The following is a 225,912-nucleotide window of genomic DNA, read 5'->3' on the forward strand; positions in this document are numbered from 1 at the left end:
ATAATGAATCAATAAATTTTGATAGAAATGATACAATCTGCACTTTTCGAAATTTTACCTTACAAAATAAAGTAAAAATACTGAACTCAGAGATGAGTCCAATCGGAAAGTCCATAATCACATGGCAAAATCAAATGACAAAACACATCAAAAACGAATGGACAAGAACTGTCATATTCCTGACTTGGTACAGGCATTTTCAAATGTAGAAAATGGTGGATTGAACCTGGTTTTATAGCGCTAAACCTCTCACTTGTACGACAGTCGCAGAGCCTGTTGTTCAGCGATTTTCATTGTTTTGTGTTTGTTTTCAATAAATTGTTTTGTTATACAGTATGCTGTTATTTTTCTCTTTTGAATTGTTTCGAATCTATTATGTCGTGAGCTATTACGGGTAGAACTCCAAAGAAAATTAAAGTGGAAAGTCCCTTATAAAATGCAAAATCGACATCTTATATACATCAAACATGTCCTGATGTAGAAAATGATGGATTTCACCTGGTAGTATAGCTAGCTGAACCCCTCACTTGTATGACTGTCATTATATTGAGAGCAATGTGTGCGCAAAACAAACAAAGATAATATGTAAAATTGTCAAAATTTTAATCACTATAAAAAGTCAACAAAGAAAAAACAAAACGGGATGTGGACACTCTATAGACATAACACATAATCAAACATGAAAGACAAAAATACAAAAATGACCACAGCACAATTAAACAGTGGCAGGCTGCCTACCAAATGTATCGTTCATTTTTGTGTGACTTCGAATATGGAATGTTGGGCATGTGATATCACAGACGTCTAGTAGTTGCATTATCTGGCAAACGAAAGGCACAACTGGTAAGAGGGCTACACAATGGTACGTCATTTGTATACTCCCGATGTCAAACATAAGCACTAGACATATTGAGGCTTTTCGAACGCTTATGCATGGTTTCATTATAGAAGTTATCGTTTCAGACGAATTGCATTATAGAATAACTAATATCCCTTGCTGGCCATGGGCGTGCTGAAAGTCGTATGCCACTTCCATGCATTTGATAAAAAATTTAAAAACGTTATTTAATGTACGAATTCAGCCATAAGCAGAACCCCTACCTTATAAAGAATGAATAAATGTGAGGTAATTATATAAAACAAGAGGCCTAATTTGTATTATAAAAAGAAACGAAAAAAAGCAAAACACATATATGTATCAGACAGCAAATTTGAAAAACTATTTATATACTATAGACTCTTGTCTACACGGTTGTCATTCGGTTTAACGAGAGAAATAATCGTAAAATAATATCTAACGGTGTTCAAGCATTGGGAGACGGTCGTTAAAGCTCTTGTACGGGCTCACACCGCGCAGCAAGCTATAAAGGACCCCTAAAGTTAACAGTGTAAAACCATCCAAACGGGAAATCCAACGGTCTAATCTATATTAAAAAAAAAGGGACAAACACTTATGAACCACACCAACAAACAACAATTTCTGTATCATCAGATTCCTGATTTGGGACAGATGCAAACAGTTGCAATATGTTTAATCGTTGTAACGGCACCACACCTTCACCCTTACAATACAATTATACTATTTGATGTGTTGAATCTGTCAAAACGGCTCAGTTAATAAGTAATGTTAGTACAAATATTTTGTTCTTTCCCTTATTTGCCATTAAAACACTTTTCTGAGTTTATTTTGTTAATTTGTAAATAAAAGTGGCATAAGATTCTATATTGTCATATAACGAATCAATAAATTTTGATAGAAATGATACAATCTGCACTTTTCGAAATTTTACCTTACAAAATAAAGTAAAAATACTGAACTCAGAGGAGAGTCCAATCGGAAAGTCCATAATCACATGGCAAAATCAAATGACAAAACACATCAAAAACGAATGGACAAGAACTGTCATATTCCTGACTTGGTACAGGCATTTTCAAATGTAGAAAATGGTGGATTGAACCTGGTTTTATAGCGTTTTATAGCGCTAAACCTCTCACTTGTACGACAGTCGCAGAGCCTGTTGTTCAGCGATTTTCATTGTTTTATGTTTGTTTTCAATAAATTGTTTTGTGAACCTGGTTTTATAGCGCTAAACCTCTCACTTGTACGACAGTCGCATCCAATTTAAAGGGGCACTAGCTACGAGATGTAAAATAAATCTAAAGTATGATTTGTTTTTGTTCAATCAATAATAAAAGTGAAATAGTGAAACAATAATTCCGCTTTTAGCAGCCAAAATGGTTCAATTTTGTCAAATTAAGCTAAATAATATTGATAATGAATTATTCACTTGCATGCGAATAAGTCGACCTCATTAAATCCGTATTCATGTGAACTTCAATTTAACTCCTTAACTAGAGATTGACAACACATGCTTTGTACGTGTACTGTTTATCTAAAGGAAAGGAATGTCAACATTGAAAGTGAAACAAAGGTAAATCATTTGATGACTGATTCGATCCACTAAAAATCTTTCTTCTACATGTAAAAACGACGAGAAACATATGTTTTTAATCTATAAAATAAAATTAAACAGCCCTATACAAATTCAAATGCACGTGTTGGCTTAATCTATTTAAATCTAATCATTAGTATATTTATGTTTACATCGCTTATATGGTCATCTTAGGTCAACTCGATATTTAATTAGATGGAGTATAGACTAAAATACACACGAAACGAAACTACATATTATTGACCCTATGCTCTGTAAACTGTTTATTTAACACTTTTGATAGTTTGAATAAATGTTTTACATTGTTATAAATAAAATATGAAAATTTGAGTCAAATCGGTGACCATGAATTTGATAACTAGTGCCCCTTTAATAATACTGATAATGATGCGTGAACAAAACAAACAGACACATACTTTTATTACCAACTGTTTATTCCAGCTATGTTAAATAGCTGTAGTTATAATTAATGAAATAAGTACTTAGGAATACTAAAATATGTTGTAAAAAGGTTTTAATCATTTAACTCATCCATCGAAAATAGAACCCCCATGGAAAACTGCCCCCCCCCCTTTAATAGACCCAAGATTTTTTAATTAGGGTATTAAGTAATGTTAGCTATTTCAGCAATTTTATATATACTAAGAAAAGTAAAACAATTGAAAAAAGAGAAGATATTCGTAAAGGAACTGACAAACACACATTGCATTATGTTTTCTTCTCATCAATTGTGGCAAAATACTGATATTTAATGTGTTATTAGCTTAATTGAGTTCATTCCATGTTAACAACAGTAACACAAAAAAGACATTATATGCAAATGTAAAATTTTGCAGGTAAAAATAAAATATGATATTATACTGTAACCTGCTCAACCAATCTGATCAAACTATATAATTTGAAAGTTAAGTATGTATGAACACCTCTTTGCATGAGAAGTAATGTAACAAAAAAAGACATAAAAAGAATACCCAAAGTCAACTTTGCCTGGCGGACCGTAGTTAACTAACAATTTTTATATTTATCAACTATAATTTTTTTTAAAGTATGCAAGATGTCATGTCAGTGCCTAAGTAGTGAATACTAAGCAGATACTCTCAAGGACTTTAAATACACCAGGAGTGGTAATGAACCAATGCTAGAAATTCAGACTTACACATTTTGTTTAAGGGCCAGCTGGATCCTGCCACCGGTTGCGGAATTTTCTCGCTGTGTTGAAGACACATTGGTGGCAGTCAGCTGATTTCTGTCCTTTTGTTGGGTTGTTGCATTGGTTTTTTTTTACCTATTTCACATTTCCATTCTCAAATTTACTCTACACATTTTGACTTTCCCAAATTTCTTTTTCATTATTTATTTTTTTTATTAGGAATTCTAAAACCCAAAAGGTCCAAACCATGTTAACTTGTGAAATGTTGGATCTCATTCCATATAATTGTATTATTTTAAGATCATATACACGTCAAAAAAGTATTTCACTGTTTGTGCTGTCCGTTGTTATTCTGTTACATATCGTAATGTACTACTGTATTAATTTTAATTTCTTGTGTATAATTTGGAGTTTAGTATTATCACTGAACTAGTATATATATTTATTAAGGGGCCAGCTGAAGGACGCCTCCGGATGCGGGAATGTCTCGCTGCATTGAAGACCTTTTTGTGACCTTCTGCTGTTGTCTGTTCTATGGTCGGGTTGTTGTGTCTTTGACAAATTTTCCATTTCCATTCTCAATTTTATGTATTATTCATTAATGCATATCTCTGTGTTGAGTGTTTTTGTGTTTGTTTGTGCTGTATTCCTGTCGCGTAGTGTTGTCATTTTAGCGATATATATACTTTTCAACATTGCCATATACGCAAGGTTTTTACCAGCCATAAAACCATGTTTAACCCACAATATGTTCCATAAATATCCAGGAATATGGCAGTTGATATAAAAAAAAGTCCGTTTCCATTTATGTTGGTCATGTTGGTGTTAATATTGTTTTTGTTGAAGTTAAGTGTTTCTGTTGTTCCGTTGTTTTTCACTTATAGTTGATGCAGCTTATACAACTTAAGGTGGATCGGGACTATTCGACTGCGCATAATTTCACGCATAAATTACAAAAGTATTTGTCGTAAATTCGATATATTTTTTAAAAATATTTTGATTGATTAGAAATGTTAAATCATTGTAGTTATGTGACCAATAGAATATTTTCGTTATTATCCGTAATTGTTAAAGGGTGAAAATGACATTTCACCCATTTTCACCAATTTCCCGCCAAAATTTGTGTTTTAACAGTTTAAGGCAAACTATTTTTTTTCCTTATCGGTGACCTATGTTTTTTGTTGGCTCATTCTTTGAAGCTATATTACAGTTTTTGACCAATTGTTATAGAAAAAATTGTTTTTTTTTATATATGATAAAAATATGTGAACACCTCTGTTTTCCCTCTCATTTCATTGAAAATGGTCCCTTTTACATACCTGTTTAAAAGTAAAATGTTGAGCTTAAATGGTCCGTGAACCCCTATTTTTTTCGACCAATTTGATTCACTTTCTGTAAAGAATAAAATAACAAAAAATACGGCACTTCTGATAGAAACTTCGAATAGTCCCGAGCCACCTTAATTCGAAGTATCACTGAACTAATCACAAAACTACTTTTAAATCAAGAAAACGTTTTAAAAAAATTAAATTCACAAAAATACTGAACTCCGAGGAAAATTTAAAAGGGAAGTCCATAATCAAATGGCAATATTAAATGATAAAACACATCAAACAAATGGACAACAACAGTCATATTCCTGACTTGGTACAGGCATTTTTAATTGTAGAGAATGGTAGATTGAACCTGGTTTTTTTTATAAAGCTAAACCTCTCACTTGTATGACAGTCGCATCAAATTCCATTATATTTACAACGATGCGTGAAGAAAACAGATATAATAAGTAAAATGGTCCAAATAGGGGCACAGCAGTCATCACTGTGTCACAATCTCAATTGGAACAAAAAAAAACAATTATTTTATAAATTCAAATTCAAATATATTTTATTGCTAATCAAAGCGCCCACAAGGAGCAGAACAATCAACATTAATTACATACAAATGATTACAAGTGATTCAATATGATTAAGACACAATGTCATGAATGTTATAAAAGAAAAATAAACCAAAAAAAATATCTATCAACACAAATACAAGAATACAACAAGCACAGTGTTAAACAATATAAGGGGGGGGGGGGGGGTCACTGGGCATTTCTATATCTTTATATTATTTAAGGAAACTTTCCTAAATGAGGATAAATTTTGCAATAATTCTCCGAGTTTCTGGAATATGAAAGTATCTTCAGAGGACATAAGCCAAATAAATTGTGATTTAATATCTAAACCACTGAAATTTTTAAACCGTTGTTTTATTTCATTTAAAAAATTGAAACGAATATTTGAAAGTTTGTGGCACTGAAGAAGAAAATGAATTTCATCCTCAACCTCAGTACCACACAATTTACAGATACGTTCTGACACTGTCAGATTTTTGTACCTTCCCCTCTCAATCTCTAAATCGTGAGCACTGATACGGAATTTTGTTAAATGATGTCTATATCTAAAATTTTCCTGCAAAAGGTAATTTTCTAAGCAAAATCTGCTTTTAAAAAGTCTATAAGTTCTGAGCTTGTTACCATATAGTTTATTGCCTCTGAAATCATTATTAAGCTCAGTTTGCCATATTAAATCATATTTTGATTGCATCTTTTTACATAAATAGTTTTTTAACTTAGTCTTTAAATTAAGTGCATAATTTTCATTGATGCTAAAGTATTTAAATAAAGTTTGAATACTGGTATACCAGCTCTTTTTCTGCTCATTATGTAGAGATTTTGAGAGGTTGAAAGCCTCTTTTAATAATAAGTCATCAGATTTTTTTAAACGTATATAATATTTAAACATATTTAACAAAACCTCCAAAAATAGAGGATATCTGCCAAGTTCACCCATAACTGCAATATTAGTTGCTTTTTTACTTACTCCTTAAGTATAAATTTACAAAAGCTTAAATGAGCCTTCTCTACTGCCAGGTCTCCACATAGTTTTTTAAAATAGTTATCCCCTTGAGTGTTTAGTTTGTGAAAGTTAAAGTCACCCCATATTTCACTGCCATACATTAAGACTGATTTAACTGTATGGTCGAAAACATGAATGAGAGTTTTTATTTTTGGTTTATGACCTGAGAAACATTTTTTAAGTTTAAATAAGGCCTTTAACCCTTTATTATACATTTCATGCTGGGCATCTGTAAATTTGCCATTAATACTAAATTTAACACCCAAGTAAGTATAATTTTTTGTGTTCGTTAGGGGGGTATTATTTAAATGAAATTGAGTAGAAAGAAGTCTACCAGAATTGCTAAAAATCATGACTTTGGATTTAGTAATATTAACTTCCAGTCCCCAATTATTGCAATAAATCTGTAGTTTATCAAGACATTCTTGTAGACCCCTAGGAGTTTCAGAAAGCAAAATTAGATCATCTGCATACATCAGACAATTAAGTCTTGTATTATTTAGTTTAACTGGAAAGCAATCCTCATCAAATATATCTGGAATATCATTAACAAAAATGTTGTACAAGATGGGACTTAAATTATCTCCCTGTCTTACTCCTATAAAAGATGAAAAAGTGTCAGTTACATGATTAGGGTCAATTTTCACTGACAATAAAGTTTTACTATATATATCTTTAACAACATTATAAAATAGATCACTAACACCAAGTTTTCTTAATTTATAAAATAAGCCTTCATGCCAAACTTTATCAAAGGCTTTTTTAAAATCAATAAAGCAGGTATATAAATGTTTTAAACCTAAAGCATCTATCAAATTTAACAACCACAAATCAAAGCCATTAAACCATGACTGAGTGTGTAGAGTCAAATTCATCATGGAAACGAGATGCGCAAATGTTAATACCAAATATAAGTGACATACCCCTTGTAGTTTCCCATTAACTTGACTTAATAACAAACTAAAAAATTGTTATCGCGTTCTGGTGCTGCTATCGAAAACAGCACGCCAGATTTTTCAACGCTAGAAAAAATTGATATATTATAAAAAAAAAAACACGTTTGTATTTCATTTTTTTTTATCAAATTTAAAACCTGCAAGCACATCTTATGTACAAATAACTGTTGTTATCATATGCTCAGTTTAATGTACAAGTTACTATATATCTCATGGTCATTCACACCATCATAAAGTCATGAGTGTAGGTTTATTCTGTTGTCTGTTTAGTTGTTGATACCTAAAAAAGAGACAAAAAGAGTTGTATAAAATTTCCCCCTAATTAGTTAACTGCACTAATGTACACATTGTTCCGAAAATAACACAGATTTTACATTTTAAAGATTTTCAATGGTAAAAAACAACGAGGAAATTTGTATCATTTGTACAATTCTTGAATTACCTGGGTTTTCAATGTGTCAATATATATAAAAATATGTGTGAATGAAATTATAATACTAATTACATGTACATGTTACAGCATTGAGAGTGACATCATCAATAGTAATATTACATCTGAATAAAGTAATACTTACTAAATGTTCCAGCATTGAGAGTGACATTAGCAATAGTAATATCACCTCTGAATGACGTTATACTCACTGTATGTATCAACATTGAGATTGACATCATCAATAGTAGTATCACTTCCGAATGACGTTATACTTACTATATGTTCCAGCATTGAGAATGACATCATCAATAGTAATATCACCTCTGAATGACGTAATACTTACTACATGTTGCCGGGTTGAGAGTGATATCATCATTAGTAATATCACCTCTGAATGACGTTATACTTACTACATATTGCAGGATTGAGAGTAATATCATCAATAGTAATGTCACCTCTGAATGACGTTATACTTACTACATGTTGCAGGATTGAGAGTAATATCATCAATAGTAATGTCACCTCTGAATGACGTTATACTTACTACATATTGCAGGATTGAGAGTAATATCATCAATAGTAATATCACCTCTGAATGACGTTATACTTACTACATATTGCAGGATTGAGAGTAATATCATCAATAGTAATACCACCTCTGAATGACGTTATACTTACTACATGTACCAGCATTGAGAGTGACATCATCAATAGTAATATCACCTCTGAATGACGTTATACTTACTACATATTGCAGGATTGAGAGTAATATCATCAATAGTAATATCACCTCTGAATGACGTTATACTTACTACATGTTGCAGCATTGAGAGTAATATCATCAATAGTAATATCACCTCTGAATGACGTTATACTTACTACATATTGCAGGATTGAGAGTAATATCATCAATAGTAATATCACCTCTGAATGACGTTATACTTACTACATGTTGCAGGATTGAGAGTAATATCATCAATAGTAATATCACCTCTGGATGACGTTATACTTACTACATGTTGCAGGATTGAGAGTAATATCATCAATAGTAATGTCACCTCTGAATGACGTTATACTTACTACATATTGCAGGATTCGGAGTAATATCATCAATAGTAATGTCACCTCTGAATGACGTTATACTTACTACATATTGCAGGATTGAGAGTAATATCATCAATAGTAATATCACCTCTGAATGACGTTATACTTACTACATGTTACAGGGTTGAGAGTAATATCATCAATAGTAATGTCACCTCTGAATGACGTTATACTTACTACATATTGCAGGATTCGGAGTAATATCATCAATAGTAATGTCACCTCTGAATGACGTTATACTTACTACATATTGCAGGATTCGGAGTAATATCATCAATAGTAATGTCACCTCTGAATGACGTTATACTTACTACATATTGCAGGATTGAGAGTAATATCATCAATAGTAATGTCACCTCTGGATGACGTTATACTTACTACATATTGTAGGATTGAGAGTAATATCATCAATAGTAATGTCACCTCTGAATGACGTTATACTTACTACATGCTACAGGGTTGAGAGTGATATCATCATTAGTAATATCACCTCTGAATGACGTTATACTTACTACATGTTGCAGGATTGAGAGTAATATCATCAATAGTAATGTCACCTCTGAATGACGTTATACTTACTACATGTTGCAGGATTGAGAGTAATATCATCAATAGTAATGTCACCTCTGAATGACGTTATACTTACTACATATTGCAGGGTTGAGAGTAATATCATCAATAGTAATGTCACCTCTGAATGACGTTATACTTACTACATATTGCAGGATTGAGAGTAATATCATCAATAGTAATATCACCTCTGGATGACGTTATACTTACTACATGTTGCAGGATTGAGAGTAATATCATCAATAGTAATATCACCTCTGAATGACGTTATACTTACTACATATTGCAGGATTGAGAGTAATATCATCAATAGTAATATCACCTCTGAATGACGTTATACTTACTACATGTTGCAGGATTGAGAGTAATATCATCAATAGTAATATCACCTCTGAATGACGTTATACTTACTACATGTTGCAGGATTGAGAGTAATATCATCAATAGTAATATCACCTCTGAATGACGTTATACTTACTACATATTGCAGGATTGAGAGTAATATCATCAATAGTAATATCACCTCTGAATGACGTTATACTTACTACATATTGCAGGATTGAGAGTAATATCATCAATAGTAATATCACCTCTGAATGACGTTATACTTACTACATGTTGCAGGATTGAGAGTAATATCATCAATAGTAATGTCACCTCTGAATGACGTTATACTTACTACATGTTGCAGGATTGAGAGTAATATCATCATTAGTAATGTCACCTCTGAATGACGTTATACTTACTACATATTGCAGGATTGAGAGTAATATCATCAATAGTAATATCACCTCTGAATGACGTTATACTTACTACATATATCAGGATTGAGAGTAATATCATCAATAGTAATATCACCTCTGAATGACGTTATACTTACTACATATTGCAGGGTTGAGAGTAATATCATCAATAGTAATGTCACCTCTGAATGACGTTATACTTACTACATATTGCAGGATTGAGAGTAACATCATCAATAGTAATATCACCTCTGAATGACGTTATACTTACTACATATTGCAGGATTGAGAGTAATATCATCAATAGTAATATCACCTCTGAATGACGTTATACTTACTACATGTTGCAGGATTGAGAGTAATATCATCAATAGTAATATCACCTCTGAATGACGTTATACTTACTACATATTGCAGGATTGAGAGTAATATCATCAATAGTAATATCACCTCTGAATGACGTTATACTTACTACATATTGCAGGGTTGAGAGTAATATCATCAATAGTAATGTCACCTCTGGATGACGTTATACTTACTACATATTGCAGGATTGAGAGTAATATCATCAATAGTAATGTCACCTCTGGATGACGTTATACTTACTACATGTACCAGCATTGAGAGTGACATCATCAATAGTAATACCACCTCTGAATGACGTAATACTCACTTTATGTATCAAAATTGAGAGTGACATCATCAATAGTAGTATCACTTCCGAATGACGTTATACTTACTATATGTTCCAGCATTGAGAATGACATCATCAATAGTAATATCACCTCTGAATGACGTTATACTTACTACATGTTGCAGGATTGAGAGTAATATCATCAATAGTAATGTCACCTCTGAATGACGTTATACTTACTACATGTTGCAGGATTGAGAGTAATATCATCAATAGTAATGTCACCTCTGAATGACGTTATACTTACTACATATTGCAGGATTGAGAGTAATATCATCAATAGTAATATCACCTCTGAATGACGTTATACTTACTACATATATCAGGATTGAGAGTAATATCATCAATAGTAATATCACCTCTGAATGACGTTATACTTACTACATGTTGCAGGATTGAGAGTAATATCATCAATAGTAATATCACCTCTGAATGACGTTATACTTACTACATATTGCAGGATTGAGAGTAATATCATCAATAGTAATATCACCTCTGAATGACGTTATACTTACTACATATTGCAGGATTGAGAGTAATATCATCAATAGTAATATCACCTCTGAATGACGTTATACTTACTACATGTACCAGCATTGAGAGTGACATCATCAATAGTAATATCACCTCTGAATGACGTTATACTTACTACATGTTGCAGGATTGAGAGTAACATCATCAATAGTAATATCACCTCTGAATGACGTAATACTTACTACATGTACCAGCATTGAGAATGACATCATCAATAGTAATATCACCTCTGAATGACGTTATACTTACTACATGTTGCAGGATTGAGAGTAACATCATCAATAGTAATATCACCTCTGAATGACGTAATACTTACTACATATTGCAGGATTGAGAGTAATATCATCAATAGTAATATCACCTCTGAATGACGTTATACTTACTACATGTTGCAGGATTGAGAGTAATATCATCAATAGTAATGTCACCTCTGAATGACGTTATACTTACTACATGTACCAGCATTGAGAGTGACATCATCAATAGTAATACCACCTCTGAATGACGTAATACTTACTACATGTTATAAAACAAACTAACTGCAACGTAGACCTATATGCACATGTAGTTGATAAATTAAAAAAAACTGTTATGAAACAGAAACACATCTATTTATGATACTAGATACGAAATAAATACCGAAGGTCGGTCTCTGGTGAGGGTTTACCTGGGATTACTCCCAAAAGAATCCGAAACGTTGCATATTAAATTCTTAAGAATTAAGCAATAAAAAGTACGTAGTGTCAGGTCAGAAATATTGATACCAGACCATGAATAAGTGGGTTTAGGGTCAATGTATCAAACACATCTAAATGAAATAGTTATACTTACTACATGTACCAGGATTGAGAGTAATATCATCAATAGCAATGTCACCATAAGCTAACGTAGCCATGACCCCTTCGATGGTGATCTGAAAAAGATATTGATGAATAGTGTTGCAATGGAAAGACTACGCGGTATTTGAGGAAACATTTCGGATTTTTTTGCCCTTTTTTATCTTAATTGATTCAAACGTCTCTGGTGAGACTTTTGTAGACGAAATGTGCGTCTGTCGTACAAAAGTTCAAGCTTGGAATCTATGATGAGCAAGTTTATAAACAACGGCACTCATTGTCCTTATTTTTTATTTTTATTTTAAAAATCAAATTATCCTTTAAAGATCTTTTGCAATAAACCACAAGGGTAACTTAGAATTAGAAATGTGCTAACCATTGGTCTTTCTTCTACCAGAAGTTAAAACTCGCCAAGGTGAGTTGGGGGTTGGGGGTTGGGGGGGGCGTCCCGTTTTGCTTATGTATCATTATTTGTATGAACCAGGTATCGCAGTAGTTAAATCTTAGTTAAATTAAGATAATAAATGCACACAAGAATTTCTGAATATACAGCGTATTTTCCATTATCCTTTACTGAATTACAGATATTATGAGAGGTATACGTTTCAAACTTGATATGTAACTGAATACCTAAATTTTAGTTAGAACACCAGTAAAACTCAGTTAGCTGTGGTACGTCTAAGGGTGATAAAATATATACTCAAAAAAAACACTTGTATAAACTTTATTTACTGATTAAAAGGTACTGGTCTAGAGAGAGCATTGATAATGGTCTGAGTTATCTAACTAAGTACCTATCATTCGGACTCTGGTGGAAACTATCTCATTGGGTACCCTACCACATCTCTGAACATTTCTTCATAACTTATCTTATCTTATGTTAAAAATTGTTTGTATCTAAAATGTTGAACATTTTTGTAAATTATCTGCAGTAGCAGTTTTATATTGTTACCATAGTTACAGAATACTAACAACATGACAACTAAAGATTGCGATGTCTGAAGAAGTAGTTTACTTTCATTACAAATACATAGTGCTCACAACATGACACCTAAATTTTGCGATGTCTGAAGCAGTAGTTTGCTATTATTATATAATCATAGTGCTCACAACATGACACCTAAAGTTTGCTATGTCTGAAGCAGCAGTTTGCTATCATTATAAATACATAGTGCTCACAACAAGACAACTTGAGTTTACTTTTTCTAAAGTAGCAGTTTGTTTTCTTCCTATCATTACATAATGCCCACAACAGGACAACAGCAGCAGTTTACTATCATTATGGAATACGTACTACAGTATTGATATATTCTGGTATGGTTATAGAAGCATTTTTCCACAGTAATGGGTCAGGTTGCTCTCCTGTTCTTTTCCAGAGACTTGTCAAGTTGGATAGTTTTTCCCCAGCAAATACTTCCAAATCCCCTATTGATCTCCCATACATATGGTACTGGAATGTTAGACACCAACTACTAACTGAAACAATTAAGTGAATTATGAATAGATTATAGAGAGGTTACACATAATTACCATTAAAATATACTTCCAAATCCCCTATTGTACACCCATATATATGGTACTGGAAAGTGAGACACCAACTACTAATTGAAACAATTTAGTGGATTATGAATAGATTATAAAGAGGTTACACATACTTCATATTGCGATGTCTATTTTCAAGAATATAATTATAATTACAATGAATTACGAGCATGTTTCTTCTACGTTTTCTCAAAAATATTATTTAATGATTTAGTAATTTATATTTCAAGCTCAAGCTTACTTACAGTTTTAATTTTTATTTATAAATATTAAGGCCGGCATAAGGTACTGGAAATTTTCTGAAACACATAACATTTTTTTTTTATTTAGCAGAGAAAGAACTTAAAGAAGACAGCTACCTGGAAAGCTAACATCTTCAGTTGTAAGTATAGCTTGATCATAATTTTTTCTTGGGGATGAAGTCTCTATGTATATGTAGTAATCTCCCTCGGCTGCACTTAATGGTCCTGTGTTTTTACTAACGGTTTCCAACTTAAAAAATAAATTAGTTCATTTATCTTATTTTGTATCATTAAAAATTTGTGACTTTCACATTTTATGACATCAGAGCCAAAAACAAATGTGTGTTGTACATCATAATTTTACCTAAGGAAAAAACTCTCCTTGTACTTTTGGAGTACTGTTAATTAAGAAATTATTCCGATGTTGTTTTTTTAATCAGAAAAGGCAATAATAAGAACTTGCAATTTAGAATCTAATACATATATATGTATGGTGTTCTCTGAAAATCAAAATAATTAAAAGACTCTTAAATGCAAGCAATTATCGGAAATTACAGTAGTGTAATAATATTTTTAATACAAATAAAACATGTAAAAGGAGTTTATTGGTGTCTGGTTTTGCACTGAATATCCTCTTTTGTGTTTTGAAAATATTCTTTTTGTTTTACCGTAACAAATCACTGATCTTATTATATCCATACAAATCAGGGAAAAGGGCTATACTGTATTATATAATGAAAGTCTTTGTATGACAAAAAAGAAGGATACAGACTGAGTATACCAAACAAAGACCTTCCAGTTTATACAGTGCAAAAAGAACATGGCGGTAGAAAGAAGCAAAATTTGCACAGGAACCATTTACTACCTGTAGGATTCATCACAGAAACACATGAGCATGATGAAGAGAACAGACCAGTACTGACAATAAGGAAAAGAAAGCCAACAAAAGTACCACCTACAATGATAACTGATAGACCAGTATCTATTCAGGACTACAGACAGAATGATTAGTCAGTTGAATTGGTCGTTATCGTTCAGATGCTGATGATGACAGTAACCCATCCGTTACAGATTCAACATCACAGCAAGGAGAGCAAAATGAGGTATTAGCGACAGAAGCTTCAGGATCTGATCGGGACGCCCTTTCTCAGGCTGAACCAACTTATTTGAAGATCTACAAACAGAAGCTGCAAAGACATTTTAGATATTGTGAAAACTCCACAGAGCATCAGGGAGGAGTATGGGCTAGCGTGTATTTATTCGCGATTAAATAAATACTTGTATGATTTTGTAATATATATTTTATTTCCGATTTCAATTGGTTTTAGATAAAGTTGATTTTATTCCAAATTCATATTTGTGTTTTCGTTTCCAAATAGATTAATTACGGATTGTAATTAATTATGAGTGGTGTTATTCGTATTTTATATTCACGGACTTTGACGAATGACTAGTTTTACCTAAATTATTACTCACTTCTACTATTCTGATGATCAGTGTTTTACGCTTGATTTGACCGCACACTTGCTTCTATTGCATTGGTTACATGTATATATCTTTTGGCGGTTTATTTCTATTTAGTCTATATTTAATTGTGGATTGATGTTTAAACAGAACAGACGTTTCATATACTGTATGCTGTTTTCATATTTTGTACTTTTCGCATCATTTGGCGGAATTCCACAACTATTTCAGGTCAGTTTACTTACTTATCTCTTTTGATATTTTTCTATATCTTATTTCCATTTGATTTTATTACCGGATTAATCAGTATTTCACGAACGGGTAACTTTCCATTTTAGCATGAATTCGTAGTGAGAATGTGTTTCGTGTGATTGGTGAGTGAATGTTGTAAATTATTTAAAAGGTTAACGTTACTTTTATAACAGGCACACTATTGATTTACATTTGAATTACATAATTAAAGCCTGAGAATAAATATTGTAAAGATAAACGTATTGAATGCCGAATATTTGTGCAAAATGAGTCCGAGAGTAAATTAGTAAAATGTTAACTTGACTTATACTTTTCAGAGTCCTTATAATATTTTTGTCTCCGTTTGATAGATTTTAAGTACTATTTTAGTCTGTGCAAAGTAACTATAATTTAGTATTTTTTATACAGGTATTTGAAAGAGTTCTGCACATGATGTTGAGGCATAACTTTTGTACCTCATACGTGGGTTTCTTTTCTATCCAGAACCCTATATAGTCTACTATTTATTTATGCCTATATAGTGCGACTACAAAGTCTGAGGTCGATATACTTCTTGATGTCGACATATCCTCGTATCGACCTCATAAAAAGGCTACAATAGTGACATCATAATGGTCACTAAGTCAGAAGTAAGACATAAATTCATGTGTTTGGTTGTTGTGATTGGATAAACATTCTGACAATTACAGTACAATATTAGTACTCTTAAGAAGTTACCATGCAATATAAATTTTCTATGCTGTTTTCAATTTACCTTTGAATAATAGTTGATCTTGTGATTTTTTCTAAACGAATACAAAAGTAAGAATATACACAACCATAATTTAAATAAATGTATGGGCTTTCCTTCAATTATTTGTTCATTTTAAGGTCTGTCAGCATGTGAAGTTTTGTCTACAAAATCTTCTTTTAGAAAAAAAATTAATTAAAAAAATGATAAGTCAACAACAATATAACTTAATTCAAAACTTACGCGAAATCAAACGATGTTTTTTTGAAAGATACACTGGATTTTTCTAAAAACTTACAGTACGTCGTGTCCAATCAAAGTCATCCTGATCTGAATCAAAGAATATACATGGTGCCCCCTCCGTCTCAAATCCACAGCTGTAGCCTATAACTGGCGAAAAAAGGTCGAATGTAATACACTTTAGAATCAGATTGCAAACATTGTTCATTTCTTATATATGCAAATTTCTTATTATCGTAGATACTTTATTTCGCGTATATCACCAGCCCAGCAGTCAGCACTTCGGTGCTGACAAGAATATCAATCATGTGGTCATTTTTTAAAATTTCCGGTTTACAAAACTTCGAATTTTTAGAATAAAATAAGGATTTTCTTATCTCAAGCAGAGATTACCTTATCCGTATTTGGCATTACATTTTTCGAAATTTTGGTCCTCAATGCTCTTCAACTTTTTACTTGTTTGGCTTTATGACTATTTTGATCGGAGCGTCAACACTTATGAGTCTTATGTAGACGAAACGCGCGTCTGTGGTATTAAATTATAATCCTGGTATCTCTGGTAACTATTTGGAATTAAGAGTTAGGATCTTTGTCTCATTGGCAATCATACCACTTCTCCATACTTGAATGCTCGTTTATTGGTTCTCTAGTATGTTGGTCTAATATTTATTTCATTCCCACATGTCTTTTGTACAGAAGGACTTTATACTGAAGAATAATGGCAACAGCTGTATACCGCTGTAGAGAAAACAAATGTGGGTTAGAAACTAAACAAAATGGAGAACTATTTGAGGGAAACACTGAAGTGCAACAAAACCAAACGCCAACATACAGATACACGGTCTGTTTAATAACAAATGTCATATTCCCTTTCTGGAACAGGACATATGAAGAAGATTTACTGACAAACAACTTATTTTGCGAGTTTCCAAAGTAGAAAAATAACGTGAGTTCGAATCGTTGCTAATATGTGAAAAAATTAGAAAAAAATGGGAACTTTCAAAACATCATACAATTAAATAACCTTGAGTTAGAAGGGAACAATTAGTTATCAAAGGTACCAGGATTATTATTTAATACGCCAGACGCGCATTTCGTCTACAAAAGACTCATCAGTGACGCTCATATCAAAATAATTATAAAGCCAAACAAGTACATAGTTGAAGAGCATTGAGGATCCAAAATTCTAAAAAGTTGTGCCAAATACGGCTAGGGTAATCAGGTATATTTGTTATCACACAGTCCGTTTCTATGTATGTTGGCCTGTGGTTTTGTTGCACTAAAGTGTTTCTGTTGTTCGGTTTTTTTCCTCTAATAGTTGATTTGTCTCCGTCGTTATAAGTTTCTGAGCCACATTTGTTTTCTCTCTATCGATTTATGACTTTTTAACAGCGGTATGAATTAAAATTTCAAAAATACAGAATACCGAGGAAAATTCAAAACGGAAAAAGTCCCTAATCAAATGGCAAAATCAAAAGATCAAACGAATGGATAACAACTGTCATATTACTGACTTGGAACATGCATTTTCTTATATAGAAAATTGGAAATTGAACCTAGTTTTATAACTAGCTTAACCTCTCACTTGTATGACAGCCGCATCAAATTCCATTATATTGACAACGATGTGTGAACAAAACAAAATTGAGAAAGGAAATGAAGAATGTGTCAAAGCGACAACAACCCGACCATAGAGCAGACAACAGCCGAAGGCCACCAATGGGTCTTCAATGTAGCGAGAAACTCCCGCACCCGGAGGCGTCCTTCAGCTGGCCCCTTAAAAAATATGTATACTAATATAGTGATAATGGACGTCATAATAAACTCCGAATTATACACAAGAAACATACATAATAGGTAAAAATGTCAATAATACAGCAGTCAACATTGTGCTATAATACTAATCACTAAACTAACACACAATCATGTCACAACGAAGCACAAAATGGCATACAGACCAATCCTATAAGTAAAGTTTAAGACAAGAATACACACATTTACCATAGTACAGGATGTACAGAGCCACGTCATTTATGTAACGAATAAACGTAAAAAGGCATATAAATAAGGCCGTTAATTGTCTCGTTGGAAATGTTTTACATTGTCATTTCGGGTTTTTGCTCATTGTTGAAGGCCGTAAGGTGATCTATAGTTTTTCTTTTCTGTGTCAGTTTGGTCTATTGTGGAGAGTTGTCTCCTTGGCAATCATACCACATCTTCTGTTTTCATATATAGACAAAGCACATACCAAAAAAGAAAGACGAGCAACAAACAAGTTTTCGAAGTAACAACAAATGGCATATTGACAAAGCACATTAGAAAAATGATAGACAAGAATACAAGAATACCATAAACAATAATGACAGTAACTTAATACCAATAAACTTGATAAAAAAAAACAAGTATTTAACAAATACGCACAAAAAGGCATATATCAAATGTAACAACCTTATTCATTGCTTTCTTATTTTTGAAATTTTATTTCAGATCCACCCATACACGATTGAAAGGTTCTAAACAACCGAATGGCCAGATCAACATGGTTCTAACGAGACGATTTTAATTTTAAATTTATCAATTTCCCGAACATTTGTAGCAATATACTAACTCAGACTGCATATGGGATATATATTTCCCAACTTATTCGGTATGGTAGTGTCACCAGTGTTTGAATAAAAAGTTGCTGAACCAGGGGTATGTCAACGAACGTCTGGTCCTTTTTCTTAAAAAAAAGATCATCAGAAGGTATCAAGAACATGTTGATAAATATCCTGTATCAACTTCAGAAACAATTCACGATTGTCTTGAAGTATGCAAGTGTCAAGATTTTTAAAGAATCATATAGCAAAAAAAAAGGACATTTGTGACCTTTCATTGCTATTTTATATAATATGTAAGCAGCCTTTTTGTTAACTTATATGAAATAAAGAATACCGAACCATTCGCTAATCTTGCAATAACTCATCAAGGACAGGGCTAACCAATGATTGTACTGTTGGCTTCCTTTAGAAAATTTCCAACATTTCAGTTTTGATAAAAATATGTAATTTTCAGATTTGAAATGTCTCCTTCGTCGGATTTACATGACGCCATCATCATGGAGTTAAACAATTTAATGTTTCCAAAATAACTTTTGAAGTAAATTTTATTTGCAATATCGTATTTTGTTCAAACCCACGCCCAAATAGTTTACTCTATTCGAAACAGAGTTTCGCATAATGTATGTGTATACATTTGCACTTACTTTGACAACATGGCCCTCCATTGCAACATATACCTTGTTGCGTCCACCCTGAATCAAATGTATCAGCACATGTACCAGGATTTCGTCCACATCTACCATTTGCAGCAAGACATTTGTCAGTGAGCCCTGAAAAGTGCAGTACTTCGATACAATATATGTCATGCTCCGCTTTATTGTATGCATAAGTGAGTTAATTTTATCGTTCAATTTATTTTACATTTTTGATTTCGGGGCCTTTTATAGCTGACTATGCGGTATGGGCTTTGCAAAAATCGAAGGCTGTATGGTGACCTATAGCTGTTAATTTCTGTTTAATTTAGTCTTTTGTGGAGAATTGTTTCATGGGCAATCATAACAATATGATTTTTTTTTATATTTTACAATAACAAACGATCTGAAGTCAATAAATGTAACAACTAAACCGTTATTGAAAAGTAATTTAAATTATACGTCAAACAGCTGAAAAATATATTGGCTGTAATTCAAGCAAACCTTTCCACCTGTCTACAAATTTATGAGGTAAAATTTGGTATTTCATATTTTCATTCGGTAAACAAGGGAAAGAGTACACGAGCTTTACGTTAGTTACAAACATCTAACAAAAAAAAAAGGAAAATTCTAAATTTAAAGACTAATTCTTTTTTACTATTTGTTAGTATATCATTATTCCAATATTTACCATGCAGAATATTCAAAACAAAGAAGAAATTCAATGTGTGTTATTTTTACAAAAAAATCATTTCGGGCCTCATTGCTGAAGGCCGTACAGTGGCCTACAGATGCTAATTTCTGTGTCATTTAATCTTTTGTGGAGAATTGTCTTATTGGATCTTTTTTTAGATATCAAATGCTTGTAAGTGTTTCGTTTTTCTCCACATTATTTTTAACTGGATTTTGGAGATGCTCTTACTGTACTTGGATGTTTGAACGATCATCTTTTTAAACATAGATAAACTGTAGTTGCTTCGATTGTTGTTATTTTAACCGTGGGAAAGAATGATTGAACATTGTTGAACATCTCTGTAGCCTAAAACAAAGTAATCATGCTATTTTTGTAATAAATTCGAGGTTTATCTTCCAAGTATTTTTAACTACTTCTGCGAAAGAAATGTCTACTCCTTCATTTTTTGGGAGAAACTAGCTGCATGGAAAGCCGTATTGTCGCCGTTATACAATGAGACCAGGAACGATCTGACACATTAAAGTTTAATGTAGTAATACACATTTAGAAGTTTAATTTTGCATAATGGCCATGGTGAATTTTTTCATTAAAGTTTTTGTTCAATAAAATTGATTTCTAGATAATTGAAGATAATACAGACCAAAGTTTTTTCCTAACTGTGTATTGCTACCTTTTGGCATTTGACAAAGCACAGAATGCTTTTTTGAGACAAATCATTGCACACATCTATTGATATTTAGCTTAAAGATACAATTCTGAGGGAGAAACATATTTTAGTTTTAAAATATATGTTAGTTTTGTTGTTTATTGTCCTCAGCAACCTATATAGAAAAATTTGACACAGAGACTTGGTTCGGTCATAAATTAATGCTTTATTGGCTATCCTTTGGGAATGACAGAATGCACATCATGTAGAAACCTCAATAGGGAACGCTTTCTATTTTTTTCTGCGAATAATTAAATTTATTATTTTATAAAGTATAGAGTACAATTTAGCATGAATTGAGTCTAAATTTGTTCCCGCTGTTATAAATTAATTCATTATATGCAGAATTTAAACAAATCCATTTGTTCAATTTGGAGGTTGACTTTTTCAACAGATTGTCGGCATTCCTATGGGAACGAACTGTGTGCCTCTCCTTGTCGACCTCGTCTTGTTTACATATGAATCGGAGTTCCTTTCAGACACAAAAACAAGAAGTTCAAAGAATCCAGGTTATTTAATTTCACTTTCAGATACATTGAGGATGTTTTAATCCATTTACAATCCGAACTTTTCTGATTGAGTTCCATTAACATATACACAAGAACTAGAAATTAAAGAGAAAACAGACACGGCTTCCTCCGCGTCCTTTTTAGACTTATATCTCGATTTTGACATACACAGTCATCACAGTATCAGAATCTCTGACGAACGAGACGATTTTAATTTTGAAATTATAAATTCCCCCCCTTAGTAGCAATATACCAACTTCACATGCATATGGGATATACATTTCCCAACTTATTCGATATTCAAGAGTGATGCTCGCAGTTGTAAAGCAATTACAGCAGCAATATGCATGTCATTAAACATAAAGTGTACTCACGTCCGCTATTAGACACACGTGTTATGCAGAGGAGGACAAATACCAAGAGACAGAACCTGGTCATAATGCTGAAAAGAAAATTATTTTAAATAAGTTTAAATGTCCCTTTGATATCGTTTGCATCTGTATGGAATCAATCATTTATATAAAAATTCAAGATAATTTAGAAAGTACCTGCACTAAATAATAGCATATGCTGTAAACAATAATATTTTATTGTTTATTTCCTCTATATATTTATATAGTTAATAAGGAATAGATAAAAGTGATGACGACATTTTGACGATACAAACCTTGCACTGTGGAAAATATCTATATCCTCTTGTACTTTTCGGCGCGTCTTGTCGACTCGCAGTTATTAAAAACTTCAAACTGTTCTAAAATCAGTATTGATATTTTTTAAGATAATTAGAGGCTACACGAAAAATAAATGTTTATAAATGTTTCAGAAGTTTTAACTATTATTGCAAACATTATTTATAAATAATGTCATGCAATCTGATGGTGCACTATAACAAGGAACCCTGACTGTCCAGTTGCAGTGCAACTTTGGAACTAAAAATGGCTGCCATCACCATTGAAACAGAAAAATGGTGAAAAAATATAATTTTGGAGTAAGGTGAATTGTTTAAGAAGCAACATTGGTAGAGGTGAAATTTGGCGTTGGAATTTCGAAAATGTCTGCTGTTACCATGGAAAGAATGCAAAACAGGACAAAATGGTCCAAAAACCTCAAATTGGCATTTACTTTCTTAAAATGGTAGGTCAAATTAATCGAAACTTTGATGGTATGGTCCCTCCAATGTACCTTCTTCTTCTCTTCTTTATAATTCAGCACTCCATCAACATACTGATGATAACGTGCCGGGCACTGATTTTACTATGCCGCGCTTGCGTGGGATCTAATTTTTATTTACAGTGAATAATATACAAAAAAAAATAAAAATAAAAATTCAACGTAATTTCTTTTTCTTCTGTTTTTGTACTATACATTTTGGTTAAAACTATATACATTGTAGGATTTATTTAAATTTTTAGATGTTTATTGAGAACAGATATTGGAATTTGTTCTCGGAAGCTTTCAAGAGTAGTACATTGAACTGCAGCTACTGGGAGAAGGTTCCATTGTAAGATTGTTCTGGGGTAGAATGAGTACTTGTATGAGTCTTTAGTGATTTGTATTGGTCTGAAAGAATAAATATGTGAATGTTGACGTGTTCTTGTATCGGATTGTGTAAGTAGGTCTGTCGGGTATATGGCTACAAGATGATGCATAATTTTGTAGAAGAAAATGATGCGGGTTCTAATTCGCCTTTTCTCAAGTGTTGCCCAATTTAATGTTTGCAGCATTTCAGTGACTGAGCTTGTGTTATGGTATCTGTTGCAAGTGTACCTTGCTGCTCTGCGCTGGACCATCTCAAGTTGATGTGTTTGTGAGTTGGTATGTGAGTCCCAGACGCAGCTGCTGTATTTTAATGGCATGTACCAATGTGGTATATGCCATTAACATTTGGAAATGGTCTCTGTTGCCATAGGAACCATCACAAATGTCAAAAATTTCAAAAATTTCAAAGTGCTTCAAAATTGATGAAACTTCATAAGATTGTAGACTGTGAAGTTTGCATCAGACTTTTGAAGTTGGAATTTCCAAAATGGCTACCGTTGCCATGGAAACTGGAAAAATGTCAAATATTTTCGAAATGATCCAAACTTAATGAAACTTAATATTATTGTAAACTTGCATGTATAGATGAGACTTTTGACTTTGAAACTTTCAAAATGGCTACCGTTGCCATGGAAACAGCAAAAATGTCATGTTTTTAAAATGATCTAAATGTACTGAAAGTTTACAGAAAAATGTATAGCCATGCAAATATGTGCATTCACTGTTAAAAGTTTTTGAAATGGCTGCCGCTTAGAGGCAATGGGGGGAAGGGTGACATCCGCTATTGCTTGCAATAGCAATTCTAGTTATGGCACCCTAAACGGAGTTTGGGTGACATATTGTTATTCTACGTTTCTTTTTTTTTTTTTTTTATCTTTATTATTTTTCTTCCACACTTTTTTGTCCAGTCTGGAACTCTAATATAAATGGACCAAAGAAGATGGAACTGTACCATAATGTTAACCACCATGTGAAGATTTGCTTTTTGGGGTTGGCACTTTCAAGATGTCTGCCGTTGCCATGGAAACGGAACAACTGTGAAAAAAATAACTTTTTGGTTTTGGGGAATAATTTGGAGTTGCTTCAACTCAGAATCCTTATATTTTAACACAATGTAGGTGCCAGCCATATACAGGTGTTGGATGATTTTGGTACTTATTGGAAATACGATGTTGCCATGGAAACAACACCAAAATTTTCAAAAATATCAAAATCCTCCAAACTTTATGAAACTTCACAGTAACGATGAGCAACATTGGCAGATGTGGCTTTTGGAATTTCCAAAATGGCTTTTGTTACCTTGGAAACAATGCAAAACATTTCAAAAAAATAAAAATGCTGCAAACTGGATGAAACATTACAGAAATGGTAACTGGCATTGGCAGAGTTTCATTTTAAAGTTGGAATTTTCAAAATGGCCGCCGTAACCATGAAAAAAGCAAAAATGTCCAAATTATCAAAATGCTCCAAACTTAATGAAACTTTTCAAAAATGATAATTTGCATGTGTAGATACACTCTTTGACTTTTGAATTTTCTAAATGGCTGCTGCTCGCCTGGCAATTGGGGAAGGGTGCCATCCGCTATTGCTTGCAATGGCAAATCTAGTTATTATCATTCTTCCAACTATTTTGTCCGCCACTTTTTTTTTGGAGACAATGGAACCTATCTTAATGATAGTTAACTATAATGAGGAACACAAAATTTCGGGTTGCAGTAGGTCTTAAGACCATAAAAAATGGCTGCCGTTACCATGGAAACGCAACAATTGTGAAAAATTCCAGTTTTTGGTTTTGTTAATAATTTGGAGATGTTTGAACTCATCATATTTTAGTACAATGTAGGTGCCAGCCATAGACTGGTTTTGGATGATTTTGGCAATCATTGGAACCCCTATGTTGCCAAGGAAACTTCACCAAAAATTTCAAAAATATGAAAATGCTCCAAATTTTTTGAAACTTCACAGTAATGATGAGTAACATTGGCATATACAAAATTTGGCGTTGGAATTTCCAAAATGTCTGCTGTTACCATGGAAACAATGCAAAAAGGTCAACATGCTCTAAAAACTTTAGGGTTTGGTGAATAATTTTACTATGCTTGAACCTAAAATCATCAAATTTTCATACAATATAGTTGTCCACTATATACAGGTTTTGAATGATTTTGATAATCACTGGAACTACTCTATTACCATGGATACAGGATCAAATATTTCAAAATTTCAAAATGCTCCAAAATTGATGAAACTTAATATGATTGTTGACTGGCAAGTCTGGATGAGACTTGTGATTTTGGAATTTCCAAAATGGCCACCGTTGCCATGGAAACTGCAAAAGTATAAAAAATTATCAAAATGTTTTGAACTTAATGAAACTTGATATTATTGTTAATTGGCAAGTAATGATGAGACTTTTGACTTTGAAATTTTCAAAATGGCTGCCGTTGCAATGGAAACGGCAGAAATGTTTTTTTTTTTAAATGCTGTGAATGTACTGAAAATTTACAGAAAGATGTATTGCCATGCAAATATGTGCATTCACTGTTAAAAGTTTTTGAAATGGCTGCCGCTTAGTTAAGATTGAACTTTTATTTACAAACAGGCTATACTAGAGGTATTCAAAATAAATCTGAAGGTGATTTTCAATTTTTTTGGGGGTCTGAATTTTTCTTAAATTTTTTATAAACTTTTATTAAAAATCGCCCTGATACTGTATCAAGGTTTTTAAAAGCAACGTATACATCAATGTTTATCTTACCTTCTGTACATTTCCAGGAATATGATTGGTTAAAAGCGTCCGCGTGCAAACCGTGTATAGTTGATATTAGGTTAGTAGAGAGGCAGGGTTAGTAGTTGAGTTACGTCCCTTTATATTCCATATAAGTAAGGTAAGAAAGGGGCGGGGCTTATTCATACACTGTTAGTAATGGTGTTATGTCCCTTTATAAAAACAAAAAAGTACTGAGAAAAAAAAATTAAAAGTAACAGACGAAGAAACCGATAATTAGGGTTGTAAAAAAATTATAAAACACATTTAAACCTTACAAGTCGTTATTGTTGGCATCTGTTTTTGTAGGATCAATGGAAGTATTTTCTTACTGCAAACATTTGAGAATCTTTAGTCTTAATTTCATACGTTAAGATCGTCGGTAAGATAAATTCGTTACACAGTGTGCTAGTGACGTGATACTGTATATATGGGTCCAGTCAATTCGCTCTCACCCCATATGGAATTTACTGACCCCTCATATACCATATTAGGTCACTAGCACACTATGTTACTAATACTAGTTGTAATGGTGAATCTGCAGAGGTACAAGTTCGCAATTACTGCAGTTATTTCAGCTTGTAGTTAACGTTGATACCAGTCCACGTTTAGTTGTATACGTTAATCTAGTACGAGTTTGTTATAGTATGAATAGACTTGCTATCCAGGGAGGAACAATACTCATCGGTCCTACAATTTGTAATGGTGAATCTGCAGAGGTACAAGTTCGCAATTATTGCAGTTATTTCAGCTTGTAGTTAACGTTGATACCAGTCCAATTTTTTATCGGCCCATAAATATTCAAAAGATAATTAAAGTGAATTCGATTAAACTAGATTCATATTTTTTCATCAATAAAATTTTATAATAAACAAGAAATAACTGTAACAGAATGCTGTAACGATGTCTTCCAAACAAAACTGCCATAATGCGTACTGCCTATGGTCGCCTGACTTTGGGTAAAGTCTAGTACTTAATGGTTCTGTGTAGATAAACATGGTATAGTGATATGCATACATTTGTATGCGACGACTACGAGATTGACCCTGTATGTCATTCAAATTTTTTTGAAATGACAAACAGAAATAAATATGGTTTAACCATTTACAAGTTCTAAAAACGAAGGAGGTTTGGAGACCCCATTTTAAATTGTCCCATATAATACATGTGGCTTGGGGCGGGGACCTCGACCATTTGCAAGTTCTCAAACAGGAGGGGTAGGTTGTCCCACATTACGGCCCCTATATTTTATTTGATTTGTTATATTGTCCAATACATGAATATATATGGTTTATGGGTGGGGATATCAACTGCTTACAATGAGTGGGTTGGGGACAGCCAGGGACTCTCCCTATAGTTTATTTCATTTCTTATTTTGTTCCATACACGAATATCTATGGTTCAGGGGTGGGAATTTCGATAAAAGCAAATTTGAAAAAAAATGAATATTAGAAATATCGAATATCCAGGAAAATTCGAAACAGAAAGTCCCTTATCCAATTACAAATACATTTAAGATAGATAGGGGGAAATATTCATATGAAATATAAATAAGCAAACTTGTTAACTCAGAATACATTTTTAATACAAATTACAGCCATATGTGCAAAATAATCAATAATATTGACTGTATCAATAAATTGTACAAGCAATTTTACTTTTTTTACTCGGAACACGTCATAGAAATAAATTTTTAGTAGATTTCACAGTTTGTATTAAAAAAAAACAAGTTTAACAGGTCGGGACCACTACCTTATATGGAAATGCATAAATTAGCATACTTATGTTCTCTCACATGTAATTGTTTATTTACATGTGACGCAATTAACTTTTACCTAGGTTTTTGACCAATCCACTAAATGAGTAACAATGCATTATGGACTACTACGTGTTTACAATCAACCGAGAAGACGTGTTATTTACTGAAATGCAACACATTTTTTCGTGCAATGCGGGATTCACAATTTCGCTTAGTTTTTCATTTTGTGTATCCTCATTTATAGCTCGTGATACAAAGTATTCCTTCCATGCTCAGATTAACGAAGAGTTGTTTCTATGCGAAGAAGATAGAGTTTGAATTACCCGATATATAGCCATTAATATGTTTGATGATGGCACGGAGATTTCATGTATTCGTCCACGAGACAGCAACGAAACAACAGCGAAAAACACAATTACTCATGAGACAAGTTTACTAGTGTAAAGTAAGCCGTCGATAACAGCCGGTGCTAATATCACGAGTACAGCGATTTCCGTATAGATAATTAAAGGCAAATGTGTAATCCTTGAATTTTGTGTTCGTGAAAAAGGCGAAGAAATATTTACATATATGGCAGTGTTAACAAAATCTACAAGTACTTATTTTTGTCACATTTCAGTATACGAGACTTCCAAACTGTTCCTTTTGTTTTGAAGGTGGTGAAGTCCCCAACTGTAGTTTCATTTTGTTTTCGTTTTTTAACGGTCTCGGACATTTTCCAAACTGAATAAAATCATAACAGCTGATTTCCTAATGCTTGCAAAGTAAAACTTTGGTTGACTTGCTTGCTTTGTGTGTATAGTTCTTTATACAAGCTTTGAAAATAAGATTGACATCTTTAAACAATATATATAGGCATACTTTAACTTGTATATTTTATGTTTGAATTTAATTCTCTTCCTTTTATATATTATATTGGGCCGGTTTTTTTTGTGTTTTTTTTTTGTTTGGATTGTTTTACACAAGTAATTTTTGGGTTATTTATGGCGTACGTTTCGGCATTGAACCTATGACTGCTTACTCTACTAGATTATGTCTTTTTCGGAAAGATGTCTCATTTGGCACTCAAACCGCATCTTCTTATTTCTATATACAATCACGTTTTAGAATAAAAATAATAGGTAATATGACTCCCACTGTGATCAAGAGGCTTTAAATATTGGAGATATTTTACATACGTCAACATGACAGCAGCCAAACGATAAAAAAACCTCTGAGGTATATTTTGAAATAAAACTAGCAACAAACGGACTTTATCGATGGATGAAGATATACAAAATGTATTAAGCTATATACCGTACCCTCTCAGTGGCGGATCCAAAAAAAAAGGGGGGGGGGGGTTCCGGGGGTTGGACCCTGCTTTTTTGATTCAATGCATTTGAATGGGGACAAGTAGTTGGAACTCCCACCCCTCTTTTATCCTGGGTTAGGACCTTCCTTTTTAAAATGGCTGGATCCGCCCTGCCGCTTTCATAACACTTATTTTTAGCATAAACTGAATATTATAATGTTCTTACTTTCACATACAGTACAGAATGAAGTGTTTCAATGAAAGTTTTCGTGTTTTTCTAGACAGAAATGATTTTGAAATGACATTATACAGGTTTAAAAGACCAAAAAAAAATCATAGTAGACAGTGGTCATTTCATCTGAAATTTCACTGTTTCATGTCGTAAAATTATTGCACAGGTACAATGCATAACAATGGAGAAAAACCTGTTCAACAACTTAAACAAGGCGAAAAAGAAAGTCGAATAGCGAAGTCCGTAAACAATACTTTATTAATCTGAGCATGCAAATTGAATATTATGTTATATATTTTACAAAAATCGCATTTCAGAACAAAAACATATATTTTGAGAATCCCAGACACTATATTAGTTGACAGTTCTTCCACTAATTCCACGTGTTTTCCGGTTGTAGTAAACTCGTAGTAGCCCATAATGCATTGTAGCTCATTGAGTCGATTGGTCAGTTTTTCAAGGCCGTATTAGCCTTGTGTTTAGGAAATTACTATGCAAATATATTCTGACGTAAAGAAATCTAGAGTTCTCGACCTGTTTAACCAAAGCTGACAATATTAACACTTGATTATGACAATGAAATGGCGGTCTCACAAATAAAAAAAAACAAAGGAGTAGGTCCAGTAAGACCCTTTTTTGGCCCCAAAATATAGCAGTTTTACAAAATTGTTAAAATGTAAACTTTTAGTTTATTATTGGACAGTAGAATGCTTCTGCTACATAAATATGGGCTGTTTTTTTTACAATACAACGCATAAATATCGAGTACTAACATCATCAAGTCATGCTAAACTACTAAAATCTTCACAATTCTAGCATTTTAGTCAAATTTTAGACGGTTTTCGTGTAAAACGAAATTGGCCGCATTCGTGGTCATCCTTAATATTGAAATGTAAGTTGTATTTTATGATAATTCATAACATATATAAAGATTGAGGATGAACACGGATGCGGCCACTTTCATTTTTGACAAAAACCATCTGAAAAGCGACATTTTTCGGCATATTTGGTAGATTTTTCATATTTGAGCTTGAATCGGATCGTTTTTAATGACTAAATCAGTTAAAATCTTTCACAAAAACTAATTGATTCAAATAAAATAGACACTTAAGTGTTAAAAAGGTGGTCAAAATCTTTCGTCAGATGAACCTGAAATTTGAGGCCAAAATCGGTCCTTACCGGACCTACTCCTTTCAACTTAGAATTAAGAGAATCAGTGTTTCTTTCTTCTTTCGATGTACTGCACAATCGCGAAAAATACTTTCGTCTGTCATAGTGGTTTGTTTATAATCGAATATAGGACTTTATCCTCCCAAACTGACCATATTTAAATTTGTTTATTCAAATTATATGACGATATTATAAATCAGTAATTAATCCAACCCAAGACGAATAGTAAAACGACAGTAATGTTTGTATCATCTTTTGTCTCTCAGTTGAATTTTACAAGTGCATTGGATACCTTTGTTGTGATTTTCAAAAGCCCTTGTCAAAAAACATGAGCTAAACATTATTTGAAAAAGTACTGCAATCTCCGAAACAGCGGTTGCGTCTTATTAACTACGCTAGATTGACTTTATAAATGTTTGGCGAAGCAGCGTCACCACTGTTTTGATGTTCGAAAATACTGTTGTATTACCTCAATTATTGCATTTAACAATTTGAAATCACAAGAACTTTGTATTTAAGAAAATATTTCAAAACTTACCACGAGGTGTAAAAGAAGACCTGTTGATAGAAAGATAACTTTTAAAATGAATTGCCTATTGATATATCAAGATGAATTAAAGAAATTGATGAACAATTCTGCAAGGTGTGCAAAAACGATTAGTGGCATATGTTGTTTTTCTTCCTTACTTCCTGACTACGCAAATATGTTATGAATGTGTAACATCTTTTCTCTGTTGTTTATACTTTTTCACTTAATGATCGATTTTGTAATTTGTAATCAGCAAATTAATAATGTCTCTTTATAATCCTGGTACCTTTGATAACTATCTTTTAAATAAAAAGGCAAAATATATCTACACGAAAAAAATAGATAATCAAAAGAACATGTAAGTAGTCCTATAAGTTTCAATGAATATTTCTGATAACATATTCACTGTTATTTCTTTTTTAAAGAATGTTTAAAATATCGTTTTAACATTTCAAAATGTAAAAAAATGACATTTTGCAAGAATTTTCGTTATTTATCTGTAAAAGAGGGACGAAAGATACCAGAGCGACAGACAAAATCACATATCGAAAATAAACTGACAACGCCTGGATGAAAATGAAAGAAGACAAACAGACAAACTATAGAACACATGACAAACATAAAAAGGTAACCTCATTACGACACTCATACACATGACTCATTCAGTGGAGCACGAATCAGAATACGAATGAAAAAAGATGAGTATCATTTATAACCAAATTGTTCTGTCGAATCATCGATTTATTTAGTAAATGTTCCCGCACCAATATGGAAAATCACTTGAGATATTGTCTATTTATTGACTAACATAGTAAAACATGCCAGGTTATATAATCGTTAAACAGGGAGAGAGAGAGTTAATGTTAAATGTCAAACACAGATCGGAAAACCGTTTCCAGAATATGTGGATGATTCTTTAATCGTTGTTCGTGTTGAGCAATAATTAAGTTTTGATCGAAGAGCGGTTTTTGGTTATTTGAAAACTGATCTCTACGTGTCCACATTTCTAGTGCAGATGATCCTCGGTTTCGAATACGTGTATTTAGTCGAGCTGTGACAAGTGATTAGTGATTAAGCGTTAATAGTGTTTATACTGGGGTTGACGGGTTCGAACGAAGTATTTCATCTTTTAGTTCCTGAATAGCTTTCTCAGCAACGGGGTTTTTATTTACATTTTTGGGACGGCCTAATTCTATAGTAATGCGATGTCTAGCTAACAGTTTGTCTTTTACTAAAGTTTTAAAACCAGATGCAGGGTCGTTCCTGGTAACAGCATGTGGGCCGTCTAGTTGGTGGACTTCAGCAAGACGTTGAATAATTGCATCTCGTAAATCGTGATGGCACTTGGTATCTAACAGTTTGGTAAAGGTGTAAGAAGTTACACATTCTCGTAAAACAAAACTAACTGACGCTCTCGTTTTAAGACATCTGCGACACATGCTGATCCAATAGTTGCAGGGGCTCTGCTGAATTCTGCTCTTCGCGGACTTTTAGGGTCTTCAACAATGAAACACACTGATGACAGCTTCTAGTTACAGATTCGATAGCCTTGTCCGTGTCTAATGCGTGAAAGTATCGTTGTAATATAGACTTCATCTGGTGACACGACGGATGGTCTAGTTTAATGTGAATTGAAGTAATTAATCCATCTAATACTTGCCGCGGTACAATTATTAATTCACGACAAGGTGTAAACAGAAGATTTCTTTTTACTACTAAAAGTCCATCGTTAGCTAACGAAGCTACATTCAGGTAGCGCCTTATGTCCTTTATGTTTGTGAGTTTCCCCTGTCGTAAGTGAGCCACCGTTTGCCGGAGTCAGAACATTCGGTCTGGTTTGAGAACCATAATGTCCTGCTTGTAAAGGGAAGCGTTACTGTTCCTTTTAGAATATCTGCAGTTGTTATGTGACGCACAACACATTCCTCCTGAAGATGTCTAAAATTGCAAATTTGACAGGCAGGATTGTTACAATTGGGTGCGTTACGGCTTGAATAGTCAGATGGCAGTATTGCTAATCCAGAAACATGTCTTTTAGATACTTGGAAGCGACTGGCAGTCGACAGATAAGTAGAAACACGAGGGCTTGATGCAAATTCACCTCTACATAACTTTTCAAAGGCTTGAACATACGGTTTACTATCAGTTAGAACAAATGCTGAAGATAACGATTGAATAATTTACGGACTAAAATGTTTGATAGAAGCCGCAATTGATAATACCACAATTTCACATGGTAACCACTGACGTTGAGCTTGTCTAAGTTTCGCGCTGAAGAATCCTGCAAGAAGAAGTTTGTCGTTTCTGTTAATGTACAACGTAGCTCCGCATCTGTAACTAGGAGCTGTCATCGAGATTACGTCCCACGTTCTTCGTACAAAAGTGTGTAAGTCATTCCGTAATAAAACCATTACTGTGAACGCAAGTGAACGACAACATAAATATTATCCCAACTTGAAGCATAGCTAGTTCCACCCAGGCACCGAAGCAGTGGTGCTTAACAAAGATTGAAACTGTGAACACTTTTGAAAACTGGCGCCAGAACCTTATATACACATTTTCTTTAGACAAACCTTTGCACCTTTTCTTGTGTCTGGTACCAAATGGGAAAAGAAAACAAAAACAACAACTCACAGGGAGTTTGCAAATGATGGGAAAGAAGTCCCAGAAGCCAACAGAAAAACACGAGAGCAAAAAGTTAGCATGCTAGAGCTTATGTTAGGACAGATTGCCAACTACTGCCCAATAATTTCTAGGAACACTATTGTTAAAAAACTTCACATCGATCGATAACATTTGGCAAACCATCCGCCTCCACTATGGTTTTCAGATTACTGGTGCGCATTTTGTTGACTTTGATGCTATTCACTATGATCCAGGGTAGAGACCTGAAGATTTGTACCAACGGTTAATGGCCTTTATTAAAGACAGTCTATTCAGAAAAGATATGGGTATCAGTCACCACGATGAAGACATAGAGGACGACGAGGAGCTATCAACTCCAATAGAAAACCTCTTGATATTGACATGGCTTCGTCTCATCCATCCTGAGCTACCTAAACTAATAAAACAGAAGATATGGTATAGAGCTTCGTGAAAGAACACTAGCATCTATAATGCCAGAAATGTCACAAGCTCTAGAATCGCTTTTAGAAGAGTTACGTACGACAGAGGATGCCAAATCCATGAGAGCAACCGTCAAGCGCTTCCCAAAGACAAAACAATCTTCGTTTGTGCCCCGCTCAAACTTCAAATCATGCCCACTGTGCAAATCAGCAGAACGACTAGACCGTCATTTTCTGTCAATGCACATACTTACCACAACAAGATCGACAATTTATGGCTAAAGCTCGTGCTGTATCTGGAATTCATGATGTTGACGAATACGATTCTTATAACCATGACAACAATGAGTCAACCATTCAAGACCAGTTCCATGTAGCATCTAACAGAGTTCAGATACAACAATCACCTTATATGGACGTTTATTATGGCCACAATCCTACAAGACTTACCATTGACAGTGGTGCTACTGGAAATATGATACGTGTCTCTGTCGCTACCAAACTTAACGCAAAAATAACTAGCAGCTCACAGTCAGCCCATCAAACAGATGGATCATCACTTTTAACTGATGTGGGAGAAACTAGACTCACATTTACGAGAGATAAACACCAAATGTATTTTGAGGGACAAGTAGTTGAAAACTTAGATTCTGACATATTGGCCGGTATCCCATTTATGGAGAAAAACGATATATCTATTCGTCCCGCATGCGACAGGTACTTATAGGGAATGGTTGTGTTTACAAGTATGGTTCATCCGCTAACGGAACTTCTAATTACGCTGTGCGCAAAGCAAATGTGACACGAGCACCATCTGACGCCACAACTTTATGGCCAGGAGACTACAGTGATGTAAAAATACCTACAGATATGGTTTCAAATGATTCTTATGAACATCTCAATTCTTGGCCTGAACCCAGTCTAGTTTCTAGCGTTGCAGGGAACCTACGAATACCTAACCTCACTGATGAACCTCTCGTATCGGAACGTAATGAACATTTCTGCAATGAACATGATGAACGCTCTACCTTTTCACCGGAGAATAATGAAATTAAAAATCAAGATCGTGCAGTTGCTACTAAATTTCAACTTAATAAGGCTCAAGTACTACATTCCGATCTTGTTCGAGTTGACCCTGATGTTCTATTACAACCTTGTATTAAGGAAAAATTTAAATCTTTACTTCGACAGTATGACAATGTTTTCAGTCCAACGTTTAAAGGCTACAATGGAGCAGTTGGAGCCCTAGAAGCAAAAGTTAACATGGGACCAGTTCAACCACCACAAAAAAAGGGACGGATACCTCAATATTCAAAAACGCAGCTTGTTACTTTACAGGGAGAAAGATAGTTAATGTTAAATGTCAAACACACATCGGAAAACCGTTTCCGGATTATGAAGCTACCTGGCGCTGTGAAAATTACAAAAATATAAAAACAAAATACATTTTTAGAAAAGAGTGGGACTGTTTGTTTATTTATAAATATAATAGCATGTTCTGGATAGATGCAGGTGATCTTTTACTAATTGTGTGGTCGATTTATTTTAAAGAAAGTGCTTATTATAAAATAATGATAAGTGTTGAAAATAAACGTGTAAGTATGTACAAAATTCATTCACCTTATCTCTTACAAATATTTTAAATAATTTGTCCCGATCTTTATACATGGTTTTATTCTCGAAATCTATGATATGTCTTTAATTATTGATTTAATGTGTTGTCGTTACATTAAGAAAGATTGTACTTCTCTGAATCTGTAATATGTTTTTCTTTGATCATTTAAAGTGTCTTCCTTGCATTTATAATTGGTGTGCTTTTTAAATCTGAATCTGTGTTTCTTTGCTCATGTAGGATGTTGCCCTTACATTAATAAAGGTATGTCCATTTAGATGTAAATCAGACATTGTATGGATCTATTGAGTCGAGCCCTTTTCAACGGATGTTTATAGTTTATTTATATGTTGTGCTGTTACACCATTGTCCAAGGCAAATTGAGTGTTGAACACCTGGAAAAATGTTTAACCCTGTCATATTACATGTAATATGTATATGCCTGTTCCCAGTCAGGAGTCTGTTATTTAGTTTTTGTTGTTTGCTGATGCATCATCGTTATGTACATAAATACGGGCGTTAGCGTCTCGTTTTAATTGTTATACTTTTTGGAATAAATTCTGCTCATTGATAAAGGTTGTACTGTGACATATATTTTTAACTCCTATGTCATTTGCTCTCTTGTGGAAATTTGTCTCAATGCAAAAATACCACCTTTGATTTTTAGTTATAGCAAAAGTTGCTGTAACATTATTTAATTATATTATGTTTAACATTTAATGTATTAGACATTTTAGAAAAAAATAAAAATACATTAAGATTTGGAAAAGGTGGGCGAAATTGATTTGTAACAGACTCTGCTTTCCTATGTTAATCTAATTGATTATGCAATTTCTCATCTTTTTAATGATGCAAATGTTACGTCTATAATATTTTGTTCAAACATTTTATTTACCGATTGATTTATAGTTATATTATGCTTACGTCTGTGAAATGTCACAATGTTCTTTCAAAGAGGACATGCAATATAAATGTATACATTAAAGGTTCCTTGATACAGGAATTGATACATGGAAAATAAATAACCAATAACTGATAGAATTACATAAAAATTATAAAATCGAGTCTTCTGTCACAAGCGCTTTTGTCCATTTGTAGGGAACTGTCAAGATTATGTAAATATTGTCAATGAAGAGAGAAGGGTAGATTATGACTTATATCATTGTTTGATAGGAAATTCAGAAACTCTTGAACTAAGCGTTTATTTTATAGCTGATGTTAAAATATCTTTATTAAATAATGTTCCATTTCATATAGGTATATTTAGAACCACCTGTTGAAAAATAGTTATATTTTAAATGTTCCATGGACGCACGTTTCATTGTCTATTCTCGATAGAACTTGCCTGTATTTCGGATGCTATTTGTTATTGTGAATTCGGACCGTCTTAATTAATTTTTCAGTTTAGCCTAGGTAAAATTCCTTGCAGCTAACACAATCATTTTTATTGATTTATTCTCGAATATACATTCACGGAGAAATTCTGCCGAATGTGCAAATATTTATATTGCAGGTCTCAAAGATAATTATCATTATGTGAAGCACGCACAAGTTTTACTGCAAATCACTTTTGGTTCGAATCATTTTTAATTAGTTACATTGTTTTCAATTTATAAGCTGCGGAAGCTTATATATATATATATATATATAACTCGTCTAAACATCAACCAACAATGTTAGATCTGTAAATTTGCTTTCGCAAATGTTTGTTTCTTCCCTCGCCGGGATTCGAACCCATGCTACTGTGATATCGTGACACCAAATCGCCTGCACTGCAGCCGTCCCGCTAGACCACACGACCACCCGGGCTCTACAATAATAGAGCTTTCGCTGGCCGTGTGTTACCTTTCCTCGTCAGTCTTAATCTAGCGGCGTACTACAGTGCATGATATATGATATCCTACAAATTAATGTAATATACAGTCACAGAAAATAATTATATTTATAAGTACGTCTGAGTCAGTGACAACTCTACAACAGATGTATCCATCGGATCACCATCATTGTGATACATGGCTGTGTACATAATGTATATACAACTCGTCTTAACATCAACCCAACAATGTTAGATCTGTAAATTTGCTTTCGCAAATTTTTTGTATTTCCCTCGCCGGGATTCGAACCCATGCTACTGAGATATCGTGACACCAAATCGCCTGCACTGCAGTCGTCCCGCTAGACCACACGACCACCTGGGCTTCACAAAAGAAAAGCTTTCGGTGGCCGTGTGTTACCTTATCTCGCCAGTTTTAATATAGCGGCGTACTACAGTACTTGATATATAAGGCATGGAGATGTTATTGTTACAGATCAGCTAAATTATCTATAGTAAAGGATCCTACAAATTAATGCAATATACATTCACAGAAAATAATTATATGTATAAGTACGTCTGAGTCAGTGACAACTCTACAACAGATTTATCCATCGGATCACCATCAATGCTGGTAATACATGGCTGTGTACATTATGTATATACAACTCGTCTAAACATCAACCCAACAATGTTAGATCTGTAAATTTGCTTTCGCAATTTTTTTGTTCTTCCCATTTGTTTTATTGTCCTATTCTCATTACTGAAGAGTCCATGTATCTATCACATACTGTCTTCGAGTAATAGTCATTTGAAAATAAAATCCCATAGGGTTCTACAGTTAAGCCTGTCAACTTTAGGCCCCTCAAAATACCCCTCAATTGTCCCGAATGCGCAAACGAAAAAATGATGGCTCCTCTAGTTAGTCGTACATTTTATGAAATCCTACAAGCGGTCCGAGTTGTCATCTTAGACGGTCAGACTTGTCTCTGGGACGAGTTGTTCCGCATTTCTTAAAACATCGATCTGATTGTTCAACGTTTTGTTCATGCATGAAATAACAACAAAGTCAGAGATAAACAGAATAATTTGATAATATAAAGGAATTTAAATGTGCATACATTTAATTGAAATCAATCAATCAAATGAAATATACGTAAATTTCACAGTTTGTATAAAAAAAAATACAGATACCAAAGCTGACAATATTTACAATTTATTTTGACAATGATATGGCGGTATCACAAATCAGAAAACAAATTTCATCTTAGTATTAAGAGAATCAGTGTTTCTTTTTTTTCTTTTGGTGTACTGCACAATCGCGAAAAATACGTTCGTCTGTCATAGTGGTTTGTTTATAATCGAATATAGGACTTCATCCTCCCAAACTGACCATATTTAAATTTGTTTATTGAAATTATATGACGATATTATAAATCAGTAATTAACCCAACCCAAGACGAATAGTAAAACGACAGTAATGTTTGTATCAACTTTTGTCTCTCAGTTGAATTTGACATGTGCATTGGATACCTTTGTTGTGATTATCAAAAGCCCTTGTCAAAAAACATGAGCTACACATTATTTGAAAAATAATGCAATCTCCAAAACAGCGGTTGCGTCTTATTAACTACGCTAGATTGACTTTATAAATGTTTGGCGAAGCAGCGTCACCACTGTTTTGATGTTCGAAATACTGTTGTATTACCTCAATTATTGAATTTAACAATTTGAAATCACAAGAACTTTGTATTTAAGAAAATATTTCAAAACTTACCACGAGGTGTAAAAGAAGACCTGTTGATAGAAAGATAACTTTTGAAATGAATTGCCTATTGATATATCAAGATGAATTAAAGAAATTGATGAACAATTCTGCATGTGCAACAACGATTAGTGGCATATGTTGTTTTTCGTTCTTACTTAGCTGACTACGCAAATATTTTATGAATGTGTAACATCTTTTCTCTGTTGTTTATACTTTTTCACTTAATGATCGATTTTGTAATTTGTAATCAGCAAATTAAGAATGTCTCTTTCAAATAAAAAGGCAAAATATATCTACACGAACAAATAAATAAACAAAAGAACACATATATGTAAATGTAAGTAGTCCTATAAGTTTCAATGAATATTTCTGATAACATATTCACTGTTATTTCTTTTTTAAAGAATGTTTAAAATATTGTTTTAACATTTCAAAATGTAAAAAATAACATTTTGCAAGAATTTTCGTTATTTATCTGTAAAAGAGGGACGAAAGATACCAGAGCGACAGACAAAATCACATATCGAAAATAAACTGACAACGCCTGGATGAAAATGAACGAAGACAAACAGACAAACAATAGAACACATGACAAATATATAAAGGTAACCTCATTACGACACTCATACACATGACTCATTCAGTGGCGCACGAATCAGAATACGAATGAAAAAAGATGAGTATCATTTATAACCAAATTGTTCTGTCGAATCCTCGATTTATTTAGTAAATGTTCCCGCGCCAATATGGAAAATCACTACACAAATGTACGACTTGAGATATTGTCTATTTATTGACTAACATAGTAAAACGTGCCAGGTTATATAATCGTTAAGGTGACACGGTAGTATTTCCTGGCCCATAGGGATAATGATAGCCTTTTTAGAATATTCAACACTTTCTAACACTGCAAAAAATTCTACATTCACAGATAACTGAAGTACTTTCATTTTACTATTCAGAAATGAATTTGAATATGTATCATGGCCGTTTACTTTTTTTGCTATTTTTAAAAACCTAAGGCCACTAGTACTTTTAGGTCTTTTATGGTGCAGTGAATAAAAAATTTTAAAAAATTCTCAAAAATTCATTTTCATCTGTATGTAAAATTATTTCATATTTTTCTACACCTGATTCATCCCTCAGTTTGGGAAAGTATGTTCAGTTGATACTGTATTTTTTGTCCAATCACACTGTTTAGATACATTAACCTAAGTAGGGTACACAAAAGAGCAACCTAAATTCTGGAATGCGAATACTACCGTGCCACCTTAAACAGGAAGAGAAAAAGTTAATGTTAAATATCAAACACACATCGGAAAACAGTTTCCGGAAATTTGTTATCGGTTCGTATCAATGAATGTTGCATTGTTGTTTGATTTTGGTGCATTTCAGTGTTCTGTTGTTTTAGTTGTATTCCTCTTATAGTTGAAGTGTTTCCCTCTGTTCTAGTTTTAACCCGGATTCGTTTTATCTCAATCGATGTAGACTCTTGAACAGCGATATATACTACTGCCTTTATTGAAAAGCGGTATACTACTCAATATATGATGGAAAAAATAATGCCTCATATCTGAAACTTATTGGAGATAACTTCTTGTTCATTACCTTCATATTGTTTCTTGTACTGTATAATCAAAAGTAAAATCACAAAAATACTGAACTCAGAGGAAATTCAATTTGGGAAGTTCATAATCACATGGCAAAATCAAATAACAAAACACATCAAAAATGAATGGACAAGAACTGTCATATTCCTGACTTGGTACAGGCATTTTCAAATGTAAAAGATGGTGGATTAAACCTGGTTTTATAGCGCTAACCCTCTCACTTTGATGACAGTCTTATATTTACAATGATGCGTTAACTAAAGAGACACAATAAATAAAATAGTTAAAATATGGGTAAAGCAGTCATCATCGTGTAACAATTTTAAAAGGAACAATTTAACAGAACACAAAAACATCTATCTACAAACAATTGCTGCTGTTAAGAACCAATTCCTTTTAACTTAATAGGTGGGTGTTGTATAACACTTTTTGTTCTTTTTTTTTTTGTAGGTGCAAGCAAGTAAAGAAAAACAGATTAAGCCTACAATCATGACTTTATAATAGTGTTTATTTTCACTTATACTTGTACCATATGTGTCAGCAATCTTAAATATAATAAAAATCAGTTTAAATGCAATTGATTTTTATGATTTCACCTTCCCCAAAGGGGCAGTTTCAGCGCTGCCATTATTTGGCATCATTTGTCTATTAAAAATGGGGAAAGATATCAAAGTGACATTGAGTTGAAAATAATCTGACCATGCCATGGCACCAAAATAAAAATAGGATCATAAAGGGGCACTAGCTGTCAAATTCATGTTCACAAATTCAAATTTAAATTTCATAATTTAGACATATAACATATATCAAAATAAAAAATGTCTAAAAGAAACAATATAAAAAGATACACATGTGAGCATGTGCACAAGTGCGAGATTTAATTTTGCATCTGAATTTTTTCCAAAATTCTACCATTATCATAGGTACCTTTATATAACTGTTTATTTCATTTATTTTCAAGAAATAAAGTAATTAACTAAACTGGGCATACTGAATAGACAACCTTGACAGTGTACACAGAGTTTTGTGTCCATCTATGGTCCATGTTTTACCATTGACCAGTGAACATCCGTTATAAGAAGAAAGTTTTTTTGCAAAAAGGAAAGTACAGGTCTGACAGCATGATATTTGGCATATTTTAGTTCACTAAAGTATTTTTTGACATGTCGTATGTGCATGGTCAATTCAACAGTTTCTGTCAGAACATCAAAATTGAATTAAAAGTCTTCAGAAGTATGGTTCTAATGTCAATTATTCAGGCAATATAATGAAAGCCAAGATTTTAACAAAGATTGCACTTGTCTGCGACTAAGGATTACAGGATAGAATATTGAATCAGAAGAAAATTTCTAGCTGACTCAAACATTTTTTTGAAGTCCAGCTATCATGTTTGATTTGCTGGGCTACCAGTTCTATTAACAGGACTAGTAAATCCTGCTACCAATTAGACCTGAAATAGTGAGCTGTATAAAAAAAAATTAACCACTGCTACTAGTATTTCAATTTCATTAATGATTTTAAAAACAAAGTTAATTCATATTTCTTTTTTGTATTTCCAAGCTTGTTACGCATTAAGCCAAAAAAAAACAGTAAACAAAACACAGCATAGAAAACTTAAAGACTGCATAACACAAACAACGCCACAATTCAGGGTTGATTTGAAGTGTTATGTAATAGTAAGCAGGTTCTGTTCGACATTTGACACCCATCGTGTTATAATATTGTTTATATAAGACCAAATCCAGTCATAAGACTTTTGTTGGTCACGTTATATTGAAAAAAAAAGATGGAATTGTGGTTATTGCAATTGGAACATATCAATTGTCCTATCTGGAACAGATATTTCAAAGAGGTTAACCAACTCATAGTGATGTCTGTCGTAGAGGGACGAAATATACCACAGGGGCAGTCGAACTCATAGATTGAAAATAAACTAACAACGTCATGGCTAAATATTAACAATAAATTAAAGCTGTTTTGATATCAATATTATAATTTCAAATTCCACACGATGAATTCTTGGTTTAAAAGTCGTCTGGTGTTTTCTCTCAATCTATTTGTGACTTTCCAACGGCGGTATACTACTGTTGTCTTCATTTATGACCAGCAACTCTCAAACAAGGATATCATGATAGGAAATGCAAGACCTGAAATATTGTATCAACTGAATGATATAGCATCCACATACAGGTGCTGCTAAAATGTTACTACAAAAAGGAAATTTAACAATTAGAAACCTGAATTTGTCTCTGTTGTCACAAAGTTAAGTTCTGAACCGATCTATTTTTTAGATATAAGACGAGACATCAACATGATCAAACAGCTTGATTATCTGTTGTATTCTATATTTCAAGTTAATTATGAGACAGAAATAGGAGAGATGCGTTCTTGATAAATACCAAACTTTGAAATATTTAGCCGAAAATTAGGTTAAAGAATAATGCTAGTTGTTTAGCTCACCATTCTATTTACGAGTCTTTGTTGAGTTTGGCTATAAACTATGAATCATAGGCATGATAGGGGCACAATTAGTGAGAGATGAGAATTCCTACAACCTGTCGATAAACTTTTTTGCCGAAACGTACATAAAAGAGGAGAACATTTACATTTACAGCTTTAATTATGTCATTACAACTCCAGTAAGTATATCTAGCATATCTACCTTTCGTAATAGAGAAAAATGGTTTACGTGAGTTGCATCGGACTTAGCAAACGACCATTTAATTCAATAGGTTAAGTGTAATTATTTTGAAGATCCAACACCAGCACAAAGAGGTAACTGTGCCGCTGATCTTAAATTATCGGCATACATATTTACTTTATTTGGAACACCTCGTGTTTCTTTCCTTCTCTAGCACACATTTCAATACAGGATAGCTAGAGTGTTGCAAATTACTACCTTTAAACGCAGTAATAGGCAGTAAGAGTTCAGATTTATAAATTAATATTCTCGATACTGTATGTATTTTTTCTTGTAACAGTTTTGTAATATGCATTTTACTTTTACTCGTCGATGCATTCCTGATCGGAGCAAAACCACTAAGTTTCGATAATTCAACGCACAATATTAATATAAAAAGCGAGAAGGTAATAAATATGGCAGTTGATATTCAGTGGATATTTAGCCGACACCGGAAATTATGCTATTTAGCCTTTGGCTCCGATTACAAATATCTTAATTCAAGCCGCCAAAATAGCCTATAGGTGTAACACCACTAATTCGGGCCCGGCCAGAAAGCAGAAAGTAGTACATATTTAACACAAAATAGTTCCTACTCATGAGTTTAACTCTGGAAATATGTAGAATATTTAGGTACTTTTGGTATCAAATGAAATCTGAAGGACTGGTGATCATTGTAGAACACTTTTGGACTTTTAATTTTGAATAATAAAAAAACTGCACCAAATTTTAAAAAGAGGGTACATTTTGTCTGTTTGTCAAATCTGAAGTACCTGTTTTGGTACATCCAAAGTTCCGGGAACCAGTTCTTTCTTATATGCAATTTAAGGTATGTTGATTTTTTCAGTACAAGACACCATAAAGTGTTGCTTTGAAATGCATTGATTGCCCCTTTATTTGAACTTAAAACAAAAGAGGTGTGCCTGCTTGAAACGGAGGAATTTAACATAGAAAGCAATGGGACCATGAATTAGTGGTGTACTTCCTATATCTATAGAAATGGCTATTTTGCTGGCACCATCATTTTATATACTAAGTAGTGAATTTGTTATTTTCTAGTTCTTTGTAAAGAGTGAGATTTGATATTTACTTTTGAAAAGTACTATGAGAATGTGCACTGTGAATATCAACGAATAAAATACATGACAACTGATATACCAGACTAGTTAAATAGGAAAGCACCTAATAATATTTGAGACATATATGATCGTTTAAAAACATTTATTAGTAAAAAGTAAATAACTAAGGTAAGAATTTATTACAAGAAATAAACAAAATAAAAATATTGAGCATCCATTTGTTGCAATGAAATTATATCTTAACATGAGCTGAAATTATTTCTAAAATCAAAATCAAAAATTCTGATTTTTTAACTGTATGTTTTATATTACGCGGTCTAGTACGAGATGAACCTTACATGTATTTGAACCATATAGGTTTATTTTAAACAAAAATTTATCAAAAACATTTATTGAGTTTTTACAAATTGATATTATTACAATTATATGAATGAGGTGAATAAGTGAAACATTGAAATTATAATAAATGATTATCAATTTTCTATCTAAATCCTAATTTTGAACTGTTGCCATGATGACACTTGCTGTCACAAGGAACGTCACATTTCTAGCATTAAGGGAAAGAACATTTATATTAAAGGGTGGGAGGAGGGGTCGGGAAATACTTTGCCGGATCCCTAATTTTATGGGGAAAAAAGTATTCTGTTAAAGCAGATGACAAATAAATATATTCTGAATCCAGATTTTTTCCCATACTTTATAATGTTAAATACTAAAAAAAAAAGGTTTGATTGATAGCATTGAAAAACTCAATAAAATTTATCGTGTAAAACTCTGACTCAGACAAAAAACCATAACATAACTCCTTTCCAATAACTTCAATTCAGCGAGCAATATTCAATTTCATGTACATGTATTACTGGCATGCTAAATGCAGGAGATTAACAGATTAAATAAACGCGACTTTTTTTAAATAGCTAAAACTTTTAAAAGATTTTATTTCCAATAAAAATTGAATTTTCATATATTTATTCGACATTTCATTTGTGTTGATCTGTAATATACATTTGCATCTAATAAACTTGATCAACTTCTTTAAATCAGGCAGACATTTTGAAAAAGTACTCATACGGTCCGGACCGTACGCGTACGGTCCAAATACTCATACGGTCTGGAACATATATATTATTTGTGTTGGAACAGATGAAACAATTTTATTGATATACTTAAAGTGTATGATGGAATGGACATATTATTCTTAAATTAAGCTAGATTGCGTGCTGTGAAATACATAATTTTATTCAACGAAATTATACAGACACAGAAGGAGCCTCTTGTTTGAAACCACAATGATAAATTAGAATTATTTCCCTTTGTTTATACTGCAGAATATTTCGAAATAGGTCATTTGATGTGAATGTTGTACGGGAAGAATGAATGTCAACATGTAATGTAATATGGTATGTTATTATATAAATAATGAATACACAAACAATATACACTATCCTTACAATTAGATACTTCTTTATAATTTATATCAATATATAGATCATATAGATTTATATTGTGTATTAATAGATCTGCTATTTATAAGTCATATATTGTAATACAATGATTCAGGTCTGTTGGTCAATGAGATCAACAGATAAGAGACATGGCTAGAGTCACTTGATTGAGTACAACACACATAAAACATCAAAGACAGTCAATTTGGTCATGGTTCTTTTTATCTAAAAATAGAGAACAGTTGGGAATTTTTGGCGAGCTAAGGTACATGTAGGAGTGAGCCGCTTGAATAAATTACTTTTTTTACGCTTTATTATTTCATGTAATTGTACATATAATAATGGCGCAATATTTAGATTTATGATGAGATTGCTGATTCAAACATAAATATCTAAAGCTATTGATGAGGCTATTGATCGATCATATTTAAACTAGATGTTAATATTAAAGATTTGATAAAATTCAAAGTCGTAAATGTATCCGATATTAGCACTAAACATCGTTATCATGGTTATATATAGCAACAAGTTAATATTTCATGAAAAAATAAATAGGATAGGGTACATGCGTTTGAATTGTTTAAATGAACAAATCCGTGGTGGTTCCAGAAATTTTCATAAGTGGAGCCCACTGACTGCCTTATAGCGAGCCCACTCCAGTCATGCTTTCGTAATTTCTTATATAATCAACCGACTTTTCCGAGTAAAAAAGGGGGAGGGGGCTCTGACGACAGGTAAACGTTTTCTTTTTTAACGATAACAAATATTTTTATACAATCATTTCCTGATATCTAAATACCTAAGTAACCCAGGTCTCACAGGTAAACTATTGAAATAATTTGCAAGGGTTCCACGGAACCCGGTGTCTCGCCTACTTTTGCAGTAAATCGCAGGCTCAACAAAAGTGAGGAAAAAAATCAATAAAAATATTCCCCTTGATACTATCTTTTGATTGTAATAAGCTTCTGTCCAAGTTTGGTAAAAATCCAGGATAGTTTTTGAATCTAATAAATGTTTTAAAAACTTTAACTGCAGACTGTATGTAATGTTAACTGGAAGAATCTAAGTCCATTTATAAGTAAAATACGGAAAAAAATGATTTATTTTTTTACAAAACTTACTTCTGGATACTATCTTATGATCATAAACAAGCTTCTGTCCAAGTTTGGTACAAACCAAGGATAGTTTAAGAAAGTTATTAAGATTTTAAAAACTTTAACCACAGAGTAAATGTAATGTTTCCCCACAGAAAAACTAAGTCCATTTATAAGTAAAATACGGAAAAAATGGATTTTTTTTTATCAAAATTTACTTCTGGATACTATCTTATGATCGTAAACAAGCTTCTGTCTAAGTTTGGTACAAACCCAGGATAGTTTAAGAAAGTTATTAAAATTTTAAAAACTTTAACCACAGAGTGAATGTAATGTTTCCCTGCAGAAAAACTAAGTCCATTTATAAGTAAAATACGGAAAAAATGGAATTTTATTTTTACAATATTTACTTCTGGATACTATCTTATGATCATAAACAAGCTTCTTTCCAAGCTTGGTAGAAATCCAGTATAGTTTAAGAAAGTTATTAAAATTTCAAAAACTTTAACCACAGAGTGAATATTTGTGGACGTCGCCGCCGACGACGACGACGACGACGGAATGTAGGATCGCTTAGTCTCGCTTTTTCGAATAAAGTCGAAGGCTCGACAAAAATGTAATATCCATGCACATCTACAATGATCCCAGATATTAACCTATAATGTAATGAGGGTGGCAATAAGGGGTCCTTTAACATGTTAACAACACCTCAATTTTGGCAAAAACGGTTAACAAAAAAAGCAAAAATGCCAATAACAGTTAGCAAACAGTTAACAGCTTAAATTGATCTCTATGAAAACAGTTAACAACACCTTGAAAAGGACCATAACAGGTTAACACAGAAAGGCCATAACAGGTTAACACAGAGAGGTATTGCCCTCCTCTGTAATGTGTATGTTTGCCACAATTTATATCGATAATTTGTTTCATTAATAATTAATATTTGTTTCAAATAAAGAGATGCTTGGCATTAGTAAAGTTGAATCCTGTCTAGAACTATAGACAAAATTTCACATATCATGTCATTGCATATTAGAAAATAACCATCATTGAAAGTTAACCAATCAAATTATCACCCCTTTTGTTTTTTTAAAACTGTGTACAAGCTCATAATATGAGTAACCAAGTAGCCTCTAGTTTCCAAAATATTTATAGAAACACAATAAAAAACATAATGGTACTTTGAAACACCCAAGATCTATGCCTCATTTTTGTAATGCAGTGTAATGAAATATAGGATTTCCTACAACTGTCTTTTTCTAAAGAAATTTTTTTCTACCCTTTTTCGTTTGCACGGATGTGACATACTATGATTTGGTGGTATTACACCATAATGTACTTTGTGAAAAAGTAGAGAAAAAGGAATAAAATAGTAGAACTTTACACCGTGCAGAAACCGGAAAGTGTAACCCATTGTATGATCTGCAACATAACGTCTTATAGATGATAATACACTATTTTCAGGGGGAGGGGAGTGAAACTGGGGTCTGTTGATAACGAATAAACGTCGTGGACTCATTCAATCTTGTGGTAGGGGATAACAGTTCAAGCATCAAGTAACCATCCTTTCATATGTTTTGAATATTTAGAAATACATACTTAATCGTACATAGTTATGACATATTTAGACCTATAGCAAAGTGAAAATATATTTGCTAAATATCGGATGCATTTACGACTGTGAATTTGATCACATGTTTAATAAGAGTAGCCACAGCCATTTCAACTTGTCTCAGAAAAAAAGTTCAGATGACGTAATCAGCAATGCTCTGAATAAGTTTAGTAAACATTAAAGAATCACAAAGTAATGGATGAATAAAACGATACAAAATTATTTTCAAAGAAATGACATCTCACTCTCAGAAACGATAAAAATTATGGAGTTCAACACATTAGTACATCTAACATAATCAATATATATAACTATAGATAGACAAAACGATTAAATTCAATTAATAAGGAAAACATTCTGAGACAAGTGCCTTTGAGCGGAGTACAGCTTGATTTTAAGATTTGCACATTCGAGAATAAATGCATGGTGAAGGATCAGAAATAGGTTTTCCTATTTTTGCACTCAACTATAGTGCTACGTCTCAGGTAGACTCAAAAAGGCACTTTGTGTCTCTTATCCACCATCCGAATAAACAAAAAGTCATGAGTTTATAGTGGCGGATTCGGATACTGGACTAGAGAGCATACCTTAGTCAGAAAATTTTGGTGTATTTGTCAACACCTAACTTGCAAGTCGATCTTACCGAAAAGCTAACATTGACAGTTTGTATAAATTGTATGTACGTCCCTAAGTCTTTTTCCGTTCTCTTACTTTAGTTTGCTTCAACTTAATGTTATGAAACTTATACAAAATGCTTATTACCACAAAATACATATCAAGTTTGAATTTTGGTAGTGTCACTTCAACCTTTCGAGAGTTCTGCTTTTTTACCAATCGAAAAATAGTAATAGTGTATCTGTTCTAAAAGTATTAATGATGTAATTGTTAAAATAAATTTTTAAGATTGGGGTTATCTTCCTTTGTCGATAATTGTAGTTGATTCAATAATTTTAGGTGATTCAATTACAATTATTGACGAAGGAAGAAAGCTCCAATTTAAAAAAAATTATTAAACTAACTACAATTATTGACGAAGGAAGATAACTCCAATTTTAAAAATTAATTTTAACTTACTACAATTGTGGACAAAGGAAGATAACTCCAATTTTTAAAATAAATTTTATTTCATGTTACAGATGTTAAATTTGGTTTGAGCAGGACATAACAGATGTCAAGTAATATGAGAAACTGTTGCAGAAAATGCTGTGGATTTTTTGGATCAATTATCTGCCCAGGTCAAGTACCAGAAGAACATAAAACTAAAATAACTAATACAAACAGAGTCTATATTCTTTGGATTGTACTGATAGCTATATTTTTGACAGCTGGTTTAGTTCAGCTCCTTCATAAAAACAATCAATTTGACGTTATAACAGTCCAGGATCAAATGTACTATGTAGACTGGTTTTCTAACAAATGGTGCAGCGGTGTAAATATAACCAGCAAGTATCCAGTCGAAGTGAATGCATATCTGTTACCCAAACTAACATCTAGTAAGGACGTATGTCAACGGTCTACAGATACAGTAAGTCGAATTAATAAAACACCTGTTCCGGGAAATGATATTTACTACCTAAAGGTGTCCCTAAAACAAGGAGACAGGATTTCTGGAAAAATTTGTGCACCTTCAATTGAAAAGATATACATATTTACAAGGTTAATGGACTTTAAGTCATGTATTCTGACTGATTCCTGGACGAGATGTGGAATAAATGGGCCAACTCGTTACGTCATAGATTCATTATGTACAGACTACAATACTTTTGACAACGCGTTTCAATTACCACCTAAAACAATGACAAAATCTGGAGATTTGTATTACGTTTTCTACAACAAGCTTGCGACCACATCTTTTGTGTCTGCCATTTTTACGAAACCTTTATTGAACATGAAACTTGTAAATAGAGCCCAGAGAACTTGTCTGGACCAGACACTTTGTCAGCTCGACTACGGTTCTATTTATGATTCGTATGCTGTATGCTTTGAGGCCGTTCGTAAAAGTCCGTTTTCATGGCACCCAGATGTTGACAACAACGTGAAAGTAGCATGCAGACGTCGTCAATGGTTGTATGTTTTACTATTTTTTGTCGTTCCTTTCGTTATAGGGATATTAGGCAGTGTGTTAATCTGTTTATGTTGTAAACATAATTCATCAGTTGTTGATCGACATCGAATGGATTCTTCAGATATACACTATCCAGATAGACATATTGAACGTTATGTGGTAACAAACAATAACAACCGATTCTCGAATATACATGATGATTATAGAAACAGACAGGAATTTACAAATGATATCAATGGAGGTATAACAGACCAAGAAACTATAGACCTAGACAGGGAACCAGTTGATCGACACGTGAACAACCGATTCTCGAATATCCATGATAATTATAGAAATACATTTAACAGACAGGAATTAACAAATGATACCATTGGAAATATAGCAGAACAAGAAACTATAGATCTAGACAGGGATTCAGTTGATCGACACGTGAATCATTTACCGCCAAGTTTACATGACCCACTCCCATCTTACGATAATCATTTACCGCCAAGTTCACATGACCCTCCCCCATCTTACGATGAGGTTATGAAAGGAACACCTCTCTAGCACATGTAGCAATGTAACCCTTTACCGCAAAAAAAAAATAGTAACAGATGGAAATAAATGATCATCGTCCGGAGGAAATTCCTACTGCGCCTTCCTAAAGAATATCAAATGGTTGTCCTCTATGCACCGTCATATTTTCGGAATGATGAATTGTATACTGTTAAATATTATGTAGGACAGAAAGCTAATGATAACAACTGTTAAATATTTGCTTTACATACTTGTAAAGTAAAATCTGCAGTAACAGATCCAGAAATGATCATAAGTAGGGACCCACTGACTGCCTAAGAGGGGTCTGCGCTCCGGTCATGCTTCAGTTATTCCCTATATAATTAAACAATTTTTTTAAGAAAATAGGAGGGGTTCCAAGGGATCTCGAAATCTGCCTCTGACCTGTATTATCATGTTAGACTGAAACATTGAAGGGACAGTATGTAATGATGTACTTACATTGTAAATAATATATCAAACGAATTATTTAAGAAGATTAAAAAGGGGCAGGACGATTTTGAAAAAGAATAACTTGGCCTGTTACGAACTTAATACACAAGTAATACAAAATACAAACGAAGACTCTGCAATACAAAATCAGGAAATAAATGTGTATAAAAGAAAAAAAAAGGGTTTACGCATGGAAATTTTCGAATTATACAATTAAGCATGGTTCAGTTTTTAATGTTGAATACCTTCACGGGTGTCATTCGGTTTAAAGAGAGAAATGATCGTGAAAGAATATCTAACGGCGGTCAAGTATTGAGAGACGATCGTGAAAGTTAGACTGGTAACGGATCGTGAAAGACATTTAATCGAGAAGACATGTGAAAGGTCAATAAATATTCTAATTTAACAGACAAATTAACGACAAAATAAAACTGTCTGTCAAAATGGTTCAACATTATGATCAGTATGTGAGAATATTCAGTTTTAAAAGTACATAGTTATTACAAAACAACAAAAGGCAGATTGCTTCTCAACATTTCAATGACATAAAAAATGTAAACCAACATGATTTTTTCACAAATTCTACTAGAAAAACTACTTTTATCCGAATAAGGGCATTCTATTTGAATTTATCAAATGGTTCTCATAGTTATTTTGTATAAACATAATCTGAAACTTGGTAAATAAAGAACTATTTACACAAAAATTGTTTTTTCGGATCGTGAAAGATCACGTACCGTATTTTTAGCTCACCTGGCCGAAAGTGAGCTTTCTCATCACTTGGCGTCCGGCGTCTGTCGTCGTCCATCGTCGTCGTCCATCGTCGTCGTCCGTCGTCGTCGTCGTCCTGCGTTAACTTTTACAAAAATCTTCTCCTCTGAAACTACTGGGCCAAATTTAACCAAACTTGGCCACAATCATCATTAGGGTATCTAGTTTAAAAAATGTGTCCGGTGACCCGGTCAACCAACCAAGATGGCCGCCATGGCTAAAAATAGAACATAGGGGTAAAATGCAGTTTTTGGCTTATAACTCAAAAACCAAAGCATTTAGAGCAAATCTGACATGGGGTAATATTGTTGATCAGGTCAAGATCTATCTGCCCTGAAATTTTCAGATGAATCGGACATTTCGTTGTTGGGTTGCTGACCCTGAAATGGTAATTTTAAGGAAATTTTGCTGTTTTTGGTTATTATCTTGAGATAAACTGTAAAACAGCAATAATGTTCAGCAAAGTAAGATCTACAAATAAGTCAACATGATCAAAATGGTCAGTTGACCACTTTAGGAGTTATTGCCCTTTATAGTCTATTTTTAACCATTTTTCGTAAATCTTAGTAATCTTTTAGAAAAATCTTCTCCTCTGAAACTACTGGGCCAAATTTAACCAAACTTGGCCATAATCATCAGTGGGGTATCTAGTTTAAAAAATGTGTCCGTTGACCCGCCCAACCAACCAAGATGGCAACCATGGCTAAAAATAGAACATAGGGGTAAAATGAAGGTTTTGGTTTATAACTCAAAAACCAAAGCATTTAGAGCAAATCTGACATGAGGTAAATTGTTCATCAGGTCAAGATCTATCTGCCCTGAAATTGCAGATGAATCGGACATTTTGTTGTTGGGTTGCTGCCCCTGAAATGGTAATTTTAAGGAAATTTTGATGTTTTTGGTTATTATCTTGAATATTATTATAGATAGAGATAAACTATAAACAGCAATAATGTTCAGCAAAGTAAGATCTACAAATAAGTCAACATGACCAAAATGGTCAGTTGACCACTTTAGAAGTTATTGCCCTTTATAGTCAATTTTTAACCATTTTTCGTAAATCTTAGTAATCTTTTAGAAAAATCTTCTCCTCTGAAACTACTGGGCCAAATTTAACCAAACTTGGCCATAATCATCAGTGGGGTATCTAGTTTAAAAAATGTGTCCGGTGACCCGCCCAACCAACCAAGATGGCCGCCATGGCTAAAAATAGAACATAGGTGTAAAATGAAGTTTTTGGCTTATAACTCAAAAACCAAAGCATTTAGAGCAAATCTGACAGAGGTAAAATTGTTGATGAGATCACGATCTATCTGCCCTGGAATTTTCAGATGAATCGGATAATTGGTTGTTAGGTTGCTGGCCCTGAATTGGTAATTTTGAGGAAATTTTGCTGTTTTTTTGTTATTATCTTGAATATTATTATAGATAGAGATAAACTGTAAACAGCAATAATGTACAGCAAAGTAAGAACTAAAAATTAGTCAGTATGACCAAAATAGTCAATTGACCCCCTAAGGAGTTATTGCCCTTCATAGTCAATTTTTAACAATTTTCTTAAAATTTGAAGATTTTCAAAAACATTTTCCACAGAAAGTACTGTTATAGATAGAGATAATTGTAAGCAGCAAGAATGTTTAGTAAAGTAAGATCTACAAACACATCACCATCACCAAAACACAATGTTGTCATGAATCCATCTGTGTCCATTGTTTAATATTCACATAGACCAAAGTGAGCGACACAGGCTCTTTAGAGCCTCTAGTTGAAGATCGTGAAAGATTTGATGCTACGAAGATGTTCAAATTATTCTTCAATTATATCATAATTAATATTTGTTATTGGTATTGAGAAAAGCTAGATAGGTCAACATCCTCAATAGGTTTAAGCATTTCAAAGTATTTATATATTCAGAAAATGAAATGTAAAATAGTTGGATGATTGTAGGATGAAGCTTTATTGTCCTGTGAAGTACTCACTTATCACGAGTTATAGGATACCCATATTTCGTATATTGGATCCCATAAACTACATGTCCGTCAGACAGAATTCACCTGACCCCGAATTTGCATCATTTCATGGATGACTATTCATTTTTGTGGTCAAGTCCGTATAGCGGATTCGCTAAGCTTTAGGATAACTGTCTGTTGATATATATATGATTGTAAGGTGTACATTTTCGACTTCTGCAAGGTTTCAAATATCATCGAACTCATTATCATGCATTAATCGGCGATGTTCGTTTTATATTGTTTAGCCTTTTTGATATATATAGATGCATGCTATAGCGCCAAGGTATTTCGTCAGGCGCGTAGCTCCCTATACGCCAACACGCAGTTGCGTGCACATCGTTTCGTCGTGCCAAAAAAAAAAAAAAAAAAATAATTATGAATAAAATGTTAAAAGGAAAAACAGATATTCATTATCACTGAACTAGTATATATTTGTTTAGGGGCCAGCTGAAGGACGCCTCCGGGTGCGGGAATATTTCTCGTTGCATTGAAGACCTGTTGGTGACCTCCTGATGTTGTCTGCTCTATGGTCGGGTTGTTGTCTCTTTGGCACATTCCCCATTTCCATTCTCAATTTTATGATGTTTTTTTTTACTTGATGAAACGTCATTAAATAACGGCATTTGGTTTCAAACTGAAAGTTTTCTATAAATCATGAAGTACATTCCGGACTTATCATCATTATCCGTTATTGTTTCTGGTATATACGAAAGTTACATTTCCGGCGTTGAACACGGCATGGCGTCGAAACGTAACGAAAAAGGTGGAAAGTCTAAATGGAAAACTATTGACAGTTTTTTTTACCAAACCCGTTTCAACAGAAACGAAAGATTCTTCAGATGAACCCATAACCCAACAATCCTTGCGAGAGTTTGAGAGTGACAATGCAACTGCAAGCTGCACTGAGCTCAGTTTTGGCCGTCACCTCCAAAGGCAAAGCCAACACACCTCCGTACCCAGACATGTCAAGTCTTCACGATTCTAACTTGCAGATGACAGAAGTTAAGATGCAGTTACTAACATCCAACTAGAATGATGTAAATAATTATGACTTCCCGGCGAGGTATGTTGCGTTTTTATTGTTCAAAATCACTTTAATTGTGTAAAACGTTTCCAAAAAATGGAATTATATCATATGCAAGGTGTAACCCTTCAAATTATATGGGGTATGCGAAATGACTTTCAAATTGTGTCCAATAGTACTGTATACCGGGCAAATTTTTTAGTGGTTATGAAAATCCATCAACTGTCTGAAAAACAGCCAATTTCAAAAGGTTCACACGTCGTAAATTAAATTGATAACAGACCCAGAATGAGATAGTCTGTGTAAATTGCAACGTTTGAACCCGCGTTTGAACCCGAATCTATCTTAGTTCTTCGTTCCCCGGGTATAAATTAACTCAACATGAGAAACGCGTCTTATTTCCGGCAAACCGTATATTTATACAGGGATTTAATTTTTTTTTAAAAGGGGGGGGGGGGGGGGGGGGGGAGTCTGTTGGCTTACTTTGCGCAGATATATATAATAGACCCTATATAATAAATTTACATAATTTAATAACTTAATAATCGTCATTTTTTACAGGGAAATAGGTAAAAACAGTCGTCGCCTTTCGGCTAAATGGTTGTTGGAAAATAGCTGGATGCGCTATTCAGTCTCTGAGGATGCGTTATACTGTGGCCCTTGTGTGCTTTTTGGTCGAAAAGAAGCAAAAGAGAAACTTTTTATTAATAAAGTTACAGATTTGTCCAATTTGTCTTGCTTCATAAAGCGCCATACCAGGGAAGGTTCTCCACACTTTCAATACCAGGCAATGGCAGATAACTTTTGTACACATACATTCAAAAGATTCTGCTGATGAAGCAATCATATACAAACTTTCTGAATTCAAAAAGACACAAGTTCTTAAAAATCGTCATGTTCTGTTGAAAATTATTGAGACACTTTTGTTATGTGGGAAACAAAATATTGCAATGCGTGGACACACACCAGAGCTTGGTAACTTTTTTGCAATATTAAACTCAAAGGCACAGGGCGACGACATTTTAAGTGACCACTTACAATGTAGCAAACAGTAGTTGCAGGGCAAAATATACGTCCCCTGATATTCAAAACGAAATAATAAACATAATCGGAAATCAAATTCGCACATCGATAGTTGAAAACTGCAACAATAGTAAATTTTTCACATTAATCGCAGACGAAACAACTGACACATCAACCCGTGAACAGGTATCTGTATGTCTACGCTACTTAGAGAGAGACACTATCACAAACAAAATATCTATTAAGGAAGACTTTCTAGATTTCGTGATGGCCACCAGCACTACAGGTGAGCATTTGGTGGAACTTTTAATTGAAACTCTGATCAGTGCAGACATCATTACCATGAATATTAGGGCACAAGGCCATTATGGGGCCGCCAATATGTCTGGTAAATATAAAGGGGTTCAAGCAAGAATATGTGAAATGGTTCCGGGTGCTATGTATGTTCATTGTAAATCTCACTGCTTGAATTTGGCCATAGTCCATAGTTGTAAAGATACATCGTTTAGAAATGTAATGTCGACCGTACAGGAAGTTGCCTTTTCGTTCGATTATTCATCGAAAAAACTTCAAGCATTTTACCAAGAGTTGGACTCCGATGCAACTACAAAAGAAAATATGGACAAGCGGACCAAATTGCGAACCCTTTGCGAAACACGATGGACCAGTCGAGCCGACGCGCTTTACACTTTTAAAACATCGTTTCCGGTGGTGGTTCATGCATTGGAACGATTGCGAGAAAATGGAGATGACAAAGCCGGACAGTACCTTGCCTCTATTACCAGATTTGAATTTGTAATTGCTCTAGAGTTTCGGAGCACATTTTACAGAGCACGGTATATCTATCGAAATATCTGCAAGGTATAGAATGTGATCTGTTAGAGGCTACGAAAGAATGTAGAACAGTTATAGAGATGTTACGGGCCGAACGCAGCGATGAAGCTGTTAGGAATGAAATTTACCAATCAGCGTTAGATTTATCGGAACCATTTGATATTGTGGAAAATATGCCGAGGCGATGCGGCCGACAGACAACCAGAGCCAATCACCCGGCAAACACGCCAAAACAGTATTGGAAAGTGTCATTGTATTTTCCATTCATATACCACATGATAATGGAACTCGAGTCGCGTCTAATATCGTCCGAAAATCGATTTTTCGCACAGTATCTACTTCCTCGTGTTGTAGAAAACGTAACAAACGATCAAATCACAACACTGTTTGAAACATACGAGGACGACCTGACATGTAATCTAGATGAATCTAAACGGGAGGTCGCTCGATGGCTAACACGATGGTGTATCACACCTCGCGATCAGATGCCAACCTCACTGTGTGAGACACTCGATGCGGTAAGCCCAGTGCTGTATCCTTCTATAGATACTATTTTAAGTATCATGTTGACAATGCCGATAACAAGTGCTACCGCGGAGAGATCGTTTAGTGTACTTCGTCGGTTGAAAACGTATGTAAGATCAACGATGAGTAACGACAGATTATCATCGCTGGCATTAATGCATATCCATCGGGATTTCAATGTTGATATTGACAAGGTAATGGAAAAGTTCGTTTCTGAAAAGACCCGAAGAGCAGATTTTGGACAATTCTGAATATATTCTGTCTAACAAAAAATTGTTGCTTTTTTATTCATGTTACCATAATTTGCCTGTGCATTCTTCAATTGTCTATAAGTCCTTTGTTTATGTAGCAACTCTTTTCACCCTCCTTTGACCGAAAACCAAAAAATAAAATATTTTTAGCATAAAATAGTCCCAAATTTTTTTCGCATCGCTCCGCTCGGCGGTACAGGCGTGCATTTCATTTTACTCAGCTACGCCCCTGTTCGTGTATGGTGTACATGTCTGTCTGCATGTTTAATATATGACTATGATGACGTCAATTGTATTTGATATATTGAATGATAGTAAGATGTCTATGTCTGGCTGTCGGTCAGGGTTCATATACTTTTGACCTTACGTTCCGAATTAATTGGCCAATCATAACTTTTACATTTGTCAGTTTTTAAGGCACTGTAAGGATTGGAACACATTTATTTGGTGTACGGGATATATGTAGAGATCTGTATGGCGTTTGTATTCTGACCTTGAACTCTTTTTATGTACCATTGACAATCTTGATATTATAGACGTTCAACAAATATACTTGAGACATTACAGCATTTGCTCTCTGGTATTCTATAGTCTGTAGTATATGGTTAAATCAATCCACATCTGCGTTGTATATGAAGAACTTAAGAAAGTACTGTTGCACAAAATATTGGTTATCGTTTAATCTCAAATTACTCATGAAAGATGCATGCTGTTTCGCTGTATTTTTTTGTTTGATGGATATAGTTTTGGTTTAAACGTTGAAAATCAATATTATTGGCTAAATAGTGTCGGTCTGCCTGAATTGTACTTGACAGATTCTCAGAGCTGAATCGTTCATACTTATTTAGACACGTTTTTATACGACCGCAAAAATTGAAAAATTTTTGGTCGTATATTGGTATCACGTTGGCGTCGTCGTCGTCCAAATACTTTTAATTTTGGTCCCAACATTTTAGGAATTAGGGGCCAAAAAGGGCCCAAATAAGCATTTTCTTGGTTTTTGCATTATAACTTTAGTTTAAGTAAATAGAAATCTATGAAATTTTGACACAAGGTTTATGACCACAAAAGGAAGGTTGGGATTGATTTTGGGAGTTTTGGTCCCAACATTTTAGGAATTAGGGGCCAAAAAAGGGCCCAAATAAGCATTATTCTTGGTTTTCGCACAATAACTTTAGTTTAAGTAAATAGAAATCAATGAAATTTAAACACAAGTTTTTTTTCATTTCTAAGTAGTAACTTTCCAACAGCACCTGCATACGGGGTATATATCTCCCAACTGATACGATATTCCCGTGCTTGCATTTCCTATCATGATTTTCTTGATAGAGGGTTGCTGCTCACAAGGAAGCTATTAAACCAAGAGTTCCAAATGGTGAAGTTGAAATCATCCCTTCGTAAATTTTACGGACGCCATCACGAGTTGGTTGACCGTTATGGAATAATCGTTTCACAAATGATATCGGATATGTTCCTTACGTCGTAACTACAATCCCCTTCCCTTTCATGAATGTGACCTACCGAATTAGACTATTTACCGGATTTGTTATCACATAAGCAACATGACGGGTGCCACATGTGGAGCAGGATCTGCTTACCCTTCCGGAGCACCTGAGATCACCCCTAGTTTTTTGGTGGGGTTTGTGTTGTTTATTCTTTAGTTTTCTATGTTGTGTCATGTGTACTATTGTTTGTTTGTCCTTTTCATTTTTAGCCATGGCGTTGTCAGTTTGTTTTAGATTTATGAGTTTGACTGTCCCTTTGGTATCTTTCGTCCCTCTTTTATGATTACAAAAGGAAGGTTGGTATTGATTTTAAAAGTTGATGTCCGAACAGTTTAGGAATTAGGGGTCAAAAAAGGCCCAAATAAGCATTTTTTTTGGTTTTCGCACCATAACTTTGGTATAAGTATATAGAAATATATGAAATTTAAACACAAGGTTTATGACCATAAAAGGAAGGTTTGGATTGATTTTTGGAGTTTTTGGTCCCAACAGTTTAGGATTAAGGGGCCCAAAGGGTCCAAAATTAAACTTTGTTTGATTTCATCAAAAATTGAATAATTGGGGTTCTTTGATATGCCGAATCTAACTGTGTATGTAGATTCTTAATTTTGGTCCCGTTTTCAAATTGGTCTACATTAAGGTCCAAAGGGTCCAAAAATAAACTTAGTTTGATTTTAACAAAAATTGAATCCTTGGGGTTCTTTGATATGCTGAATCTAAAAATGTACTTAGATTTTTGATTATTGGCCCAGTTTTTAAGTTGGTCCAAATCGGGGTCCCAAATTAAACTTTGTTTGATTTCATAAAAAAATTAATAATTGGGGTTCTTTGATATGTCAAATCTAACTGTGTATGTAGATTCTTAATTTTTGGTCCCGTTTTCAAATTGGTCTACATTAAAGTCCAAAGGGTCCAAAATTAAACTTAGTTTGATTTTAACAAGAATCGAATTCTTGGGCTTCTTTGATGTGCTGAATCTTAACATGTACTTAGATTTTTGATTATAGGCCCAGTTTTCAAGTTGGTCCAAATCAGAATCAACAAGAGGCTGTCACAACGACAGCAAACCGGATTTATTAATATTTATTTGTGTCCTGGCAATATCACAAGAACCTTTACTGATGAATGGTGAAAGTGAAAATCGTCAATATCAAATTTGACCTCCATTTTGTCATCAGTATCAACATATTAAAATTTGAAAAGCTTAGATTGAATGGTTCATGAGTAAATGCAACAACGTGAATGGAAACGCCATTTTACAATCTTTCAAGAACCATAACGCCTGAACAGTATAAGTCAAAATCGTCATTATTGAACTTGACCTCTATTTTGTCATCAGTAACAATATATAAAAATTTCAAAAGCTTTGGTTGAATGGTTCATGAGAAAATGCACGGACACGACTGGAAACACCATTTTTAAATCTTTCAAGAACCATAACTCCTGAACGATTTAAGCCAAAATCGTCATTATTTAACTTGACCTTTATTGTGTCATCAGTTACAACATATTAAAATTTGGGAAGCTTTGGTAGAACAGTTCATGCGTAAATGCACGGGCACAACTTGAAACTCCATTTTTCAATCTTTCAAGAACCATAACTCCTGAACGGTAAAAGTCAAAATCGCCATTGTTGAACTTGACCTTCATTTAGTTGTCAGTAACCACATATAAAATTTTAAAAGCTTTGGCTGAACGGTTCATGAGTTAAGGCATGAACAACATTTGATTGCCGTCCGCCCGAGTGCCCGGCCGCCCGCCGTACATCCCCAAATCAATAACCGACATTTTTGTCACAAAAATCCGGTTAAAAATTATTATATTAAGTATTGTGCAATAGCAATACATTTTCAATTGCACAGTACTCAGCAATAGCAAGAAATCTTCAATTGCACAGTATTGTGCAATAGCAAGAAATTTTCAATTGCAAAGTATTGCGCAATAGCAAGAAATCTTCAATAGCACAGTATTGTGCAATAGCAAGTATTTTCAATTGCACAGTATTGCGCAATAGCAAGTATTTTCAATTGCACAGTATGCGCAATAACAAGAAATATCTAATTGCACAATATAATATTGTGCAATAGCAAGAAATTTCAATTGGAGTTATCTTTCTTTGTCCAGAATAGTAGTTGAATCAACTTAAATCATTGTTTTATACAATATACAATGTATATTCACTTTTACTACCAACTGATAAATTAAAACAATCTTTACCATTCAGTGATAACAAGCACTTTTTTTACATTTTAATATTTCATGATGTATTTAAATGAGTAGTTATTGTTGCAAACTCCATTAGAAATTTGAATTGAGATTGGTTTTGGAATAAAGGAAAGGGGGATGTGAAAAAAAAAATTGGGGGGTGGTTCAATTTTTCTCATTTCAGATTTCATAAATAAAAAGAAAATTTCTTCAAACATTTTTTTGAGAGGATTAATATTCAACAGCATAGTGAATTGCTCAAAGGCAAAACAAAACTGTTAAGTTCATTAGACCACATTCATTCTGTGTCAGAAACCTATGCTGTGTCAACTATTTAATCACAATCCAAATTTAGAGCTGAATCAAGCTTGAATGTTGTGTCCATACTTGCCCCAACCGTTCAGGGTTCAACCTCTGCGGTCGTATAAAGCTGCGCCCTGCGGAGCATCTAGTTAGTTGTTTTTTTAACTTTCGAGATAAAGTGTTGAATAGAAAAAAGTAATAGTTTTAATGTTCATCCTTATCAAAAGAGTTACAGGTTTCTACCAGTTGCAGGTTTATCAAATGGTAAAATAAATACTGATTTCTGATTACTAGTATTAAGTCTGGTCACGCATTATCTTTCACGATCAAAATCATAGGCGGATCCAGCTGGGCAATCGTGGGAAAGTTTGGTTGATTATATAGGGAATCATTGAAGCATGACTGGAGCGGCCCCCTCCCCCTTAGGTCAGTCAGCCCCCCTCCCCCTTAGGAAAAGTTCTGGATCCGCCACTGAAAATAGTGCGCTGCCTGATCTTTCACGATCAAGTTGGATGAAAATTCAACAAATTCAAGGTTTTCATATACAAATTAATGCTTTTAAGGGAAGAACATACTTTAATAAAATAAGAATGTGTCCCAAGTACATGGACGCCCAATCCGCACTATCATTTCCTATGTTCAGTGGACCGTGAAAATGGGATGAAATCTCTTATTTGGCATTAAAATAAGAAAGATCATATCATAGAAAACATGTTTACTAAGTTTTAAGTTGATTGGGCTTCAATTTCATCAATCAAAGAGCAGATTACACTGAGGGATACGATTGCCATTGTTTTCATTGATACATGTATTAGTATTATTTTCAAAAATAATTCAACTGCACGTGTAAAATACTCATAAAATGTAATTTACGTAATCTGAATAGTTATTCAAACTTTAAAAATAGCCAATCCTCGATACAAGTGTATGAACAATGTACTTACTGTGTTTTATTTTTGTACTATTAATTCCAAGTTTACTTTTCACAGCAGTCACTGAGAGTGAGAGAAGATATTTCACTTAGTACCTTACCACATATTTTCCTACGTGAATTCTAGGTGGAACCCCACTCCTAACTCTTAAAATATTTAATTTCCTTCGGGTCAGTGGGCATGAATCCTTATCGTACACATTGCTGTTTCAATTGTGATTGGTTTTAATATAATATGACGTCTATTGACAGAACGAGTCATTTTTCTTGACATCGTCTTTTACGAAAGTTACTTATGGAAGGAGACAACTCAAAGCGATAATATGGAAGACTCCATTTTGGCTGAAGGGGTGTTCTAGTTACACCTTTACATTGTGGACTACAGTTATTTTAATTTAAATGATGCATATGATTTAAAATTATGCAACAACAATAACCCTCAATAGCAGACAGACATAGAAAGGATCTCGTGAGTTTCAAATTAATCAATGGAGTTGGGAATCCAGAGCAACCATTCAATTTTCTCAATTAATTTTGCCATGTGATTAGGGACGTTCTGATTGAGTTTTCCTCAGAGTTCAGTGTTTTTGTGATTTTACTTTTTGGATACACATACATCCTATTAATGTTTACGTCACCGATAAGTCTTGTGTAGACGAAACGCTCGTCTGGCGTACTAAATTTATAATCCTGGTACCTTTGATAACTATTTACCTAAAACTCTGAATAGCACATCCAGCAGGGAAAAAAACCAACAATGATCACTGATGATACCCCATCTGCAACTGGATAATTTTATTTGTGTAAAAAAAATTGAAGTGTTCTGGTAACTGGAAGTTGTTGAGTGATTAATCTAAAAACCCATCACATAGTGTAGCTGACTTATGTAAACCCTGAAATCAAATTTCAGAAATCCCTTTTTAATAATGATGTAGTTCCTGAGAAAGATGACAAAAAAAAATATTCACGGGGAGATGGACGGACAGATAAACAGTATATTCTCACTATTTTAAAGCTTAGGTATAAAAACATGTTCAAGATTTCAATACAAAGACACTAGATTAAAACTTGTTCACACAATAGTAATTCATTTTATTGAAGCATTTATTAAAGTGATAGGTTTAACAATATAACTGAACAAATAAAATATCAAAACAAATAGTGTTCATACTCAAACAAAAGCCATCATATAGCAATTCTATACATATTTTAAACTCTACACATGTAGAGCAGTTTATATACCTTGATAATGGAAAATGACCACAGCAATTTATACAATATGAAAATGTTCATTATGAAATTGATGACATATCATGTAAAGGAATTCAATGTCTCGGAATAGAATCTACTTTTGGATTATGTTTTCAAGAGTGTCGCACATATGTTTTAATTGGTTAAGCTATGTGTAATTCTACTGTAGACTTTTAGGTAATGCAATTGCAAGCAGCTAATCAAAACAACTGTTGGGTATTTCCTATATATGCTCATCAATGTAAACAAGATTTATAATTAGAAAAAGTATCTTTTTATTAGTCTGATTATCTGTATCCAATCAACACGTAATTTCAGTTTTATTAAATTAAATCCAATGCAGTGTAAGTGGTACATGGATGCATAGTCTAAAAAAATGGGTGAATTCAATAAAAAAAGGGAATACTGAAATGTATTTTGGAATTTATGCTAAAACATGATAAATTTTCCATAAAAAAGGTTGGCATCCTGTATGCCCCTACTATACACACCAACAAGTGTTGTATTGATTATTCTTTGTTTGGTAGAATTTATATTCATGGTTCAGCAATATCTCATAATTTAATTCTTGTCAGTTGAATATCAACTTAAATCAATTTCTCTTTTCATCTTAAAAAATACAGAGTAAATAATTTCTTTATGGAATTCTTTTTGGTATAGGTTTTGATAATTGTACATTTTTTAATCTTTAAACCAAAATAAACAAAACATGTAAGCTCGCTGCCAGAGATATTCTATTCTAACATATAAATCTATTGAGTTGTACATAAGTGCTTGTCCACTTTTTATGTTGTTTTTTTTAAACTGATGTTAAAAGTCAAGTTTTGAAAAGAAAAGCATACAAGATGAAACTTCTAAATAAAAAACAATGCCATAGGATGCCCCCAAAAAAATCCATTCCTGTTGGAACAGGCATTGCTGTATTGTATTTACATTAAATATAAAATATACACCATCCCTTGTGCTTTGTACACTTATGCCCATTCAATGACAAATCACCTTGCGGACAGATTAATAAACATTGATTGACTACTTACTTTGTGGACAGATTGGTCAAGCAAATCTTACCTAAGCTACAAAAAGTAAATAATAGTAATTCTACAACTCAGATTTAATAAGATGCTTCAGAAAGCTGCCTTCATTAATAAACTTTTCACATACTGTAACAAACAAAAATACTAGCCATAACAAAAGGGACAACTTTTTAATCAAAGCTCCTTAAAAGGGGAACTTCACCATAATATCTTTTAAAGATATTTGAAATAGAATTTTACAGTTATGCCTGTGAATTGGTTCTGCCAATCTTTTTTTTACTTTAGTTATCATGGTTATGGACTCTTGTTATGAAGAGGAAGAAAAAAAAACCACATCTTTCATTAATTACTCATGGCACATATGAATCATCAAAATGATGCAATACATAGATATACTAACATTGACAAATGACCTGTGTTGGACAGTAATCGACTTGTACTTGCTTAGGGCTGTTTCATAAAAACATACATGGGACCCAGGGAAGGTAACATAAATTTGCAACTATGGGTGGATGTGTATTATTGTGTTGAACAGATTAAAAATTCACTTTTAATCGCTCTATGGGTGGTCACTCTGTTTTCAAAGTGCCTTCCCTAGGTACCATGTTTGTTTTAATGGAACAACCCTTAAAATTTTGGTTGATTTTCAATCATTCAAAAACAAAATAAAGATGAATGACAATCTGTTTTGTAGGGTTTTTGGTTGATTTTGAAATATTCAAAAACAAAATTAATATGAATGGTAGAATGTTTTGAAGGGTTGTTATGACATTTCAATTTTCAAACACTTACAGACATTCCATAGTTTTTTTCAACCAGAAATAGGTTAACAGAAGTTTAATATTTATTTGCATAAGGTCAATTTCTAACCTACACAGCTCAAATGATATTGGTAAACAATGTTCTAATATTGAACTACATAATCTCAGTCAGGATTTTTAAAAAGGATTTATATTTTTCTGTATAACCATTTTACAAAATGTCAACATTACGGCAGAATTATGTGAAGATTTACTTCATTATCTCATAAAAAAAGTCTTTAAAATAAACGATTCATTATTCTACGTAATAACTCCGATCACGTGGCATATCATGAAGTTGGTTCAATTATTTTAGCCATTGCCAGATCCAACAGAATTTCGTCTAAACACACATCATTTTCACTGGTGGTATCGACAAGTCTAAGGGAGACAACTCCATTATCTTCTTTACCACAAACAAGTCCAACTAAATCTTTTTCCTCTGCCATCTGTTTCATTTTCAGTTTGGCACCTTCTGACCAAACCTGAGTTCCCTTTACGGGTTTTATACCTGTAAAAAAAAGTTTCATACAATTGAATATTGAAATAAAATTATTCTTAACAAAACAAGCACAAAATAAATACATGTCACACAGTCCATAGTCAGCTACCTAGAGTGCATGCTAAAATAATTCTAGTTTCTGAAGATTGATTGTTGGTGTTTAAATAACGCCACTTTTAAGTGCCACTTTTGAGCTTTTTGTGGTAGTCAGTTTTAATTGGTGGTTGTCCATCATTTTTTGCCAAGAAGTCAGGTGCTAGTGATAGGTGTGGTTACTGTCCATTTTTTTCCGGTTCTAAATGATGTGGTCAGTTCTACTGTACAATATTTTAGGTTCTAAATGATGTGGTCAGTTCTACTGTCCAATATTTTAGGTTCTAAATGATGTGTTCAGTTCTACTGTCCAATTTTTTAGGTTCTAAATGGTGTGGCCAGTTCTATTGTCCAATATTTTAGTTTCTAAATGGTGTGGTCAGTTGTATTGTGTTATATATCAGGTTATTCCTGTCATCCATTCTATTCATTAATGATTATTAAAAAAATTTAAAACCTTACCATGTAATTTACATTTAAAGGCTTGAAATGGTAACTTCCAAAATCTCCATGGTAACGGCTTTATTTCTTCTACAGTCATAGCATTATATTCTCCAAAATCAACAATATACACAGAAACCTGTTTAAAGAAACAATTATATGGTATTATGATAATATAGACTCAATATCACAATAGAAACATGATTATTCTCTGGTTATTGTTTGATGCTGTATATCATATTTGTACATCAGACCTTGAAGGCATAAAACTTTGCTCAGTGCTCTGAGCACAAAAATCATGCTCGAAACATGAAATCCAGCAATTTGATTGGTTGATTTTCGAGTCTGAGTACAAAAATCATGCTCGAAAGTTTTATGACCGTGAGGCCACTTGAGTCTGTTTTCTTGTTTGAATAGTTTTACATCTGTCATATCTGGCTTTAATAAGTAGTGATTTATAGATACTAACTTCTTTTTCATTTGGTCTCAGTTTGAGAGTTGTTTCATAGGCAATCATATCGCATCTAGAGGTTTTAAAAAAAAATCAACATCTTTTTTAATCTTTGAATTGATCATTTGGGCTTCATATAATTTAAAGGCAGCTGGGGAACACATGACATTACATGTAATAAAGATTATTATGATATTTGATTTACACTTTACTATGAGACAGTACATACAAAATATCTGATGTAAGAAGTCAATAACTTCCTGTCAAAACTGAAATCTGAATTAACTGACCAACTGTCTTAACAGGTTTTACTGTAGTAGACCACAGTATCATAAACTTACCAATCCAGGACCTACTCTCTTATTTATCAGCATCCTGTACCAGGTCCCTGATTTAAACTTACCAATCCAGGACCTACTCTCTTATTTATCAGCATCCTGTACCAGGCCCCTGATTTAAACTTACCAATCCAGGACCTACTCACTTATTTATCAGCATCCTGTACCAGGCCCCTGATTTAAACTTACCAATCCAGGACCTACTCTCTTATTTATCAGCATCCTGTACCAGGTCCCTGATTTAAACTTACCAATCCAGGACCTACTCTCTTATTTATCAGCATCCTGTACCAGGCCCCTGATTTAAACTTACCAATCCAGGACCTACTCTCTTATTTATCAGCATCCTGTACCAAGCCCCTGATTTAAACTTACCAATCCAGGACCTACTCTCTTATTTATCAGCATCCTGTACCAGGCCCCTGATTTAAACTTACCAATCCAGGACCTACTCTCTTATTTATCAGCACCCTGTACCAGGCCCCTGATGTATACTTACCAATCCAGGACCTACTCTCTTATTTATAAGCACCCTGTACCAGGCCCCTGATGTATACTTACCAATCCAGGACCTACTCTCTTATTTATCAGCACCCTGTACCAGGCCCCTCCTTGATGACCTGCATATAAATGGCCAACTTTGATTTCCTCTTGTTTTAATATCTACAAAAACAAAGGGACAAATAAAATCTGTGTCTGCATAGAGACGTGTGCAAATTTGTAAGCAGTGAAATAATATACCCATCTAATTATGTTTTAACTTATAATATAGGGTTTTGTCTAATATAGCAAGTAAAACTGTGAGCTAATGCTTACCTATGATATATCTGCTTTAACATATCGGTTAACAGCTATAAACAGGATGCTGAGGATCTGTGAATCTGAGCTGCATTACGCTATATAGCATAAAGATTGATCAGAAATTACAGGAAACTCTAATTTGTAGCTTTGAATAGTTCCTCATCTTTCATTTTGAACAATTTATCAATATTCAAGGGTCCAGAAAGGGTCATATTTGTCAGTCTTATCCTAAACTGAAAGTATTTTGTCCTAAACGTGTAATTGGGATTAAGGACAAATTTTATTTTTCAACAGAATTAATTTCAGTCATTTCGTTGAGATCGAGTTTCAAAATGGCCAATATTACATGGATATGTATTACCAGTTGTGTATTTGATGAAATGCAGCTGTCATTAGTCAAAATTCAACACTAGGAAAATTTGTGTTTCACCAGCTTTTCTTTTGTGTTGTCAGTAATATGATTTTTTTTTACAGTCAAGTCCTAAATTAAAGACTGAAAATCTTCAAATACAATACTCCTATTTCTAATCTCTTAAAATTTAAATCATAAATCATCTTACCTTATTTTCACAGTGTAGATTAAAATATTCGATACAATCTTTCAACAACTGGTCCAAATCAGCCATGGATCCATATGGAATACACTAAAATTATAGGGAATACACTAAAATTATATGGAATACACTAAAATTATAAAAAAGAACTTTGGTTTTCCTGTTTGAATGGTTTTACCAGAGTTATCAAAATCTTTTTATACCTGGTGGTCCCTGAAGAAAAATGCTGGACCTAACTATAATATTTCAATTACAAAATACAAAAATTATGTCTGTCCTTTGCAATTTTGGTGTTCAAATCCCTCAGACCACCACTCTTTGAGAACTAGTCATTTTGGGCCTTTTATAGCTTGTTATTTGGTGTAGGCAAAGACTTCCTGTTGAAGACTGAACTTTTACCTATAATGGTTTTTCTTTTATAAACTGTGATTATGATGGAGTGTTGTCTCATTGGCACTCATACCTCATCTCTTATACCTAATTACAGTCAAAATAGAATTGTTCCAATGTATTTAGCCTATTGCATAGATGCCAACCCCTTTTGAGACAATCAGTAACAAACTATCAAATTTTCCGTATTTTTGAAAAGTTTTCAGTAATCATTCAAAAACTTGCATTTACCAATAAAAATTACTGACGAGTGGTTGCAAAATGATGTGCACTAAAATTTGTCGTTCAACATGTTGTCTGTTAGTATGAATTCCATTCATTAATTGTTCAGATGTTCTCGACTCGTACATTTTCGTTTTGTCAAGGAGAAGTAGAGAAAGGGGGAAATCTACTTCATAAAATGCAAGTTTTCCTCTTCGGAAGTCAGTTAGTTCCCATCAATAGGTTGATAACTCACGAGAAACCGGAAACATTACATTGTTGTTTTCTAAATACCGGACCAGGAAGGAAAAGTAATGATAAAAATCCGCGATTTACAAAATTGAACGGTGATGATTGGGAATCCGTAACTATTCGACTTTGACCGTAATAGCGTAGTTTGTATCGCAAAATCGGAAAAACTACGGAAAAATCGTAATGGTTGGCATCTATGCTATTGTACTATTTTACATTTACAAAAAAAAAAAATATGATTTGTTTTCTTAATTAATATATTTGTTTTCAGTTTATACTTAAACATGCTTTCAGAGTGCTGGTCAAAATTTAACCAAAATCAAAGAGGAGATGCAATACATTGAATTACTTGAGGAAAACTGAAGTACAAGACGCTGTCTGAGCGACAGCAAACCAGATTTATTTACATTTATATTTGTGTCCTGGAATTTTCAATATTACAAGGACCATAACTCCTGAACGGTAAAAGTCAAAATCGCTATTTTTTAACTTGAGCCTGTAATTCAGTGGTTGTCGTTTGTTTATGTGTTAAATATTTGCTTTTCGTTCATTCTTTTATATAAATAAGGACGTTAGTTTTCTCGTTGAAATTGTTTTACATTGTCATTTCGGGGCCTTTTATAGCTGACTATGCGGCATGGGCTTTGATCATTGTTGAAGGCCGTACAGTGACCTATAGTTGTTAATTTCTTTGTCATATTGGTCTCTTGTGGTTGGGTGTCTCATTGGCAATCATACCACATCTTCTTTGCTATATTGACCTCATTTTGTTATCAGTAACAACATATTGAAATTTGAAAAGCTTTGGTTGAACAGTAAATACATGGACACCACTGGAAAGACCATTTTTCAATCTTTGAAGAACCGTAACTCCTATACAGTAAAAGTCAAAATCGTCATTATTGAACTTGAATTCCATTTTGTCATCAGTAACAACATCTTAAAATTTTAAAAGCTTTGGTTGAACAGTTCATGAGTAAATGCAAGGACACAACTTGAAACCCTCTTTTTTAATCTTTCAAGAACCATAACTCCTGAACAGTAAAAATCAAAATCGTCATTTATGATTGAACTTGACCTCAATTTTGTCATCAGTAACAACATGTTAAAATTTTAAAAGCTTTGGTTTAACAGTTCATGAGTAAATGCACGGACAATATTTGGCTGCCACCCAGCCACCCGCAAGACCGCCCACCATACATCCCCACATCAATAACCGACATTTTTGTCACAAAAATCTGGTTAAAAATTGGGGAAAGGTGAATTCAGCATTTTTTCCATTCATAAACAGACATGTTAGAAGAAAAACAAATATGGCAAACAAAAACCATTACCACCCAATATATTATATTACAAGATTTATTTCCTTTAAAATCTGAATATCATTTCATATTTCATATTTTATTGACCAACTGACATAAAGTAGTAAGAGAAACTACAAGGCATCATACAAAACATTTGTGTGCTTAAAAAATGAGAAAAAGTTCCTGGTATATATTCTGATTAATATTTGAGGATTTCAGTAGAAAACTAAATCTTATAAAGAATTGATTTGTTATACTTACCACAAAATTTGTAGGATCAAATACTTTAGATACATGACAATCGATATAATCTCCCCTCTCTGGAATATCTAGGGGCTGCGGAAGTGGGCGTTTCCAATATTCCTCATGATCCCACAAAGATGTCTCATCATCAAATTCCACTTCTGGAGCCCCACCCCCTTGACTAGATTTCTTCCAGGTATACAAGTTTTTACCCTCCGAATCAGGTGATTGTGATTGTGATTTTTGTTCCTTACATAATTCGTCAGTAGAAGTCACATTTTTCTTTGTGGTAATTTTAACCATGTTACTATTTTTATCCTTCATTTTTTTCATTGCTCCTTTGACAGGAATGACCTCTTCCTCTTCTTCAGTTTCCCATGATTCATCAGAATCACCATTTTCTTCTTCTACTTCCTCTTCTTCATTTATGTTAGAAGTAACTTTTTTATCTTGAGAAATTTTTAAAGAATCTAAAGCTTGTTCTAAATTTTTGGATTTATTTGATAACCCTTTCACTGGTGAAGTTTCGGTTGATATTGATGCTGGCTGAAAGTCACCTTGAGCCATCATTCTGGCTTCTGTTTCTTCCATTACTGCTGTTGCTATGACTTCATTGATATTGACATCCTCGTCATTGCCAGTGTCATAAAGAATCACAGATAAACCTTCATCTCTGAAATTACAATAATGGACATGGTATAAGTAAATGAAAGTCGTTACCAATGTCATAAAGTATTACAGATAAACCTTCATCTCTGAAAATACAGTAATGGACATGGTATAAATAAATGATAGTCATTACCAATGTCATAAAGTATCACAGATAAACCTTCATCTCTGAAAATACAAAGTGAAAGTGAAAATGAATGATCCTTCCCAAGTCTATTTGACATACAAAGATATATAAACAAGAATGTGTCCAAAGTACATGGATGCCCCACTTGCACTATCATTTTCCATGTTCAATGGACCGTGAAATTGGGTAAAAAATCTAATTTGTCATTAAAATTAGAAAGATCATACAAAGGGAACATGTGTACTATAAGTTTCAAGTTACTTCATCAAAAACTACCTTGACCAAAAACTTTAACCTGAAACTGGCACTTCCATTTTCCATGTTCAATGGACCGTGAAATTGGGGCCAAAAGTCTAATTTGGCTTTAAAATTAGAAAGATCATATCATATACTTTAACCTGAAGTGGGACAGATGAACAGACGAACAAACTAATGGACAGAGGAATGGATGCACAGACCAGAAAATATAATGCCCCTTTACTATCGTAGGTGGGGCATAAAAAAGGTTAAAATAATATTTCAAATTTGAGGAACAACCAGCCTACTTTTGCTGTTAATTGCAGGCTCAACATAAATGGGGAAATTTTTTTTAAACATATTCCTCTCAATCGATACTATCTTTTTATTGTAAGAAGCTTCTGTCCAAGTTTGATAAAAAACTTTATGAATCTAATAAATGTTTTAAAAACTTTAACTGCAGACTGTCTGTAATGTTAACTGAAAGAAAAACTAAGTCCATTTTTATTCAGTAAAATACGGAAAAACAGATACAACATTTTAACAAAATGTCCTTCTAGATAGTAGCTTATGATCATAAACAAGCTTTTGTCCAAGTGTGGTACAAATCAAGGACAGTTTAAGAAAGTTATTAAAATTTTAAAAACTTTAACCGCAGAGTGAATGTAATGTTTCCTGGCAGAAAAACTAAATCCATTTATAAGTAAAATACAAAAAAACAGGATTTTTTTTTTTTACCAAATTTACTTCTGGATACTATCTGATTATCATAAACAAGGTTCTGTCCAAGTTTGGTAGACATCCCGAATATTTTAAGAAAGTTATTAAAATTTTAAAAACTTTAACCACAGAGTGGATAATTGTGGACGCTGTTGCCGCTGACGAAATGTAGGATCACTATGTCTCACTTTTTCGACAAAAAGATTCAAAACAATAATCGTGCAAAGTTATTGCACTTTTTACCTTTTGTATTTATCAGTTTATAATTAGATTTACTATCAGACGGAACTTTAACACAGCAATATATCTGACGTCTAAGTCATACAATTCAGTCAAAATGGAAATCTGATTACACCGGCCCACTGTCCAACTGGTTGTTTTTCATGGTCCCGTAGCTGTCCGGTTTATACAGGTTTTACTGTAATAATATTTTAACAAGGAACAAAGAAAATTGATAAGAATTTGTGTGATGAAAACTTATTGCTTAAGGTTCATGTTACTTTCCTTATTATTTCAGTATCAACTTACTTACTCTCCTTACACATTCATTTGGTTAGTTTTAAGCACACATTTATTTCTTATCAATTTTTAAGAATTTAAATCTATACAAGATTCAAATAATCCTTGTTTTTTTTCTAATAAATAATTGATTAAATTTATTTCCAGTTAGGATGTGCGACACCAGCAAGCCACAAGTTTTTTTTCCCATACAATTATATAGATTATATAGATTAAAAGACATATCCTTTACTATATCAGGTCTAAATAAACTATGATTTCACAAACCTATTGACAATAATATGTAACAGCTGTTTCTTACACAACCTATTTAAATAATTGTATCATTGAGTTACGATAGTATTACATTACACTTTTTATTGAAATATATATTTGCTATATCATTCTTTGATAGCATGATTTAGCATCTATTTAGTATTTAGTGAACAACTGTAACTGCTATTTCATTTATTTTGCAACATTGATTTTTGATTTAAAAATGCAATCTGTTAACCTTTTTTTCAGTTCGAAAGCATCCACAGTAAATTAAGAAATAATTGAATTGCCATGTATTTATTATTGCAAAATATGTAACAGGTATTTAATTGCATTAATTTAAACTTCCATTTTGAAATTAAACAGGATTTTTCTTAAAATTAAATCCCATTTTAGTCTAAAATGACAAAATTGCATTTATAAATGCATAAAATAATTTCTGAATTTGCAGTATCCAGTTGACATCAATAAGAAGATAATATTTTATATTGCCGTAAAATTCGGAAAATATTGCTATGTTTTTATCAATGCGAAAAATTCCACAAAGTAGCAATATTAAAATTTCAGTAGTGATTTTCCTTAACAAATTTTGCTGGTCACATTAATTCAATCTCACATTTGGACCAAGAATCGGTGATTAGCAATAATACATTCATGTATTTAGTTCTGAAATATCTACTAACACAAGGGTCACCTCAGCCATAATCTATCCTTGTCTTAACACCTGGATAAGATTATTGCACTTTGACCAGGTATATAAAGGTAAACATAGCTGCCCTTTGATCATATTTATCTATTACAAATACACGTTCTTACAAATCTTGTTGATTATAGATACAAAAATATGTCCTTCGTTATCGATAGCAGGAAAATGTTTATTCAAACCAATCATTTTTTGTTTGTTTCTCCTACAACAATGCAATGTAATAAGATCAATCTATGTATATGTAGTACATCATATTATTGGTAATACATGTATCTTCTTCTTCTTCTCTGGATCTTTACACCCTTTATAGGGTAACCATACGAAATTGTATGTCGAACAGTTCCACCACCAAAAAAATAATTGAAGAATAAATTAACAATCGTAACACAACAACATTATATACACTATATACATTTTTTAAGTCTTTATGTGTTTTTATAAAGGATGTTTACAGGTTTTATTTTGACTTTTACATAGGAAGTTTACAGTTTAAGTCTTTTAACATACAATTAAAGGAAAAATTATGATTTTTACTTTTAGCAGTTATTTTTCATATATTTTTTGTATTTTTGGTTTACTGATCAATATTTAATATAATATTTACAGATTAGGTCACATATTCACTTTTTAGATAATTCACTTTTTTTTTTGCCATATTGATTTGTACTTGCATATCGGTTGTCTTTTTGCTCATGAGTGCGACATCATCTGCACATGCGCTAGTATTGCAGAGTATATTTCCAATTCTACATCCTAAATTTGATGTTTCCAGCATGTTAAGTAGAGGATTTATGTAAAGCTTGTATAGATCCGTACTTAGGATCCCTCCCTGGCGTACTCCTTGTAGTACATTAAATAGCTCTGAAGTTTTGCCATTCCATTTAACTGCACTTGTTGCATTTGTGTGCATACTCTGAATGATTGTCTAGTGTTTATCATCAATTCCAGCATGATAGAGCCGCTTCATTAGATGGGAATGTATAACTACATCAAAGGCTGATTTTGCGTCCAGCAGTACAAGTTCATATTCTTGATTGTTGTCTTTGGCTTCACGGTATATTTCTTCGACTGGTAATGCTGCATTTGCCGGTCCTGAGCCTGCTGTAAATCCTCGTTGAGTTACATTTTGTGTTATAAGTACTGCTGGGTTGATCCTTAATTTCACAATTGTTTCTATCACTTTGTTTAGTACCGGTAATACAGTGATTCCTCTGTAATTTGTTGCCATGTTTTTATCGCCTTTGTTCTTAAACACGGGGGTGAGTAATCCCTCCTTTAGCATGTCTGGCACCTTGCCTTCTTTGAATATTATGTTTATGAGGTTCAGCAGCAACATTTCCAAATTTTTTCCTGCATGCAATATATGTTCGACAGTGATTCCATAGATATCAGCTGATTTTCCTTTATTAATTGATTTGATGGCCTTTTGTAGTTCTTCTAGTGTGGCCGGTGGTATATTCTTATCTTTCACCATCTCTGTAATTAATCCTATTTCATATTCTACTTGCTGGTGATATTGTCTATTCTCTAAGACTGTAGATTCCTCTGGAGTTGCTAGGTTTCTAAAGTGCTGTTTGAAGCCTTCCATAACATTTTGCTCACCAGACATACATATGTCTCCTACGTGCAGATCCATGATAGCATTACCCCTGTTCTTTCTATTGATCTTTACAAGTTGATGGAATAGTTTTGTATCCTTTGTTCTTGTTTCCATTATGCGTTGTTTCTCAGTATCTTTGACTTTAGCATTTTCAATTCGCACCTGTCGCCTAAATTCCTTTTTAGTTCTTAATCTTTGTTGGTATATATTATTTTCAGGGTCCTTTATTTTTCCTTGCTTGACCCACTGCGCATAATATTTACGCATCTCGTCTAGGGCTAACTTTATATCTGGAGACCATACATTCAATTTAGGTTTTGCGTTGTACCTAGGCTTGTTTGCGGCACATGTAGCGGCAGCATAATTTAGAAATCCATGTACCTGCTCTAAGACGGATGTAGCTTGTTCTAATGTTTCTAGCGGCATGTTCAGTATAGAATCTGACTGTTCATTTGTAATGGCTACATATAGGTCAATATCAACTTTATCCCATTTGACAGCTCGGTTTGTACAGTCCTTAGTTAGATTTTTGCAATCAGCATCATTCGAGATTCCATATAATATTTTCATTTTTATAGGATGATGGTCCGACGTGTTGTTCATAACGCTGTTCAGCACTTGCTTGTGTGTTGGCTTGATTTTTCCAAGTTTATGTAGGAAGTAGTCCAATTCTGAGCATTCTTCTCCATTGACCTTTACGAATGTCTTTCCTTCATTGTCGTATTTAAGTCCAGTCTCTTTTACAAATTTTTCCAGATAGTCCTTTCTCTTATTTATTCTATCGATGTTTCCTAAGTCTTCGTTTAGATCTCCTCCAATTATTATGTAATGTGTATCTTGATATTTTAGCACTATTTCATTAAGTTGGTCTATAGTGTCTTTAAATTCCTCATAATGATCTCGACTTCCAGTTGATGGCAAATAAATAGATATTAATATCAGATTGTTATTATCTTTTCCTAAGACTTCCACGCATTGTATACGCTCTCTTCCGTCATCTAATGTTTTAATTATACTATCCAAATTCATTTTCCATATTATAGCTACTCCTCCATAACCTCTTGGCAAATATATCGGTGGGAGTGGATCATACTTATCCACACCTTTAGCGGCATAGTTCACATTTGCATCGATTTCTCCTATCAGATTTAATTGTCCTTCGAATAGCCAATGTTCTTGAATAAGTACAAAGTCATTTTGTCTAATCAGATCCCTAACCGTTGCACTGCATGATTTAATACTTTTACAGTTGAATGATACTATTTGCAGTGTAGTATTTGAGGCTTCTGTTGGTTGTGCTACCTGATCTGCCATTGGAGGCTTTGTTGGCCTAAAAAATGCTGTTGGTGATTTGGAATTAACGGGTTGGCAACTAAGACTTGTTGATTGAGATTAGTTGACTCTATGTCAGAAACATCGGTTCTAGCACTATTGTTTCTGCTTTGCTCGTTACGTCTCCGGTCTTGCACCGTAACATGTTTTCTATTATTCGGTTGTATGTACTGAGGCCTGTTGATTGATGTTAATTTTTGCGGCAATGATGGTATAGTGGGTCTTTCCTGTGGGGCAGTATTATGTACGAATGGCATCTGGGTTATGATGATAGGTGTCATTTGTCCTGTAATCTGGTGAGCATTATACATAGGCGGCGGAAAGTTGTACCGAACAGTATCGTTGTTGTTGATAGCATCAGGGCCTGAGACTTGTCCTCTATGGCCTTCATTTACATTATATCCTGATGTCATTATATTACACCCTGGTTTTAAGCTTGTAGACTCTATTCTTGGTGGGTAGTTCATATTTACTTGTGCTACGCCGTTGCAAACTTTGAGAGGGTTCTGGATGACCTCAGGATTTGTAGGTACGCTCGGGCTTACTGTTGAGGCTATATTCATTGCAGATCTACCATTTTCTTGATTACTTTCATAGCTTGGGTTATTGACCCTATTTTCATGATGTATGTCTAGTCTTTCATCAGTGATGTTAAGGCTCTCTGCTACTTTCTGTAGCTGATTTTCTACCTGATCCATAACGAGATTTGTTAATTTTTCATGGAAGGCTAGTATTCTGTTGTTAATTTTTCCTTGCATTTGTTCATTTAATGGTGTTGAATGCCCCATGCCTTGCGGATTACTGATATTAGTACTAGTGTTTATGTCAAGTCTACGTTTCATTGTATTGACTAATGATTCCAATTCACAATTCTTGGATTCTAGGTATTGGCAACGAGTTTCCAGGAGCACTATTTTAGACTGTTCTTCTTTGAATATTTTTTCTTTCATTTTCAGATGTTCTTCTGCCTTTCGCAATTTAAGTTCTCTCTCACGGATCTCTCTTAGTTTTACAATTGCAACCTCATCTTGCTCAATACGCTCTGACGTTGATTGTTCATGAGTTGGGAATGGATCAAGGTTTGTCCTTTGTGTTGTTTTTTTCCCATTTCTCTGGTTTGTCTTTTTCTCTTGTGCATATTGTTGGTTGTTATTTGCTATTTCATGATTGTTATGCAGTTCCTGCCTTTTAGGCCTATTTGTTCTTATAGTAGCCGTCTCCTGGGATTGCTCTGGGTTGTTTTCTTCATTTTCAGGCAACTCACAAGACTTTATAAATGTTTGGCTAGTATCAATCTGTTCATTTTCATCTTGAGTTGGTTCCAGTCTTTCGATTGTGTTGCAGCAGGAGTGGCATGTGAGACTGTTACCACTGATTGTCATGCACTCAGGATGAGCTATATCATTACAAATATCACAGATTTCATATTTATCTTCCATTATGATTGTGTCACATATATTGCATGTTTCAGGACTTTTTTCAGTTGAGTCATCATTATGGCTACTGCTTATTTCTTGGGTGATTGCTGGTACGTCATTGTGATGGTAAGACGTTTTACTGTTTTCACCTTTTTTTACTGGAGACAATACTTTTTCTAATATTTTCAGGTTGACATCTTGGCATATTCGACATGTGTAGTCTTCAAGTTCTTCCTTTTCTAACAATTCGATCTCCTTTGTTGAGAGGCGTTGGCAGTTGTAGTGTACCCAATGTCGGCCTGAGTTACAGAATGTGCTTTTTGTTCTACAATTCTTGGTACATTTGAAACATTGTATGCTGACTTTTTCATCTTTATCTGCATATTTTGGTTGTACTCTTTTTCCTTGTAGAGCTTGTTCAAGTTTGCTTTTCATGATCTCATTTAATTTAGTGATGGTTTTGTTCTTATCTCCATTATTCACATTTTCTATAAGCTTATGTATTTCCTTTATGTCTCTGTCGCCAAAATTTTCAGGATTTTTCCCATTTACCATTAATGTACAGGTAGTGAGGTACAGGTTGACTGTGTAGGTTTTGCCACATTTTTCTTTCATCTTTATAGTTATTTGCACCGTGGCATTTTTCGAACTGTCAGTTTCTCTTTGGATAGTGGCTTTGCCTATATTGCATGGCAATTCCTCGAAATAAGCAACAGTTGCATGTTTCAGAAGTTCAAATGTTGCTGCATCTGCTTTAATGACTAGTCCTCCATTTGTTTGCTTGTATTCCATACTTGTGGAGCGCTGAGTTGCTTCTAGCTTTTTTAGCAGTGCTTTATCTACATTAAGGGAATAATTCTTTATGATCTCTCTGTGTTTTTTTGCATCCTCTTTCCTTCTTACGACTTGCATTTCAGAATTGCTCGCCATTTTTATATTTGTTGTCTGACTTGGAGAAAAAAACCTCTTACTACTGATCAGCAAAAAGGTACGTCGTGGATAATCCCACTATCGACTGCAATTCACTGACCAGCAGTCTTCATTCAGAATATAATATGGGAGAGTCTATACGTACACAGAGAATGTTTAAGTCAAGATTATTTCCTTTTTGATTGTTGATTTATGGTTCCCAGCTGTTTTATATTCACTATTTTTATATGGTATTATGTCAGTATAATGGATGGCACTTTTTAACTCTTTAAGCTATGGTTTTGTTATATCCTGGTTTCTTCGGGTTGGAATATATGGGTCCAATGCACTAGATTACGATTGATCAGCAATAAGGTACGTCGTGGATAATCCCACTGTCGACTGCAAATTACTAATCAAACGCAATCTGTGTCTACTCGTGGCCTGAAGTTGTTATGGAAACAGAAAGTTAATAATAATATAGTTGGTATTGCTTTGAAGTTCTTGTTGGTATTGGTTTAAAGTATTTGTTGATATTGCTTTGAAGTTCTTGTTGATATTGGTTTTTAGAGTTGTATTCTTTATTTAAATTTAGGTGAAACAGTCGGTTTGCATAAGTTTGCCAATTTTACGCATCCAAACTTGAGCCAGGAGGGGATCTGGATGTACTCCGTCCTTGTATAGAGTAAAGTTGTACTTGTCTGCTAGCCTTTTGTGGCGATTTTTTGAGTTTTTGCTTTGGCAGTGGCTTAGGTCAACGGATAGTGAAGGTGATACAACTCCAAGTTCCTGATTTATAGTCCTAATGTTTTGATTTAGTTGGTAGATGTATCTGCTTAAGGCACTGTCTTGATTAATGAATTGGTTGGTATCAGGATGTTTCTGTTTAATATTCCACTGTTGAATTGAGTATGGAGGAGTTTCAATGAAGGTTAATTTACAGTTGGCATATGGACGTAGAAGTTCTGCAATATTTCGAAAATTTTGAGTGGCGGTTTCGACAGCTTCTTCAGGTTTAGGATGTAGTGTGACGTATCTTGTCTTTGGATCAAATGCTGTCAAATCGCATGTACCCAACCATATATATATTGATATATTATCCAGGTGGCCAATTTTATGGGCTAAATTTTGCTGTAGCCAGTGAAGTCCTTTAGATGTTGTTCTGGACTTTGCACACCAAAATTTAATGTGGTGGTCAATGCCTGGTTTGATTTGCTTTTCAAGGTAGTTGCCTTTACTGTCTGCAAAGAGTACAGGTGTTAGTTTCTTCTTTCCAGTTATTGGAGTGGTTGGCTGACGTAAGTATTTATTGAGTTTTGTTGTTGACATACCAGTTATCTTCACTTCTGGGGAAGGGGAAGGGGAGGGGGGACAGCGTTCTCTGCCAGACTTTACTCAAATTTAAATTTTAATTGAATTTACTAGAGAATAATTAGTTATACAGTATTTAATTATATTTTTACAATAAAATTTAGGAAACAATATAGGGGAAAAGAGTTTGCCCTTAAGTAAAAATGTTACCTTGACAGATATTAACCCGGTAGTTCTACCGGCCCGTAACAATGGATATCCGAAAAATCGGTTATTTACACAAATTTATGGTAATTTATGGAAATATTTATATCATAAGATGTATTTCAATTAATTTATATGTTTTTAAATAATGTGTGTTGTCACAATTGCTTTGTTTCTACTTATATCACAAAATTTTCTTCTCAGTTTCAAGATGTCGTCTTCTTGCTTCGACCTCGTTTTGGACCATTACAAATACCATTTGTATCATTACAAACAAGAATGTGTCCATAGTATGTGGATGCCCCAAATAAATATTGCATGCTCAAGAGATTAATTGAGTTTGGAATAGTAAAGTTTGACTAATATATTTTCTTTCTCATAGATCTTTACTTTGAATAAACAATATAAACAAAATGTGAACTAATTATAATAAGTCAAAATCTAAATTTTAATATATATATAAGTTAAGAAATACATCTGGATTATTAAACATAGATATTCTTGCAAGTTTAAAGTTCATTTTTTTATTTTTGATAAATGATCGATTGTTATTTGCTTAATGTCCAGTGGCAAACCTAGCTAAACTTTGATTACATTTATCGTTTAAGTACACACCCATCCAAATATTGTCTCTTATAGATACAGAGATATATCCTTTAAATACACACCCATTCAAATATTGTGTATTATAGATACAGAGTTATGTCAATGAATACAAATAGCAGGAAACTGATATATAAAGTTTTAAACTATGTTAACAGTCTACTAAATACTAATCTTTGAATGTTTATCTGCATGGTGTGTTAAATATAACTGCTAGATTACTGTAAACCAACTTATTTCTGAGGATACTTTATTTTCCCATATAGCACTTTTGAGTCAATTTAGCAATGATTTAATTTCACAAATTTCTTATTAACTTGATGTAGTTAAGGCGGTACCTAACACTACAGGGAGATAACTCTGTAAAGTCAGCTTAACGTTTTAATTACGTTGTGTTGTACAAGAAATATGAAGCTTCTCAATGATTAAAATTGGTGTTTGTCAAATTGCTATATAACCAGTGTATTTTTTCTGACAAAACAGTTGGTTCAAATTTTTTAAAATTTTTATAGTTTTTGTTTAAGAGTCCAAATTTTATGAAAATTAAACGAGCCAAATTTATTTTAGTGAAAGTGTTTGGTACCACCTTAAATAACAAAAGATCCAAGTTATACATATATATATATTCACAACAATTTAAATTGGGTGTTATTTTTCTACCTGCGAAAGTTGCGAAAATAAATGGCTTGCAAAAATGATTTGGTTTACAGAATGTTTAAGACTATATCAAATCCCAGGCCACAATGTGATGTAGGGATATAAAAAGCAGCAATTAGTTAAAGTGCTGTTTCTTCTCTTTTAGTTTGTTAAGTGTAATATATGGATTTTGTTTCATGAATTCATACTCCTTATTGAGTTTAACAACTTAATATTTTTCATTACTATACAATGATCTTTGTAAGATAATGCTTGATTGTATTCAGCTATTTTGAAGAAAATATTCAAATAATCTTATTAGTTTTAATAAATGTTTTTATTTATCAATTGTATCATACATTATTGATAATTGTGACATATGTTAGTAGGATACAAAACAATACCGTATTAAATTATTGCTTAATTCAATGTGTGCAGTTTTCATCAATCAATAATTAAAGTTAAAAAAAAGGTTTTTTTGTATAGAAAAAGTTAACATACTAAAATTCCTATATTCATCAATAACTGCAATTGATGTAAACTTATTGATAAGTATACTTTATGTTACGTCGACCAGAGTCCAGCTGACACACTCAGGTAAGTAACATCAGGTATAGATTACTTATCCTCATATATATCGGGGGCTCAATAGAGGGAAATATATAGGGAAATAATATCTGTCATCAAGAAAAACCTTAAAATATTTCCTTCTGATATCAAAACAGTTTTAAATCATGAATCTATACCAATCAAATAATTTTAAAACATATATAATAAACTTTTTTAAATTGCTAGATATAAGACCCTTATATGGCCCCATTGAACTATCATCAGCAGAAAAATTTTGTCCTCAGTATTGACTATTACATACTGATGTAGTAGACATGTTATCATATATACTGAGGAAATTAACGTGTGTGCATGTTAGTCGGTGTCTTCATAAAATTTATAATATATTTTGACAACAAATATGGAAATAAAAAACTAGAAAAAAAGTGCTAAATTAGAACCTCTAAAAACTTTCGTGGAGTCATATTAAAAAAAATGTGCAATATAAAAGATACAGGATTCATTCTGTGTGAAGATGCTACCAAATATATGATAGAAAAATAATTGTTAAAACTGTGAAACTAAGGCATACAAGGGATTCTTCTGAAGTATAATATTGAAACATAACCGGTACCTGTGATGGCTAGTGCTGACAAGAGATATCTTCTGAAGTGTAATATCTGCCTGGATACGTTACTATCACCCAGAGCTCTCCCATGTTTACATTCGTTCTGTGAGGAATGTCTTAAGAAGCATATACATACTGTCAAAGTATCTGAGGGTACATCTAAAGTCAAGATACCTTGTCCAACATGCAGAACACAGACATTAATACCCAAGGACGGTGTCAGGGGATTTCCAAAAGATTTCCGTATAAATCAACTGAACGATATTTTATCGGCCACAGAACAGGAACAAAAAACACAAAAATTTACTTGTGAGTTATGTGAAATGATTGCCCTAGCAACCAAATATTGTTCTGAATGTAAAAAGTATTTCTGTAACACCTGTAGCGTGAAACACTGTATGTCTAAAGTTTTAAATTCTCACATTCTTAGTGATGTCTTTAACAGAGATGAAAATATAGGGGTCTGTGAAAAACATAAAAATGAACCAATCAAATTCTTCTGTCAATCATGTGACTTTGGCATCTGTCTCCATTGTGTATTAGGGGATCATGAACAACATCTAATTTCATCGCTTGATGATGTGAATGTGGACCAAAGGGAAGAGCTTACAATTTGTTTGAAACATGTGGAGAACCAAATATCTTTTCTTAAAGATCAAATTTTCAATATAACCAGCTTGGAGGGTAATCAGAGAAGTAGCTATGTGAATGAAATCTGCTCTCATAGGACAAAACAATTGAGACTGAACAAAACACAGCTATGCCATCCTCAGACAAAACAACATCAAAGTTTACAAAAAGAGAAAGATAGATGTCATATGTACTTACAACAGTTTGAAACAATTCAAAACAATCTGCAAAATATAATCAGAAATGGCAATTCTCAATTTCTCAATAATTCTCATTCTCAAATTTTGCACGAAATATTGAACATCAATGTGACGATAGAAACTATTATGCCTGGTCATGATTTCAAAGCAGTTACACACAACAATGGTAGACATGGACATTTTCAAGACAGTAAACTTGAAGTCAGCTACAGTAGCAAACACAACTATTTTCCCCCAAAAGTACACATTCCAGGAGCAAATAACTCTTTACAATCTTCCTTTGTTAGGGGAAATAACTCTTTACAATCTCCCTTTGTAAGGGGACACAACTCATCATATATATGTCGGGTGAAACCAAAATACCAAAGTTCTTTTGCTGACCAGAATCCATTAAATAGATGCATTAACCGTTTATCAGCGCTGTCATTACCAAGGCAACCATATGATCCAGCAAAATACCAAAATGAAAAAACAAAGAAGGTAAAATTCCTGTTTAAGATCGGAGGCTATGGACAAACTCCTGGATGTCTCAATCTACCGTTTGGAATTTCTTTTCTTAAGAATGATATTCTTGTAGTAGCAGAAAATGGATCAGGACGCATTCAAAAATTTGATTCATTTGGAAAATCTTTGGAATGCATTCAGTTGAAAACTGGATATCCAAGGTGTATAACCACTGGACGCGACAATGAAATTTACATAACTGATGAATCTAATAAATGTGTTAAACTGATAAGCAAAGATAAAGAAACAATTATAACTCGTTCGATAGACAGCTTACACTTTCCTTATGGCATTGTTGCCCTTGACAACGGGACACTTGCCGTTTCTGATATGATATATGAAAGACTTAGTATAATCAAACCTTCAGGAGAAATAGTTTCACAATTTGGTTGCTATGGAAACAACAACTCATCCCTTAACAACCCTTCATATTTAGAAACAGACGGGGAGAACATATTTGTGTCAGATTCAGGTCACCATCAGATTAAGATGTTCAATAAACATGGAAAATTTTTGCAAAAACTAGGAGACTTTGGATCAAACATTGGGGAAATGAAATATCCAAAAGGTATAGCAATTACAAGAAAGGGAGAAATTATTGTTGCAGACGCTGGCAATAATCGAGTGGTAATGTTCTCAAAGACAGGAGATACTGTAACAACACTATTAGACATAAACGACATTATAGATCGGCCAATCGATGTCGCCTGTACGCCATCTGGACTAATGGCTGTGGCTATAACAGACAGACATGAAGTGTACGTGTATAAACTGTACTAATAAATATGAAAAGGAATTCTATGATATTCCATGCAAAAGAGGATACAAAAAGATGCATAGAAAGTATAATACATTTAGGCATATCATGAACAGTGGAAATATATACCTGCACACATGTTATAATAAAAAGCAACAAAAATATAGGATGCTATTTCAATCAACGATTTTAAGTTTTATGCAATCATTTTTGGTTAGTTACAGTATCCATGGAAGTTATCATTGTTAACTCTTATAACTTGACGATGAGTAGACGGCACACATTATTTAATAAAACACTTTTTAGCTTTTTGATATACAGGAATCCACAGAACAGAAAAAAAACTTTTTCTAATTGCAGATTTTTATTTTTTTATTTTTGGGATTTAGGTCATTTAAGGAGGTGCTAAGTTTTGCTTTTACATATATATTCCATTAGATTTTGTAAAATGGTATATTTATCTATTATACATAGTTGTTCATAATTTTAAAACATTTTGTGATTTTGTACAACTGGACGCAAATTTGTTTCTAATAAAACTTTTTCTTTTGTTTGTGTCATTGAATTTAATTGGTAAACAACGTGCTAGATTGTTTGTCTCTGCCTTGTAAGAATCTTTAACAATTCAAAGTATTATGGGACAAATTAAGGATAAACAGAATGAAAGTAAATAATATGATGCTCACATTATTATCCATTTAAGAGACAACATGTACGAAGCAAAAAACTGTGTTATAAGACCATTAATTTTAGTTGTAATGCATTTCATATAGACATGATAGATTGAAAGTGTATAAAAACTTTTTTACTCTCCCTTGAGTGGTCTTCTAAAACAGGTTTTACTGTATATCTAACTACTTGTACCAATAATATATCAAAGTTTATCATATACTTAGTACAAAATACAGCAATTTTGTATATCTAATAAAGGGTATTTTTTCCAGTCTGTATCACATACCCTGTATCGCATACCCCGTATCGCATGGCAAAACCCGTATCGCATACCTGGCGTGACGTCATAGTGTGAATGACGTCAACTTTTGACCTATGACGTCCAGTTGCTGTATTTCCTGGCATGAAAGGGAACAAAATAGTTCAAACTAACAAAAATTTTAAAATAAAATCGATATTTAAAAAAAATTAGTAACCAGTAACTTTATGAGCGATTTTTATAAAACGGAAATATCTGAAGTTCTATTGTTTATTTGGCCTTATTTTTTGTGAAGTCTGTTTGCATTACCTAATGGGTAAAACACAAATGGAAATTTTTACGATTTTAATTTGATTAGAATAGATAGCAAACTTTTCAATAAATATTTTTCTTGGTGTTCACCTCGTTAGAAGTTAAAATGAACCAGATCATGAATAATATCATCGCAAAATAAACTAGAAAACTTTAAACATTTCTACATCTTACAATATTTATTTTTTAGACATTATTTTTTGTTGAAATAATAGAACAGTATCGTTTGTGGGTGCATTTTAATACATTGTCTTAAACGTATATTGAGAATAAAATGAGGTTATAGGGGATATTACGATGTGGATATTAAGCAAATAAGGAAGTCTATAAAAAAAGGTCAGCTGGGAAAATAAAGCACAATCATAATGTTCTTTTCTTGCTAATAATTTCGGACGATTTAAAAAAAATGGATATCCCATGAATCTGATTCTATTAAAATATATGATAAACAGAATAATACATGGCGAAATCCGTATCACATGCCGTATCACCCTCGACCAATATCATCCCATGGGCCTAAAGGCCCTCAGGCTGATATTGATATCTCGGGATGATACGGCATATGATACGGATTTTGCCATGTATTATTCTCTATATATCTAACTACCTGTACCAATAATATATCAAAGTACATCTAACTACCTGTACCAATAATATATCAAAGTATATCTAACTACCTGTACCAATAATATATCAAAGTATATCTAACTACCTGTACCAATAACATATCAAAGTATATCTAACTACCTGTACCAATAATATATCAAAGTATATCTAACTACCTGTACCAATAATATATCAAAGTATATCTAACTACCTGTACCAATAACATATCAAAGTATATCTAACTACCTGTACCAATAATATATCAAAGTATATCTAACTACCTGTACCAATAACATATCAAAGTATATCTAACTACCTGTACCAATAACATATCAAAGTATATCTAACTACCTGTACCAATAACATATCAAAGTATATCTAACTACCTGTACCAATAATATATCAAAGTATATCTAACTACCTGTACCAATAACATATCAAAGTATATCTAACTACCTGTACCAATAACATATCAAAGTATATCTAACTACCTGTACCAATAACATATCAAAGTATATCTAACTACCTGTACCAATAACATATCAAAGTATAGAAGCTACAAATATACATGAAACTTTAAGAAAAAAAAGTAAACATAACACATACCTTGAGATAATTTCAGCCACACAAGTTTTAGCCAGAGCTAAATCTAACAGTTTGTCTACAGTTGTTGGGTTGGTGGCTATTTCCTCTAAACCATACAAAGAGACTTCTATTGCCTACAACAAGAAAGATACATACAATATTATATGTCAATCACAATTACAAAATAAATACCATCAAGAGGTCAACAGGTGCCTGCACCAAGCCACACAGGTGCCTGCACCAAGCCACACAGGTGTTAAAGTTCAGTATTTGAGGGGCCGTGGTTTTAGAAGATTGTTTATCAATCTTAATCATTAACCTTTGACTTTACACTGCAATTCTGTTGAAATATTGCCTTTTAGAATTAATGCATTTTGCCTAATATTTTCAAACATATACATCAAAGCAAGGTTATATCTATAATTGAGAAAATATTTGAACCCAATATAAAAATAAGAAGCAGTGATGTGATTGCTAATATAACAACCATCCATCAAACTCCAAAATGATGTAGATATATTCAACTATGGGTCACCATAAGGCCTTCAACAATGAGCAATTACCTTTCCTGTATCAGATATATTCAACTATCGGTCACCATAAGGCCTTCAACAATGAGCAATTACCTTTCCTGTATCAGATATATTCAACTATGGGTCACCATAAGGCCTTCAACAATGAGCAATTACCTTTCCTGTATCAGATATATTCAACTATGGGTCACCATAAGGCCTTCAACAATGAGCAATTACCTTTCCTGTATCAGATATATTCAACTATGGGTCACCATAAGGCCTTCAACAATGAGCAATTACCTTTCCTGTATCAGATATATTCAACTATGGGTCACCATAAGGCCTTCAACAATAAGCAATTACCTTTCCTGTATCAGATATATTCAACTATGGGTCACCATAAGGCCTTCAACAATGAGCAATTACCTTTCCTGTATCAGATATATTCAACTATGGGTCACCATAAGGCCTTCAACAATGAGCAATTACCTTTCCTGTATCAGATATATTCAACTATGGGTCACCATAAGGCCTTCAACAATGAGCAATTACCTTTCCTGTATCAGATATATTCAACTATGGGTCACCATAAGGCCTTCAACAATGAGCAATTACCTTTCCTGTATCAGATATATTCAACTATGGGTCACCATAAGGCCTTCAACAATGAGCAATTACCTTTCCTGTATCAGATATATTCAACTATGGGTCACCATAAGGCCTTCAACAATGAGCAATTACCTTTCCTGTATCAGATATATTCAACTATGGGTCACCATAAGGCCTTCAACAATGAGCAATTACCTTTCCTGTATCAGATATATTCAACTATGGGTCACCATAAGGCCTTCAACAATGAGCAATTACCTTTCCTGTATCAGATATATTCAACTATGGGTCACCATAAGGCCTTCAACAATGAGCAATTACCTTTCCTGTATCAGATATATTCAACTATGGGTCACCATAAGGCCTTCAACAATGAGCAATTACCTTTCCTGTATCAGATATATTCAACTATGGGTCACCATAAGGCCTTCAACAATGAGCAATTACCTTTCCTGTATCAGATATATTCAACTATGGGTCACCATAAGGCCTTCAACAATGAGCAATTACCTTTCCTGTATCAGATATATTCAACTATGGGTCACCATAAGGCCTTCAACAATGAGCAATTACCTTTCCTGTATCAGATATATTCAACTATGGGTCACCATAAGGCCTTCAACAATGAGCAATTACCATTCCTGTATCAGATATATTCAACTATGGGTCACCATAAGGCCTTCAACAATGAGCAATTACCTTTCCTGTATCAGATATATTCAACTATGGGTCACCATACGGCCTTCAACAATGAGCAATTACCTTTCCTGTAACAGATATATTCAACTATGGGTCACCATACGGCCTTCAACAATGAGCAATTACCTTTCCTGTATCAGATATATTCAACTATGGGTCACCATAAGGCCTTCAACAATGAGCAATTACCTTTCCTGTATCAGATATATTCAACTATGGGTCACCATAAGGCCTTCAACAATGAGCAATTACCTTTCCTGTATCAGATATATTCAACTATGGGTCACCATAAGGCCTTCAACAATGAGCAATTACCATTCCTGTATCAGATATATTCAACTATGGGTCACCATAAGGCCTTCAACAATGAGCAATTACCTTTCCTGTATCAGATATATTCAACTATGGGTCACCATACGGCCTTCAACAATGAGCAATTACCTTTCCTGTAACAGATATATTCAACTATGGGTCACCATACGGCCTTCAACAATGAGCAATTACCTTTCCTGTATCAGATATATTCAACTATGGGTCACCATAAGGCCTTCAACAATGAGCAATTACCTTTCCTGTATCAGATATATTCAACTATGGGTCACCATAAGGCCTTCAACAATGAGCAATTACCATTCCTGTATCAGATATATTCTACTATCGGTCACCATAAGGCCTTCAACAATGAGCAATTACCTTTCCTGTATCAGATATATTCAACTATGGGTCACCATACGGCCTTCAACAATGAGCAATTACCTTTCCTGTAACAGATATATTCAACTATGGGTCACCATACGGCCTTCAACAATGAGCAATTACCTTTCCTGTATCAGATATATTCAACTATGGGTCACCATAAGGCCTTCAACAATGAGCAATTACCTTTCCTGTATCAGATATATTCAACTATGGGTCACCATAAGGCCTTCAACAATGAGCAATTACCATTCCTGTATCAGATATATTCTACTATCGGTCACCATAAGGCCTTCAACAATGAGCAATTACCTTTCCTGTATCAGATATATTCAACTATGGGTCACCATACGGCCTTCAACAATGAGCAATTACCTTTCCTGTAACAGATATATTCAACTATGGGTCACCATACGGCCTTCAACAATGAGCAATTACCTTTCCTGTATCAGATATCTTCAACTATGGGTCACCATAAGGCCTTCAACAATGAGCAATTACCTTTCCTGTATCAGATATATTCAACTATGGGTCACCATAAGGCCTTCAACAATGAGCAATTACCTTTCCTGTATCAGATATATTCAACTATGGGTCACCATAAGGTCTTCAACAATGAGCAATTACCTTTCCTGTATCAGATATATTCAACTATGGGTCACCATAAGGCCTTCAACAATGAGCAATTACCTTTCCTGTATCAGATATATTCAACTATGGGTCACCATAAGGCCTTCAACAATGAGCAATTACCTTTCCTGTATCAGATATATTCAACTATGGGTCACCATAAGGCCTTCAACAATGAGCAATTACCTTTCCTGTATCAGATATATTCAACTATGGGTCACCATAAGGCCTTCAACAATGGGTAATTACCTTTCCTGTATCAGATATATTCAACTATGGGTCACCATAAGGCCTTCAACAATGAGCAATTACCTTTCCTGTATCAGATATATTCAACTATGGGTCACCATAAGGCCTTTAACAATGAGCAATTACCTTTCCTGTATCAGATATATTCAACTATGGGTCACCATAAGGTCTTCAACAATGAGCAATTACCTTTCCTGTATCAGATATATTCAACTATGGGTCACCATAAGGTCTTCAACAATGAGCAATTACCTTTCCTGTATCAGATATATTCAACTATGGGTCACCATAAGGCCTTCAACAATGAGCAATTACCTTTCCTGTATCAGATATATTCAACTATGGGTCACCATAAGGCCTTCAACAATGAGCAATTACCTTTCCTGTATCAGATATATTCAACTATGGGTCACCATAAGGTCTTCAACAATGAGCAATTACCTTTCCTGTATCAGATATATTCAACTATGGGTCACCATAAGGTCTTCAACAATGAGCAATTACCTTTCCTGTATCAGATATATTCAACTATGGGTAACCATAAGGCCTTCAACAATGAGCAATTACCTTTCCTGTATCAGATATATTCAACTATGGGTAACCATAAGGCCTTCAACAATGAGCAATTACCTTTCCTGTATTATGACAGTCACCTTACCTGGTATGGCAGAAGTTTGTTGACTGCAGGATCTAGAGTCTTCAATTGATCTTTGTTGACTTTCTCTGTATCACCATGGTCTAAGAAGTAGACCTCTATCTGAATACAAAAACAAACATGTTTAAATATAAAAACAAAATACTCAATGTCCCTAAAAATAGTTTAAAAAAAAAAAAGAATGTGTCTATAAAATAAACCGAAGCCTTAAATGTTCCATGTTTAGTGGACTGTGCAATTGGAGTAAAAACTCTAATTTGGCATTTAAATAAGAAAGATCATATCATACGAAACTTCTGTACCAAGTTTCAAGCTGATTAGACTTCAACTTCAGCAAAATCTGAGCTATATTGACCAAAAACTTTTAATCTGAGTCCAACAACTTTAGGTGTAACACCACTAATTCAGGCCCGGCCAGAAAGCACATACCAGAAAGTAGTACATATTTAACACAAAATAGTTCCTACGCATGGACATAACTTTCAAAAGATTTAGAGTATTTTATTAATTTTGGTATCAAATGAAAGCTGCATGACTGGTGATCATTGTAGAACAATTTTTGACTGATAAATTTGAATAATAAAAAAATGGCATGAAATTTAAAAAGGAGGGTACATTTTGCCTTTTTGTCAGATCGGAAGTACCTGTTTTGGTACATCCGAAGTTCCGGGAACCAGTTCTTTCTTATATGCAATGTAAGGTATGTTGATTTTTTCAGTACAGGACACCAGAAGGTGTTGCTTTGACATGCAATGATTGTCACTTTATTTGAACTTAAGATAAAAGAGCTGTGACCACTCGAAATTGAGGAATTTAACATAGAAAGCAATGGGGCCATTAATTAGTGGTGTACTTCCTATTACAGAGAATCACCAGAAATCCATTTTTTAGAAGTTGTACCTATTCCAATGAAAATAAGTCCAATTTGATGTTAGTAATCATGTTTAATCATCTTTTTTTGGTCAACCGTCCTGCTTGTGGGAAATTTAAGCTCTTAAATTGGCATACTCAAGTATGTTAGCCTTTTATGGTCATACAGCATGCATGCAGTTAAGACTTGACTCCAAGTTCTTATATTTGCATTTTTTCTGATTGAAATCAATAAAACAAGTATTTTATGACTTGTATATGGAACAAAATAGCTCTTGGTCAAAATAATCTTATGATTTTTCAAGTTTTTTGTTTTTCTTATGGTAGCCTTTTACAATCAAGGCAAATGGTACATACTCATATAAGAATTCTAAAATCTCACTGTACATGCAATTTTGAACCAGTTTAGCAAGTTATCTAGCTGAGGGATATATAAATTGCTCTTATTAATCTATGTTTTACCACAGAATTATGGTATATACAAAAAAAAAAGCCCTTTTCCAGTTTCATGAAAAAAGGGGGGATAATTTCTCATTTAAGTCTTAAGTTTAAACTGCTATATTTTTATTTAATGAAGAACCTCTGATAAAAATATGACTATTAGTAAGCACATAGCTTTCCTAATAGAAATTAATAAATAAAACAATAATATTGAGAATAAAAAAGGTATATTGGCCAATGGTAATATCCATATGCAGTTTTCTTTGAATAACCCTTATGTTACTACCAGTCCAATTTGAGCTTAAAATTAATAAAATGGTATTTGGACTAAAGCTTTATATGTTTTTTATTGCTTGAAATAGACCATAGAATGAAATAAAGTAATGCTCAAGTCAATATAGCAAGTTTGGTTCTGTTATAGGTGTAACACCACTAATTCAGGCCCGGCCAGAAAGCACATACCAGAAAGTAGTACATATTTAACACAAAATAGTTCCTACGCATGGACATAACTTTCAAAAGATTTAGAGTATTTTATTAATTTTGGTATCAAATGAAAGCTGCATGACTGGTGATCATTGTAGAACAATTTTTGACTGATAAATTTGAATAATAAAAAAATGGCATGAAATTTAAAAAGGAGGGTACATTTTGCCTTTTTGTCAGATCGGAAGTACCTGTTTTGGTACATCCGAAGTTCCGGGAACCAGTTCTTTCTTATATGCAATGTAAGGTATGTTGATTTTTTCAGTACAGGACACCAGAAGGTGTTGCTTTGACATGCAATGATTGTCACTTTATTTGAACTTAAGATAAAAGAGCTGTGACCACTCGAAATTGAGGAATTTAACATAGAAAGCAATGGGGCCATTAATTAGTGGTGTACTTCCTTTAACAGGAGCTGGACAGATCGAGGAACAAATGGAAGCACTGACTGAAAAACATAATGCCCACTTAGGGGCATAAAGCTGAGATGCATTCACAGAAATGAACTCCTAACTTGTAAATAACATTACAATTGTAAATAACATTACTATTAGCAAGAGACACTGTAAACTGCACAAAACACCGACCGGTAACAAATATATTTAAAACAATACCTACCATAGTGTCGTCCATGATGGATAATACTCTGACTCTGTGGTATAATTCATCTATCAGCGCTATGTATAAACCATCTACCTCCACAGAACATACTGTCGAACAGGTCTGGTAACTCTTTTCTAATTCATTGTCAAACTCGTCAAGTTTTTCCTATAAATCATAAATCACTGAATAAAATGTTTACAATCAAAGTGCTTGTAAGCACTGAGGGGAAAGATTGCTTCAATTTATCAATGGGAAGTAAAATTAAGTATTGCATTGGTTGTAATTGATTAAACAGCAATTCTATACAAAGGAAGATAATTCTAAGTCTTCAAGAGTTCTTTATGTGTAGAGAGCTTGACACTCATTCCACTTGAGGAATCAGATTTAACGTCCCCATTCTGACCTGACGTGGTTGTTTACCTGATACATCCCTCACAACTAAAAGGACAGCCCACTTTGACAAGGGTTTTAATACTGGTTAGAAGAAGACCTGTAGTCACCATATTTCTATTCCCTAGTCATCTTTTGGGATCACAGAGATAAAGGATTAGTTTATAAAGTAGATTTATATATAAAGAATAATTTCTCTAACTACTGGGAGCATCACAAAGTTATAGGGTTTGTTTATAAAAAATAATTCATACGTACAGAATAATTTTCTCCTACAAGCCGGAGCACCACAGAATTAGATGATTGGTTTATGAAAGAAATGTAGACATCCCATTCATTCTCTTCTGGTAATTTAAGTTGCTCTAAAATAAAAATAAAGTTATAACTAATCTTATTCGTACACATCAGTGGCGGATCCAGAACTTTTATAAGTGGGACCTGCTCCTGTCATGCTTCTGTGATTCACTAATTTTTCACACAAAAAGGGAGGCCTGTTGAAAACGTACGTTGACCTATAATGGTTTACTTTTACAAATTATGACTTGGATGGAGAGTTGACTCATTGGTACTCATACCACATCTTCTAATATCTATTAAGAAAATGCCAGTACCAAGTCAGGAATATTATTTTTGACTAGGGACTCTCTGTTTTGAATTTTCCTAGGACTTTGATATTTTTGTGATTTTACTTTTTCCAAATGTTAAACATATCAAGCTGTTTAATTTATATAATAAGTTTCCAATTCTAAGGATCTGTATTAGCACCAAAAGTAAGACAGCATACAATAACATTTCTGGGATTTGTTGTGTTAGTAGTTACCTGGTTCTATGTCAGACCCTGCCTCTGAGATGCTGTCTTCTATCACGATTTCTTCCAGAGGTCGTACCAGACCCAGTTCTATCAACTTTTGGTTAATAGAGATTTTACTGTCATCTTTTAAGTAAAGGTCTACTTCACAGATCCCATCATCTAAAAAAAGACCAAAACTTCAAAATCTTCCATGATTCTCACACTACAATATGTTGGATTGTTGTAACATTGTACTACACTTGATAAAAAGTGGAATCTTTATTTCTCCAAATTTTAAAATTTGACAAAAAAAATAAAAAGTCAAGCTGATTGCTGGTATTTTGTTTTCCAGTTATAAATAGCTCATTAATATTCATCACAAAAACACTCTAGTAAAAGATAAATGTGAACCCATTCATAAGGAAGATCCAGTGTCTTTTTCAGAGTACGGGCATGTTGCAAATATACTGTTTAGGTACACAAATATTTTACCAAATATTATTCATTTAGTATATCTATCTATTAAAACATTGAAACTATCAAAAAATTAATCTGTTTAAAATCAAAAACAAATAATCATATTGAATTTGATAAGAAATTTGTGTTTTTTAAATTTCTCAAGAAAGTGATTCCATATTTTTTTTATATTTCATATTTTATGTAAATATTATGGGATTATAAAAGTGTCTGTTTTTCAAAATATTTGTTGAGAAATTTATGATGAAAATTTAGTTTTAAGCAGTATTACTCAGGGTCTCTGAATTCAAAAAAAAAAAATGGTACGAGTAAAATCCAGAAGAGATACTGTGGATTCATTATTATAAGTGGATACCAATTTTGTGGATTTTGTTGGTAAAGATTGTTAAAAAAAGTAACGATTTTCTAGAAGCTTGTATGCAGACCTTTTAAATATCAGGAAATCAAACATTTATGCAAATACAATATTTCTTCAATTAATGATAAATTGGTAACCACCTCAAATAAATGAATTCACTGTATAAAACATTTGAGAAACTGTGTATGGCAGACATCATTAAATGAAATTCAAAACGTTATTTGTCATAACATAGAAAAGGCAATGAAATTGAGAATGGAAATGGGGAATGTGTTAAGGTATTTATTGTACCTGTATAACTTTGGGTAACAGCAATCAAAGCTTCTTCTTTGACAATATCTCCAAATTTTGTTTGCACATCTTTCGACCAATCATCTTCTCCCTTCAATATAAATTGTAAAATATTTATACATTTAATACAATAGTTTCTTATAATGAAACTCTATCAGGGCTGTTCTAGAAAATAATATGTCCCAAGTGGGATAATCAGAGGCACAGATTGAAAAACATAATGCTCATAAATGGATAAAACAAAATTTTTGCAGTAAAAATAATCAGGGTGAGCAAAATCACAGTTTTTTCTATAATCAAAGAGCTGATAGCTCTGAAGTGGAAGAAGGTGAATAAAAGGTAACTTGAATTACCATAAAAGCAGCCTCACTTACCCAGGCTGCTTTGTTCCATTATCGTTAAAATGTATTTTTTTTCTTCAAACATGAAAAGGTCATAAGTACATGGATTTTCCATCCGTACAATCATTTTCTATGTTCAGTTGACTATGAAAATTAGGTAAAATCTTTAATTTGGCAGTTATTAAGAAGATCATATCAAGAGGAACACATGTGTACTAAGTTTCAAGTTGATTGGATTTCAACTTCATCAAAAACTACCTCGACCATAAACTTTATAACCAGAAGCAGGACGGACGGACAGACTAGAAAACATATTGCCCATAAATGGAGCATAAAAATAGTAAGACTTGTTACATACCTGCCAACTTTTGAAAGTTCCCATATGGGTTTTTACTGCACAACAACAAAATTAAAGGTTACAATTTTTAGCGACGTATTTTGCAAGATCTGGATTGTCTAGAAAAAGTGTCATATTTGTATGAACTTACATGACTTACATGCCTTTTCCTTAAGTCTGTTTGCATAATTCTAGTTATATATTAAATCGGTAGAAAAATTATACATGAAGCTAGCAGAAGCTAGACTGTTAGCCTAGTTGCACATGTTATATGTTGACTTCTAACCAGTTATAAACAAAAGTAAAATCACAAAAATACTGAACTCAGAGGAAAATCAATTCGGAAAGTCCATAATCACATGGCAAATTCAAATAACAAAACACATCAAAAACGAATGGACAAGAACTGTCATATTCCTGACTTGGTACAGGCATTTACAAATGTAGAAAATGGTGGATTGAACCTGGTTTTATAGCTAGCTAAACCTAAAACCTTAATGTATAAACTTCAATTTAATCCTTGAAAGGAGGTCTAAATTAATAAAATAATTTATAAATTTTAATTTTTTTATTTGTCCAAAATCATTTAAATTCATTTAATCAACATCCTTTTATGATTATTTGATTAAAATATTAATCATTTATAGTCTTTTTACCATTTACATTTTTAAAAGCAAAATAACTGAAAACAGGATAAAACAAAGGGAAGTAACAAAAAAGTATTTCAATATTCCCAATACACATCGTTATGATAACACAACGGCAGTTAGCCGGAGGTAAACATCGTTGATTACCAGTATGTTTGACACCCAAGCTGTCAAGTGAAGCCATATAATTATACATCTTCTTTGATGTTCAGGTAAAATTTAACACAGGTGTCAATTACACCCGTACAGTAGTAAGAAATGATCAAATATGGCGTCTGAAAAATTTCATACACGGGAGTTTTTTCCCCTAAACGGGAGGTTCACATGTATGTTACGAAGGGCATCTAATTCACATGACAAAGGAAACCCATGAATAAAGATAACACTTTATATATCCTTTTTATTTATATAAAAATAAAATCTTCTTGTCTGCAGGATTGCAAATTCGTAACTTCAAGGGCGAACTTGTAAACAGGGCGAGTTGTACCGATACCAAATTCACGCATGCGTAATACAAATATCTACAGTTAAAACATTCTGTTACAAGTAAACAAATTACGTTCATGTGGATGAGATGAAATCTAATAATTTACATAAATAAAAGGGTCATATTTACGATAGTGATTGTTTTACAATCATAATTTACAAATTAAATGATTCAGATGCCCAATCATGTGTAAAAATCGGTGTCAGGAATCTAAGTTGTTTTGAAATTGTAATACACGAAATGAATGCGGCATACGGAGACTCAAAGCCAATGGTCGGCCCCTTAAGTCTTCAGAAGACTTGACGTCTTCTTCCACTAAAAACTTTATAACTATAAAAACTTTTCATAAAATCATATAAATACCCGAAGTGGCTGTATACCATATAATGTGCAGTAAATAGCTTGGACGGGGTAGGTTGATATTTTCTCTGACAGCCATCGTGTATTACAGGACTCACACTTCTCATCATTACCAAAATCAACATATAAAACATTTATCACAGACTGAAAATAGAAAGAGAATGTAAATTCACATGATAATCTATATTTATTCTGTGGATTTATTATTTTTTTCGTGGGATATCAATTTTTGTGGATTTCGTGAATAAAGGTGAACCACAATTTCAAATGTTCAACACAATATAAATGTTCTATAGGTTTGTATGTAGACTTTTGGCAAAACCACAAAATAACATATCCACGAAAATGAAATGTTTACTGAAAACATGAAAATTGATACCCACGAAATTAAATGAATCCACAATAATGTAATATAAATTTACTTTGAATGTGTGTCTTATAATCAGAAGATACCAAGATAAATATTCTGTATCTACTTCACAAATAATACATGATGGTCTTAAAGTATAGATTCTAGGCATAATAGGTAAAATATTATTGTGACTTGTTTGACAGAATTGTTTTCTACAAATTAAAATAAGCTTCATGTAGTATAAAGTAGAATCACATAAATACTGAACTCAAATGAAAATTTTAAAATCCCTAATAAAATGGCAAAATCAAAAGATTAAACACATCAAACAAATAGATAACAACTGTCATATTCCTGACTTGGTACCAGGGCTTCCAAAAAATATTTGAGCCAGCCGGACATTTCATATCTGATCCCGATTTTAATCCCTTAAGACTTAGTCACAAAAGGCAATTATGGTAATCAGATGGCCATTCCAATGATTGGCATTACATTAAAAAAAAAAGATTTTAAACTTTACTTTGATATGAATTTGATGTTAGGATGTTACTGTTAAATTGGCAGTGCATCATTCAAAGTGTGCACATCAGTGTGCTCATATCTGCCGTAGACTTTTTATTTGTGCAAAATGACATTGTCAAAAAGGCCTGTCAAAAACTTTACTTTCGTTTTCAACCGGAAATTGACTTGACAATGGTAAAACATGGACCATAAACGGAATAAGTAAAATCCGTGTACGTTTACAAAGCACGACTGAGAGAAGAAGCTCTTTCCACGTTATTTCTTCAACAAAATACTTGAATTGAACGTTAGATACAGGTCTCATTGATAATTTTAGCATTTTTAAAGAAATGTAGGATGCATTATTAAATTTCCCACCTGTGCACATGCGCACACCTGTTCTAGTTCATACGACGTAGTTCTGACGATTTTTTTTATTTAAAACCTTTTTAAATTTTTCATCAAATCATATTAATAAACTAATTTTTAATAATTTTAATCTTTTGGTCTAAATCAATTAGATAAAAACCTCTGAAATGTAAAAAAATAATTGTGAATAAACCAATCAATTTATACGATGTCCGGTACTGAACATAGTTCACCTGTCACCTGAACAGTTAGATTTCAGCTGTCCAACTACTAATTAGCCTTGATTAAAATTAGACAGTATTGAAGTAGGTGTTGTTTTGATAGTAATTAATCATCATGTCACATTTATGACCGGAAATGTGTTGATGTTAAAGGCAAAAGGTTGGGTCAAAAAGATCGTGAATTATGTAAAAATGACCGAAAAAGCCTTGAAAACTAAAAAGTATATGACCGTTTCATGCTTTGCCCAGCCGGTCTTTTACCGGACATTATACAAATGACCGGAATATATGACCGTTTTGGAAGCCCTGCTTGGTACAGGCATTTTGTTATGTAGAAAATGGTGGATTGAATCTGGTTTTATAGCTAGCTAAACCTCTCAGTATAGAAGTACATACATTTTCAGGGGAATCAGACAGGATTTCTGCTCTACTCCAGCTGCCATCTGTACTATACATAGCTGCCACAAATTTACCTTTAGTTAAATCACTTATTAAGGGAACTGGTTCCTAAAAAGAAAATTATATTACAATTTTATACATTTATTCCAAAACTCCCTTTAAACACATATATCATTTATCTCAGGGCCTAGCTTTTCTTGTTAAACATCAATTTTAAAATCACTAATTTTCTACATAATTCTTACATACAAGTCATCATTTTGGTCATTACAATAGATAGGCATTTTTTTAAATTTTTTTCTCCAAAACTCATCTTTACTACAAACAGATACATGTATATCATTGATCTCAGGGCCTAGCTTTTCTTGTTAAATACCAATTTTAAAATCACTAATTTTCTACATAATTCTTACATGCATTTCGTCATTTTGGTCATTACAATGGATAGGCATCTTTTTAATTTTTTTTTCTCCAAAACTCATTTTTACTACAAACATTTATTAATCACAGCCAGGTAATTTTGAATTTCCATGCAAATTACTAAGTATCTTGAATTATCTCCCTTTTGATACTTTTTCCATAAACCAAAACATAGTTGATCTATTGCTTATTGTACCTGATAAACAGAGCAAATCAGAACAAAAAATTAACCAATAAACCATGCATGAAAATAAAGCGAAGGTAAAATAAAACCCGCTATTCACAAATGTTGCAATCATTCCACACACCAAATAAGGATAAGGCCAAGGACAATGGACACATTCCAGTTGAAATCTTCTGAACATAAGCCATCTGTACAGACGGTATGAAGCATCTATGTTTTCTATCTTTCGAAACATCAAGCCAAAAAAATAGTTTACACCATCACTGCCACCATATTTTAACGGATACATGCATGATATTCATAAAAATATAAAATAGTACAAAAGATTAATAGGTCAAGTATCTTTGATGTATGGAATGATTGTAAAATGTTTGAATGGTAGGTTTGACCGTTTCATTTGACCTGTACCTTTTTTCAAAGTTCATTGGTAAATCTTATTTTTTTCTGAATAGCTGTATTTATCAGGTACTGTTAGCAATAGGTGGTTGTAAGTCGTAATGCAGCAATTGGGTGAGATTACTTTTCCCGAAAATAAGCATACCTCAAACACCCTTTCGTGATGCGGCTCCTTATGGTAAAAAATCTTTTTTTAGAAGTTCTTTGAAAATTTAATACTTTGAACACATTTAATAGCTCCATAGTTTTTACACATTTATTTTATGTTCATCTACTTTCCTAATCACAACAAATGGTTAAGCTCAGTCATTTGTTAAAAAACAGAAACATGTCCAATATCACTACACAGAGATTTTTTGTTTAACCATGACTTTTGAGTTCCTCAAGGGAGATTGACCCATTTGTTGTGAATCATAGCACTAATACTCTATCATAAATACCTTTTCTATATTGGCTAAACCTTCAACAATCTCCTCTATGGGACTATCTTCCAACTGGACACAAAAACAGCCAATACTATGTATATATGTTATGTAGACAACAACCTTCTCTCTGTAAAATATAAAACTTATATAAACCATGTTGTTTATGAAAGACATACAATCGAATTTGATGCGTTTCAATTAGACTTATCTGTAAGATCTAGGTGTTTTGGTGTCGTGTGACTAACACTATGACAACTATCTAACCAAGTCAAGATACAGAGAATTTTTCAATTGTGTGTCATAAAAGATTTTGTGCAGAAATTAAATTGTATTGTGTGATAAAAAACTATATTGAGTATGTAATATAATAACAGTTTGGTTTGTCTGAGATGGCCATGGCACATATATTTCAGATTCAAATATTTTACAATTTTCAGCTGAAAAAAAATCAAAGGCATTTATCCTCTAATTCAAAAAAAAATGAACAACTTTGACTAGTCTATATTAATCACATTTTTGGAGTGTTTTTTTTACATTATACACCAAATTTCAGACTCCATTTTAAAGAAAAGATATTAACATGACAAATGTAGAGGTTCAAAAATACAGTAAGGATTTCCTCAATTGATTGAGTCTGGATCTTTTGTGATTGTTTTCCTTCTGTAAAGAGTTTTATTTAGTAACAGACATAAGATTAAAATAACAGATGTAAAAAATCCCACTTTTAATTTTGTATTAGAATACCTCAGTGGAAAGAGTGAAGTTTTAAACCTGACTAGCTATATATTGTGCATACATGTGATTTTTTTATAACAAAATAACTACTCATTTTCCTGACTTTTTCCTTCTCAACCTCGAAAACTTACCCCAGTGGAAGTGTTTTCCCTTGTGGAATTTTGAAGTCTTTTCTCTGCAATCATAAGAAAGTAGAAATATTTTTATTCATTTACAGAGATGTCAATCAATAAGTTGGGTTCTGTTTATATTTTTTAAATACTCTACAATGACAACCAGCCTAACAAGGCTGACAGTGCAACTCAGCTAGTGTGTGACTTATATCTATTTAATTTACTAAGATCGTCAGTTTTTCTTCTGGACGTTAAGCAGCCATCCTGTTTTCTGCTGAAGGTCAGTGACACTCTTTTTAGGCTTTCTCCACCAATAAAAACTTCTGTGGGTTCATTTATTTTCACGAATATCAATTTTCGTGGATTGAGGTCAGAGGACAACTTGCATTTTCATGGATATTTGATTTCAAGATTTTGCCAATCTTTGCAAACAAAGCCAAAAGAAAATTTGTAATTCGTTGAAGATTTGAATTTGTGGTTCATCTGATCCCATGAAACCCATGAAAACTGGTATCCAACGACAGTCAGCAGCAAAAACTTTTTCAACTACTAGTCCGAAGACCAATATTCTGATATTTTTCTTATTGGTCCAAACAAAGTTTTGCAAAAACTTACTCGTCTGAAACAAATTTTACTAGTCTTGGGCATCAGACTAGTGGCTTATCGGGCAGACTGCAACGAATAAAATTGAATCCATAGTATATGCCATGAACACACTAATAGTGAGTTGTTTTTTATGAATGAGTTACACAAGTTGAGCTGAGATTTATCTGTGTAAATGATGAAATTGATCCATTTGTTCTTACAGTGATGTTATACCATAAGCATTGCGACATGAGAAATTTATGGGAAAGAGCATGATTTCAAAAGTTGTCTAGAACAAATCATGGTGAAAGTGGGGTTACACATCAATAACCAATTTACACCATACTGTAAACCAACTTATTTTCACTAGCACTTTATTTTGTGTTTTACCATTTCTAGTCCACTTTTCAAGATTTTCTAATTTAAGGTGGTACCTAACACTACAGGGAGATAACTCTGTAATATCAGCTAAATGTTTTATTCACGTCGTGTTGTAAAGGGAATATTAAAGTCATAAGAAACCTCAAATAAAAAAAAATAATGCATACGTATTTTATACCTCAATGGATAGTTTTCATTGTAAAACTTATGTACATATACTTTTTTCTGAAGAAAATTCTTTAATTTATTCATATTTAGAAGAAGTTTACTTTATTTTAATTGCTTCCTTCCAGGAAGCAATTCCCCCCGACATATTTTCCGTATGCAAGTGACCTCAGTGTGACCCATCTCGTAAAAATCCGGTGATCACAATACGCATGGATGTCCTTAAAATAAACTATTATTTGAATTTACATGTGAAACACGTGCTCAATTGCCATGCTTTTTTGTTGATTTTTTGTCTATTGTTGACAAACAGGTGACAATCGTTAAACTTCGGCTTCAAATCACAAACTTTAATTATCTGCCATATTTTCACAACAACACTGACCGATTGAAAAAAAAATTAACGATTATATGAAATTTACACGAAAAAAATGATAAATTCGTGCACAGAAGACTAAGTTTATGATGTTTGTATGCATTGGTTCAAGAATTGGAAGAACATTATTTTTCACCGGTCACTCGTTTCTTATGACTTTAAGCTTCTCATTGATCAAAACTAGTCTTTGTCAAACTGCTATGTAACCAGTGTAATTTTTCTGATAGAATGGTTGGTTCAAATTTTTTGAAATTTTTATATTTTTGTCAAAGGGATAAAGTAAATACTTTGTCAAAATTTTATGAAAATAAAATGAGCCAAATAAATTTTAGTCAGGGTGTTGGGTACCACCTTAATTGATGTAGTTTAATAAGGAAAGATCCAAGTTCTACACATTTAAAGTTATATCTTATATTCCCACTATTTTTCTACTCATAAAAAATAATCGCTTGTAAAATTAAGTTGGTTAACAGTAATTTATAATATAACTTCAATAAACAGGAATGATAACCTGAGTATAAAACTTTCTAAGAACTAATTTTGACAGGAAGTAGAATTACCTGAGAGCTATGTTGGACAGGAAATGGAATTTGTGTAAGAACTGGAACATCTTTCTTTGGAGATGGGATGGCTTGTACAGGAGGTGGTGTTGTTTCTTTTACAGGATAGAATACTTCTGTATTTGTTAGTGTGTTACTGTAAATAGAAAATACTTTTAGAATATATATATAAACTGTGTTATTGTAAAAAATACATGTAAATAAAATGTGCTTTCTGTTCCGGTCCTACTAAAAACCGCCTGGGACTCACCGCCTGGGTGAAGAAAAAGTGCCCAGGGAAAAGAAAAGGCGCCCAGGAGAATAAAATAATAATATTTTATAACAAAAAATGTTTTCCTGAATAAAAAAAAAAATCATTGCTTGTTAATTTGTCCTTAATATAAGTGTACAATGCTACTATCTGCTGCAACAATTGTGATACGTGGTATCACCTACAATGTGAAGAGCTGGAATTGGCAGACTTTGAGATGTTACTCACAGACAAAAATGTGAATTATTCATGCAAAGGGCGTTTTTTACCATGACCAGTCAGATGAACACACATACAGATCAGCTTTATTCAGTTGGCAGCTAGATATTTGTAATGTATTACGTTCCCCATGGCGCTGTTCATTAATATAAAATCTAAAAAATATTGTCTGTACCCTTCTGGAATTTTCATTATTATTGAAATTATAAAGCATTGTGTAATCTGATTTTTTATAGGTTGTCAAGTATATATGCTAGGTGTTATTACAGCAGATTTCATTGAGTGTGTATCCAAAGGTAATATCGTTGGTTAGCTTGCTTGTTAGCTGAACCGTGAAGTCATTGTTAGGTCAGGTAAACTACCCTCCTTTAAGAGTAGACTAGTACGGCAGATAACCAATCTATCTGTCTGTTGGACTAGGCTACTTCGAAAGAAGGGTAGTATACCTGACCTGATAATGAATTCACGGTTCAGCTAACAAGCAAGCTAACCAAAGATACTACCTTTGGCTACATACTCAATGAAATCTGCTGTAACAATACTAACACCTTCATAATATAATATGCAAATATGTAGCAGGTTTTTGTTAGGTTGCTCTTCCATGTGGAGATAATTAAAGATAATCGAAGGTAAAGGAGTCAAGAGGGAGTTTCTGATTTGCAAGGTATATAGCAAAAATCTCATTACACACAAATCGCAATCTACTTCATAGAAAAAAACCCATCTTATTCCACATACATGGGATGGAATTAGTTATCACACAGAAAAACCAAACAAAACAATTTTATAAAATTAAGAATAATATTTCATTCCTATGACTGATTCATTTCCACTACCAAACTTACAATTCTACACCAGATAAATCTTTCCAAGCCTTCACTAACCCATACTTACAATTCTAATGCAATTTGTATGTAACAATTTTTTTCATTGGTTAAAAGTTGCCGTCAAATCCACAGTTGACCAGGCGTAACTAAGGAGGAACAGCCATTTTGAAATGATTGAATCAACAAATGTTCGATTAATACTATATAACCCAAAATAAAACAACACCTACCTTGAATTTGACGTTTTAAAGTTATTTTATCCGAATTTGAAGCGTACAGGTAACGTAATAACCTCCAGTTTGTAAGTTTTCATTTGTATGACGTCATGTTTACCCATTTTTTTTAAATGCATTAGAATCGGAATAACAGTACTGTAGTTGAAGAGTTGCCACCGTCAATTTTGATTTGACGGTCACAAATCTCCGTTTTACTGTCTCCGCTACGCGTCGCCAGTAAAACTGCTTTTGCGACCGTCAAATCTACAATTGACGGTGGCAACTCTTCAACTACAGTACTGTTATTCCTTAATTCTTCTCGAGATAAATCTTTCCAAGCCTTCACTAACCCAAACTTACAATTCTACTCGAGATAAATCTTTCCAAGCCTTCACTAGTTCCAGTAAGTTTCCTGGAGGATCTTCCTGAAATCTTTCTTTATATTCTACAGGAAATCTAGTGCTCCATAAACCATTGGGTTTCGATTCCAGAATCTGTAAATAGAAAATGGATTGTGCAATGGTGATTATAAAAGGTACATGTCAGACTTAAAGATAAAGTATGTAAGGCACATGTTTTGTCAACTAAAGCTGTATTCAAACCAAAAATATCAAAAGTCATGCAAACCTATTACTGTATGATGCATTGGAAACCTAACATCCTGAACTGTATAACTTTATAGAAAATATGTTCAGCTAAAGCTTTTTGTTTAGGGACCAGATGAAGCATATATTCTGGGTGAGGGTTTTCTCACTCAGTGTTGAAGACCGTATTGGTGGCCTTCAGCTGTTTTCTGCTCTTTGGTTGGATTGTTGTCTTTTTTGACACATTCCCCATTTCCATTCTCAATTTCATCAGATAATTGAAAGAATCATGAGTTTAGTTAAAGTTTTCAAAGACAAAAGAAGATGAGGTATGAATACCAATAAGACAACTCTCACCATGTCTTCTTCGTATATATTTCACAGGATTAATAAAAAATAATCACTTCTACACAATTGTACCTATTGTCATCAACTGATATATGGTTAAAATTAGAAAATAAGTTTTTTTAAATTTTATATAGAGAAGGTTAGGATGTTTTCACTTGAAATTGTCTTATTGTATTGTGATTTGAATAAAAAGAGATGAGGGGTATTCAGGTATTACTTTTGGTTTAAATACCAGACATATACTAAATACAAGTTATCTTTAGTGTCCAAATGTTTTATGTTATACAGCTACAGAAGAAAAATACTAAACGAAAGGTAACGATTTGTCATGCTATAAATCATTTCCCGTTGACATGGTTGAAACCTATTATCTATTACAAACTAATTCCATGTTACAAGTGAAATGTGAACAAAGTCATCATCAAAGATCAAACATGTCTAAGGGGTTTTGATCTCAGATTAATATGTAATTTAAATATATTAAATAAAAATTGATTAGGAAATTCTGTCAGAATGCCAACCATATTAGTTTAATAAATTGTAACTAAAAGTTGACTTTTATTCTGTGTATAATGACCCTAGTATTAATATTTATATAAAGGTGATTTTATTAAGGAGGAAACAATCATCTCTTGTTTATAACACATGTTAAAGGTAAGCCACCCTCAATGTTTTAATTGTATTTTTAAATGTCCTATTTTCTCTCACAGGGGGGTCTCAACAAAGAATTATAGGTATACATATGCTGCTAGCTTTTCTAAAAACTCCCCCATTCAAATATTGAGTTCCTGTAGAAATCAGTTCTCATTTAATATATCTCATAACAAAATCATAACCCCTTCTTTTATTTCTTATTTATCACATGTACAATTTATTACATTATTTTTCGTTGAATGATAAAATTTATAAGTTTGATTTTTTTGTTAGTATCTAATATGCCACCTTCAGCCACTATAGCTATATGGTTGCAATTAAGTTCTTATTTTTGGTGTAGAAGGCCCAAGTACCCAAAGAGAACTATCATTATTATCATTAGGTATGTGCATGTCCCAAGTCAGGAGCCTATAATTCAGTGGTTGTTGTTTTTATCATTAGGTATGTGCCTGTCCTAAGTCAGGAGCCTGTAATTCAGTGGTTGTTGTTTGTTTATTTGTTACACATTTGTTTTTCGTTTATTTTTATATATAAATAAGGCTGTTAGCTTTCTCGTTTGAATTGTTTGACATTGTCATTTTGAAGCCTTTTATAGCTGACTTTGCGGTATGGGCTTTGCTCATTGTTGAAGGCCATACGGTGATCTGTAGTTGTTAATTTCTGTGTCATTTTGGTCTCTTGTGGAGAGTTGTCTCAAGCAATCATACCACATCTTCTTTTTCATATCATCTATGACAGGAGAACCTAAGCTATCATTGTCAACTAAATTTAGAGTGAACTACTCAGATTACTAAGACACTAAGGACATAAAATTGATATAGAGAACATAATTTAGTGAAGATATAGAGTATATAATGAAGACGTTGAAAATTCTATCTGTTTGCAAAGATTGTAACACATTATTTTTATCATTAGAAAACTACATGTATTTCTTTGACATAATATAAGTTTAACCCCATTAAATCTGGATGAAGAGATCATAAAGATAAAATGATTTTATAACAAGTAAATAAACAAATGATTTTAGTTTATTTACATTGAAGGTAAATCAGATAAACTGTAAAATCTTCAATACACATAACTTATGTAACGTCTGATAAATAAATAAACAATAAATCACAGTGTGAAAAGAAAGACTGGGAAATTCAGACAGATGATTTTTATCATGTACATTTGATTCTTAGAAAGCTACATAATGAAGCAAAACACTTTCTAGATAAAAGTTCATAAAAAATCAAATTTGAATAAACAAGAATGTGTCCTCAGTACACGAATGCCCCACTCGCACTATCATTTTCTATGTTCAGTGGACCGTAAAATTGGGGTAAAATCTCTAATTTGGCATTAAAATTAGAAAGATCATATCATAGGGAACAAGTGTACCAAGTTTGAAGTCGATTGGACTTCAACTTCATCAAAAACTACCTCGACCAAAAACTTTAACCTGAAGCGGGACAGACGGACGAACGGACGGACGGACGGACGGACGAACGGACGCACAGACCAGAAAACATAATGCCCCTCTACTATCGTAGGTGGGGCATAAAAATAAAAAGTCTCGCGTTTACACATTTCAACTTTGGCGTAAACATTAAACATTCACATATGCTGAAATGTCTCGCCTTCTTTACTAATCATTGATATTATGTTGATAGTCCTAAATATAAAGCTTTATTAATACAACAGTCACATAAACTGAACATTAACCAAGAAAACTAAACATTGACCAATAAACCATGAAAATGAGGTCAAGGTTAAATGAACCATGCTAGGCAGATATGTACAGCTTACAATTCTTCCATACAACAAATATAGTTGACCAATTGGTTAAAGTTTAAGAAACACAGACCAAAACACAAAATCTTAACACTGAGCAATGAACCGTGAAAATGAGGTCAAGGTCAAATAAAACCTGTTCGACTGACATATAGATCATAAAATATTTCTATACACCAAATATAGTTGATTTATTGCTTTATTGCATATAGTATTAGAAAAAAAGACCAAAACTCAAAAACTTAACTTTGACCATTGAACCCTGATAATGAGGTCAAGGTCAGATAACACCTGCCCGCTAGACATGTACACCTTACAATCATTCCATACACCAAATATAGTAGACCTATTGTATGCAGTATAAGAAAAACAGACCAAAACATAAAAACTTAACTATAACCACTGAAACCCATGAAAATGAGGTCAAGGTCAGATGACACCTGCCAGTTGGACATGTACACCTTACAGTCCTTCCATACTCCAAATATACTAGACCTATTGCTTATAGTATCCAAGATATGGACTTGACCACCAAAACTTAACCTTTTTCACTGATCCATGAAATGAGGTCAAGGTCAAGTGAAAACTGTCTAATGGGCATGAGGACCTTGCAAGGTATGCACATGCCAAATATAGTTATCCTATTACATGTACTTATAATAAGAGAGAATTTAACATTACAAAAAATCATAACTTTTTTTTCAAGTAGTCACTGAACCATGAAAATGAGGTCAAGGACATTGGACATGTGACTGACAGAAACTTCGCAACATGAGGCATCTATACACAAAGTATGAAGCATCCAGATCTTCCACCTTCTAAAATATAAACCTTTTAAGAAGTAAGCAAACACAGCCGGCGTAGCAGCCGCCGCCAGATTAATAATCCCTATGTCGAGCTTTCTGCAACTAAAGTTGCAGGCTTGACTAAAACCAAAAAAAAAATAAACATGGTATAAAAAAGTCATGGATTTCTTTTTAATATTTTTAAATACATATACTTATTCAGATTTTGCATGGTAACGAAACCAAGAGCTAGATACTGACAGCTTGGGAAAACTCTTGTTTAAGTAATTATAAAACTCATGTTTTCATAGTTAAAGTATAATGCTGCTGAATGTGTTTTTCCTTTATATAAACAATTTTTTTCTTGATTTTTCTTATCCACCTCTAACAATGTACCATTCAAAAGCTGCAACCTATAAAGGAATACATTTTTACTCGCCTCCCTGAAATTAAGTCAAGAAAAATTCATGATCCAGCATTTCAAACTGTCTGTCTTTTTTAATTTTTTAGCCATGATGGCATTGTTAGTTTGTTTTTGCTCTATGAGTTTGACTCTGGTATCTTTTGCCCATCTTTTGTACTATTTTTAACACCCAGATAAAATTAATGGACCCATAATTAAACAAATATTAAATATAATTTTAATAAATTAAATTTAATTTTCTCACACAATGCTGTCAACCCAAAAATATTTATAGACCTAATTCAATTAAATCTAACATATGTTATAAATTTAAATTTCTGACTTTTATTTATACAGTATACATTTGTACTTATTCTGTAATGAATACCTGGGTAAATCTTTCAGCATAAAGTAATACATTTCTCACCTGTATTTTACCTGGGATATATATAAGTATGGATGTTCAATAATTCAAAGGTAAGAATGAAAATTGTTGATGCTGCAATATCATGAATATATAGTTTGTTTTATCATATTAACGGTCATGAATTTTTATTATATATATACTGTATTTTTATCCAAAAATATCTAAAATGGAGAAAAATGTTTGATCTTATTCAGAATGTTCCTGACTTTTGAGTTTTATATATACATTATCATGATTATTGTAATTCACTCTAGAAGGGCAAGGACTGGCAATACATGTCCAAGATATAAAACAAGTCATTCATCTAAAATACAGGGATTATAGTATTCATCTACATCTTTTTAACTTGAAGATTTAGTAGATAGAGAATACTTGTGAGTTAACAGGATATAGCTGATGATTTTTACTACTCAAGGTTAAGAATTTGGAGAATTTTCCAGGGTATACAATAACATAATTACTAGTAAAATATTCAAATTATTCAAAAAGACAAGCTTTTTCAGGAAAACTGCAGGTTTCTATTTATAGCCTATTTTGTTATAATTACATTAGATGTATGCTTCATTATAATACGTTATTCTGATTGGCTAACTAGCAATCTCGTGATATTCCTTAATCAATTGCATTACACAATGCAACTTTTCATTCATGATGACACCAGGTCCCACAATAAAGTGCACAGGTAAATGAAATAAAAACTTGATAAAAGGCGTGTTTTCATGATCCTATAGGTAAAAATGTAATTATAAGTATTGAATGCTTTTTTTTGTAACTTTATAGGGTTGTAAAAGCGTTGACCGTGCGCACATTTTTAGTATGCGCTTCCGCGCTTCATACAAAATGTACTTCGGTCAATGCTTTTACACCCCCAATAAATTTATAAAAAAAAAGCATTAAATTCTTAAATAAAATCATACTTTTAACTAACTTGCTAAATTTACCAATGTGATTAAGAAGGTTGCATTGCATAAAATGAAGCAGGAATTTCATATTTTTTTCCAATATTTAAAAAATAGCATGAAGCTACAAATTTAAAAAAATGCTAAATGACACCAGAATTTGACCATCTCTTTAAGACAAGGTTGGATTATCAGTGAGTGAGCATCAATATCCCTACCCCCTGACAGCATCAATATCCCTATCCTAGAGATCTGTCCCTATCCCTGTGGTGATCACATTCTATACCCTGTAGTGATGAAAACAACAATAATTTTAGCCTATACATACTTCATATTCTAACAACAAAACCTTAATGATGGATTATTTCAGTTCAGAACTTTAAAAAACAAAATACTTTAAACAAATATTTACAAATTTTAAAATGTAATACTTCTATTGTGACCAGAACTGTGACAATTATACTCAACATATTTTGTTTTTAAAGTTTGAGCCTAAAGTTTAGTAAAACATATATACCAAAGATAATAGATCTTTGTGAAGGATATAAGAAAATAGGTGGTTTGACATTTGTGTAAATTGAAAAAATCAATTTTGTAAAGTTTAAAGTGCACATTTTATTTGATTTTTATATAAACAGACACTTCAAATCTATAATCTGCAAATTACCCTAGCTAGAAATTGAATTTCAATTTGGGGTTGATATTATTTTAGACCACAAATATTCAAGAAAATGTGAAATGTTTAATATAAAGTTTTATTTTTAGGAGTTTGGAGTAAAGAAAATTTGTTATTCCAAATTCTGAAAGGTAAGTATAATGTACAACAAAATAAGATAAAAACTTAAATATTAAAGTTAAAGTTAATATTGCTGCAGATAAGTTCACAATTGTCTGAGGATCAAAACAACAAAAAAAAACATGAAAAGACACTGCAATTTATAATATCTTAATTACAAATTAAAATAGACAGAATTCTTAGAGGTGAAAATAATCAATTTTTAGATTACTGTGAAACAATCTCAAGTAATCTGCATCTGCATTAGATTTTAATTGGTATACAATTTTTGCTGTATATGGTCCCATAGAATTTGCTTTTAAAAAGTAAGCACATATTTCCTTTAAATAAAATTCATTCTGGAGATATTTCTTTGAAACTGACAGGCTGGCATTATTCCAACAATTTATTTTTGATTTAGTAAACTCGCCAAGACAGATGCAGCCTGATCATTTCTTAGGTTAATATTACTTTAGCAGAGTTCAGGAAAAAATGTTTCATTTTCAACATTGATTTTAATGTATTGTTGTTCAAAACCTTAATTTTGAAAAGAGTACCTCAGACGAATATAACATCTTCAATCCTGACCCATTGGACTGTGATGAGCAAGATCAGTTATATTTTATATTTTTGCCAATTCAAAAGATTGTCATTGTTGTTGGCAAGTATTGAAAAAAAAAATAATACTTCCCACTTTCAAATTTCACTTGCAGTTATAATTATATCTAGAGAAATTTATTAATAAAATTAATAAAAGATTTCTGGTTTCTGCCCATTCTTTACATTTCAATGAAGTTTATTTACCTAAAACTAATCAAATTGATTAAAAATCCTCTTCAAGTTTTTAAACATGTTAAAGTATGGGCGTAAATACTATAGTAAAATATTGATTTTTTTTCTGTTTTAAATCCATCTCACAGTATATATTGAATACTTACAACTAACTATGACACTTCAGTTTACTACAAGATACTTGGAATATTTCTTCACATTGCATAGAATTTATTGATCTTACACATGTAAGTAGTTTTATTTTTCCAACTTATACATTTTTCAAATTTTAATTAGATTCAAAAGCTTAATTTATAAGGAACTCTATAGGGCTCTTGCCATTGTCATAGCTTATATATGTTTGCATGTTGGAGCATTCACATTGACATTGTATCAATACAACTTTACAAAGTCGGACGCCTCCCTCTTTTTTTAATATAATAAATAGATTGATTGATTGATTGTTGGTTGCTTAATTTCTAAAGGCAAATAATTCATGCATGTTCAGGACGATAAAGTCAGTATATAAGATCGGTAGTCTATGTATTGGTTCCATCTAATTTTTTTTGCATGCTTTTTTCCCTTGTAATTTTGGACTTTATATTTCATTTATGATGTATTTTCATTTTTATTTCAAAGATCTCACTCAAGATGAAGAGCAGCAATGGATGACTCTGTACTCCATGATTTTACACAGCCAGATCAGCTGAGTGACCTAACACTGATTGTCGAGGGTACTAACTTGTTTGTACATAAATCCTACCTAGCCGAATGGTCAGGAGTATGGAGGCGGATGTTTCTAGAGGATTATGGGAACCCTGAGGAAGCCAAGGAAATATTTCTGGCTGACAAGAAACTGAATGAGATTACAGAACTACTGCATTGTATCTACGCAACACAGAAACCGATATCTGGTAAGTTTGATAGGAGTTATCTCCCATTGACAATACAGAAACCTATCTGGTAAGTCAGAAAGAAAGTTATCTCCCATTGACAACAAAGGTACCTATATCTGGTAAGTCAGAAAGGAGTTACTTCCCATTTACAACACAGAAACCTATATCTAGTAAGTTTGACAGGAGTTACCTCCCATTTACAATACAGAAACCTACATCTGGTAAGTTTGATAGGAGTTATCTCCCATTGACAACACAGAAACCAGAAGCATAATCTGGTAAGTCTGAACTGTTATTGTACCTCTGGTAAATTAGTCATGATGTGATTTGTTTCAAATCAATAAGCTTTATTTACATGAAAACTAAGATTTTCTATGTGATTTGAAAATTTTAATTATCTGCATAAACTAACACCTGAGTAAAAATACCATAATACACCAAACAATTACATCATTCATTCAAACTTATTTTTCTTGTGTAAGATTTGTTTAAAGATAAATGAACTAACAATCTGTTTAAATAAAGTGTTACTTATTAAGCTTTTATTCATATAAACTGTAATGTAACAGAGATATGTCTCGCCTTTTTGTAATTTTGATAATGCAAATATAAAACCTAAAATAGCAATACTTTAACATGTACATGATGTAAGTTATGCAAATAAATGAATCCACAGTTCATGATATGGACCATAATTTGGTATTCGGCCTTTGGTTTCTTTTTGTATCCTTTTTTATAAGTTCTAAAACTTGAACTTTTATTCTGTGGGTTGTGTTGGTGTTAGAATAGTATTAATGGAACAATTGAGTTTTTCGAGAAAAAATTAATACATTTTGAGGGTCTCACTAATTAGCGACAACAAGCGTCAAGAAGCGACAACAAGCGTCAACAAGCGACAAAAAGAATTATTTAAGCGACAACAAGACTATTTAGCGACAAGAAAACATTTTTTTTTATCAGATATAAAGAAATTTGTATTTAATCTTTTTTTTTAAATATACAAGCAGATATGTCTAATTAAAATGTTTTATATCGTTTAATGAGGCAATAAACAAATAAAAAGATGAAAACATTCACATTTCAATTTTCTTTTCCTCCTGTTTGATTTCAGTTCTTTGTATTTCACAATTTGTGTCAATATTTTTAGGACAATGATGCACAAATAATTCATTTTGCGAGCTTAATATATATTGCACGAAAAGAGTTTTAAAAACAAATTATAAGATATATAATATGTTCTGAAACACAAGGAAAGTAATCTCATAATACAATAATTAAACGTAATACTTGGCTGTTATTCATAATAGATGATAAAATATTATGTAAATAATGTTTCATTTTTTTCTATCAATTTTAACTTTCTTGTCGCTAAAATTATTTTCTTTTGCATATTCTCTTAATATTTATTGCAATAATTAATTTTAATAAAAAAAAATGTTTTCTTGTCGCTAAATAGTTTCTTGTCGCTTGTTGTCGCTAAAATAATTCTTATTGTCGCTTCTTGTCGCTTGTTGACGCTTGTTGTCGCTAAAATTCTTGTTGTTGCTAATTAGTGAGACCGCATTTTGATTCACCGTTTACGTGACAGGAAACCAATTATTTTCTTTATTTTGCACAATATATTTCAAAAGACATAAATGAACACCATTACCGGTGTTACTTGCTTCATGTTAATATTTAAAATCTATTCTCAATGTTAAATTAAAGTTTTTTTAAACGCGACAGGAAACCATAAAACCGAGAGCATTTTTTTAGTTTTATTTTATTGCAAAATCTGCTTAAAATAATCTGAACAGTGTAACAGTATTATAAAACTCCTAAATATGTGCTTGTTTTGAAAACAATTAGAACAATTTATTCAGAAATTTCCATAATTTCCATAATCGTTGTATCTTGATGTTTTAGCCAAAAAAAATGTATTTAGGCCACACCAATTTGATTCCTTGTTCGACGGACCCGCCCGCACCTATTTTTTTCAAGACAGAATTTTTTTATTTTTTTTATATTCCCGCTTCCCGCATCCGGAAATGTAATCATGTCCATTTCCCGCACCGTTTTTTTTTGTAAATATTATAAAAAGATATCAACATTTGTTTTTAAAATCACACTCTAACCTGTATATAACGATTTTAAACATAAGAGCACCCCACAACACTGTGTAAATATCTGTGAGAATATTTTTTTCAGCATGAAACCTATTTATCCAAAGAGGAGTGCTCCGAAATAAATTTATAAAAGCGGATACCGGTAAAGAACAAAAAATTGGTTTCTTTCCCCCTTACTTATATTCCCTATCAAAAAATGTTCGTTGTTAGAATAAAGTACAGAGAACTTCTGAAGGATTTGCCTTCAACTGCAATTATATTGTATGCTGGCGAAACAAAACTATTCATAGCCGCTGCATGTTTATGCACCTGTCCTGATTGATTCAGGGGCCTGTCGTTCGGCAGTTATCGTTTGTTGATGTTGTTCATTGGTATTTTCCCTTTTGGATATATAAATTAGATCGTTTGTTTTCCTGTTCGGATTGTGTACGCTAATAATTTTGGGGTCCTTTATAGCTTGCTGTTTGGTCTGTATCAAAGCCCTGTGTAAAAGGCCGTACTTTGACCTGTGTTTGTTATTATCATGTTGAGAACAACCCTCCCTCAGACAAGGGGTCATTTTACTGATGTAGAAAAGAAAGTAGAAATACCAAGGATTTGTACTATAGTTCTTCTATACAAAACCTTTGAAAACTTAGAATTTTGTACTCAAAAAGAGGAGAGTTACATCATATTTTAAACAACTTTTTTCTAAAAGAGGGGTCCACTTATTTTGAATAATATTTAACTGTTAAAGTAAATGTGTTAATTTAACATGGTTAAAGTCCAGAAATATTACAAAATTCTTGGACATGTTTTGACCATTTAATACTAGATAGATATATAGTTCTTTGAGAAAATATGAGCCCTTTTGTACAAACAAATATATTATAACTTATATTGATCCCTCATAAAACATGTAAAAGGGATATTTATAACAGAAAGGGGTTGTCCCCAAACTGATTATGACTTGGATGGAGAATTGTCTCATTGTCAGTCACACATACATCATTTGTACATAGACCAGATTTAATTATTTCTTGGTGAACAGGGAAAAAATACTTCAGAAATTAAAGAAATGTCAAAGTACAAGTGATAAACATTGATAAATCAAGTTTTAATATTGTCAAAACCTACTATTTTATGTTTACAAAAAAAAATTATAATCGCTCGCCTTTACTTTTCAAGCTTCGCCTCAAAAATTTGCAAATTAAATATTTTTTTATTAAAATTTTCAAATCGCTCGCTCGCCCCAAATTTTGGAGTCCAAAAATCCGTAGAACAAGAAATTAAATTGGTGTGGCCTTATATTTGGTTTTGAAATTCCAGTTATATACAATCTATTCCAAATCATTGGCAATGTAAAATTCTTTAAATCCAGTAAAGAAAAAAACTTTTAACTAGGAATTAAAATCTTTAAAATAGGCACCATGTGATATTTGTGACCTGTACACCATCTACATGGTTTCCACATTTTAACCTACTTTAGTGGGCTAAAATCAATAAAGTACTTCCTTTCAAGTCATGCATGGTAAAAGTTTACTTCTAATTTGACAAGTTTATTGCATTTCTGAAAAGTGTTTGCAGAACATGATTAAAAAAAAATAATTATAAATTGTTACAAAGATATTAACTTTGTACATTCCAAGTGTAACGGTATATTAACATTTATCGGTCGTCCCACTGTCTATATCACTCTATTCAGCTCTTAATATTATTCCGTATCATGTCTTTGTGACGTCAAATACGTTGACCCGGACATATCAGCGACGTCATAATGTTTGAACCGACGTTAATAACTTTGACCCGAACTTATCAAGTCATCTTTTGTGTGCTGGTGAAACAAAGAAAACACTTCTGAAACACGCAAATATAGCCCGATAAATTGATTATCAGATTTTCTGCATATTGATATTGTAAAATATCAGCTGCTTGACATTATATGAAGGCTTTTTGATCTCGTTCGCTACGCTCACTCGACAAAAAGCTTCATATTATGTTTCGCAGCTGATATTTTACGATATCAACATGCAGATAACCTGATAATCGGTACGTATTTTTTATTAAATTATCTTTATTCACCTAAAATATCCAGTAATATTTACTGCTGAAGCAAAATCAATTCAACGAGAATCGGCACAATGATAAGAAACGTAATGTCGATTGAATTTTCCAAGGACCCTTTTTCATCGTTATCCGGAAACAAAGTGTGTTTTAACGTCCTTCAAATCTGAAATCGATTTTGTCAAGTCATTGGGCATTTATTTTCACTCAAGATCGTATGTAACATTATGCACATAGAAAAAATAATAGACCCCTGGCGCGATATCTTTGAAAATTGTATTTTCCTTTTTTAAACAAATATGAAACAAGTCTACAGAATATGCTTGCTAACATCCTGTTGGAAACAAAACCAATGTTTAGACCTAGTATTTCATATATATCCGGCCGTAAGCGCATGATCACATGTTAGTCACATGTTTCACGTATGACCGGAAATGATTAGAACTTAACGACAAAAACAATTTTAATAAAAAAAGGAAATATCTGGACTTCTGTTTCTTGTGAAATGTGACGCATAACGATTACGTCATTTTCTAACTTACTTATTACTAAGAACAAAACTAGAATGTAAATCATCTCTGATTTACCTGTTTGAACATCTCGCAAGAGTTCATATTTGCATATTGTTGTAAAGAATTCTTTCACAACAAAGCAGATTACACCATCTAAAATTTGTGTTACGAAATCGGAAACCAAAGTAACGCTTGTGTTCTTACACCTGCTACAGAAATACTTATAGTTCTCTGCATTTTCTTCTGACTATTCTTATTGGTCGATGTTCTTTATTATTTGAAAGCAAAAGTTATGATTTTTCAGGTGACGATTATCTTTAAATTTACCAGCGTTACACACTTCGGAAGCGAAAATAACGCTAAGAAACGACACTAAAAGGGGCCATATAAACTGAAACATTTGTTTATTTCAAATTCTCTCTAGGGGAGAGTAGAAAGCATCTTTATTTTAATAGAAATAATAGCATTTGATGGCGGAGCAACAACTTCTCTCACCAAAATACAATATTTTATCACTTTTCTCCCGTTATCGGAAACGGTCCCGCCCCTGCAAAATGGTGTCCTGAAAAAATCCCAGCACTGGTAATTTTGTAAATCCTGAAATTTCAGGGATATCCCAGGAAGTCCTGTTCCAATACTCTCTCTAAAATTCCTGAAAAGTCTTGAAATTTCATTTCAGGAAGTCCTGGGATATCCCAAGAAAATATCTCAGGAAATCCCAGGAAGTTCTTGGGATATCCTAGGATATCCTAGGATATCCCAATAGATTCTTGCAAGGGTAATACCAAATTATGGTCCATATATGAAAAGTTTAAAAACAAAGGATGTCTGGTTCACCAGAAAGAGTATGCAAAGACAGTAACTCGACAACACAAACAAAAAGACTCCTGTTTTATGAAAAACCCTCCAGAACTAAATCTGAACATTTACTTCCATGATTTACCATGTTTACCTCTACTTCAATGATTCTGATTTTTTTTTTCATATTTCAGAGGAAAATGTGAGCTATTTATTAGAACTAACAGAAGAATATGAGATAGAAAGAATAAAGAAGAGGTGTGAAGAATTTCTATTGAATCAGGAGAGATCGATTCAGTCTCTCTATCTAGCTCAGAAACATGGATTAAAAAATCTATTTAAAGTCTCTTTTGAGTTTGCAAAGACACGAACAGTTGAAGAGCTTGAAAGTTCACCGGAATACAAACTTCTTGACAAAGATGTTGTTATCAAAATATATAGTGAGAAAGTAAACATGATGAGGAATTATGCTAATGATTTGAGACAAAGTGAAAGTAGACTTGAGATCACATGTGATAAACTGAAAGTAGAAAAAGAAAATATGAAGAGAAGTTTACAATTGGTTCAGGACATTTGGACTACTCCTAATAAGAGGTGCTATAAACATATTACAGAAGAGAAGTTTGATTTCTCATGTAGTGATTGCAATGATAAAGTTCGCTGGGAGATACGGAGGTTGTGTGTAGAGGGTCAACATGTCAGAGTGTACTTTCCTTCACAGAGTAAACACAAAAAGTGAAATCTTTTTTAATATAATTTGTTGCAATAATTTGTTACTATCATGAATTGGAAACTATTTATTAAATATATTCAAACGTTAGCCCATAATATATTATCATTTTATTTGAATTTATCACATTTATGATTCAGTTATGATGAGAATATGATAACTTCTGAAATAATTTTTTTATTTCTATATATAAGTCAAGTCTTTCAAAGTACATGTACCTAATATAACTTGCCAATATATTTCTTAAAGCCACCATTCATATCAAGGAGATAGCAGGAAAATGTGAATTAGACATAAACATTATTCAAATTATATGAAAGAGACAAAACATCACAAATGTTTTAACAGGAACTAACAAACAAGAGTGCACATGCTGAAACGTCTCGCCTTCTTTACTAATCATTGATATTATGTTGATAGACCTAAATATAAAGCTTTATTACAGCTGTAAAATAAACTCAACATTAACCAAGAAAACGAAATATTGATCAATGAACCATGAAAATGAGGTCAACCTCAGTTGAACCATGCCAGGCAGACATGTACAGCTAACAATTCTTCAATACAACTAATATAGTTGACTTACTGTGGATTCATTATTATTTTCGTTGGATACCAATTTTCGTAGATTTCGTGGGTACCGGTGAACCACTAATTCAAATGTTCAACGAATAACATATTTTCAATATGTTTTGCATACAGGGATAGACAAAACCACAAATTCAAATGTCTCTGAAGATGCAAGTTCAAAGCAATCCACAAAAATTGATACCCACGAAATAAATGAATCCAAAGTATCACTTATGAATTATGACAAAACCAAAACACAAACACTTAACACTTAGCAATGGACTGTGAAAATGAGGTAAAGGTCAAATGAAACCTGCATAACAGACATATAGATCCTAAAATATTTCCATACACCAAATAAAGTTGACCTTATGCATAAAGTATTAGAAAAAAAAGACCAAAACTCAAAAACTTAACTTTGACCACTGAACCATGAAAATGAGGTCAAGGTCATATGACACCTGTCAGCTAGACATGTACACCTTACAATCATTCCATACACCAAATATAGTAGACCTAATGCACAAAATGTAATACCTCCATCTCAGGCACATCCAAAGAAAAGTTCTGATATTTTTTGTGGCAATTCAGTGACATGTAACTTTTAAACTCCTACAGATTATGTTCAACCCGCATGTTGCACCTTAAAATCTTCTTTTTATAAAAATATCATTACATTCTGAATAGAAAATTAAGCCAGAAAACGCCCGGTGTTTATGTTTGATGCAGGAAGCATACCTATAACGTCACCTAGTGTATGGACGTCTCCAAAGAAGATAACATCTTTTCACGAAATTTACTTTAATGAAGATTTTACACTGACATAATGATTAAAATTTAATTATGAACTTGTTTTGCATTAGAAAGCAGATAACTGTATTGTATTTGAAGCTTTGCGGACGTCCATCAGTAGTTTTACTGTCGCAAATACCCGTTTACCTGTCTCTCGTCGCCAGGTAAACTAAATTTGCGACAGTTAAACTACTGATGGACGTCCTGAAAGCTTCAAATGCAATACAGGTTTTCTTAATTCTAGCCTATAGCTAAATTATAGACAATCAATACCCTAACAATTATTCAATAGTGTTTGGATCTACTAAAACCTTGAATAGTGACTGCACTAACAGGCCTTTAAACAGCTTTCTCTCATTGACCTAGTAAATGAAATGATTTGTACAGATGAACAACAAACAATACTTGATAAAAATATGACATTGGTGCAGATAACTTTGTTTAAGTACATCACAGGTAAACATTAAACTAAGTTATCAAATCTGACTTGTATTATCATTTCATATTGATTAAAATATGACAAATAAGTACTTCATAATTTAACTGACCTGTATATTGTATATGAGTCACACATTTACTTTTCTTCAAAATATATGATATGGAACTTACCATTGAGCTGTGCAATTGGAATTAAAAAACTGTCAAGGCATAATTTATGGCATTCCAATAAATGAAAAACAAATATGAAAGGCAGCAACCAACCATCACTACTGAATTAGGGGCTCCTGACTTGACAGGCACATATGGAATTTCAGAGGTCTAAAGTTGATCTGACCACAACTGCATTGTAAACTAATTTGACCAAACACTTATACCTGATACAGAATGGACAGAAAACAAACTGATATATATATACCCAATCTTCTTTTAAAGACAGGACACAAAACTTTGGTTGACTTTGGAAAACAAAGAGTTGATGATCTATGAAAAATCATTTTCATTCTTCTAACATGAAGCCCGATGCCAAATTAATGGAATACTAGATTTGTAGGACACAGGGACGGAATGATGGAGAAATATGTAAAGTAGTATACTTTAATTTTTAAGGGTATAATAACACCTACCTGTCTGACCCTTGACTTTACAGCCTGGTTAGAATCTGAGTGATTGTCTGGTGATATTATAGTACGTTCTGAGGTTAGTACAGGTGATTCTGAAAAATAATAAGTAAAACTAACAATTATACTTTACATGTACATGTACTGTTATTTAGAATATTATAAATTCAGAAATTATTGCGAAAAACACGTCTGTGTTCACATTGCAATAATTAAAATTGCATTTTGAAATTTTTTATATGAATCAATAAGGAAGTTTCTGAATATCACAAAGATGAAAATCCATTTTAGTATATAAAATGACCAAATCACAATAATAAATGCACACAACAATTTCTAAATTTACAGTAGTTGATCATGTGGTCACTGACAACACCAGGTTGTAATAATCAAGACGACTTTAGCAACATATGTCCTTTAGTCATGTTAGTTTTCCTTACCTTTTTCTTTGTCTAGTTGGTAGATGGACAATGCAAGTTTTTTCCTGCATCATAATTACTTTTTCAAATTGGATTTGTATTGTTAATGCAGATAAGCAAAGTGTGCTATTTGTGAACAAGTAAAACTCAAAGGATTATACTACTGTAAATTCAGAAATTATTGCGAGGTTTTTATTATTGCGAAAAATGCGAAAGGGTTATAATCACAATAATTTAAACTCGCATTTCGATTTTTTTTATATTTGTTTAACAGGATCTTTTTCAAAATCGCAAAAATTAAAATCGCATTTGAGCCTTAAATGACAAAATCGCAAAAATAAATACACGCAATAATTTCTGAATTTACAGTATAACCATGAGTTTGTAGACTGGCAACACTATAAAGTTACATCTTTATGAGATGAAACATAGAGAAAATATCTGTGAACCAGTACATAAGCAAAACAAAATGTCTATCAATATTGTATTTCTCCCAAGAAAAGGTATTGAAAGTTTTATAATTTCACTATTTTTTTCAAGCTGATTACTGATAGTTTTTCTAGACAGGTACAAAAATGCAGTCGTTCCACTTACCAAATAAAGTTGACCTATTGCTTATATGTGGTACTATGAGAAACATGCTTGATTTGGAAGTTTGGCTGTATCTGCACAAACATGATATCACATTCTATTTTTCAAAGTGAGGTTGTTTTCAACACTATGATAAGCTGTTTGAATATTGTAATTATTATTAGTACAAACATAAATTATATTATCAATAAATCTAAATATGAGTGTTAATGCTATACAGCTATAAACATTTAATTTTAAGGTCCTGCATTCTGTCGATTCTTATATTTTGAAATGGCAAGATCGTGTTTTTTCTATTCCTTGATTGGATGTGTACTGATTTTTAAATCTTGAATAAAAGACTTTTTTAATTGTTACATGGGCTTTGTTGTTTGGATAATAAAGAACCTGGCCATGTCCACTCTTTCATTATGTGTATTTCTATTTGCATCCATCTGATGAGTTAAGCCATTTTCAACTATTACAGTTTGTTCTTATGATTGTACTGTTACCTTGGAGGGTTGGGATCCTGCTAACATATTTAACCCATCCACATTCTGTATGTATGTGCCTGTCCCAAGTCAGGAGCCTGTAATTTAGTGTTTGTTGTTTGTTGATGTGTTACTTATTTGTTTTTTTGTACATAAATTAGGCTGTTAGTTTTCACGTTTGAATTGTTTTACATTTGTCATTTCAGGGTCTATCACAGCTGACTATGCGGTACAGGCTTTGCTCATTGTTGAAGGTCATACAGTGTCCTTTATTAGCGCTATAAAACCAGGTTCAATCCACCATTTTCTACATTTGAAAATGCCTGTACAAAGTCAGGAATATGACAGTTCTTGTCCATTAGTTTTTGATGTGTTTTGTCACTTGATTTTGCCATGTGATTATGGACTGTCCCATTGGATTCTCCTCTGAGTTCAGTATTTTTGTGATTTTACTTTTTATTTGTTAATTTTTCTGACATTTGGTCTCTTGTGGAGAGTTGTCTCATTGGCAATCATACCACATCTTCTTATCTTTGAATCAATTATGAAAATGTAACATGGATTAATGATAAATGAAATGAGGTCAAGGTCAGTTGAAACTTGCCAGATGGACAATGCATCATGGACATAAACACATAAAAATCAATCCATACATGTACCATATATAGTTGACCTATTGCTTTTAGTATATACCTCAGATGCATCTGACCACAAAAACTTATCTTTGTTCACTTATCTATGAAATGAGGTTAAATTAGGTGAACCCTGCCTAGCTGACATGTTAGAATCTCATACATCAAATATAGTGTTATTCTATGACTCATAATGAGTAACTAATGTAGGTTTAAAACAACTATAATTTTTTTAGGAGATACTGAACCATGAAAATATGGTCAAAGGCAATTCAAGACATATGACAGATTTAAATTTTGTAACATATACATCTGAAATATATAGTGTTTATGTCAAGAGATAATGCAGTCTTTAACTTTCTTCACAGGCGAGACTAAATTAAACATTAGAAAAAAAGATGTTTGTATATGATTATATTTAATGTACAATGATGGACTTCAATAATTTCCTAGTAAGAATTACACAGCAAAAGAAAACTGTACAATATATAGTTTCTCATCACTTAAAACTACAAGTTCTCTATTATTTTTAATGCAAAGCCTGGGACTGTTCAACCGTGGGTATTGAAGATTATTTTCTACCCATAAGTTAATCGTTGTTAGAAATTTTCCATCAGAATTAAGTATGTGAAGCCTTCCACATTTACAGAATACTACATTACTGCCTAAAGGTGTAGATACCATATCAATAGGACAAAGGAAGCTTTGCTGCCACATTATCTTTCCTTCGTGGTTGTAAGCTTTAATATATTCTTCTGTCAAATCAAGTATACAAATGTTTTTATTTCTATCCTCAGTCATTTTAATTTCATATTTCCTGGGTTCAAAATGAATCATAATATGTCTTAAATTATAATAAAATAAGTTACTAGTTATTGTTTTAACTTTAAATCCATCTGGAGATATGACGTCTATGTAAAATGTGTTTGGCAAACCAACAAATGACTCCAATAAGTAGTGTTCATTAGTTTTTATGTAAAGGATCATAATATTTCCATCTCTACTCCTACAGAAAGATAGAACAAAGCAGTTACTATTTTCTAATTCATAAAGTGTTTGGATTTTGTCATGTCCTTTTTTAACTAGAATAGAACCATCAACTGCAAAGATGGTTTCATTTGTCTCTAGAAATAGAATGTCAGTTATTTTGCTTCTTAAGACCACTACTACTTGGGGGCTTTTATCTGGCTTCAGTTCAAAAAGATGCTTTCCTTTTGCAATGAATATCGTCCCATCACTTGCTATTGCTACTGATGGCTGATAACGTTGGTCCATGAAACACTTTAAATCGTATGAGTTTGTTATTTTACATTCCACATCTGCTGTTCTATCAAAAATTTGTAAAGATCCAAAAATATTAACTATGCTCTCTTTGTTTATGTTTCCTACAGAAAAATGTTTTGTTTCTTTTGGTATACATAATTGTATGTCAAAGTGCTTAATATAGGCAAATTGGACATTACTGATATCCTTTTGAATCTGTTCTATATCATCTTTAACTTTTGACTCGTTAATGAATGTAATTTTTTCTTTTAATTCCCTCTGAAGCTGTTCTAGTTTATATTTTTCTTGGGACATAATATCAGCATTCCTGGCAAAAGTTTGTTCTAGCTCAACCATCAGTTTGCCTGAATATTCAGTGATCCACTTCCTTAAATCATCAGTATATTTTAAAATTTTCTCCTTTTCTTCTTTAAATTTCTTCTCATGAAAGTTATACCAATCCTTCAATGATTTAAGTTTTTGAGTAACAGAGCCAAGTAATGTTTGTTTAATGTAATTCTCTAATAAATCAAGCTCTTCAAGAGTTTCCCCATGAAGTTTATTAATAGTTTTCAATAAATGTCCCATATGACAAGAATGTATAGACACACATTCAGGACATACCAGACATCTACATTCAATACAATAGTTAGTATAGAAATGGTCCTTGTGAACTTTACAATTAATGTTCTTCAAAATTTGTTTCCCATAGACTTTACTTTCCAAAGGAATATCAGCACTGATTATTTTATGATCTTTCCTTTCGAAATCCCATAAATGGCATCTTTTACAATCATAGCATAAGGGTTTGTCACAGTCTGAACATATCCAATCAGTTATTTTTTCTTCTTTACAAAATGTACACAGCGGAATTTGTACGAACTGATTTGATGAAGTAGCCATTGTCCGAACTAACAGCACCACTATAAACTTACTTTAATGTTTTATTTTGACACAACATTACTTAGTTCCTGTTATCTATTTCAACAAGAATGTTTATTTGATATTCCCATTGCAATTTGGACTACTGATATTTACTCCAGATAAAATAAATAAATAAAATAATCTATCACATGAAGTAAAGGTCACGGTACATTTATATAAAAGGAAGTAGTGCACTGATACTTATATGCTGATAGCAGTTCTCCAAGGTTCCTATCAAATAAGATAGCTGCACTCTATAACTTGTTTTTATCTTCTACATGTTCTAATTCATGGAACTGTTCACACATACACATATAACAGTCTAGAGCATTTTTATGACATTTATGCTGTTACTAATACATTTAATAAGCATCCAATGATGGCAGTCTCACATATCAGAAATCAGCTCAAAATCTGGAGGCGTATATAAAAAAAGTCTGTATAACTATGATTTTCAACAATTATTAAAGTCCAAAGCCTATAATTTCAGCAAAAATTAGCAGAGCTGAACGAAACTAAAACTTGATCTGTAACTCATCATGGTTAACTCACATACCAAAAATCAGCACAATATCTGAAGGTGTTTAAAAAAAAAGACCGCATAACTGTGATTTTCAACAATTTATAAAAGTCCAAAGCCCTTAATTTCAGCAAAAATTAGCGGAGCGGAACAAAACTTAAACTTCATCTGTGACTCATAATGGTTAACTAACATATAAAAAATCACCCCATTATCTGAAGGCGTTTAGAAAAAAAAGTCTGTATTAAACTGTGATTTTCAACAAGTTATCAAAGTCCAAAGCCTGTAATTTCAGCAAAAATGAGCGGAGCGGAACAAAACTTAAACTTGATCTGTGACTCATCATGGTTAACTCAAATACCAAAAAACAGCCTAATATCTGAAGGTGTTTAGAAAAAAAGTCTGTATAATGGTTTGTTGCGGAATGACGGAATGACGGAATTAAGGAATTTCAGAATTACGGAATTAAGGAATTATGGAATTACAGAATTTCGGACAAGGGTAAAACTATATGGCACCGACAACTTTGTTGCGGGGCAATAAAAATGGGTGATAATAATTGAGTATCGGGACATGAATCGACAGGTTAAACACTTAATGCATGTAATGACCGTGGCACCTCCAGTTGGGGTTGGAAAAATATGCAGAACACCAAGAAATACATGTTCCCAAATAAAACAAATGGCTCATGTCAGTAGTTAGTATATATATACCAAACACTCTTTCTAATTTTCCCCATCTATTATTATGGGTTTCAAGATTGTTAGAGAAGAGAAACAAAAAATTCAGCAGCTTTTAATTTGTAAACATGGAAAAAGGAACATAACTCTGACTTAAAAATGGTGAAAGTGACGCTACCCAAATTCAAACTTGATCTGTGTTTTGTGGTAATTAACATTGTGTATAAGTTTCTTAACATTTGGTTGATGCAAGACAGACAAGGGCTACAAATATAGTCAGTGCACTGGTTTACTTATATGAAGACAGCAGTCCTGATGTACTTATCCATTGTTATCCAATAAGATAGGAGGCTATTATAACTTTTTAATCATTAAACTCATAGAACAAGTACAAATACAATGATAGTAGCTGTATACAATATTCTTATAATATAAGTCCTTAATACAGATAAAAATATGCAAGTTGCACTGATTTGTTTATGTTTGTTTTCATTTTTTATATCAACATGATCATTGTAAAATCCCAAATCTTTCTCTATAAACGTGGAACATTCAAGCTAGTGTTTAAAAATTGGTGAAAATAATAATACTCCTTAAATATACAATTATCAACATCTAAAAGAACTGGTCAGAATAAATATTAATGTTCTTCAAACAGCAGCAGAAAACTGTACAATGTGTAGTTCTTCTCCACTAAAAATAGCAAGTTCTTTATAAGATTTAAAGTTAAAACTGTAAATGTTCTTCAAAGAGCAATTAAGATCATCTTTCAAGTCAATATTTTTCAAAAGTATTCCATCAGGATCAAAAATTTTAAAATGGCCACATTGACTCAATACAATAGTACTGCCTAATGGTGCAGACTCTAAACCAATAGGCTGTTTAATTATTCTAGTCCACCTTACATTTCCCCAAAGACCAAAACATTTTACTTTGTTTTCCATCATATTTATTATACAGATTGTTTTATTAGTGTTTGCTGTCATTTTAAATTTGTATGGAGAAAAAGAAAAGTACAAAGACGAAGAAGATGATGTTTCACCCAAAAATTTGTCATCACAAGTAATAGTTTCGATCCTACCTCCAAATTGGGACACTAAATCTATATAACATGTCCCTAACATGCTAAACCTATTGAAAACCAGTGATGTAAAATTTTTGGAATAAAGAACTAAAATATTGTCATGTCCTCCCCTACAAAGAGCTAAAACTGAGTTAGTTGGATCTCGAATTTCATAAAAATTTTCAATTTTATTTTGGAATTTCCTGCATTGAATGACATGAGAATCTTTCACTGCAAAAACTAGCATATTATTCGTCTCTCTTAAAAGTTCTTATAAATAACATTTCAGTAATTGTAGCCTTGTTGTCTATTCTATTGGGGGTTTTATCTGGTTTCATTTCAAAAAGATGCTCCTTATTTGCAATCATTATTGTCCCATCACTTGCTATGGCTGCAGATGATGGGTTATATCCTCTATAATATTTATCAAAAAACCTAAAATTGTATGTTTTTGTTATTTTGCATTCAACATATTCTATGCCATTACATTTATTTAAAGATCCAAAAAATTTATTTAAGCGTAAGCTTTTTTTAGTTTCTTTTGATACAGAAAATTTCTTAGTTTCTTTTGGTATAAATAATGGTATGTCCTTTGTATAGATAGACTCATTGCTGACACAATTTAGGATCTGTTCTATATCATCTTTTACTTTTGTCTCTTTGATGAGTTTAATTTTCTCTTTTAATTCTCTTTGAAGTTGTTCTAGTTTAAATCTTTCCTGTGAGATAACATCGGCATTCTTCACTAAAGTTTGTTTCAGCTCATCCACCAGATTGTCTGAACATTCCTCAATCCATTTTTTCAATTCATCAGCCCGTTTTAAAATTTTCTCCTTTTCTTCTTCAAATATTTTATGATGAAGAGTAGACCAATCCTTCAATGATTTCAGTTTTTGAGAAACAGAGGGAAGCAGGTTTTGTTCTATGTAATACTCCTTGCGCTCTATATCCATCAGAGTATTCTCATGAATTGTATTAATAGTTTCTAATGTATGTCTTGAATGACGAGAGAGTAAAGACACACATTCAGGACATACCAGGCATTTACATACCATACAATAGTTAGTATAGGAATGGTCCTTATGCTCCTTACATATGACTTTCTTCAGAATTTGTTTCTCCTTTGCACTACTTGCCAATGGAATAGCCTTCACAATATTATGATGGTCCCCTTCCAAAGGATTGGCCAAGACAATGTTATGATCTTTCCTTTCAAAATCCCATAAATGGCATCTTTTACATTCATAGCATAATGGTTTTTCACAGTCAGAACATATCCACTCAGTTATTTTTTCCTCTTTACAAAATGTACACAGTGGAATTTGAATCTCCTGACTGGATGATGAAGCCATTATCCCATTCAACACCACATAAAGTAAATTCAAAGCTTTATTTTAACACGATATCAATAAGTTACTGTTATCTTATTCGCTAAGAAGGAATGTCTACATAAATGTCCCAATTGTTTTTTGTATTATCGATTTCACCTATAGATACACTGAATAAATAGACTAATCTATCACATGACGTCGTGTTTTAAGTATGAAGAATGAAGTGGTGCACTGGTAATTTTTAAATAAATAGCAACCCATGTGTATGTATCAACAACATAGATAACAGCCAACACTTTCTGATAATCAAAGAAGAAAGTTCTCTTCTATATCTTTGGTGTCATTAAATATGTACAAATACATAGAAAGTTTACCCCTTTTTTTTTAATATTAATACATCTGGTTGGGGGTTTAGAATCATACCATCATAAATATATGAGAAGAACATAATAAAATTAACGGTACCAATTTTCTTGCACCAGATGCGCATTTCGACAATACATGTCTCTTCAGTGATGCTTGTGGCCAAAATATTTGAAATCCAAAGCTTATATAAAAGATGAAGAGCTGTAATCCAAAAGGTCCAAAAAGTATAGCCAAATCCGTGCAAGGAATCAGAGCTTTGCATGAGGGAGATACATTCCTTAATTTATAATAATTTCAATCATTTTGTAACAGCAAATTTTAATTACACAAAACATCCGTATTTTCATGCCAGTACCGAAGTACTGGCTACTGGGCTGGTGATACCCTCGGGGACTAACATGTGTCTGCAAAATCAAATCTGTATCAGTGTAAACATAAAGATGGTCTCTAAAAATAGTTTTGTAATCCGTACACCCTTTATTATCATGCAAAATATCTCTTTTCCAAAGTATGTTTTTCAAATATTTGGATATCCTATGGTCTGTTATACCATCACAAAAATATATATGATTGAATGTAAATATTTACCATTAAGGAGTCCTAACTCTACACAAGCTGTCCGACAGGCTGCAAACTCTGCTTCTACACTAGATCCAAATAAGTCTGTAATTAAAAACAAATTGTGACCTTATCACAAATTTTATTAATGGTAATACAGTCAAACCTGATTAAACCGGACCCTGAATAAACCGGTTTCCTGTCCATTCCGGCCGAAAATGAAAGTCCCATATTTTCCCATTCAAAGTCTTTGTTAAAATACCCTTTGTAAACCGGACCCTGTGTATTCCGAATTCCGGTCTAATTATGAAGTCCCAATACTCTTAATTACATTAATTATTACCTGTCAAAACCGGTTTGTCTAATTAATTTCAATGATCAATATGCAATCAAAACATATTTGATAATCAATTAGTCAGGTGTCAAACTGTGAACCTACAATCGTACAGTACTGAGTAGTGAGCTGAATTATTTATCAAATTTTATAAACGTGACAATGAAACGAAAAGACACACCGAATATATCTCGGATTGAACTTACGTTTAAACCTCAGTCCTGGATAAACAAATTAAAATCGCGGAGTAAGAAATTCACATCGTGATTTCGAAATCCTGGGTTCCCTGTTGTGAACCCCTAAACAAATGACCTTGATAATGAAAAACACCCGGATGACAACAATCAATGGATATTGTACACTGTACGACAATGTTTCGAAAGTGATAAATTACGTTTGATAATATTCTGGCTTTTTAATCGGCCATTCCAACATTTCAAATTATTGATCATGGGAGTAAATCGAAACTCTCGTCTTACAATCCAAACAACGCGAGCATTATGATGCAAATGCAAACAATGAAAAACGAAGTGAAAGTATTTTAATTTATCAGATATAATTTACAATCAGAGAGAACTCTTACATGCAAAATATCGAACGTCACAAGTCATTAACTTCCGGTCAAAAACGGAAACCTGAATAAACCGGCTCACTGTCCAAACCGGCCCTTTTTCATAGTCCCGTAGCCGGCCGGTTTATACAGGTTTTACTGTACAACAAAAGTTTCAAAGTCAATAGATCAAAAAGGTATGGCAGTAAATAATCTCCATGCAAATTAAATGAGATGTGTTAATGTTTATAACTGCTTGCCATGACTTTGACTTTGTCAGTTTAATTTTGAAGTTGTTGATTTGAATGTCTTGGTGGTATTATTTCGCCTCTCATTTGCCAAATATCACAGACCTACAACTTGTGGTTCTCCTTAAACTGATTCTCATTTGAATTGTTTTACATTTCAGGGCCTTTTGTAGCTTACTATGCAGTATGGGCTTTGCCTATTGTTGAAGGCCGTACAGTGACCTATAGTTGTTAATTTCTGTGTCATTTTGGTATCTTGTGGAGAGATGTCTCATTGGCAATCATACCACATCTTCTTTTTTTATAATCAATAACAAATACATTGATAACATCAAACAATGGAAACAGCACATGCATCAAAAATAAATCAATGAATTCATGAACAACTTTGGTAGAAATAATTTTGTCTTACATTGGTAGAAGAATCTTCAGTCAGAATCATCAATTTTTATATAATGGTTTGACAATAAACTCACCTCCACTTCCATAAACTCTTTTATTTATGTTGGTTGAGCTGGCATAACAATAAACTTGTCCTAAACGACTAGGCATTGTCTCAAACTTCAGATCACTAATGTGGTTAGACTTACAGTATTCGATTAATGTATCATAATATTTCTTCCCATCTTTAACTGAAAAGACAAAAGCAAAATATGATTGGCTATGTGGTAACCAATAAAAACATGATATTGATGTTATACAAGGTTCATTTAAGAATTGAATGCTTCTTTTTGTAAATTTATTGGGGTGTAAAAGCGTTGACCGAAGTACATTTTGTATGAAGCGCGCGGAAGCGCTTCATTCTAAAAATGTACGCACGGTCAACGCTTTTACAACCCTATAAAGTTACAAAAAGAAGCATTCAATACTTATAATTACATTTTTTAGCTATGATCATGAAAACACGAATTTTATATATTTTATTATTTAATTCACCTGTGCACTTTATTGTTGGAGCACGTGTTATCATGAATGAAAAGTTGTATTGAGCAATGCAACTGCTTACGGAATAACACGTGATGTGCAGTTAGCCAATCAGAATAAAATATTATAATGAAACATACATCTAATGTAATTATTCTAATATGAAGTGCTTCTTTCATTTGGTAAAAAGCAATGTGATAAAATTTTTGATATTTCTATACTTAGCCCAGACTCAGGTGTTTACATAATAATGGCTGTTACAAGGTACTACGAACGTAAATTCCACATGTAAAGTAACCTATGTGCATACGCAATGTCAATTCTGCTGTGTTTAAAATTGCAATTTGAATAAAACAACAGAGAAACTTCCTTCTTCTTTTTAGGCATTACAAAATTTATGCATTAGAAATTCGAAAAATATACAAAATTAAAAAAAATTAATTCCACAATATTCTACTAATCTGTTTTTGGCGCAATTAATTTCCAGTCATTTCAAAACATGACATCATATGAATGAAAACACTAAAGCTGAAGGTTTTTCTATTGTGTTAATCCTACAAATTCTGATATTGCATTGAAATGGAGTTTAGAGGTAGGTGATGTTTTATCTACAGATTTCAGCAAGTTAATATGGCAGTTCATTAGGCAATATGGCAACAGTGGATTTTACTAGCTTACCAGAAAACAATGTAAATTAAAAATGGCAAATGTTGGGGTTGAGAATAAACACATTTATTTTCTAGGGGTTATTTAAGAAATAATTCATGTAAGATTTAGATTTATTAATTTATTTTTTTTATTTGTCCAACAGCTGGTAAAATAGAACCACCACTCACATGGCATAACCGCATCTCGCTTCAGTTTTTTAATGATCATATTTGTCCTATTAGAATCGAAATCATTCATGGAGCTATCACTCAGGATAAAAATTTGATTATCATGTCCCAGGCAATGTGTAAATTTCCAACAAATCTATGGCTTCCAGGAATTATTTCTTAAGGTGGTACCTAACACCTTAACTAAAATTAATTTGGCTCGTTTAATTTTCTTACAATTTTGACAAAGTATTTACTTTGGCCCTTTGACAAAAATATAAAAATTTCAAAAAATTTGAACCAACCGTTTAATCAGAAAAATTACACTGGTTATATAGCAGTTTGACAAACATTTACTTTGATCATTGAGAAGCTTAATATTCCATTAAGAACACAACGTAATTAAAACGTTCAGTTGATTTTACAGAGTTATCTCCCTGCAGTGTTAGGTACCACCTTAATTGACTAATCAAGGTATCAAACAATTTTCTAACAATCTTCATGATCTTTAAAAAGAAAGAAAATAAATCAATCAAGGTAAAGACAAAGTGCTAGTAAAACAAATCTATGACTGAAAAACATACAATGAAATTGAAATGCCGTATAAAATATCAATTTCTAGAGCTCTCTAAACAACAAACTTATCTATGCATGTTATGCATTAATTCCATCAATGATATATGGTTTTCTTTAAATCGACTGGTGTTGCTATTGTTGTATACTACTTTTGCTATTATTTAGGTCAAAAGAATTATCATCATTACTTACTTTTTGCCATATCCACTGGTTGTACAAGTGTTTTAGGTGAAGTCTTTTTGGGAGGTCTTGATGGTGATGATGCACTTCTTGGTGGTGAAACTGAAATAAAATAATATAAAAAGGATATTTTTATGCCCCATTAATGGGGGTTATGTTTTCTGGTCTGTACTGTTCGTCGTCTGTTCTTTCATTCATCTATTCGTACATTCGTCTGTTCGTCTGTCCCGCTTCCCGTTAAAGTTTTTTGGCTGAGGTAGTTTTTGATGAAGTTATTAAAAGTCCATTCAACTTGGAACTCATTTCACATTTTCTTTATGACATGATATTTCTAATTTTAATGCCAAGTAAGAGATTTTACCCCATTTTCACAGTCCACTGAACTTAGAAAATAATAGTACAGATGTTCTATGGACACATTCTTGTTTTCTTATAAAACTGATATAATTTATGACAGAGGGGTTCCAAAATCCAAACCCCAGCTTAGAGATCTGTACCAAAATTTGTACCAAACTGAGACCCTCAAATTTGTGCTCATTGACATTGTTTCCATTTATCTGGAGATGAGAAAGTTAACACAGGTAATATAAATTATGATTGGCTAATTATTGTCCCCATAAGTTACGTTTTTATCTATTGAGATTAAAATTATTCAAAATCCAAATATTAGTTAAATAAAGTAATATTGAACATAGTACAAAGGGAGATAACTCCTGCATACAAATGACACATTAAAACAGTAAATTAACACTGAATCCATGTTCTAGATTCTTAGATTCTAAATTATCAATATAACCAACTGTCATTAATCTATAGGATGGTTACTACTAAGGAATGATAACCAACAATAAATTATATTTGTTTAAAATATATTTGTTCAAACCTACTCAGAAAAATGCACATACAACTTGGATGTTCCAGGCTCATACATAACTTGTATACTCATTAGGGCTATTCCATTAAAATGTATGTTGGAGGGTAGAAAGTGACTTTCAAAATATCCCTACAATCAAGAGCTATTTTTAAGATAATCTTAATATTAATAGATACATACTGCAAAAAGACCCATGACCCACATTCAATAATTTACTTCCCTTCCTACCCTCCCACATATATTTTAATGGAAAAGCCTTTTCTTTTAATATGATCCTATTTTCCTGTTAAGATAAGACTTAATACCAATATCCTGATATTACTACATACAGCCCTTGGATGGTGTAAACTTCCCAAAAAAACGTGTATGGTGTAATGGTGTAAGGTGTATGGTGCAATGGTGTAAGGTGTATGGTGCTATGGTGTATGGTGTAAGGGGAATGGTGTAATGGTGTATGAGGAATGGTGTGATCGTGTAACGTGCAATCGGGAATGGTGTGAATGAATGGTGTACGACATTTCATTGGTGGAAATCGAAGTTCTTTTTATTTTAATTTTTCGGATTGTAAACATAAACAATAAAAATAATCTTAATTAATATTTTTCCAGAGTAGCAAATTACTATACCCGGTAGTCTAAATATATATTATAGATAAGAATACGAAAAAAAAATATTTTTAATGTGTTTATTAAAGTAATTATTTTATTTTTTCATATTCTTATTTATAGAGAACAATGGCTATAAGATTGGACAGTTGTTATTACTTGCAGCTATCATAAATTAAAATAAATTATATTTTTTTTAAGTAGAAGCCGTATACAGAGGTTATCCGCGCATAGGAACATTATTTTTATATCATGGGTTATCAACATCATTTTTAACGTTGTTTCGTTCCCCATTTTTGACAGGCTCTTCATAAATATTTCTTCGTAATTCACGTTTGTTTGCCTTGGATTCACGATTCTGTTTTCCAGAAAATGTTCAAAAGGAAATTGTACACTGTACAGTGTTACATGTATTGCACATAAGGTGTTGTATAACTATGAACAATCTCGTCAATTGTGTTAGATTTGTCATTATAAATTATAAATGATACTGTGAACGTTCGAAAAAATACTTATGCGAGCAGGAATGAAATATTTGCCACTTGAAATTTAGCTACCAACAAAATCAACCAACCGACATAATATACTACATGTAACAGTATACTTTTCCAAGAAGAGAACTTCTCATTATAAAGTCATGAAAGTATCTCTCATGTCAGTCACATTGTTGAGGGATGTACTACTGGGTTAGTTTTATAAACCTTATCGCTATTTGTCTGCCTTTAATAGACATGTAGAATTTCCCGTAAAATTTTGATGTCATAAAACAAAATATATGACACCACCATGGAAAAGTCATTGTTATATGCATGAAAAGTTCAAGCAGCCGGCTCAGCCAGGATTAGTGATATGGTGAATCTTACAAAATATCCTGAACCACTGGGTTTAAATGAGCACACCTCAGCAAGCATGACTTATTTATGCGCAGATCCACCAATCAAACAATAGCCAAAATGAATTAACGGCATACACATCCATGTTCAGAAGTTTGAAATACAGATACAGATACTGACTTCAGTGACCGTTTTATATTACGTAAACAGAAAAGAATCAAAATATTGCTGATTTGCTATGCTGCTATATAGATTTACATAATAGACATGATTAAGTGCTTATATGGTTAGTTTTGGTTGACATGTTTGATTAATTTTATTATGAGTCAGTATGGTCAGCCTGAGGTTTCAAATCACTGAAATTTTGTTGCGAGACAATATTTTGAATAAACAAAGACATGCCAACAATCAACAAAATTTATATAATGGCAATCCATTCTGACATCAAAATATTGCTGATTTACTATGCTGCTATATCATTTTGTATATATTGATTTTCATAATAAAGAGCGAATATGGTCAGTTTTAAAATATAATTTTATCATTTGAGTCAGCTTGAGGTATCAAATCACTGAAATTTTGTTTACGTGTTAAACTAATTTTATTATATGAGTCAGCTTCAGCATTGTTGAGGTATCAATATCACTGAAATTTTGTTTACGCGTTAAAATAATTTTATCATATGAGTCAGCTTGAGGTATCAAATCACTGAAATTTTGTTTACGTGTTAAACTAATTCTATTATATGAGTCAGCTTCAGCATTGTTGAGGTATCAAATCACTGAAATTTTGTTGACGCGTTAAAATAATTTTATCATATGAGTCAGCTTGAGGTATCAAATCACTGAAATTTTGTTGACGCATTAAAATAATTTTATTATATGAGTCAGCTTGAGCATTGTTGAGGTATCAAATCACTGAAATTTTGTTGACGAGTTAAAATAATTTTATTATATGAGTCAGCTTGAGGTATCAAATCACTGAAATTTTGTTGACGTGTTAAAATAATTTTATTATATGAGTCAGCTTGAGGTATCAAATCACTGAAATTATGTTGACACGTTAAAATAATTTTATTATATGAGTCAGCTTGAGGTATCAAATCACTGAAATTTTGTTGCAAGACACTATTTTAAATAAAAAGAGGATATGCTGGCAATCTAAATGATTGGAATAAATTTGTGTTGACATTGTGTTGCAATGTTACTGTCGACTCATTTGTATAATGCAATGCATTCTGATATCAAAATATTGCTGATTTACTATGTACTGTGCAGCTATATATATAGATTTACACAATAAAATGTAAATATGGTCAGTTTTGGTAGATGCATTGATATAATTTTATTATGCAAGTCAGCTTGGGGTATCAAAGCACTGAAATTTTGTTGCGAGACACTAACATGCTGGCAATCTAGATTGACTGAGATAAAAATTGAAAATTATTTATTAAAAGAATCAAATTTTAAAACCAGACAATTAATTTCTAAATTAAGGGTTAGTGACCATAACCTAGAGGTTGAAATGGGAAGATATAAAAATGTACCCAGAGATCAAAGGTTGTGTAAACTTTGTAATAGAATTGATGATGAATACCATTTTTTTCTATATTGCAAACTAAACTCAACTTTAAGAGATTGCTTATTTTTAAAGATTAATAATATAAATCCTGATTTTATAAATTATCAACCACTTTTAAAGCTAAAACAACTTTTGAATCCTAAATCTGAGCTTTTGACAGAAATTGGTGACTTTATAAAGCAATCTTTAGAATTGCGAAAATGAGGTCCATGTCAAAGGTTACATTAATTACCATTTATAACTATGTTTTTTTTATGTTTATATTTATAATTCTTCACTGTCTGTATTAAATGTTGTATTTGTGTTTGCTTGACCCATATGGGTGTATTTTGCAAATAAAATTATTATTATTATTATTGAAATAAACCTGTTAAATAAATGCGTGCAAATGTAATCAAAAGCTGAGTGGAAACGTAAAACATTTTACTTCCCAAATGTGTGCAAACATAGTGCGCCCATTAAAAGGAGATGTGGATATATATATATATATATTATATGTGTAGTATATGATTGCTAATGAGACCACTCTCCACAAGAGACCAAAGTAAGTTAGCTATTAAAGGACCCGAGATGAGCATATTATCCTGTCTGAAAAAAGGATTCAATTATTTAGTCATGACACGAGATCCTAAGTATTTATAACGTACTTCTGGAATATTTGCTGCTGCACAATAAGGGAGGCAACATATAACGTGCAATGGGGATTTCAAACTTAAAAGACGAAAACATACCGACAATGCCAGACAAAATAAAACGAAAAACACCAGAGTTCTTTGAAATGTCAAAATTGCCTTATTTTGAGCAGGGACTTTCTATACCAAGTCCTTGTTTTGAGGAACTTCATGTAACGCAAAGTAGTAGAAGTAGTACCAACATGGTACAATTAAATAGCTGGTGGTATAATTTTATTGTCGATTTCATGTTTGTAGTAAACAATATATACATGTAGATTAAGCATTATAATGGCCATGATAAAATAAAATATACTGGGAGTTTTGTACTGTGTCATTCAAGGTTCCCCCCTTTTTTCACTTGTGTTAAAGAGGTGTGATTCGTACTATAAAATTCCGGACTAATAAGAACAATATAAACATCGATCACATTTTAGGCGAAGAAAATATTTAAGAAATACATAATATAGGAGCAAGAAATACAAACTCCCATGCTTTCAACGCATTTCAACACAGATTATGTGTAATGAGGATAAATGAATCGGGTATTAAGTTTTCTACAGTTCATAAACTGAAGAAAATATCAATACATATGTTTGTATATCATGTATATAGTTGTCCATTTGTCTATCACAACTCCTTTCCCGGTTTATTTTCACATGTAGGCTAAACGCATTAAAGATAAAAGTTTGAAAAATTGTTTTATATAAGAAACGTTTTACTGCATGCATGAATGAATTTAAATTAGATATATATATTTAATCGTTTTGGCTTTGACAGAGTTTAAACACTAGCATATTTATTTCAGTACCTGATGGTCACATGAGCATGATGATAGTCCATCAAACATATACAATATACAAGGTTGTCGGGTAAAGAAGTTGGATGTCAAACTTGGAAAAACAACCTGAGGCGAATTCCACACGGATATGTACTTTCTATTCAACAATATTCTAATTCTCTTTATTTTCATTTAAACTTGGCTAATACATTTTCTGGCACATACAATAAAAATAAACATACGATAAAATTGAGAATTAAAACGGGGAATGTGTAAAAGAGACAACAAAACAACCAAAGAGCAGACAACAGCCAAATGATTGATCTAATATAAACTATACCACAAGACCACAAGATACCCTTTGCATATATTTACATACTTAATATATTCTATGGAATTTATTTCTGCACAAAAACGAATTCAGAAAGTTAACTAACTTGTTGAATTCCTATTTTAGTGCAAAACTTGATCAATTGATTGATGTTTGCCAACGTCCAGTGGCAAACATTTCATGCATATTTAGGACGAATATTATTTTAAAAAAAATATGGGAGGGTTGGGATCCCGCTAACATGTTTAACCCTACCATATTATTTATGGATGTGGCTGTCCCAAGTCAGGAGCCTGTAATTCAGTGGGTGTCGTTTGTTTATGTGTTATATATTTGTTTTTTGTTCATTTTTTTTATACAAATAAGGCCGTGAGTTTTCTCGTTTGAATTGTTTTACATTGTCATATCGGGGCATTTTGTAGCTGACTATGCGGTATGGGATTTGCTCATTGTTGAAGGCCGTACGGTGACATACAATTGTTAATGTCTGTGTCATTTTGATCTCTTGTGGACAGTTTTCTCATTGGCAATCATACCACATCTTCTTTTTTATATTATTGAGTAATACTTGTGACATATTTAAATGTTTCGTATCATTTGGTAAAATATCTAAAGTCAACTTTGCCTATGTAGATAGAATGAAACCGAAAGAAAAAAAAGTTTAGCTGAAGCGTGCTCCTTATTAGTATTTAGTGCAAAAAAAAGGTTTAGTGGACTCCTTAGCAGCAGAGTGTTTAGACGCACCCGGCTGGGAAATCGATGTGCTTTATATCTTGTTCCTTTGCAAGACTTGTCATTGTCTCATTCATTCATATTCTTTAGTACAGGGCATATTATTTCTCCGCTAACAGTCAACAAGTCTACTTTATACCTGACCCGCAATAGTATTTTCAAATTTCTTTAATTTAATACCAAGATAAATAAAAAACCACCTATATTAATTTGATACTCAATATGTTTCCTTGCATATAAACATATTCTCATTCGGTCAATAAAATATGAAATTGATATACAGAACATTCAGAAATGTGAATGTTATAAAAATGTTGTTATATCAGAGATAGGTATTTAACGCCATTATAAAAAATGAGCCGTTAATATACATGTTGATTTGTAATAAAATGTCAAGGTATAACACTACCTATATCATTGTATATAGCCAAACAGAAAGGGTCATACATGTAAATGTGAAAGAAATTCGTAAAGCATGACCATTCATGATTTAAGTGGGGTTCTAATATGTGCTACAGTACAATATATTTACAAGCAGTATTTTTAATTGATTGAAGGAAGTGTAAAATTAAGTCCGAAGAACTTTACTATATTTGTTATGTCAGAAATTGATTGATTGATTGATTGTTGGTTGCTTAACGTCCAGTGGCAAATATTTCATGCATATTCAGGACGAGAACAAGTTCACAATAAATACAATAGGTAGGTTGATACAATAGAGGCCATCTTGGATGATGGTCGGGGAAATTTGGACTGCCACTGGAAAATGGGGGCATATCGGATAGGGACAGAAATTTTGCCTTGCAACAGGCCACCTACGGACTCCTCAAAGATTGGTTGCAAGGGTTCTTAACGTGCAAAGAGCGTGGCACTCTCTTTACACGAGACATCGGATTTAACGTCCCCCTTCTGACCGGACGTGACTGCGAACTTGATACATCCCTCACAGCCAAACGGACGCCCCACTTCGACAAGCGTTCTACTGCCGGTCGGGAGAAGACCAAGTGACCATATTTCTATACCCCAGTCACCCTTGGGGATTGTTATGTCAGAGAAGAAGGCAATTGAAAATACATAATATCCATTGCCATGAAATACTGCTCCTAAGTGGACAGCATTTTACAGCGACAGTTATGAAATATGGTCCATCTACAGAACAAACTGTTGTAGTAAATGTTATTAAATTGTGTCCTTTAAGGAAAATAATACTGTACAGCATCTGTTACTTATTTGAGTTTGAATTATGCATGTATATGATATAAATATTAAGATAAGGATGGTATGAGTGCCAATGAGACAACTCTATGTCAAAGTAACAATTAATTAAAGTTTGCAATTAAAAGTTAAAATGTGTCCAGTAATAACAAGGCAATGGATATCATTTAATACTTAAATCCCATCAAAAGATGCCCTGGTGGACACAATGTCCTCTGAAAAAATGTCCCCCCCCTGGACAATATTATGGTAGTGAATAATGTTTTTGTTCATGTACTCTTTTTCATACTTAAGGACATATTTTCATAGGAAATTGTGTCCAGGACACATTTAAATAAGTAGATATTGTCCATGGGCAGTATTTACTATGAAAATGTGTCCAGTGTCCAACCAGAAATATATAAAAAAAAAAATAATTAAAAACATAAAAAATCTGCCGACCGAGTCCCTGAGGTAATTTTTTAGATATTCAAAACCGAACTTAGAGAGATATTTTTAATTTTCATAATATAATGCGGGCATGCATGTGTCATCGATTACACACCTACTCAGCCATGAATTACACAATCAACAACATCGATTAGGATATCCTTATTGCTTATGACTATAATGATATGAGAACAACGTTTAAGTAAAATAGAATAATACATGTTCAACAATGTTTCTGAATTGTTCCATGTTATTAAATACATTAAGGATAGTGCATTTCAGTGATTATGGAGACTGAGACAAAATATATAATAATTGACATTTTGTATTGATTTAAATTGAATAAATTTTAATTACAAAGTTGCTTTATAATAGTTCAAGAAAAAACACAACACTATCTTTAAAATGATTTTTTTTCTTGTTCAAAGAAATATATTCTAAAAACCGAATTCTAATTGTCTAGATAGCAAACCATGATCGCACACAAATCATCATCTTAGTTAAATGCCTCCCTTTTTTCGTTTGTTGAATTAATTTTGTATTTTTTTTTTTTTTTTTTAGTTCTCTTTATATTCCTTTATTTATTTTTGTGTCTTATCCAATTTGTACTTGAACAAATAAAATTTGTTTAACTAAACTAAATTGTGACTTTTTGTCCTGTGACTTTCTGTCCTACATTCGTTTATTGAACATGAATGACCACCTATAGGATATACATCGACATCCTGTGACACGAGTGTAATCTGTTGAATACCCTCAAAACTACACCATTGTACTCATCACAGAGTTTTATAAAAAATACAATTAGCAGTATACGGCGTCAACTCATTCAACATTTTGAAGTCTAATGATAACTTATAAAATATCATATTGAATTTATGATAAAAAGAAACATACTATGGACTTTGCTCATTGTTAAAGGCCGTACGGTGACCTATAGTTGTTAAATGTCTGTGTCATTTTGGTCTCTTGTGGAGAATTGTCGCATTGGCAATCATATCGCAACTTTCTTTTTTCATTTATACGAATAACAGCAGATAATTTCAAGATTTTTATAGTGTATTATTCGCCATAAAGACAAATTTTATTGTCATATAATAGCGGTATTTTTAACATTGCCTATAAGAGAGAGAGGGTTTGGCTTGCCATAAAACCAGGTTCAATCCATCATTCTTCAATTGAGAAGATTCACAATATTACTTCCATGATTCAGTGTAACTCCATTTACCGGTAAATTTTATTTTAACTTCTCTGACGAAAAAAAAAACCCAAAAAAAACAACACCTTTGTCAAACATGGATTTTTTTTTAACTTTACGAGCTAACAATTTGCCAGAGCAATTTCAAGGTTGATTCATATTCACCATTTGGTACATGTATATGTCCGTGTTTAAAGCGATACGTACATGCAGGACAATTTATTTTGTTGAATGAAATCATATTCTAATGGGTGCCGTAGGAGAACCACTAGAGTTTTGAGCAAGAATTTCTTGGCATGAAACAGATCGAAATCTCGGAGTTATGATATTTCATGTATATTTTGAACTCCGTATAAACCTGGTAACCTTTGCCCAAAAAATGAATGGTAGTTCCACTGCCGTATTCGATGTTTATTCTGAGACAAGTGTTTGTGCGGAAACTCCCAAGTAGACAACATGCATGTGTATTAGACCATAGCAGGCTTTTCTTATAAAATAATGAGTGGTGCCTGTCCGGTACACGAAAAAATCGGTTAGAAAGCAAGTTTTTAATTTTAGTGAGTTTGGAAAGCTTAATTCGAGGGTTGAAAATTGTAAGCGCCAAAAAAGGAGGTTTGAGTGGTCCACTGGCAATATTGTTATTTCAAAAACGGTACATTTGATAGGTTTATATGTTCTTTTATCTAATCGTTTTAATAACTAATGGATGCCGTAGGAGGTCCAACAGAGTTGTGATCAAGGATTACTTGGCATGACCAAAAATATGTTGGTCCGAGAAACGTTAACACTCAAACCTGACCAACCTTGAATTTCTGCGGACCAATGTCCTTACTGAGTGATACATACATTTTATTAACACCAAACGAAAACTTTGAATGTTGAACGTATAAGGATTATTACTTTAAAAAAAATGAGATTTTTTTTTCTCACAAATTTGAGGAAAAAAATTCAAGTTTCATTTTAAAATAATACATCGTATCGTACTTTAAATGAACAAAAATGCGTTTTCAATCTCGACATTTTAAGGGAGGAAAAAAAAAAAGTAATTGCAAAAATTTACTGGAATATTTTTAGGTTCGTTCGTTTTAGTTTTTAGTGAAGATGAGATGTGAAAGCTATAATTTTTGTGGATAATTCAATTAATTGAATAAAAAAGGATATGTATGAATGTATTGTTGATTGGTGCAGAAAAATAATAATCATTTATATTACGCTGGCCATAAGCATGAATAGTTATTGCACGACGGGATCGTAAACTCGCAAAACCGAGTATACTCGATTTTTCGAGTTCGCCCTGACCGGTAACTGTACACCAATATCGATCGCTTTCATGATTATATATGAATATTTTATATGATCTTAGTTCTATTCGTTTTCTGCATTGTTTGTCGACTTTATCTGAAAACCAAGTTTTTTAAATTTACGCTACATTTTAAAACCGATCAGAACTTAATAATAAAAGCAGTGAAACCTATATCGTTATTTATTAACGGAGGCCAATTCGGCCACGCGTGTACGCGCAGACACTGCCTCTACAGGAAGGCAGATCACGGCTTAATTTATGCAAGCAAAGTTTTATGCGTACTTTATTTACAAATACATGTATTTGATCTGTATTGTTTACATGACCATGATCACGGAAGTCTTAATTTTATATATTAATTTGCAATATTGTGATCAAAATTCGTTTTTTAAAACAAATAAATAATTTTGTAGTCGTTGAAATTTAATTGCATTATGGGTAATTTCGGATCGTGTAGATAGAATGGGGAATGGTGTATGGTGTAATGTGTAACGTGTATGGTGCAAAGGTGTAACGTGTATGGTGTAATGGTATAAGGTGTATGGTGTAATAGTGTATGGTGTACGGTGTAATGGTGTATGGTGTTAGTGGGAAGTTTACACCATCCAAGGACTGTAGGTTTATTGAAAATTGAATTTTAGTTTCCCCTACAACACTTGGAAAGGGTCGGCAGATAGGAAAAAAAACATTTTATTTTATCTATTTTTTTGGCAAAAGATCAAATGACATGTATGCAATTTTAATCTACAAAGATTTGTCCTAATCACTGACAGGAAATTTTTGAAAAAAAAACATGCTTTGACATCATATCTTGATCTACATCATCTATATCAGTCAGGGGCATTACTTAAACAAGTAACTTTTAAAATTACCTATATAAGTTATGTTGAAAAGAGGCTATTTTAAAAATTACTTATAAAAGTAACTTTTCTAAATATCATTTTTATAGGTGACCAATTATACAAATTTTACTAGTTTTAACAAATTTTTACAGTCATCTGGTTATTTTTCCCATGAAATATAAAATCTAATCCTTCTGAAACCCTAAATCACTAACTGTATATTGTGATAAGCTATTTTGAATTATTAAGAATGATAAATGAAACATTTTAAAGAAATTAAATATAATTTTCTGAATAGAGAGTCTTGTTTTTTCCATCTATTGTTCATGTTGATTAAATCACTACTGTATGATAAAGCATGTAATCTTTTATTTTTTTATCTAATTGAAGATTATATTTTCCCTTTATATTATATTATACCTTTTTTAACTGGATATTCTGTAGTTGGAGTTTGTTGTTCTTGAAGTTTTCTGAATCTTGGTGGCTGCTCAAATCTGTTAACTGAGTAGCTTTGTGTCTGAAATAAAAAGTCTCTTGAGAATTGTCTTACGCTGTATTAAAAACATGATGGTCAATTTGGTTACAGATGTAAATGTTTAATTACAATTTTAGTGTGAAAGCAATTTTCTTATTTGAATTATTTATCTTTGTCATTTCACTTTCAAGGGCCTTTTATAGCTGACTATGCTGTATGGGCTTTGCTCATTGTTGAAGGCCTTACAGTGACCTATAGTTGTTAATTTCTATGTCATTTGTGAAATGTTGTCTCATTGGAAATCATACTACATCTTCTTTTTCATATTGAAACAAGAATGTGTCCATAGTACACGGATATCCTACTCGCAATATCATTTTCCATGTTCAGTGAACCATGAAAATGCAGGGATGATTCCAGGTGTTTTCAAATGGGTCCCTTGAACATCAAATTGGGAATTTTTATTCCAATTGGGAATTTTTTATGCATCAAATCTAAGACGAAATAATATCATTTTCCTGTAAAAACTACCATTTGCATTACCAAAATCATTGCACACGATTTATCGTATAAATATTTTTTCTGCGAGATATTTTATAATTAACATTATTTATAGTGTATCAGATATTTTATATAGTTTATAAGGTATCTTATATAGTTGATAAGATATCTCATATAGTTTATAAGATATTTTATATAGTTGATAAGATATCTTATATACTTAATAAGGTATCTTCTTACGTTATTAAGATATCTAATGAATATATTTCATATCTTATAAACAATATAAGATATCTTATAAATAACATTAGATATCTTATAAACTTAATAAGATTGATATAGTTTATAAGATATCTTATATTGTTAATAAGATATCTTAACTAGTTCATAAAATATCTCATATAGTGTATAATATATCTCATATACATGATATAGTTTATAAGATATCTTATATAATTCATAAAATATCTTATATTGTATATAGTGTATAAGATATCTCATATAGTTTATAAGATATCTTATATAATTCATAAAATATCTTATATTGTATATAGTGTATAAGATATCTCATATAGTTTATAAGATATCTTATATAGTTCATAAGATATACTTTATAAGATATCTCTTATATTTTATAAAATTATTTTGAAAATTGTAAATTTCATAAATTTTATAAGATATCTTATATAATCTATAAGATATTTTATATATACTTACACCTTATGTAAGAATCCTGGATTTTGATTGGTTGATAGCTAGTGTATTTTTCACCAATTTACTGTTTTCAAATGAATATCGTTCAATTTTAACGCCGCCGGGGTATTTGCCAAAATGATATACCTTGTTTACCCTCTCTGCCGTTGTATTTGTCAAAAAATACTATATCATACTGAACGCTTGTAACGTCACAATCATCAATGCGTTTTTGAACATTAACATTCGGTGTAATTAAACAGATATAGCATGTTCTTGAGGGGTTTTTGCGAAAAATACCAGTCTTGAGAATGAATTTCCCTCAAGTTACGGCTCGCGAAATTTATCATTCTCTCGACTGTTATTTTTCACAAATACCCCTCCTTAACATGATATATCTGTTTAATATCTTATAAACTATACAAGATATCTTATAAAGTGTATACGATATATTGCAGTTAAATTAAATAGCAAGACGGCTTGAAATATAAACCAAGCTGAAAAAAATCATCCATTTGGTATTTTTTCAACAGGTCATCTTTATAAATTTACTTTGATTCAAATGGATTTCAAATTGATTTGGCCCATTGTCGTATTCCAAAAAGCAATAACAAAATAGTATATACTTAATTGATAAGATATATTTAAAGCAATTGACCAGTGAACTTCAAAATTATTTGGAAAATTGTAAAAGAATAAATAAGTAAAAGAATAATTGTAATTAACTTAAAACGACATTATACAGGCATGAACCGGAAAGTAATTCTCAAAAAGTTGATGGTATTTCGTAACTAAAGAAGAAGAAAGGATCATTTTCATAAATTTTGAAACAGTTCCATATCGGTGACATATCGTATTTCATGAATGGTCTATCATCAACATTATTTTTCAAAAACGCTCAAACTTTTGTCTTTTGAGGAAATAGTGCAAAATATAAATTTTTTTTTTTACAAAACAAGTTTTCATCAATTTTCTTAACCAGTTCTGCTGGGCCATCTGCTTTAACGAGATTTGCGCCAAATAAAATGTATTCATCAATGTTATATCAAATTTTAAATTTGCTCTTAGCCAAGGTCTGCTTTGACACCAGTGACCTATTTTGACAAAAAGCATGTTTTTGGTTAACCTGCTGAGCGATCTACTTTTACGAGATCAAATACTCCCATAACATTTTAATCAATTGAATCCGGCTGCTAAAATTGTTTACCTCATGTTGACATTTAAAATCAAATCGTTGTTAAGATTCCACTAAAGTCAAAATATAAGACACTTCATAAACATCTAAACTTTGCTTATATTTTTCAACCTATAACGAATAAAGTCCTAAACTTTTCCAGAAATACCGATTTTTATTTTATTTTCATGAATTGGGAATATATATTCACAAATATTTTTTTGGGGCCGCTGTTCAATTTTAGGGCCGCCAAGCGGCCCTAAACTATATAGTGGAATCATCCCTGAAATGGGGTAAAAATTCTAATTTGGCATTAAAATTACTAAAAAAAATAAGTCCATGAATAGGAATATATACTTCAAAAGGAGAAAATGTATACAAAATTCACCAAATCTGTTGATACAGGAATTTGTAGCAAAATGCAGCTGTGTTTTCATGGTTTTAATCATCTGTAACACTTATATGATTGCAAAAGCATAGAGAAATATTTTTCATTGTTTCTCTAGTATAGAAGATTGTTAATAAACAGATGGACATCAGATAAATGAAGTTTTGTCACATCTATTTTTGATTAAGAGTTTCCAGTATCAATCTAGCTGGACCCTTATGATAGGTGTTGGACAAGAATATACCATATTAGATGTGAAATTTTCAACAAGATGTGTCATTCCCACAAAAGTTTAAACTTAATGTTATAATTTTTGCCTTATGAAATCTTATTTTGTTTTTGTGACACCTATTTTTCATAAGGAGTTTCCAGTAATCATCTAGCTGGACCCTGAAAGTCAGCTTATAATAGGAGTTGGACAAGTGCATACTAAATTAGATGTGTAATTTTTAAACAAGATGTGTCATTCCCTAATAAGATTTAACTTAATGTTATACTATTTGCCTAATGAAATATTATTTTGTTTTAGTCTCACCTGTTTTTGATTAGGAGTTTCCAGTAACAATCTAGCTGGACCCTGGAAGTCAACTTTTCTCCGTCCTCCATCGGTATGTACTGTCAGGTGATGGTGCTGTTGTCCGGTGAGGTTCCTGCCATATAGTCGTGGTTGAGACTGCTGTGTATTATAGTCCATCCCTTGTGACCTTGATGTTCTCTTTGGTGGTGGTCTCTTACCAGGCCATGGTCTCAGGGGCTGCAGTACTATGTGTTGCTGTGGTCGCCATGGGGAATAGAATGGTGCTGACCTTGGCCCTGGTCTTCGTCTTGCTGGCTGTAAAAATAAAATGTAAAATAGATATAAAGAAGTTTCAAAAAATAATTACTGACTTTTGCTATTATTTGTAAAGGGGCCTCAGCTATGTGGCCCAGTGGTTTTAGTAGTCTTACTAGTGAAAGTCCCTCAGCTTGGTGGCCCAGTGGGCTTAGTAGTCTAACAAGTGGAAATTCGCTGAAATCTTTAAAATTGACAAGGATTGTCAGTTTTCATACCCAGATTGAAGGTTCTCATTGGCTTCCTGCTCAAATAAGAACTAGCCTCCACAAAATAGCACAATAATGCTGAAAGTGGCTTTGAAACACAAACCAATTTGCAATGTAACACTGTTAGAGCAGGACAACGTAGTACCCTTCAGAAGCATCTGAGTCCATTATTGAAGGCATGTTACTGAATTTTTAATTTTATCTAGTATTTGTGAACTAAAACAGAAAAAAAAAAGAATCTCAGCAGAAAGTTTGTTTTGATCTTTAAATATATATAATTTATACCAAGTACATTTGTCTTACCTTTAAACTTTTCCTCTTCTTTGTAGTACGCTGTTTAGACACCATTTTAGCAATATGAGCTGTACTCTCATCTGCAACAGCATGATAGATTTCACCAGTTGGAGTTCTAAAAATAAAATAAAATTTATAGAAGTATTACATGTAACAGATGATTCACTTAAGGCCCAAAAAAATATATGTCTGTTTAAGGTTACATCCTTCAAAAAAATAGGGTAGGTAGGTAGGTATTTCTATTTTTTTCATTTTTTTTTTCATTTTTTTTTTTTGGTGAGATGTGTGATGTTGTTACATGTTGTAATAAGAGGGTTAAATCACAAACTGGCTGAGCAGGAAATATATTTTTAATAATAAAACTGGGAATGGTAATGGAGAAGGTTTCAAAGAGGCAACAACCTGACATTAGAGCAAAAAACAGTTGGTTCTTCAGCTTCATCATGTTCATTGCTTTATAATGGCTGCTGATCATGCTGATATTTTACATTAATGAAACCCTGTAAAATGCTTTGTGTGAGGAAAATTTTCAAGCATAAACAGATTATCAGATTTTTTGTGTAAATGTTGCAGAATATCAACCGCCCCAAACAACATATGCATTGCTTATTAAGAAAACTTTAACCGTTGCATGGCATAAATTAATTAATAACAGAAATGTCATGAACACTTAAAGCTATTACGCTAATGCATTTAGTTTGAAGGTTGGGTTGACTTGCTTGATTTGTTTGAATAAATGTTTGCTCAAGCATTGTAATTAAGATTGACCTCTGCAAAATATAAAAAAGCGGGGATTCACCTTGTATAATGTTATTGGATGCTTGAACAAACATTTTTACTAACAAAGCAAGCAAGCCTACCAAACCTTTAATATATATCCATTAGGAAAATAGATTTAAGAGCTACAATTAACTAACTATGTCTAGACATGTTTTTACTTACCTGCTTATTTTAACAACATCTGGCATGCTCTCAATAAAGGCATCTAGATTACGGTAACCAAACTTCTGGTACGGCAAGGACTCAAATGTGGCTTCTCTGTAGTCTCCTGTTTAATATATTAAGTATTACAAATGTTTTGTCATAGTTATTAACGCTATAATAGAACTAGCCGTAACTAGTGACTAGTAGTCACAGAAATAAATATATATTTATAGTTAATTCCACTGCATTGAGTGTGATAAGATATTTCTCCACTTGAGACTGTTAAATTTTTATAAATTTAAAAACCAGAGGCTTGCCGACATTTTAAATATTTAGAATGAAGTGTTTTTTAGAATGGATAATTAAATGAGATTAGGTGTTGAAATCTGTTTTTCTCCTGCTTTTTTGGCAATATGAAGACAATCTTATATCTTCTTTTCGAACTAACCGCAAAAAGATTTGTTCTTTCTGTTTAACATCATCAGGCATGGTCATCTTTTTTCATGACGTCACAATAAAAATTTCAGCATTTCAGAGGAAAGCAAGAAAATAGGACGTCATATATAATCAAATTTTAAAAATAGCCGTAGTTGGCAACAGACATGTACTATCATGGAAGTAATTTTGTCAAGCTTAGTTTCCTATAAATTATGTGAAAAGAACGCTTCATGGTGTTTGGAGGTTGGTAACTCCCCCTTTTTAAAATGACTGGATATGTACCTGGTTTAGTCCTTGCTTTGATTGATTAGGCTGTTACTTTTTTAAGGCCAGCGTTGACTTAACCTAACACCTATATCATGTATGTAAATGACTTACTTTGGAGAACATGAGCTGGCACACCTCCCTTTGATGAGGTCAGAACTGACCTCAACATGACCTTGACATTGTTTAGCTCTTTCTCATTGCCCTCCATGATTAATTCTGCTGTGTAAACTGGTCTGCTATCTCTTTTTAACAATTATGAAATAAACTACAATAAATATATTGTTATATTAACATGATTAATGGTGTGACAGCATGAAAGAAACAGAGCTCTATAATATTCTGATACAAACTCAAGGCTCTGTATAGTTAGCAATAGGCCAGTTCCTGGATAAGTTTTTTCTGATGAATCTGTCATGTGACTACCATCACCACATGACAAAATGTATGGGTCGTCATTTCCAACACATGTTGAGCAAATTTGAAATTGTTTTTTTTTTAAGTTCTGCACAAAATATTTGAGAAATTAAAATCTAATAAGATGGACACCCTCCCTAAGTTGTATGGGAATCAAGATTAGGTACTAATAGAACCTCAATTATTTATAAACTACCCTACAAAATGTAGATTATGATTGAAAGTACTGGATACATTTAATAGACATGATAGAGGAGCAGGGATACAGGTGCTTTCTTTCTGGTAAATGTCTTTAATGAGGTCATGAAGGCAAGCAAAATTGATGATCTTTTCCGGTGTAAAGACATCATTCCAGAAATGCATATCCAGACAACACTATTGGTTTCACATAATCCGGGGCACATATGTGACAAATGTTAAATGCTCAAATAGATATAAATGATGGCATTTTATCAAGGGGACAATTGAAAGTGCAGAAGTCAAAGGAAGTTTTTTTGTATTACATTTGTGATTTCAGGGCCTTTAAAATGTTTTATAGATAACTATGTGGTATGGGGTTTGCTCATTGTTGAAGTGCTGTCTGTTGCCCATTGTTTTAACAGTAAATTAAATCAGACCATAAACTTGATATATATAAAAAGACTCCGCAAAATTAATTGTGACCCCAATTTTTTTTTTTGATAATTGATAATATCTTAAACATGTTATGCACTCCCCAAAAAATGTCTGTATAGTTAAAAAAATAAAATAAAAATAGGGCCCACAACAATTTAAGGATTCCAATTTAACAGCACTTTGTTTAAATAGCAATTAACAGATTTGTTACTTCTGTCTTTGAAATTTAATAAAATTGGTTTGTTTTTCCCAAAAAAATAGTAATTACGATGCGAAATACAATGAAATATGTTTTAGTTCATGTAGTTACTCACCTTTGACTGATCATTTGATATTTTCCCTTAACTGATTTTGATTTGTGTTCACTCCACCTTTTAGTTTTAAACATGTTAAAGTGAATTCGTTTTCCTAGTCATTACCATGATTACATTAGAATTCATTAGAGTTAAGCACGAAAAATATCCCATCCTCCCTTCCTTTTTATTGTTTGAAAAAAAAAAGTTTAAATTTTTTTTCATTTTATTTAATTTATGCACATTTTGCATCATGCAGTGACTTATGTGACGTGTATTTAATTTTGTGGTTGGTCAATAAATGTATTATCATGATTATCCAAGCTATAACCAGATAACTGAATAAGGAATAGTATTTGTATGATATGTATTGGTATGTAAAGATTTATGTTTACAGCCAAATAAATTCATATCATTATTACGTCTTTTATGAAGCCAAAAGTAATTCTAAAACACTAACAAGAAATTGAATAGCTTGCATGGCTTGGTTTCAAAATTATAAAAAAGAACATAATTTCTTTATTCAATGGGTTTGCATCATATTTCAGCACAAGTTGGCATGACATATGTAATCAGGATTTTTCTACTTTTCTTAGGTGGGCAGACCTTAGCTGCGGAACCGTAGCTCTTAGGTCCTTAGAGCTACGGTTCCGCAGCTAGGCAGACCTATATTCAGCAGGATTTTAACCCTTTTCATTAGTGAGGGTAGTTTCAGTTTTTCTGACTTAATTATTCAATGGAACTATCCGTTTTTATACATGGGATGAGTTGGTAAACTAGAGTGGGCCAAGTTGGTGAATAATTGAGGCAATTTGCCAGTGTTGGGATTCCTTCTATAACTTTAGTGTGCTAGTACAGTAGTCTTGGTAATGGGTAACTTGTTTAGCTTCTTCTTCTAAAAGTTAATGTTCAGTTCAGTTGGTTTACTGTACTAGGCATCCTGGCATGGAAACCGAATAGTTCAGATGTAGTTTAAAAGCAAACATTCAGATGTAGTTTAAAAGCAAACATTTATCATGCTCTCAAGTTACCCAACAAAACTCCACTGGCACCATTGTGCACTGTCCACGCTGTAAGACATATATATCCATTTACAGTTTACAAACTCACTGCATGCATAGCATGTCTAGTTTTTCAAATGTCAAGAAAGAAAACAAAGCAAACAAGTTTTAAAAATTGTACCTCATTCAACATTCAATCAGCTATCAATCAAGGAAGTTTTAGAAATTGTACTTTTAGTTTCCCTTTCGTTTCGCAAAATCATACAAACTTCCGGAAAGGGGAGATAATAAGCAAACACGTTGTTTTTGAGGCGGGAAAACAAGTACTGTTGAAAACACGTGAACAAAAGTATGTGTGATAGCCTGTTATTTTATGTATTTTGTATATTTTTATATTCTTAGTAATTGATATTAGTACATATTTGAATAAAGTTATATTATTAGCTTATTAATTACATTCTGTAATTAAGGATTAGTATTATGTGTTATTCTATTTTAACTTATTGACATGGACTATTGACGGACGAATTCTATTCTTATGGTTTGGTTAAGTCTGATTTCACTGTAGTTATTACTTTATTTTCACGGTTGATTTGACCGCTTTCGGACATTTCTTCTATTGGTCAGTACTTTTGGCGGTTTAATTCTTTTGTTCTAGATCTTATGGGAAGACATCTTGTGGTCAACACCTATATTTTTACCTGTCTGCAAATAACAATCTATAATAACAATTCTGTGATTTGGAGTTTCATAAATAAGGTCAGTCCTATATCTTTCTTTATTAACTTTGCAATAACTGTCCTATAGTTCATATTTTACACGTATGCATGTTGAGATTGAATGTCGAGAACGAGAGCTAAATTTCATAACAAAAGAGAACGTAAATATATATTAAAACATAAGAAGAGTTGAATTTTACGATCATATAAAATAATACTTCAATAGCCTATTAAATCTGGTATAATGATTTGAAGATAAAGTTTACATATAAATTGAATGAATGCGAGTGTCGAGTGGACCGAAAGAATGTTGTAATGTTTAAAGGTTAATCGAATTAAAGTAAATCGATATAAGAACTAAAAATAGATATCTAGGTTAATATTGATTTTTACTATAAACAATAAACATTGCTTAACAAAGATTTATAATAATCATTTTTGTTATACAGGTATATTTAAACCTTACTGTATTAAAGATGTAGTGAGTAATATGGTTTATATGGAAATGTGCCACTTGCACGATATGTGAGGTAAGCTAAGTGTATTTGTATTCTTGTTTCGCTTAGCTTTAGTTTTTAGTATTTGCTTTGCTTTTATTGTTACTTTTTGTGATTAGTTGCTTTTTGATTTAACAAGCATGCAGCTTACGTTTTGTGTAGTTTATATTATCAACACAAGTATTATTCAATAGACTTTGGTATGAGACAGCATATGAGAACATGTAATACAATAACTTAAAGTCGAATTGGTATAATTGTAATTGAGACAAGTAATTGCTATGGTATCCACATTATATATTTTTGTGATCAAATACATATGTATGCAGCTAAATAAGTTTGCATGATAATGAATTACGAACATTAGTTTTAATTATTATTACTTAGTAAACAGATTTATCTATCTGTAATTTATAAGTACATTTATATTTTACAGGGCTTTATTTACATTACCATATAGTATTGAACTTCGTTAGTCTGAAATAAAAGTTACAGAACCCTATTCAGAAGTTAGTTATCATTTACTAAAAGCCTCAAGAAAACGGCTTTTACATTGGCGCCCACGTAGGGACACGATCAGCAAGATCAGCAAGATCAGCAGACCATTGACAGAGTTGATGCCAATTCCATCGGGTAGGAAAGGACAGAAGAAGAAGAAACAACCACAGAAGGAATGGCATTGGGGAGAACAACAGGACCAAGCCTTCAGTAAACTGAAAGAACTCCTTACATCAGCTCCGATACTGAGTTATCCTGACAACAGTTTACAGTACGTACTTCACACCGATGCGTCTGGATTTGGACTTGGTGCTGTACTTTACTAGGAACAACATGGAGAAAAACACGTTATCTGTTATGCTAGTAGAGGACTAACGAAAGCTGAGAGGAATTATCCGGCTCACAAGATGGAGTTCCTTGCGTTAAAGTGGGCGATAACAGACAAGTTCAAGGATTACTTGTATGGACCAGCACATTTTACAGTGATGACCGACAACAATCCTTTGACGTATGTCCTCACTACTGCCAAACTGGATGCCACAGGACACAGATGGTTGGCTGATCTTGCAACTTACAACTTTGATATCAAGTATCGTCCAGGGAGAAACAACTCTGATGCTGATTCCTTAAGCAGACTTCCCAGGGATATCATAGAGATCAACACCGACACTATCAGAACCATCTGTAATTCCGTAACATCAGTACCTTATGCCGAGTGTTTAGCAGTCAATCCAGATATACTACAAGATGACATAGATCTGAATGGAACATCAACATCAGACATCATAGACTGGAAGAGAGCTCAAAGACAAGACACAGTTGTTAGTCACTGGATTGAGATGATACAGAAAGACCAGAAACCAGAGAAAGGAGACGCCATATTCAAGAGGCAGTACAATCATCTGAAGATCATAGATGGAGTATTATATCGTCAAATTACTATCAACGATGAAGTTAAACAACAGCTAGTACTTCCAACAGCTCATGTTACTACAACACTCCAGGCACTACACAACGACATGGGACACCCTGGAAAAGACCGTACTTTGTCATTAGTGAGAGACAGATTCTACTGGCCTGGTATAGCCAAGGATGTTACAGAGTGGATAGCGCATTGTGGAAGGTGTATTAGGAGAAAGACACTTCCAAACCAGAGAGCTCCGCTGGTAAGTATTGAGACAACAACACCACTACAGCTAGTTTGTATGGACTACCTTACGTTAGAACCATCTAAAGGAGGCCAACAACACATCCTGGTAATAACAGATCACTTTACCAGATTCACTCAAGCCATTCCCACCAAGAACCAAACGGCAAAGACAACAGCTGAAGCCTTTTACCAGCATTTTATAGTGCATTATGGAACACCCGACCGTATACATTCAGACCAAGGAGCTAACTTCGAATCAAAGATCATAAAGGAGTTATGCAGTCTAACAGGAATGACCAAGTCACGTACCACCAGTTATCATCCGATGGGCAACGGAATGTGCGAAAGGTTCAACAGAACACTACTTAACATGCTAGGAACACTTCAACCAGACAAGAAGAGGAACTGGAAAGCCTATGTAGGACCACTTGTCCATGCCTACAACTGTACATGTACTAAGCATGAGTCTACAGGATTCGCACCATACTACCCCATGTTTGGAAGAGATCCTAGACTTCCAGTGGATGTAGCATTTGGCATACAAAAAGATACTGGATCCAATTACATCAAGGACCTTAGAGAACGGTTGGAAGTTGCTCACAACTTGGCTACGGAAACATCTAAAAAGGCACAACTGAGACAGAAGAAGAACTATGACACCAAAGTAAAGGGAGGTACCATCAAGATAGGAGATTTAGTCTTGGTAAAAATAGTGGCATTTGAAGGCAAACACAAGCTGTCAGACAAGTGGGAACAAGACCCTTACGTTGTACTTGAACAACCGAATCTGGAGATACCAGTCTTCACAGTGAGGAAGGAGAGTGGAGAAGGACGTAAAAGGAACCTCCACAGAAACTTGCTGTTGCCAGTGGGTCATCTGGTAGAACCAACTAGACCAGTACCAAAACTCAGAAAACCATCTAAGAAAGAACCACCGAAACCAGCACCTAGAGTATTAAGGAAACCGACCATTGATTATCCGGAGTCATCTGATGAGGATATTATAGATGTATTGTTGGAACCATTTGTTGAGGATGACAGTGATTCAACCGTCACTTGAGATATCATTCAGCCAGTGGTGAATCCAACAAGCGACGTGGAAATAGAAGATGAATCTGAATCTGAAGGGGACGGCCACTCTCATGACACCAATGGGACAGATTCGGATATCGGCGACAGAAGGCCTTCACCAGAGGTGACAAGTGACAATCAGGAGGATAGTTCTGACAGCTCGTCATCGTCGTCACCTGTTAGTATTCGTCGGTCGACCAGAGCAAGGAAAGCACCTGCGTGGATGACGTCAGGGAAATACGAGCTTTCGAAGAGTGCAAGTCATACCACCACTACAGATTGGTTTCAGAGGGTTCAATGCCTTACATCTTTAGCGGACACTCATCTATTTCATGGAAAACAGGCAGAAGCAGCACAGGCTATTATTGACGTCATTACAACAGCAACCACAGACAGGAAATGACGGGACGTCATTTCACGGCTGGGGGGAGTATGTGATAGCCTGTTATTTTATGTATTTTGTATATTTTTATATTCTTAGTAATTGATATTAGTACATATTTGAATAAAGTTATATTATTAGCTTATTAATTACATTCTGTAATTAAGGATTAGTATTATGTGTTATTCTATTTTAACTTATTGACATGGACTATTGACGGACGAATTCTATTCTTATGGTTTGGTTAAGTCTGATTTCACTGTAGTTATTACTTTATTTTCACGGTTGATTTGACCGCTTTCGGACATTTCTTCTATTGGTCAGTACTTTTGGCGGTTTAATTCTTTTGTTCTAGATCTTAGGGAGCTACCATTTGATTTTTATGGGGGGGCTAGGATGAAATTTGAAAAAAATAGGCAGGACAGGAGTTTTGAGTAAAAAAAAAAGGCAGGATGAGACACTTTGCAAAAAAAAAAGGCAGGATGACAATTTAGGTACAAAAAGTCAGGATAAACTAATAAAAAAAAAGGCAGGACCGAATAGAGTGAAAAATAAAAATGCAGGACAGAGATTACAACTAAAAAAAAATGCAGGACAAAATTTTTCATCCTAGCCCCCCCATAAAAATCAAATGGTAGTTCCCTTATGGGAAGACATCTTGTGGTCAACACCTATATTTTTACCTGTCTGCAAATAACAATCTATAATAACAATTCTGTGATTTGGAGTTTCATAAATAAGGTCAGTCCTATATCTTTCTTTATTAACTTTGCAATAACTGTCCTATAGTTCATATTTTACACGTATGCATGTTGAGATTGAATGTCGAGAACGAGAGCTAAATTTCATAACAAAAGAGAACGTAAATATATATTAAAACATAAGAAGAGTTGAATTTTACGATCATATAAAATAATACTTCAATAGCCTATTAAATCTGGTATAATGATTTGAAGATAAAGTTTACATATAAATTGAATGAATGCGAGTGTCGAGTGGACCGAAAGAATGTTGTAATGTTTAAAGGTTAATCGAATTAAAGTAAATCGATATAAGAACTAAAAATAGATATCTAGGTTAATATTGATTTTTACTATAAACAATAAACATTGCTTAACAAAGATTTATAATAATCATTTTTGTTATACAGGTATATTTAAACCTTACTGTATTAAAGATGTAGTGAGTAATATGGTTTATATGGAAATGTGCCACTTGCACGATATGTGAGGTAAGCTAAGTGTATTTGTATTCTTGTTTCGCTTAGCTTTAGTTTTTAGTATTTGCTTTGCTTTTATTGTTACTTTTTGTGATTAGTTGCTTTTTGATTTAACAAGCATGCAGCTTACGTTTTGTGTAGTTTATATTATCAACACAAGTATTATTCAATAGACTTTGGTATGAGACAGCATATGAGAACATGTAATACAATAACTTAAAGTCGAATTGGTATAATTGTAATTGAGACAAGTAATTGCTATGGTATCCACATTATATATTTTTGTGATCAAATACATATGTATGCAGCTAAATAAGTTTGCATGATAATGAATTACGAACATTAGTTTTAATTATTATTACTTAGTAAACAGATTTATCTATCTGTAATTTATAAGTACATTTATATTTTACAGGGCTTTATTTACATTACCATATAGTATTGAACTTCGTTAGTCTGAAATAAAAGTTACAGAACCCTATTCAGAAGTTAGTTATCATTTACTAAAAGCCTCAAGAAAACGGCTTTTACATATGGAAGCCGGTTCGCGTATTATATCAACAAATTTTCAAGAGCTTATTACAATGGATTCAGTAAATATTAAAGGGCAGTCAGATAAGACAAGGAATATTGTATATTTAAATATACAAATCCTTGGATGAAGAGAGATTCCACGTACATGCATGACGTGTACATGCAAGACGTCTTGCAAAAAAGTGTCCACCTGGACAGTTTTTCATAGAATTTTGGCATTAAATAATGTCCACCAGGACAGTTTTTCATAGAATTTTGGCATTAAATACTGTCCACCCACATGACAAGTTTTCATAGTAGTTGTTACTAAATAGTGTCATCCGGCAAATTGCAGTGGCGGATTTACCGGGGCACAGGGGGCACGTGCCCCTCCCCCCAGTCCAGGTCACAAAAAAAATAAAATGCTAACCTAATTTTATTGCTACTGAATCTTCTTATATCTAGAGCGGAAATGAATCACAGCTTGATTTGACTTCTCAAACTTGCCAAGAAATCCTCGCTAACAATTCCGGTCGACCTCCTACGGCACCCATTTGTATTTAAAGATTATATTTCATTCAACAAATTAATTTATGACATTCATGTACGTGTCGCTAAGAACACAGCCATCTTACTGAAATACAACACATTTTTTCGTGCAATGCGGGATTCACAATTTCGCTTAGTTTTTCATTTTGTGTATCATCATTTATGGTTCTTGTTACAAAGTATTCCTTCCATGCTCAGATTAACGAAGAGTTGTTTCTATGCGAAGAAAAAAGGGCTTGAATTACCCGATATAGCCATTAATATGTTTGATGATGGCACGGAGATTTCATGTATTCGCCCACCAGACAACGACAAAACAACAGCCAAAAACACAATTACCCATGAGACAAACTTACAAGTGTAAAATAAGCCGTCGATAATGTTCAGCTAATATTCACGAGTACAGCAATTTCCGTAACGATTATTAAAGGCAAATGTGTGATCCTTGAATTTTGTGTTCGTAAAAAAGGCGAAGAAATATTTACATACATGGCAGTGTTAACAAAATTCTATAAGTATTTATTTTTGTCACATTTCAGTATATGAGACTTCCAAACTGATCCCTTTGTTTTGAAGGTAGTGAAGTCCGCAACTGTAGTTTCATTTTGTTTTCGTTTTTTAACGGACTAGGTCATTAGCCAAACTGAATAAAATCATTACAGCTGATTTCCTAATGCTTGCAAAGTAAAACTTTGGTTGGCTTGCTTGCTTTGTGTGTATAGTTGTTTATACAAGCTTTGAAAATAATATTGACATCTTTAAACAATATATATAGGCATAGTTTAACTTGTATATTTTATATTTGAATTTAATTGGTTGTTATCCTAATATGATTGTACAATATACAAACAAAGCAAGCAAGCTAACCAAAGTTTTGCTCTACATACATTAGGAAATAAGTTGTAATGATGTTATCCATGTGTATTTGCGATGAGGTGGAATTTTGATATGTTTTGTGAAAATTGCAGCGTTGGGTCTAATATAAAAAAGAAGATGTGGTATGATAGCCAATGGGACAACACTCCACAAGAGACCAAAATGACACAGAAATTAACATTTATAGATCACTGTACGGCCTTCAACAATGAGCAAAGCACATATACCACATAGTCAGCTATAAGAGGCCCTGATATGACAATGTAAAACAATTCAAACGAGAAAACTAACTTCCTTCATTATATAAAAAAATTAACGAAAAACAAATATGTAACACATAAACAAACGACAACCACTGAAATACAGACTCCTATATATATAAAAACCTATATACGTTTTTTATTCATTAGATAGATTTCTACTCCTTTTATATATTATATTGGGCCGGTTTTTTTTGGTTTTATTGGTTTTTTGTTGTTGTTTGGATTGTTTTACACAAGTTATTTTGGGGTCATTTATAGCGTACGTTTCGGCATTGAACCTTTGATTGCTTACTTAACTAGATAATAATGTCTTTTTTGGAAAGATGTCTCATTTAGCACTCATACCTCATCTTCTTATTTCTATATAAAAAGCACGTTTTAGAATAAAACTAATAGGTAATATGGCACCCGCTGTGATCCATAGGCTTTAAGTATTTGAGCTATTTCACATACGTCAACATGACAGCAGCCGAACGATAAAAAACCTCTGAGGTATATTTTGTGATAAAATTAGCAACAAACGGACTTTATCGATGGATGAAGTTATACAAAATGTATTAAGCTATATACCGTACTCGATCAGCGGCGGGTCCAAGGGGGGAGGGGGAGGGGGTTGGACTCTTCTTTTTTTGAGCGATCAATGCATTTGAATGGGGACATGTAGTTGGAACCCCAACCCTCCCCCTTTTGTCCTGGGTTAGGACCCCCCTTTTTAAAATGGCTGGATCCGCCCTGCCGCTTTCATAACACTTATTTTCAGCATACTGAATATTATAATGTTCTTAATTTCAGTTCATGTCCTGATAAAAAATTTACACATCGCTTTCATAACACTTATTTTCAGCATACTAAATATTATAATGTTCTTAATTTCAGTTCATGTCCTGATAAAAATTTTACACATCCAGTACAGAGAGAAGTGTTTCAATGAAAGTTTTCGTGTTTTTCTAGGCAAAATGATTTTGGAATGACATTATACAGGTTTAAAAAAGCTCAAAAACTTTCATAGTGGACAGTGGTCATTTCATCTGAAGTTTCACTGTTTCAGGTCGTAAATTGTTGCACAGGTACAATGCACAGGCACTTGTTTCTGTCGATGTGGGGTTTACTATCCATACCAGTACAAAAAAACATTTTGTACTGGTATGGATAGTAAACCCCACATTGACAGAAACTAGTGCCTGTGGTACAATGCATAACAATGGAAATAAACCGTTCAACAACTTTAACAAGCCAAAAAAGAAAGTCGAATAGTGATCGAAGCTCGTAAACAATACTTTTTTAATCTGAGCATGCAAATTGAAGATTATGTTATATATTTTACAATAATCACATTCGCAGAACAAAAACATATATTTTGAGAATCCCAGACACTATATTAGTTGACAGTTCTTCCACTAATTCCACGTGTTTTCCGGTTGTAGTACACTCGTAGTAGCCCACAATGCATTGTAGCTCATTGAATCGATTGGTCAGTTTTTCAAGGCCGTGTTGGCCTTGTGTTTGGGAAATTACTATGCAAATATATTTTGACGTTAAGAAATCTAGAGTTCTCGACCTGTTTACGAAAAAGTTTATAAGAAAAGAAAAAAAAAATGTAGTTTTTATTGCTTTTTGACAGCAAATTTATTCATCCATTGGCGAGGTACATTGAAAGGTTGTTCTTTTATTAAATGCATGAAGTATCATATGGATGCATCATGGCAACAAATGACAACAGTTACATGTTATTTTCATGAGTTTAATATTTAAATTCCTATAAATGGTGTATTTTAACAATTTTGCCTATTAACTTAAAACAGCAAAACGACCCAATAAACATCAGTAGATCCTTTTAAACAACAAGTTAATACTGTACATATATTTTATTAGCTAAACTGTTAATATTTTTTCTGTTGTTTGTTTAGGTATTGTTTAAATTCACTAACAATGCAAAGTATATAGTAAAGGTATAAATTAGTTAGCACTAGCTCATACTACAAATGTACATGTAGTTTTTGTCTGAACTACTTGATTAAATTCTTAAGATTTACAATTTTACAATTTAAGCTTATTGCCAAATGAAAGGAAAGTACAGTATTGAAATCAATGGTGAACATGTGCATGTAGGTGTGAATGTACTACAAAAAGAACTGATATCAAAGTAAGTTCATCTTTAGAATTGCAGTTAATTTTGATAATACATTGTAATATGATATAATCTATTTAAAACTTTATAAATAGTTTTATCGTAATGTTTTTGCCAATGTTTTATATAAATCACTGTGTTTCATTGGTACAGCTGATATAGCTACTAACCAAGCTGTAGTGATCGATTTTTCTTCTGACATGGAATGAAAATCTCTGTTTTGTTTACTTAATATAAATGTGTACTTCAATCTAAACATAATGGTTGTTTTAAGGAATGATTTGGTCGTAGGTTGATGATAAGATCAGTTTCATTTTTTTTTCCAAAAACGAGAATCAATGCTTACTAAAAAAATATGCAAATACTTGCATGTCAAAGAAGTTTGCGCTTGTCTCATCAAATATGATTCTATATTCATTGCAGCAACTCTTTTTCTGATAGAAGGCCACTGTGTGTTCGTAATATGTATAGCTGTTTGTCACTGTTTCAATAGTTTGCATTGAAATCTTTCATACATATATATGCTATTTTTTCAATATTTTATTCCGAAAGGAGGGATGTGTATGGTGTATAGCTGACCACATAAATCCTTGTGTACGGTGCATAGTTAAATGCATGTACGATATAAAGCCTTTCACACTTCGAAATACCTATATACCAGCTATATTTGGCATGTTTGGTGTACCGATGATACACACTGATAATCGAATATGTAAACTGTTGCTTCTTTTTACGTCAATCCGATTTTAAGTATGCTTCAAGGCATTCTTCCCCTGCTCCCCTGATATTGCTCCATAAAATATTTGCCACTGGACATTAGAATAAGTAATAAAAATCAACAGCTTTTTCAATGAACCAGCATATAAATATGAAGAGATGAGGTATGATCTTCAATGTGACCAAATATCAATTAAAAGACCATAGGACAAAGATCATTAAGATGTAAACATTCACTTGTCACTGTACAGCCTTAAACAATGATCAAAATCCATACCATAAAGTAACCTATAAAGATAAAGAATGTTAACCAATGAAAAAATTAAAACTACATGCACATACAGTTATGGAAGACAGCACCCAACATATATATAAGAACCTACTCTCAAAATTAACCAGAAATGACTAGACACATCAGTCATTGTCAATAGGTACCCCGGTACTTAAACATAAAATGTGCAAAAATTTTGTTTTCTCAAACTGAAATATCTATCCTTCCAGGAATTTAGTGTAAAAACATTTGTCACTTGAAGCAGTTTAGGAAAGTATGACTTATAATGCCAAAATATTGAACTTATCAGAAGGATATTAAACCATAACAGCGTTAATGAATATATGTATTGCTTTTTGCTGAGATTTATTTTTTGACAAAAGCGAGAGATAGCGATTTTAGATTCTGTCTGTGGTATGGTCAACATTTAGGTTTAGTCTAGATCTGTTTAAAGTTTTTTGGACATCAATAACTTTGTCAAACATACATGGATTTTTATAAAATTGGATGACATGTACTTTATTTTATCTGACCAACTTTGTTTTATCTGACCACTAGAACACACATATTATGTATTTGTTTTTTTCTGCTTAAACCCGTAATTCATAATTTATTGAAACTTTCCACATAATCCTATTGTGCATCTCCTTTTTATGCCCTTGCTGAAGCAGAGGGGCATTTAATTTTTGTCTGTCTTTACATCCTTACATACTTACATTGCAAAATTGGTTTCCATTCTCTACATGTAGTTCTATTGTTTGCCTCAATCAAATGATGTAAAACTTGTATACAATGCCTATTACCACAAAATGCAGATCAAGTTTGAATTTAAGTGGCATCCCTTTTACCGTTCTAGAGAAATGCCCCTAAAAATTCCTAAATTTTTCATTTCTCAATCTGCTGAGCTTTCCCGAGGGTATCACCAGCCCAGTAGTCAGCACTTTTTTGTGCTGACATGAATTATCATTGATATGGTTATATTTATAAATTAACTGTTCACAAAATTTAGAATTTTTGAAATACTTAGGCTTTTCTACCTCAGGCCTAATACCTTAGCTTGATTAAGAAAAACTTTTAGGAATTTTGGTCCTTACTGCTCTTCAACTTTGTACTTTATTAGGCCTTTTAAACTTTTTTGGATTCAAGCGTCACTGATGAGTCTTTTGTAGACAAAACTCTCGTCTGGCATACATACAAAATTTAGTCCTTGGTATCTATGATGAGTTTATTTACTTAAGGTTTGCCTCAACCAAATGTTATGAATCTTAAACACAATGCTTATTAGTTATAGTACAAATGTATAACATCAGAACAAAGATCACTTTTGGATTTTGGTGACATCATTTTTATTGTATAGAGTTATGCCCCTTTACAAATGGAAAAAAATGGTGATTTTTTTAGTTTCCATTCTCTAACTAAGAGTTTGCCTCTCCTATATACAATAAACATAGACATTACGGCAGTTTTTTTAACATTCTAAAACTAACACGTCCACTTGTATTTTTGTCCATCGGATGAGTTTAGCCTTTTTCAACTGAATTTTATAGTTCGTTCTCATGTTGTACTGTTATACCACTGTCCCAGGTTAGGGGAAGGGTTGTTTTACATTGTCATATCGGGGCCTTATATAGCCAAATATTTGGTATGGGCTTTACTCATTGTTGAAGGCCGTACAGTGACCAATAGCATGTATAGTTGTTAATGTCCGTGTCATTTTGGTCTCTTGTAGATATAGACAGTTGTCTCATTGGCAATCATTGTTGTACATTGTCATTTCAGGGCCTTTTATAACTAACTATGCGGTATGGGCTTTGCTCATTGTTAAAGGCCGTACGATGACCTATAGTTGTTAATGTCCATGTCATTTTGGTCTCTTGTAGATATAGACAGTTGGCAATCATACCACATCTTTTTTTTTTTATATGCGTATACATTATAAGCTGTTTGAGACCTCTTAAGTGAATTACACTTTTAATTATTATCGAATTATTTAATTTACTTTTTTTTTTAAGTCAAATTTATATTATTTATGAATATTTTATTTCAGTTACCATTCACAGTGAACATGGTGAAGAATAACCAATAAAGGACATAGAAGACTACCTCACAAACATGGAAAAACTTCACAAACATTGGAAATATTACAAGAAAAACCCAATATTTTGATTCACGAAGAAGACATTCATGTACATGTTGTACTTTGAAAACTGAAGAAATAAAATTGTGAATAAAAATACTTGGAAATAAAGTTAGAAGATTGAAATTTATATTTTGGTGTTTGTACTAAGAAAGTTTGAAGAAAATGAAGACATTCAAAACTAAAAAAGAAAACTATATTTTACACAATCACTGTTGAGGACAATATGATCCAAAGATCATATAATAGTAAAGAAATTTGGTTGAATTGCCAATGAGAAAAATATCCATAAGAGTTGTTCAAATGATGTATTATATAGTAAGTAATTACAGGTCACCATATGTCCTCCAACAATGAATAAAAAACCAGGTATAGTGAGCTATAAAAAAAATAAGACCCAAACATAAGACACGTAAGAAGAAGTGAAAAAATTTTAGCAAGTTAATATGTGAAAACAAAATATGATACGAACCAGAGGCAAGCACTGAAATACTTGGGATAATGTTGCTGTACTCTTGAATATACATGTAGAATGTAGAATGTTTAAATGGATTTTAAATCAGAGTTATCATCAATATTCACCTTTTTTAGCAACAATTTATTGTATGACTGAGATTTCTTTACCAAAATCCTTGTATGTGTATATTGCATTAGAAACATATTTTAGTTGCACACTAGGTGACTTATAAGGAAATGCAGATAACAATTATATTGCTTTAAAATGAAGTATATTGACTGTTTCATCACAAGTTCCAGCAATACAACTGTGACATAAAAATCAAACAAGTATATATATTTTTTCCAAAAAATTTCACTTTATATTTGTATGAAAATGAAAAAAAGAAAATACCAAAAGTTGTCAACACATTAAAAAAAGAAGAACTTATCAAATCCAGACATTAAAAGCATATAATTCACTACATAGTTTTATCATGACTACGCACGATAATCATGTTTTGATTAACGCATGATTCTCATGCGTAAACTTATTCCATGTAATACGCACGTAGCTCTATACGCATAATTTTCGTGCGGGAATCATGCGAAAATCATGCGTGTAAGTTTACGCACGATTATCGGATGTAGCTCGATTTGGGCGTTTTCCGTGCGAAAAATACGCATGATTTACGCATGATTTTCGAACGATTATCATGCGTGGCACATTTACTAGTGTATCTTTTTGATTAATACACATGTTGCATCAGTTAGGGAAATTATTTCTGAAGGTTGATACATTAAACTGACAGTTTCCATTTTTCTTATTGCTCAATATTCAGTAAAATGTTCATGTTGTTTTAAAAAAGACAACATATTTCTCCATTAGTGACAAGGTCGCTAGATCTGTATGGTGAATGGATACTACGTTATGATATATTTTGTTCTCTTGATAAATACAGATGCTGATTCTGCCGCGCGTGAAAAGTATTGTTCATGTTTTAAAACGCAGAAGTATGGCAGCATGGCGAGTGTTTTAGATCTTTTAAGACGAACATCTAGAGAAAAATTTAATCGCGAAAGGTACAAAAGGTGTGATCCGCAACTCCTTAAGTTTTAAAAAGCTAATCCCTACAATAGAAGAGTACCAGTGAAAACTCAGATTTACTCAGTATAAACAATGATGTTCAAACTAATCTACCAGTCAGAGAAGTAGTAATCGGCTTTATATTTTCAGTTTAACGTATATTTTGTTATTAAACCAGTACTAATCATATCAAAATATTTTGTTTAATTCTGTTGATATCATCTCTGAAAGGAATGTCCATAATCTGCCATGTTTTACAATCATATAAACTGATCAGTAAAAATTTGAAATTGAAAACAAATATTTGATGTTTTTAATCAAGTATTGTAAAAAAACGACAAAGAAATTTGAACGGACCAGGTATGATCTAGTATTTGTAAAAATAAATATATTGTATATAATTCAATTAAAAAAAATAGTCTAATTATCTTTGTATTTACAAAAACAAATCAATCAATATCATTTAACGTACATATATACAGTCACATACTGGTATTATATACTGTATCAGATACATCTAAGATATCTTCATTTGTCAACCTGTACACAAAGATGTCCAAAACACCCAGTAACTAAAGTGACATATATTATCCAATGATTAATCTATGAACCCTTATATTTTTTTAAACAACAAATACACAATGTCACATGTTTCCAATTTGCCTTGGGGTCCTGTTTAATATCCACCAATCAGTCGGAACTCGACTCTGAAACAATATTAACATAAGTTATTAATTCGTAGCTATATAGTCTTTGTGGTCTTTCTAATATCATATCCTGATATACTGCAAACGCAAACATTATATCAGTGTACATGTAAGTGTGCAATTCTTTAAAAATAATATATCATACATATCAAAGACGACAATTGCGTTAAGAAAAGAAAATGTATTTTTTACTATAGGTCTTTTTGTGTTGAATAGGACATACTTGTGTATAGTGTTGAAAGTCAAATGTTTTAATACTATTGCAAGATTAAAGAGTCTTAGATTGTATGTACTGTAACATGTTCAACAAATCTACGGAATTTTAAAGTATGATTCACACCTCCTCTAGAATAGGTAGTTTCACAAAAACTTAGAAGCCCAGCATTGATTGCTGGCGTAAGATCAGGAGGGAAGATGGTACGTTTTTATGTATCAAGCTCAAGATTTTATGCATGCATTTTGTTGCAAAATTAAATTATTTGAAAGATCAATAAAAATGTGTAACAACCACAATTGAACAATTTATACGTAGAAGACACATATTCAATAAGCCCTTTTAAGAGCTTTGTTCTTGATGGAAATTTCAATAGTATATGTACAGTCTTTTTAAAATGAAATGCCACTATCACCACAAGAACTATGCATATATACCTGTAATTTGGTCAACATATACTCCAGGTGGCACCTCACCATTACTAAATTGAAAAGAAAAAAATCCGTAAATTTATGAAATAATTGTCTTATAAAATCAATTTCTGTGTGTTATGCAGTTCAACGTTAGCAGCAAAGTCTGTAACAAGAACCGACTATGTGAAGCTCATAACGGTTATTGTCGTAGTAGCCAATTTTTTAAGAATCAGTAAATATTGTTATTTCTTAAATATTTGATTTTCTGGTTAAGCCAAAGTTTGCATACAAGCCTTTTACAAACTTGTACTTTATTGAACATCTATATTTAATAAATATACAGACATTGGTATCCTACAAATAAAAATGAATTACTAGTAAATCTTTAAATAAATCACAGTTGAAAGATATGTCCATAGTGTGTATGTCTTTATATTTAGACTGTATTTCAAAATTATGAAACATTAAAATCTGGGAAAGAGCCTTTAATTTGAAAATTAAAAATGGTTGATATATTCTTTAGATGTTGAAAATTAAATTCTGTAATCAAATTATTTATTATGTTTAATGTATGTAACTTTTTGGCTTACAAACAATTTTAAATGTAACAAATTTATGTTAAACAGGCATTTCTTACTGCGGTAGATTGCTTTTAAATCTAGCTCACAGTATACAAAATACTGTGAACTCTTATTATTCATTGGTTGTAATTTTTTTGTGGGTTTCGATGGTAATTATTTTGTACCGATAGTTTTCATTAGATGTTTTGAAAAGCTAAATTGCACGTTTTTCTTGTCCGTAACTTAGAAAGCCACCATTTTGATTTCCGATCTTTTTTATATGTAATTTCTCAAAAAATAAACATGAAAGTCACATAAAGAACCTCAAAATGTTCTTTTTGTCGCCGTTGAAAACCTTTCTAAAGCGAACCAAAGGTATAAAACGTCTAGATTATGTTGTCTGACATCATGAGTATATATGTAGGACTCAAATCTATGGTGGGTTCCAAATCTATGGTAGATTCCTTATCTATGGTAAAAGTGAAGTCATGCCATTCCAAATCTATGGCAGATTTTTTACAATTCTAATATATGGCAATTTTTGTAATTTCTTAATCTATGGCGGATTTTTGTTGTTTCCAAATTTATGGCAGATTTTCTGCAAATGTAGAACAAGGCAGAACATATACGATCACTAACTTGTCTAAAATAAGTTGACATGTACGACAACGGGAGCATGTCTAAACCATTTGTGAAATAAAAATTCCATAATGGCCAACGAAATCGTGATGTCAAACATAAAAAAGTGTAAAGGTTATATATTATAATACCGAAATTAGGATTAAAATGATCTTTCCTGGAAAAATTTGTATTAATTAATCTGCGAATTGTACCAGTTTAATCCATTTATTAAAACAGCTAGGGAAAAAGGTCAATTAACAAACATGTTGAAGGCCGTACATTGACCTATAATGGTTTACTTTTAAAAAAAATGTTATTTGGATGGAGAGTTGTCTCATTGGCACTCACACCACATCTTCCTATATTTATGAAAGCAGTTTTTATATATAACAGTTTGACTTTTCACATAATATTTGTTTTAGCGTTAATCAATCTTTTTTAACTGGTGACGATTTGATTCAACTTGGTGGTATCCTGTAATTTCATTTTCTCACTTTAAATACTTTGCTAGCCGTAGACGCTTAAATATTTACTATAACTCAATTCCCTAAATATCCACTACTAAAACAGCTGTGCCTTTCTCAATCGCGGGATTCGGACGGTATATTAAATAATTATTATCCGTCTTATAGATAAAAGATCACATTTTCTTTAAATTATCGGAAAATTGTTTTATAGGGAAATTTTTAAACACAGGACTTGCTGAAGTCGGCGTCGAGTTATATATGGCGTATTTTATTGTGGCGTTATATTCTACTCTTTTTCCCGGAAAATTAAGTACTTCATAAATCTACCATCAATTTAACGTTTATAACGTCATTGTTGCAATAGATTAGGAATCTGCCATAGATTTGGAACTCGCCATAGATTTGAGTCCTACATATATATAACATCGCATTGTTTAGTTGCAAAAGACAATGCGAAAGTTTTGCGTTTTTTTTTCATTTATGTTATTTAACGCCAAAATATCGTTAAATGGTTTTCATTTTAATATGTTTAATATGCTGCATTAGAATGGAGATAACTGTATTGTATTCGAAGCTTTGCCTTCGTAAAACTTGATGTTACTGTCGCAATCATCCGTTTACGCTACGCGTCTCTAGGTAAACTCAAATTGCGACATAAAATCTACGTTTTACGAAGGCCAAGCTTAAAATACAATACCGTTATTACCTACATTTAGATGTTTAATCAATTGAAAATTATCTTTCATCTTGAATGCAAACTTAAGCAAAACCATGAACCTTAAATCAACGAAAAGATACTTATTCCTTAAACCACGAAAATTGTTATCTACAAAAATAATTGTATCCACAGTACTAAGTAATATTTTAGCGAAATATTAATCATTGTCATAACGCCTGAGGTTGGCTAGCCACAAAACCAAGTTCATCCCAACATTTTGTTCTTGAATTATCCTGTAACAAGTCAGGAATATAGCAGTTTTTATCTAATAGTTCGTTTCTATATATATGCCATTGTCGTTTGTTTTTTTGTTGCACTTGAGTACTTCTGGTTTTTCGTTTTTTCCTATGGTAGTTGATGTGTTCCCCTTGGTCTTTGTTTGTTTGTTTACCGGATTTGTTTTCTGTCAATAGATTTATGTCTTTTGAATAGCGGTATACTAAACCATACAAACTATTCCTTTTTTTTTTCTTTACCCTGTTTTAAATGAAGTTTTCAAAACCAATACTAGCACGTATCAAGATACAATATATATAAGTAATGATATGATAATGTACCTGACACTTCTATGCACTTTAAGCTCTACTTGTGGGTCCTGTTTAGATTCATAGATAAAGGTTTGTACCTCCTGAGAAGAAGTTCCCTGCAAACACTTCTCATTAAATTGTATTACTTCATCACCTAAAAAACAGATTATTTTCTTAAAAAGCTGGTATTTTTCCTGCAACCTGTTTGCAATTGTCCCCGTAATGTGTTCGTGCTTGAAGTGCTTTATTTACCATGTTTCATGCAAATTTGCCAGAAAGGTAATTTGTACGTTTGTGTTTTTTTCAATTCTATTTCCAGTTTAGCTGTGCTCATACCCTTTTTTACTACCTTCTTCTTGGCTATGCTCTTTCTTTTTTCATTCAGGATAATTCAGGTCTAGCTTACAAAAATTTCCTATTCATGCATGCTGTAGACGAAGAAAATTGGATGCATGTGTATATATATATATATAAAAATATTCATCTTTTTAGAAATATTTCATTCAGTCATTATGTGCCACTGTCCTCAAGTAAAGTCTGTGTTTGATGAAATTACACATGTCCCCTACTACATTAGTAACTTAATATTATATTTAGATGTTAGGTAAAAGACAAATTGTATAAGAAGACCCCGAAAGTCGCAAAAATTTTAAGATAAATTATTCTTCCATCTTTTACATAAACTTTAACACTACAACTCCCTCCGCCAATATAAACTTACCACCATGATTTAGTCAATAGTGTTAAGAATGGGGTTAAACACAAATCAATCAATCGAACAAATGCTTACCTTTTCGTAAATGTCCTATATTATATGCTATACTTCCTTCATTGACCTTTGTAATGACAGCAACAATCTGTCCAGCATCTGTCCGCCTACCACCTGCAATCTTCAAACCTGTAGGTAACCAGAAAATGTAGCCCATAGTTTAAAAATACCAACAATCTTCATAATCGGAATGAAAATCATTATCGTTTTTTTGATATATCGATTAGACCGTTGGCTGAACTCTAGTCAATTTTGGGGCCCTTGATAGCTTAATTTGCGGTGTGCACCAACGCTCCGTCGTGTTACAGACCACACTTTGATCTATAATGGTTTACTTTTACAGATTGTGACTTGGGTTGAGAGTTGTCTCGTTGGCACTCATACCACATCTTTTTATATCTAATTGATCATGTTGATGTCAATATTTTGCAGGATTTTGAAAAACCACAAATTTAAGAACTCCACGAAACATTATTCAATACGAACAAATCGTCTTTAAGCACAAATATATACGTTAAATTTATACTTGTATTTTCAACAAATTTGCTGCGATGTGTCATTAAAAAAAGTATATATAAATTAAATTTTGAAAACTTGATAAATTAAAAAAAAAATAGATATTTAACCACCAATATGTGGTCAAATCAAACTTGTGATCGTTTGGGGTTTGGCTTACCAGCTGCGAACCTGACATTTCATTCTTACATAAATTATCATTCAATGATATGGTCATATTTATAAATTAACGTTTGAATATTGAAATACTAAGGCTTTTCTACCCCAGGAATAGATTTCTTTAGCTGTATTTGGCAAATCATTTAGGAATTTGGGTCCCGATGCCCATCAACTGCGTACTTTATTTTGCCTATTTAACATTTTTGGATTCGTGCATTACTGATAAGTCTTTTGTAGATGAAACACGCGTGGGGCGTAAATACAAAATTGAATCCTTGTATCTATGAAGAGTTTATTTAAACATCTTTCTTTTACTATTTTTTACCTGAATAATCAAATATGTAATAAAAAATATAATTTCATGTGCTTCTTTTTGAGTTAAATGAGGTCGAAATTTGGTATATTTGCTCAAAATTTGGATATGTGGCCGTATTTTCCCTTTCGAAAGAAAGCCATAACTTTTTTGTTTTTAAAGATAAATGTATGCATCTTTTTATTCAGAAATTACTCATATTTGTCAAATGGTCATGCATTGAGTAATTTTTTGCTGTATATTTATCAAACTTAAAGAATTGCACTAATTACAGTTTTATAAATTTGGTCCACATAATCTCCCTGCAAAATGAAATAAAATGTCGTTATAAAAAATAGGGGTCGATGCACTCGTTTTCAAATTAAATCAGTTTGAATGATAAAAATCAGTCGAAAAATGCATCTTTTCCCGATATGTCACAGTTTGACGCTACGAAAATAATATTTTACGTATAGCAACGTCATTACTTCCCCTGTAACTGTATCGTATACCCATAAGTACTTAAACTTACTTAATATTGGCATATAAGCAACATAATTAACCATGCTAATGTGTGTTAATTTTTGGTGCAGCTTCTTATGCTCATTTTTATCATTCTGTTGTATAAAAATGACCCGCATTCCTTTACATTTTCAATACAGCAAATTGTATAGTTTTTAATTCTAAAAACGCATAATTATATGCGAAGTTCGTTTTCTTCGACATTTCGTAATTCTCCACTATCTATAGTATGTGTTCAGTGAGTACTTCTTAGTAACTTTGTAATCATTATTAGATATATTTTCGAATAGTTAGATAATTGACAATTAATGTAACGTTACCGATACATGTGATAACATGATGCATGCAATAAATTCTATTTATAAATGATTTTTTTCCTAGTATGTTTAGCTCCAATGCATTGTTAGCTTTTGCATAATCGTCTTTCCATTAAACTTCGCAATTTCGTATATAAATTTTACATCTACATATATTATGTCATCATTTACTACAAATCTACATGAACTTCTCTGGTGTGCTTAAGAGGAGTTCCGATGATAATCCGTACTTTAGTGTTTAAAAAAAAAGCTTAAAGAGACATAACTGAAGCACAATTTCTTTTCGATATGCACATTTACAATTCAACCACTTGGTGATTAAAAAAGTAATAAAAACCTGCCAGCATTATCTAACATACCCAATGAAGCCACAGAATCATCTCGTCCGTCCCCTTCCAAAATAGTCCTTTTCAATGTCATGTGACCTATCCATCGAAGATTATCTTCTGATTTTTGCCATATCACACGGTGCTACAAACATCGAAAGCCATATTGATGTTAAAAAAAACCAGAAATTTATAACAAAACGTAAATAAAACATAGTAATCTGGAACAGTGAACACTAATATATAATATGTCTGAGTAATGTTTACTAGTAGATTGTTGGACTGACCAATTTGTTTTAATTGATGCTGGTTTAAAAAGTGTTCCTTCTGACCATCTTGTTAATTAAAGAATTAGCTTTTATCAAAAATAATCACTAAGTGGTTTAACAATTTAAAAAATCTCCCATTAACTGTTATATAGAAATAAGAAGATGTGGTATGATTAATAGATAAGACAACTCTCCACAAGAGACAAAATGACATAACAATTAACAACTATATGTCATTATATAGCATGGTTTGGACATACACTGCTTTTGAAAAATGGTGAACATTATATGATAAGCACACTAAGCTAAAAGTCTCTACAAGTCTGAAACTGTTGTATTGTAGTGATTTTACGATATTTTACTTTTTATAGTTTTTAGTTGACTTTTTCTTTCAAATTGATTTTTTCATTTTAGTATATTTATTTTATCGAATTGGTTACAAAGAAATATCGTGATTGTCCAGCAAAACAAAAGCCGCTAACTTACAATGACATTGCATCAAAACGAATTGGGAATGCATCAAAACAGAGATAATTCCCTTCATTTATAACTGAAAGGAATTATATCTGTGACTGTATCTTTTTTTTTATCATTAATTTGTAGGATCCTATACTTCTGTAACAATATCATCTTCTAGCCTAATATATCATGGCAGTCAAAAATAAGACACAAAAGCACTTTGATACCATTTGGAATGCATTTAAAGCATTGTTTGTATAATTCAATTTGTCATTTATTTTTACAGATACTTATTGTCAAAACAAACATAAAATATTATTGTATCTAATAGCACAATTTATTATGTACTGAAAATCTTACAGGATATTTTTAACCTCTTCCTTTTTTTTTTTATAAAATTCTTTACAATTCTCAAGTGCCACACAGTGGTACATAAACATTTAACTCTAATTATATTTTCTTCAGTATTTTTTTTGCTTCTTTTCTTTTCATATAAATAAAAAAAATGAATTTACAACAATGTTTATTGTCATACATAAATATATATTCAAATCTATCGCTAATATTACTGTATGTATGTTTGATGTGTTGTATTTGTTGTAAATCTTGAAAATTATATATAAATAACTAAATAAATAAATGATTTGGAAAATACGTTGAAGGTATCAAAAGTCATGAGAATTCCGAATACAATTAGGTTATATCCGGGCACTCTGGTTCTAAACCTTGGTTCCATCTGGGTTTTCTGGTTCTGAACCTTGGTTCTTTGGTTCGAAACCATGGTAACTGGTTCAACATCCGGGCTGTTTGGTTAAGGCAACCCAACTTCTTGGTTCCATCTTGGTTCTATTCTAGATCATTATAATGTTTCCGTTGAACATAACAAAAGATGACCGCAAGTAAAGGTAAAGTAGGTCAAAGACGCCAAGATTGTTTTATAACATTAAACATTTTATCATCGACGGTAAAGGAAGCTATAAGGTATTTATCTTCTCATTTTAAATATTTTGATAAGGAAACTAGATAAAAATAAAGCATCGTATAGATTTTCAAAATAAACCGAAGTATACAGTACATCGAACATCTTTTTATTTAATTCAGTCGTTCTGTTATCATTTTTTTCCTTTACCCATCCCTTAATTACGTAAATATGTCTAGAAGTTTTAAAACCACCCAATTAGGACATGTCGTTTATATGGCTAACGATATGTGCATCTAGCCACTTGACCAGATGACGACTTGCATATATATTCGATTGCACATTTATTTTCAAGTTCGACTGACTTTTATTTAATGGCTTTGTAATAATGTCAGATTTGAGAGAAATACATGTGAAGTATATGTAACAAATCTTTTTGTTCAAAACAGAACGTTAAAAGACATATAAAGGAAAGTGATGATCAATAAGTTGGTGAGCTTTAATTAGTTGTAAAATAAGTTGTAAAATATAATAACATAAATAAAATGTATATGTACAATAAATTTTTCAAATTTGATACTCATTCAGTCATTGTGAAGGGCATGCACATATAATCATTCGGCCAAAAATAAAGAAATCAAAATTAAGATTGAATATGTTAATAATAAAATTTATGTACATGTGTTAATGACAGTGATAGTGGGATGTTTATCACCAGCACAATAGTCAACACATCTGTGTTGGCGCAAAAATGTAGGGGAATAAAGTGTTACCCTAGTCCGTCCGCCCTGAACGTCACATTAAAACGGGTTCCGCTATCCTAACTTAAGTTTGCCTCAAACAAATACTACAAAACTTATACACAATATATAAAAGAAGCTGGTGCATGAGTGCCAATGAAACTCTCCACAAGAGACAAAATGACACAGAAATTAACAACTATACAATGTAGCCTAGGTCACCACACAGTCTTCAACAATGAGCAAGGTTCATACCGCAAAGTCAGCTATTAAAGGCACCGACATGACAATGTAAAACAATTCAAACGAGAAAACAAACGGTCTAATTTATGTACCAAAAATAAACGAAAAACAAGATAGGCACGTACATATAAAATAAGGCAGGGTTAAACATGTTACCGGATCTCAACCCTCCACCTAGTGTGGCATGAGTGCCAATGAGAACTCTCCACAAGAAACCAGATGACACAAACAATAACAACTATAGGTCATATACAACTTTCAACAATGAGCAAAGTCAATACCGTATAAAGTCAGCAATAAAAGGCACTGAAATGACATTGTAAAAAAATATACCAACGAGAAAATAAACGAACAAATTTATGTACAAAAAATGAACGGAAAACAAGTATGTGACACATAAAAAACGACAACCATTGAATTACAGGCTCCTAACTTACCACAGGCACATACATACCGAGTTAGGCGGGATTGAACATGTAAGCGGGATCCCCACCTCAACACAAAATCAAATTTGAAATTTTTAAGTGTCACTTTAAAAACATAAGAAGTGCTGACTCTTTCGTTTCCTTTCTCTTAAATAAGTCTGACTCAATCAAATGTTGGGAACCTTATACGCGATTCGCATTACCCCATAACACAGATCTATTAAGTTCGATATTGGGTCCCGATGGCGTCACTGGTCATGAGTTTTTAGATGTAAAAAGTTGTGGTACGAGTACCAAGGATACAAATGTTAACCCGGAGCCTTGAGATAGGAAAACTACTAAATCTGTTGTTTCCGTTCTTTAACTTTAATTTGCCTCAACCAAATGTTTTGAAACTTATTCACAATGCTTATGGTCACAAAACGGTCAAAACCCGAATCCTGCATCTATATGTGGAAATTTACTCATTATTTTCACAAGCAGGGGCATCTGTGGTTAATAGACATATTCTACATTTATTTCAGTAATCAGCTTTTTTCCTTCCATTGAGCTCTTGTTCTAATAGAATTAACTTGCACATTTTTTTTCAGGATCTCGGTGCAGTTTGGTAACAACTTAACAAAGTGTTTCACTAAATTGAGCTCTCTGTCTAAGTGTACTTTAAAGGTTCTTTGCACTGAGTTCAGTTTATTGATATGCGTATACCTTCTGTGTGAATTTTTAAGATGTAAAAGCAGACTATCAATACCTACATGTCCATGAAATGAAATCTAAGGTAAAATGATTGAAACATTTTGCATTATCTATCACAACTGGCAGCACACGATGCTACTGAGCAGTAAATTTTCTTACTTGATTTTAACGGATAATTAAAGAATTTAGTTTCATCTGAAGCAAACATTCTTAAAAATTGAGAATGGAAATATGGAATGTGTAAAAGAGACAGTAACCATGTCAAAAGAGCAGAAAGAAGACAAAGGTCACTAATGGGTTTTCAACAAAGCGAGAAAATCCCTCGCCCAGAGGCGGGCTTCAGATGGCCCTTAACAAAATGTGTACCAGTTCAAATCACAAAAGTAAACTTACAATTAAAAACATACAACGATGAAGACTAACAAAAACAAGAGACTCCTGACTTGATGTCAAGGTAATCATACCAAGAGACACACCCAATATGCAAAGGTCAAGAGTCAAAAAGTCATAGTCTGGTCAAGAGATCCTTGTAAAAAAAAACCACAAAGCGGATTTTGAGAAAATGGTCATCGTGGTACACAAAACTAACAATATATCAATATATCTAATATAAATATAAGAAGATGTGGTACGAGTGCCAATCATACAGTTAATTTTCCATTTAATTAAAACAAAATATACAAGTTTTATATTGAGGGAAAAGGTCAAGCTCCCATGAAGTTTCTCGTGCCAATAGACTCATCATCTACATGCCACATATTCAGAAGCAAGGTCAATTGAAAGTTATATTTTGAGGTCAAGGTAATATACCGAGGAACACACTGCAACATGATGACACACCCAACGTGCATACATGTAGGTCAGGAATCAAAAAGTCATCATTGTACACGTAACAATGTCTTACTAGTATGTCATGATGCACTACACATGATAAATATAGAAAACCTAGGGCAGAGACAGAAAGACATGACATATAACTAAACTCAATTGAATTGTACTTGTATTGCAGGTCACTACAATTGCATTCAACAAAGAATGTAAACTCTTGCAACAATTCAAAGTGAAACCCGTCTTTCACTAAAGTTTGAGCATGATTCTTTGCAACGATTATCTTACCACTGCAATAAATTAAAACAGTATTAAGATTAGACATTAAAACACTAAAAACTAGGGTTTACCATTAATTTTTAACCCAACCATTTGATAGTACTATCATGGTTAACATGAAACACATGATACAGTCATGAAATTGATTATTTGAAATAGTTCGACCAGAAATATACAAGACAGAGTTGTAAACAAAAGAAAGTAGTGATACTTATCGAATTTTTAATCCCAATGCAGAAATTAGGAACCGTATTCAATTTATTCATCTAAAATGTACGCTTGGGTTAAACAATGGAAATTAACACTGTATATTTATATAAACGATCAATCTTGTAATAAAAATAAATAAAAAAAATATATATATATTATGTACTGTATTACGACGCTAGATTAAAACTGACGAGAAAAGGTAATATCCGGCCACCGAAAGCTGTATTATTGTGTAGCCAAGGTGGTCGCGTGGTCTAGCGCATATGATACAGTGCAGGCGATATAGTGTCACGATATCTCAGTAGCATAAGTTCAAATCCCGGCGAGGGAAGAACAAACAAATTTGCGAAAGCAAATTTACAGATCTAAAATTGTTTGGAATTGTTAGAAGAGTTGATATATATATATATAAGAGAATTATTAAAAGATAATAACGGTTTCAATTCATCACTTTTACTAGTACTTTCACTGCTTTCACAGATCTTCAGGTAAAGTCTATATATATATATATATGTATCAGTCTAGGTGGCCGACTGTTCTAGAGCAAAGGGCACAGTGCATGCGGTATTGTCTCTAAATCCCAATATAACGAGTTCAAATCCCGCTGAAAGCAGATTTTACATTGTTGTGTTGATATTTGATATCTACAGAAATCATGAATTTAACATGTGTTATCAGACATGTATCACCCTCACTTGCGATCGACTAGATTAATCTGTAGTAAAGATGTCGTCTCATATATGTGCCAGTGGATTATCGAATTTATCCACTCGAGATAGTTAAATTATTGAATGTAAAGTCCGAGTTTTGGATACATATAATCCACGTGTAACTATTTAATCTGTTTCTTTAATGTTTATCAAATACATTTTTATTTTTTATTAACAAAACTTCCTGAGAGTGCCTTTCACATACCACAAGATTATCAACTCATTAACAACTATTTCCATATTTTAAATCACTCCTCAGCGAGCTGATAAAGGTTATGACCCGTAAATTTATCCAATCAACTTGTGAGATCATCGGCAACCACACATCAATTAAATATGTGTATGGAATGGATCTCACAGAATTAGAGAAATATAAATTCTATCACTGCATTCAGTGTCGTTTTAAATGATTAATATTATGGATTTTTAGATGATATATGTTTCTCTACTGATTTTGAGACGATATGCATATTGATCCTTCTTTTAAAACGAATGGCAAGATATGTGTTTTTCCAAATGATATTACTAGGCATGGTCGCCTGTTTACCTGGCGTCACAATGAGAATTATAGAAGAAACCATGAAAATATGACGTCATAATCGAATTGTTACCAATTAAGAACTGAGATCAAACGAACCACATGTTGATTAAATAAAATTAATCAACAAGTTAGGAAAAGATAGAGAATTAGAGAAATACATTGCAGACATCCGTCCAACAAGGAGCAAGGTAAAACTGCATATTCCTAAAATAAATAGAAAGATGTTTCCCCTTTGCTCATGAAATGTTCTGTTACATTTATTTTAAGACAAAGATAAAATATCAATGTACCTTTGAACTGTCTTCTTTGCGTATTTTTGAACTACTCGGGCGTACAGTGTCTAAACTCGAATCTTTTAAAGGATCTCTAGGTAGATGAGGTGAAGAAACAGTTTGCAGAACCCCTGGAAGGGAAACTTTAAAATAATCAATATGAATAACAAATAAACAATAAGTTGTTGAACTTCAATGCATTGGTAGATTCTCATCAGTTTCGGGATTAATATTCCGCCTATGCTTTTGGCTTATTTTAATCTTTTTTCTTAAGTATTGAATGTGAAACAGAGTGTTGCACTCAAGTAAATTTTGAAATAAGAAGGAAAATGTGTGACTGCTTATATCTGGGTAATTGCAATAAAAACAAAAACAGAAACGAATTCAAGCACGTGTTTGGTGTGACCTAATTTCGAGAGACATGTTTAAAGTTATTGAGAAATAGAAAATAAGAGAATAGAAGGACTTACTTAAAGTTCTAATTATTAATTTATCATATTATAAGCCCATATAAAATGATCCACCGGGTTTTTACGAACACATAAGTCGAATCTTCAACAGTTTGGGCAAGAATGACTATTCAAGCTTAGAACTGCTCTGAATTTGATTGTGTTGAACAATTTGACACAGCAAAAGCCAGTGCGATAAATTTGTAATTATATCTAATAAACCAACTCCAAGAGCTAGAGTTGACACGAAGAGGCATTGGCTAGTATTTCAGGTCTTTTTATTTAATAAGCTATTTGAATTTTGTGGATCTTATATATCTTAAGATATTTGGCTCCTAACTTTTTTGATATAGTTAAGTCCTCAATAGTTATCAAAGGTACCTGGATTATAATTTTGTAAGCCAGACGCGCGTTTCGTCTACATAAGATTCATCAGTGACGCTTATATCAAAATATTTATAAAGCCAAACAAATACAAAGTTGAAGAGCATTGAGGATCCAAAATTCCAAAAAGTTGTGCCAAATACGGCTAAGGTAATCCATGCCTGATATAAGAAAATCCTTAGTTTTCCGAAAAATTTAAAGTTTTGTAAACAGGAAATTTATATAAAAAAAAAATGACCATATTATTGATATTCATGTCAACACCGAAATGTTGACAACTTGGCTGGTGATACCCTCGGGGACGACACGTCCACCAGCAGTGCCATACAATCTCTTCAGATGCAAACATACTGTTTTACAAATATGGTATTTTCCCTTTAATTGTAATAAAGATCACATATACTGCAGACATTCAAAGACATTCAAAACATTTTACTATCGGTATAATGTTCAATGTGTGTAATTTATTTTTTAACCTAATAATGAAGGAATGTATTACATTGTTTATCCTTGTATTGCAGTACCGGTTTCAGATTTAAAACACTGAGTTTTCAAATAGATATATTAAACTGTAGAAATCTAGTTAATCGTGATAAATCAAGGGTTGCAAGGCGTGATTAACTATCGTTTTTCTTTTATATTTTAACTTTTCAAGAAAATGACTATCTCTAAATAGTACTATCCATTTAAATGTTTAATAAGAAACTGCTACATGTACTACGATTGTTGTTTCTGATTTTTATTGGGATGAAGAATTATATCTGAAGCTCTGACTATTTACACAAGCGTCTATTAGTAGCGAGCATACTTTAAGACAGATTTTCAAATTTTGGTGCCTTACTGTTTAACATTGTTCTTTATTATGTTTTCGATAATCTCTTTGTAACTCACTGTGCAGGTTTTATCTATTATAGGTTTGGTATCTAATATATTGAAAATGAGGAGTTTGCATCCACGTTTAACAAACCAAACATCAATTTTTCATTGTTAATTATGTATATTACTTACCGTATGGCATGTCCTTTATTATCTTGGGAATACTTCTATATTTATGTATTTTTCCTAATGTTGTATCATGATAATCCTGTGGTTTTACCTGTAATACATTTGTTATTCTTTCAGTCGCTTTTGAAGGTTTGGTTGCATGCGTTGTCCACAAAACAAATAAATTAATTGTAAGAAATACCCCGCCTGCAACTTTACAACAATATGATTAATACACTAATAATTATATGAAGTTGCAATCATAAAGTACAATGTATATATACATAGGCTGCATGTTAGTTCATAGTCTTATTACTTAGACCTAATTTTTTCTTTAATTTCAACCATTAATACATGTGTTACTTATCATCTTTCTTTGGAATACACAGGAAGACCCGAATACTAAAGAAAATGCCTTATTTAATGAGTCCATTATAAAAACAGATGTTTTAAAAAAGGAAAAAAGGAAAAAAAATATGAATAATTATCTACGAACAAAGAAGTAAACCTAGATCTTAATATTTTAGCATTCTAATATTTAGTGCTTTCATATATGACCGATCCTGTGAGATTTGAACTACAGGGACAACAACCCAACAACACGCCATAAGTCAAACAAACACAAAGTGTTAAACCTGTTGTGTTTTGGAGTGCTTTACCTAGTATGTTTTACATCAGCATCTGCACCCTTTTATCAAAATTAGTACTGTATGTACCAACTATGTTCCTCCTTGATACATACTAAAATATACTGTTAGAATTATTAGTTTTAACAGGATTTTTGAAATGCTATTCATTGCTTTAACATAATTTAATGCTTCCTTATGCTGTATGTTTAGCTTTCACTTTAACTGTTTAGTGTTATTTTGCTGTACTAAGGTTTAACATGTGCATAACAAGAGCAACTACTCTGCAAGTCTCTTGACTACATATATACATGCACTATTTATAGTCTGGTCAAAATCAAACTATATATTATTTTAAGATAAGAAATATTATCTACCGGGTAAACAAATTATCAACCTGAATGCATAAAGTTACAAATTTTCTAAATATACAATCTAATGTTTAACGAGGCCGGGATAAGGCACCGGTACTTTCTGTATCAAACTAACAAATGTGAAAGTTTTCAATAAAGTATGTATAATTTAAAAAAAAAAAAAAAAAACATTTACGCAAAAAACATCATTGATGGAAGAAAAATAAATACTAGTAATCAATACAAAATCAGAAAGTCTTTCCACAAAAAGAAGAAAGAACTAATGACCAAGACTAATTAAATATGTCAAGTAATGCATTACAAACATTTTTAATGTTTTGATACAAACCATGATGCTTAAAATACTACAAGGGTATACATACTTTCCCCATGATGCGCTCCCAGTTAAACGTTTCGGTAATTTTATATATAAAATAGTTTATAGTTTATATTGTAAAGTAGTTTGTAGTAGTTAGCACTTCGGTGTTGACATTAATATTATTGCTAAGATCATTTGTAAATTACTAGTATTCGAAATACTTAGGATCTTGTAACCCAAGGCATAGATTGTCGTAGCTGTATTTGGCACAATTGTTTGAAATTTTGGGTCCTCAATGCTATTCAACTTTACACTTGTTTGGCTTTCTAGCTTTCTTTATCTGAGCGTAACTGATGAGTCATATGTAGACGAAACACGTGTCTGGCGTATTAAATTATAAGCCTGGTACATTTGATTACTATTGTAAAAAAAAACTGGAGGCTCTAAAGTTCCAGTGTCGCTCACATTGGTATATGTGCATATTAAACTAAGGACACAGATGGATTCATGACAAAATAGTGTTTTTGGTGATTGAAATATGTTTGTAGATCCTACTTTACTGAACATTCTTGCTGCTTACAATTATATCTATCTATAATGAACTTGGCCCTGTAGTTACAGTGAAAAATATTTTTAAAAAATTTACAAAATGTATCAAAATTGTTTAAAATTGGCTATACAGGACAATAACTCCTTCAGGGGTCAATTGACCATTTTGGTCATGTTGACTTATTTGTAAATCTTACTTTGCTGTTCATAATTGCTGTTTACAGTTTATCTCTATCTATAATTATATTCACGATAATAACCAAAAACAGCAAAATTTTCTTAAAATTACCAATTCATGGGGCAGCAACACAACAACATAATGCCCGATTGGTCTGAAAATTTCTAGGCAGATAAATTTTGACCTAACGAACAATTTCATTCCGTCAGAAGCATAAAAGGTTTCGTAAAAGGTAAACAAATTTAAGATAAAAATGTTAAAAATTGACTATAAAGGGCAATAACTCCTTAAAGTCATAAGAAACCTCAAATTAAAAAAAAATATGCATATGTTTTTTATAACTAAATGGATAGTTTTCATTATACAACTTATGTATATATACTTTTTTCTGAGGAAAATTCTTTAATTTGTCCACATTTAGAAGAAGTTTACTTATTTTTAATTGCTTGCTTCCAGGAAGCAATTCGCCGACATATTTTCCGTATGCATAGTGACCCGAGCGTAACCCTCCTCGTAAAAATCCGGTAATCGCAATACGCATGGATCTGTATTGAAATAAACAAATATCTGAGTATACATGTTAAACACGTGATCAATACCCATGCTTTTTGTGATTTGTTTACTATAAAGTGACAATCGTTAAAACTCGGCTTCAAAACACGGCATTTAATGAGCAGCCATATTTTTTAAATCATAACAAACAGAGAGAAAAAAAATTGACGATTATAGGATATATTTGCGAAAATAATGATAAAATCCTGCACAGAGGACTAAGTTTATGATATATACATGCATTGGTTCAAGAATTGGATAAACATTATTTTTCACCACTCACTCGTTTCATATGACTTTAAGGGGTAATCTGACCATTTTAGTCATGTTGACTTATTTTTAGATCTTATTTTGCTGAACAATTTTGCTGTTTACAGTTTATTTCTATCTATACAAATATTGAAGATAATAACCAAAACAGCAAAACTGCCTTAAATCTACTAATCCAGGGGCTGCAACCCAACAGCTGGATGTCCGATTCATCATGAGATCTTGACCTGATAAACAATATTACCCCCATGTCAAATTTGCTCTATATGCCTTGGTTTTATAGATCTAAGCCAAAATCTATATGTTGCACCTATTTCTATTTTAAGCCATGGCTGTCCATCTGGGTTGTTTGGACGGGTCACCGGACACACATTTTTAAACTAGCTATCCCAATGATGATTGTGATTAACTTTGGCCCAGACGTTTCAGAGTTGAAGATTTTTGTTAAAGTTAACGACGACGGACGACGGACGCAAAATGATGAGTAAAGCTCACTTGGCTCTTTTGGGCCAGATGAGCTAAAAATGACATGCCTGAAACCAACTGCGTTTTGCCAAAAAGAAGGGTTTCTATTAGTCAACGGGAAAAGGAAAAGAGAGAAAACAAATAATCCAGATTCGAAACATTTTGCTCAGTGTTGGAAGATGTTCCTTAGTTTTGGCTAATTTTTAAACAAAATGTCAACACATCTTGTTTAAAATCATTTAAAAGTGCTAAAATAACGGAGTATATTATATACAAGCCACAATCATTAATAACAGATTCCTCGATTCGGACAGGTTGAAATGGTCAGCTAAAAAATGTTTTAAACATATTACTCAAAGGGCCAGTGTAAACTTCTGCAACTGTATCATTTTAACGACTGAGTATAAAGAAACCCCTTTTAGGATTCTGAGAGTATCTGCTTCAAATTCGATAAAAAAATTGTAATGTTTGGACGCATTGTGAAAACTAGAGAGAAAGATTCAATGCATACATGAGTATTCAAATAATATCTACAAATTATCGATCAGTCAAGATCTACATCAAAACAACTGCATAGGTAGGGAATGTAATCTTAAAGTGAACTGCGGACACATTTTCAAAATTTCAAAATTTCTTAGCTATTTTTGGAGCTGTTTAGATATTCTGACAAGTTGTGTTATTTCTTGAAATTGGTATCTTGACTAATTCATATTTTTAATGAATGCCTGCCAAAACTTAAACAGTCATTCTGTTTTAAGTAACATTCATTTAAGTACATAACTTCGATCCAAAAAAGGTTAAGACGATTTCATAATATTTCTAAATTTTTTTCTTATGTTTTTTTTTATTTTTAAATATTCTTATCAAAGAAAAGGATAACCTTTCAAAAGACTCGGGGTTTAATAAAATTTAATATGCCAGCTTTAGCTGGCACTTATGGTAGAAGCATCGTTTTAGAATAAAGAACGATAACTCTCTCTACACGACCCATCTGAAAAGTTTCGTCACTCTCGTTAAATCTTGTACGATTATTTATTTTAATGGCGGCCGAATTTAACGTTTCAACGCGATCTTCAAAAAACGGGACAGATCGGAATAATTTCGATGTTAAATACGATATGAATTTTTATTTGTTTGCAAAAACAAGAATTCAGTAATTTTGGTAACATGTGTAGCTTATTTAAATTTTATTGTACCACGGAAATTACCGAAGTTAGGACAACAACATCTGACGCCATGTTTCGTCTGCTTTAACATTCCATTATCAGTGAGGTCAAAACAAATGACCTAAATAATCACAGGTACTTCATTTAAAAGTCACAAAATCATAGTTAACGATAACATATTCAGCGTAAAAGTTCCGTCCAGCCATGGGAACACAGAAAAAACCTCTGCAAGCAATACATTTCGGAATTTTTTTTTATAATGGCCATGCAGCATGCGGGGTAAACTCCGGTGCACTGGTTGACCATGACTACTTATGTTCATCTGCCACATTATTCCCCACATCAAGGAACAGTGGTAATTATACTGTTGAATGTGATCACGGTTATTCATGTAGTCAATGGCGAATCCAGAACTTTCCATAAGGGGGGCCCGTTGACGAGGCGCTCCAGTCATGCTTCAGTGATTCCCTATATAATCAAAATTTTTTTCCCAAGTAAAGGGGGGGGCGTCCTCTTCTAGATCCTATGGTAGCCCACAGACTAATCCAATACTTAACAAAAGTTTAAAATATATAAAAATATTCAAATATAATTCACAATCTATAATTCTGTACTTCCTTTGGCAAACTCTCAGCAAATCTTTTCATTGATTATGTCACATATCACTATCAGATGAAATATATCTACCTTATACAGTCCCAGGAGATGGAAACTGTTTTGTTTTCTCTCTCTACGTTTAATCATAAAAGGAGACTTGCGTCTGAGTTGTACATTTAGTACTGACTACTGTATTGTAACTGTATGCTCCCATATTGTCCAAAAATTGGATTTTATGGGAAGATAGAGTTATTATGATAACCCATGAGAATGACTTTGATATGTACATGTATATACAGGGCATATTACTTGGAAGTATGTGGGCTACATCCTTTAAAATTCAAGCTGCAGCAGTCACCTGCATATTTTATGTGTCAGTTTAAACCTGATCAAAATATTTTCTCTCTACCAAGTACTTTATCACTATATCACTATCAGGTTCACATTTCAACCTATTTAGCAATACACACTTACAATGTATGGTTATTTAACATCACAGTACCAAAATTGTACTTATAGTAAACAAATTGCACCTATTCAGCAAAAAAAAAATGCAAAAATCTTACAAGTTTTCTTTCACCATGTGGAGTTATCTTATTATCATCTATTTAAAACATGTAAAATGAGCAAATTAAATTTGCTACCAGCATCCTTTTCTTCAAAAAATAATAGTTAAAGCATGGAGTAATGTCAAATTGTTTGAAATATTTGAAGAAATAAAATAAAATCTCTGTTTATATCCCAGTTTTAAGGATTTGAAATTACTTGAATTCACCATACATGTAATGATGTATGGAATTTGGGTACTGACCTCATTACAGTATCATGGATTGTTTGGATGTAATTTCAAACCCATTTTTCAATGACTCTACATGGACTCAAAATTAAATTGGTGTACCGGTAACTATATTGTAAACAAGGATAGTCTACAAAATAAGCACAGAATAAACTTTTGTCTGGTTCATGAAAAAAGTTGGTGAAAAAAACTGACAATTTAGGTGCAATTTGGGTATTCTCATGTTAGTAACTTCACAACAGAACTACAAATTTATTTTCATGACCAAAACAAAAACAAAGTACAAACCTATCTTAAAGGCAATAAAATGTTTCGCCAAACACAGCCTGAAACGACCACAGATGTATATTTAGCATATAAAAAACAACAAATTTTTTATGTCAGTTGAAATCAAACATAAAATTATTTTAATTTTGGACCCTTCAAACTTCAGTATGTACTAATTTGAAAACAGGTATCAGGTGAACCCACATATTTCTATTCAGCAGAAGTCTCTAACTACATATCTCCTTAATTTCATATGAAAGTAAGTCCTACAAAAATATTGAAAATTTGTACATTTAATTTTTTTCTAGCTTCTCTCATGTAAAAGCAGTACCTTTTTGGTCACTATTTATGTGTTGCGTCTAAATAAGAGTAGTAACACTTTATAGTGACTGAACAGGTTAAACAAATACTTCTCAAGAAAAAGAAAAAGAAGACAACTTGAAACAGCACCAGCCATGCCAGTATATGTATGAATAAAAACTCAGATCAGAATAGCATGGACAATATGTCCTTGTGAATGTATTGTGAGGAAAGTTATCAGTAATTATGCAGATAATGCAATTTTATCAAGTGTTTTGTATATTTTCTGTTAAAATTTTCACACAATCAGTTAAACATTCAAACAGGCTAAACTAAATTTATATTACTGAAAGTTTCAAACAATGACAAGTGTTTTATTTACCAAATAACTCATGTGTTTCTGTGAGAAAAAAATATCATGTGCAATTTTGGAAATTAAAGGGAAAGAAGATCCTTTTGCAGCGCACTGGCGCATAACAATTGTGAATATATATATATACCTACAAAATATATTTTCTTTATCATGATACTAACGATGACATTATCAAGGGGTACACATCATAGGAAAAATGCACAAATTACAGATAAAATATTCAAAACACTCTATTTTGAGTGCATCTCCTGCCAAATCAGTATTTGTTGCATCTATATATACTAGATGAGTATAATCAATGTAAATAAGGTAATTTTTGGAAGAAAAACCCAAAGTTTTGAAAAATAAACACCCCCAAAATGTTGTACCATAACCACAAAATCAATTCTAATCTTCCTTTTGTGTATTGAACCTTCTAGTAAAATTTCATAGAGATCCATTCACTTATACTCAAGTTATTGTCTGGAAACAAAATGTGTCTTCTTGAAAACAACTATGACTTGATTAAGTATTACTCGAAAGCAAATTTTTGACATGCTTGTATTTCCGATTTCCATTCTCAATTTTATTTTGCTGTCATATAAAAACTTGAAAAGTAAGCTACATCATGTACATGTAACAAAAAAAATATATCCAAGAAATGACATAAAACCGACTCTGAATTAGTACATGAAATTGATGTAGAACTCACAAACTGAATGATCAGAAATACAAATGTTTTATATTCGAGTCAGATTTTTTTACTGAAGCCCTTTAGCGCTATCAATTAAAATTATTAAGTCAAAATTTAACACTAGTATTAAGGTTTATCATAACAAATTGCCAAATACGGCCTTATAATCACATAAAAAACTACTGTGTACAGACTTACATGTGCGGTTTGGGAAGTTTTTATGTTTTTAGATATATAAAAGTTAAATTTATTTTGCATATCTGAAAGATAATATTATTTTTGGTGAAGATCTGGATTTAAAATAATTTTTTTGTCCTATGCTTGAACTGGACGTTAAACAACCAACAACCAATAAATATAAAGGACATTGTCTTAGTATAAAGCTGGCATTAAAGGTAGCGCCTTCCTCATATTAATATGGATCTCATTTCCAGACAAAGTACAATTTCATATATTTTTGAAGAAATTTTGGCTTATCAGCACCCATAGTTTTCGGGTTTACAAATGGAGTGATCCTTCGCCATACTATGAAATTTTGGGGACTAACACTAAAAGGAGAAAGCAGTATGAAAATGTAAATGTTGACAAATGATTCTAAATACATATTTAGTACGGTTTTGACTTATTTACATCGATGATAACTTATAGAAGTTGAAAGTCATAAAATGTCTTACTAAAGATTATTTACATGGCTCCTTTGAAATAAGGCGTAATATTTCCCTCCCTTTTTTACGATTATAATTAGTAATTCCTTGCAGCCTACATTATGGTTAACGGAGGTTGGACCATAAAATAATATAAGAATAAAGATAATAATATTTATTGAATCCACTTATGTGTCACATATGAACTCGGACATATTTTTATATTCAGTAGCCATATTGTGAATAAAGATTCAACCTAATTCAACAACCACATACTATGTATTTGTCATTCATACGGAACCCTTACGTATTATTTTCTTATCACTGAAGAACACTAGGATCATACTCGTGTTTCGACTAGATGTTCAGTTTTCAGTATTCTGTGAAGTGTAATATTTACTGTTCTTTGTCTTTTTGTTCTCTTTTATAAAACTATAAAGCTTGTTTTTGACCCAGGATTTTCTTAAAATCAATGTGCAAACTTACCGCATTGGCAAGATGTTTCGATTCTAGAATTTGCCTATATTGTGATTGTCTTTCCATTTTTAAAGCCAATAGTTCCTGCTGGAAACCATTTCTTAACTCTTCTTTCATTTGTAGTAACTTGTAATCAAATTGATCTCTTAAATCCTTAACTTCCTGCAAATGATAAACATATTTGATATTCAAGTATGATATTATTTATTAGATTTCCTAGCAATTCCCGGTCGGAAAATATTAATTTTCTGAAAACAAAATTATTATATTGTAATGTTCGATCCATCCATGTACAATCCATTTTTATGGTCATGAACATGTGCGATATTCTTTTGATCCCTTTTTTGTCCTATTTGGATGTAATTTCGAAGATTTTGGAACTACGTCGTGGCTTTGTAATAAAAAATCAATATTTAGTATCCATGCTTTACTTTTTCCTAATGTATTTAATCGGGCTTTTGGATCTTGTAATTTGCAATAAATGTGTTGTGTTAATTCCAGTTGTATTTCTTACCTTATCAATTTCACATGTTTTATCAAACGTCAACTTAAGTAAGGACGAGTCCATCCCTTCTTTCAAAGTCTGTATATCCTGCAACCATCAAACATGTTCACTAGAGGCAACAATAGTTTTCAGAACTCCGAGGAAAAATTCAAACCGGAAAGTCCCTAATCAAATGCCAAAATCAAATGATAAAAAAAGATGGAGTGAACCTGGTTTTATAGCGCTAAACCTCTAACTGACAGTCGCATCAAATTCCATTAAATGTACAACGATAAGTGAACAAAAAAAATAATAGATAAAAAGTTATCAAAGGTACCAGGATTATAATCTAGTACGCCAGACGCGCGTTTCGTCTACATAAGGCTCATCAGTGACGTTCATAATATAATCAAGCCAAATAAGTACAAAATTGAAGAGCATTGAGGATCCAGAATTCCAAAAAGTTGTGCCAAATACGGCTAAAATGGGTAAAAAAACCATAAAATATAGTCAAAATATGGGTACTTCGGTCATTACTATCATTTATCCATTGAGAAGATACAAGACATAGTAAAATTAAAAACTCCATAAAGTGTAGAATAAGGGTCTCCTGTAAGCATTTATATCTCGCTCTGTATGCAAATCTCCTCATTTGAAATGTAATAACAGGGATCTGGACGAATCGCTTTATCTATAGATGAAACGACTATTTTGTTTGCCAAAAACGAAAACCTTGAATACATCACACTTTCTACTTGAGACAGTCAATCAATGTTGCGCGAAAACATAATTTTTTCGGTTCCAGTCGTTCTTCCTAGTTAATCCAGTCATGTTTAGACATCTACTTATATATAAAACAAAATGATATAAATAAGAAGATTTGGTATTATTATCAATGAGACACAGAAATTAACAACTATATGTGATAGTACGGCCTTCAACAATGAGCAAATCCCATACCACATAGTCAGCTATAAAAGGCCCCGAAATGACAATGTAAAACAATTCAAACGAGAAAACTAACGGCCTTACTTATTTTTAAAAATGAACGAAAAACAAATGTGTAACATAAACCAACGACAACCACTGAATTACAGACTTCTGACTTCGGACAGGCACATACATACATAATGTGGCGGGGTTGAACATGTTAGCGGGATCCCAATCCTCCCCCTAGCACATTTTACAAAAAGTGTGATCAAATTGACATTTTATCTTTACCATACTTACTTACTGTTATTAATATTGGGAACTTCAACTATATGATGATAAATCGCAATATTGACGAATTCATGTCTACGCTTTTGAATATGCATATGTGTATTGAAATTGCAGTAGCTATGATAGGCCCCTGAACTTCAATGTGAAATATCTTGACCAAACACTTTGAACTTAAAATCAACTGGTTTCAAATTATGACATTCAATTTTCAGTGTTCCGTTTGATTAGGGTCATACCTGTAAGTAAGCATAAACAGTACATGATTAAATCATAGTGACTGTTTCCAAGGTTGCAAATAAATGTGATTATAGATTCAAGGTAATCTTCTTTGACCTCAAACTAAAACCTGATGTGAAACGTTCAATTGTACTCCAAATTAGTGATATAACCCTGACTATTCAATGACACAAAATTAGTATACACTTCACGTGTGAGAGAGGCTACGAGTGTGGGAATATACATTTCTGATCTCCTATTAATAACTTTATTATATTTTAAGAATTATAAGGTTCAACGCCTTTATAAAGGAATTTATTGGTGTATAAGCTGGACCTTTTATTCGTTTGTGAGTGAATTGGTCGAGTTTATACACAAATAAAGGCATTTAATCATATAATAATCATAGGATATGGACTGACCTCATGAAATCTTTCAAAATGATCTGTTACAGAAGTTTTCATTTCTTTCATCAAGTTTAGGACTATATACTCTTGTGAAAAGCTTGGCTTCAGTGTCTGAATTTCATTGGTAATTTTTTCGACATATGGTTCACTTATTAGTTGAGTAAGATATAAGATGTCCTCAGACAGTGATTTCCAAAGATTATACAAGTCAATCATGTCAGGCATGTGACCTAATTTATTCATGTGAGAGATGATCCAACAAATATTTTCTAACTGCTTTTTATACGTTGAACAAGTAGAACTCTTTCTCAAAAGAAGGATTACAACTGGAAATGGAAGACAACTTTCGGTAATATCTTGCTTAGCTTCCAAAGAACAAATGCAAATATCTGCATTCGAATGGATTCGTTCAGGTTTGATTTCTTCAAACATTGTGTCAAACTCTTCTTTTTGCAGAACGAGATCCTTCGAAATTAGTTGAGGTGAAGATTGAAAGCATTGACAGCATGTTTTAAGCGAGTACATATGGAATATAGCATGTCTATGTAATCTTATCAAATAAGATAGCTTTTCTCCTCTGGGAATATATTGCCCTACAAGGGTACTTGTAACTTCCTGTGCTGTATTAGTAAGTGCAAGTAAACATTCAATATTCTTCTTCCTGGAATAAATTTATAAACACTGTAATATAGCAAAGATATCAAACTGTATCTGTACAAAAAAGTTGTGGCTATTTAATAAATTCATAGAAATGAACATGCACTAGTCATTTGTTACATTGTATGCATTGTAACTAAACACGTTTAATTCAATAAAAAATCATACCTTTAATTGTAGATAAGGCTGCACTGGTTCCCAGAAATTAGAAAGTACTAAAACTGGTGCTTTAGAGATCAGGCAATAAATGCCCTCTTATTTCGATCATGGGTAACCAGAAGATATTGTTTTGACATGGAATAAGAGATACTTCTTTTGAACTTAATATGAAAGAGCTATGAAAGCTTGAAATCGAGGAATTTAATATAGAAAGCTGTGTGACCATTAATTTGTGGTTTTATTCCTAAATTAAGATATTAAACATTTATTTGTTATTGAAATCAAATCTCCCTGTTTACTATATTTGATAATGCTTTGTACTTATACATCCCGTTATTGTAAGCATTTTTGTATGCTAGTCTTTCATTTCTGCTATGTGCTTTGTCTATATCCCTATTTATGTTTCTTTGATACATATATGATGTGGCTCTGTACTTATACATCCCGTCATTGTGTTATTGTACTATGGTAAAAAGTAAAATCTCAAAAATATTGAACTCCGAAGAAAATTTGTGAATTCTTATCTTTAATTTGGTTGGTCCATATACCATTTTGTGCTTCTTTGTTACATATTTTTTTGTGATTTTATTTTAGTGCTTAAGATTACAACATGATGTTGACTACTGTACCTATATTTTTTTACATTTTTTTCCTATTATGTCTGTTTTTTCTTTGTTAACGCATCTTGTTAATGTAATGGATTTTGATGCTACTGTTATGCAAGTGAGAGGTTTAGCTAGATATAAAATCAGGTTCAATCCACCATTTTGTACATACGAAAATGTCTGTACAAAGTTCGGAATATGACAGTTGTTATCCATTCGTTTGATGTGTTTGAGACTCTGATTTTGACATTTGATAAGGATTTTTTGTTTTGAATTGTCCCCGGAGTTCAGTAATTTTGTGATTTTACTTTTTAATCAAGACTCATTTTTTTTAGTTATATTTTGAAGGTTAATCTTTTCGTCGTTGATAGTTATTTGTCAAGATTTATAAGTTTGGATTCGTTTCGATGCCACTGCTGGTGGACGTTTCGTCCCCGAGGGTATCACCAGCCCAGTAGTCAACACTTCGGTGTTGACATGAATATCAATAATGTGGTCATTTTAATAAATTTCCTGTTACAAAACTTTGAATTTTTGGAAAAACTAAGGATTTTCTGATCCCAGGCATAGATTACCTTAGCATTTTTTGGCACATTTTTTTTGGAATTTTGGATCTTTTTTGGCTTTATAAAATATTTGGATATGAGCGTCACTTATGAGTCTTATGTAGACGAAACGCGCGTCTGGCGTACTTAATAAGAATCCTGGTACCTTTGATAACTATTTTGAGCATGAGAATAACAAACATGTCTATCATTAAATTATTTGTATCGATAGGGGAAGTGTTTCTCCTATTTCACAACAAAGATGGGAGGAAATTTTTAGTATAGAAATTAGTGACGAACGATGGAAACATATTTATTCACTAGCTTTCAAATGTACTATAGAAAGCAAACTACAAGCTTTTCAATATAAATTAAAGAACCTAAGTGAGCGCGCTCACATACCCCACGTCCCCATATTGTCATTGGAGAAATAAAATAAGTGTTAAAAAAAATTGAATCATAATTTCCTGTCATTATGCACATCAACATAGTATGTCCTTATTATCTACACAGTTTCATGACATTCTGTTGTGTGGATTGAGGGGAGTTCCGATGACAAAAGGTTGCAGTAGTATGTCGGGCAAATAAGTTCAAAGGGGTTACTCCTGGAGAAAAATTAAATCGTAATTTCCTGTCGATATGCATATCTATGTAGTATGTCCTTATTTTCTGGAAAGGTTTAATGAAATTTTGTTGTGTGGTTTGAGAGGAGTTGCTATGACAAACTGTTGCAGTAGTACATTAAAGTAAATAATTTCAAAGGGGCGTAACTCCTAGAAAAAAAATTTAATCGCAATTTCCTGTCGATATACACAACTACATAGTATGTCCTTATTATCTAAAAAGGTTTCGTGAAGTTCTGTTGTCTGGTTTGAGAGGAGTTGTCATAACAAGAAACAGGACTGACAGATGGACTGGCAGACTGACGGGCAGACGGACGGATGGGCCAAAAATATACCCTCCGCAACCCGTTGCGTGGGGTATAACTATTACACAGAATAGTCTCACATAAATATCTTCTTGAAAAATATATACTTTTCGTAACTAATGTATGTGCCGGTTGTAAACATATAGAAACTATAGATGTATAGAGCATACATTTTTGAATGTACAGAAATAAAACACTTTTGGAGAAGTTTTTCTAATCGGTGGTATCTAGTTTTTGGAGTAAAACTATTTTTGAATAAAGACAGTGTTATTTTTCGCGTATTGAATTCTGATAACTTAGTTTTAAATAAATGCATTCTACAGGCAAAGTATTATATTAATTATGTAAAGAACACACAATTAGACAGACTGTTTATATCTGTACAAGCTTTTCTTAAATATTTGAAAAAACGTATAGAGATATTAGCATATTTATATATTTCTAAAGACAAACACTAGTCATTTGTCGAACAGATGAGGGGGGGGGGGCGAATTTCTGGAAGTTATTTAAGTGAATTTATTTTTTAATATGGGTATATTATAATGTATTCCAAAGTATTCTTAAGACGTATAATACACTGAGTATTCACAACACTAACTTGTAAATTTTTACTATGTCTTATTTGCATAATATCAATAGTATAACAAGGCCATACATGTCATGTCATTCACTGATGTATTGCAAAAATGTGTGTATGCACTGTAGTTTGATCACAAAAAAAGATAAAAAAAAAAAGAAAAATTAAAAAAAGATTTTTGAGTTCGATTCCTCATTTGTCATTTTTTGCTCCTTTTTCAGAAACGTTAAGCTGTTGTGGTTTTGAAACAAAACATGTAACGTGTTTTCCTTATTGCTTTCGTGTAAAAACATTAAAGCTGTCTTATATCGAAATTGCTTAAAAGTGTATCATTTTATGTCCTTACAAATAAGTAAATCATTAGTCAGAAATAATACGGTTTTTATCCATTCCTTTGATCTGTCTGAGATTTTGGTTTTGCCATTTAAATAAAGACTTTGCGTGTTGAATTTTTCTCGCAGTTCACTATTTTAAACATAACAGTTATCAAATGTACCAAGATTATAATTTAATACGCCAGACGCGCGTTTCGTCTACATAAGACTCATCAGTGACGCTCAGATAAAAAAGTTATGAAGCCAAACAAGTACAAAGGTGGAGAGCATAAATGCGAAGTGATTAAAAAATCATTGTAATGCCTTTGTACTTTGTAAAGAAAAATAGCTGTGCCGAATACATGTTTAAGACATCCGTTAAGGTCAATAACTTTTAAATCATATGATCAAATATTTAACATATACTTTAAAGTATAAAGCAATTTATAGTTAAAGCACTGTTTAAGTGTGCTTTACATTTTAAAATGTATTTAAGGGTTCTTTTCTGTTATTTTCAGATCTGACTGCGAAACCTATCTGGTGATTTCGACAATGACATATCTTATCTGTCAACTAAGTTGTCATCTTACGATTGTGTAATTCTTTTTCACCAATCTGAATAATATTTTCATACGGCCCGAGAACACAGTTATTTCGTAGGGAATTTCTTTTAGACGATAAATTGAAATGAAAAAAAAAATCGCACATGCTCTATCTCAAAAAGATGTTAACAGTGTAGTGAACTACTATTGAGACCAATCATATCAGAATTATAGAAACTTCTACCAGCTTTAACTCAAAATATTGAAGGTTCTGTGTTAAGGGGTCTAAAATTTAGTTTGACAGCTTCAGACGTACTAATTTTTGACCTTTTTTTTTAACATGACCAAATTACTACTTAACATAAAGATTCAGCACTCAAATATTTTAAACATGTAATCTCACCCCCGTACTTAATGTTTCATGCATTATATATAAAAGAAATAATTTGCGAAAGTGTATAAAAAATCCAAGTAATACACTATTCACACTTCGGACTATATTCGTAGACATTGAAAACCAAAGGACCATAACTGTGTCCTTGTACCATATGGAGGGATTCATATTGCTCAATCTTTGGTTTTAACTGTTGTTTTGTGTTCTGTTGTTTGTTTGTCTGTCTATTTATTTGTCTGTCAGATTCTTAGGCATGGCGTTGTTATTTTATTTTCGACTTGTGAGTTTGATTGTCCCTTTGGTATCCTTCGCCTTGTTTTTTATAATGTAAACTTATGCTAATATGTTCAATGGATTGAATTAACAATGAAAAAGACTATAAACAAGGACGTGTATCATTGTAGTATAACTGAGGAGTATTACATACTGCATTGTCCCCTTGAATTTAATATGCAATACTTACAATAACGAATCTTCCTTTGTGATAGAATGCTCTAGATAACATAAAAACATAACATGATAACTTTTCTCGCTAAAAATAACTACTTTTAAAATGTAACATTATATTCAAAGTGTAACATTATATTCAAAGTGTAACATTATATTCAAAGTGTAACATCATATCTTAAAGCATATAATATATAAATGTTGAGAATGGCAAGCATAAATTTCAAATGATGTTGTCAGGTGTTACATTTAAGACAAGACGTCAGCTTTACAATTTGAACATACGATGAATTATGAGTTCTGCACTGCAACCGCACTATGTTTGAATACTTTTTATTTTTAATATTTTATCTCCTCTTAACATTTGCTGGGTTTGTAAAAATTGAGCATCACGACGGGTGGAGCAGAATTTGCTTACCCTACCGGAGGAACAGGAGATCACCCCCAGTTTTTGTGAGGTAAGTTGTGCTTATAGTATTTAGTTTTCTATGTTGTGTATTGTCTGTTTGTGTTTTCATTTTTTAGCCATGGCGTTGTCAGTTTATTATGGGTCTATGAGTTTGACTGTCCCTCTGGTATCTTTTGCTCCTCCTAGTTTATTTTTAGCATATTGTTTTTTCATTCATTTGTTTGTACATAAATTAGGCCGTTAGTTTTCTTGTTTGGATTGTTGCATATTTATCATTTCGTTGCCTAAAATAGCTGAATATGTGTATGGGTTTTGCTCATTGTTGACGGTCGTACGGTGACCTATAGTTGTTAATTTTTATATCATATGGTCTCTTTTGTAGAGTTGTTGCATTGGCAATCATACCACATCTTCTTTTTTTATAATGATTCGGTAACTTTTTTTTCGTTTAACTTTTGGTTTTTGGATTATTACTTGTATACAGCTTAATCAACTCACCTGATTGCATTATTTTTTCTGCTATAAATTTGTCTTTTTTTACACATGATGCACATGTTTCAGTTAATTTATCATGTGTTTGGAAATCTAAAACGAAGGTAAATTTGATTAAGTTACAAGTAATAATTTTTTTTTCAAGAAACATGTAGATTCCATTTTGGTTTTACTCTATATACCGGTATTTGTGGATTTTGTATAATTGAGCATTAAAATTCTTTACATTTGTACATAACATACTAAAGATAAATCTACATAAATAAGGGCGTTAGTTTTCTCGTTTGAATTGTTTTACATTGTCTTATCGGGGCCTTTTATAGCTCACTATGCAGTATGGGCTTTGATCATTGTTGAAGGCCGTAGGGTGACCTATAGTTGTTAATGTCTGTGTCATTTTGGTCTTTTGTGGATAGTTGTCTCATTGGCAATCATACCAAATCTTCTTTTTTATAAAGATCCATATTTTCAAACAATATTAATTTTATATCTTACATGTTTATATATGATCAATAAGAACTTTGAAATAAATAATCTCTCTCTCTCTCTTTTTTTTTTCTTTGGTTAAACAATCAAAAATGAATCAAATGAAAATCGGAACAATATAATTGGTCTTCAATTGCTGGAATAGAAAGTATGTGAACCCCGTCAAATTTCGAAATTATGTAAAGTACCGATGAAACATACAAGACGAACATGTACTTACACCTTTTTGTATAGTTTATATTGCCATCAATATGTACTTGATATTACAGTATTACAAGTAAATATATGACAGGTTCACCTTTCGTTTTAAGCAAACAAAACAAAATATTTGTTTTCCAAATAAATTACCATGATGATCGTTTCCATCACCAAAATCAGAGGATGTTTTATCACGAGAATTGTCATCGATTGTCTTGACTATTTCATCTTGGCTCTGTGATCCTTGAGATGTATTTGTCAATAAATCTATCACTGAAGATCTCTCGTCTATAATGTATTAGATTATTTTATTTTTATCATGCATCAAAAAATTAATGAAACCAATAATTCCGAAACATAAGTGTAATCAGACCTTATTTACATTTCAGTACAAGAAACATACATGAGTTTTCCCACCAAAGCGTTTGGCTTAAAGTCGAGTAGTCATTCATAAAGTAACCCGTATAAATATTGTTAATGTTCTTTTTATTGAAACTTTAAAAAAAAGAATTGTCAAAATGACCTGTAAGCACTGTTGCAGGGACATTAATGATTAGATCAGACCTCCCAATCATTATGGCAGGCAGTAAGAAAAAAATAAATGCAGCATACTTTTTCATAGAAAAAATTACCTTGATTTATAAGACAAATCGCATTTTATGAGTGATTTAGATATGATTAATTTACAAGTAATTATACTAACTGATTTTCAAGAATATTCTTTAGAAACTGCGGATTTATTATTCTTCGTTAGATACCAAGTTTTGTGGATTTCGTGGTGTAAAAAATGACTATGACTGATTATTTGAGTGAATTTTTCAAGTCTAAAACTATATACAAATCATCAAATCAATATCTTCTAGTTTGACAAAAAAGAGTGCGGAAAACTGATAATTTGAGTTAATTTTCTAACTTGTAGCATTATAACTTTGCACAAAATTGCCAGACCGGGTCAACATTCGAACTTGATATGTAACTTGTCACGATACACCATCTTCAAAGAAGAAGAAAAGTGGGGGAAACTGATTCGCTAAACTGACGGATGGATAGATAACGTAAGTTATCTATATTATATCAGGAACTAAACATATGGACTAAAAGGCTAGAAAATTCAAATCTTTTTGAGCTGTGTCAAAATTGAAGCAATTTCCTCCAACAAGGAATGATTCGAAATATAAACCTAAACACGATATCTAATGTTGACAAACTGAAATAGACCATGAACATAAGGTCAAATCATATGAACCGTGTCGGATTTTTGTACACCTTGCAATCATTCCATACATGACAAATAGTGATATATAATCAACTGTTCCAACTGTTGAGGATGGAGAAATAAAGATAATAACTGGTTAGGGTCTTTAAATATCAGCTGCATTTGTACGATGATAAGCACAAATACAGCAGATATCTAAAGACACTAAACAATTATTGTCTTTATCCTGCAATTAATTCTGTATACTGTTTGTGTTTTGAAAGACACAAAATATTACCATTATTTGCTTCAATTTTCGATTTAAAATCCCTTGAGGCCCGCGTAGTAATATTAAAATCACAGTAATCTGAAGACGGGTTCGCAAAAAAAGAATTCCTAAAAGTCAACAATAATACATCGCTATCTCTTCGTAAATTTTACGGACGCCATCATGAGTTGGTTGACCGTTATGGAATAACCGTTTCACAAATGATATAGGATATGTTCCGTACTTCGTAACTATAATACCCTTCCCTTGCATAAATGTGATCTACTACCGAATTGACTGTATTTACCGGATTTGTTATCTCATAAGCAACACGACGGGTGCCACATGTGGAGCAGGATCTGTTTACCCTTCCGGAGCATCTGATATCAGTTTTTGGTGGGGTTCATGTTGTTTAGTCTTTAGTTTTATGTGTTGTGTCATGTGTACTATTGTTTGTCTGTTTGTCCTTTTTATTTTTAGCCATGGCGTTGTCAGTTTATTTTAGATTTATGAGTTTGACTGTCCCTCTGGTATCTTTCGTTCCTCTTTTAGGATGAATAATTATCTATTTTAACATAACAACTAATTTCAACAGTAAAGAAAAATAATTGTACAATTTGAAACAGATGTCTACGAGTTGTTCAGAATTTTGAACTGAACTTGACATTCACTTAACTTTGTTAATTTTGTTACACATGTACACATTCAAGTTTTAAAATCGATGATTGTCGTCTTAGAAAATACTGCTGTTCATGTTTGTCTGTTATCAGAAAAGACATGGTGGAAAACAAACAAAATGTATAAAAATAATCGTAAGTTTGCTTAAGTTTAAACAATTGGAATGCGACTGCAATACATATTTTAAGGTCACGCAAGTTCATACAATACTCCTCAACAGCAAGATACAAACGTAGTACAGCAGTGGGCGGAGATTTAAAGCGATATCTTTATAGTATACAGATACAGGTCAGCAATATATTTAGGGCTGTTTCTGTAAAGTAAGACGCCCAATTGAGGATAAATCGTAATACACGAGTTATACAGGAGGAATCAACAAAGAAACTTTCCACAAAAGGTTTCACTTGGCTGAATTTGTATCAACATTGATTCTTTACATTAGCCAAATTTCACTTTATTCTTTATGTTTCAGCGACTGAATAAAAAACTGAAAAGTTTGTTCATTATTTATTTATTATCGTTTAAGTTTCATATGAACGATTAAATACTTAATAGTTTATTATAATGTGACATTTGCAATCAATATGTACATGATGTATACTTGGTATATATAATATGTACAATGTCTGCATTACCGCCATGCAGGGTTCACCTGTTTTTGTGTGCAAGTAAAAAAAACTTTAATTATCTATACAAATAACATGAATAAATTACCATCGTTTTCATCACCACAATTAGAGGCTGTTTTATCACGAGAACTGTCATCTATTGTCTTGACTATTTCATCATGGCTAACGGTTCCATTTTGAAATGGATTTGTCAATAAATCTGTCACTGATGACCTCTCGTCTATAATATTTCAGATTATTTGATTTTAATCATACGTTTGAACATAACATACAGTTTTCTTATTTTAAAGAACTTAATTTTACATTTCAATATAAAATTTTAATAGGACATACAGGAGTTTTGCCAAAGCGTATGTTTAATATTCGAGTCGTACTTCTTGAAGAAAACATCATATTCTTTGTTGTTGTTATTTTTCAAACATAGTGTTAGTTCATGACGTGTCGTAAGCTTAAAGAAGAACACAATAAGCTTTATTGGAGAGACATGTAATCATGTACGATTTCTAAGAAACATTCATTGATAAATAAATTGAACTTGTAACTGTATATTTAGCATTTTCTAATATAACAAAGAATCATCCAAATTCAACATCAAATATTTCAGCTTAGAAATTTACAATAAAATATATAATTGACAAATGCAAACGAAAATCCTGAAATAGTTTAGATTTATCTCGTGGGAAGGATCCTTACACAAGTACCTTTTTCTGAAGAAATATCATTGCGATCTTATCTTTGTTTGTGTGTGAATAATGCGACTGCGTGAATATCACAATTATAAGAACTCGCATTTTGATGTCTGATACTTATATCTATATTTTTCTGAAATCGCAATAATTAATCTTTGTTTTTAATTTCGAAATTGTTTAAGAGCTTAAATCTTAGTTTAGCTAATTTTCAGTATGATTGTTTGTTTTCATTTTTTGTAACTATATATGTTTATGCATACATACCATCAGTTAAGGGACTATCAAACGTTAGCAGAGCATGGATTGGATCTTCGTTACTCAAATCGATTTCTCCTGAAACTACGACCGTCTTTACTAAAGTGAGAATTGCCGCTCTTAATGTCTGTGCATTTTCAAAGATTCCTGCAGGGACTATGAGCTCAAGTTCAATGCTGTTCACCATTTTTGCCTTTACATGCATCATTTGCTCATTTACTTTATCTTGTTTACTGTCAACAGGTGTTGCATCTATCTCTGAAGGCAGATTTTTAATTATCTTTTCCTCGTTTGTTTTCGTCATCGACTCCTGTGTGATTTTACTTTTTATTTGTATTGTCCGTTGACTAGCTACAAATAGAAAAATGTTTAGTAACGAAACAAATATCAATGTTTCCGGTTTCATTTTTAAGAGAAAAAATACTGTGTAAAAAGTGTTTTGTATTGGTATGAAGTCAAATTCAATAATTTTGTTTTAAAAGACTTCTTACCGTTTTCAACGACAGGTTCTGTATATATATCTGATAGGCAAGCTCCAGCAAAAACAGGATGATTCCCTAAAAACTGCTCTAAACGACCTGTAAATAGGTTTTGGATTAAGGATTTGAATATTGAATTAAAACAAGTGTTATGTCACATATTAATTGTCTGAATTTGCTGAAATAAACAGATTTAAGGTGTAATACCACCATTGATTTCCCCTTTTAGTCTTTGTTAAATTTGCACTTTTCCAAAAGATGTGCAGAATTTATCTTTGTTTCAAATAAAGGAAATACTTGGCATGAATAAAGTTTTATCCTGTCCAGTACTATAGAAAAAAATTCACATAACATTTCATTGCATATAAGAAAATAACCATCATTGGAAGTTAACCAATCAAATGTCTCCCTTATTTTATCTGTGTACAAGGTTTAGTCACCATGTAACCTCAAGATTACAAAATTTTCTATAGAAATCCCAAATAAAAAATAATGGTGTTTTGAAATACCCAAGGCATATGTTTATGACACAGAAATGTTTTTACTGCAATAAAATGTAGGATTAATTACCTACAACTGTCAAATTCAAGGGAATAATTTTTTAGACCTACTTTCGTATACAACCGGATGTGACGTACCATGATTTGGTGGTATTACACCTAAACAAAGAGAGGCGAAAGATACCAAAATGACATTCAAAGTCATAAGTCAAAAATAAACTGACAACGAAATGGCTGAAAAAGACGACTAACAACAATACGTGTTCACAAAATACGACATAGAAAACTAAAGACTGAGTAACTTGAATCTCATTGAAATAAAGGGGTAATATAAGATGCCCCAGGATAGGCAGACCCTGCTCTACATGCGGCACCCGTCGTTTTGCTCATGTTAGTACAAATTAAGTTGGAACATAGCGGCTGTCCTCTCTGCGAAGCGGATATTCCATATCGATTTACCAACTTGTGATATCGTCAGTAAAATTAACGAAAGTATGATTTCAACTTCAGCCCTGGAATACCGTATCAAGTAGAAATTGTATACTTTGTATGCAGGCGCTGCAAGAATGTGCCTATATAAATTTGGAAAGTTCATAATTGGAAATCATCTCTTTTGTCGGCATGTCCTGTTTTTAAACGACCCTCATTGTCAATTACCAGGTGAACGTCAATATGTTATGCATACTTAACTGTATCTTCTGAATCCTGTATCTCAAGGGTTTACGACAATGAAATGAAATCAAGGTAGCTTATGTCTTATTTTTTCTTTATATATGCACAAATTATATATTACCTATCATCCTTTCAGTGATTTTTTCAATATGATCTACAAAGACAAATTATTGTGTTGGATTGATAGTTCTTCAAAAATGTTATATTTCTTGTTAGAAATGCAAGCATATCAGTAATATCTGAAAACACAGTTCCCGTGCCATTTGTAATATAACGGAACGGCTAATCGTCCCTCCATATCCCAATACGCTCCTGTTGTTTTATGGCTTTATTATTTTTAATTTATCATTATTCGTAAAAGATTAATCTTTAACACATGGGTTTTCTTTTGCTTTTTTTCGACGTATTGCTTTTGATTGCCAACTTTGTAGGTAGAGTCTCATAATGTGTGGTCACAATTTATGTCGGTCATCTATGCACAATGTAATTATGGCACAATTATGAACATCATAGATACATGTTTTTCTCACCAAATACTCATTCTATTTCTATTATCGTTTAAAAACTGAAATATTTAAACAGTCATCACCCATATCATAAAAAGAACCGTTACTTTGGAAGACTATGATTACTGCTACTGTGGCGTGGTCAATTATCACCAGCCCAGTAGTCAGCACTTGTGCTGACATGAATTATCATTGATATGGTTATATTTATAAATTTACTGTTCACAAAATGAAATACTAAGGCTTTTCTACCTCAGGCATAGATAACCTTAGCTGTATTTGGCAAAACTTTTAGGAATGATGGTCCTCAATGCTCTTTAACTTCGTACTTTATTTGGCCTTTTTAACTTTTTTTGGATTCGAGCGTCACTGATGAGTCTTTTAATTTGTAGACGAAACGCGTCTGGCGTATATAGAAAATTTAGTCCTGGTATCTGTGATGAGTTTATTTACATCAAAGATTTGATGGTCAATACTTAATCAGTTTAATGATCTTTCATTTCGATTAATGTGACAGTTTATACGGTACATGGGTTGTTCAGTAGAGTTGTAATAACATTTAGAAATTTATCAAAATACTGTAATACCATAAAGCAATGTTTAATCGAATTTAGGAACAGCTGTTTATATAACGATCTTGTGAGAAACTTTATGTATTGGTCAGTTGTAATATAGTTGGGAATGAAGTAACAAGTTGTCTTATTGAATTTGAAGTAACACGTTGAATTGGAATTTATTATTCTGAAACTTTAGTTATATTATACATGTATATACATGTACTGTTACACGATTAAAAATTTGAAATATTAAGCAGACTTCGTTATACGTAAAAAAAACCCAGTTCTTACTGCGAGCTTACGGAGAAACTTTACAATAGCTATTTCCCTGTATTGACGGGTAACATGGGTTACGATCCAGATACATAGATCCGAAATAATGACATAGTTCCAAAACAGACGTTATAAAGACCCGTTATACTACATTTATATCGGGAATATGAAAATAACATTAACCAACAACTTTGAATCAGGTTTCTTTTAATATTGAAAGTGAATAATTTGCATTAAGAATCAAGTATTTGTTTTAACGATATATATATCAATTGATTCCGTTATTCTCTTTTTACAAATTGTCTTATATGTTGCCAGCATACGGATTTTACTTATTTTTTTCTTATATATATATATATATATATATATATAACTCGTCTAAACATCAACCCAACAATGTTAGATCTGTAAATTTGCTTTCGCAAACTTTTGGTTCTTCCCTCGCCGGGATTCGAACCCATGCTACTGTGATATCGTGACACCAAATCGCCTGCACTGCAGCCGTCCCGCTAGACCACACGACCACCTGGGCTCTTAAAATAAAGAGCTTTCGCTGGCCGTGTGTTACCTTTCCACGTCAGTTTTAATCTAGCGGCGTACTGCAGTACATGATATATATAAGGCATGAAGATGTTATTGTTACAGATCAGCTAAATTATCTATAGTAAAGTATCCTACAAATTAATGTAAGATACAGTCACAGAAAATAATTATATTTATAAGTACGTCTGAGTCAGTGACAACCCTACAACAGATGTATCCATCGGATCGCCATCAATGATGGTGATACATGGCTGTGTACATAATGTATATATAACTCGTCTAAACATCAACCCAACAATGTTAGATCTGTAAATTTGCTTTCGCAATTTTTTTGGTTCTTCCCTCGCCGGGATTCGAACCCATGCTACTGTGATATCGTGACACCAAATCGTCTGCACTGCAGCCGTCCCGCTAGACCACACGACCACCTGGGCTCTCAAAATAAAGAGCTTTCGCTGGCCGTGTGTTACCTTTCCTCGTCAGTTTTAATCTAGCGGCGTACTACAGTACATGATATATAAGGCATGAAGATGTATATATATATATCTATATACAACTCGTCTAAACATCAACCCAACAATGTTAGATCTGTAAATTTTTTACATCTAACATTGTTGGGTTGATGTTTAGACGAGTTGTATATACATTATGTACACAGCCATGTATCACCATCATTGATGGCGATCCGATGGATACATCTGTTGTAGGGTTGTCACTGACTCAGACGTACTTATATATATATATATATATATATATATATAACAAACCTAAAAGGGTAGAACATCACCAAAAATAACAATAAAACGAACAATAATATTTCGGATAACAGATATTCTTCATCAGTATGATCACGATGTAAAATGAATCGTGTCAATCTATTCTGACTATACTATCACAATCTTGAATTTTATAGCATATCTTTGCAGTCTTTGCGTCGTATTTGGAAATTTAAAAATTGTACCAGTGTCTCTGATTTTCGCTTTAACTGTTTTATTGTTTAAATATATATAGTTATTTATTAATATGAAGAGAGAGGAGGGTGTACGGCAGCTGCACATGGCTAAGCAGCGATGCCACAAAAGGCCGAGAGAGAGTAAAAAAAAATATGTTATTAAATTTTCTGGCACTATATAAATTATATATGCATGTAAAAGGACAAAAGTCATTCAAATAAGCCCAAGCGAAAGTAAACATGTTAAAATTGTTTAATTGTGTGAATATCGTTGTGTGCATTGATTTAAAGGGAACAAAATACATATTTGCCAATGCACAAAATGGGTTTCAAAAGAGTTTTATTAGCAAATCAGATTTGAAAGATCCAATTATAGAGAACTACTAATATTACCTTCTCCAAACTTTGTTATTTGTTCTTGGTTGTGTTTTCTTGTTTTTTCTCCTTCCTCTGAGACCTTGGTTATTATGTTTTCTTGTGTATGTAAAACTGCCTGACAACATCTATTCTCATTTTCTGAAAGATATTTAACATAATTATATATTCCTCATCTGGCAAAAAAATAAAAGATTTCATCGCAACTAATCAATAAACTGATAACGTGTTTCTATTCTTGTTCTCAAAACAACAGTAAAACTTAACCCCTAATGCCATCCTCACTTTTCTTCTCCGTTGAAAATGAATTAGTTAATTTAGCAAATCATCAAGATTTTTTTTGACACTCCGTAAATTTTATGGACACCATCACGAATTGGTGGATCCATACGATGTATCTTTGACCAAACTAGCTAAGGACATTTTTACCACATGGTAGATTGTTGTTTGTCATCCGAATAAATTTAAACCTTAACGCCAAGTGACGTCATATTTGAAATTGTAAAAAATGACAAAAAAATGATGACGTCATTTGAATTTGTAAAACAGATCATCAAAAAATGAAAAATGACGTCATTTGAATGAATAAGATAGAATTAGGATTGATTTAAGATTATATTTGAACTCAATACTAATATTGCATTTAACAACAATGCACATTTTAATATTTATTTATAGCAAACTAAGGTAGCAATTAACTATATTATAAAGCTATGTCCGGTTTGTTTTGAATCTTACTTCAAACGTAAAATATCGTACTGATTACGTTGAACAAAATGAAATCTAATAAATGAATGCGGTGATTAATATTATAGTCCTGTGGTGTTGAGTTGTCATTTTAATGTTATATTTCACATGGCTATAAAAGGGGAGGTTTGGCATGCCACAAAACCAGGTTCAACCCGACATTTGTTCCCTTAAAAATGTCCTGCACCAAGTCAGGAATATGGCCATTCACACCACATCTTCCTATATCTATTGTTATATTATAGTTCGTTTCTCTGTGTGTTACATTTTAACGTTGCGTCGTTTGTTTTCTCTTATTTTTGAGTGTAAATTCACATTGCGATAAGATGTGTCACGGTACTTGTCTATCCCAAATTCATGTATTTGGTTTTGATGTTATATTTGTTATTCTCGTGGAATTTTGTCTGATGCTTGGTCCGTTTCTGTGTGTGTTACATTGTAGTGTTGTGTCGTTGTTCTCCTCTTATATTTAATGCGTTTCCCTCAGTTTTAGTTTGTTACCCCGATCTTTGTTTTTTCTCCATGGATTTATGAGTTTGAACAGCGGTATACTACTGTTGCCTTTATTTAGATGATATTTACTATTTGTCTGTATTTTCACATCCGTACAGGCCATCTATGTTACTAATTGAATAGAGTTTAAAGGGACAGTCAAACTCATAGATGGAAAATAAACTGACAACGCCATGGCTAAAAAATAAAGAGACAAACAGACAAACAATAGTACACATGACACAACATAGAAAACTAAATACTTAGCAGCACGAACCCCACCAAAAACTGGGGTGATCTCAGATGTTCTGGAAGGGTAAGTAGATCCATATCTACTCCTCATGTGGCATCCATCGTGTTGCTTATATTATTTGAAATCCGGTAAATTGTCTAATTCGGCAAGTAACTTTCGTGAAAAAGGTAAGGGTATTGTTGTTACTATATCCGATATCATCTGTGAAGCGGTTATCACATAACGGTCAACCAACTCGTGATGACATCCGTAAAATTTACGAAGGGATGATTTCAATTTTCAATAACGGAATTGGTTCCCATTGGAATGCCGATAGTCTGTTGAAAAACATATCCTCCAAACGTAACACATTTGTTGTTCATCAAGAAATCATGCATATTGATAATGTCAGTTTCAGAGATTTTTTTTTATTCAGAGTGATTCTTTACAAAGTAGGGTTTATCTTTCCCCAAGACAAGATACTAGTATCTACGTTCGCCATTATTTTTTATGAAACAAAGCAATACTAACTCTTTCAATTTGTCTTTTAGTTTGAAATAAGGAATACTTGTGTAAAGTGTACAGATGGGTGCGGTCCTAACCTTGACAAAAGTTAACTTAGAGTTAACTTGTTGACTGCTTTCTAAGTTAACTTGAGAATTTTTAAGCAGTCAAGCAAGTTAACTTCGCCGTTGGTGGACCAGACCTACGGTCTGCTTTGTTGGGACTGCTGCAGACCTATCGACAAGTCTGCTCCAGACCAGACCTGTGGACAAGTCTGCTTTTGACCAGTCCTGAGGACAGGACTGACCCAGACCAGACCTGTGGACAAGTCTGCTTTTGATCAGTCCTGAGGACAGGTCTGCCTCAGACCAGACCTGTGGACAGGTCTGCTCCTGACCAGACCTGAGGACAGGTCTGCTTTTTGACCAGACCTGTGGACAAGTCTGCTATTGACCAGACCTGAGTACAGGTCTGCTTATGACAGATTATCGTTATAAGAATTTACATATCAGACTTGAGCTTTCATTAAAATATGTAAACAACATTCGCATTGTTTTTCCACAGATATTATTTATTATTTACTCGCTAGACTTTACTAGATATTATACAAATGCTCTCTTTTATTTGATATACATGTATTCTTATATAAATAAAAAATGGCTATACGATCACACAGAGTTTTTTTTATTAGAAGGCGGATAGAAAGGTTATCCAACGCATCGGAACAATATTCTTATATCACGGGATATCGGCAACATTGTCTACGTTACTTCGTTCCCCGTTGTTTACCTGTCCCTTCCTAAATTTTACTTTATGCATAAATTTATACTTGCATGGATATTTCATTGATATTCAACTTGTTTGCATTGGATTTACTACTCTATTTCCCGCAGAATATTCTAACAGAAATTGTACAGTGTCCGTAAGCATACGGTGTGGTAAAACTATCAACAATCTCGTCAAATTCGTCAGATTTGTCATTGCCGATATTTATATGGGACGTCCTAAAATTATACTCAATGCGCACTTTAATGAAATAGTTGCCACTTGACGTTTAACTACAAACAAAATCAATCAACCGACATAATAGATTCCAAGAAAAGAACCTCGTATACTTTTTTTTATTAAATCATTGTAAATAGTACAAATGAATTCAGACATGTCAGTGTTGGTACGGATTCGTTAGTACTTTGATGATGTGGCATAATAGTTTTGTTTTACACGTACACCATCATGAACTCCTATATATGATGTGACTGTTATTATGAATAAAGGGATGAAATTCTGACTTCTCAATTTTATATTCAGAATATTTTTTGCATTAATCTAATAGTTTTCCAATATTATTGATTACGTATACATTTACGGTCCTACTAAAATGTGAACAGGAGCGCCAGGAGAATGGCTTGGTACAATGGTATGCGGGTATATAGATTAGCAAATAAAAGTGCACATATGATCAGTTTTGGTCAAATAGTTTTGTTTTCCAAGTCAGCATGAGGTATTAAAACTACTGAAATTTTGTTACGTATCAATATTTTGAATAAAAGGAGGACAAGCTGGTATCCTAAATTTATGCGAACAAAAATTTGTTGTTATTAAATTGCAATATTGCTGTCCATTGTCATGATTATATTATACATTGATTCCTGACATAAAAAATATGGCTGATTAATACTATGCGGGTACGTCATGATGTATATATAGATTTACAAATTAAAGTGCACATATGGTCAGTTTTGGTAATGCGGTCAAATAATTTTGTAGTACAAGTCAGCTGGAGGTATCAAAACTACTGAATTTTTGTTACGTATCAATATTTTGAATTAAATGAGGACATGCTGGTATCCTAAATTTATGCGAACAAAAATTTGTTGTTATTATATTGCAATATTGCTGTCCATTGTCATGATTGTATTATACATTAAATCCTGACATGAAAAAAATTACTGATTTACTGTCCGGGTATATAGATTTTCAAATTGAAGTGCACATATGGTCAGTTTTGGTAATGCGGTCAAATAATTTTGTTGTACAAGTCAACTGGAGGTATCAAAACTACTGAAATTTTGTTACGTATCAATATTTTGAATAAAATGAGGACATGCTGGTATCCTTAATTTATGCGAACAAAAATTTGTTGTTATTATATTGCAATACTGCTGTCCATTGTCATGATTGTATTATACATTGAATCCTGACATTAAAAATAAGGCTGATTTACTATGCTGGTATATAGATTTACAATTTAAAGTTCACATATGGTCAATTTTGGTAATGCGGTCATATAATTTTGTTGTACAAGTCAGCTGGAGGTATCAAAACTACTGAAATTTTGTTACGTATCAATATTTTGAATAAAATGAGGACATGCTGGTATCCTAAATTGATGCGAACTAAAATTGTTGTTATTATATTGCAATTTGGAGGTCAATTGTCATGATTGTATTATACATTGAATCCTGACATAAAAAATATGGCTGATTTAGTATGCGGGTATATAGATTTACAAATTAAAGTGCACATATGGTCAGTTTTGGTGGATGCGGTCAATTAATTTTGTTGTACAAGTCAGCTAGAGGTATCAAAACTACTGAAATTTTGTTATGTATCAATATTTTTAATAAAATGAGGACATGCTGGTATCCTAAATTGATGTGAACAAAAATTTGTTGTCATTTTATTGCAATATTGCTGTCCATTGTCATGATTGTATTATACATTGAATCCTGACATAAAAAATATGGCTGATTTACTATGCTGGTATATAGATTTACAAATAAAAGTGCATATATGGTCAGTTTTGGTAGATGCGGTCAAATAGTTTTGTTGTACAAGTCAACTGGAGGTATCAAAACTACTGAAATTTTGTTACGTATCAGTATTTTAAGTAAAAAGAGGACATGCTGGTATCCTAAATTTATGCTAACAAAAATTTGTTGTTATTATATTGCAATATTGCTGTCCATTGTCATGATTGTATTATACATTAAATCCTGACATGAAAAAAATGACTGATTTACTGTCCGGGTATATAGATTTTCAAATTAAAGTGCACATATGGTCAGTTTTGGTGGATGTGGTCAAATAATTTTATTGTACAAGTCAACTGGAAGTATCAAAACTACTGAAATTTTGTTACATATCAATATTTTGAATAAAATGAGGACATGCTGGTATCCTTAATTTATGCGAACAAAAATTTGTTGTTATTATATTGCAATATTGCTGTCCATTGTCATGATTGTATAATACATTGAATCCTGACATTAAAAATAAGGCTGATTTACTATGCTGGTATATAGATTTACAATTTAAAGTTCACATATGGTCAATTTTGGTAATGCGGTCATATAATTTTGTTGTACAAGTCAGCTGGTGGTATCAAAACTACTGAAATTTTGTTACGTATCAATATTTTGAATAAATTGAGGACATGCTGGTATCCTAAATTTATGCGAACCAAAATTTGTTGTTATTATATTGCAATTTCCAGGTCCATTGTCATGATTGTATTAAACATTAAATCCTGACATAAAAAATATGGCTGATTTACTATGTGGGTATATAGATTTACAAATTAAAGTGCATATATGGTCAGTTTTGGTGGATGCGGTCAATTAATTTTGTTGAACAAGTCAGCTGGAGGTATCAAAACTACTGAAATTTTGTTATGTATCAATATTTTGAATAAAATGAGGACATGCTGGTATCCTAAATTGATGTGAACAAAAATTTGTTGTTATTTTATTGCAATATTGCTGTCCATTGTCATGATTGTATTATACATTGAATCCTGACATAAAAAATATGGCTGATTTACTATGCTGGTATATAGATTTACAAATAAAAGTGCATATATGGTCAGTTTTGGTAGATGTGGTCAAATAGTTTTGTTGTACAAGTCAACTTGAGGTATCAAAACTACTGAAATTTTGTTACGTATCAGTATTTTAAGTAAAAAGAGGACATGCTGGTATCCTAAATTTATGGGAACCAAAATTTGTTGTTATTATATTGCAATTTCGAGGTCCATTGTCATGATTGTTTTATACATTGAATCCTGACATAAAAAATATGGCTGATTTACTATGCGGGTATATAGATTTACAAATTAAAGTGCACATATGGTCAGTTTTGGTGGATGCGGTCAATTAATTTTGTTGTACAAGTCAGCTGAAGGTATCAAAACTACTGAAATTTTGTTATGTATCAATATTTTGAATAAAATGAGGACATGCTGGTATCCTAAATTGATGTGAACAAAAATTTGTTGTTATTTTATTGCAATATTGCTGTCCATTGTCATGATTGTATTATAAATTGAATCCTGACATAAAAAATATGGTTGATTAATACTATGCTGGTATATAGATTTACAAATTAAAGTGCATATATGGTCAGTTTTGGTAGATGCGGTCAAATAGTTTTGTTGTACAAGTCAACTGGAGGCATCAAAACTACTGAAATTTTGTTACGTATCAGTATTTTAAGTAAAAAGAGGACATGCTGGTACCCTTAATTTAGGCGAACAAAAACTTGTTGTTATTATATTGCAATATTGCTGTCCATTGTCATGATTGTATTATACATTGAATCCTGACATAAAAAATATGGCTGATTTACTATGCTGGTATATAGATTTACAAATAAAAGTGCACATATGGTAAATTTTGGTAATGCGGTCAAATAATTTGGTTGTACAAGTCAGCTGAAGGTATCAAAACTACTGAAATTTTGTTATGTATCAATATTTTGAATAAAATGAGGACATGCTGGTATCCTAAATTGATGTGAACAAAAATTTGTTGTTATTTTATTGCAATATTGCTGTCCATTGTCATGATTGTATTATACATTGAATCCTGACATAAAAAATATGGCTGATTTACTATGCTGGTATATAGATTTACAAATAAAAGTGCATATATGGTCAGTTTTGGTAGATGTGGTCAAATAGTTTTGTTGTACAAGTCAACTTGAGGTATCAAAACTACTGAAATTTTGTTACGTATCAGTATTTTAAGTAAAAAGAGGACATGCTGGTATCTTAAATTGATGGGAACCAAAATTTGTTGTTATTATATTGCAATTTCGAGGTCCATTGTCATGATTGTTTTATACATTGAATCCTGACATAAAAAATATGGCTGATTTACTATGCGGGTATATAGATTTACAAATTAAAGTGCACATATGGTCAGTTTTGGTGGATGCAGTCAATTAATTTTGTTGTACAAGTCAGCTGAAGGTATCAAAACTACTGAAATTTTGTTATGTATCAATATTTTGAATAAAATGAGGACATGCTGGTAATCTAAATTTATGCGAACCAAAATGTTTTGTTATTATATTGCAAATTTGCTGTCCATTGTCATGATTGTATTATACATTGAATCCTGACATAAAAAATATGGCTGATTTACTATGCGGGTATATAGATTTACAAATTAAAGTGCACATATGGTCAGTTTTGGTGGATGCGGTCAATTAATTTTGTTGTACAAGTCAGCTGAAGGTATCAAAACTACTGAAATTTTGTTATGTATCAATATTTTGAATAAAATGAGGACATGCTGGTATCCTAAATTGATGTGAACAAAAATTTGTTGTTATTTTATTGCAATATTGCTGTCCATTGTCATGATTGTATTATAAATTGAATCCTGACATAAAAAATATGGTTGATTAATACTATGCTGGTATATAGATTTACAAATTAAAGTGCATATATGGTCAGTTTTGGTAGATGCGGTCAAATAGTTTTGTTGTACAAGTCAACTGGAGGCATCAAAACTACTGAAATTTTGTTACGTATCAGTATTTTAAGTAAAAAGAGGACATGCTGGCACCCTTAATTTAGGCGAACCAAAATTTTTTGTTATTATATTGCAATTTTGCTGTCCATTGTCATGATTGTATTATACATTGAATCCTGACATAAAAAATATGGCTGATTTACTATGTGGGTATATAGATTTACAAATTAAAGTGCATATATGGTCAGTTTTGGTGGATGCGGTCAAATAATTTTGTTGTACAAGTCAACTGGAGGCATCAAAACTACTGAAATTTTGTTACGTATCAGTATTTTGAGTAAAAAGAGGAATTATTTAAATGAATTAAACTATTGCTGATTGTGGCTGCATAGTTCAAGGGTGTATAACTAACAAGGACGTATACACCTAACATCAAATATACTTCTTTTCAAAAATATACATAATATGATTGAATTTGATCTCGGAATATATATATATATTCAGTACCTATTATCATTGTAACCGAGATCGTTTTTATAATAGATAGATTGTCAGATCACAGATAAATTTGTGTTACGTTCTGTGCGTACTTATTTTCAAATATTTGTATTTAATCCTGTTCATAAAACGGAAGTTTTAATTTTCAAATTACTTTATTTTCGATGTTTATACTACGAAACAAAGATATTATTATTTTTTTTTAAATCAACGAAGAGCGGTCCTGGTTACAAGTTAACTTATAGTGTTGAGCAGACCAGTCAAAAGTTAACATGGGAACAGGTCTGGTTTTGATCGGATTTGTCCAAGCAGAAGTTAACTTTGTGGCAGGACCGGTTTCCAAGTTAACTTATGTTAACTTTATGACAGGACTGGTTCCGAAGTTAACTTATGTTAACTTATGACAAGACTGGTTCGAAGTTAACTTATATCAATAGCGGACCTGTTTCCAAGTTAACTTTTTGGCAGACATAAAAACAGTCCTAGGACCAAGTCCGCTTTTCAAGTTAACTAGATTTTGGTCCTAGGACTGGTCAGAGCAGTCCTATATTCGGTCACAGGTTAACTTTGACCAGTCCAAATGACTGGTTATCAAGTTAACTTGCTGTACAGGTTAGGAGTGCACCCATCTGTAGATAAGTCAATTTTTTTAATATTATTGCAAGATGAGAGAATCTTAGATTGTATGCACTCTAAAAGATCTGTGACGTTTTTTAGTATCCACATCTGATTCAAGCCACCTGTTTGGTAAGTGTCGTGTTGTAACTTGAGTTTCCAAGTGAATTGTCAATACCTAATTCTTTTATCAAACATTTTATGTAATGAGATTTACACACAAAAACTATGTTGTTTATCTGCGGGGAAAACAACATATTTGTCATGGAAGTGTTCGGAACATTTGGATCGTTAAAGATTGACGTATCATGGGTATTGATAGACCCATTTTCTTAATTCGGATTTGTACCAACGACTTCACAGCCTTAATCCATTTGGAAAGAGTACCTACGTCTTCTTTCTGGAGTTTAGCCCATTGCCTGGCATAATGTTGCCGGGCAGACGTGCAATGACGAAAATGATACCACATAATTTTAAGCAATTGTTTTTAAAGTTCACAGTCTTACCTGTATATGCAGTTTTTTTTAAACTAAGCACCGCACCACACTATAAATATCTGTGTTAATATTTGATTAAGCATTAAACCCATATATCCCAAGTTGGAGTGCTCCGATATACGGCGGCAAGTACCTGTACAGAACAAAACAGATAGCACGTACATTTCAGAGCCGAACGTCGTGAAGGACAGCCGATCCGAACTGGCTTTTTCCGATGTAAACCCCCAAATACCCCCAAAAGATAATAAACTACGCTGGTCATTACCCCTTCGTGGTATAAAACAATATTCGGGGATACTATGTGAAAGAAGAAAACGCGACACCAAATTTCATCTCTATTCATTTAGTAATATAGATATCTATGCCATTAAGGATGCCTTACTCCTTTAAGATGAATTGACGACTTTATAGACATACCTTTTAGAAGTTCTGAATGACGTTCTTGCTGGTCAGTAAATGGTTGAAGAGTGTTGACAAAATGTGCCTTAATCCCTGCGCTTTCATTTATTACACAGTTCTTTACCTCTGTTGTTCTTTCTTGTATAATGTTTTTTAGTTCTGTTGGGATGTCCTGGACTTCCTAAAATATCTATATGCTATTAAGAGCCTGTGTCGCTCACCTTGGTCGATGTGTATATCATAAAAAGGACACTCTCAAATATTGTTGAGGTGATAAGAATGGACTTCGATTGCAAAAATCTCTATTTTGTTGATCTTTTATTACTGATCTTTTAGTCTGTTTGGTTTCTCTCTATCTTCTTTAGTTTTCGCTCAAAACACAAAAGAGGATAACAAAATTCTCTTTTATGGGCAATCACTTCTATGACGACTGATAGTCTACTAACCATGCTAACTTTATCGGCAAAAGTTGACTTTAAAATAGATCTTGCCTTGTTGATAATTTTTGTGATTTAAAGTGTTTATTTATATATTATAATTTAAATCATATTAGGCATAACGGGATACACATGTTTCTCCCTTAATATGGTTTTCATAGTTATAGGCAAAAATGAAAAAAATGGCTTTGTCATTTATTGGCAATAACTCATAAAAGAATTTGTCTAACAGCTAGTTTTGACGTGAACAAATGGTGTATGGACAATTGGTTGAGCTCAATAATCTGAACATTTATGCTCCTTTCAGATTTTCTCTATTTAAAACGGTTTGGGTTAGAAAAATAATAGAAACATTTAAATTTTACCCCTATGTTTTATTTTTAGCCATGATGGCCATGTTGATTGGCAGGCCGGGTCACCAGACACATTTTAAAACTAAATACTAGTACCCAAAGGATGATTGTGGTTTAGTATGGTAAAATATATCTGAATAGTTTCGGAGTAGATATTTATATAAGATCACAAGAATTAACAAAAAAATATTAAAAATTTACTATAAAGGGCAATAACTCCCTAAGGGGTTGATTATCTTTTTTGGTAATGTTGACTTGTGTGAAGATCTTACTTTGCTGAAGATTATTATTGTTCACAGTGTATCTATATTTATAATAATATTTAGGTTGATAATCAACAACTAAAATTTCACTAAAATTACTAATGCAGGTGCAGCAACCCAAACACATGGTTGTCTGATGCGTATGCAACCTTCAGGGAAGGTGGATATTGACCTAATAAACATATTTACTCCCTCTTAGATTTACCCTGAATGCTTTAATTTCAGATATATAAATAAAAAACTTCATTTTACCCCCATGTTCTATTTTAGCCATGGTGGCCATTTAGGTTGATTGGCGGGGTCATCGGATACTTTTTTCTACTAGATATCCTAAGGATGATTTAGGCCAAATTTGGTTTCAGAGGAGAAGATTTTTATAAAAGTTAACGGACAACGACGGACGACGATGACGACTAACGACGGACGACGGACGCCAAGATATGAGAAAAGCTCACTCGGCCCCTTTTGACCCAGGTGAGTAAAATAAAATAATGTAAGTAGCGATACGTATTTCTTCATAACTTGGAGTAAAAAAACACTAAACAGTAATATACTATATGATAAAATGTAAAACATGAAAAATGGAAGGAATATTATAGAAATAGAACAACTTTTGAAAAAAAAAAGAACTTACACCTAAATCTTTGACTTTTAGAGAGTTTTAAACAAGATTCCAAAGAATGCAGTTTTAAATTAATATAAGCGATATATTGTCTTACCACTGGCAACACGTTAATTTTACCCATTAGTTCTTTAACATCCTCTTCGCTTAATATTGTCTTCTTAGTAGTTTCAATTGTCTTTTTTAACCACTTGGCATTTTGTGGACCTCCAGGGCACAAATTGTACAATGCATTTGTAAACTTTGCCCATAGGTTGTTCAGTTCTGGTTCTAAAAACGTCGCTGTAGTTACTGCATGGCATACGATTCCCCGTACATTCATAATTTCATTTATTAATATTGTCTCTGAATGGCAAATCATTGGTGTGTTTAGTGAGCGTAAACCTATCAATAAAGCATTTAAGTCGCTTAAATCCAAAGCATTTATCAGAATGTGCTTTGCAGTGTATCGACATATACAAGTTTGAGTAACGCTAGAACCACTCTTCTTTTCATGACCCTTTGAATATTTTATTGAACTATTATACAGGTATAATTTGTCATATATTTTTTTGTCCATTTTCCCTGTTTTTGGTATACTACAGCCATGAGCAGGACATTCGCAACATGCCACTTTCTTCTTGTCCCACTGATGGTAAAAATAGTGTTTTGTGTTTTCCAGAAATGTTGTAAAGTCATCAGTCTTGTATTTGATCTTTATCTTTTCTTCTGTAAAATCTCTCAGCACTTCTGCTCCAAAGTCGACAATACATTGGAATAACAGCAAAAAATCTTTTTGAATTTTAGAAATCATCATCTAACCTTAAACGAAACATATATTTCTTGGTATTTTTATATAATACTTTGATGGTTATAGGAAGATGTAGTTTGAGTGCTAATGAGACAACTCTCCATCCAAATAACAATGTATAAAAGTAAACCATTATAGGTCAAAGTACGGCCTTCAACAGCCATAGATAGATATAGGAAGATGTGGTTTGAGTGCTAATGAGACAACTCTCCATCCAAATAACAATGTATAAAAGTAAACCATTATAGGTCAAAGTACGGCCTTCAACAGCCATAGATAGATATAGGAAAATGTGGTGTGAGTGGTAATGAGACAACTCTCCATCCAAATAACAATGTATAAAAGTAAACCATTATAGGTCAAAGTACAGCCTTCAACAGCCTTAGATAGATATAGGAAGATGT

The 225,912-nt window shown here is 32.5% G+C and overlaps 6 protein-coding genes and 3 long non-coding RNA genes across 11 annotated transcripts; 6 read left to right on the top strand and 3 right to left on the bottom strand.

Annotated features, from left to right (window-relative positions):
* Positions 1-7,566: 7,566 nt before the first annotated feature.
* On the bottom strand, positions 7,567-31,397 carry LOC139499412 (MAM domain-containing glycosylphosphatidylinositol anchor protein 2-like). The gene is made up of 8 exons (XM_071288088.1): positions 31,281-31,397; positions 22,359-22,426; positions 20,088-20,213; positions 16,902-16,993; positions 14,275-14,407; positions 13,668-13,849; positions 12,369-12,450; positions 7,567-7,739 (listed from the first exon to the last, which is right to left on the bottom strand). The coding sequence occupies exons 2-8, from the start codon at positions 22,420-22,422 to the stop codon at positions 7,726-7,728; spliced, it is 693 nt and encodes a 230-aa protein (XP_071144189.1). The 5' UTR covers positions 22,423-22,426; positions 31,281-31,397; the 3' UTR covers positions 7,567-7,725.
* Positions 31,398-46,189: 14,792 nt separating this feature from the next.
* LOC139499413 (uncharacterized) lies at positions 46,190-52,810 on the top strand. The gene is made up of 2 exons (XM_071288089.1): positions 46,190-46,298; positions 50,186-52,810. Exon 2 carries the CDS (start codon positions 50,218-50,220, stop codon positions 51,661-51,663), a length of 1,446 nt encoding a protein of 481 aa, XP_071144190.1. The 5' UTR covers positions 46,190-46,298; positions 50,186-50,217; the 3' UTR covers positions 51,664-52,810.
* A 13,525-nt stretch (positions 52,811-66,335) lies between these two features.
* Positions 66,336-157,307, bottom strand: LOC139499458 (tudor domain-containing protein 7B-like). The gene is made up of 27 exons (XM_071288138.1): positions 157,180-157,307; positions 154,787-154,940; positions 153,989-154,094; positions 153,056-153,161; positions 152,247-152,543; positions 148,901-148,997; positions 137,098-137,187; positions 135,067-135,222; positions 133,489-133,563; positions 124,648-124,736; positions 108,076-108,209; positions 106,205-106,340; positions 104,156-104,199; positions 103,305-103,416; positions 101,862-101,972; positions 100,026-100,166; positions 97,851-97,941; positions 96,755-96,904; positions 96,193-96,296; positions 95,560-95,709; positions 93,148-93,246; positions 89,113-89,225; positions 72,162-72,816; positions 69,760-69,843; positions 68,960-69,061; positions 67,631-67,748; positions 66,336-67,084 (listed from the first exon to the last, which is right to left on the bottom strand). Exons 2-27 carry the CDS (start codon positions 154,881-154,883, stop codon positions 66,864-66,866), a joined length of 3,678 nt encoding a protein of 1,225 aa, XP_071144239.1. The 5' UTR covers positions 154,884-154,940; positions 157,180-157,307; the 3' UTR covers positions 66,336-66,863.
* LOC139499459 (tripartite motif-containing protein 2-like) lies at positions 84,205-87,208 on the top strand. Its single transcript, XM_071288139.1, has one exon. It carries the CDS (start codon positions 84,578-84,580, stop codon positions 86,678-86,680), a length of 2,103 nt encoding a protein of 700 aa, XP_071144240.1. The 5' UTR covers positions 84,205-84,577; the 3' UTR covers positions 86,681-87,208.
* Positions 114,288-122,311, top strand: LOC139499460 (BTB and MATH domain-containing protein 38-like). Of its 2 annotated transcripts, none has more exons than XM_071288141.1 (3): positions 114,288-114,398; positions 115,777-116,051; positions 121,686-122,311. In XM_071288141.1, exons 2-3 carry the CDS (start codon positions 115,802-115,804, stop codon positions 122,228-122,230), a joined length of 795 nt encoding a protein of 264 aa, XP_071144242.1. In that variant the 5' UTR covers positions 114,288-114,398; positions 115,777-115,801; the 3' UTR covers positions 122,231-122,311. The 2 variants fall into 2 exon arrangements, with proteins under 2 accessions (XP_071144242.1, XP_071144241.1); XM_071288140.1 differs by lacking the exon at positions 114,288-114,398 and adding an exon at positions 115,307-115,385.
* A 94-nt stretch (positions 157,308-157,401) lies between the features above and the next one.
* Positions 157,402-158,716, top strand: LOC139498567 (uncharacterized). The gene is made up of 3 exons (XR_011657966.1): positions 157,402-157,757; positions 158,167-158,247; positions 158,651-158,716. It is a non-coding gene; the product is annotated as an uncharacterized lncRNA (long non-coding RNA).
* Positions 158,717-161,965: 3,249 nt separating this feature from the next.
* On the top strand, positions 161,966-163,015 carry LOC139499417 (uncharacterized). Of its 2 annotated transcripts, XR_011658187.1 has the most exons (3): positions 161,966-162,056; positions 162,466-162,546; positions 162,950-163,015. It is a non-coding gene; the product is annotated as an uncharacterized lncRNA (long non-coding RNA). The 2 variants fall into 2 exon arrangements; XR_011658186.1 differs by having other exon boundaries at positions 161,974-162,546.
* A 3,560-nt stretch (positions 163,016-166,575) lies between these two features.
* LOC139498568 (uncharacterized) lies at positions 166,576-170,118 on the top strand. Its single transcript, XR_011657967.1, has 2 exons — positions 166,576-166,878; positions 169,899-170,118. It is a non-coding gene; the product is annotated as an uncharacterized lncRNA (long non-coding RNA).
* A 2,082-nt stretch (positions 170,119-172,200) lies between these two features.
* On the bottom strand, positions 172,201-225,516 carry LOC139499328 (uncharacterized). Its single transcript, XM_071287997.1, has 20 exons — positions 224,816-225,516; positions 223,062-223,224; positions 213,310-213,441; positions 210,216-210,248; positions 208,935-209,021; positions 208,453-208,794; positions 207,585-207,719; positions 204,880-205,017; positions 204,052-204,138; positions 203,161-203,191; positions 197,992-198,637; positions 196,163-196,240; positions 195,658-195,810; positions 187,068-187,155; positions 185,245-185,357; positions 178,672-178,783; positions 176,528-176,635; positions 175,768-175,891; positions 172,869-172,912; positions 172,201-172,217 (listed from the first exon to the last, which is right to left on the bottom strand). The coding sequence occupies exons 1-20, from the start codon at positions 225,512-225,514 to the stop codon at positions 172,201-172,203; spliced, it is 3,330 nt and encodes a 1,109-aa protein (XP_071144098.1). The 5' UTR covers positions 225,515-225,516.
* Between the last annotated feature and the right edge of the window lie 396 nt (positions 225,517-225,912).

This window comes from Mytilus edulis, chromosome 12 (genome assembly GCF_963676685.1).
Source record: "Mytilus edulis chromosome 12, xbMytEdul2.2, whole genome shotgun sequence".
Lineage (NCBI taxonomy): Eukaryota > Metazoa > Mollusca > Bivalvia > Mytilida > Mytilidae > Mytilus > Mytilus edulis.

Bases quoted from the DNA above. Each gene is read 5' to 3' on its own strand.
- LOC139499458 (XM_071288138.1), bottom strand. From the start codon at position 154,883: ATGGAGGGCAATGAGAAAGAGCTAAACAATGTCAAGGTCATGTTGAGG. The intron at 104,200-106,204 runs GTAATTCTACTT...TTATGATTGCAG, and splicing joins CTGTCCAACATAGCTCTCAG to AGAAAAGACTTCAAAATTCC. The intron at 72,817-89,112 runs GTATGTGTTATG...TTGTAATTTCAG, and splicing joins GTGGCTGAAATTATCTCAAG to AGATGAAGGTTTATCTGTGA.
- LOC139499328 (XM_071287997.1), bottom strand. From the start codon at position 225,514: ATGATGATTTCTAAAATTCAAAAAGATTTTTTGCTGTTATTCCAATGT. The intron at 210,249-213,309 runs GTAGTTCTCTAT...TTGTCTTTGTAG, and splicing joins GTTTGGAGAAGGTAATATTA to ATCATATTGAAAAAATCACT. The intron at 204,139-204,879 runs GTAATTTATTTG...CCTTCGTTTTAG, and splicing joins TGATGGAAACGATCATCATG to ATTTCCAAACACATGATAAA.
- LOC139499413 (XM_071288089.1), top strand. From the start codon at position 50,218: ATGTCAAGTAATATGAGAAACTGTTGCAGAAAATGCTGTGGATTTTTT.
- LOC139499459 (XM_071288139.1), top strand. From the start codon at position 84,578: ATGGCTAGTGCTGACAAGAGATATCTTCTGAAGTGTAATATCTGCCTG.
- LOC139499460 (XM_071288141.1), top strand. From the start codon at position 115,802: ATGGATGACTCTGTACTCCATGATTTTACACAGCCAGATCAGCTGAGT. The intron at 116,052-121,685 runs GTAAGTTTGATA...TTCATATTTCAG, and splicing joins AACACAGAAACCGATATCTG to AGGAAAATGTGAGCTATTTA.
- LOC139499412 (XM_071288088.1), bottom strand. From the start codon at position 22,422: ATGACCAGGTTCTGTCTCTTGGTATTTGTCCTCCTCTGCATAACACGT. The intron at 13,850-14,274 runs GTAGCTGTCTTC...TAATTGTTTCAG, and splicing joins TGAAGATGTTAGCTTTCCAG to TTAGTAGTTGGTGTCTAACA. The intron at 12,451-13,667 runs GTACGTATTCCA...TATCTTTTTCAG, and splicing joins CAGAATATATCAATACTGTA to ATCACCATCGAAGGGGTCAT.